This window comes from Ursus americanus, chromosome 6 (genome assembly GCF_024610735.1).
Source record: "Ursus americanus isolate L20-20 chromosome 6, mUrsAme1.1.p, whole genome shotgun sequence".
Classification (NCBI taxonomy): domain Eukaryota; kingdom Metazoa; phylum Chordata; class Mammalia; order Carnivora; family Ursidae; genus Ursus; species Ursus americanus.
The window spans coordinates 32,924,015-33,212,372 of NC_142132.1; the positions used below are offsets into that span (position 1 = coordinate 32,924,015).

Below are 288,358 nucleotides of genomic sequence, written 5' to 3' on the forward strand. Positions count from 1 at the left end.
GGGCCCAGATCTTTCTGAAGGGAGAGGGAATCTTTTGTTTTATCATTGCTTAGTAACATGTGACCTTGGCTAGATTATTTTATTTCTCCATTCCCCAGGTTTTTTTCACCTATAAAATGGGACTAAAATACCTCATTGGGTAATTGTGAGGATCTAAAAAGAGATGAACACTTGGCGCATAGTAATTTCTGCTGAAATGCCATCAGTTATTAGTTACTGTAATTAAAATGTATGTATATTTTGCATTCTGAGCAACCAGCAAGGATGCAAAAATACTTTCATGTAAAAAGACTGGGGTCCCAAAAATCTTGAATAAGCTTGACACCCCAGAAAGACAGGCACTCCAAGATTTTGAGGCAGACACACAGGCTGTGAATGTATTTCAGACCCCCCAATTTGAGAAGCACTGGGCAATCCAGTCCCCTTATAGATAAGGAAACTGAGGCATAGCAAGAAGTGATGTGTCCAAGGTGGCCCCTGGTTAGTAATAAGAGCCAGGTCCCCTGCTCCACATCTTTCTACCACCCCCACAGTGTCTAGTTTTCTGTTACAGTCAATTAGGCAGTTAGAGAATAAAAAACGTGATTGTGGCCCTAGACCCAGTGACTACTTCCCTGGCCGGCCACCTCCCCCACCGCCCCCCTCCCTTTGCCATACTGCCAGGCCTCTCCCAGTGGCCCATTCTGCCTGTGTATTTATTCGGGATTTGGCACACCAGCCTGAGGTGCTGTCTGGGCAGGAGATGCAGTCTGCTTATCACTATGTCATGGGTTGACAGTGTGACCTCTGACCTGAGGAGTAGATTGCATGTCCATGGAAGATGTTCAACTGGAAACTTGAGGAAATTCAAGTTGTAAAACAACCAGTTTGCTTCCTGACACTGTTGAAAAGGGGCAAGAGACTGAAAGAAAGGAACTCATATGGGATTTGCAACTGTCTGGGGTCAGAGTATATCCATTCTTTGTGTGAGGGAAGAGCTGGGTGTGTGGGAGGGAGAGAGAGAGGGTTGGTGGAGATAGGGGAGTGGGTTCCATTAGCATGGCTAGTGTGTCATGGGGACAGGATAGGTTTTCCCAGAGTGGGTGAGCAGGGTGGGGTGGCAGGGGTGGAAATCCTTCTCCATCATTACCCTCCAGGTTCTTCCAATGGCAAAACAGTGAGTGCAAAGTTTCCCCAATTTTCTACTTTTGCATTGCTTTCGTGGCACCCCCAGGCCAAAAGAAATCCCTGACAGTTTCATTTATCAAGCAGGTGGGTCCAAATGACTTACTAAGACTTTATGTCCTAAGAGCTTAGTAGCCATCTGGGAAGAACAATACATATGAACGAAAAAATGTTTTGTTTCATTCTTAAATAGACGTAGTGACCTAATGGGATGGGTGCACCTGTTGAGCTCCACGAAGCTGGGAATCAGACTGGACACTGCTACTCTCATTTCCTGCTCCACAGTGATTTTCATGTATCTGCTTTTTATCACAGTAACCCCTGAAAACTGAACTTTTTTTTTTTAAAGATTTTATTTATTTATTTGACAGAGATAGAGATAGCCAGAGAGAGAGGGAACACAAGCAGGGGGAGTGGGAGAGGAAGAAGCAGGCTCATAGCGGAGGAGCCTGATGTGAGGCTCGATCCCATAACGCCGGGATCACTGAGCCAAAGGCAGACGCTTAACCGCTGTGCCACCCAGGCGCCCCTTGAAAACTGAACTTCTTAAGTGGGCTTCAGGTTGAAACTGTGAATGACCTAGAGCTAGGAGTTCATGTGGAGTCCAGTGGAGTCCTGTGTTTCCCTGGACACCCAAGGACATGTGGGCATGTGGCTAAGAACATAGGCTTGGAAAGTCGCCTGCCAAGATCAGAATCCTGACTGGGGCACCTGGGTGACTCAGTCAATTAAGGGTCTGCCTTCGGCTCAGGTCCTGATCCCAGGGTCCTGGGGTCTGGCTCCCTGCTCAGCGGGAGTTGGCTTCTCCCTCTCCCTCTGCCCTTCCCCTTCCCCCTGCTCATGCTCTCTCACTCTCTCTTAAATTAAAAAAATAATAAATAAATAAATAAATAAATAAATAAATAAATAAATAAATAAAATCTTTTTAAAAAAAAAAGAATACTGACTATATAACTCACTAGCTTCTAGTGTCTCAGTCTTCCCATATATAAAAAAGGGTATAATAATAGTACTGGTTTCCTCGGATCTTGAGGGGATTAAACGAAGTTCCTACACGTAAAGCACTTAGCACACTAGTTGTCCAGGGCTCAACACTGTTTATGGACTTAAGGACTGACCACCCATCACTGTTTGCTGAGACAGTGGTTATAAATTATTAGGGAAACTATCTTTCCCTCTCAAAATGCCCTGGTTTGGAGGTTAAATTCTGTGGCCATCCTACCGTTATGTTTGTCACTGGGTGCTCATCAAGTCGCCACAGGCACTGGGAGTTAAATTTAAGTGGTCTGACTCCAGGGCCCCTGCTCTTAACCACCAACACACACACACACACACACACACACACACACACACACACACACACGCCCTGCGGCTGCAGAGACATCGGGAGACGTTTCTGGTCGTCACGACTTGGGGGTTGCCACTGGCATTCAGTCGGTAGGGCAGAGGCCAGGGCTGCTGCTGGACGTTACACAACGGAGAATCGTCCAGCCCCAAAATGCCAATAGTGTTGAGGTTAAAGATCCCTGCGGCAGAAGCTGCCCAGCAGGCTGGACCTCTTCCTGTTGATACCTGTTGTCAAGTCCCACCTAGTGGCAAAAGCCAGAAACGGTATTATTTTCCTGGTAGGGGTTTCTTCAGAAAACTGTAATCCCTTTAACCAAACCACGGGTGAGACTCCGCTTGGAGCTCTGGCCCCAGGTGTGCACAGCCATAAAGTACCCGTGGTTCACGGGACAGGATGTGAAGTCATCAGGGTGGATTGACCTCACAAGTTCCTCATAATCAAAACAGCCGGCAGCTCCAGGCTGAGCCCTCATTGTCAGAGTGATATTTATTGCTCATGGTTGTTAATTACTATTATTACTGTAATTTTGTAATATAGTTTGAAATCATGATGACTCCAGTTTTGTCCTTTTTTCTCAAGATTGCTTTAGCTATTTGGATCTTTTGTGGTTCCATATAAATTTCAGGATTGTTTGTCCTATTTCTCTGAAATGTGCCATTGGAATTTTGATAGAGATTATATTGAATCTGTAGATTGCTTTGAGTAATATGGACATTTTAACAATATTAATTCTTCCAATCCATGAGCATGGAATACCTTTCCATTTATTTCTGTCTTCTTCAATTTACTTCATGAATGTCTTATAGTTTTCAGTGTATATAGGTTTTTCATCTCCTTGGTTAAATTTATTCCTAGATAATTTATTCTTTTTGATGTAATTGTTAATGGGATTATTTTCTTAATTTCTCTTTCTGATATTTCATTGTTAGTACATAAAAACACAAGAGATTATTTTCTATTGATTTTATATCCCACAAATTCATTGGATTTGTTTATTCGTTTTATCACTCATTTTTGGTGAAGTCTTTAGGGTTTTCTATGTATAAAATAATGTCATCCACAAGTGGTGACAGTTTTACTTCTTTTCAATTTGGATGCCTTTTATTTCTTTTTTTCTGGCTAGGGCTTCCAATACTATGTTGAATAAAAGTGGCAAGAGGGAGCATCCTTGTCTCGTTCCTGATATTACAGGAAAAGCTTTCAGCTCTTCACCATTGAGGATGATGTTAGCTGTGGGCTTGTCATATACAGCTTTTATGATGTTGAGGAACATTCTCTCTAGACCCGCTTTGTTGACAGTTTTTTTCTTTAATCATAAATGGATGCTGAATTTTGTCAAGTGCTTTTTCTGCATCTATTGAGCTGATCATATAATGTTTATCCTTCGCTTTGCTAATATGGTGTATCATATTGGTTGATTTACGGAAGTTGACCCGTCCTTGTAACCCTGGAATAAATCCCACTTGATCATGGTGAATGATCTCTTTAATTTATTGTTGAATTTGGTTTGCTAATATTTTATTGAGGATTTTTGCATCTATGTTCTTCAGAAATAATGCCCTGCAATTTTCTTTTTTTGTGGTGTCCTCCTCTGGTTTTGGTATCAGGATAATGCTGGCCTTGTAAAATGAGTTTGGAAGATTTCCCTCCCTCTTCAATTTTTTGGAAGAGTTTGAGAAAGATAGGTATCAAATCTTTGAATGTTTGGTAGAATTCACCGGTGAAGCTTTCTGTCCCTGCACTTTTGTTTGTTAGGTGGCTTTTGATTACTGATTCAAGCTCCTTACTAGTAATTGGTCTATTCAGATTTTCTACTCCTTCATGATTCAGTCTTAGACAACTGTGTATTTCTAGGAATTTATCCATTTCTTCTAGGTTGTCCAATGGATTGACATATAATTGTTTACAGTAGTCTCCTATGATCCTTTGTATTTTTTTGATATCCGTTGTCACTTCTTTCGTTTCTGGTTTTATTTCTTTGAGCCCTCTCTCTTTTTTTCTTAGGAGTCTAGCTACCATGTAATCTGGCAATTCCACTTCTGAGTATTTATCTGAAGAAAATTAAAATGCTAATTTGAAAAGATACATACACCCCTATGTTCACTGCAGCATCATTTATAATAGCCAAGATATGAAAACAATCTAAGTGTCCATTAATGAATGAATCGATTAAGAAGATGTGACACACACACACACACACACACACGCACACACACACACACACGCACACACACACACACTGGAGTAATTCTCAGCCATAAAGAATGAAATCTTACCATTTGCAACAACATGGATGGACCTTGAGAGCATTATGCTAAGTGAAATTAGTCAGACAGAGAAAGACAAATACCATATGAGTTCACTTATATGTGGACGCTAAAAAACAAAACAACTGAGCAAAACGAAACAAAACTCACAGAGAACAGATTGGTGGTTACCAGAGGGGAGGGGGTTTGGGGAGTGAGTAAAATGAGTGAAGGAAGTCAAGAGTACATGCTTCCAGTTATAAAATAAGTAAGTCATAGGGATATCATGTACAACATGGTGACTAGAATCACCAATATTGTATTGCGTATTTGAAAGTCGCTAAGAGAGCAGATCTTGAAAGTTCCCATCACAAGAAAAAAAGATTGTAACTGTGGTTGATGGATGTTAACTAGACTTACAGTGGTGATCATTTGGCCAAGTATGCAAATATCAAACCATTATGTTGGATACCTGAAACTAATATCATGTTATAAGTCAATGTTACTTTAATTCAAAAAATAAAATAAAATGAGTGTTAGGCTAAAAAAATACTATTATTATCATGCTCCTTTGCTTCTTCCACTCTAGATAAAATGATAGAAAGGGAGACAAGGATCCACCAAGTGTAAATACGAACAGTCTAGTTTTTGAGCTGAAGGGAAGACCGCATTGAGGGATGACTTCTGTGCCTGTTTATTTTATATTTTTAACCAGACAGGAGGAGAGGACTTTTTCAGCATGTGGTTTTTTAAATTTTCCTTTGGAAAAATTTTATAAAGTTTGTCTAAAAATGCTTACTGGCCCATGGCTTCCTCTGCAAACCTCCCTGTGAGTAGTCGATCCACCAACTGTCACCTGCCTATTTACCGTCTATATCCAGGGTGAGACACAAATCCTTGCAGAGCTCAGGGCATCTCCTGCAGAAGTAGGATCTACCCCAGAGCAGAATTCAAAGGGCATTTATCCCTGCGTAAATGTCGTAAGTCTTCCTCCGGCCTCTGTTGTTCACACCCCAGACCCAATTGCCCTGAACATTCACAACTGAGTAATAGCCTCCGTCAGGCGGGCGGGGGTGGGGGGTGGGGGGTTGTGGAGGGGGAGGGAAGCCCCCTCGTGCTCTGAGAAAGGCTCTTCCTGCTCCTTTTTCCAGGAGGCCCAAGAGTTCCCAGGGGGACGAGGCACTGTGCACGGCAGGGCGGGGAATGGTGGGGGGTGGCATCAGAGAGCAAGCCACACCTGGGAAAGGGCGGCTGCTTTTGTGCGCCTCAGGCCTGTCCTCCTCTCCGCTGTCGGTCCTGTCAGACAAAAGAAGGAAGTCCAAGTAGAGACCGGAAAGTGAAAACACTAAACCCAAGAGGGACAAGTCCTCAGCCCCCGGTGGTGAATTCTTCACTTACTGGAGCCCAGGGCAGGGATCCTTCACAAGGTCTGGGGGCCTGACCACAGCTCGTGCAGTGCTGCATGTAAATTAGGAGAAGCGCCTGCTCTGAGCAGTCAGGAAAAGGCGCCCCTGCCTCAGGGCCGATGCAGCCATGGCTCTGGGCTTGGCAAGCAGCACCGGGGGTTTCCGCCCTCGCACACGCCCCTCCGGTGGGCATCCTGTGCAGGGGACGACCCGCATGTTAATCCTCTGTGGCTCTGCGTCATCGTCTGTGGGCTTTGTGGCAGCAAGGGTCCTTCTGGCTGGCCCTTCCTGCCCACTTGTTGGTGGTTTCCATCCAAGCCCTCGAAGGCCACCCTCTCCCCTATGACCAACTGGACACGGCCCCCTGTGTGTGTCTCACCAAGCTGATCATTTGTCTGGAGAACTTCCGCAAGCCCCCTGTTGTGGTGTCTCCCGTGAAGAACTGAGGAGCTGAAAGCGAGGGTTGGCCTTGTAGTAACTGTGCTGACCAGCGAGGCTGGACCACTATTGTTGGAATCCCAGGGCAACTGCTTCCGGAGGCAGATGAAGAGGGTGGGACCAGTTCTAAAGCAGGCCCTGCTTCCCTGAGGGGAACGTGGGAGCCAATAAGGCCAGGAGGATCGCCTCCGCTTCTGAGGTAACTTTGAAGGAGGGCCATGAGGAACAGGCAGACTGGCAGGCTGGGCAGGGGAGAACACTAACAATACCGCTACTACTAGTAGTAGTCGTAGCAACCAAACACCTATGTGGTAATTACCATATTCCAGGCACTATTTTAAACACTTGCTAGAATTAACTCATTTCATCCTCATAACAATCCTATGTGGTACTGTGGTGGTTATAAAATATGGCTACAACTTTTTCATACAGCTCCCTTCAAAAAGTGGGGCCTCTTTTTCCTCCCTTCACACACTGGCTGGACTTACTTTCATCTAATGTGTGACAAGAGCAGAAGTAATGTGACGTGACTTCACAGGTGAGGTCGTACAGAGGACATACCTTCTGTCCAGCTCTCTCTCCAGTACCACTTGCTCTGGGGGGAGGCACCCACCACATTGTGAGAAGCCTCGAGCAGTCCAGTTTGGGAGAAAGTAAAGCCTCCTGCCAACAGCCAGCACCAACTTGGCAGCCGCGTGAGCGAGCCCCCTTGGAAACAGATCTTCCAGCCCCAGGTGAGCCTTCAGATACTACAGCCCCAACCTACATGCGACTGAGCCTCATGAGAATGCGTGACAGCTAAGCTGCTGTCACCCAGCTAAGCTGCTCCTGAATACCTGACCCACAGAAACTGAGGCAATAAATGTTTATTGTTATAAGCCACTAGGTTTGGGGGTAATTTGTTCCACAGATAACGAATGCCAGCTGGTTCTTTTGTTATCTCTAACTTACAGATGTGGAAACGGAAGCAGAGAAAAGTCATGGAATTTGCTTTAGGGCCTGGTAAACGTGATCTGAGACCAGGCAGCCTGGCTCTAGGGCCTGCGCTCTGAACCCCAACAGTGAACCTGTCTGGACTCAGAATCATAAGACTGAGGCCTGTATAGGAGGCAGGGCTCAGGGGCCTCAGCAGTGGTCCCGATGGCTTGGGTCCTGCCCATTTTATCAGTGGGCTCTAGTCTTCCTGTCCAAAGTGGAAGTTACCAGAAGCCTTTCCAATGCATTTCTTGCTTGCTTAAATTAGCCAGAAGTAACTCCTGTCGCTCGTCAGCAAGAAACTTAATCAAGGGGAAGAGGTCCATCCTCCTCCAACAGTGTCTTTCTTTTAATGGCAGCCAGATTGCCTCTCAGACAGGAGCTTACACTCCTAAAAGGAATGTTGGTGGTTACCTTGTTCCAGCCTTCTGAGGAGAGCTGCCATCAAAGGCTTCAAACACAAATGTTTGAATTCAGAAAGGAAAGCACCTTAGGAACGGCCCATCTCCACTTAAGTGGCAGCTTTCCTCCGTGGCCCCTCTTGGCCAGGAGCCACCCTGGCCAGCCTGGTAAGGAAAGAGGTCCGCTCAGCTCACACAGATGGGGCGCTTACCGCAAGCCAGACTCCAGGCCCGAGAGAAGCAAAGACAGGAGGTGAGCAGTGCCAGTGCAAGCCCAGAAGGGCCTAAAGTCCAGGATGTGGCTTCGCTGAAACTCTCCAGGTCCCGAGGAGGCCAGCGTCTCACACAGCATGTGGCATAATTTGTCTTGCCTCACATTTTTCCCCTTTGGCTACTTTATTCGTTCTATTTTCTGATTACAAAACAGTAAGATTTGGAAAACGCAAGAAATCACTCAGGGAAAATAAACCCAGCCATCATTCTTCTATGCAGAGACAACCCCATGGGATTTTGCTGTATAGCCTTCTGGTGGTTTTTTCCCTGTGCATTTGAGGCTGCGGGCAGGCATAGAGGTACTTTACAAATTGGGGGCCCTGCTGCACATGCTATTTTGTACTACACGTTAAAAACATTTCCTGGAACATTATTCTTCCATTCTGTCCTTCAGCTCCCCAACGCACATGACTGACCCATGACGTAGTTAGTGCGCCTCTCGCTGCCCTGGGAAGGCCGAAGGACACCCCTATAAGCCACGCATGCTCCCCGGCAACGGCTCCCAGGGGCCAGTCCTTGCTGCAGTTTCTTCTGATCTAAAGTGAAATGAGAAAAATAGAGACCATGTAGTTTCTTTTGCGAGGCTAAATACATCCATGTTTTATTGGAGGTTATATCCTGCCTACTTTTTGTTAAACTTCTTTTTCTTTTAGAACAGAGTGTTTATGGCAGTCATTTTAAAAAAGGAAACAACCCTATGGGACTTATGGAGATTTATAACAAAAAAATACCCTGACCTGTGCAGCCCCCAAAGCCAGGAACTACTGCTCTAGTCAAAGGGCAGCAGCCCAGCTCGAGGCGATGATAAGGACACCAGGATTGTACAGAAAAGAGCTCCTTTCACATGCATGCTCTTATCTCACCTTGAGGACAGCTCTCTGGGCCACATGGTATAGTTTGCATCGGGTATACAGTAGCCCATTTTACAGATGAAGCAGGAGAAGGGCCCAGTGTGGCAACAGGAGAGGGTCCAAATCACATGGCTTGTTAGGCCCCAGTCAAGCAGACCCAGGTTTTTGACTCCCATCCCAGTGACCTTGGAGGGGCTCCACTCTGAGCCACAGCATTGAGGTGCTTCTGGGTCCCACACAGAGTATTAATATACAATGGCAGAACTGAATTTGATGGAACACTCTGGAATTCCACTCTAGGAGCCAGAAAGCTACAATACACTTAACTGAACAGAGACCCAGGCCCAGGGCGGCGGTGGGGGGGGGTTGTTTCTGCAGCTTGTGCTCATCCCTTGGGGCTATGCGCCTCACCACCCCACAGCTGCCTTCAGAGCTGCGGGCTCTGGGAGAGTCCTGGGCATGAGAAACCACAAGCCCAACAGGAACTTCAACGGAAATGCCTGACCCTTTGGGTGGCAGCCTCCAAGGCTTAACTCCTGGTTCTGCAGCTTACTTGGGCAAGTGACATCATTTCTCTAGAGCTCTGTTTCCTCATCTGCAAAATGGGGATAATAATAATCTCCCTCACAGGCTTGTATAAAGATAGTGAATGTCAGGCCTTCAGCACAGTGCCTGGCACATAAGTGCCCAAGGGCATAATAAATGTGAGATTGAGTTTCTTTTCGGCACCTGACAGAGCGGATGCTTAAAAATATTTTTAATAATTGAGTAATTAAATAGATGAATGAATGAATGAATGAATGAATGAATGAATAGAAAGGAAAATTTGAGGTTTCGTGTGCACTCTGGGTATCTCCCTCTGCCATCTAAGGCACGGACCTCAGGAGCCTGATGTGACAATGTGTGTATGTCCAGGAGGGGAGGGAGGGAGCTTTATCACCAAACTAGCATTCTTCCCAACACCTACCCCCACCCCCACCCCCACCCCCAGAGATAGAGGAAATTAAGCGGTGCAGCTAGAGGACATGGTACACAAAAGAAGTACATTTTGAGAGGAAAAGCATGGTGTAGGACATGTTCTGAGCACGGGGACCTTCCTTTCTTGGGAAATATAAGCCCAGGTGATATAGGTCCAAAAGGCCAAAAGAGACACGTCAAGGAAAGAGGGTGTTTATTAGGGGCCCCGCTGAAGGGCTGGAAGACACCGTAGGCCCTCCCTGAATGGCGCACTCAGTGGTAGGTCTCCTCCATGTGGCACAGGGTCACCAGCAGCGGCCGGCCGATGGGCAGTTCCGGCAAGGGCTGCAGGGTAACTGGAGCTGCTGCGACAGACTTGGCAGCATCGGGGCCATTGGAGCCCAGGGAGCTGGGTGCATGGGCTTACTTTAACAGGAAGATGCTGGACTCACTCAGGAGCCCAGCTCAGGAGATGTGTGTCCCTGGGCACAGCTTTCGCCCTCTCAGGTCTCAACTCCTTCTCTCTCAAATGAAAATGTTGAAAGAAATAAGCTCTAGAAACCTCTCCAGCCAGGGTCTGGTGGAAGTCTGGGGAGACCTTGTGAAGCTGCTCCACACTGCCCCCTCGTGGCATTTGACTCCAGCAGCCATTGTCCCTCAAAGCTCAGGTGTCCCTCGGACCCCCCATCTGTTGGTCCATCCATCCATCCATCATTCCATCCATCCATTCATCATTCCATCCATTTTTCCTTCTTTCCACTCAAAAACACTCTGCCAAATGATATGTTGTCTTTGTCCTAAAAGGAAACTCACAAAACGCGGATAAATCTAAAACCACTGAGTAACTCACAGGGTTCTTAGAATGTTGTGGGAGATAACTGGGGTTAGTAGCTGCCTCTCCTGGGGGCTCAAGCAGAATTCACAGAGGAGCTGGTTGGTCATTCAACAGAGAAAACACTGAGTGACAGACAGAAGTGCCCCAAGGCAGGGCAGGGCACGTGCAAACACAGGCAGCATATGAACATCACCAGAAGCTGAAGAGCAGACCCGGGAATCATTCTCCACCCATAGTTTTGCCTCCCGTTGTCAGGCCTGTGGGGCTCCTGACAGGCATGATCACCTGGATGTGGGAGGCGGGGACCACTCTGGTGCATTGCCCTTAATCTCCTTTCTAGGCTTTTCTAGAGGAGAAACCTATTAGAGCAGTTTCTCAGCTCTGTCTCCCAAAATGGGGTTTCATTTGGGACAAACCAAAACCCAGTGTTTACTAAACATTACTTCTGAAGGCAGAGGGCTAGCAAGATGGCGGAGGAGCAAGAGACCTGAAGTTCGTCTGGCCCCAGGAATTCAGCCAGAGAGCTATCAAGCCACTCCGAACACCTATGAACTCAACTGAAGAAGGAAGAAAAGAATAGCAGCAACTCTATGAACAGAAAAGCAACCACCCTGCAAGGTAAGACGCGGGGAGAAGTGAATGTGAGGCGATATATGGGAAGATAGACCGCGGAGGGGGGAGCCATCAGCCGGCGAGTGCTAGAGCCCCGGAGCATAAAATCGGAACTTTGAGAAGTCCGTGCTGGTGAGGGACATCACGCTGGTGGCTAAGTGGGGGGTGGGACCTTTGCTGGGACAGTGTGGTCTCAGTACTCTCCGTCACAGAAAGACTGGGGGTGCCTGAGTGCAGCCGAGCTCCCAGGTACCGGAGCGGGGAAGCCGGCTGCAGAGTGAGCCGAGGAGGGGGCTCTTTAGCTCGGGGTGGCCATAAACCGCAATACGGGGCACAGTCAGGTCACTGCTCTCTGAGCAGGGACCCAATAAGTGGCAGATCTGGGGAGACTCCCCTTCTTTCCCCAGGAAGAGTGGAGCAGGAATCTGCTGGGTTTGGAGACTCCAAACGGGGTCGTGTGCCAGAGTTAGAAACGCTGGGTCACAGGCCAGGTGAGCATGGAGAGTGGCTGGAGACCAGGGAGACAGGAGTGACTGGCCGCCTTTCTCTGAGGGCGCACTGAGGAGTGGGGACCCGAGCTCTCGGCTCCAGGGCCGCAGATTGGGAGGCCGCCATTTTTATTCTCATGCTCTACAGCTGCGCAGAAAGCCTTCGGGGAACCAAAGCCACAGGGAGAAAACCCGAGCAGCTTACTTAGCCTGGCCATCGGCAAGGGTGGTGCAATTCCTCATGGGGCAAAGACATTTCAGAATCCATGCAACAGGTCCCTTCCCCAGAAGATCAGCAAGGACATCCAGCCAAGACCAAGTTTACTGATCAATGAGAACTGCTGAACTCCAGCGCCAGGGGAATAGCGCATAGAATTCATGGCTTTTTCCCCATGATTCTTCAGTCTTTCGAAGTTAATTTTTTAAATTTTCTTTATTTCGTTCTTTTTCTATTTCTTTTTTAAAAATTTTTCTTCTCCCCCTTTTCAACCAGCTTCTTATCAATTCTTTTTTTAAAATCTTTTTTAATTTTCATTTTTACAGTCATATTCCATCCTTACATTGTATTTACCCTTATTTTTGTGTGTATATATATGTTTTTCTTTCTCTAAAATTTTGGGAGATAGTTTCTTCTAACAGACCAAAATATACCCAAAATCTAGTGTGTGCCTCTGTTCTATTCACCAGCCTGATCATATTCTTCTTTTTTTTTTCCTTTCCCCCCAGGTTCAGGTCTCTTCTGATTTGTTTAGTGTATATTTTTAGTGTATATTTTTCTGGGGTTGTTGTTACCCTTTGAGCATTTTTTTCTCTTATTCATCTATTTGTCTTGGGACAAAATGACAAAACGGAAAAACTCACCTCAAAAAAAAGAACAAAAGTCAGTACTTATTGCCAGGGATCTAATCAACATGGACATTAGTAAGATATTGGAATTAGAGTTCAGAATGACTATTATAAAGATACTAGCTGGGCTTGAAAAAAGCATAGAAGATACTAGAGAATCCCTTTCTGGAGAAATAAAATCTAACCAAGTAGAAATCAAAAAGGCTTTTAATGAGGTGTAATAAAAAAAAGGAGGCTCTAAGTGCTAGGATAAATGAGGCAGAAGAGAGAATTAGGGATATAGAAGACCAAATGTTGGAGAATAAAGAAGCTGAGAAAAAGAGAGATTAACAACTAGGGGGTCATGAGGGGAGAATTCGAGAGATAAGTGATACCATAAAGTGAAACAATATTAGAGTAATTGGGATCCCAGAAGAAGAAGAAAAAGAGAGAGGTACAGAAGGTATATTGGAGCAAATTATAGTGGAGAACTTCCTAATTTGGGGAAGGAAATAGGCATCAAAATCCAGGAGGCACAGAGAACCCCCCTAAAAATCAATAAAAATAGGAAAACACCCTGACATCTAATAGTAAAACTTGCACATCTCAGAGACAAAGAGAGAATCCCAAAAGCAGCTCAGGACAGGAAGTCTGTAACCTGCAACAATAGAAACATTTGATTGGCAGCAGGCCTATCCACAGAGACCTGGCAGGCCAGAAAGGACTGGCATGATCTATTCAAGGCACTAAATGAGAAAAATATGCAGTCAAGAATACTATATCCAGCTAGGCTGTCATTGAAAATAGAAGGAGAGGTAAAAAGCTTCCAGGACAAAAAGAAACTAACAGAATTTGGGATCACCAAACCAGCCCTACAAGAAATATTGAAAGGGGTCCTCTAAGCAAAGAGAGAGCCTAAGAGTAACATAGACCAGAAAGGAACAGAGACAATATACAGTAACAGTCACCTTACAGGCAATACAGTGGCATTAAATTCATATCTTTCAATAGTTACCCTGAATGTAAATGGGTTAAATGCCCCAATCAAAAGACACGGGGTATCAGATTGGACAAAAAAAACAAGACCCATCGATATGCTGTATGCAAGAGACTCATTTTAGACCCAAAGACACCTCCAGTTTTAAAGTGAGGGGGTGGAAAACCATTTACCATGCTAATGGACATCAAAAGAAAGCTCGGGTGGCAATCCTTATATCAGACAAATGAGATTTAAACCAAAGACTATAATAAGAGATGAGGAAGGACACTGTATCATACTTAAAGATTCTATCCAGCAAGAAGATCTAACAATTGTAAATATTTATGCCAATTAATAACAAAATCAAAGAAACACATTGACAATAATACAGTAATAGTAGGGGACTTTAACACCCCCCTCACTGAAATGGACGGATCATCTAAGCAAAAGATCAACAAGGAAACAAGGGCTTTAAATGACACACTGGACTAGATGGACTGCACAGATATATTCAGAACATTCCATCCCAAAGCAACGGAATACACATTCTTCTTGAGTGCACATGGAACATTGTCCAGAATAGATCACATCCTGGGTCATAAATCAGGTCTCAACCAGTACCAAAAGATTGGGATCATTCCCTGCATATTTTCAGACCACAGTGCTTTGAAACTCAATCACAAGAGGAAAGTTGGAAAGAACTCAAATACTTGGAGGCTAAAGAGCATTCTACTAAAGAATGAATGGGTCAACCAGGAAATTAAAGAAGAATTTTAAAAATTCATGGAAACAAGTGAAAATGAAAACACATCTTTTCAAAATCTTTGGGATGCAGCAAAGGCAGTCCTAATAGGAAGATACATAGCAATACAAGACTTTCTCGAGAAACAAGAAAAGTCTCAAATACACAACCTAACACTACACCTAATGGAGCTGGAGAAAGTACAACAAGTACAGCCTAAACCCAGCAGGAGAAGACAAATAGTAGAGATCAGAGCAGAAATCAATGAAATAGAAACCAAAAGAACAGTAGAACAGATCAATAAAACTAGAAGCTTGTTTTTAGAAAGAATTCATAAGATTGATAAACCCTTGGCCAGACTTATCAAAAAGAAAGAGAAAGGACCCAAATAAATAAAAGCATGAATGAAAGAGGAGCGATCACAACCAACACCAAAGAAATACAAACAATATTATGAGCAACTATATACCAACAAATCAGACAATCTGGAAGAAATGGATGCATTCCTAGAGACATATAAATCACCAAAACTGAACCAGGAAGAAATAGGAAACCTGAACAGACCCATAACTGGCAAGAAAATTGCAGCAGTAACCAAAAATCTCCCAACAAACAAAGAGCCCAGGACCAGATAGCTTCCCAGGGGAATTCTACCAAACATTCAAAGAAGAATTAACACCTATTCTTCTGAAACTGTTCCAAAAAATAGAAATGGAGGGAAAACTTCCAAACTCATTTTATGAGGCCAACATTACCTTGATCCTAAAACCAAATAAAGAACCCGTCAAAAAGGAGAATTACAAACCAATATCCCTGATGAACATGGATGCAAAAATTCTCACCAAAAAACTAGCCAATAGGATCCAATGGTACATTAAAAGGGTTATTCACAATGACCAAGTTAGATTTATTCCTGGGCTGCAAGGTGGGTTCAACATCGGCAAATCAATCAATGTGATACCCTACATTAATGAAAGAAAGAACAAGAACCATATGATCCTCTCGATAGATGCAGGAAAGCATCTGACCAAGTACAGCATGCTTTCTTGATTAAAACTCTTCACAGTGTAAGGATAGAGGGAACAGACCTCAATATCATAAGAGCCATCTATGAAAAGCCCACAGCAAATATCATTCTCAGTGGGGAAAACTGAGAGCTTTTCCCCTAAGATCAGTAACAGGGCAGGGATGTCTACTATCACCACTGCTATTCAGCATGTACTAGAAGTCCTAGCCTCAGCAATCAGACAACAAAAAGAAATAAAAGGCATCCAAATCGGCAAAGAAGAAGTCAAACTCTCACTCTTTGCAGATGACATGATACTTTATGTGGAAAACCCAAAAGACTCCACCCGAAAACTGCTAGAGCTCATACAGGAATTCAGTAAAGTGGAAGGAGATAAGATCAATGCACAGAAATGAGTTGCATTTCTATACACTTAACAGTGAGACAGAAGAAAGAGAAATTAAGGAGTCGATCCCGTTTACATTTGCAGCCAAAACCGTAAGATACCTAGAAATAAATCTAACCAAAGAGGTAAAGAATCTGTACTCAGAAAACTATAGAGTACTCATGAAAGAAATTGAGGAAGACACAAATAAATGGAAAAATGTTCCATGCTCATTTATTGGAAGAACAAAGTTGTGAAAATGTCTATGCTACCTAGAGCAATCTACACATTTAATGCAATCCCTATCAAAATACCATCAACTTTTCTCACAGAGCTGGGACAAATAATCCTAAAATTTGTATGGAACAAGAAAAGACCCAGAATGGCCAGAGGAATGTTGAAAAAGAAAAGCAAAGCTGGTGGCATCACAATTCCGGACTTCAAGCTCTATTACAAAGCTGTAATCATCAGGCAGTATGGTATTGGCATAAAAACAGATACATAGATCAATGGAACAAGATAGAGAACCCAGAAAAGGACCCTCAACTCTATGGCTAACTAATGTTTGACAGGGTAGGAAAGAATATCCAATGGAAAAAAGACAGTCTCTTCAACAAATGGTGTTGGGAAAATTGGACAGCCACATGCAGAGGAATGAAACTGGACCATTTCCTTACACCATACACAAAAATAGACTCAAAATGGTTGAAAGACCTTAATGTGAGACAGGAATCCATCAAAATCTTAGAGAACATAGGCAGCAACTTCTTCGACCTCAGTTGCAGCAACTTCTTTCTAGACACATTGCCAAAGGCAAGGGAAGCAAGGGCAAAAATGAACTATTGGGACTTCATCAAGATAAAAAGCTTTTGCACAACAAAGGAACCAGTTGACAAAACCAAAAGACAACTGACTGGGAGAAGATATTTGCAAATGACATATCAGAAGTATCCAAAATCTATAAAGAACTTATTAAACTCAACACTCAAAGAACAAATAATCCAATCAACAAATGGGCAGAAGATATGAACAGACATTTCTGCAAAGAAGACATGATGGCCAACAGACACATGAAAAAGTACTCAGCAGCACTCGGCATCAGGGAAATACAAATCAAAACCACAATGAGATACCACCTCACACCAGTCAGAATAGCTAAAATTAACAGGTCAAGAAATGACAGGTGTTGGCGAGGATGTGGAGAAAAGGGAACCCTCCTACACTGTTTGTGGGAATGTGAGCCGGTCCTAGAAAATAGTATGGAGGTTCCTCAAAGAGTTGAAAATAGAGCTACCCTATGACCCAGTAATTGCCCTACTGGGTATTTACCCCAAAGATACAAGTGTAGTTATCTGAAGGATCACATGCACCCCAATGTTTATAGTAGCAATGTCCACACTAGCCAAACTATGGAAAGAGCCTAGATGTCAATCGACAGATGAGTAGATAAAGAAGAGGTGATCTGTATATACAATGGAATATTATGCAGCCATCAAAAAATGAAATCTTGCCATTTGCAATGACGTGGATGGTACTAGAGGGTATTATGCTAAGTGAAATAAGTCAATCAGAGAAAGACAATTATCATATGATCTCACTGATACGTGGAATTTGAGAAACAAGGCAGAGGATCATAGGGGAAGAGAGGAAAAAATGAAACAAGATGAAACCAGAGAGGGAGACAAACCATAAGAGACTCTTAATCTTAGGAAACAAACTGAAGGTTGCTGGAGAGAAGGGGTTTGGGGATGGTGTAACTGGGTGATGGACATTGGGGAGGGCATGTACTATGGCGAGTGCTGTGAATTGTGTAAGACTGATGAATCACAGACCTGTACCCCTGAAACAAATAATACATTATATGTTAATTAAATAAATAAAAAAATTTAAAAAGCAAAAAACACCACCAAAACATATTACTTCTGTCCTTGCATTTTAGGTTTGGTGGCCGGATTCATTTTTGAGGCTACTTTCAAAAGCCTTTATTTCTGCAGAGGGAAAACCAGAGGTGAGTCCTAAGGGGGGAGGATGTGACAAGTCAGAGCCAACTACTCCGTTGCATCAGGGAAGTGTCTTCCCCAAGGGCCTGGTATGTCTCTGAGAAACGTTTCAGCTCTGTATACCACAGGGTTGCGGTAGAAAGAGGCCTAGGTCCACGTCTGGCTGGCAAAAATGACTTGAAGGAGCAGAGCCACCCTATGACCGGATGGTACTTGGAAGGGGTGACCGGATGGTACTTGGAGCTGCATTTGGACCTCGGAGGTACTGAGTGAACCAGAATGAGCTTTCTGGGCCCCTGTTGCTGGTGGGGGCTTGAATGAGTTTGTAAGGATGAAAGCACGTTGGAAAGGGGAGGTGGAGACAGATCATATGCACACCCACACACCTGTAGAAATGCTGCGGGAGGATGTACACATCCCCAATGGTTGTCCTTTCACACCCCATCCTGTGACTGGGAAATTTCCCACATTATGAGTCCCACCTCCCCAAGGTCAAAGGCTAATGCTGGCTTTCCTAACCCCCTTGCGACAAGGCATAAACCCAACACTTAGCCATGCAGACACCCATGACAGACTTGGCCTCCAGAAGAGGACATGAGGAACTTGAGCCTGCATGGCCTCCATTTTGGGATAAAGGTTTAGGGCACAGTTTTGGGGTTCCTAGGATCCAGTGGCCATTACCAACGGTGTGAGCCATGCATGGTGCCTGTGCCCTGGGGTAGCCCCCACCATGAGGACATTGTTCCAGGCTAGAAGTCTCTGTTCTCTGGCCCTCCCCTCAGAGACCCTGTGAGCTGCATAATACCTTTGCTGATTAATGCAGCAGACTGGGTTCGTGTGGGAATGTTGCTCCTCTCGTGCTAACACTTCGCTCAGCCCCAGAGCCCTCTGGCCTTCATCAGAGTCCCAACTGCCTGGGAAAACAAGCAGCCTTAACTGAGCATTTTCTAAGTGCAGGCATGGTGCCCTTTCTTCCTACAACCAATGCAGGAATGAGGCTAGGAGGCCTGGCTAACTTTCTCCTAGTTTACTTTCTCTCTCTGCAAACTGCATTGCAAAATCAGCCATTTCTATCTTGCCAACTACTTCACCTCCCCTTTCTCCTCCTCTCTGGCAACTCTTGCTATTTTTAGCAATTGCCAAAAGAATAGGGCCCAGCATCACGTAGCATTGATGAGGGGACCTGCAGGAGGGAGGGAGTGTGAGGGAGTGTGTGACAGAGCGTGTGAGGAAAGTGGGGTCGGTGGTTCCCACCCAAGGAGATGGGGACAGGCCCTGCTGCTGGCCCAGCCTCTGCCTGACCAGAAGTGAGGAAAGAGCATCTCCCTGGAGGAAGTAGCTGACACGGCACTTTCTCTTTTCTCAACTTGTTTTCTCTATAGATTTATGCGTGGGGCAGTCTTGCTCTCTTCTTTTCTTTTTGGGATGGGGAATGAAATTTTCTGGATTCAGTTTTTTCTAACTCATCAAAAACAATAGGTAGCATATACTGATGCTCATTGTGTGACAAGTGCTTTACGGGCACCCACTGATGTAAATCTTGTAACAATCCTGTGTAGCCGGTGATCGGTACCATTACTATCTTCATTCACAGGTGAGGAAACTGAGATGGGAGAGCACACTTGTCAGGAGTCTTTTGGTTACAACTAAACTCGAATTAAAGAATTCAACTCAACTTGAACAAAAAGAAGAAGGGTAAGGAGAAGAGGGGAGGGGAGGGGAGAAGAGGGAAGAGGAGGAGGGAAAGAAAGAGAGGAAAAAGAAATGTCCTGGCTCAGGTAAGCAAAAGTCCAGTAGGTAGATCTAGCCTTAGGCACACCAGGATCCAGGTACCCAACAGACATATTTGGGCATCTCTTTGTGCCTCCTGACTCTCTTTTTATGATTGGTTTGGTTTCCGGCAGCCCATCAGTCCCCTAGCAGGAGCGTGGAAGCCCCAGCAGCCATTCCTACTGACTCAGCAAACTCTTTTCTAGTACTTTTGGCAGAATCCCCAAGGATGGCTGTCATGGACTGGGTTGGGGTCGCATGCCCATCCCTGGGATCTGGACTGAGTGAGGGAGGGCAGGTTCCACAGAGAAGAGTCAGAGAGCTGAGACCAAAGACGAGGGAAGGGATGCTGGGCAGGCAAACAACAGGGGTCTGAGCAGGGGACAAAGTGTGAGCGGGCTTCTGCTGCTATGACATCATGAAGTCCATGAACAGCCCGGGAGAGCTCGACTCTCCTTGTGCTTTTGTCACTAACTAGCTGGGTTACCTTAAGACTTCACCATTTAGAGCCTCACTTTTCCCGTTTGCAAACAAAAATAATAATACATCTCCAACCTCCCTCGCTGAGTTGTTGTAGATATCAAGTTAGATCTTGAATTGAAAAGCACTTTGAAGAGTTTAGGAGGGATCGTATCATTCCTGTATATACCTTCCAATTGGTTTGTTGAAAATGAGCTTAGGGGCGCCTGGGTGGCTCAGTCATTAAGCGTCTGCCTTCAGCCTGGCGGTCTGGGATCGAGCCCCGCATCGGGCTCCTCCGCTGGGAGCCTGCTTCTTCCTCTCCCTCTCCCCCTGCTTGTGTTCCCTCTCTTGCTGGCTATCTCTCTCTCTGTCAAATAAATAAAATCTTAAAAAAAAAAAAAAAAAGAAAATGAGCTTAAAACCCTCTGTATTTTCCTAACTCCCTTTTTTATTTTCCTTTTTAAAAACTCATTACAAAAGTAACATACACCATAAGCAGTTTTAAAATATAGAGAAGAAATCAAATAAAATACAGGAAAAATGATTTATAATCCCACCGTCCTTAAATAACTACTATGAACATTTTGGTATTATATCTGTTTTTTTCTGTGGACACATGTTTGTGTTATTAAAATAAAAGTGGCATAATAGTCTTTTAAAATCTGCTTTTTCCTATAAATAATGTTGCACACACTTTATGTGGCATTAAGTATTTTCCTACAACATCAGTTCAGTGGCAGAACAGTCTTCCACTGTTTAATAAAGCCCCTCTTTTGGATTACTTCTAATTGTTCCCTATTAGCAAAAATACTATAGGACACATCCTAATAACTACTTGTCCATATTCATGACTATTTCCCGAGAAAGTTTTCTAGATGGGGAATTTCTGGGTCAAAGATTTTGCAACATTCTAAGGCTTTTGGTATCTATTGCATATCCAGAAATACTGCACCAAATTATTCTCCCATGGATAGGAGATATGCATCCATTCCTGCATCAACTATTATAGTAGGTGCTGTCATGTTTTAAAACTCTTACAACTTTGAGGGGCACCTGGGTGGCTTTAGTCAGTTAAGCGTCTGCCTTCGGCTCAGGTCATGATCCCGGGGTCCTGGGATTCAGCCCCACGTTGGGGCCTCCCTGCTCAGCAGGGAGTCTGCTTCTCCCTCTTCCTTTGTCCCTCCCCCTGCTGTGCGCACGCTCTCTTTCTCAAATAAATAAATAAAATCTTTTAAAAAGATCTTACAACTTAGATAAACCTTTTTCGTTTTGAATTTAGACCCGTGATTACTTCTCCTTGATTACTTTCTGCTAGTGGAGCCTCAGAGGACCAAAGTTCACATCCACATTTAGAAGCTGTGTGACTTCTGGTAAGTTACTGAATTTCACTAAGTGACAGTGTCCATGTCTATGAGATAGAGATCTAGTCCTGCCCCTGGCCTGCTTGCCTCACAGGCTATGAAAGATCAAACAAGAAGTGGGTATGAAAGACTTTCTGAGAATTCAGCTCCCGCATAGCCGCCCAGGATACTTCATATTTGCACATTTGTCCACTGTGGTAGTCGGTCTTCCAGATGGCCCCAGTGAAGGAAGCTTCCTGGCACTCGTTCCCTAGTGGGTAGGCCTTTCCCCTTGAGTCTAGGCTGGTCCTATGTCCCGTTTCTAAGTGGTAGATGCACTAGAAGTGACACTGTGTGATTTCCGAAGCTGGCCACAAGATTACTTGAAATTATAGAAGAGACTCCGAGAGAGAACCACCAGCTGGCCCTGTCAATCCACAAAACAGGAGAGGTAGTAATACATTTTTGTTTTAAGCCTCTAGCTTTGGGGCTTTGTTGTCACACAATAACGGATGAGCAAAACACCTGCCAAATTTTCTTCCAGTACCTTGAATCTGGAGCAAGTCTAAAGTTTAACGGTTGAAAGGTGTTATCTTTGGAACCAGACAGCCTGGTTCTCCATTTTTGCCGCCAGTCTCTCTGCAGCTACATCATCCAGGTAAATTATCAAACTCTCTTAGCCTTACTTTACCATTGAGTAAAATGGGCATGATAGCAGTATCTGCCTCGTGGCACTGTTGAAATGATCAGATCAGATAATGCACATGAAGTCCTTAGTACGCTATCTGGGACAGAGTCCTCATACATTTCAACCATAATGGTGGTGATAATCCCTGCTGATGAAGTGCCTCATTTATCCGGCTTCCTTAATTAAGTTTCTTAAATTGTATATATCAAACTACATTATATTTTTAGCCCCCACCTCGACCACCATCACTGTGACATCATCTCCAGGGATTCAAGGGATTTTCAACACTTCCAACCTTCGAGATGTAGTTAGGGTTAAAGTGCCAAGGCCAGACTGAAGGTATTCTAAGTGGGTTTCCAAAAGTCAGTTTCCTTAAAGAAATGTTTTACATTTGTCGATGTCACTGATCAAATATTTACTTGATTTATGGCCACATTCTTAAAGTCTTCTGGGCAGTCTCTTTCGCACCCATGTTTGTTTAAGGGCTGAATCATACTTCTCCTTCCACAGTGATTGTCCTGGAAATTCTAAAGCTTAGGTATTTAGGTATGAGCCAGGTATTTCTTAAAGACAGTCAAATGGTTGATATCATTGTTCCTAAAAGACCCTCATGCACTTGTTCTAAAAACATCTATTGAGTACATACTATATGTCAGACCCTGGTCTGGGCATGAGCAATGGAAAGGGAAGACGACCAACCTCTGACCTTAAGAAGCTTACAGTTGGTTGGGGGTGGAGTAGATTGAGGGAGAGAGTAACAGGCCAAGTAAAAGGTTATCATAATACTGAGAGAAAAAGGCAATGGAAGAGAGAGGCATAAGAGTCATGAAAGCCCAAAGAACATTCCCTGTTGTGTCTTTAACCAGACCTTCTAGCTTGGGGAGGGAGCAGATAGACATGAGACCCAGTGGCAGATTCCCACCCAGCAGCTGTTCCCAAGCCCCTCCTTCTCTGACATCTGGGGTGGCCTTCAGTGGGACGCAGTGCTGTGTGTTCTTCACACAGTTTCCTTTGTGGGACTGATTGTCCCTCCCAGCCATCTTGTAGGTGGGCCAATGGACTGAGTGCAACCAACAGGGATGTGAACAGAGTCTGTCACAGTTTTATGCAATCAAGAGCCGGTGCCCTCACCTTCTTCCCTCTCTCCCTGCTGCTGTGACTTTAGTGGTCTCATGGCCCCAGTGGTATAGCTACAAGATAAAGGAGGGCCACTAGCTCACAAAAATCATGAGGAGAACAAGAAATAAAACTATATTGTGTTAAGCCACTGAGATTTCTTCAGGGTTTATTTAACAAACACCAAAGCTTAGCCTGACCTGTTCTAATACACTATGTAATCCCGTGCTAGTTAATGCGAGGTAGGAAAGTGTCCTGTGCAGTTTCTGGATGGATATTTTCCTTTCCAATACATCTCCTTTTATTGGAAAAAGGGGATAAAGTATATAGGAGTACTCATTCATTACCCAGGCTAGCTGTCTGCTTCTTGGTTTTTGAAAAAATGACTCATTAGATTGTGGTGTTTGGAACTGCAGCAGCCATTTTGTGAGCATGAGGATGAGATCAAAGGAATTATCGCGATGACAGGCCAGAGCGTTAATATTGTGAAGCTGGGATTGTCTGATTCCATACTTCTTTTTAAACAAACAACAAATGTCCCAATGGTGTCAGCCTTTAGTTATAAATATCCCCCACTTTTTCAAAGTTCATGTTATAGCCACTTTGCTTTCACAAAAGACCAACATGAGTACCTGTTTTCGATGACTGAAAGAAAGCCATTATAGAGGCGATGCACCCCTTGGGCAGTGAGCGTGTCACTGCCAAGCTCCTTTCTCAGAAACTACACCCAGCATCTCAGCATCAGCGTGTCAAAACTTTGTGTCTGGGAATAACTGTGCTTCATCTCAATTTATTTTGTGCTCTGTTAGCAAGCTATGTCCTAAGGTATCAGAAAGGTCTAAGATAGGTTATTTTTTGAGTCTGGGAATGCTCAAAAATTTTTTCCATATAAATTAATGGTAATTGCTTCTTCACTTTACACCATTTTGGCTTAGGAAAGGTTTCATAGGACCACTGTATTCTTGGATAGTGGGGGAAACCTGTATTTGCATCCGAAAGCATCTGCACTGATGTGAGTTGCAAAGGAAGATGAGGAGTTGGTTATAATGGACGAGTAAAAGGAATGGGGGCTCTGGGGATGTGGGTAGGTAGGGAATGTCACTTTCATCCCCTGTCTTCTCTTCATCCCTGGTCCATACTAGAATCATTGCTGAAAAATAGAAATAATCCTGGATGTATTTCTCCATCTGTGATATGCTTTCACGTACATTTTCTGGCTTTTAGATGATAGAGGGTGGCAGCATTATGTAGGGGGTAAGAACCCTACTTATAGGGTTCAAGTACTGGCCCTGCCACTCTCATTGCTGTGTGACCTTGGACAAGTGGCTTAAGCTCCCTAAACCATAGCTTCCCCATCTGTATAATCAGGCGATTATAGACACTCCCACATATATAGTATTACTGTGAGGACAAAATGACAGGACACATACAAAGTTTTTAGCATATTGCTTGGGACACTAAACACGCTTATTACACAGGATTCCCTAAAATAAATTGGACTTTGGTTTCGATGACATCCTAGAAAGAGAGCTGGAGCAGGCGCTGACATTCCTAACGCAGCGTGCGGGAAGCTCAGGCTGAGGAGGGTTAAGGACTTGTTCCAGGTCAGAGCCAGATTTTCATCCCATGTCTGGTGGTTCCCATTTCCAGACTTTTTCCAGAGTGACACGCTTCCATGACCTTGCCAATGAAGTAAAATAAAATTCAAATTTTGAGATGCTTCAATTTTGATCTCCAGTAGACAGAACCATTTCCATAAAATTCACTCAAGAGAAGGGCATTTTTACTATCACCTATGTGCAAATGTGAACAGTTGTTAAGTTTATATTGAAAATAATATACTCTGGAAGCTTTTCTTCATCCTCCAGTATCAGCTGCCCCACTGATTACCTCCACCTTATAAAAATCTAGTGCAAACGCACACCTTCACGGTCTCTGCAGGGCGGCATGGGTGCTGTCTGCAGTATCTGTGAATCAAACAGCAGAGCTGACATTTTTCTAAGCCTTTTTCTTCTCCTTCATTAAAACCTCTATTTAGGGACACCTGGGTGGCTCAGTCGGTTAAGTGGCTGTCTTTTTTTTTTTTTTGTCATTGCAATTATTTTATTAATAGCTGCCGCTGTTAAAGTTGTTTTGTGTAACTGGGCATTTTTTTTAATGATTTTTTTATTATATTATGTTAGTCACCATACAGTACATCCCCGGTTTCCTATGTAAGGCTCGATGATTCATTAGTTGTGTATAACACCCAGTGCACCATGCAATACGTGCCCTCCTTACTACCCATCACCGGTCTATCCCTTTCCCCCACCCCCCTCCCCTCTGAGGCCCTCAGTTTGTTTCTCATAGTCCATAGTCTCCCATGTTTCATTCCCCCTTCTGATTACCCCCCCTTTCTTTATCCCTTTCTTCCCCCTACCGATCATCCTAGTTCTTATGTTCCATAGATGAGAGAAATCATATGATAATTGTCTTTCTCTGCTTGACTTATTTCACTTAGCATTATCTCCTCCAGTGCCGTCCATGTTGTAGCAAATGTTGAGAACTCATTCTTTCTGATAGCTGAGTAATATTCCATTGTATATATGGACCATAACTTCTTAATCCAGTCATCTGTTGAAGGGCATCTCGGCTCCTTCCACGATTTAGCTATTGTGGACATTGCTGCTATGAACATTGGGGTGCATATGGCCCTTCTCTTTACTACGTCTGTATCTTTGGGGTAAACACCCAGTAGTGCAATGGCTGGATCATAGGGTAGCTCAATTTTTAACTTTTTAAGGGACCTCCACACTGTTTTCCAGAGTGGCTGTACCAACTTGCATTCCCACCAACAATGTAGGAGGGATCCCCTTTCTCCACATCCTCTCCAACAATTGTTGTTTCTTGCCTTGTCTATTTTTGCCATTCTAACTGGCGTAAGGTGGTATCTCAGTGTGGTTTTGATTTGAATTTCCCTGATGGCTAATGATTTTGAACATTTTTTCATGTGTCTGTTAGCCATTTGTATGTCTTCATTGGAAAAGTGTCTGTTCATATCTTCTGCCCATTTTTTGATTTGTTTATTTGTTTCTCGTGTATTGAGTTTGAGAGGTTAAGTGGCTGTCTTAATGATCCCAGGGGTCTGGGATCGAATCCCACATCCGACTCCTGCCTCAGTGGGAAGCCTGTTTCTCCTCTGCCTGCTGTTCCCCCTGCTTGTGCACTCTCTGTTTCTCTCTCTCTGATAAATAAATAAAATCTTTAAGAAAGTAAATAAAATAAAACCTGTATTTGTTATATCTCCTTTGGTATTTCAGCATTCAAAACAGTCTGCTTTCTGTATCTTTGTGACTACATGACTCTCGACTGCAAGTTAGGAGGATATGAAGGAACGCCTTTCACTGTGTCAGGACCTGGATCCACGCTACTGCCCTTCCTCTACACCCTCACCCTTTGTCATCAGAAAGTGACCCATACCACCCAGGCCATTTTCCTTAAGTTCTGCTTAATGATTCACTTTCGACATGAGTCCGGAACAAACACTATTAAAACTTGAATCTTATTTGTTTTCCTAAACCTAGCTCTGTCATCACCTCCTTCAGAAAGCCTCTCCTCTCTCAGCAGTGGGGTGACTGACCTCACTGGGCTGTCAATGATCTGCATCGATCGCCTTGGCTCTGCTAGCCATGGGCCCTGCTATACTCTTCTCTCTACCTCTAGTGTCTTGCACGGCACCTCGCCCCTTGCAGATGGGCTAAATGTTTGCTGAATCAAATAAGGAGGTCAGTGCCTGGTACGCCCTTTGAAATGGGGAAGATTTCTTCAGGAGACTTAACCTGTAAATACCTGTTAAAACATTGTAGTGGAAGGTGCGCTGATCCTGGGGTTAAATCAATATACTGAGTCTGGTAGGCAAGGTGAAGGTTATTATCAGCTGCTAACTCATTCTCTGGGGGGGTGGGGCATGCCATTCCTTCTTTCGCTGGTTGCTTGGACTAGGAGACGACCATTAATTAGATTCTCTCTGAGTGCTCATGCCTACTTCTGGACCGCAGGATGCTCTCCAGGGCTGTCTTCTTTGATCCTTTCTTCATCTCTTCCAATTCTATGCAAATCCCTGACCTTTCACCTTTGTTTGGATGCAACCACTGTTGTCCACTTGGGTGTCTTGCTAGTATTTCCCACTTAACTGTCCAAAGCCAGTGTATCATTAGATTCAAAGCAGAGAGCACAGCACAGAGCATAAGGAGAAATAAAGACACCCAGGCCAGTAAACCCCTGGATTTGCCTTAGGAAGACGGAGCATTGAGGATCTTAGAAAGGATAATTTTTCTGGAATCATGGCACACAAGCCAAAGCGGTAGGGGCTTTCATGACCACTGCCTTTGAAAGCCTGGGCCTCCCTCACTTTCCTGCCAACCCACTAAGTCACCCCCCTCTCTGGGACTCTTGTTTCATCAGAAAGTCAAGGTTGGACTAGATGAGCCGTTCTCAACCTTGAGTAAAACACCAGATTGCCCTGGAGAGCTTGTTAATAATGCACATTCCGTGCTCTCCAACCCCAGACATTCCGATTTAGGAGATCTAGGGGAGGCCAAGAAATCAACATTTTCAACACGCTCCGAGGGTGAGGTGATTTCCTGGACCAAAATCTCAAGTAGATGATCTCATAGTTCCCTGCCAGCCCGCAGATTCACTAAGTTGTCAGCTTTGGGAAGCAGAGGGTAGCAAGGAAATGCTGGCAGCCAGCCAGTTCTGTTTGGGAAGTGTAGCCCTAAAAAGGAAGCCAGATGGCAGGTGGAAGGGAACGGTCAGGGAGGGCCACATTCACTGTGTCCCTCAGACAGTACCTGTGTGACTGAACTGGACTGGGGGAGACCTCAGTCACAAGACAGCAGGCAGGACCAAGAGCCTGCTGTAGCTCCCTGCCCGCCTCAGGCTAAGCTAGCCACCGCTGCCCTTGCCCCATTCGGATGCCCTAAACAAAGGTTACAAATGGGAAATGTGGCCCACACAGTGTTTTTAATTTTCCAACATTTAAAAATTGGAGGATTTCACATTTAAATATTCCAGATCTCTCTCGGAAAATCTGAAAGATCAGCCTCACGTGATTCACAGGCACGGGACGCGGGCTGGTGCCGAGCAGCTGCGCCTCCTTTAGGTAAAGGCACCATTTTCCAGCCTCCACAGTTTCCAGCTGGCCGGCTGCCTCACTCACACCACCCGGCTCCTGTCTGAGGCGGCTTCTGAGTTGGCTCCCCTGACTCTAAAATTTGCTCTGGGATAAGCAAGAGCAGCAGAAAGCTACGTATTGAGAGAGTATGACATTGGCCGCCTTTGAGGATGGAATCGCTCCTGGACGTGACATTATTCACCCACATCGAAGAACGCTGGTAAGAAACCCACGGAGTGGAACCGACTGCTGTGCTCACGGTAAGGCTATGCTGAGGCTCTGGGCCTCTACGTTATATGGTTTCTTCTCTATGAAGGCACATGGGAGAAATCTCTCATGGCCTCGGCACCAGGATCGCTGTAGGGGTGTTTCTCTTGAAGGTCAGCTGTATGTGTGGACCATGTGGATGCCGCCGTGCAGGACTGTCCCTGTGCTCAGCACCAGGCTCGCCTCTCAGAAGCACTCACCCGTGGCCTGCCTTGGGGGCTTCCCTTAGGAATGGCTCCATTTTACTTCTTAGTCTTGTTTTACTCTTTTTCCTACTTTTATCTTAGTATAAGGCTTGCATCTTTTGAGAGTAAGACCTTCAATCTTTGTTAGAATAAGGCAGTTTCTGTACCCTCCATATACCTGATTATAGCACCTCCTAAAATGTGTTGTACTTATCTTTTAGATATTCGTTTCCTTTACTAGATGATGAAGATGGGACTGCATTTTATTATCACCGTGTCACTAATACCTAGCCCAGGGACTTGCACATAGTTGGCATTTAACAGGTGTTTGGAGGATGAGATTAGAGCTATTGGAGAACTAGCACAGCAGGGATCCACAGAACACGTGGAGCAGGGGTTCACAAGGCAGAACTCAGACCAGAGGGATGGAAGGGATCAGTTGGTGTGTTCTGTTGTCCTCTCTGACTTAAGGAACATTCCACTACTCTGGTTATAATATCACCTAAGTATATTGAGTTTGGAGAATTCACAAGGGTTTTCTGGCAGGGTAGAGAGAAGATTGGCTTTGGAGCTGACTTAGGAGTTTGAAACCCAAGAATGTGTATGTTTCTTTTCTAAATGATTGTGGGGATTCTGCTTAACCTTTCTGAGCCTCATGTAGTTTTTGGTTCCAGTGGATCTTTAACTACCTTATCATTTTACACTGTAAGTGAACCCTTACATGGGCACACCTCAGGATAGAAATCTGAGAATACCTATCATAAAGCAGATATACATAGACATATTAAAACTTATTAAATAATTTTATTCTTTTCTCCTTTATATTACTAACAGTAGCCCAGTGTTCAGCATTTTAGAAAACCTGAAGAAATAAAAAAATTGGGAGTTTACCCAAGCATGTATAAAAATATATATTCAGATAAGCAAATATCTGCTCATTACACTGCCCAACTTTAAGAGTGCCAAAAATAAATAAATAAAATACCTGCCAGTCAAATGATAGGGCTAGATGGTTTTGCTAAAATTCATTTTAACATCTTTAACTGACCAACATGTACTAATGAAAGGCAAGTTAAAGTTACAGCCGGTTAGTCTGAAAGAGAACATTATGGGGCCACTGTGTATTCCTTAAGCAGAATCTGCTTTGTGCTAAGAACACAGCTTGGTTTCAACAGTAAGCAGCAAAAAAGATCAAGAAAATTTCCAACTTTTCTAATAACCGCCTTATAAAAGAAAGGAAAAATACAGAAAATATTACCACCTTATAACAATGGCCATGAAAATCGGAATTGTAAGTTTACAAACCTTGGATAACAAAAGCCAACACAGTAAGATCCTTGGTTAGTTAACTCTGATTTTTAAAAATCTACAAAACATAAAATATTTGCTTGCTGGTACAACAGATTTAACCCACGAGCAATCACCTGAACTATCTTTTCCTCAAGTACTTTAACAGTGCAAAACATCAGCTGTCTCAGCTCACACATTCGGTCACTGAAGGCTGAAGATGAACCATCTCAGGGAGGTGTCGCTGCCAAGGAAAATGCAGGACAACCCCAAAATACAGTGATTCACTCCTATGCCAGCGTCTCAAAGGGAGAGAGGCAGTTTCTTATAGAAGAGGTGAAATAAGTAATTCAAAATGTCCATAAGCTAACATAAGATACAGTATTGAACCTTTTGACACAAAAACAAAGAATAATTATATTGCTATTTGGAACAGTATTCAACGTGGACGAGGAGATCCCGGTGTTCGGTGGCTGGATACTGTATATTGCACTTGGGACATTCCACCAGGCTTTCGTTTAGTGCAGCAGTGGGACTTTTTGGTGAGGCAGCTTTTACTCTGTTTTCAGACTCTCCTTGGAAAGTGACTAATGGCTCTGTGAAGGCAAGCTCACGAAGCTGCTTCTGAAAAATAAATGTATAGGAGTTAGTTATGAATTACCCAAATTACCCAACAAGTACTAGGGTTGGCTGTTTACACGGATAGGCTTTATTAAAATACTTAGAGCCAAACATAAAGGTAGCACATTACCCGTGTGCAAGGCTGACAAAATTGGCTAGTTTTGTAAAAAAGGGGCAAGTTCAGCAACAAAAAAAAACATAGAATTAAGAGTAGCAAAAAATGTTAGCAGATCAAACAGGTTACACACAGGAATGATGAAAATATTGCATCTTCGTGACTTTCCTTTTTCATATTTTTCCCCCTGAGGAACTTAGAATAGTTGATAAAGCTTAAAAATGAATATTTTACGGCATACTCTAAAGATGATAGACAGCAGGGACACAAAGAAAAGTACAGGAAAATGAGGAATTATTTTGTATACCCTCCAGCTTCCTATACTATGAAAAAGAGTAACAGAAGTAAGTTATAAATTTCAATTTCAAATAATATAAATGGTCAAAATCAATGACGTACCAAAGAACAGAGTCAAAATATATTTTGTCTTTTATTCATAAAGAAGCTACAAATGATTTTTTAAACAATTATTTTTTTCTCTTTCAAAAACTGAGGAATTCTACTTGTAACATTTCACCATCTGCAAATATTCTGCAGTACTAGGATCATGTATAAGAGATGTGCTAATGGGACACACACACACACACACACACACACACACACACACACACACGGGTCCTAACAGGTTTGGTCCAAAAGCTTATTAGATGAAAATAGTAAGTCAAAATCACTTCCTCATAGAAAAAAATCTTATGTTTATGTTTTAAAAGATTATGTGTTCAAGGTAACCCACAAAATGTGCTTAGCTCAATATGCCTAAAACAGTGTATTAACAGGAATAATCCATTATCACTAAAAATGGCATTTCTTTCTTTCTTTTTTAAACAGAAAAACATAGTTTCAGTTCAGGATTTACAACTGCGCTCCCTACCCCCACTGTCCCCCAGGGCAGCCCCGTGTCATGCCTCTAGAATCCCATGTTGGGGTGGGCAGAGATGATCCCAGGTAGCACTACGGCTGGCATGATGCAGAGGCACACAGTGGCCCTCTTTCCAGTGCTCTGACTCGATGCTTCACACGAAGCAGGGGTTCTGCCTACCGATTTGAGAAACAGCTGTTCTTAAGCTATATCCTCCTAGTTTGGGAACTGGTTTGATAAATCAATGGAAAAATGGCAGCAAGAGAAAGAAGAAAATAAGTTTTAGTTTAACGATTCCCAACTCACCAAGGATTCCAACTGTGTTATTTGATTTCTTGCTTTTCGGAGCTCCTTAAGAATTACGTGCAGTTGGTGCCGCATATTTTGACGGTCAAGTTTTTCATTTTCAAAGTCTAATGTACATGCATGCATCTGGAACAAATGCCCAGGGCAAGACAGTTATGGGTTAATAGATACTGTCCAGTTCTCTTGACTAGATGCTTGAATGTTTTTATTAGCACAAGAGGCAAGCATTTGTGCCCTCACAGCAAGAAATCATCCGAATACACTGAGATGTTGATCAATGAAGAAGCTACAGTTGAGGCTTTGGTTTATCCAAGGAACTAGCCAATACTTGAAGTATAGGTGAGTGAGGAGGAGCTTAAGAAGTTGCTGGTTGGAATTTCTTCTCCCCATCCCCCTTTCTGTGGGGAAGGGGAAGAAAGGAAAGAGGTGGCTATTCCCTGGTTTGGAATACACTAAAAATCTCTGGTCTGTATTCTGAGAATGAATGGTATCTCTCTGAGTTCTACTTAAAGTTATAAGATCCTGCTGGGGGATCCTGCTAGGCTAGAGTAGGGACTACAGAAGCCATGTGGGGAAGAATAAAATTTGCCAAGGCCAACATCACCCTGTCGAAACAACTGCCATCCCGGCTCAGAGAATCTGGTTTAGCTTATAGACAGGAATATATGACTAACAGACAGTCACTTAAGTTTTTGTTGTTGTTCAAGTTTATTAAAAATATCTTTCAGGGGGCACCTGGATGGCACAGCGGTTAAGCGTCTGCCTTAGGCTCAGGGCGTGATCCCGGCGTTATGGGATCGAGCCCCACATCAGGCTCCTCCACTGGAAGCCTGCTTCTTCCTCTCCCACTCCCCCTGCTTGTGTCCCCTCTCTCGCTGGCTGTCTCTCTCTCTGTCAAATAAATAAATAAAATCTTTAAAAAAAAATATCTTCCAGGGGCACCTGGCTGGCTCAGTTGGTTAAGCGTCCTACTCTTGACTTTGGCTCCGGTCATTATCTCAGGTTTGTGAGATTGAGCCCTGCATGGAACATGGGCTTGGAGCCTGCTTAAGATTCTCTCTCTCTCTCCCTTTGCTCCTACCTCCAACCCCCAAGCTCAGTTGGTTGCACTCTAAAAAAAAAATTTTTTTTTTTTATGACTTTCAAGTGTTTCTTCACAGAATAGTGTAAACATGAGGAAACATTCCATTTCCTAGCAAGTTCATTCAAATATAGCAGCAACCCCAACAGGTACCTGTTGTTCCAGCAGAGCTACCCTTGTTTGTTCCTCTTGATGCTTTAGCAGAGACGTGTAAAGAAACTGGACCTGTCAGATATAAACAGAGCCAACACTGTCATATCCGATCTTTCACTGCGTGAGCTGGGATGCAGGAGAGGCTCACCAATCTCACATCTCTATCCGGGACCACACCTGCTCGGGCTGAGTCACTGCAGCTGCCTGTCTGATGGCTATCTATACACGCAGCTGAGCAGTCCCACCCTGGCTGAGAGTTCCCTGGGGCACAGACTGCACGTCGATGAACAGCACCCAACTCTGCAGCGCACACCCCCACTTTCCTGTAAGTTCTGACATCCACTAATATTTCTGAGTAGGATAACAAAGTGCCTTGCCTGCCTTGCCCGCAGAGGTGGGAAAAAATTCCCGACCACTTCTGCTTAATCTTTTGTAAATACCACTGCTTGCACCTGTAAGCAGAAGCCAGGGTGGTAAAGACTAACAAGGCAAATGTTACAGACAGTTTTTTAATCCCTCTCTCAACTTTTGGATGATGTTTAAAAATTACTTCCTGTTCTAATAGTAGCAATAACTAACATCTACCCAGCCCTTGACTTTAAAGCACTTTCACATTCTCCCAGTTGACCTTCCCAAAAGCCCCAGGAGGTAAAAAGAGACTGTGGTTACTAATTTGACACATCAGTGACCTGCAAGTCAGAGAAGGTAGCTGATTTTCCTAAGGCCACACATCCTGAACTAGAGACCAGGTGTGAACCCCTAAATAATGTTTTTTCCATTATTCCATGCTGCCAAGCAAGATTTAAATTAACGGTTTCTGCTGAAGTAGCATGCAATCCTAATCATTCTGCCTCAGGAGCTCCACCGTCACTGACAATGAGGAGAGTGAGAGCACGGAAGGCACTGCGTGAAATCGCTGGAGCACGCGATCGTTGTGATTTAGGTGCCAGCCCGGGAACCAGCACTGACTCCCCGCTTAGCTGCACACCTTCTGGCTTCTCACACACATCTGCCTCCTCACGGAGAGCCTTTGTGTACGTGAGCTCCTCCACAGCAGGGAATTCCCAGTCGCTCACCTCACTGGTTCCTTCTTGCCAAAAGGCCTTTGTCCAAGTACCATCTCCAGCCCCCAATTTCTCCATGTCATGTTACCCTGCTTTATTTTCTTGAATTTACTTGGTTATTTAGGTACTTTCTTATGGTCTGTTTCCATTCTAAAGAAGAATCCCATGGTAGGGCAGGAACTTGTTTTGTTCCCTGCTGGTTCCCTAGTGGTTAAAATAGTCCCTGACACTGGTAAGTACCCTGACAATTTTGAATTTGGAATCATGGAATGTTTTACTCGTTAGGCTCACCTGAGATAAGAGCTCTTCAGATCTCTTCTTCTCTTCTTCAAGTTTTTCCCTAGCAATATCATTCTCTTCCTTGAGCCTTTGTATTTTCTCTGTTTTCTGCCTATCATCTTCCAGATGTTGTACATCTGCCTTTCTTTGTGAACACAAGAGTTTATTTAAATCTTGAACTTCTTTTTGGGTTTCTTCATATTTTCTTCGAAATTCACTAAGTTCAAAACTCAACTGAGTTATGGTCTGTCGTTCAACCTCAAGATCTTTTTTTGCATTTGCCAAAAGATGGTTGTAATATTTTTGCTTTTCTTCTTGAAGATAACCTATGACAAACATATCGGGGCACAACACACACTTTATATGATAGATAGTATTCCTGAGAAGTTAAAACTAAACACATTTCTATAAATAAGATCTTACAAAATGAAGAGTCAAGAGATAGGGCTGATATTTGATGGAACAAGAAAAAGTTCAGGTATATTATTTGAAGTTAACCTAATAAATAGAAGAACTGGAAACAGTTCCCATAGCTATTCTATGGGAAGGGAAAGTAATGTCTAAAGAAGATAAATCAACAAATGGAGACATAAGCTCGTTATTTATATATATAATTACCAAAATTAAAAACAAAAATGTTATGAGTACTTGCCCTGATGGGATGGGGAAAGAGCCATTAAGATGGGAAGGAGAGGGAGGGGCAGGCCCTTCTGTACTACTATTAAATTACTTTAACAAGAGCTTATATTACTTTGATAAAAGACATACAGACACAGAACACTGTATCGTGAAAAAAATAAATTACTTAGCCCACCACTAAAATCTTACTTTTATGTGTAATATTCTTATAAAGGCATTACAATAAAGTAATTTTGTCCCCAATTCTTTTTATGTTTTCCTTTTTACCATTAGCTCCATTTTAAATATTCAAATGTGAAGCTCCAAGATTACGAGGTTGCCTTTCTTTAGCCTTCTCTTTATATAATTCAAAATTCAAAGCTTCAGTCCCATTAGTGCTGTCGGTCTTTTAACAAGTGCTTTGTATGGGGGTTTCTCTTCTTAGCTCATCACCTAGAACTGCTGAACCTATTTCCCCATCTGTAAAATGAGAATAATGACCCCTCTTGCCCCACCTCTTAGGGTTCTTGTGAAACTCAATGCCAGGGAAGCTGCAAAGCATTTAGCAAAAAAGATTTCATCCTCCCTAGGAGCCTTATTTTCAGTTCTGTGGGAGATTCAAAAGACTGAAGAATCATCTATAAGATGTATTCTTTCTCCTGGGAGTGATACGAATGTGTGAAAGGAAGCAGAGTAAAAAGATAATCAGTGACAAGGTCAACTCTAGGAGAAATGAAGTTGGAGAAGATCTTTGAAGGTGGGGAAGGACATGCATGAAGGAGAAAATTTAATGTGCCTTCAGAACTGCCAGAGATCCATTACCCTGTGCCTCTGTCCCCTTTTTTCAGAAAGCAATGAGAAAACAGACTTGCTAACATGGTCTTTCTTACTTCAGAGTTATAAGACTTGCTTAATTCACTTTCTAACACATTTATAAAAAATCTAAAGTTGATGAATCTCTCCTTTTGGAAAATGTCAGGCAGGCCTACCCCAAAAGAACATTTTTATACCAGTACCTTCTGATTCAGCCTTTTTTGTCTGCTGTGGGAGTGAATGAGCAGCTGTTTCTGATTTCTGTTCCAACTCAAAGATCTTGGCTAAAAGTCCTTTTACGTAGGCCTCCCGCTGCTGATCATACACAAGCCACTGCTGATTTTTCTCCAGAGCCTCAAAATGAAAATGAAAGCAAATCATTAATAAAATAAAAAACCAAAACCTTAAAATGGATAAGGGAGCTCCAGTGATGTAGCCTTTCCCAGTACAAAGAAATTCTCATGGGTCATATAGAACTCTAGACCACCACTACATGGCTCACAACCCGGAGATCCATTCTGACATCAGGCTCCTTCAGAGCACCTAACACCACTGCAAAGTCAAGTTTCCATGGGGTCAAGTTCATTTGTCTGCCATCTCCTATACACAACTTGCTTTGCGTCTGTCCGTGTCGTTCACCGTAAACTAGAAGACCTCTGTGGCAGATGTGGATGTGTGCTGCTCCAAACAGAGATTTCCGCCCAATCCACAATGCTGCTCAGGAGCTCCCCATGCAGACAGGGACATAGTCAGACTTGCAGCTTGGTCTGCTGGTGCTCCTGCCCAGTCCTGCCACTTTCCTTCTCCTTCACAGATGCTGCTCCCCCATAACCTGAACTCCAAACTCCATCTCATGGCTGCTTCTCAGAGAATCAAACTTAAAGAGCCGCCCCCCTCTTTATCACCAATTCTTATCCTTTACATCTCTTACAACTCAAGTAAAAATCCTACACTGTGATCACTCACTTGGTTTGCATGGGGGCTTATGAACTTGACATATATATCTCTACGTATTTTTAAAAATTATTTTACCAAACATCTTCAGCTTTTTATCTGTGGTTACTATGTTTTTCAAATAGTAAGTTCCTTGAAGTGACAGACTGTGCTCTTCTGGGAGGATTCCTGGCTTTGTATATAATATGTGCTCCAGAAATCACTTGGAAGATAGGATAACATCAATAAAGTAGGCAGTGTCTAGTTAAGTTAGCTGGTAGCAGGGAAACTGATTCACTTTACTGTTACTGCTAACATCAGTTTTTCATTTGGGCTGTATCTTTCCCTCAAGAAACTAGACATGCTCTGATAGCCTTACCTGGCCACCTAGGCTGAGTTTGAAAACCTGATACCACCTGATCTGTGGCAAGACACTGGCAAATCCTCACATAAGAAGCTACGTTAACTTTAGTGGATAAAACAAGCTGGCATATGTGGACAAAGGTATGTAGGTTTATGAGGTGATGTATTATTATCAACCAGGACAAATTCATATTTCCTCTGATTCTCGTCTCACTGTTCTTAACCACTTGATCCTTGGAAATTCAGTGAAAGGCAAGGCCAAAGGAGTCTGCCAGGACAGCCCAGTATCTCCAGCAATCAGCCCAGTATCTCCAGCAATCCCCCCTTGCCCCTTACCCTAGTTTTGTTACTGAAAGTGGGGCACAGATTCAAGTTGAAAGCTAGCAAAAAAGACAGTTGTCTGGTGGTGCTGGGGGAAAAGCCTAGAAATTCTTACATACCAACACCATGGCAATGAGATAATAAGTCTTCTCTCCTTTCTAACCTGGAAGTTCAGTCTAAGGAGATGGGACTGTCCCTTTCTTGTTCTTTGTTCCTGAGAGCCTGGGGAAGTAAGTCTTAATTACCATTTGTGTAGAGAGGCCATGTACATCTAAACCTGATGTCACACATGTAAAATGTTACGGACGAAGCGTCCCACAAGGAGGCCCACATAGTGACGTGAATACCCCTTCACGATAGCCACGCTCATTTGTATGGAGTCCTTGGCCCTGGCACCTGTGCTATGACCGTCTGCCCCCACAGGAATGCCTACTTGAGCAATGTTTCACTGCTGGGTCTTGGTAAATCCTGGTTTTGGATTAAGAGAAAAAAGAAAAAAATGTCTCCATTTTCTTCTCGACAATACAGATCCTCAGTTGGAAGGTGATTTCCCCACTATGAGAGTAAGAGGACACACAGGCTGTCACCAAAAGCTTTAGGTGAATTAATACAATGATCACTCTGTTTTGGGGGGAAAAATAACTACTCTTAATAAGTTCAGTTCAACCTCTCCCTTGGTCCTCCAAAGTGCTAAATAGTTTTAATTATATTAGTAACAGAATTTTTGAAAGCTTCATGACACCACTTGCTAAAACTGAAGCCATGTTCCCTTAGGCTAACATTAAAATGGTCCACAATCTGCCTCTTCCTACCTCTTCAGGTTACAGCCTGGCCATTTCTGGCCTCCACTGCCACCTTGCTGTCCACACAACTATACACACCCTCTGTGCCCAGAATGCCTTAGAACTCCTCCCTGTATCACCTGTCCACTTAAATCCCACCTTTTCATCAAGTTCCAGTGCATCCAAGCTTGTCTTTCAAGCCTCCTCACCATAAGTGCCCTCACCAAGCTCCTCTCCTCTGTAAGCCAACAGTAATTTTAATGTCATTCAATCTATTTTGCATCTTGCACTCATGACCTTGATTGTGTCCTGATGATAGTTCTCATCTGAACTAGATCATGAGCCCCTGGACAGCTGGGCCCAGGCTTGTTTAGATTTTGTATAGTTCCATTCATGTGTTTGACTTTTCCATAGCAAGTAGCTGCTTGATAAACAGGAACAATGGTGATGACAGGGAGTGGAGAAAACAATGGTTGCCAGAATCAGCAAGCACCCATGCAGGTCTTTAGCCCCAAACTGAAGTTTGAGAGTATTCAGGAAGGGAGAAATGGCATGAAAGAATCTAGAAGTTCCTTATACACAGTAGAACAATTAGAATGATTCAGAAAGAATCAAACACTCTCAAAAAGCTATCACTCATAAACTAAGGAATAGATGAAAATGAATTTCAAACCCTTTTGTAACAGAACTAACATACTATTTCTATGATTTTAACAAGTGCATAATATGTACCCTTTATGTCATAATTCATCCTAGACCTGTTGAAATCTATTATCATCAATGGTTGAAGTGGCAGCCAGGATGTATAATTTCATATCCTTCTGGGGTGCCAAAAAAAGATGGTACAAACATAAAGTTCTTGACAAAAAAGTTGCCTGGTCAAAGTGGACTGAAGTAAAACATACATACTGGAATACATTTTCAAAAGTGCTTAATTATTTTTGAATCACCCTGCATTTGTTGAAAATGTACTGAAAAAGGAGGGACTCTCCTCCCCCACAAGCTGGCATCTCACCCCAGAGGGTGAGATGTGAAAAGTGGTAAGGAACATACTGGACATTTTCAGTTGTATACAAGGCATCTTCTTTTAGGGTAAGAATTTCTATCTGTTAAAGATATAAATGGCTGAGCTTCGAGTCTGAAAAGATCTGTCTATATAAAAACTCTTTAAATCTAGAGAGTTCCTCTAACCTTTGGTAGGCTCTTTCCATGAGCATCGTGCAAACTCATGAGCATCTAGGCATGGGGCTTAAAGAATTGTCTGTGTCTGTTTTCTGTAGAACTAAGAAATGGATTAGAGAGACAAAGGCAGCCTCTGGAATCAAAGATTTAGTCCAGGGCCCTCCAGTCACTTGGCCACACACTTTTCTCTCTGTACCCGTCAGGCAGTTATAACATGAGTCCTCCTCACAGAACTTAAGAGTTCATTTGTAAGGTGGAGATAATGTACATCTGCTCTGTATTATATACTCAAATTTAGTCGCCAAAAGAGGTAGTGTTGTAGGACTCAGAAAACATACACATATCCAAATATCTATAAATCATGTGTTAGATGGTAAAGATACCTAATTTTATATCGAATTTTAAATTTGTCCATCTTTAAGAAACATTTCAATATAAATAATTCAAGTCAACAATGGATGGTAATGAAATTTTCTTCTTTTAAATAAACCTGTCCATACATTACTTAAGTATGAAAAACAGAACTCTGGGATGGTTGAAGATTTGAGGGGCAATATTCTGAAAGGCCAGGTGATGGCGATGTTACTTCAGTAAAGTAGTCAACATTTCTTTTCCTCCAGGTCTCTTCTCACTGATTTCTGCATTTGTTTTCTTCTCTAACCAGTATCAATAATAAATGGATTTGATCCATCAATAAATGCTGATATTAGTTTTGCATCTTTAGCGTCATCATTGTATTGTTATCTCTTGAAGCCTTGTGTCCTCTACACATCTGTTAGGCATGCATTTAACATTTCCACTCAAGTTACCGATAAGAATATGGAACAGAAGTGGGCAAAAGTGAAGTTCTGTGGAATGCTACTAAAGCTCTTCCTCCTGGCTTCACTGGGATCTGTTTTATGTTTCTTGGGCAAAAACTGTAACACCGGTTAAAATGTTAGCCTATACCGGAGGAATAAAAAATGCAGGTCAATTGACGAAACTGGAATATGGATGGTAGATTACAAAGAAGTAGAGCGTCCATGTTAAATTTATTAAAGTTGCTATCTGGGGTCACCTGGGTAGCTCAGTCATTTAAGCGTCTGCCTTAGGCTCAGGTCTGATCTCAGGATCAAGCCCTGTGTCAGGCTTCCTCCCCCATGCTTCTCCCTCTGCTCCTATCCCCACTCATGCTCTCCCCCCCCCAATAATTAAATAAAATCTTAAAAAAAAAAGTTGCTATCTCTACCGTAATCATATAAGAGAATATCTCATTCTGGGGAATATATACTGAAGTATATAGGTTTAAAGGGCTGTAATATATGCAACTCACTCTCAAATGGCTCAGAAAAAAATATTATGTGGGACGGAGCAGGGTGGGGGACTGAAAGAGAGGTGTAAAATGGAGCAAAATGTTAGCAATGTTTGAATTTTAGTAGAGTATATGGGTGTTCTACATACCATTTTCATTCTTATAACTTTTCTGTAAATTTGAATTTTTTCCAAATAGAATAATATTTATCTTCCCTAAATTCTGTTTAAAAATTAGATTTTCAAAATTAAGAGCAAGAAATGCCTATTTCAACTGCCTCTTAGCGTATCTGGTTTGCAAGTTAATAACGCTGTACAATGTTTACAGTACCAACTCCGTGTAATTATTTCAAAATGTCAGTCAGACGTAAATGGTAGCTGAGGAATGATACAGCTAGGCCTTAAGAAAGGTAAACATGAGTTTTTAGGGCTTATTTTAGCATAGCAAATACTGATTCTTAAAATAGGTGGGCAAAGTGCTCCAGGAAGCTTTGTGGGAGCTTGGAGGAAGGTGAGGGACTGAAACTGCCGAGCTCTCAAAGCAGGATAATGTGGCAGCGCCTGTGCTCAGAGGAGTGACAGGTTGCTTTCCCTGCTCCCTAGTCTTCTCCTGGGCTCACAGACAACCAGAGCTAAACCATCTCTTGCTCCTCAAATGTGTAAGTTAATGAGGCAGCTGGGAACGTATTGGAAATGCAGAATCTCAGGCCTACCCTGACCAATGAATCAGTATCTGCATTTGATGAAGATCCCCTAGGCTTATATGCACAGGAGAGTCTGGGAGGCCTTGCTCAGCCTAGACCATTTGAAGGTGAGTTGGGTTAAATTTTACTCCACTTATCTAAAAGCCTTTCTAAAGTAAACAGAGCAGGGGCACACAATGTGATCCTTAAGTAAGCCGGGAAGATAAGATAGATAAAAGATTGGGTATACATGGGTAACATTTCAAAGTTACTTTCATACAAAGAATTGTCATTATCTAAAAATAAATTTAACGATATTTGAAGCAGTTGATGCTGAGAAGCCTAAAATTATATATAAGTTTAAGACAATAGCATATATTTTCAGATACTAATAAAATTCAAATGTTCTAGACACTGGGCATATAGCAGTGAAAAAAACACAGACACCCTTCCCTCATTAAACATATACCAATGTAAGACTCATATAATAAAGTAAATGTGTAATATATTTATTTGTAATATATAATAAACAAAGCAGAACATATTGTAAGTTTAACAGTAATAATGTGATGAGGAGAAAAGTTACAAAGCAGGAAAAGGTAATAGGAATTGTCCGGGAGCTATAATTTTAGAAAAGGTGGCTAGGTAACCCTCTGGCCTCAGCCCCACTCCCCACACCCCTCCCACCCAAGAAAGTGACAATTGAGTATTATATGATGAAGTGAAGAAGCGGGTCATGAAGATATCTGCGGGGAACAGGATGCCAGGCAGAGGGAACAGGAAGAAAAGGCAGTGTATTGAAGGAATAGCCAGAAAGCCACCAAGGCTGGAGTAAATAAGGGGCAAAGCAGGAGGTGTGTAGTAAATTACTTATAGATACACGCATCTGGTAGGTACTGATACACACGAAATGATAAAGGTCAGTGTATATACAACACAAAGAACTTACTTTGAAAGATTTTTAAAAATTATGTTTCTTCTTTCTTAGTTACCTATAAGTGAATTACTTTGATAAGACTACTATAGTACCCCATGATACAGACACGCAACAGATTTAAATTCTTTTGAAGATCAAATAGATAGACCTCAAGACACACTTGCTAGATGAAATAAAACAGGAATCTTAAGAGCAACTTAGAGCAGGGTAGACTTGCCAGTAATATTTCTGGAATCAAAACACCTACCTACTGGCCTAATAATTAACTCCAGAATTTTATACTTTGTGTATCTGATATTAAAACTTGAAAATATCCACTGAATAATAGTCCTATGTCCTCAGTTTATTCAGTTCTCAATGAAACACATCAAGCTATTTAAGACATAAGTTTGAAATAATATAGCCTTACCAAATATCTAGAATAACCTCATACCAAATTCTACAGAAAAGAAGTACTGAGTATGAAAGAATGTGTTTCCTTTTCAAACTACGAAAGCAAATCCTGGTTCCAAGGGAAGAATTTCAAATGAATGAGTACATCTTGCATGGATAAACAAAAAGAGAAGAAACTATAAATTAAATTACACCATAATAATACAATAAGATTTAGGTGAAGAAGGAATGTTGCTGAGCTATTTGGGTGATTTCTAGGGCTTTCTCACCTAATGAGACCATGACTAGAGGAACTAGCCCTCTTGAATGCCTAGAAAGAGACTTATAGGTAGTAACCTACGGAGATGATCTCAAACCATTCAGTTCTCCATCTCCTCAACGGACTGTTCTCAAGTCACAGCATCAACTCTGTCAATTTCCATGAAATTTCAGAATGAATGAATGAATCTTCTCTTCCTATAACTTAATAAAAGGAGAGGGGCACAGGGGTGGCTCAGGTCATGATCGCAGAGTCATGAGATCAAGTCCCACATCGAGCTCTGCGCTAAGCGTAGAGTCGGCTTGTCCTGCTCCCTCTGCTCCTCCTCATGCTCTCTCTCTGTCTCTCTCAAATAAATAAATAAAATCTTTAAAAAAATAAAAATAAAAGGAAAATGAACTTACATCTTTCAGCTGTATTTCCATTTCATGAATATCACTCATTGATGAGTTGAAGCAGCTAGTAGCCACTGTCTGAAATAAACCAATATTAGTTAATATCATAAATTTAACAAGAGAAGTTTCCTCATTATATCTGGGTTTATTACAAATTGTATCCGAAAGGAAAAAAATCTGGGTTTAAAGAAATGACAAGTACCTGTGATAAGCGAAGTGTGCTGGCTTTGCTTTCAAGTTCAGCAAGCCTTGCGGTTGTAGCAGACAACTGTTTTTTCAATACATCTGTCTCTTCAGACAAGGCTTTCAACAGCTGTTCCCTCCTTTCGCCTTCCTTCGTTTTCTCCTCCAGCTGTTCAAGCAATGCAGTATTACTGTACTTGGCTTTCAGCTGCTCTCTGAGTCTCTGTATTTCTTTGTCTTTCTCTGTGAGGTGATAAGCATTCTTTTCCCTCTCAGCTTCCAGGACTCGAATTTTCTAGATATAAACTAAGAAAAATCTTAGAGCAAAGCCAAGTCAAACATGAAAATAAACAACATACAACAAGTATTTATGAAGGGTTTATTATATATCAAGTCAGCACTATACTAGACACTAGGGCCAAAAAGAAAATGAAGCCAAGGTCCTACGCTCAGAGAGCTCACTGAGAGGTAAACCAATACATTAATGCAGTATGATAAGTGCTATAGTTAAGGTATATATTAAATGGGACACAGACACAGAAAGGAGAAACCAACTCTGTCAAGAGTGGTAAAAGAAAGCGAAAGAAAACCTGGCTCTCACATGAGTATCTGATAATCATCCTTCCATCATACTAGTTGTAATCATCTTAAAGTCTAAAAGTAGTCATACAAGAGAGACATGCTCATTAATCAACCTGAAGCAACAGAACTTAAAAATTACAGAACGTTACAGCTGGACAAAAATGCATTCACTAACTAGGTTTTTTGTTGTTGTTGTTAATAAATGATTTAGTATCAAATGTAAAAGATGATCTTCAAAGGACTGTTCACATTTTCAAGGATTTAAAAGATAAAGAAGGCATGCTTGTTAAGCTGCTGACATAAGGAAGAAAGCAGCTCTGGAGAGCCAATTAAAAGTTAACAGAATGCCTTTACATGCTAACATGGTAAAAACAACATAAAACTACAAACTCGCTTGGGGGTGGAGGGGAGAAGCAGTTGTTCAAATATAAAATGGGGAAACTGAGTTAGATGACCCTGTGAAAATGATGAGGGGATTTTAGTTGCCTCGAGCCTAAGATAAGGCGGTAGTATGAACCGTTAAAAAAAGAAAGAAAAAAGTCCATATAATTTTAGGCTTTTGGAGAGTACAGCATCCAGATTACTAGAAATAATAGTGTCATTTCAACCTGTGTTTGCCACCGTGCACAATATTGGGTGCATAATTCAGAAGGAATATGAACACGTCACAAAGTGTTCAGGAAAGTAACCAGGATGATAAGAAGCTAGAAACATTGAAGAGTATGGGGCTGGTCTACAGAAAAGTAAGAGAAAGCAAGATTTCCTCGAATATCTGAAAAGTTGTCATATAGATAAAAAATAGACTTCTATGCAGCTGTAATAGGTACAGTTAGAACAAACAGGTAGAAGTTAGAGGAAGTTTAATTTTAATTGATTATAAAGGAACAAAGTTTTGACAACCAGTGCTCGTCAAAAGTGGAAAGAACTGGAAAGAGATCTCTCAGGGAAGCTATTAGATGCCATCACCAGATTGCAAAATAATCTTTATGTCTAAAAATTGGTGATAGATCACTTCTCAATGCTTGAACAAGTATTTACCTCAATATATGCTGTTAATAAATCATTCAGTTTTGTAATGTGCCTATAAAATAAAATTTAAAGAAATCCAATGATACTATTTAATACAGGTCATTTATTTTCTAACTATGAGCAATAAAAGAACTTTTGCAAAATTAAATTAATGATTAAATTGTAAATCTACTAAGTTCCTAAGTGCTGTATTGACTCTGCCATAACAAACTGTAAATTAGAGAATCCGAAATAGAGTTTAACAGAATGCAAAATGTCAATATATGTAATGATTTTACCTCAAAAAATCTGAAAACAAAGATTACTTGGAAATCAACCAATATATATATAATGAAACGGGTTTTTAAGCACTCACGTTAAAATCTGAACTCCATTAAACACTTAGAAATTATTAAATTTGATTTTTTACATTTAGTGAATGAACAGAAAAGCTAAATTATATCATTATTGGGAAAATACTTTCTCATCTCCTACAGTAAAGCTTATTACAATTTTAAAAGGTTTTTAAGGCCACTCACCTCCAAAAGTCTATGTCTGTCTTTATCAGTCAACTTTCCTTTTCCGCTTGTGATTTCATCCACTGATGTTTTCAAGGCTGCAATTTCTCCCCTAAATTTTTCTAATGCAGTTTCTGATTTGGAGTTACTAGGCTTTGATCCCCATTTGCCTTTAATTAAACCTTTGGGACTTCTGGAAGACATTTCTGAAACTGTAAAAAAAAAAAAAAAAAAAAAGTGATGGGTAGTAAGGAGGGCACGTATTGCATGGTGCACTGGGTGTTACACGCAACTAATGAATCATGGAACTTGACATCGAAAACCAGGGATGTACTGTATGGTGACTAACATAATTTAATAAAAAAATATTATTAAAAAAACCCAAAAACAACAATTATACTTTATTAGTCTAAGTTTAAAAGGTCAAATCTCAGGCTTGAAAAGGTCTAGTAACCTATTTACTAAATAGAAGAACATTACTATCTCAATAGCAGTGATATAGCCAAACCAGTGGGATACAGGAGAGGGACTGGGAAAGGCTTCTGGCTTGCTAGTATCAATATTTATTTTTTAATCTGGATGATAGAAACATGGGGAGAATTCACCCTTTAAAAATATTTCAACTTATCTTGACACACACTGAGTAATGTACAGAATTGCTGAATCACTGTATTGTACACCTGTAACTAATATAACATTGTATGTTAACCATACTGGTTTTAAAACAAAAATGTTTTAAAATATGTTAACTTGGATGCTTATGTTTTGTGCAGGGTTCTGTATGTGTATCATACTTCAATGAGAAAGTTTTGTTTAAAAAAAGGGATCAATGATTAAACTATTAAGGCTGAATGACACAGATCACAAAGACATATTTTATGCAGGAATAAAAAGCTAGTGGTAAATGATATAATTCTGAGAACAGAGGCACTGAAATGTCATTACCTGACATGATATGTCCTGTTTTAGAAGATAGATATAGTTTAAATCTATGTAAATAGTCAGCTGAGAGAGTCCAGTACGCAAAAGTGAGAATACAAGATCAGGAAAAAGAGGCACAATACTCAAAAATTAAGAATAAGAGGCCAAATTAAGGAGAAGCTTAAAATCTGCTAACAGTATTAGTTAACAGTTTAGAAGAAGTGTGTATTAACTCCAGGACCAAAATATATAGTGAAACATACTGTGTATATAATAAAAGTAGCTTTAATTAGGGAGATTAAAGCATTTCCACCTTATGGATCCCAAGATAGAATAATGTTGGTGACTGAGGAATTTAGAGGAATATGAGACTATTCATGCATTCAAAAAATATTGGAAGATCTAATTTACCAGGCAGCACAATAGGTGCTGGGTATAAACTGGCAAAGAAAAAAAAAGAGAGAAAGAGAGAAAGAAACAAAAGAAAAAGAGACATGTTCCCTTACATAATGGAACTTTCAATCTAGTAAAGGGGGCAAGAAATAACAAAGACACAAATTCTCAAGTTGTAAAGATTCTCAAGGTGTAAAGTTAAAACTATGTAGAAAATGAAAAGTAGTGATAAGTGATTCCAGTAAAAATTGAGAAGACCTACTTTGATAAGGTGGTGGGGGAAGGCCTCTGCAGAAGTGACTTTTAGGGTCATCCTGTATGAAATCAGAGAGCCTGAAAACACTAGAGTTATGTAAACTGAGTTGAACAGACCATCTAGCAAAAGGTTCGTCCTGGATTTTTGCCCATTCAAGGTGACAGACTAAGATAACTAGTAAATCAATTAAGGCTAATGCAAGGTTATGGTATCTTGAGAACCTGCTGCCACAGGAAGTTCTTCCCTATATGGTTCTGTTAATAACACATTTTTGACTTGGTATAATGGGTTGATAAGACAGAAGACTACTTTTCAGCCAAGTCACTGAAACACAGAATGGTGGAACTATATAGGTCAGTAGAACTGGAAGGAACCTATGGACACTTGCTTCCTCACCTCTGGACAGAACTCTTCCAATGAATGACTCTCTTGTTTCTAGCTTCTGGACTACACCCTGCTGGGATCTCCCAGCTCCCCACCACTTAGTCCTACCAACCTCCTTTCCCTGTTTTTTCTATTCCCGTCAGGCTGATAGTCACAAGGTTCACACTGCTCAAACTTTGACCCACTCCATCTTCTTCAGGAAGCCTTCCCTCTGTATAAGCTAATATGCCATAGGACACAACTGTTTACTCCCACCCTACATCCGCTTTTTTAATTTGTTCAACAGTTGTTTCAGGGGCCGAAACTTGAGTTATTTTTGTCACTCACAGCACCTAACAGCAGCTGCTCAATATACATTTATTGGTTGGCCAAAGTGATCTTAGACATGTTGGACGGGAGGTGACCAAACTGGGATCCAACAACCTACACAAGGTATGGATTGCAGGCCACATCGTTGCCAAGTTGAGGCAAATCTTAAAAAAACGAAGCGCCTGGGTGGCACAGTCGGTGGTTACAGCTCAGGTGGTGATCTCAGAGTCCTGAGATGGAGCCCCAAATCAGCTGCATGCCGGCAGGGCTGCTGAAGATTCTCTCTCCTTCTCCCTCTGCCCCTCCCTCTTGTGCATGGGCTCTCCCTCTCTCTCAAAATAAATAAATCTTAAAAAAAAAAAAAAAAAAGGTCTTACAAAAACCCTCACATAGGAGCTACCTGGGCAAACAGGGAGGCAAAGAAAATCTGCAAAATGAGGCACTTTTTTTCACCTCTAAAATGAAGATGTTTGTAGAATAGACATGAACGTGCTTGCTAATCGGCAAAATGATGTTCTCACGAAAGACCTTGGCCAAGTCACTTGGCCTCTCCGCGCCAAAAAAAAACGGAAAGAGGATAATAATACCCACCGCAAAGCTGAAAGGAAGGATCGACACGCCGATGGTCGTGAGGCTCCCAAGTTTGTGCCAGACACGAAGTAAGGGCCAGGAAAAAGGGACATATATCAGAGCGGGCAGAGATTGAGTCCAAGCCGCTGATCCCGCCTCCCTCGCCGTCCGATCTGGCCTCGGGGCTGCGGGTCCTGGCCGCCCTTGTCACCCTCGGCTGTCGCCTCCCCACCGCCAGCCGGCACCTGAGGCGAAGCCCGGCGTTCGCGTCAGCTTAGTCACACCCTGCGGCACGGGCGCCGCTTCCGGGAGTTTGAATCCCGCGGCTGCGGGGCGGGGCACGTCACTGCCGGCGGGGGCGCGGCCGTCAGGAAGGGGGCGCGGTACGTGCGGCGGGCTCGCGGCTCCCCGATTGGCTGCGACCCCCAAGGGGGCGGGGTCTAGAACTTGGACGCAAGGGGGGACGGAGGTGGGTCTGAGGGAGCTGTGGCAGAGGCGGGACCGAGGACGAAACTCTTTTCCCTGGGTCGGCAGTCCTATTCTGGGGCTTTCCCTGGGCTTTTCTGAAGATTCAGACCTCAGGCTCGGTGTTTCTTTGTAAGGAGCTGATTTGTGTTTGTCTGCTTTGGGGATGAAGCACATTACTGTGTTCAGTGAGCTAAACCCACTAACTGAACTCGGACTAACTCGTTATCCCTGGGCATACTTTGCCCTTCTAGGTACCAGTTTTGCCCGTTATAGAATGGGAGACTGCATTCCCTAAGGGAGGACAGCCCGTCTTCCCATTGGGCTGAACCTTTCTCCTGCCAAAAGTCAGGGGTGGAGTGCTGGGGAGTGTAGCAGGTGGGTGAACTGATAGGCACGCCCAGACTGAACTCAGATTATGAGTCCTAGAGGAGACTAGGCAGACGCTTGCTTCAGATTGCTGCCCTCTGGCTTGATGTCTACAGGTCAAGTCTGGGTCATGCTTAGCCACTTTAGGGGCTTTATTGCTAAAACGAAGAGGCAAGAGTGTTTGAAAGAGCCTAACCTTTCTCTCTTAGACGAAGTGTAAACTTACCCTCTGGTAAATTTACTTACTAAAAGGATACAGTAGCAAAACGTCCTAGGAAAGCAGTGTTAACTGCTATGGTTAACTCTAGATTAGGACTGCTTTTAGCTCCTGACTGTCTCTTACTGGATGTGTGATCTTAAATAAGTTATTTAACCTCCCTGAGCCTGGGCTTCCTAATCTGTAAAACAATGCGAATAATATCTACCCTATAGAATAGATGTAAGAATTACATGGGAGAATCTGTGTAAAATGCTTGCCATTTAGTAAATGCTCAACTGACATTAGCCATTATTACACAAGAAGCAACAAACCCCTAACATAAAAATATTTATGTAACTAAATAAAATGGATGAGAAGCTGTGTAGAGAATTTTAAAGAATTTTTTTTTTTTAAACACAGGAAGATAACGTTTGGATCCTGCTTCGAAGGAACTCACAGTTCTGATGGAAAAGTGAATAGAATTGGGCTCTTTCACATCTGTTGTGTTGAAGTATAAGATGGGATTGGGGTGGGAGGATGTCATGGCAAAAGACAACAGTGAATGTTATGCATTGCCCACAGTTGAGGCAAGGGCAAAATTAGTTTCCATAGAAATTTGCAAAAATTCTTAGAGTGACAGAGAAAGAAATCACCTCACTCAGTTTTGAGCCAAATGGGGAGTAAAGAAGGGAGGGAGCTGGGGGGACTGTGTGAAGAGGGCTGGCACCCGGCACACCGGTAGCTTGGTGCCTGGTGCCTGGGCCTGCTGGGCCAGACACCGCAATTACACATCTGCTCCCAGGCCCCTCTCTTCTGGTGGGAACTCCCCCTGTGACTGGGGACCCCTGAGGAAGAAGAGCAGGCAGAAGGCTCATTGGCCCCATGGCTTGTTTAATTTTGTAATTGTCATTATTAGACCTGAAAAGTCAATGTTTGCTCTTAGCAGATAGGTGCTGCCAGGCATGAAGTGTGAGGAGCTGTAGTTTGTGTAAGGCCTCACAAAATTGCTAGTACTTTGATGTTGACAGCTTAGTCTGAGGGATCATAGGGCAAGGACTCAAACAGAAATGTAACAGCCAAGCAGACTGGATCTTTATTTCAGCAGGTTAGCTCGTTTTCATCCCAGTAGGAAAATCTTGAGAAACCAAAACAGTACCAAAAGCTTGCTGAATGTGTTCAGCCATCATAAAAGGAAATAGTAGAGCTGTTCTGCATGAATATAATCAACACCTTTGAAAGATTAGGTCTTCCAAAAGGATGCTGATGAATGGCCGGAGCCTCACCAGCAGATACATCTGTGTTTTCCAATACAGCTTTCTGCAGTGATGGAAAACTTCCTTCTGCTCTGTCCAATATGTAGCACCAGCCGCGTATGGCTGTTGAATGCTTGAAATGTGGCAACTGTGATTGAGGAACTGAATTTTTAATATTATTTAATTGTAATTTAAAAACTGGTAGTTGATTCAGTTATTGGAAAACTTTTAAGTATGTTTGGAACAACTTGGCTATGCAAACCTTTTTTTTCAACTGTAAATTTTATGAAATCTACATACAGATGTATTTCTAATGAAAATTTTGTTTCTGAATTGAGCTGTGTGAAATACACAGCAGATTTCAAAGACTAAGAATTTTAAAAAAGAACGTAAAGTACTTCACTAGTACTTTTTTAAAATTATTACATGCTGAGATGGTAATATTACAGATATATTGGGCAAAATAAAATATATTAAAATTAATCTCACTATGACTGTTTTTTACTTTCTTTACTTTAGAAAATTCAAAATGATAAATGTGGCCTCTGTTACATTCCTATTCGACTGACACATACTGACACTTCAGTATGCACACAATAAATGTTCTTTAAATGCAGGAAGAGAAGGACCAAGTAAATTCTTGCCTCCTTCCAATCCAATTTCCCTTCAGTAGGGATTTTTTTGGAATAATGCAGATCTAATCATGTGACACATTCCCCAACACAAACAGTAAAAACATTTTATTGGCCCACCTTTGTTCTTGGCATAAAACAACAAACAAATCCCCAATTTGTTTTCTCAGGCTTAGCAGGGCTAGACTGACCTCCCCAGCCTGGTCTCAAACCAGCCACACTAGACACCTTTGATTCCTTGACCAGGCAGCATTTTTCCTGCCTCAGGGCCTTTTCACAAGACTTTTCCCATCTTTATGCTCCCACTATTATCTCTTTTCCCTTTCAGATCTCTGCTTGATCCTCACTGCCTCAGGGAAGGCGTCAGGCCTGCCAGAGAAGGGGATTTCCTCTCTTTACAGCCTACTTCTTCAAAGCATTCACTGTAGTTATAATTCCACATTTCTTAGTCATTCTTTGTTTTAAGGAATTTTTATATATTTTTAAGATTTTATTTATTTATTTGACAGAGAGAGCACAAGCAGGCAGAGAGAGAGTGAGAAGCAGGCTCCCTGCTGAGCAGAGCCCTGGGCTCCATCCCAAGACTCTGGGATCATGACCTGAGCTGAAGACAGCTGCTTAACCGACTGAGCCACCCAGGCGCCTCTGTAAGTGATTCTTTGATTGGTGTCCTTTTCCTTCACTAGACTGCAAACTCCTTGAGGAATTTGTCTGATTTCACTCACCACTATATCCTCAGCACCCACCATCACAGTGCTTGAACAAATTAGAAAGTTAATAAATATTTGCCCTATGAATGAATGAATGAATGAATGAATGAATGAACGAACTGATCTGGCCATCCTCTGCCCTAGACTACTGTAGAGAAATAGATAAATTCTTTACTCTCCTCCTTTTTGTAATCAATATTCATTAACAGGTACAAAAAGCCTCATTTTTGAGCCCAGCACCTTCTCAGCGTCCACCCACTGCTCTTTCCTGGATTAGAAGAGTTCATGCATGGTCAGCCAGGAAGCGCTGCATTCTAAATCGGTAAATAAGGAGACACCCTTAGCATTTAGCTGAGATCAAAGCAGCCCTAACAGTAAGTAACATGTTTGAAAGCCATTTCCTGGCCAGGTTGGGCAGATTGTTCCTGCTGACGAATCTCATTTAGGAGAGTTGGTTCTCAGTTCGTGGTACATTCTGTTTGAAGAGAGCAGCTCCTTGGGCACTGACTGCTCTGCCTGTTTTAGCTCCTTTTAAATTAATTTTCAATCTGTGGGGTTATTAAAATGTTTCATTTGTATCAAGAGTATTGGTATGTAATACAATCATTTTGCTTCCGGGCTGAAGAATGCATCTCTAGTAAGTCCCCACTGCCACTAAGGCATGGTGTTAAGGAGGTGGGGGTGTGGGTCTAGAGGCAGACTGCCTGTGTTCACACCCTGGTTCCACTCACTGTGAGAACTTGGGCACTGCTTAACCAAATTAGGCCTCAGTTTCCTCATCTGTAAAACGGGGGTGATAAAATAGTACTTATCCCATAGGATAGGGCAGTGGAAGGATTAAATGAGACAAAATAAAATGCTTAGGGTAGCATCTGGCACATAGTGAGCAATCATTAGATGTTAGCTGTTATTAACAGAACAAAGAAGCCTCTCTGAGCAGGTGCCCACCTAGGCTCACTGCTCCACTGTTTCACCTCACACGTGATGTTCCGCCAACATCGAATGGCTTGAAATTTCTAATGCTCACCACGTGTATTTGTTTAATTCTATTTCAGATCATACATATGTCGATTTAACCGTTAACACACACATCCCTGACTTAACAATTTTTCAGCTTTACGGTGGTGCAAAAGCGATATGCATTCAGTAAAAACCATGCTTTGAATTGTGATCTTTTCCCAGGCTGGCACTATCCGGTACCATCCTCTTTCATGAAGCTGGGCAGCCGCAGTGAGTTGCAGCTCCCAGTCATCCACACCATCCCAAGGGCCAGCAACCCATACAACTTACAGCCATTCTGCTCCCACATAACTGTTCTGCTTTTCACTATCAGTACTGTATCCAAGAAATTTCATGAGATAGCCAACACTTTGTGTTAAGTGATTTTGCTCAACTATATGCTCATGTAAGTGTTCTGAGCATGTTTGAGGTGGGCTAGGCTAAGCTATGATGTCTGGTAGGCTAGGTATATTAAATGCATTTATGGTATTTCATGTATAAAATATAAATATCAACTTAGGATATTTTCAGCTTAGGATGGGTTTATTGAGATGTAACTACACTGTAAGTTAAGGAAGATCTGTACTCAGTCCAGCTGCCACCTCCTCCAGGAGCCTACCGTGCTTGCCCTCACCTGAGCTTTTAGACAACTGTCTTCTTTGTCTCCCTCTATCATTGCACTCACCCAAATGGGCTATAATTATCTGTGAATTTCTTGCAGAGAGGACATGTGTCTTATTCATCTTTGTAGTTGGCATTGTGCTTGGCACCAAATAGACTTCTACTAGCTGTTAGCTGAATACAGACACATGTCCATGCATAAATGAAGACTCTTACAGAAGGATGATTAGGAGGCATTTGTTGATGAGGAATTGTTTTTTTACATAAAAGTGAGCACAAGGCTTAAAATGATTCCACTTTTCCCTGGTCTTTTTTTTTTTTTCCCCTAGGTTTATTTTAGAATACGTTCATAGTGAGTTGGAGAAGTTCGGATTCATTCCTATTTTGTGTTTAGCTCCTCAATTGCCTTGAATAATGACAATATAATGGTGCCAAGTGTTATAAAATACCTTGTCCCCTCCTGCCCCCCATGTAGACTTAGTCACTGCCAGGTGCTTTTTTAAAGAAACAAAATTTAAATATACTATATATTAAGTTATTTAGAAGTCACATTTACTGCTATGCAAAACTCTATAATTAAACTACCAAAAATAGTATTTTTGTTCTAAAAATCATTTTAGTTATCAACTGAAATAATTCTTTAAGAAGTATTTCAGGAGAGAGTCTTAACAATGGACCTCTGTGCATGCCAGTTTGCCGTTAGGTAACACCTAAGATTCTGAACTCTGTTATTGGAATAAGATATTATGACTTTATCTTCATTTCTCTTTCACTAACCTCTCTTTCCAATCCTATTACTTGGCTCCTCGCATCAAGATTTTCCGCTAAGACTCCCCTCTCTTCTATTTCTTTTTCTCTGCCCAAAGCAGTAAATGATAGACACGTGAGACCTGGCATGTGGTCCCCACTAGCTGTAGAGTTCTGCCAGGTCAGAACTTGGGCTTATTCTCCACTGAAGTGCCAGCACAGACCCCCCAACCCCCCAGAAACATAGAAACAGACCCACACACATCTACCCATCTCATATATGACCTATATTTGGAGATAGGACAAACTTTTCATGAATGGTATTGGAGCAATTGGATATTCATATTTGAAAAAAATGAAATGTGACCTCTGACCTTGAACATGACACATAATCAATTACAAGTGTACTATAAATCTAAATGTGCACGATGAGGGGCGCCTGGGTGGTGCTGTCAGTTAAGTGTCCGACTCTTGGTTTTGGGTCAGGTTGTGATCTCAGGGTCATGAGACTCTGCGCTCGTGGCAGAGTCTGCTTAAGGAGTCTCTCTCTCTCTTCCTCTGCCCCTCCCCTCCACCCCCAAATAAATAAATAAATAAATAAATAATCTTAAAAAAATAAATGTGCAAGATGAAACAAAATGCTTCTAGCAGATAATATTGAAGAATATCTTCATGATCCCAGGGTAGGAAAGGATTTCTTAATATGAAAAATATATTAATCATAAAAGAAATACTGATAAATTCAATTGTATTAAAATTACAACCCACAAGGGACATAACAGCTCCTGTAAATTAGTAAGAAAAACACAGAGAACTCAATAGGAAAGTTGGCAAAAGATTTGAACAAGCACTTCACAAATTAGGACAGGTAAATATGAAAAGGTATTCAACCTCATTAGTAACCTGAAAAATGCAAATTAAAGCTCCAGTGAAATATTATTTATAAGCTCACCAGATGGGCAAACATGGAAAAATCTAATACTGCCACCTACATGAGCAGGAGTTCTCACACACTGCTCATGAAACTTTAAATAGTACAACAGCCAGGGAAAACAATTTTTGAATTACCCACTAATTCTGTAGAAATGCATATGCCCTTTGATACAACAATTCCATTCATAGGTTAGATCCTAAATGTGTTCATGCACATTTGTAGCAGGAAACATGCACAAGCATGTTCACAGTAGCCCTGTTTGTAATAGACCCAAACTCTGGATAATCCAATGTCCATCAAAAGTAGAGTGGATTAATAAAATGAATGAAATGAAATGCTAAATAGCAAAGAGTAAACAAAGTAGTTACATGGATGGCTCTCAAAATGTAATGTTGAAGAAAATAAGCCAAATACAAAACAATTCATACTATATGATTCCATTTCTACGAAGGTCATAATATATCAAAGAATTCTTTCTGTATGAATATAGGTATGTGTGTATTACATACATAGATTTGTATATGTTTGTATACAAAGTTTGTAATATATAAGATAATTCATATTCTCATATAAAGGTCATAATCAAAGGGGTAAACACTATAAAGAAAAGAACAGAAATTATTACCATAAAAATCAAGATAGTGGTTACCTCTGGGCAGAAGGAGGTGGATATGACATATAGGATAAATAAGGGGTTTCTGGACTGCGGGCAATGTTCTCTATCCTGACCTAGATGTTCGTTTGTTAAATGGTCACATTTATGTTCTATGAATTTTTCTGTAATATATTTCACAATGAAAAGGAGAAATAAAAACCAGCCAAACAAAATAACCATAATTTTGCCTATATTCCACCAAAATATAAACTATTTAGTCTGTGTGTCTAAATATATTTAGTCTAATATAGTCTCTTTGTCAATAATGTATATAGCATTGTTCATTGGTTGTTTATATAAGCAGTTGAGAAGCTCACTGAGACAGAATTCCTGTAGATAAACCAAGCTTTTTCAATGCACTTGAAGTGTTTGCTTACAAATGGTCTTTTCGGGTGTGTGTTCAAAAGTAGAAGGAACCCTGTGCTCTTTTGCCCTAAGTTTTTGGCCTTTTCTTCTGAAACAGTGAGATCCTGATTTAAAGCCAACTTGCATTAGAGGAAATGCTATGAAATCACATCCCAGCATGAAAGTCTGGCTGTGTACGTGTGTGCCTTAGTGCGTGCTCTGTGCCAAGGCCCCACACTAAGACCTTTATCTTATGACAACTCTACCTTCACCCTTACCTCATAGATGAGATAACTGCAGAAGGATGGGGGGAGTGGTTAGAAACTTGCAAGGTGACATAGCTCAGAAATGGTGAAGCAGGGATCCGTACTCAGGTCTGGCAGGCTACTAACCCCAGGCATCCTCTAGGGATCTTACTCGTGGTCAGACTACACTGACTAACAAACCCTCAGGGGCACTAGATTGTTTGTTTGACCAGACTGTAGTCAGCTCCTCTGAACCTTCCCCTGGGCCCATCTGTGCACTTCCTTGTAAAAGTCTGTTTAACCAGAACCCCCCACCCTCCGTATCTGATCACTCTTGATTCCTGATGGGGTTTCTCATCCTCCCCAGTCACCCAACTAATGTCTGGTCATCCTGATCTACCTTCAGCAAGAATCCTGTTAGGTCTGTTTAACCAAAACCACCATTCCCCCTGATGTTTCTTCCTAATAATTTCGCATCCACTGGCCCCCACACTGCCTATAAATTCCCAATCTCTCTCCTCCACTACAAAATTCATTGCAGTGGTCCCTATAGCTATCGCGATGGTCTCCTTCCTTTGAATAAAGTCTTACCATGCTTTAACAAGTGTCCCTGGATTTTTTTTTCTTTAGCAAAGGAAGGGAAGACACTGCTGGGGGTTAGCTCTGAAAAAGTGGAGAGCCACTTCTCCATTTCCATTGAAGACTGTTAGCACGTTTTGATGGACCAGGAAAACCTAAGTGCCCAGCTGTCAGCGCTTAAGGATTTTTGAAGAAATCCCATGCTGAATTCTTTTGTAAACCAAAAGATCAGCCCCCAATCCACCAATTTTGCAAATCCATGTATTACGGCCTCGGGATTGGATTTACTTGCAATAAACTCAGTTATTCCTCTGCCATCCAACAGGGGGCACCCTTTAACTGATTTTTTTTTTTTAAAACACTTCTAAATCGTTGCTGAGTGGGTGTGTTCGACAGCATGAGAGAAGAAACAGCAAAAATAAAAAAAAATTAAAAAATTAAAAACTTAAGTGAAGCTTTAAAACTCCATGAAGCTCAGAAAAGAATGAAAAGGGATAGTGGAAACCCAATCAATTCGGTTTCACGATTTTTTGCTAAAAGGCAGCAGCGTCGTGGTGGTCTTCTGACCTGGCCGCATTTATTAGCGCCAACCCACTTCGGTTTCATTTGTTGCACATAATTATTTTTAGTTGAGGTTTGGTCCTTTTCGCTTCCACATTTCCCAATTCATAAACGGGTGCCTGCGGCACTGCGGGGGCCCCGGGAGTTGGGGTGTCAGTTTACACGTAGCCTTCGGTACACAATCCGTCAGAGATCCACCCATTTGCCTTTCCCCCTGCGCTCCGAACTGAGGAGATCTGCCTTCCCCCTTCCCCCTCCTCCCTCCCCTCCCCTCCCCCTGCGGTGTGGTGTGGCGCTCCCAGAGCCCCAGCGCAGACTCTGCTCAACTCCGTTTGCTGGAACTTGCTTTCCGCCCAGGAAGAGCCATGCTTCGGGTGATAGTGGAATCTGCCAGCAATATCCCTAAAACGAAATTTGGGAAACCGGATCCTATTGTTTCTGTGGTTTTTAAGGGTAAGGAAAGTTTTCTTCTTTTTCTCAGGTCCTGTTGTGGAATGTGAAGTCTCGTGGGTCACACTCTGACAGTCTGCCTTTAGTCGACAGATACAGCGAAGCCTCTCTGGCTTTTGCTAGTGTGTTACCTGTGCAGGTGAGGGGAGAGGACCCATTTCCGTGGAAGGCATTACATTTTCCCCAGGGTTTTAGACTCATGGAATGAGTGGATGTTTTAACTCTAATAATGTGATTTCTGTAAACCCATGTAGGGAAAAATTTGTTGATCCCTAAGTTTTAAGTTTCAGAAAGGCCTGTGTTGGTTCAAAGTAAGTTTCAGCAGTCTTGTATGCATTTTTATTGTCTCTGCTTTCGAGAAATGGATGACAGAGGAAAAAGTGTAGTTAAGTTGTTCCAGGTACCATTATTCCATAAAACAGCCCACTCACTGCCGCTTCTTCGCCGACTTCTGGGAGCTGGGGTGAAATTACTTCGGATTAGCTTGCTTTCATGTTGTTTTGTCCTGTTTTGTAATCGTTCTTCATCTCTCCAAACTTGGAGAGTGTGTGTTCCATACTTTTGTGTGTGTCCCATAGCTTTTAAATTGCTCATAGAGGAAAGATCTCTGAATAAAGCAAGTCTGTAGTTTGGGCATCTGCTTAGGTCTTGCTGAATAACCTTGGGCAAGTAACCTCATTTCTCAGGATGTCTGTTCTCTTTTCTGTAAAATCAGTGAGGAGGGTTTAGATTAGATCATCTTTACAAGGCCTACCATAATTCCAAAAGTTTATTCTTTTATGACACTGGATTACAGTGGAGGGGGACAGGAGTGGCTTACTCCCAGGCATTGTAAGTGACTCCAGTTTTGCTTGGGGTGATGTGTCTAAGTCTGAGTTTAGGAGCTTTATCATTTTCTGGTTGTCCAAGGTCACTGATAAGATTGCCAGCTCACTTCTTGGCAGGAGGGAGGAGAGCCAGAGGGGAAGACAGAGAAAGTAGGAGCCTTGATGGGCACAGGGTTCCTGACCACGCCTTTGACCACACCTCGAGCATTTCTCTCTTCCTCCAGGAACCAACTACTTCTGCCTTCCAGTTTCTGGTTTATCTATGCCTTTCTCCTTTCTTTAGTCTGTTTTATCTCTCTATTTCTCTTATCAAACCTTTCTCTATAAGGATGAGCAAGAAAATGAAACAAATGAAACCCAAAGCTGTCAAATGGTTTAGTTTAAAAAAAAAAAGAGAGAGAGAGAGATTAGAAGGCAAAAGTTCAATTCTTAAAAGGCAGTGTGATTTGAGAATCTGGTTGGTGAATATCATGTAGTCATGTTACGACAGTGTTCACTTGCACGTATTAGTTGCTTTTAAGTCTTTTGTTTTTCCTTGAAGTAATTGCGTAATAGGGACATAACATGAAAAGTTTGTACCTTCACCATTGACATGTAAAGACATGTAAAAATATATTGGGTTCAGCCTGGTGATGTCATTATTTAAGGCAAGTCATACAGATTATAGAGGAATAGAATTTAACACTGGATTGAAATCTGACTTATATTTTGTCTTCCTTGTATATGCAGCATTGGTCAAACTTTTAAATGACTAAAAATATGCTTGAGGCTATCAACATAAGCACTCAGTGGAAAGTGGAAAACTTCAGATAAATTGGACAAATGTAGTCTGTCCAAACAATTATATTTACTAGATCCTTTTAACTTGAGTCTCTTTTCCAGTCTCCTTTGGTTCTGCAAACTAGGTGGTAGAGTCAGTCAGTCATTCATCTGACAAGCAACCTGACAGCAGAAACAACTCTGAGCTCAGAGTAGGAAGGCCCAGACTCTGGCTGATATTTCCTAAATGACCCAGATTTACCACCCAGGCCTCCAGTTTCTGAGCTGTGGAATGATGGGCACTGATCTCCTTGAGGTTCCTTCTGGCTGTCAGGTTCCATGTGTTGCTCTCATCAAGATGTGGAAGGCAGAGCCTCAGGTACTGGAGCAGATGCAATAACAGAAATGGCCTATTTCTTCCTCTCAGTCTCTTTCATAAACTCTGGTGAAGGCAGACCCTTTCAGGTATGCCTCCCAGTTTTGACACTGTGTATAATTAAGTAACATTAAGTGCTGACAGAACTCAGGATGCTTATTACAGTGATATGTCCACCTGAGGGAGCAGGGAGTAGAGCTAGATGGGCTTCACAGTGTGGTGTTCAGGGGTGAAGTGTGGAGAAGAAGAGGGAAAAGCCCTAAGAGAAGATCAAAGAAAGCCCCCATGTTTACCGAAATGTGTAAAATTCTGACCCGTGAGTACATAAAATGGCAAGGTCAGGGCAAAAACCAATTCTCCTCCAACTCCAAGATGGTAGGAAGGATGTCCAGGTGATGGGTGTTAGGGGTGATGACTGACTGTATAGACCCCAAGGCCCCGTGAGACTGTAGTTACGCTGTAGTAGAGAATGTGCTGCACTGCCAACCAACTGGTTTAGAGTTGACCTCAGTCTTTTGTGTTACAGCCTCTCCTGAGGTTGACTACCGAACTTCTTAGGACCTGGTAGGAGCCAGGAGGATTTGGGAGTTACCGGAGTCCTTGTTGAGAGAATGTCATGGATGTTTCGCAGTGCAGGAGTAGGTTATGAAAACAATGAAGCTTATTTGATTTTTCACATCGTTAGGGTGCACCAGCTTCTGGAAGTTATCCCTGAATCTTCAGGCCAGAGCATCTGCAGGCCAGAGGTGGCCATTCTCTCGAGTTCCATGCAGAGAGCCAGGCTATGAAGCTGAATCTGGCTAAGATTAGATGGGATGGATGCCTAAGGCTTCTCTCAACTCCAAGACTTCATGATTCCCCCAATATAACAAGCTTAAACATTTTTTTAAAAATAATATTTAAGACTTTTTTAATTAAAAAAAGAATGTAATGTAAAAACAAAACAAAAATGCAGAAGGGATTATACAACTCAAAAGTAAAAATCCTCACCACATTCCTCCTATTCTTTCTTTCTGGCCTTTCTTACTACCTAGGAATAACTAGTCAGAACAGTTTGATTTGAATTCTTCTTGACTTTTTGCTATAGACATGGAAGTTGTTGCAACACCTCCCTGTTAGCCGTGTTCCTGCTGCAGTGGATACTCTTACAGTGCATATCTTTGTGAGTGTGTGGATTTCTGAAGGACAGATTCTCTTTTTTGTTGTCGTTGTCTTTTTGTGTTGTGGCGTTGTTTTTGGTTTTCTGGTTTTTTTCTTTTTTCTCTTAAAGATGGTTTTGCTGGTTATTGCCATGTATTCTATTTTCCCTTTGGCTCATCTCTTGCTTTGGTGTCAAATGTTGTAGCATTAGACTGATGGGGAGGAAATTTTCTTGCAGTCCTTAATATTGCTATGCTTTTACAATGTGACAACATTGCGTTCATATGAAACATCCAGCTCCTAGGGTGCGTAATTGTTGCAATGATCGCATTTTTCTCATTCCATCCTTATGATATTGTCCATTTCATTAGCCAGAATTTTCTGTTCTGGTCTTGTGTAGATCATTGCCTTGTGAAATGGCTATTATCCAAATGGTCACCAAATAATCGTCACATTATTACCTATCTTTCCAGATGCCTGTTATGTCATTTGGACATGTTTTTGGAGTGAATTTCTAGATATTTCTAGGACGTCCTTTCAAAGAGCTTAATCAATTTTGTAGTCTTAAGGAAATCGCTTGACCACTCTGAGAACCCTTCCTCTTTCTTCTTCTGAAAAATGGAGTTTTAATGGCTTATCTGAAGGGGAGTAGATCTGTAGAGATACCCCAAGGCTGGGATTTATGCAATAGAGAATTTTCTGACTATTTTAAGCAAAAAAAGCAGTTTGCTATTTGAAAATTTGCAGTTAAATTTTTTAAAATAACCTTTTAAATAAGCAGAAAAGCTATGAAATTCCATGTAAGAAGAATGAAGTATGATGGGGGAAAGATCCAGTGGGTCTCATTCGCTGTCATCTGTGAAGGCAGCTGGGAAGCAGTCCACATGGTAACTTGGTTTACCCAGATACGGCATAGGACTACTCAAGAAGATTCCCACAGGTTCAGCTGACAATCATGCCATGCTGGTACTCCCATAGAACCACTGTCCTGCGTTTACTAAACACTCAAGAAAGCAGAACTGTTAAATCTACTGAGTCATTTCCCTCATTTCCGGGAGTGCAGAGCTTGGAGAATCACCACCTAAGGAAAGTGGCCCCACTCTGTTGAATGAAGCATGGGATCTCTCAGAGGTATACTTAACCAAAGGCACATTTTACAGGCTCTCAGTCATTTACAAAACGACAAATGCCTTTTAAAAATGAATTAATGTGGTTTTTTCTTCCCCTCTCCTATAACATCTCTTACTTACATGCATGCCCTCAAGGCATGCCCGAAGTTGCTGGTTTGTCTGGTTTAGGTTTACTGGTGAGTTTCTCCAACCCCATGGGATTCAGCCCTGACAAAAAGGAATGATATTTTTATATCCTCTGCAGCCCCTACCATATCATCGATGTTGAATACACACTTTATATGTTGACCATGGAAGCAAGAGCTGGCAGGAGATTTGAGACAACTTAGTGCAATAAAGTCATTGATTCTTGGTCCTGAAAGGGACCATCAGAAGTCTGCCAATCTCCCTTCTTTCAGGAAGAATTAAACTTAATATTCCCTAAGGTGCTTTGTGGATGAAGCTTGGCAAAGGGTCACTTCACACATTCCTTTTTTTTTTTTTTAAGTTTATTTGTTTAGGTAATCTCTACACCCAACGTGGGGCTCGAACTCATGACCCTGAGATCAAGAGTCACATGCTCTTCCAATTGAGCCAGCCAGGCAGCTCTGCACATTCCTGAACACTGAGCATAATCAATTCCTAGCACGTGTTACCCAGGGGCAGATCAGTGGTGTAGTAATTTTTGCATTCCTGATGCAGCAAGGAAAATGTGAAGCTGTTAAGCTTTTAAGGTGAAAATTCATACATGAACTATTCAGTGGCCTATAATGCATAATGCATGTGCCATGACATGGTAATGATCGCCTGTCCTTGGTGTAGTTTCTATTGAACAATTGTCCTGTTGAGTAGGGGTGTGCTGTGAGTGGCTCTGAACACTCAGAAACAGCTGCTTGGACAACTGGCACCTTAAGATTTATCAGCCAACTTAGCATTAGGTGTTTGGTTGCAAAGCCTATTGTGCATTAGTGTGCAAAGGCCCTGGGCTTTGGAGCCAGGGAGGCCTGAATAAAAATCCCCCATTTCCCATCCTTTTTTTCCTATGTGTTCATGGGCAAATGAATTAAAATTTTCAGCTTCGGTGTTCTTAACAATATCTCCTACTTTATAGGGCTGCCTGAGGATTAAATGAATATACATGTGAAATTGCACATGGGAACCCTAAATTTCTTTCCCCATTTGATAACACTTGTTTTTATGGAGATCTGTAAGTACCAGAAAGTGTGTGAGAAATAAGCCTAGAAAAATATACATAGCATGGTTTGGTCTTCTAGGCCTAGGAAATCAATGAGTTAGAACACAAGCATGAGATACAAACCAGAAGCTGTATGGAATTGCAATGTGAGAGCAGACAGAAGAGGAATAAGCTCCGTGGGGAAATATCACTTGACTCGGTCTTAAAGGATGAGGAGATTGGATGGAAAAAATGAGAAGACATGCTTCAAAACAGCACAGAAAGGCTAGGGAGCCATGGGCTTGTGTGGTGAGGTGGACAGAGGGTAACCAGTGTGGTTAGGGATTGCACTTTACTCGTAAACCAGTGGGGAGACACTAGGCAGCATTGTGGAAGACAGATTAGTACTAGTGAGGGTGACTAATGAGAGGTTTACTGGTTGAGGCAGATGCTTTGCAGGGCAGAGGGAGTTCATCCCAGGGCTAGAATGAGAAGGAAGGAACTCACATAAAAGATATTGAGAAAGCAGTCTGACTGAATTAAATAAGAAAACCACACTGGGCAGGCTCATTGGGCCATCCTTCCTCATACTCTTCTGTGAAATGGGCCTCAGGCTGCCCTCCTCCCAGCTGGAGTGTTCACTCTGCAGGTGAGTACAGGGCTGGGTGGGGTGGCACTGCAGGAGGCCAGTATGAGAACCTGAGCTACCTGAGACAGGAGGGAGGGTGCCCATGAAGAGAGAGAAGAAAGGCATAGAAGTAGAAAGTGAAAGGGAAGACAAATTTTGCTGTTTTCCCAAAGGCCACCAGGGAGTGTTTCTAACCAAGCTGAGCTGTGGTCTCATTCACATAAGGTCCTTCTCTCCCTACCTGGTTGGCCTGCCGGAAAGATGAGGTGTCATGGCCAGGAACTGCTTAATTGTAAGGAATACATCCCCACAAGCTTGCTCAAGTAAAGTGTGGTTGTGTGTTTTTGTTTTTGCCCCAAAGCTAGAGAGAAATCTCCCAGAATCTAAATTATGGTCTTCACAGGAGACAGAATTGTGTCAAGCAGGGTGGCGTTCGCTCTCTCTCCCCCAGGGACTATGGGACCTCATACCTCCCTTCCTCCCTGCACATGATGTCCATTTTCTCTTTGCGCACTGGCTGCCTTCACAGAATCTCTTACTCCTACTTCTCTGTAATTGACAGCATGCATGGGGCTTTGGGTTACTATGGAGATGACTTGGTCCAGATTCTGTATCTCCTACAGCCTCGGTGTCTCTTCTTTGAGGAAAAGATACCGGTTGGCTCAGTTTTGGTCAGGTGTTCACCTGGTCCAATCAGCTGTGCCAAGGGATACAGACACACAAGACAGGTATCCCAGATGCCTCTACTACACAAGCTGAGCTTTGAGGGCCTAGACGTTGAACTACCTGGCCCACCTCCCTCCAGCTGGGGCATTTGATGCTTTGCCATCTTTAAGTTGCTATCTGACCAACCCCACTCCATCCTCTTCTTTCTGTAATCAACACAATACATGGAAAGTGATGAGTTTTGGACTGGGAAGACTAAGTTTCACTCTTGGATTTGTCATTGGGAACTAAATATTTTTTATCATATTTATTATCTAAATATTTCTGAGCCTTTATTTCTTCATCTATAAAACAAGGAGAATGATACATACCTCACAGGGACATTGTAAGGATCAACAATGATAAAATATCTAAAACACTATCATAGTGTCTGACACATAATACAGATCTTCCTCGACTTATGATGGGGTTACATCCCAATAAACCCATCATAAGTTGAAAATGCATTCAGTACACCTCAGCTACGAAACATCATAGCTTAGCTGAGCCTACCTTGAACATACTTAGATCACTTATATTAGCCTACACCATCTGGACAAAATCATCTACCACAAAGCCTGTTTTATAATAAAGTATTGAATATCTCATGTAATTTATTGAATACTGTGCTGAAAGCAAAAAACAGAATGGCTGTCCGGGTGCAGAATGGTTGTAAGTGTATCAGTTGTTTGCCCTTGTGATTTTGTGTGTGCCTGGCAGCTGTGGCTCCCTGCCCCTGCCCAGCACCATGAGAGCACCATACCGCAGAGCGCTAGCCCGGGAAAACATCCAAATTCAGATTTCAAAGTGCATTTCTACTGAATGCGTATTGCTTTTGCACCATCATAAAGTTGAAAAAATTAAGTCGTGCCATCCCAAGTCAGGGACCATCTGTATTTGTACAGCAAACACTCACTTCCTCCCCTTTTTATGTCCCCACTCCCTCTCCCACTGCTGGGGTGGGGCATACAAAACCCTGGGGGCCATCGGAGGGGTGGCCCAGGCTTAGATGAGAAATGGGACGCTTGGTAGCTGTGGGCGTACAAGCAGGTGGAAGGCAGAGCCAATGTCTGATTCGTCTGTGGGGGCGCGCTGTAACCCCTCGACCGGGCTCATGATAGGTTCTTTGTTGTTGCTGTTGTTTTAATTATGGCTGAATGTAGACAGCATACACACGACCACTGTAATCATGTTTAAATGTACAGTTCCGTAGCATTAAGTACATTCATGTCCTTGTACTATCAGCACCGTCTTCAGCCCCCAGAACTTTTCATCTTCCCAAACTGAAACTCCGTACTCATTACATAATAATTCCTCATCCCCCATCGCCCCCACCCACGGCCCCTGGCAACTATCATTCTATTTTCTGTCTCTGTGAATTTGACTCTCTGGGTACCTCATTTGAGTGAAATCATTCGATATTTGTCTGTTTGTGGCTGGCTTATTTTACTTGGCCCTAATGTCCTCAGGGTTCATCTTTGTTGTAGCAGGTGTCAGAATTTTTTCTCTTCTTTTTTTTTTTTTAAGATTTTATTTATTTGAGAGAGAGCTAGCAAGAGAGAGCACAGGCCAGTGGGAGGGGCAGAGGGAGAGGGAGAAGGCAGCTCCCTGCTGAGCAGAGAGCCCAACGTGGGACTCAATCCCAGGACCCCAGAATCATAACCTGACCCAGAGGCAGACGCCTAACCAACTGAGCCACCCAGGCGCCCCAGAAGTTTTTCTCTTCATAAGGCTGTATGTGTATGCCACATTTAGCTTATCCATTCATTCATCAATGGGCACTTGGGTTACTTCACCTTTTGGCTATTGTGAGTAATACTGTTTTTGAGTTTCTGCTCTCAACTCTTTGGGGCATAAAAGCCCAAAGTAGAATTTTTGGGTCATGTGGCAATTCTATGTTTAATGTTTTGAGCCACCACTACACTGTTTTCCATACTGACTGCATGATTTTACTAACATTCCCACCGGCAGTGTACAGGGTTCCAATGTCTCCACATCCTCACTGAACACTTATTTTCTGGTTTTGTTTTGTTTTGTTTCCACAATGGTCATCCTAATGGATGTGAACATTGTAGATTCTTAGCAAATCTCTGTTGACTTGGATTTTCAACTCACACTTACCTCAGGAACTCAGAGTGAGGCTCTCTGCAGTGTAGTCTGCAGCCTCAGTGGCCAGCAGCAAGGCAGCCCTTCCATGATGAGAAGCCTGCCTGGCGGGGGCCCAGCAGCAGCCTGAGAGAGGCTGATGGCCTGTTAGCCAGTGGAGCCCTGGCTCTGTGATGTCTGTGTGGCCGAGGTCATGCCAAGAGCTATAGCAGAGCAGAAGGCAGATGGGAAATAGCCTTGGTCTCCTGAAGTGCCAGGCCTTCTGGTTGGTCTGGGCTCCCCAGGGCAGGGCTGGAAACAGAGGTCCTAACAGGTCCCTCCACATAAGTCTCTCCTAACATCCTATACTCCTTGGTGGCTCCTGTCGGAACACACAATTATGTATTGCTGGCTTACTTGACTTCTGTCTGCCACCTCCATCAGACAGTAAGCTTCATGAGGTCAGGGACGATCTCTTTCCCCAGCACCTAGCTTAGTGCTTGGCAGGTAGTAGATGAGCGATAATAAGTAGTTATTGAATGAATGGCTCTAGCTTCTCACCTCATTCACTCTGGTCGTGTTACCAGACCAAAGTGGGTCCCCTCCTTAGTGCATTATAGACAAAGACTACACCGTGTGGAGTTGCTTCTCAGTGTCATCTGCATTTGTACAAATAAGGAGATCATGGGAGTAATTGCAAAGGCATGGGAGGCTCCTTTTATTAGGGCTTGGGATGAATATCCAGAGGGGGATTTTAACGTTATAGTGAAGCTAAGCACTTTCTGGTTCATCTGCATACAGATCCTCAAATGTTTCTTTTCCTGTTTCAGCAATTCGTTCGTTAGCTTCTAAAAGATGAAATTGACAGGCAGAAACTTCTGGGAGTTTCCTGAGCTCAGGAAGTCAGTCCTGAGTTCAGGGGGTCTATGGTGAATTCAAGGGCCAAGGGGTCTCCATGTGATAGTCAGGGTCTCACAGTCCAAAGGGACCAGATGGGACCAAACGGGACTGGATCCCTCTGCCCACAAACTACAAAACTGATCTTGAATACATAAGACTTCAGAGTTTCCACAGGCTGTTTGGGATCCATTAAGTTGCACCACAAAGGAAGCTGGAAGGCAGAGGAGCCCCAGTCCACCTCTGACGGTGACAGGAGGACTTTGGTGTTATTAATGGCAAGAAACTTGTCTGAATCTCAGTCTTCCCAGCTGAAAAGTGGGAATAAGACCTACCTCTGAAGGTTTTAAAAGTCAAATAAGATGATGTATTTAAGGTACTTAGACTAAAAATAGATGTTTACTCGGGGCACCCGGCTGGCTTAGTTGGAAGAATGTGCGACTCTTGATCTCGGGGTTGTGAGTTTGAGCCCCACACTGGGCATAGAGGTTACGAAAAATAAATAAACTTAAAAAAATAGATGTTTACTCTGCTTATCTCTTGATGTTTGGCTCTCTTTGCATGTGGCAAGGTGAAAAATTAGTGGTCTAGGTTAGGGACTAAGGAAGTAAGAAGTTTGCAAATCAAGCGAGGACAGCTGATGCCAGACTTCTGTGCTCTCCTTTCCCAAGTGAACCTGCAGATACAGAAAACAGGTCTAGGTTGAGTGCACATTTTGTCAAAACAACTAGTCTGTGTGGTGATACTAAACAGTTTTACTAATTTTTATTTACTCCATCACTTATTTGTGTGCTCAACTCAAATTTAGATCAGAGCTGTCTCCAGAAGCATTCCAGGATGGTGGAGATGCTTGAGATCTGCCCTGTTCGCGATGGTAGCCATGAGCCACATGTGGCTGCTGATGTCTGAAATGTGGCCAGTGTGACTTGAGGAACTGAATTTTTAATATTTTCTAGTTTTCATTACTTTAGATGTGCACAGCCACGTGCGGTTATTATAGAGCACAGATAGCGGGAGGACAGCCGCCACGGTGAGGAGTCCAGGACCCTGTCACTCACTGCTGCCCAGCGTCACTGTACCGCAGTTGTCCATCTACGGAACGGGCAGGGTAACAGTCCCCACCTCAGAGGGTAGCTGTGATGATCAGCATGAGTAAAAGGGAAGCACATACGTAGAAAATGCTGTAAGCATTCATTGCTACATAGGTCTTCTGGAGATTCTAGCTTGGGGGCGAGGGGGACCGCCTGAGTACCAACCACTTGCTATACCACCACCACTTATTAAACCCTGACACTATGCCCACACCTGTGCCTGTTGTCTTATTTAATCCTCATGGGCATTTTTAGAGAGTAGGTCTTACTATCATCTTCATTTTACACATGGAGAAACTGAGGCAGGGAACAGTCAGGATTCAGCTCAGGACTGTCTGATTCCAGAGTGTCCATGTGCATTCCCTGAGGTCAGCATGGGTAAAGAGGTAACACAGAGCCTCTGCCTAAAAGAGGTTAAGTCAAGGGGTGCCTGGGTAGCGCAGTCCTTAAGCGTCTGCCTTGGGCTCAGGGCGTGATCCCGGCGTTATGGGATCGAGCCCCACATCAGGCTCCTCCACTGGAAGCCTGCTTCTTCCTCTCCCACTCCCCCTGCTTGTGTTCCCTATCTGGCTGGCTGTCTCTCTGTCAAATAAATATATAAAATCTTTAAAAAAAAAAAAAGAGGTTAAGTCAAATAACGAACTCTCTCTTTCCGCTCTGAGTGGATTGAGTTGTTCAGTGTGTAGCGATCGTTTGGACCCAGCCTGAGAGAGAAAGAGCATGTACCAAGAACACAAGAACAAAAAAAAAGAAGAGAAACAAAACCCGGCCTTCCAGGGGTGAGTTTCCACAGGGTTAATGAAAGCCTTTATGACTTGCCGTGACTCAGAAGTTCAGAGCTGACATAGCTTGGCAGTGAATCATTCCTCTGATAATCGAGTCGGAGCCATTTTATTAGTGGGGACTAAAACTCTAACGTGTTACATGAAAAGTATTAAAAATCTAATAATTGAGTGGCAGGGGAGGCTCCATTACCTCACCTCCGCTCCCCCTCTGGTTTATTACCTTCATCATCTTTTACATCCCAATAGCACAACTTACACTTTTTTTTTTGTAATCCTTTTCCCTTATCTCCCTTTCATGTTTAAAAAATAAAAAAATTTTTTTGCTTACATCTCTTCATGGTCGGAAATCATTGGCTGGACAGTCCCGGTCTCCTTCCCTTCTTTTGTTTGCTGTTGTGTCTCCCTACTGCTTCTTACAAACATAAATTCATTCAACAAATATCGATCAAGAGTGGGCTCTATCAGGCTGTGCGCTCAGCGCTGCAGATCAGGTCAGGAACTAGCCAGACTTGCCCCTGCCCACATGCAGCACACAGTCCAGCTGTAAATCCAGCGAGAGGTCAGTGAATTCGGAGTTCAGTGAGTTTAAACTCCTGGAAAGTTTGAACTTTTTTTTTTATTTTCATCATTTGCAGACTGTATTGATGATGAGAGCTAGTAAGTGCACCAGGTGCTTCATATATATATTTATTCACTTAATTCTCATCAAAAAATGAAGTCCCTCTTTCTGCAGTTGAAGTCCCTCTCTTTATGGGTTTGGGAAGGGCAGGTTGCCTTGGTCAGGTCCTGAGGCAGGTTCCAGGCAGAGCTGGGACACACCCGCCCACCATGTCAGGGGCTGGGCCTGGGCCACGTGTACTGTCGGCCCACCTGGGGTAATGCACATACACAGGCTCAGGGCTCAGACCCCCGTGGCTGGCATCCAGGCTCTATCTCCTTCCCGGTTGTGTTTCCTTGGGCAATTTCAGCCCTGGGGACATCTAGCCAGAGCAGTGCCAGGGCCTGGGGCATTGGTGCTTGTGGGCCTGACACCTTTGGCCTCAGAAGCCTCCTCTGGGGCTCCAAATGCCCTCTGGGTTGGGGTGGCTTCCGCTGTGTGACAGGGCTTGAGGAAGGGGCCTCCCTCCAGGGCACTAACAGTGTGAAAAGCCCTTTCCTGGGCTTGATCAAATCCGTCCTTCACAACAAATCTGGCGGGGGTCCAAGGCATGGACTGTTTATACTCATTTATCAGATGAGATAGAGCTTCAGAGAAGTCAGGAGTGGTCAAAGCTGGTCAGGCAGGACGAGGTGAGGAGAGACTAGAACCCCAGGGCTGAGTCGAAGATCCGTGCACTTTCCCACTGCTATGTGCGTGTCTGGCTTTCTCTGTGCTTGGCATCTCTCTCGGTTAAGTCTATACCCATCCCCATCCCGGACACTCCCAGTTCCCAGCTCTGCCTGGTACCTGTGGCAACTGAGCAGCCGAGCTCGCTGAAGAGCCCAGAGGTCAAAGCCATCCCCAGTATAGGCAGGAGAATGCTGGTGATGGCGAAAATCCCATTTAAAGAGATTATTTACTCTGGAACACTGGGATCTGAGGCTCAGCTAGAAGTTTGTTGCCTAGAAGGGATGGAATTGAATTATCAAGATCTTTACTCAGTGTTTTGTGCTGATTTTCAAAATGCTTTTCTGTGACTATTTCGTTTTCTGTTGATACTATCTCTTGGAATCAGGGAGGGCAGAGGAACTGCATCCTCTTCACGTTGTCTGATGGAGGTAGTTTATGATCCTGATTCTGATCCAACACAAGGGGGTGTTGCCTGTGTCCTAGACACTCTCACGTTTTCTCGTCTGATCCTCAATGCACCTGGGCAGGGTGGGCTTCTTCATCCTCTTTTATCGGGTACTCAGGCCTTGAGAGGCCCTTCTGGAACTCTAGGAGCTTTCCATCTCCTCAGGCTGGGTTGGGTTGGAAGTGAGTTTGCCAAGTACCAGCCTTTATTCATTCTCTAGGGAATTGTCCCAGAAGCATACCAGGTGAGGAAGGAGAGGTTAAAAGGCTGGGAGCCAGAACACCGGCATGCAAATTCTGGCTTTGTTTCCTACTAGCAGGTGACCTTGAACAAGCTACTTAGTTTTATTGCACCTCAGAATAAGGATAATAATAGGAAGGGTAACATACACCAAGCCCTTAGAAGAGTGCTTGGCAGACTGGGAGCCCTATGAATGGTAGCTCTTATTCCTGGGTATTAGGTACCAGTATTTTTTAATGAAGAAATGTGGATACAGAGTTGGGTAACTGGCTCAAAGTCGCACAGCTGGTAAGTGGTGAAAACATAGCAGGTCACCTGGCATTCTCAGCCCTCCGTAGAGGTTAAGAGCACAGGTTTGGAAATGAGGCAGACATGGCGCTGCAGCTCTGCTCTGCCACTTACTGGCTGTGCAATCTTGGGCAAGTCATCAACATCACTGGAACTCAGTTTTCTCATCTGTAAAATGGCAATACTAATACCTCCATTGTAAGGATTAGACATGAATGTGTTTGAAGTGCCTGGGGCCTGGGTGGCTCAGTTGGTTAAGCACCGAGTCTTGGTTTCGCTCAGGTCATGATCTCATGGGTCATGGGATGGAGCTGCATTGGGCTGTGCACGCAGCAGGAAGTCTGCTTGAGATTCTCTCTCTCTGCGCCCCCAATAGATGCATAAATCTTAAAAAAAAAAAAAAAAGATGGAAAAAAATAAGGTGCCTGGCACAGAGTAGATGCTCACATGCAAAATAAATGGAGGACTGCAAGAGTCACGTGATTCGGTTCTCCACCGAGGCAGCCAGTCCAGGTGCCTGTCCTACCTGGTGTCCCTCCACCGGCAGCCCTGACAGTTGGCGGAGCTGGAACACAACCATCCCCAGGGTCAGCTGTTAGGAGTGGATTCTGTAGGGGTTGTTCAGAGTGACTGGGCTTCACCGCAGTTCCTTTGGAGGATTTGGTTTTGATTCAAGAACTTGTTTGCCTGTACGGGCATCTCCAGAGGCCAGTGGGGCCTGGGGTCTGGAAAGCAGAGAAGTAACCCTGTGTGCCTTTTTCTTTGGGCGTTTCTGTTTATCAGAGCTATCAGTGACTATTTCAGAAATGTACAGAACAGCCTTGCTTTGTATCATAGTTGCCATTTGGCCAAAATGCCTTTCCCAGAACCCGTTTGACAACATAAAATGGAGTGGTAGGGCAGCCAGGGTTGGAAAGCAAGAAGTCAGAGACGGACCTTTAGCCAGGTAGAACTGGATGGGCCACCTGTCCCTGTGCTCCCCCCAGGTCCCTCTAAGTCCTGAGGGTGGAGGAGTCTCCTGGTGGCCCTGCCCTGGCCTTTGCTGCCCTCTGGTTACTGTGGAAATTCTCCAAGATGCTGGTGGCTGCCAGGCTGAATGCCAGGGAGGAGCAGTCACTGCCCAGATGCCAGCTTGCCCCAGACCTCGGAGGTCTGGCACAGAGCCAGGGGAGAGAACTGCTCCAGCAGGGCTGAGCCTAGTGTAACTGGGTTCTTGCTACGGTGACTGGGCCCTGCCCTCCAGGGAGGCTCCACAGCCTGGGAAAGCCCCTGGGGCACACAAGGGGTCCTGGGGTCCTGCCCAGGTGCCGCAGTAAAAAAAATAATAGCTCCTGTTAGTTCAGTGCTTCCTGTGTGCTGGGCCTTGTGCTGAGCACCTTGTATTCATTTTCTCACTTACTCATTAAAGCAACCCTAGTAATAATACTTCCATGAGCTTATGAAGTTAAATTCACTCCAATCATGGAGAAATTACTCTGAGGGGAATAACGATAATAATAAAATACAGTTCCAGCCTTCAAGGAGTCACTGTCTGGTCTTAATCCTCCAACTCAGGCACCTGTTCTGTATTCTCTGTCTGCCAGAGTCTGAATCCCAGCTCCACCACTTACTAGCTGTGTGACCTCTGATAAATTGCTTAACTTCTCTGTGTTTTGGTTTCTCCTTGTGTAATTGGGAGTGATCATAATAGAATTTACCTTTTAAGGTAGGTGTAAAGATTAATGAGACACTCCACGGAAAGCATTGGGAACAATGACTAGTTCAGAGCATTTAATAACTGTTAGCCATGCATGGATGGCTTCAGGGGGTCTGTGATATTCCAGTCCAAATAGTGGGTGACTTTGTATATGTCTGTGACTATTTCTTAAGACAAAGGGGCCATAACCCGGAACCCAGAGAAGATGAGGAAGTATTTCTAAATGGGAGGTCAAGTTTAGATGCATGGCTGGACCTAGAGATCTTGTTGATCTCCTTTGCCTACCAAAGACCTAAGTTACTTAGGGGAGCTTTGTAAATGGGACCCCCACTTCTTCTGGGGCCATGTCAGTAAGACACAGCAATCTAGCCAGTGAGGACTTGGGGGTCCTTCATAAGGCACATATTCCACTAGACCTGGGAAGACTTAGAGATCATCTAGTCTAAATTCTCCAGGGTACACAAGAGGGACTCTGAGCTCAGTGGTTGAGCCTGTGTCTCTGAGATAACAGCTCAAAGAATCGGAGAGTTCACTGATTTGAAAGTCCAGTCAGAAGAGCTGGGCCAATCTGTGTGCTATTCCCTGCAGGCGTGCAAGGATCAGTGAGATGGGGTGTCTTTGGAAGTATTGAAAAAGTGTTACCATTGTAGACGATATTACTTCCATGAGCACCTGGCATTGCTTTTTATATTAAGGTTCTCCAGAGAAGTGGAATGCATAGGGTGTGTGTGTGTGCGCGCGTGTGTTGAGACCGAGAAATTGAGAGACTTATTTTAAGGAATTGGCTCATGTGATTATAAGGGCTGGCAAGTCTGACATTTGTGGGGCAGGCCAGCAGGCCGGAACCTCGGGCAGGATTTCTATGGCACAGTCTTGAGGCAGAATTCCATCTTCCCTAGGAAACCTCAGTTTTGATGGTGTGGATGAGACACACGCACATCACAGAGCACAGTCTCTTTTATTTAAAGGTGATTGATTGCAAATGTTAATCACATCTATCAAATACCTTCACAGCAACATCTAGACTCGAGTTTGACCAAACAGGTGGCACATAGCCTTGCCAAGTGACACGTAAAATGAGCCACCACACGGGCCCTCTCAGCATGGAGGTAGCCAGTCCAGTCCTAGGAGGTCTGGGGATCTCTGGAGCCTTATCCCTAAGGGTCCAGCACGCTGTGTGGCAGGCGCACGGCAAAGGAAATGGCTCTGTGCAAGAGGGCGTGGTGGCTTGGCAAGGAATGTTTGTTCACTTCTCTGGAAACTTCATTCAGAGGTTGGCATGCAGGTTAATTACTGCAGTGGTGACCTTCAGTGAACAGAGAGAGAAGCAGGCAGGCTTGACTTATCAAAAAACAGGAAATGTCCCAGAGAATGCCTTGAGTCATGGTCTGGAGTGTTCTGTGCATTTGAGTCAGTTGTTCTGTTCTGGGCTGAAAGCATTTAATTCCTGTCCATAGGAGGAAACAGTCATCTTCATAAAATTAGAGATGAGAGCAGGGGGAGGTAGGTGATGTGGAGAAAGGGAAAAGAGCTTCCCGTGATTTCATCTGATGTTTAGCACCCGCAATTTAGACTTTTTTTTTTAAAAGTGGTGGAATTGAATAATTGAATAATATAAATGTGTGACTATGGCTGCTGATAAAAGCATTTATTTACTTTTGTTTTTTGGCTGACATATTTATATGAGCGTAGACTTTCAATAGCATGTAATGTACACACATTTTGATAAAAATGAGAGCCTCCTTTTTAGGAGTTGAGCTGGGTTTCTCCAGAAGGGGGGGAGCTAATGGTAGCGATGTCATCATTACTTATTAACTAGGGAGCTAGGAGGAACAGCTGTTGAATGCGCGGGCTATAGAATCAGACTTGTTCTGAGTTGGAGCATTTCTGCCTGGCTCTGTGATCTTGGGCAAATTACCTAAGCATTCTGGGCTCAGTTTGCTCATCTGAAGATTAGGGATAATTTACCTCTTGGGCTTGCTGGCAAGGTTAAATGAAATGACGTATGTGCAGGGTTTAGCACGGGCCTGGCTGAGAGAGAGTGACCCCCTCAAGGGTAGGACCATCGGTACCAGCGCAAGTGCCGGGAGCAGCCACAGGTTCCACTGGAGCAGTCCCACCTGGTCTGTGGTCACCTGGCATCTGCAGGTAGTCGGCCGCTTCCCTTTGTTCTCAATACACAATGGAATCCTGCGTTCAGGAACATGTATGAGAAGAGTTATTGCACAACTTGGTTTTCCTTGTGGGATTATGAACCTCTTGAAGTTATGAAGCCCAATGTCTAACACCCTCTTTGCTAAGTGGCTTGTATCAGCCAAATGAAGCTTGGCTTAGCTTGGCTTTCACGGCCTCACAGGGCGACCATCACCTTCCCACACATCCTGGTTGCTTCTCCTCCCTTCCATGTCCTCTTCATTCCAGACACTTGGGCTGTGCAGTGTCCCCAGACATAAGTGTTCTCTCCCCTGTCGCAGATCCACCCACCCTATTGCCCCCACCTGGAATGACCTTTTCATCCCAAATCCACCTTTTCAATTCATCCTTGTTTTCCAATCCCCAGCTGCCTCTGCTTCCTCTGTGAGGGCTTATCTGGTGCCCCCAGGTTGAAGTCACCTCCCGTTTTCATGTGTACCACCTCTGGTGGCAACTGCAGCCTTCTCCTGTATCAGTCACCTGTGGCCGCCTCTTCCTCCGTGCTGGAGTGCCTGAGCGCAGGCGCTTCGTATCTCCCACAGTGTCCAGCTCGGTGCCTGGCCAGTGAGATTTCAAAAATGTGTGTTGGATAGAAGAATGAGAAAACTCACTAATGTTAGTGGAAGAACTCTCTGAGTGGAGCATTTGCATGGGCTGAGCTACAAGGTCCCTTTGCCTGACCAGGGCAGGCATTATTCCCATTATTCACCCTCTGACAGGAGGAAGCTCCGACATGAGAATGAAGCAGGCGAGAACATGGTGGGCTTTTTGCTGTTTGCTGAAAACATATGTCAGGATTCGTTTGGCTCTTGCATTCAATAGCCCATGAACTTCATATGTGAAATGTTTGGAGACCGAGAACTATCGTGTTTGTACTCTTCTGTTTCTCCAGTTCCCAACACATAGTAGGTGCTTAATAAATGCTTGAAGATGAATGAGTGAACAAGTGACCCTCCCTTTTTCACACCCCTCACCTCTGACTCTGGAACAGTCCTGCCCCTGTTGGGGAAGGGGAGGAGCATCTGTAGTAGCGGCTCGGCACCAAGACCCCTGTGCAGCATTTCTTCTCATATGCTGATTCCCAGGTCAGTAACCAGGCTGGGGATTCAACTCAAGTGAGCAAGTACTGGCTTTTTCCACAGGCTCTCTGGAGCCCTTGTCCCTGCCTTCGCTCCTTGCCTGGAATCTTGGGGACTTCGGAGACTGAAGTTTTGCTTCGGTACTGTCCTTCAGTGACCCAAGTCCTGCCTCAAGCCCCCGGGTCCAATTTCCGTAAATTATTTGCTGCTTTCTCCTTGCTTTACTTACTTGCTGTGACCTCTTGCAATTTCCCGTCTTTTCTCTCGAAGGTCTGCTGTGATCCCAGGGTCCAGATTCACTCTTTCCTGACTGAGATCTCCAACCACCCAGCCCTGGTTGTGGCAGCAAGGGTGGTGGTGAGCTAGAGGGATAGGAATGGTACCATTTCATGTTGTACAAGGCAGGAATTCCTAACTTTTGTGAAGGCCACAAACTCATTTGAGAATCTGATGAGATCAATAAACCATCTCCCCAGAAAAACTCACAGATGTCACATTTTGTGTGTTGGAGCAAATAGCCTTAGAGAGTCTTCAGGATACTCTCACACCTGACCTTGGACTTTCCTGTGGCCATTGCTCTGGATGTCAAGCCCATCACCCATCTATGTTTATGCGTTGTCTTCATCCAGTGCTTCCGACAGCTCCCAGTGAGGCACTGTGCTGCGCTGGTGAACACGCACCGAGTTTGGGAGCCAAGGAGACATAGGTTCACATTCTTTTTTATTAGCTGTGTGACCTGAGGCAAGTTAAGCAGCTTCTCTCAATTCTTTGGCTGTAAAATGGGGATGAGAATGTTAACGTTGCAAGGTTGCTGTAAGGATTTAGAGATGCTGCAGTAGAATGCACATCCGGGCCCCTGTAGATGATTATTTAGAGGGAGCTGCTACCATTGTGGAAAGAAGACATCTGTCCAGTTCTGTCAGTTTAAACTTCCCTTGGCTCCTCTTTCTCTCAAGAGGACTTGCTTAGGGGCGCCTAGGTGGCACAGTCGTTAAGCTTCTGCCTTCGGCTCAGGGCATGATCCCGGCGTTCCGGGATTGAGTCCCACATTGGGCTCTTCCGCTGGGAGCCTGCTTCTTCCTCTCCCACTCCCCTGCTGTGTTCCCTCTCTCGCTGGCTGTCTCTCTGTCACATAAATAAATAAAATCTTCAAAAAAAAAAAAAAGAGGACTTGCTTATACTGTAACCAGAGAGGAAAACTGAGAGGTTTCCATCAGAGGGCAGGAGGGCTGAGTAGGAGCAAATGGCAATGTGGAGGGGACAGTTTAGCCTCTCGGTGGTGTCGGAAGCAGATCCGTGGAGGGGCTCTGTAGACCACCTGGAAAGACCACAGTTAGAACTAATCAGTACGGGTCCAGGCGTGAGCCGATGAGCAGAGTCATGGTGAAGTCTGGAAGGGGAAGCCGGCTGGGCTCTGGGAGCCACTCAAGTGGAAAAGTTAATGCTTAGCAGAGTGAGGTGGTGATTCATGGCTTTACTATGCTGAGGTCTTGGAAGAATGAGGTGGTTAGTCCCACAAAGGGCCTGTGTTGGGAGCCTTAGGAATATGACATTCAGCTGAACAAAAGCCACTACCTTCTACATTGCACTGCAGTAGAGGGGAAACTGGGGAAGGTTCCAAGTGTGGCCACCAATGAGAGGCTGCCTGGTGGGTTTAAAAGCTATCCCTGCCGCTTGCTAACTGGGTCACTCTGAGTATGTCACTTCTCAGTTTCCTGAGCTTCTAAAAGGGGATGAAAATTATACATATCTCCTAGGGTTTTTAAAGAGATTAGATGATGTGAGATCATAGAAAATATATACATTGGTCTCGGCCCCCTTCCCCCACCCCCTTCCTGGCACTGAGCTAAAACCCTTATAAATTCCTACGTGATAGGAGCAGGGGCATCTTTTGTTCTAATGAGGTGACTCTGGGTGGTCTCCTGGATGGCTCCTGGGTGGAGACCCGTCACCAGGAAGACGAAGCCATGATGAGAAGCGTGGGATTACGGTCCCGCCCACCATTCCTCTAGACTGGAGAAAGGGGCTGGAAATAGAGTTAATAATTAATCTTGCCCTCGTGGGGAAGCCTTCATAAAAATCCCAAAAGTATGGGGCTCTGAGAGCTTCCAGATGGGTGAACGCATGCGTGTACTAGGAGGCTGAGGCACTCCCACTGCTGGGGCCAGAAGCTCCCAGACCTTACCCTATGTATCTCTTCATCTGGCTGCTCATCTGTACCCTCTATCACCTCCTTTAAGAAACTGGTCAACATAAATAACCTTGTCCCTGAGTTCTGTAAGCCGCTCTAGCAAATTAATTGAACCCGATGAGGGAGTTATGGGAACCTCAGATTCATAGCCTGCTAGGTCAGAAGCACAGGGGACACCCTGGACTTGCTCTTGTCATATTAACCCTTAACCTGCGGGATCTGACGATGTCTCCAGGTAGGTAGTGTCAGCATTGAGTGAAACTGTAAAACACCCAACTGGTGTCACAGAAAATTGCTTGTGTCACAAGTGTTGTGAATGTTCTTTGTGAAGGTAAAGGAGAAACAGAAGGAAAACTGTTTTGGTTTGGTTTGTTTTTTTTTCCTGAAAACAGATGAACTCGTGCTTACAAAGCATTTTGTACTCAAACACTAGCTTTTATTTTGATAAGTATTTGGGAACTTAGAGACCCAACAGATGCCTCTGCTCTTTGGACTTCTCTAAGGAAACTTTAAGCACCAGCTGGATTAACATTTATTCATCCAGGAAGGTGACATAACATTTATTCATCATAAATAAAATAAATAACATAAATAACATTTATTCATCCAGTCTCAGATACAGAGAAAGAAACCTGTAATCTTCAGGAAAGGCGAGCCTGGAGTAAGGGAGACCCTACATTTTCCGCAGGTCCTAGAAAGTGTCCATCTACTAATTACCTTGTGCCAAGGCCTCTGGGAGGGAGTCCAGCCCAGTCTTGGAGCTGTGGGGTGTTACCACATGCAGAGGTGGCATGGGCCTCAGCGTGGAAATTGCAGGTTATATTGGATCCAGTGCCAAGTATTAGCTCGGAAGAATTAGCTAAGAATTTCTCAGCTCCTTTGAATTTCAGTAGCCGCATCTCTAAAATGGCGACAACTGCTTGTCAATGGTTAGCTTTGTTGTCTTCTTTCTGCAACAAGCGGGAGACACACAGGCCCTGGGTAACCTTGGTCTGTGGGAGCTGGTGAGGGAGAGACAGGGGATCACAGCATTTCCATGATTTTGAGTCCCTCATCCCTAACATCTTGTAGATCTGGGCATGGGAGAAACATTTCAGGCCAAAAAAAAAGCCATTCAGTTTGGAAAACTTTGACTCAGGTAGCCCCGACTCTAGGCAAATGAGTGGGAAAATGTGGGCACACAGTTGGCCCTCAGGGGAACACTCTTTGAATGAACGAATGAATGGTACATGTTCTAGGAATATTTTTAATTAATTGATATCTCTTATTTTTATTTGCAGATGAGAAAAAGAAAACAAAGAAAGTTGACAATGAACTCAACCCATTCTGGAATGAGGTAACTTCATATTTTTTTTTAACGTTGTTTCAATGGTTAAGCTACATCTGATTGTCCTATCTTCGGTCAAAGGTTAACTTTTCCCTTTGGAAGAAGAATCTTGGCATTGTACCCCCACCCCTCCATCTCCCTTTGCGGCCATGGAGACAGCAGAACCGTTCAAGGAGACGTACCACAAGGATGTCTCCTGTATGGTTGTGTGGAGAGCGAAGGCTGGACAGGGAGTGGGAGGGCTGGGTTCGAACCTGGAGCAGCCTTGAGCTTGCTGAGTGACGTTGGTCCAGTTATGTTGCATGTTGGAGGCGCATATGTAGGGCAGGGGGTGGGAATTAGATCATTTCCGGAGTTCCAGAGGGAAAGCTCCATATTTAAAAACCTGTCTGCATGTAACTAATCAAGAGCCATTACTCTGGCTGAGCAATGACATTTATTGTTTTTTCTGTTTTGATAAAGTAATATATCCTTAATGTAGACATTTTGAAAGCTTCCGATCAATGTAAAAAAATTTACCTTTGTACCCACCCACTATCCAGAAGCAACTACTCTTAACATCTGGGATATATCAATATATGTTTATTGAATAAATATATTTAATAAAATATGTGTTGAAATTAGCAAAGTAGCATCATATAGCACATATGGCTTCTTATCCTGTTTTTTCTTACTTTATATTCTGGGCATACCATATCATTCCATTCAGAAGTATTTTTAATACTATACAATATTCTATAGAAGGGATATAATAAATTTATTTCCCCCACTGTTGATTTTATATCTGTTTTATAAACAGTTCAGTGTTGAATATATTTACAGATATGTGAAATTTTTAATTCTTTCCACTGAGTAGATTTTCCTATGCTGACTAATTTTTTAAAAGATGATCATTAGCCCATTACTTTTTCCAAAAGCCAGTGAAACCTTCCTGGATAAGCACAGTGATAAATGTCTTTGTTATTGTCACTGAGTCACCAGGCTGTGAAGACTTCCCCTCACCAACTGCATATTTCTCCCCATGACTAGTTGCAATGTTTCTGTAAGTAAAGACTTTACCTTTTCATTTAATGAGGTGAAGATGGAATACCTTTTTAATGCCTTTCTGAGAAGCAGAAAGTTGAGAGGCAATTCTCCTTCTTTGCAATTTCACTGGAACCCAGAACACAGCCGGCTGGACTGCCCGCTCTGTGAAACCAAGAGGCCAGTCTGGTTGGTCCCTGTGAACACTGTGGATCCTAGCATCTTGTACAGAGCTCCAAGAATAAAACAAATGGAAAAAATGTATACATACACATTTAATGCTTCAGGTTTTGAGTAATCCTAACATGCTTCATTATATTTGGTCAATCCATGTGGCCGATGGCAGAGAGGCATATGGTCATGTGAGCAGACATGTCCTCTGCAGGGCATCACCCATCTCGCCCCATTTTGTTTCCAACATGTATTTTTTTTAATTGCAAATGTATTTATCAAGTAAACTTCCCAGTTGTAGTTTTATAACTGAAATCTAACCCAAATGAAATGCCAACCCCAGACCCATTGGGGTTAGCATTCTAAAATGAGGTCTGACACATTCTCCATCTACTCCAAACCCATTACAAGGAGAATCAAATCATCAGTAGACACTGCTTTATTTAATTCATATATTACATAATCGATCAAAGGCATCAATGGTGTTATATTGATTTTTTTTTATGTTTGCCATTAGATAGCAGTTTATTGCATTAAGACTAAGGTCTCATCTGACTACAAATTGATCATGGTGGGACTTAAAATAAAGTGCTGATGCATTTTAGAAAATGTTTTTTTAGGTTATTCATCTCTTTGATAATAATATGATTAGGAAGAGCAAGTAATTTAAAAACAACCAGTGAAAAAAAGCATTCATTTTATTTTATTCTTCTAACCCATTGTGGTGGGCACTAAGTAAATTCTCTAACTATGAGATGGATTTGGTCACTTGTCCATAGTCACAGAGCCTAGAAAATGGGAAGCCAGAAGTCACCCCCAGGTCCTCTGAGGCTTAGTCTGGCTTGCCTTCCCACAGCCCTCAGCAGCCTTCAGGTTTGGAATTTGGTCACTTCTAACTATAGAATTGAATAATTCAAAAGATTGTCAGAGGTGAAGATAATAACCCGACATTTAGAATCAGGTATGTCTTGTTATACTCCCCAATCTTTTTAACAGCTTTTTTTTTTTTATAAACTTTCTGTGGACAGATTTTGGAGTTTGACTTGAGGGGTATACCACTGGACTTTTCATCTTCCCTTACAATTATTGTGAAAGATTTTGAGACAATTGGACAAAATAAGTAAGTTGATTTCACCTATTTTTCTCATTTTACATATTATCTTACTGTTGTTTATTTTGTTGAAGGACGTATCATTAATAACATTTTTGTGATATTTCCAATATAATTGTGCTTCAATTCCATGTCCCACCCCCACCCCCCACAACCTTCTAAGCCAATATCAGATGTGATTAACTGATCACAGTGCCTTTTCTCAAACTTCTGTACAGTGGTCCCCTCTTACCTGCAGTTTCAGTTACCCATGGTCAACTGAGGTCCAGAAGCAGATGATCCTCCTTCTGAAATATTGTCAGAAAGTCAGCAGTAGCCTAACACTACGTCACAATGCTTACATTGTTGACCTCACTTCATCTCATCATGTAGGCATTTTGTATTCTCACATCATCATGAGAAGGATGAATTATAAGTAGATATTTTGAGAGGGAGAGAAACCATATTCACATAACTTTTACAGTATATTGTTGTAATTGTTCTGTTTTATTGTTAGTTATGGTTGTTAATCTCTATGTCTAATTTATAAATTAAACTCTATCATAGTTATGTATATATGTATGGAAAAAAGCATAGTATATAGTATCCACAGTTTTAGGCATCCCCTAGGGGTCTTGGCACATATCCCTATGGATAAAGGGGGGGACTACTGTTTTCCTAAGAGGCTGCAGACACTAATCCACCGTTAATATATCCAATTTGGCACCTCCTGTGAAACCTTTCTTACATTCCTGAAACATCGTTAACTGCATATAATCACTTCCTACCTCTGGTGGTTTATCTGAACTGTAGCTATATTAGACATAAGGAAAATCATTTCTTCTTCTGATTATGTGTGACCATACATATCTCATTCAAGTTCTACTTGCAGCCCCACTTCCATTTTAATGTCTTATTGGCCTTTTAAACTCAACTTAGATCCCTGTCACTTCTACCAGTTTCAAATAGGGAAGGGTCATGATGGTGCCCGTGGTAGCACCGAGGGTTGTCCCCTGATTAAAGCTGGGGGACATCTGAAACAGGTCTCTATGGGACAGAAAGACCTCAGTAAATTCACCCCAGTCCTTGATCTGGATTTTGGCCTTATAGCCTCAGAAGCCAGCCTTAGGTTACCAGTTCAAACTAACCAAGCTTACACGAAGCTGATGCTTAAAGCCAGGTTACTTACTTGTTATTTTCAAGGGGAAATAAATGCCTGGTGGGAGGGCATCTTGATCAGTGAATTCTCCTTTGTGTCTTCCTGCATGGAAAGCCAAATTACTCTATATCCTTGATTATAAGATGTCATTAACCATAAGATATATTATTAAATTAGTAAGAAGTTTGGGGGTGAGGAAGAAACCTGGTATTAAATGTCCATATCAGTGTAAGTAGCATCCAAGTTTTTAGTAATGTCAATACATTTAAAAATGTATGTCTTAGCCTTAGACACATTTGGTATAATCAGAAGGCTGCAATGAGAGGAATAAACTAGAAAGAATTAGTTGAGGTACAGGGACCATATGCTGTGATTTGCTTGGGACAGTCTTGGTTTATTGTCCCAACACAATGACTAATAATAACTCTTTTGCTGTCAACAGTGGCTTGGTTTGGACAGTAAATTAGATGGTCACCCTAGTGGCTGGGGTCTTCTACTTAATGGCGTCATGCTAAGAGAGCCTGGACAGATGTTTACCCCCTGGACAGTGCTTTGATAGGTACTATGCATGTTCACCTTTGATGAGATCTTTTCCCCATGTTCCATTGCTGACCAGTGCCCCTTGTGACTGATGCATTTTTTCCTTAAGCTATATAAGTATACTTTGGTAGGTTCTGATCCCACTCTACTGGACTGAAAACCATTGTAGCTTTAAAAGTTATGTTGTGTATCTCAGCTTTGAACCAATGATATGATTATCTGTCCTCACTCAACTCCCAGAGGGCAGCTTCATCTCCCATATCACAAAATTTTGGGGAAGTGGGTGGTCAAACCTCACTGTAGCCTCTAATGTGTTACTAATAATAACCCTTTTTGAGGATAGTCCAAGATGGCAGAGGAGTAGGAAACCTTAGTTTCATTTGGTCCCAGGAATTCAGCTATACAGCTATCAAATCATTCTGAACACCCGTGAACTCGACTGGAGATGTAAGAAAAGAATAGCTACATCTCTACAAATAGAAAAGTGACCACTTTCTGCAAGAATGACAAGACAGAAAAACTCACCTCAAAAAAGAGAATAAGAGGCAGTACTGACTGCCAGGGACCTAATCAGTATGGATATAAGTAAGATGTCAGAACTAGAGTTCAGAAATGATTATATAAATACTAGCTGGGCTTGAAAAAAGCATAGAGGACACCAGAGAATATCCTTTTCTGGAGAAATAAGAGAACTTTAATCAAGTCGAAATAAAAAAGGCTATTAATGAGATGCAATAAAAAAGGAGGCTCTAACTGCTAGGATAAATGAGGCAGAAGATGAATTAGTGATGTAGAAGATCAAATGATGGAGAGTAAGGAAGCTGAGAAAAAAAGAGATAAACAACTACTAGATAATGAGGGGAGAATTTGAGAGATAAGTGATAACATAAAGCAAAACAATAGCAGAATAATTGGGATCCCAGAAGAAGAGTAAAGAGGGGGGAGAAGGCATATTTGAGCAAGTTATCATACTTAAAGGGTCTATCCAACAAGAAGATCTAACAATTGTAAATATTTATGCCTCTAACATGGGAGCAGTGAATTATATAAACCAATTAATAACCAAGTTAAAAAAACACATCGATAATAATACAGTAATAGCAGGGGACTGTAACATCCCACTCACTTCAATGGACAGATCATCTAAGCAAAAGATCAACAAGGAAAGAAAGGCTTTGAATGACACCCTGAACCAGATGGACTTCACAGATATATTCAGAACACTTCATCCTAAAGCAGCAGAATACACATTCTTCTCTAGTGCACATGGAACGTTGTCCAGAATAGATCACATCCTGGGTCAGAAATCAGGTGTCAACTGGTACCAAAAGACTGGGATCATTCCCTGCATATTATCAGAACGCAATGTTTTGAAATGGAACTCAATCACAAGAGGAGGGTTGGAAAGAACTCAAATACATGGAGGCTAAGGAACATCCTACTAAAGAATGAATAGGTCAACTAGGAAATTAAAGAAGAATTTGAAAAGTTCATGGAAACAAATGAGAACGAAAGCACAACTGTTCAAAACCTATGGGATGCAGCAAAGGCGGTCCTAAGAGGGAAGTACATAGCAATACAAGCCTTTCTCAAGAAACAAGAAAAGTCTCAAATACACAATCTAACCTTACACCTAAAGGATCTGGAGAAAGAATAGCAAATAAAAGCATAAACACAGCAGGAGAATAAAATTAGTAAAGATTAGAGCAAAAGTCAATGAAATAGAAACCAAAAGAACAGTAGAGCAGATCAATAAAACTAGGAGCTGGTTCTTTGAAAGAATTCATAAGATTGATAAACCCTTGGCCAGACTTATCAAAAAGAAAAGAGAAAGGACCCAAATAAATAAAATCACAAATGAAAGAGCAGAGATCACAACCAACATTGAAGAAATACAAACAATTATAAGAACATATTATAAGCAACTATATGCCTACAAATTAGGCAATCTGGAAGAAATGGATAAATTCCTAGAGACGTAAAAACTACCAAAACTGAACCAGGAAGAAATAGAAAACCTGAACAGACCCATAACCGGCAAGGAAATTACGGCAGTGATCAAAAATATCCCAATAAACAAGAGTTCAGGGCCAGATGGCTTCCCAGGGGAATTCTACCAAACATTTAAAGAAGAATTAATACCTATTCTTCTGAAACTGTTCCGAAAAATAGAAATGGAAGGAAAACTTCCAAGCTCTTTGTATGAGGCCAGCATTAGCTTGATCCCAAAACCAGGCAAAGACCCCACCAAAAAGGAGAATTACAGACAATATCCCTGATGAACATGGATGCAAAAATTCTCAACAAGATACCAGCTAATTGGATCCAACAGTACATTAAAAGGATTATTCACCACAACCAAGTGGAATTTATTCCTGGGCTACAAGGGTGGTCCAACATCTGCAAGTCAGTGTGATACACTACATTAATAAAAGAAAGGACAAGAACCATATGATCCTCTCAATAGATGCAGGAAAAGCATCTGACAAAGTACAGCATGCTTTCTTGATTAAAACTCTTCACAGTGTAGGGATAGAGGGTACATACCTCAGTATCATAAGAGCCATCTATGAAAAGCCTACAGCGAATATCATTCTCAATGGGGAAAACTGAGAGCTTTTCCCCTAAGATCAGGACCATGGCAGGGATGTCCACTATCACCACTGTTGTTCAACATAGTACTAGACATCCTAGCCTCAGCAATCAGACAACAAAAAGAAATAGAAGGCATCCAAATCGGCAAAAAAGTCAAACTCTCACTCTTTGCAGATGACATGATACTTTATGTGGAAAACCCAAAAGGCTCCACCCCAAAATTGCTAGAACTCATATAGGAATTCAGTAAAGTGGCAATCAATGCCAGAAAAAAAGTCAATGCACAGAAATCAGTTGCATTTCTATACACTAAGAATGAGACAGAAGAAAGAGAAATTAAGGAGTCAATCCCATTTACAATTGCACCAAAAACTGTAAGATACCTTGGAATAAATCTAACCAAAGAGGCAGAGGATCTGTACTCAGAGAACTATAGAATACTCATGAAAGAAATAGAGGAAGACACAAAGAAATGGAAAAACCCATGCTCATGGATTGGAAGAACAAATGTTGTGAAAATGTCTATGCTACCTAGAGCAATCTACACATTCAGTGCAATCCCTACCAAAATACCACCACCTTTTTTCACAGAACTGGAACAAATAATCCTAAAATTTGTATGCAACCAGAAAAGACCCTGAATAGCCAAAGGTATGTTGAAAAAGAAAAACGAAGCTGGTGGCATCACAATTCCAGACTTCAAGCTTTTATTACAGAGCTGTGATCATCAAGACAGTATGGTACTGGCACAAAAACAGACACACAGATCAATGGAACAGAATAGAGAACCCAGAAATGGACCCTCAACTCTATGGTCAACTAATCTTCGACAAAGCAGAAAAGAATATCCAATGGAAAAAAGACGGTCTCTTCAACAAAATGGCGTTGGGAAAATTGGACAGCCACAGGCAGAAGCATGAAACTGGACCATTTCCTTACACCATACACAAAAATAGACTCGAAATGGATGAAAGACCTCAATGTGGGATAAGAATCCATCAAAATCCTAGAGGAGAACAGGCAGCAACCTCTTCAACCGCAGCTACAGCAGCTTCTTGCTAGACACATCGCCAAAGGCAAAAATGAACTGTTGGGACTTCATCAAGATAAAAAGCTTGCGCACGGCAAAGGAAACAGTCAACAAAACCAAAAGACAACCAACAGAATGGGAAAAGATATTTGCAAATGTCTTATCAGATAAAGGGCTAGTATCCAAAATCTATAAAGAACTTATCAAACTCAACATCTAAAGAATGAATAATCCAATCAAGACATGGGCAGAAGACATGAAGAGATACTTTTGCAAAGAGGACAACAGACACATGAAAAAATGCTTAACATCACTTGGCATCAGGGAAATATACAAATCAAAACCACAATGAGATACCACCTCACACCAGTCAGAATGACTAAAATTAATAAGTCAGTAAACGACAGATGTTGGTGAGGATGTGGAGAAAGGGGAACCCTCTTACACTGTTGGTGGGAATGCAAGCTGGTGTAGCCACTATGGAAAATAGTAAGGATATTCCTCAAAAAATTGAAAATAGAGCTACTGTGTGACCCAGCAATTGCACTACTGGGTATTTACCCCAAAGATACAAATGTAGTGATCTGAAGGGGAACCTATACCCCGGTGTTTATAGCAGCAATGTTTACAATAACCAAAATATGGAAGGAGCCCAGATGTCCATCAACAGCTGAATGGATAAAGAAGATGTGGAATATATATACAATGGAATACTACTCAGCCATCAAAAAAATGAAATCTTACCATTTGCAATGACATGGATGGAACTAGAGGGTATTATGCTAAGCAAAATAAGTCAATCAGAGAAAGACAATTATAATATGATCTCACTCATATGTGGAATTTAAGAAACAAAAGACGATCATAGGTAAAGAGAGGAAAAAAATAAAAGACAAAATCAGAGAGGGAAATAAACCATAAGAGACTCTTAATCATAGGAAACAAACTGAGCGTTACTGGAGGGATGGGGCAACTGGGTGATGGACATTACAGTGGATGCATGATGTAATGAGCACTGGGTGTTATATAAGACTGACGAATCACTGACCTCTACCTCTGAAACTGATAATACATTGTATGTTAAAATTGAATTTAAATTAAAAAATAAATAGCCCATTTTCTTCTTTGCTCCCTTCTTTCTACAAATGGTATCACTATTTATATTCTGGATCACTCACTCCAATAAAAATATAGTGCAGAATGCATATGTAATTTAAAATTTTCTAGTAGCCACATTAAAAAACAAAAAGATGAAATTAGTTTTAATAATATAATCTATTTAACTCAATATATACAACTTTTTATCATTTCAATATGTAATCAGTATTTTAAAAATCATTGAGACATTTTACATGCATTTTTTTTTTCTTACAAAGTCTTTGGAATTCAATGTGTCTTTCCCACTTATAGCACATATCAGTCCAGACTAGCCACATTTCCAGTGCTCCCTTGCCACATGTGGCTGGCGGCCACATATTGGATAGCACAGTTCCAGACCACTGGGCTCAGAACCTCAGGTCTCTCTGGATCTTCTTCCTTTTACAACCTATCCAATCTGTTGCCAAATCTTACTTTTTTTTCCTTTCCATTGCTTGTGCCACGTGTTTCTTACTCTTGGCCACAGCCACCAGCCTGGTTCAAGCCTTTATCATTTTTTTTTTTTTAGATTTTATTTATTTATTCGACCAAGATAGAGACAGCCAGCGAGAGAGGGAACACAAGCAGGGGGAGTGGGAGAGGAAGAAGCAGGCTCATAGCGGAAGAGCCTGATGTGGGGCTCGATCCCAGATCTCCGGGATCACGCTCTGAGCCGAAGGCAGACGCTTAACCGCTGTGCCACCCAGGCGCCCCAAGCCTTTATCATTTTATGCCTCTTCTATTTCAATGTGGTGGCAAAGCCTGGCTTTGGCTCTTGTCTATGTTTCACACAAAATTCTTGCTTTCCTGAAGGAAATATGCTTGAGGGAGAGTCAGAAAAGAAACAAATACGTGAAGAACTATATAATAGGTCAGGAGCTATGGAGTGATATAGGATAAGGAGAAAACTGTTATATGGTATGGCCCATGAAGAGAAATAAAGCAGAGTAAAAGGATAGAGAGTGATTGATGATGGGGGGATGATCCAGTGTTATGTGAGGTGATGATGAGGTAACAATTGAGCAGAGACCTAAATAAAGTGAAGGAATGGGCTATGCAGCTGGTGGGGGATGGGAGGAGGAATATCACAGGCAGAGAGAAGGCAGGAGTGTATTTGGGGTGTTGGAGAAACACCAAGGAGGCCAGTGAGGCTGGAGCACGAACAGGAGGAGCTGGGTGGGGTAGGAGATGAGATCAGGAAAGCCGAAGCACGTATGGCTTTGTGAGCCACGGCACAGGCTTTGGAGTTCATTCCTAGTAGAATGGGAATCCATTAAAGGGGGTTCAGGGTGATCTAGCCTATATTTTAAAAGGATCATTCAGGCTTTGTGTGCAGAGACTGAATATAGCAACCAGTTAGGATGTAGGGAAACAATACTGGGAGACTATTATATATTCATTTTACACCTGGTGAAAACACAGGGGGGCCCTTGGATGACAGCAGTCATGGGAAGAGGGCAAGTCCCCACCCGACGGTTCAGCTTGGCCCTTATTTTGGATGTTCGCTGTGCCTTTCTGGAGACAGAGTTGAATGGCAGTCTGTCTGATCCTGACTTTTTCTTCCTACATTTGAACAAAGAAAATATGGTGGGTCCTGATAGAAGAGGGTCCTTCTAATGTTTGGGGCTCCATGCATCTTGCTGAGACATATTGTACTTGGTGTTACGCTATCTGCTGAGCAAAATGGCCAAAGGAACCGGTCATTACTGTGGCATTATTATGATGGGAACTTTTAGGCCAGAAAAAGGTAAATTCTAGGCAAAATATGAAGCTGGTGTTCATTACTCTTTCAGCCTTTCCTTCCCCTTCTTCTGGGAGGTCCCCCTCCTCCTGACCTCTCCCAGGCACCCAGTGTCTGTATTTATGTCCTAAGGCTCCCACCAGTGTACCCACCCCAGCCTCCCTTCTGAGCCGTATCTGCACCCTCTGCTAAGCCTTTTCCCAATAGCACGTACGTCCCGTGTCTTAGTCCTTCAGGGGCTCACTGGTTGAAAGGAGCTTTCTGAGAAGCTGCTCCAGGTTACAGTGGGATGGACACTAATTGTTTATACTGTGTTAACTTCCCAAGAACAGTGATCTGGGGACTGAGGCCACTGGTGACTCATCTGAAGAAGTGAACAAAATGGGAATTTTTGGCCCTAATGGCAGGGTCCCCAGGGGAGGTCTTTTTAATTGGGAGATGAGCTCTGTGTCCTACAAATGTCACCGGGTTGTTGGTCACCATCTTCCAGTGAAAGCCAACCCTGAGTCGGCTTTGGAATGAGCAGTGCGGTTGATAATGCCTCTGTGTTGTCTGTGCGCTTACTGTGCTAAGCCGCATGCTTGCGGCAGGAATTGTGGACTTTGACCTTGTTGCCACCAAGTAAACAATGCGTCCACCTTGGTCAAATTTGCCCATAAGTACGTTGCAGGAAAAAAAAAATTTAAACCCATCTGGGAATACGCTGTATGTTTGTCCAAACTACTTGTGTATTTTGGCCCCAGATTTTTTTTCTTAGCTTCTTTACTAAAAATTTCGCCTTCAGGAATCTGCTCACTGCTCAGTGTGGGAACTTTCTTTCACCAGGAAGTACAGGGTGGGGGCAGAGGGTTTCTCTACCAGCTTAAGGAATGTCTTGCCTGTTGATGTTCCTGTTGCCATGGAAACTAGTGCAAACATGGCTCTCGCTCTGCATCTGCTGCTCTGGGCAGCAAACAGGTTTGCCTGTACACCCCTGCCCACACCCACCACGGACTGCCAGGGCCAGCCCGTGCAAGCAAGGCACTGGGGCGTCAGTGACATCCCTCCTCGGGCGCTGGGAGCTGGCTCGGCCATTCAGCGCAGGCTCTGTTCTTCCCCACTTCATTGTCCTCCAACCAGCCGTCCGGGCTGAATGAGGGTGAAAGAAGAGCCAGAAGTGCCTCTTGGTCATGTGATGAAAATGAAATATTTTTAGCTGAAATGTCAGAGTAGAAGGATTTTCCCAGCCGCTGAAGAACAGGATTTCTCTCTGTGGACAGGCGGTGCAGCCATCACCTAGTGAGGACTTCGGGAATGCTGAGGGCTGGGCCAAGCCCCATCAGTGCATTATCCTACTGAATCCTCACAGACACACTCTGAAGCAGGTCCTGTTTTTCCCCAGAGAGGCTTAGTATTCTGCTCAAGGTCACACAGTGGGTGTGTGTCAGAGTCAGCATTTATGTCCAGGCCTGTGTCCTTGATTTTTACATTATACTGAAAACCTCAAACCACCTGTAGGAACCAACTATAGATGGAATTACTGCTTAACTGTCAGCTAGAATGGAAGTAATTTTTCTTTCTAATTTTGCAAAAAAAATAACAGCCAACAGAGTATTAGTAATTCCTCCCTACTTAACAGTTTTAAGCAGGCATTTTTATACTCTTGAAGAGTCAGTCACTTATGCTCATGTTCTACGATGGACAAGATACATTTGGAAAGTATATCTCATCTCATGTGATCTTCATGGTGACCTTGAGAAGTGGAGATGAGATTTGAGGCTGAGACCCTGACCCCCTGGCATCCTGGCCCTGCTGTCACTCCACCTGAGTTCCTAAAGAAGAATCAGCTTTAGGAGCCTGGAAATGCAGGAATGAAAGGTGTTTCCAAGTTTTCAGGTTAGCGTGCATGTGCATGCTTGTGTGTGCTCACGTGCCAGGGAGGAAAATGAGTTACCAGTTAGGGCTCCCCCCCCCCCCGTTAGGGCTTTTGTACTCACTGTTCCCTCTGCATGGAATACTCTTTCCTTCTAACTGCAGTAGATGTGAAGTGTTGTCATTTGGCCTCCGCATCTGGGACCGCCCACCCTAGAGCAGCGCCTGCCGTTGCTCTCCAGCTCATGGCCCTGCCTTATTTCCTCAGAGCCCCTCTTGTTAGTGAGCTCACACGGGTGTAGGAATGATGGAGAGAGTCCAGCTGGGCATGTGGACATTTGTGTGGATTTTAGATAAGGACTCAGAGATATGGCTGGTCCACATTCCCGCTTCATCTAGCTCAGTTCACCACCATCTGACATGGTCTTATCTATTTGGTTATTCACTTGGCCTTCCCCTACTAGACAGTGGGCTCCACATCTGTCTTGTTTGAGTCTGTAACACCAGCGCTTAGCACAGTGCCTAACACATAATAAGCTCTCAGTAAGTGTTTGTTGAATGAATTAACAAGTAAGTTCATGATACATGAATGGAATCTAAAGTATCTTGCATCGGACAGTTAGCCCACCTAGTAATGGGTCATTGATGTGGAATCTGTCCAGCCCAGCTGTCTGGACAGCCCTCTGGTTCCAACTTGGGTTTAAGCTGCAAAGGAGTCAACACGAAGGGGTCAGATCACAAGGGAAGCAAACACCTGTCCCAAAGTTCCTACCTTTCTGTAGAGAGATGTGGAGCTTACCCCTGAGCTCAGAGGAAGGAAGGCAGCAGATCTAGTGCTTGAAAGCTGAGATTCGGGAGGCAGACAGAGACTGCCTATTGATGACTAGTGGTGACCTCGGGCAAGTGACGTAACCCCTCCAGGCCTTGACGTGACCATAGTTTGGACATTCTGCTTGCACTAAGATAACATAACAGGGACCAGATCTACTCTCACCTGATACACAAAAGAGCTAGAGAAAACATATGTAACCATGGTTTCAGATATTGAACACCAGCAGCACGAGACAGTGACTGCCGAGAAAAGGGAGGTATATGAAATGAGCCCTTTCAGCAACCAACTTAATGCCTAGAGTGCGTTCCCAGGCTGCAGTTCAGGGAGAGGGAAGTCAGGTAGGTCCCAGTTGTCTCCCAAAGTTGGGGACATGCAGGTGGGAGGCTGGAGCTACACACACACACACACACACACACACACACCCAGACTGGTACCAGGGGCTACAGAATTAGGAAAAAAAAAAAAAAAAGACAAGCTTGGGTTGTGAAATATACTGACTCCCTGAGCAAAGGTTTGTGGCTTTTTTGGGTTTTTTGTTTTTGTTTTTTATTAGAGAAAACAGAGACTGTGGTTGGAATGAAATTAATTTGGTGGAGAGGTATGGTATGGCTTATGAGAAAATTTCATTTCCTAGTATACAGAAGACCTTGTCTTCAGTCTTTTAATACTTCGGTTTCTCCTAGTGGTGAGACACTCACTTCTGACATTGCCACGTGTAAACAAGGTAGTGGGATTTGTGCAGGTGGGGCCACCACCTTTCCTTCTTCCGCTGTGGTTGGTGGGGAGGGATGGACAGCCCCCTGGAGCAGCTTCTCAGACTGTGTGGACATCGAAACCAGAAGCCAGTGTTACCGTGGCATGGGGTTCTCAGTTCGGTTCTCCCTAGTTCCATATTTTCAGTAGAGCGGCAGAACTGTGAAAAGATCAAAACTGGCTTGGGCTGGCTGAGTCCGGGTGCTGGAAAGGCTGAACCCCTGTGTGTGGGGAGGCCAGTAAAGTAGCTGCCACAGTCCTGCTGGCATCCGTTCACATCTCATGAGGAAGTGAAGGTGGCCCACTGCCCTGGAGAAAGACACCCGGAGAGACTTGAAAGAGAAAGGCATTTCACAATGACAAGAGCTGTGTCTTCTAATTGCACTTGGAGGACCATCTCTTAGGAGAGGAAGCTTTACAACTTGGAAGTCATTTGCAAGGTTATTGGACTATCTTCAGTGATGTATCAATTAATGTCTTCATTCGACAAATAAGTACTAATGCCTCTGTGTGCCAGACACTGCCCTAGGCACTGGGAGTACACTCCATGCCTTTCACGGGGCTTACATCTGAGTGGAGGGAACATACAGTGTATCAGATGGTGGTCAGTAATGATGAAGAAAAATAAAGTGGGGGGTGAAGAGGAGAAAATAACGAGATGTGTGCATGTGTGTATGTGTATGTGTGTGTTGATTTAGATGCGGTTTTTGTATGAGGAGTTGTTTTGGGTTCTGTTTTATAGTGAAATACCTTACGAACCTTATGGCTTTAAAAACTTTATTCAGATTCCACTAATAGGGTTTTATGAGAATTCAGTTAACAGCTGAAATTTACTTCTGGCCTAACCCTGAAAATACAAATTGTTTTCCAAAAAGACTCTTGGTATACACAGCACCGGAGTTGGGGAGGGAACAGTTTCATGTTCAGAAGAGAAAGGACTGGTCTTAAGAACTTTGCATAACAGAAATGGATGTGGGTAGTTACAAGGGATCTGTTCACTCCTGCCTGCCTACCCGTATCCCTGCATAGACAGCCCACCTTCCCGTGATTTGGGCTGTGCATGAGCTCATACCAGCTTTCCCTGTAAGTACTGGCCTGCTGTCACGTGCTTGTTTTGGATCCCTTTTTCTAGAATAGCATCTGAAATAATAAAAAGTAACTGTTAAGCACTTACCACATCATCCTTACAATACTGTTAGGTAACAGCTGCCATAATCCTTACTTTACAGGCAAGGAAACTGAGGCTCAGAGAAGTAAAACAACCCGTATACGGCCTCTGGTACAAAGAAGAGTCTGAATCAGAAAGCTCTGCGTAGCTGCAAGTTCTCAGTCTTTCTTATTCAGTCTCCCTTTCCTTGTTTGGCCCAAGTTCTTGATGAAGGAATGAAGGAAGGAAGGAAGGAAGGAAGGAATGAAGAGAAAGAAAGAGAGGGAGAGAGAGAGAAAGAAAAAGAGAGAGAGAGAAAAAGAAAGGAAGGAAGAAAGAAAACTACCACCTTGATTCTAATGGCTGGGGGGATTAGACAGAGACGGAGCCTTGGTGTTCCCTTATACTGCACAACAGGCAAGCACCGATTCTGATCCTTGAGGACTGAAAAAAACAGGAGAATCGGTCAGGTGAAAATAGCTAAAGAGCAGGTTACACTCATTTAGAAGTAATTACCAAGCCTCACCTGCATGCCAGGCATTATTAGGCTAGCTAACCTGCTCCTTGCAGCCTCAAAGTGCCTCACTCCGGCCTAGATGCCTCCCCGATCGGGAGAGCTTTTGGTGCAGAGGCCTTGGCTTCCCCTCAGCTCCTTCGCTGGTTTAAGTGACGCCATTTGCCGCAGGCAGCAGGGTTGGGAGGGACTGGAAAAAAGGAAGTTGTTGCCGGCCCTGAATCCTGCAAAACCTGCCACAGCCTCCAGACTAGGTCAGTGCTTCCAAAACCCAGGAACGGAGTTTGTGAAGAGTACAGAGCACAGTCCTACCCCAGAGGGGCTGGTACACAGCCAAGCTTGGGAGTCACGATTTGATGAACAGGACAAAGGCCCCAAGGCTCTCTGACAAGCCTGGTGTGGAGTGAGGAGGCGAAGCCACAGGAAAGGTACAGATAACTAGGCTTGCCGAGTAGGTTTTATTCGAGTTTTGTTTACTAAGCCCACTTCTCAAATGTGAACCCGTGTTATGTTGAATGTACTTTTAAAAATTACATGTCTCCCTCTCTCTGGATCTAGCTTTGCCAGCTGCCTTTCCTACCCCACCCCCCCTCCTCCACCCATCCCTACTTTCCCGCTGCCCCTGAGAATCACTGTTTTAGACCATTGTTTCTCAAACTTCCTGGGTATAAGAATGAACTAAAGACAAAGTCTGACTCAGGGTCCTGGGAATCTCTGCCCTAGTGATTCTGCTACAGGGAGGGCTGGGGAACCACCACCTCAGAAATGGTGGACAAGCTAATCCAAAGGGCCAGGGTGGGCAGCTTGGGAGACTCAGGAGGGTTCCCCCTGGTAAAGTGAATGGGAGACCCAGAAGATGCCCTTTGAGGAGTTTTGGCTTACAAACGGCTTCCTGTGATAGGATTTGCTATCATGGTTGCCCCAGCTTCTCCCACCCATCTGGTCATAAGCAAGGTATAAGCCCGGCTCCCCCACCTTTGGGTGCAGCTGTGGGTGGGGGTGGGGCAGGTGAGGACCTTGACTGGCCCTGGGGAAGAAGTGTGGGGACGGGACGGGTGATGGGGCCAAGCGAGGGAACCCCAAGGCCACCCCAGCCTGGTCTGGTCGAAATGACAAAGCCTAACTGGCTGAGAGCCCAGGGCTTCAAAGGGTGGGCATGACTGGCCCTTTCAGGGTTTCTACAGGGGACCTGGGAGCAGCTTGGAGAAGTAGTTGTCCTTCACACAGGTGGAGACTGTTATTCCCTCACAGGGGAAGGAAAGTTGAGACACACTGCAGTCTGTAGGGGCGAAAACAGTACAACACGTGATTTCATTTCCAGAGTCCAGCGTGTTTTTCCTTCCCTTCACGAAGGAATTTCCAGTAAACCCTCCTCCAGTAATCCATGTGGGCTGTGTCCCTCCTGCACAGAACAGCTTGATAGATGTGAGCTCTCATGATTAAGAACTCAGCCAGCAAAGCCCTTACTCACCACAGTGGCATGTGGCTGTTAGCGTCTGTGCCTATGCTAACGGGGAGAACGTTCCCCTTTTCTGTCTTTTAAACAAACTAGACTCTGTTTGAACAAGTTAAGTTCTTAACCAACCCTTGCATGACTAAGTTGACTAGTTCGCAGTCCCACTGCTCAGAATTAGTTCCATGTTGCACGGAGACCCTACTCAACACTCTCTAGACGTTCCAGAGATGTGAGGGGTAAGAGCAGGACTGGCTTAGCCTCACTTCAGGATACATCTGCAGCGTATTAGTTCTGCAAATAAAGCTGGAGAGCAAAAGGGCCTTGAGATTCTTTCACTGTAAAGTTTCCTTTTGAGACGTGGTCCATCTGTTTTAGTGTTGAGTGGAGTCCACGGGGAGACTCTTATTTTTCCATGCAAATTCAGGGCGAAGGGTGAACAGTACTGTCCCACGGTAACATGTCAGCATATTTATAGCATTAGTAACGTGAAAGAAGAAGGGTTTCTTGGTTTAGTGTCACCTCCTTTAAAGGAAACTGGCTTGTGGTCCTGCTGCATTGTTCTTGTCCCCTGTGTAGGAGGCCGGGTCATCATTTCCCAGCCTCTCACAGTAATCTGTAGCCAGGCAACGTTGCAGAAAACAGCCCACACCAGGCTGGCGGGACCCTCGGAGTCCTGCAGAGCTCAGACTTGCCCATAGGGGGCGTTTTCTCCAATTTACAGTCAAAAGCTCTTAGACATAGCTGCTTGCATTTTTCTTCAACTCAACCTAGCTGTTAAAAATATTTTGGGGGGTTAAAATCTTTCCAGGCTTTCTTCTACACACAATGTCTTTACTTGAGAAAAAAGAAAGTAAAATTTTCTTTTAAATCACCCCCCCCCATAGAAAACCAAAGCATCAGCATTTTATGATGGAAAAAACAAATCTTAAGAAATGGGACTAAGGGTTTCTGAAAGAAGGAATTGAGGTTTGAGTTAAAATAGGCTGCTTTTCTTTTACTCCATTCCTGGACTGCTCTCTGTTACCACCCTCTACAGCCTTTCAGAGAGAAGGGAAAGTCGTGGACAGTGGCTGAGTCAGAATGAAGGCTGTAAAACCATTCAGGGCCAGGAAGGGCCAGTGGATGGGCTTCATGTCCCAGATGAGTCTGTTCTCTCCAGTTTGCACGAGGCCGCACTCCCTACTATCTTACACTGTAGGCCACATTTCTGTGATTGGCCTAACCTTTCCCCTGACACTGTATGAATTTAAGCTTGACCCACGAGCTTATAGGCCAATACACTTGAAGGCAGAAACCCTGCCTATCATTCTGGATTGTCCAACATGGACATATTTTAAGATATATTTTTCCTAAGTCAATGAACAAGGACTTTAAGAGAAAGATATTGAACATGAGACGGTTTCCTAAATAGATCTATGTAGAAAACATCACATGTACGAGCCTAGCTGCAGGCTTTAATAGCTGAGAAGGGTCTGAGAAATTATTTACTTCAAGCCACTCATTTGCAGCTAGCGAAGTGGGCTCAGAGAGTTGGGTGACGTAGCCAAGGCTGGAAGGAAGTTGGGACACCGAGTTAGCGCAAGAACAGAAATTGTCTAACCCAGGGCTTCTCAACCTGGGGCGATTTTGCCCAGCAGGGGACCATTAGCGAAGTGTAGAGATGCCAGTGCGTTGAGGCCAAGGGTGCTGCTGAACATCGGACAAAGCCCAGGCAGCCCACCAAAACAAAGAATTGTCCAATTCAAAAGGTCAGTAGTTCCAGGGTTGATAAATGCTGGTACAACCCCAGGCCAGCCCTCTTTCAGCATTGTCCCCGCGTGCTATACTTTGTTTTCTCCTAAGAAGTATTTATTGCTGATAAGAGTTTCAGGTCATCTTGGCTTCAGCAAGAGCAAATCTGTACGTGTCCAAGTGTGCAATGTTATTATTTTAATCGTGTAGTTAGGTTATGAATCATGGAACTGTGAGGAATAAGATCCAGTACGTGTTTCCACGTCTTTCAAGGTGCGTACCTCATTTAGACCTTTAATACCAGTCAGATGAGTTTTGAAACTGGTTTTCCCGTTTTGTCCTAAAAACTCAATTAGCCAACCTCATGGCTTACTATGCTATTTTTAAAACTTGGGGAAGAAATGCTCATCAGGCTCATATCATGTGAGGCTGAGGGAGAGGTGGAAGAGATTTTGCCAGGGACTCTCGCTTTGTGTGGGAGGTGTACTTGTTTCATCTGGTGGCAATGGAGTCTTGTGTAGACTCTTGTCCTCAATATGTCAGGGGAATTACAATCCAAGTGAGGAGAAAACACATTCAGTTTTTAAAAATCTGCAAACAGTGAGTGAACATACTCATCTGAGAAATTACTCTAAAAAGGTTCCATCCATTCTCAGCGTTGACTGGGAGACCTAATTCCTGTATTGACCTGAAAGGGCTGAAATGTTCACTCTTCACCCCCCGGAGGCAGAATTTGTCCTTTCCATTGCCAATAACCGACTTTACTTGCGATACGAGAAGGGATGAGAATCCATCACAGTTGTTGAGCGTCTTATGTGGTGTTCTGTCGAAGAACGTGTGTTGTTCCAAGAAACCATGTGTAGTGCTTCATGCCATCGGGTAGATTGGGTGAAAGAGGGTGCCGTAGCAATTTTCTGGTCTTGTGCAGGATAATATGCCTGTTCACAGAGAGTGAAGTCACTTACTCATACTGTTGAGTCTGTGGATGTATGCGGTTGAGTGACTGACCCCAGAGCTACAATCTAGTTCCATTTCTGAGGTCTGAAGGGGGCAGGAGAATACAGATTACATCAGTTCAGAATAGACGCTCACACATTAACATCAGTTTTCACTCGTGATGTTTAAAGAAACGACTACATGTGAAAATAAAAGGAATATTTCCCCACAAGATGAACTCTCCTGATTATTACTTTTGCCCAAAAGCCCAGAGTTATGTTTTATGCTCAACTATGGTTTCTTCACCCTGGCTTTTTGATATAAGGAATCTCTTCTATCACTTTGAGGATTCGACGCTTAGTTTTCTATTTTTATGCTAATGATATTCATGCTATCGTATCTGCCATTTATTAGTATCAGTTACTGCAAATGTAAGCTAGGTATAAGTAAATAATATTTTAAAATTCTTCCTGTTTCTCTTTTCCTTTTTCGGTGTCCATACTGAGAGCACACCTGTGGGCTTTCTTTGCTTTTTGATTGCATTTCACAAAGGGAACTTCTTCAATTCACCCAATCTCATACCGTGTTATCCATTATAACACCCAAAGTACAAACTATATTCTGCAGGTCACATTTTTATATTCACTAACTCTCAGGGGTTGTGTGTTCCATAAATTTTTTTGATCATGTGCCCTAATGACATGTTTTGGGTGTTCATTCTTTGTGTAGATTTATTTATTCTTTCCTTCAATTCGGTAAATATCTATGAATAAATGAACTCTGTTCCAAACACTGGGGTGAGAATAGTGAATAGAAAAAGCAACAATCCGTGCTTTAGGGGCCTGACTGTGGTGAGCAGGGACACATGTGTGCCTCTGTACCATTAGGTTAGGTGCCCTGAGGGGTAGCTGGGTAAGCGGTGAGGCTGAACATCATCCCTCTGGTTCCAGGAACAGGGAGAAGGATACACATCCAACCAGAATTAGTGTACAGGTTAGTAAGTTGGCCTCCTCACTGAACTAACAACCTATTTACACTTGCAGAAGGTCTCCCTGGGGGGGACATTTTCACAGTGGGCAGTTTTGATGGGTCTTTTTACATTTATATTACAGAGGAATGCTTGGACTTTGTCCTACTTTTCTCTCTTCTTGGATTCTGAGGGGTGCTATTCAATCTTTGTCACCCATTCATGTGTCGTCTCGTTCATGACTTGAAATTTCACGGGCACCATAGTTAGACTCTTGAAATAACTCCTTGTTCTGGAAAAGTGAGGTTTATTGCCAAAATTCCAAAAATTCATTTCACAGTAAGTGATTTTAATGATAATAGATGAATGAGAAGGGCATCAGGAGATCTGCTGAGTCATTGGAAGCATGCCTGTCACCTGGGTTACTGTGTGCTCTCTCGTTTCACCTGCAGGTTAATTGGCACTGCCACCGTAGCCCTGAAGGACCTGATTGGCGACCAGAGCAGATCGCTGCCGTACAAACTCATCCCCCTGCTAAACGAAAAGGGGCAAGATACTGGGGTGAGCACTTTCTCTTTTGTTGAATGGTTTTGAAGTGAGATAAGTAAGCAAAAAGTTCATTAAGAAAAGTGTGAAATTATAATCGGCTCATCACACACACACACACCAACACTCACACACCCCTAATGGTTTTGATAACAGGTCCACTTGCAAATGATACAGCTTTATCCTATACTTGTAGTCACAGAGCCAGTAGACTAGATAAACTTGATTTTCTGTGACAGAAGAAAATGCTATAGAGTGAGTGGGACCCTTTCTTGGTATAGCTCTGTGCATATCCCCTTGGGTGTTTACATTCCTGTGGTGAGCATAGCTCTGTCTCAGACGCTCTCTGAAGCATTCTGTAAGGTATTTCATTAATATGACCTCGTAACATCAAGATGTGAATATCATGATGTTTCTCATTGATTGGCAGCTGTCTGTTTTCTGACCACAGCCTCCAAACAAGTACATACTGATATTGTCTGATGCAAACCCAGAATTTTCTTTCTCGAGTGCACTTAAAAGAAATAAATGGACTCAAAGCTCATAGCTCTCAGATTTCATTTGATTGCTAACCGCGCTCATAAAGCCACCATGCCTGCCCCACTAACCTCTAATACCTTTATTTTCCAATTCATTTATTTTGCTTGGGAGCATGGGCAAAGAGAGAAAATTTTATACTAAAACAGGCCATCCCTGTAGGCAAGAATGCAGATTAGGCTTCTCAAAGCCTGTTCACAATGTTGATTTTGTTGGTCTAGGTTCCAAAACGTAAAGGTTTGCTGGAAATCAGCATTCTAATCCTAAAATGTAAACTCAGAATATCGTCTGTCATCTATTGTTCCAAAACCTGGCTGAGAGAAATGATACTTAGGAAAGATGCTACAAGTCAGTGAGGTCTCTGGCTGGTTTTGTCTTTTTTTAAGCACAGAAGCAAGCACACGTAGAACTGGAGCACTTCTGGGAACCCGGCGTTACCAGGAAATCACCGATCCAGAAGTTGAGCCATCCATGTCCTCTTCTAAGTTTTGAAAGTCTGATTCTTCACTTAAGTTTAGCAGTTGAGCCCCTCAGTGCTGCTTACATTCGACCTTCAGGTTATGGCCTGGGTCTTTGGCATAGGTAGCCATGGATGCTGCTTTTATGATTATTGGCCACAAAACTGTGGTTGGGAGCCTCATTTATTGTTCTGCTCAGTGTCTCCCAGATCTCTAGTTCCTAAGTTTTAGCCACAGAATGTGCTGATCCACGAGGGAGTATTCACTGATGAACAGACAGATAAGAAAAAGGCAATATGGCATGTGTGTGTGCACCCACACGTGCGTACACATACTAGTGTTTATCACGTGAAGCACAAGTGGCAGGTGGAAGTATGGGATGCCCATTTAAATTTGAATTTCAGATAGTGAATAATTTTTCAGTAAGACTATGTCCTAAATATTATGTCTGTATTTTAACTGGTAACTTGGGTGTGTACATGCAGGCGTGTGGGTGTGCGTGCCTGCGCCATCCTTATCTGCAAAGGATTCCGTCCATCCAGAGGTTTGTCCTTCCTCATTTTTGCTGTTAAAATTCTTTTCTTTTGTGAAATTATCATAACAGTAGATAGTAGTTGTGGGCTTGGGTTAGCTCTCTATGTTGACGCCCCCTAGGAAACTTTTTTGAAATTTTGTAGGTTCATGAAATACAGAAGTATAGGAAACTCTGCCCTAAAGTAACGCCCCATGTGGATGCGCGCGTGGTTCAACATTCGCAAATCGATCAGGTGATACATCATATCAACAAGAAAAGACTCAGGAACCATATGATCCTCTCAATTGATGCAGAAAAAGCATTTGACAAAATACAGCATCCTTTCCTGATTAAAACCCTTCAGAGTGTAGGAATAGAGGGTACATTTCTCAATCTCATAAAAGACATCTATGAAAAGCCTGCAGCAAATATTATTCTCAACGGGGAAAAGCTGGAAGCCTTTCCCTTAAGATCAGGAACACGACAAGGATGCCCACTCTCGCCGCTATTATTCAACATAGTACTAGAAGTCCTTGCAACAGCAATCAGACAACAAAAAGGGATCAAAGGTATCCAAATCGGCAGAGAAGAAGTCAAAATGTCTCTCTTCGCAGATGACATGATACTCTATATGGAAAACCCAAAAGAAGCCACTCCCAAACTATTAGAAGTTATAGAGCAATTCAGTAATGTGGCGGGATACAAAATCAATGCTCAGAAATCAGTTACATTTCTATACACGAATAACGAGACTGAAGAAAGAGAAATTAGGGAATCCATCCCATTTACAATAGCACCAAAAACCATACGTTACCTTGGAATTAACTTAACCAGAGACGTAAAGGACCTATATTCTAGAAACTATAAATCACTCTTGAAAGACATTGAGGAAGACATAAAAAGATGGAAAAATATTCCATGCTCGTGGATCGGAAGAATTAACATAGTTAAAATGTCCATACTACCCAGAGCAATCTACACTTTCAATGCTATCCCGATCAAAATACCGAGGACATTTTTCAAAGAACTAGAACAAACAGTCCTTAAATTTGTATGGAACCAGAAAAGGCCCCGAATCTCCAAGGAACTGTTGAAAAGGAAAAACAAAGCTGGGGGCATCACAATGCCAGATTTCAAGCTGTAGTACAAAGCTGTGATCACAAAGACAGCATGGTACTGGCACAGAAACAGACACATAGACCAATGGAACAGAATAGAGAACCCAGAAATGGACCCTCGGCTCTTTGGGCAACTAATATTTGATAAAACAGGAAAAAATATCCGGTGGGAAAAAGACAGTCTCTTCAATAAATGGTGCTGGGAAAATTGGACAGCTACATGCAAAAGAATGAAACTTGACCACTCTCTTACACCATACACAAAAATAAACTCCAAATGGATGAAAGACCTCGATGTGAGACAGGAATCCATCAAAATTCTAGAGGAGAACATAGGCAGCAACCTCTACGACATCGGCCAAAGCAACCTTTTTCACGACACATCCCCAAAGGCAAGAGAAACAGAAGATAAAATGAACTTACGGGACTTCATCAAGATAAAAAGCTTCTGCACAGCCAAGGAAACAGTCAAAAAAACTAAGAGGCAGCCCACGGAATGGGAGAATATATTTGCAAATGACACTACAGATAAAGGACTGGTATCCAAGATCTACAAAGAACTTCTCAAACTCAATACACTAGAAACAAATAAATCAAAAAATGGGCAGAAGATATGAACAGACACTTTTCCAATGAAGACATACAAATGGCTAACAGACACATGAAAAAATGTTCAAAATCATTAGCCATCAGGGAAATTCAAATCAAAACCACACTAAGATACCACCTTACACCAGTTAGAATGGCAAAAATTGACAAGGCAAGAAACAACAATTGTTGGAGAGGATGTGGAGAAAGGGGATCCCTCCCACATTGTTGGTGGGAATGCAAGTTGGTACAGCCACTCTGGAAAACAGTGTGGAGGTCCCTTAAAAAGTTAAAAATTGAGCTACCCTATGATCCAGCCATTGCATTACTGGGTGTTTACCCCAAAGATACAGACATAGTGAAGAGAAGGGCCCTATGCACCCCAATGTTCATAGCAGCAATGTCCACAATAGCTAAATCGTGGAAGGAGCCGAGATGCCCTTCAACAGATGACTGGATTAAGAAGTTGTGGTCCATATATACAATGGAATAATACTCAGCTATAAGAAAGAACGAATTCTCAACATTTGCTGCAACATGGACGGCACTGGAGGAGATAATGCTAAGTGAAATAAGTCAAGCAGAGAAAGACAACTATCATATGATTTCTCTCATCTGTGGAACATAAGAACTAGGATGATCGGTAGGGGAAGAAAGGGATAAAGAAAGGGGGGGGTAATCAGAAGGGGGAATGAAACATGAGAGACTATGGACTATGAGAAACAAACTGAGGGCTTCAGAGGGGAGGGGGGTGGGGGAATGGGATAGACTGGTGATGGGTAGTAAGGAGGGCACGTATTGCATGGTGCACTGGGTGTTATACGCAACTAATGAATCATCGAGCCTTACATCGGAAACCGGGGATGTACTGTGTGGTGACTAACATAATATAATAAAAAATCATTAAAAATAAAAAATAAAAAAAATAAAGTAACGCCCCATGTGAAAAATTTATCTCCAGTTTTTAAAATGGGAATAACTTTATTTCCCGTAAGTAACTAGTATATTTCTTCCTTTCTGAAAATGAAAGTTACGTAACATTTTCTGTTCTCCTTCTTGCCTTGGTTCCTAGCCATCTTGTAGTTGCATTTTACGGAAGATGCAATTACCTTGAACTTCATGATTTGCATATTTGTTTTCTCTTTAACCAGACTTGATTCCCTTTTTTATCCTGTTTTATGAATCACATTGTTATATAATTTTTGTTAGTGGCTCAAGTTATTTTTAGAGAAGAGAAAAATGAAAATAAATTTCAGCAATGAATAAAGAAGTCAGTGTGCAAACAAGTAACTCAACCATGTAAAATGACTGGAGGCCATCTCAAGTCTAGGATGGAGGCTAATTACAAGTTCATGCTTGCTCGTCACAACTTTGCTCCAGTTTGTGAGGTTGCCCTTAGCAATGGTACACTTGGCAACCTATAACAGGTTACTCCTTTCCCGGGCTTTCCCACCCGCCTGGTTCACAAGAGGGTGGATAGACACAATGGAGTGTGTGTGATCCTTCTCCCCACCTCTTCTCACTTTCCCATCCTCCTACTCACCCTTTCCAGAACTCTTTACTCCTGCTGATTTGGTCTGCATTGAGTCTATTACCCTGCACTGATTCCGTCTGCAATGAATTATTTCTACCTAGGCCACCATCGACTTGGTGATTGGCTATGATCCACCTTCCGCTCCACATCCGAATGACCCCAGTGGGACCAGTGTGTCAGTCACAGAAGGTAAGCTGACCCTTTGGAAGGCCCGGCCTGCGCTGGGGGTAATCTATTCAAGACACGCAAGGAGTCTCCAAGAAAGCCTCCTTTGTCATTATACTGTCTGTAGCGCCCTGCCCACCTGGACAGGGCCCCGCGAGGCAGGTGGAGCTGCCCCACACTGGGACATTATAGTTGTTTGTGAGATGCCCTTCAGGGGAGAGGAGGCAGGTGAGACAGCCCCTTACTGACCAGCTCCCAGTGGGCCTGTCCAACAGACAGGCTCCGGTGGAGGATCCCAAGCAAGCTTTGCTTCGGGTTTGTAGCTTCTACCCATGGTTGGAATGTTCCTCGTTGTTAAGCTACAGGAGTGGCCTCTCCTCTCTTCATGTGTCTCTTCACTTCCTAAATGTGTGACCGCAGGCTGTCCTCTCAGTTGCCAGTCTCATGGCTGGTGCCCTTCAATTGGATCCCCTTTCTTTCCTTCAGCCTTGACTCCGTCCCCGCCCCTGAACAGCCCCTTTGTCCTTTAATGAGTTGCTTCCCTTAGCATGACTCACCTCCTGCTCCCTGTTCTCTGACAGGGATTATCGGTCATTCAGGGCATCCGGTGCTGCTCTGGATGGGATTGGGGCTGCTGGCTCTGGGGAGGGCTCTCGGCCTCAGGTGGAGGGAAGTCTAGGAGACAATTAGGCCTTTCTCACAGCCAAGTTTGACCTCCTCTGAGCAGTTTTCCAAGGTGATGTGATGCTAAAAGTGTCTGTCCTTTCTCTTCTCTGAGATGCCTCACCAAATACCCATATTTCCCTAGCCCTGGCATGTGTCCCAGGAACGAAGGGCTCCCGTGTCCTGCCACACGTACCTGCTGTCTTGTTCCTGCCAGCCTTGGCTCCTCAGGGCCTGTCTTTACATTTCTCTTGGTTCTGAACTCAGCTCTCTGGCAGCCCAAGTGGTTTACTTGGCACCTGCTGCGCCACCTCCCTTCCTGCCTAATCCCAACCAACCACTGTCCCCGCTCACCCACAGCCCGCGGGTGGCCCATTATTGAGGTTCTGGCTCACTTCTTGACCAAGTACTTGTAAGGGTTTAACGTGGGTCATCTGGTCCCCTCTCCCTTGGGGACAGTCGGAACTGACTTAGGCCCAGCACACCAGCAGCACCTCTGCACGCACCCCTGCCCAGCAGCGCCGTGGGCATGCTGCGTGGTGCTCAGACACTCTCAACCCTACAGGAGCCCTGCAATGGCCCAAGGATAGCCATGGTCCTTTTGCTGCCATGGCAGTAATGACAAATAAAACCCAGAGGAACAGTCCAGTCCAGAATAGCACACCATCAGGGGCTGAACTGACTGGTCCTACCCATTTCTTTCTCACCCCTTCCTCAAAGCATACTGTCACCAGGATTTATATCAGCCTGGGAAGGACAGTAGGTACTTTCTGGCCTGCAAAAGTCAGCCCCCACTGACCAGATACCTGGAATTGCCTCTGAATTGGGAGGATCTGGGTACCTTTTCTCACATTGACATTTTTTCTAGCCAGATTCTATTTATTCGGTTTCTAGAGCTACTGTAATTAAGCCCCATCAACCGGCCAGCTTCAACAATAGAAATTGATTCCCTCACAGTTCTGAAGGCTAGAAATCAAGATGTTGACTGGGTTGGTTTCTTCTGGGGACCCTGAGGGAAAGTTTGTTCTAGGCCTCTGTCCTCGCTTCTGCTGGTTGCCGGCAGTCCTTGGTGTTCCTAGGCTTGTAGATTCACCACTCCAGTCTCTGCCTCTGTCTTCACAGGATGTGGTCCCTGGGTGTGTCCAAATTTCTTATCTCTTGTAAGGACCCTAGTCGTTGGATTAGCCCCCCTTAATCCAGTGTGAGCTCATCTCAGCTTGCTTACATCCTCAAAGACCCTATTGCCAAATAAGGTCACATTCTGAGGTTATAGCGGGGCGTGGCTTCTGGCAGGACGCTATTATCCTGGTGTCCTGGTAGAGAAAAGGCAGATTCGTTGTGTTCGTTCCATTTCAAGAGCCATAACGTTAAATGAGCCCTTTTGTGTTACTGCTTCAGCCAGGCCTTTAGGGAAAAAATAATACTGTGGATCATTCAAGTGAAAGAAGTAAACTTAGAGTTAACGGTAGGCTAGTGCCACACCATTTCTTAGTATTTATGAGCTAAAGGTAGTGGTTGCTGGGTTTCTCATCCTATCACTAGATGCTGCAGTGCTAGGTGATAAATGCTTTAGGGTACAGCTCCTGCCCTCCAGGCACGTTCAGTCCAGGTTTAGAGAAAACACTTTTTTTTTATCCTGAAAGTGTAGCATCATAAGAACAAGGGCTTTGGGGCCAGACTGGCCTAGGTTGGATTCTGTGTCTGTTGTTAATTTGCTATGTAAACTTGGGTAAGTCACTTAGCTTCTCTGAATCTCTACTTTCTTTACCATAAGGTGGGGATAATAGCAGCACTTAGATCAGAAAGTTGTTGCAAGGATTAAATGAGATAAGGCATAGAAAGCTCAGTGCCTACTGCACAGTAAGTGCTACCTTAATGGCAGCTATTGTTGTTATTACTATTATTATTACTGTTTTTATAAAAACAATTCCAGGTGACGTGTAATCATGAGCTCAGTGGGTGGCGCACTCTGTTTGAACATTCAGATTGTTTCCTCTAAATATCAGAGCTATTGGAAAAGAATGATCTGGCTTGGCCCAAGGTCACGTTGGGATGACTTAATGCTTATTTTTAAATATCTTTAAAAAAAGGAAAAAGAAAAAGGTTGTGTCCTAGTGGACCAAGAGACTAGCTTATCAAGCTATTGAGAGTGTAGGGGAAGGTCCCATCTCCTGAGATGGACCAGGGTCAGGCCAGGCTCAGAAACCATGCGATTTCCCTGGAGCAAAGGGAAAAATGGGGAAAAGGGGAAAAAATGTCCTTAGAAATGAGAAGAGCACCAACTCTGAACTTGTAAACCCAGTGGGGAGAAAACCCTTGCCATCCAGGCTCACTTTGCTTGAGGCTCCTGCTCCTAGCCTCCTGGATTGTCTGGGCAGCACTAATGCTCCAGCAGTGTTTGTGGACTGGAAGTTCACCCGTTCTCTTAGGAAGCTCACTCCCAGCAGGCTCTACGATGGCAGTTGGCCAAGGTCTTTCCCAGAAGTTCTCTAGACTCCCTGATACTGCTGGATGGAGATAGGAAATAAACCAGGACCTGGGCTCCTTTTATTTGTATTTGAAACAAAGAGTTTTAACAGGTGCCGGCCAGGAAATGGGCTGTGTCTGCAGGGCAATTTCATTTTTAAGTGTGAGATGACAAAATGAAATTTCATGATTTAAAAAATGAACAGGGTTCTTTGATCTGGAAGTGCTATCTTTGCTCTATGACTATTCACCAAAGCTGGGTCAGGGGTGACATTCTGAATATAGGCTTTGTAATCCAGCTTCTTCAGCATTTAAAACAAATCTTTCAGTATCCTGGGTTATTTGGATGTTTCCAGGGCAAACCTTCTTTGTCTTAATAAGACAGTTCAGTTCAACTAAGCAAAGCTATCTTTGGGGACTCACTACAATTCCATGCTAGGGAAGACGGTAGAGAAAAACAAAAAACAAAACAAAACAAAACCCAACAACTTACAGTCTTGGGGGGAAGATAAGACCAAACAAATATGAGGCAGAGAAATAACAGCAAGACAGCCACACCTCCTGCTATCACGTACTTTAATGACATAAACAGCACATCTGGCCCAGAATTTCTTTTTTTCCCTTCCTTTCAATCAACTCTTTAAAAAAACTTTACCATTCTATGGCAAAGTAGTGAGTCTGCTTCCTCTAATTTATACAGATCTTTACAAATTTAAAAAAAAATTGAACTTGTTGATCTTTTTGAGTACAAAAGCAACACCTGCTTGTAAAAATGTAAACATTACAGAAATATAAGACACAGAAAGTGCAAACCTTCCGCAGTCCCATCCTCCGGAGAGAACCACTGTTCATGATTACTAATACTGATTTTTAAAGATTACCATCCACACAGGGAGTCCTGCACAGCAGGAATTTGAAATACTAATGAGAGAACACAAAAGTGAAGATTTTCAGGGAAATTCACCCCTGGGAATTGAAGAAACTAATTTGACTATAGATCCCAGGAATTGGATACCTGAGGGGCTTGTGTGTGTCTGTGTATTTGAGGACTTTTTCTTTTAGAGCAGTTTTAGGTTTAGCACAATATCGAGAGGAAGATAACAGGGATTTCAGATACACACCCTGCCCCCGCACATACATAGTCTTCCCCATCATCAGTGTCACTCTTCAGAATGGTACAGTTTTTACAAAGAATGAACCTGTGTTGACCCATCATAGTCACCCAAAGTCCTAGTTTCCCTTAGAATTCATTCTTGGTGGTGTATATTTTAGGGTTTGGACAAGTGTATAATGACATATATCCACGATTTTAATATCATAGAGAGTATTTTCACTGCCCTGAAATCCTCTATGCTTTCCATATTCATCCCCCCACCAATCCTTTGGTGACTCCTGATCTCTTTATTGTCTCCATAGTTTTGTCTTTTCCAGAGTGCCCTGGAGTTGGAATCCTACAGTATGCAGTCTTTTCAGATTGGCTTTGAGTTAGTAATATGCATTTAAGATTTTCCCACGTCTTGGGGCGCCTGGGTGGCGCAGTCGTTAAGCATCTGCCTTCCCCTCAGGGCGTGATCCCGGCATTATGGGATCGAGCCCCACATCAGGCTCCTCTGCTATGAGCCTGCTTCTTCCTCTCCCACTCCCCCTGCCTGTGTTCCCTCTCTCGCTGGCTGTCTCTGTCAACTAAATAAATAAAATCTTAAAAAAAAAAAAAAAAGATTTTCCCATGTCTTTTCATGGTTTGATAGCTCACTTTTTAAGCACTGAATAATATTCCATGTCTGGATGGACCACAGTTTATTTATCCATTCACCTCCTGAAGGACATCTTGGTTGCTTTCAAATTTGGCAGTTATGACTAAAGCTCCTATAAATATCCATGCGTAGATTTTGTGTGGAGACACGGTTTCAACCTCTTTGGGTAAATACTAAGGAGCATGATGGCTGGATTGCATGGGAAGAGTATGTTTAGTTTTGTAAGAAGCTGCCAAACAGTCTTACAGAGTGGCTGTACCCTTTTGCATTCCTGCCAGCAATGTATGAGACTTCCTGTTGCTCCACATCCTCGCCAGCATTTGGTGTTGTCAGTCTTCAGATTTTGGTCATCCTAATAGGTGTATAGTGGTGTCTCATTGTTTTAATTTGTATTTCCCTGATGACGTAGGATTTTGGAGCATCTTTTCATATTCTTATCTGCCATCTGTGTATCTGTATCTTTGGGGAGCTGTCTGTTAAGGTCTTTGGCCTACTTTTTAATCAAGTGTTTTTTTTTTTCTTGTTGAGTTTTAAGAGTTCTTTGTATATTTTGTATATATGAAGGATAACAGTCCTTTATCGGTTGTGTCTTTTACAAATATTTTCTCCTAGTCTTTGGCTTGTCTTCTCATTACCTTGACATTGTCTTTTGCAGAGCAGAAGCTCTTAATTTTAGTCCAGCTTATCAATTATTTCTTTCGAGGATTGTGTCTTTGGTGTTGTAGCTGAGGGGTTTGTTTTTAAGGAATGCTTTCCTAGAGCTCTTATGTCAAGATGACAAAGATTACAGACCCTGGGCATTGGTGGTTTGACTGCACATGTGTGGTGTCAAAAGTACCTCTTTCATTGACCCATCTCCAAGACTGTTCCCATGACAGAAGGGTGAGATGACCCAGATGACAAGTTTGACTTTCTGAAAACCTGTTACCTTGCCAACTTGATTCACCAGATGTCAGTTAGCTTGAATGGAGTCTACATTACTGCAGCCGGAATGAACTATTTTTAAAACCTCACATCTATTTTTGAAGAACCATCTGTTAAATCTGTGCATTGTTCAACAACAGAAATGCAAAAACTCATTCACAGTTAGACATTGCCACTTCAAATTTATTTCATTCTACGAACACTAAAGTCACTGTGTTTAAAATTAAATTCAATCCAGTTTATAATGATGTACTATAAGTTGGCTAATTGAATTTAAATAAAAAATTCAATCCAGTTGAGAAAACATTTATTGACACCTGGGGCATCAGAGGTGAGAAAGGCGTTTTTTGCCACCAAGGGGCTTGTATTTCAGTAGAAAGGTAAGATATAAACATGAATAAGTATAGGTCAGAGCTGAATATAATAAATTCCTCAACAGAGGACTAAGCAAATTATTACATGGGACACAATTTTTTTTAGGGAAAGCACTTTTTCAGGTATTTTCAATTGTGTATCGTTAGTGCCTAGCTCTAAGTCATTATTGCTGCATAAATGCTTGGTTGGTTGGTTGAATTAAGTGAATGATGCATGAGGAATGGATATGGTTTAAATATTTCTTTTCAAGAAGGGCATTTTGGGGAACACTAGTGAATAGATGAAAGTGACTGATTCATTCAGAGGTGTAGTAAAAGGGAAGCGTGTTCCCAAGGGCTGGGAATGCCAGACTGAGACATTTGTTCTTGGACAGACCATGGGGATCCATGGAACATGTTGAAGAAGGAACTGACTTGGTCAGAATTGAACTGGAAAATTCTTAGTGTGCTAGACAATGGTTGGAGGCACTCTTTCCGGGACTGGGCCTCTATTTGACATTGTCCAGCAAATTGATTCTATTAGGCCTATATTTTTCCAAGTTTGGTTTTTTTCAGTAAACCAAAGTGATAATAATAAACAAGTGGTTGTTAAATTTTAGACGCGGTAAAAATCATCAAGGGAGATCTTTAAATGTGCAGATTTCCATCACCTACCTCCAGAGGGTACGACTTAGCTAGACTGAAGGGGGCCCCCCACGATCTCCATGGTTAATAGGAACTTCCAGGAGATTCTGATGAGAGCAGAATTTGGAGTTCACTTTAAGAAGCCCTGGAGTTGTGCATTTTACCTGGTTAACATTATCTTGCCCAGACTCAACTGGAGCTCTTTGGGCAACGTTTCCTAGATTGGATTGCAGTTCAATTGATCCAAGGCAGATGCTGCCAAGATTTCCCTGCAAGCTTGTGTTTGTATTAGTGTTTGGTTAGAGTTCTTCCATGATACCTTTGCTCTGATCTATGTGTAGAACCATTCCAGAACATTTTTAGTGCACATATAGTGGTACTTACCCAAGAATCAAGGTGGAGGGTAATGAATTACTTATGGTTGAATGCAGACATGAATTTATGTAACTTCTCACATGTTGGAACCCAGAAAAGTTATTATTCAATGTTACAGCTCAATCAGCATGTTCTCTCTAAAATGTTTTCATGCTTAGAAACTTCCTCTCTCCCATTCTGCTTTGCACTTTTTAACTTACACTGATGACATGACACCAGCCCTTTGTTCTGATTGAGCAGTGACTCTTGGCCCAAGGTAATTAAATTCTGCCTTAACCACTTAACAGAACTTTGTCATAAGAAGCAAAATTAATATCACAGGCAGAAATTGGCTTTGTAAGGACTCTAGAAAAACAGAGTTGCTGTGACCAGGAAAAAAAAAAAGGCATAAAATATTCCAGAAGGAACTCTCCATGAAGGAATGGTGGAAGATTAGATGGTATGCTGGCCCAGTTAGAGCCTAGGTGGAGAGATGAGAGGCCTGGAACGGTGTTGGGCTGCTGGCTGGGGGTGGGGGTCTGTATTACAGGCCAGGAGGAAGCCCAGTGGTGACTGGGCAAGTGTCTGTCTTCTTCAGCCATTCCTAGGAGTTGCCTTCATGGGGAAGCTCTCACAGGATGAGAGTGAGAGTGGGGAGGGCTGGCTTGCAGATCTGGTGACATGTGAGTGACTGAGAGCTTATTCTCTAGTGCTAGAGTAGGATAGCATGGGAGCCTGAGGAGGGAGGTTCATCCCACTGGGGAAGGGCACAGTTGGTCCAGAGGCAGACTTGACTGTATCCTCAGATCTCCTAGGAGCTGCCAGCTCTTCAGTACTGGGTGGGCAAACCGCCAGCCATTGCTGTCACCAGCGATGACACACAGGGGCAGTTTGCAGGAATAGACGCCAACAGTGCATCTTGGGAAACAGGAAGACTTATTTTGTTCAGTTGCTGGAGAGCCATTCCTAAGTGTTAATTGAAGCATCACTTACAACCAAGTGTGGGTCACACAGAGGGTTACTGACCTTCAGAAAGGTCAGTGCTGGCTGCAGTCAGAAGCTTGGTAGGGTTTGACTGAGTGACGTGGTAATTGTTGGAGAGGCAGGATAGCATTCATATAAAGGAATTGTGAAGAGCTTGTCATGGCCCAAGTGGCAGTTAAGAGGAGCAGAAAAATAGAGCAGTAACTATAGGCGGGTGCTCTGGAGTCAAGTTGTATTTGTTTTGGTTTGTTTCATTTTGTTGGTTTTTTGCTTTTAGTGGGCTCTATTTCAGCACATCTGGGGATGATCCAGCTGAGAAGGGAAAACTGATGAGCAGATACAGAGGCAGAAATTGCAGAAGCAAAATCCGTGAGTAGGGAGAGGAGATGAGATCTGTGCACATATGGAAGGATGGACCTCAGGTCAGGAGCACAGACAGGTCAGTGATTGTAGCAGGGGGGAAGGCAGACAACAGGTGCAGGTAGGAATCTTGAACTTGGAGGATGAAGATATTCTCTTCTGATTGCCTGTTTTCTCAATGAAATAAGTTCATTAGCTGGCAATGAGAAGGGTAGAGAAGGTATTGGAAGCACTCGACGTGCAAAATAGGTGGAATCTCAGAAAGGTGAAGTGATTCGACTCTGTTGGTAAAAAGTGGCCAAGAGCCAGGAACACTTTAAATAGATGCCTTGGAAATATGGTAGGATGGCCAGGGAGTCCTGCGAGTCCACCTAAGCTGTGTGATCATGATATTCAAGTGAGACTAGTCAGGAAGGTGCGTGTTCGGCCAAGTTCAGCTCCTGGATGAAGGGGTGGAGGGAGTGGAGGTTGAATGAGCCGGGTGAGTACCGTAAGCCAGAGAAAGGAAGGAGCTGAGGCGCGAAGAAGACATTGGCGGTGTTAGAGCACAGGCTGTAGCACAGGTCAGGAGAAAACAATGTGAAGGCAGTGGTGGGGAGAGGGGACGGGAAGGTGGTGTGGTCGATAGACTGGGGGGCCTGTGTGGCTGCAGACCGTGGACTGGAGTAATAGATGGAACACTCTGGAAAGATATAAAAGATGACCTCTGTAGGGAGTTGAATAGTGTCCCCTCCAGATTCCTACACAGAACCTCAGAAGGTGACTTTATTTGGAAATGGATCTTTGCAGATGTAATTAGCTAAGATGAAGTCATACTGGATTAGGGCAGGCTCTAAATCCAGTGGCTCGTATCCCTATAAAAAGAGATGAGGATACACAGGGGAGTAGGCCATGTGATAACAGAGGCAGAGATGGGAAGGATGCATCCACAAGTTAAGAAATGCCAGGAGCTCATAAGAGGCAAGGAAAGATTTTTTCTCTCAAATTAATGTCACAAAATATCACAGGCAGGAAATAACACTCTAGGAGTCTAGAAAACAGGGTTGCTGTGACACCTCCCCCCCAAAACATAAAATATTCCAGAAAGGGGGTATCTGAGTGACTCAGCCAGTGAAGCATCTGACTCTTGATTTCAGCTCAGATCTTTATCTCACGGTCATGAGTTCAAGCCCCACATTGGGCTCCACGCTGGGTGTGGAGCCTACTTAAAAAAAAAAAAATCTAGAAAGGACTCTCCATCAAGGAATGGAAGAGGATTAGATGAGGTGGTGGCCCTAAGGGGGCATGGCCCTGCCAACATCCTCCTTGAGGGTTTGTACCTGTCAGAATATAAATTTCTATTGTTGTGAGCCACCCAGTTCGTGGTTCTTTGTTACAGCCAGCAAATACAAGGAAGCAAATACAACCAGCAACTTGCGATGTAGTCAGTGGGTTCCACCATAACGTTGCCCTCTGTGGTCATGGAGTCATCCTTGTAGATCCGTCCGGCTGTGGTTCAGATCCGCGCCTGGGTCTCAGCAACCAGCCCGCCCGTACAACCACCCACATCGGGTAATGAAACAGCTTGCAGAGAAGGGGTGCTTGGCAGGGCCGAAAGGGCCCCCTCATCCTTTGTGGAACACTTAGGGTGGCGTGGTTGAATGCTGTACAGCTTCCTGCCACATAAAGGGGCGATTTCCTGCTCAAATATCCTGCTGCTGCTGCTGCAGTAGCCATGACTCAGGCCGGTTTCCTCTGACCCATCCCTCATTCTCAAGTCTGAATAGCAGAAGGTATTTCCTAGAAGAAACTGGCTCTTGGTTGCCTGCCGTCTTTCTGAAGCATCGTTCAGAGTTTCATGAGGACTTACGGAGTCCGGCACCATAAAGGGGTACAGTCTACCCCTCCTTCTCCTGCTTGCTGCCCTCCATAACCACCAACCCCAACTGGAACAGTCCGCAGCTGGGAGGAAAGCCCTGCTTTGGCCCCCAGTGAGCAAAGGGAGTTTGTCTTCATTGTCGGACGTGCCCTACAGGCATCCAGCCCAGCCACTGCCCAGTGCAGAACAGGTTTGCAGCAGGGGACCCTGACCTTCTGTGTTGCTCTGGGGCTGGAGGTCGGAACAGCGCCCTCCAGCGTCCAGGTGCTCTTTCCCAAGAGCTGTGCCGCAGCTTTGCACACGGCTGAAGAACTCAAGAACGCGGGGCCTTGTCCACTAGTTCATTCTGCATTCACCAAAACCCTGGGTAGGATCCTGTGTGGTGCTGTCCAGAGCCAGTGTGTTTCATCTGGGGCTTGAGGGAGTTGAGGAGCTCACCTGATGAAGAACGGGAGAAGGGACATTCTAAGACCCAGGCGCCCTGGGATGGGTGGCAGGCAAGCCTTGTTTCTGAAGCCTCTTCAAGGATGGGATAGACGAGACCCAGATTATCTTGCAGAGGGCAAAGGTAGCCCTTCCTACCTTTGGCCTCTCTGGGGTTTCCTGGTGTCCTGACAAAGGTGCTGAGGAACCAGGCGGACAGCAGCTTCTTCCCCACAGCCTGGTTTTAGACCCAGTCTGGAGCCAGTGAGCTAGGATGAAGACCTGGGCCTCACTTCAGCTCAGCTCCCAATAACTAACAGGTCACCTCAGCTTTCTGGCCCTCAGTAGTCTTGTCTGGACGCTGTGGTGAGGGGCACATCAGACCAGGGGATCTCAGTGCCCCTTCTAGCCTAACACTCTGTGGGTCTGTGTCTCCAAAGTGTAGATGTAGAGGGCATCAGGTCAGAGGAGTAGAAGCTGAGGAACAGTGTGGGAAGACACACTTGGGGACATGGAAGGAGCCCATGAAGAACCTGAGAAGGTTTAGTCAGAGTGCTAGGAAGAGAGCTGCAGGCCTCAAAGAAGTGCGTGTGGGTCCTGGTGCCCAGGGCCATGTTCAGTGGAGTGGGAAGACTCAGAAAAGGGCCCTGAGCTTAGCGAGAGGTCATGGTTGACCCTTACAGACAGAAGTGGCTGGATAGGCTGAGCGTGAGTGAGAGGTGGTGAAGGGAGGGTTCACCCTGGACGGAACTCCAAAGCAGTATATGGTGGGGGGTGGGGGGCTTTTACTTCCTTGTGGTTGCCCCTTCCTCACTCTGTGTCCCCCTCCCTCATGCTGCCCAGACTGCTGCAGCCCCCACCCCTACCTCATGCCTGCTCTCTGGTAAGTGTTCTAGTGTTCTGTGCTCCCACCAAAACTGATTCTTAACAGAAGTTAAAAAAAAAAAAAGAAAGAAAGAAAGAAAGAAAGAAAGAAAGAAAGAAAGAAAGAAAGAAAGAAAGAAAGAAAGAAAAAAGATTAATTTATTGGGTATTACTTTGTGCTAGGCACCATGTTAATTTTATCTTTACAATACCCCTGTGGTAAATACTATTATTTCTCCCTTTTTACAAATGAGAAAACTGAAATAGAAATTAAGAAACTTACTCAGGCTCATGGCAGTCAAAAGTGGGATTTGAATCTAGGCCACATGACTCCAGAGCCCAAGCTTTAAGAGCTGTGCTACACGGTAATCTGACTGAATTAACTCATACTACAGTGTGAGTGACTGACTAATGTGTCCGCATGGAAATTCAATTTCTTACATGATTTTGCATCGTAAAGGAGGAGTTTCAGAATCTAAAGATAGGGAGTGCAAATGCTGTTATTTTTTAGACAAGGTAGTTGGTCTTCTAGGAGCTCTTAAATTATACTGCACAGATTACCAGACACTTCTTGTCTATTAAGAAAAGCTGAAGTTTGTCAGTGAGTTTGATAGAGTTTGTGAATAAAAGAAAGGGGAGACATAGTAGACAGAATTGGAGTTGTTTGTTTGTTTGTTTTAAGGAGAGAAAGATCTGTGCCTACATGAAGGCAGAGGGAAGGCCCCGTGGGGAAGGATCCACTGGAGGTACTCAAGAGGGCAGGGGGACATTTGAGGTGTTTCCAAAGAATCAAAAGGAAGTAGGCTCTCAGGTATTGGGAGAGGCTTCACTCTATCGATCAGGAAACACCTCCCCCCAAACCATTCCCCCCAAATATGAAGGGCAGCTAGGGGGACTAACAACTAGGAGACAGATGTGTGTGGAAGTGACAGACGAGGTGGGCAAAGGGAGAGCATCAGACCACCTTAGTCTACTTGGCAAGGAAACTGGGGATGCGATTCTCATCTGCCACGAGGGTGGAGAGGACATCTGGGAACCAGGAGGCTCAAACAGAAAGGAGGCAGTACAGAAACCTCACGAGTAAATCTCTAGAGAAAAGACCAGCACTGGGGATGGTGGAGTCGAAGTCTCCTCTGCCAAGGTCCAGTTTCCCCCGGGATTTTCTCTCGTCTCCGTCCTGACCACAGAAAGGGCTCTTGACCTCAGGCTGGGTCCCCAGATCAGAATCGGGTGATTTCTGGTGGGGTCCGACTGAGCCCTCTCCTCTTGCTTTCCCCTTCGTCTCTGGTATTCTCGTGATCACTTTGAATACAGCCTGAATGAGCCCCCTGACGCACCACGAACACACGTTCCTAAAGAGTCACAGCACATCCCAAGTAAGGGTCACCAAGGAGCAGCTCCTTCACGGGCCACCTCAGGAACACTGAGAACTCTGCGTCCAGGAAACCTGAGTTCAGACATTCACAGGATGAGGGCCATCTCTGACAGGCTTCCTTGTTGGTGTTTTAGGAGACGAGGAGGAGGATGGAGGTGATGAAGACAGGTTGGATGGTACAGTCAGAGGCCCCGGGCCCAAGGGGTCAGGTGGGTTGGTGTCGGAGGCCCACCTTGCCCGGAGGCTGACGAAGGGAAAGAAGAGCCGGCGGATGCTGTCCAACAAGCCTCAGGACTTCCAGGTGGGAACAGCCTGCGGGCCCCACATTTTGGTTTTACCACCCTGTTGCCCGTCTTCTGGCAATTGCAGTGGAAGTCCAGTAGGAAGGACCTATTGCTATGAGCAGCAGCCCAACTAGCAAAACGGGACATCAGGGCGTAAACCCAAGAAGAAGAGCTGTCCCTGTCTCTTCTGCATGCAGGGGTAGATGGAGTCGAGCCGGATGAGGCTCTTCAGAGAAAGAAAACTATACCCCTCCCTCCCTTTGGTAGTAGGAGAGAATAGAAGCACAGTAGTGCCTCATCATAGTTCTGGGCTTTTCCTTGGCAGACAGCAGCAGAGTGAGTTAATACATCCCAGGCTCAGGCAGCAGGTGGGAGGCTGGGGTCAGAGCCGTGCCTCCTCTCCCCCTGCCCCCACGGCCCTTTCCCTGACCAGCTCTGGACTGTTTCAGCCCCACTGCTGCTCTCGGCTTCTCCAACTCAACCCCAGCTCCCACCTCGGGAATGAGCAGGGGGGCCACCCCCAGCCTGTGCGCACCTGCCCTGGCCTGGTTTCAGCGATCCGTACAGGCAGACGGGCTGACACGGCTCCTGAGGGTTCTCTCACCCAGCGCTGGGAAAGGATCAGTAACGACAGCCCTTCTGTGCTTGCAGATCCGTGTCCGAGTGATTGAGGGCCGCCAGTTAAGTGGCAACAACATCAGGCCCGTGGTCAAGGTCCATGTCTGCGGCCAGACACACCGAACAAGGATCAAGAGAGGGAACAACCCATTTTATGATGAGGTAAATGGGCGTAATACAGGTTTCTGCTCAGTGAGTCTTTCCTATTTATATGCACCTTCCTGCCTTCCACCCTCTTCTCCCCTGTCCCACGTGGGAGGGGAACTCACGTGCCAACATCTGGTAAAGACAAGGCAGAGTTCCAGCATTCGACATTCTAAGAACCGCTGGGTCTTGAAATCACATGGCCTGGTTCTCAGAGCTGCTGGCATCTTCCTGATGCTTTTACAACAACCCCCCACTGCGCCTGTCCTGATGGATCCTTGCACCCCTAAAGATGGAGCACGTGAAGTCATCTGCATCTGCCTTTGCTCTTTCTAATCAGCAGGATGTCTCTGAGGGATGACTCAGTAATTTCTATGACCGCTTTGCTACCTTAAAAAAAACACACACACACACACACAGCTGGCACATCTTCACAATTAAGACCAGTTGATGCTGGACCCTCATGAAAGAAAAAAAAATTATCAAGTTTCAGTCACAGCTCTAAGGCAGATGTTACAGTTTTCACAGGGACAACTAATGGCTGACTTTTTAGAGGTGTCAAAACCTACCTACCTGGCTATAAAAATAATATACATAAAAGGAAAGCAATTAGGCACCAAAAGTGTCTTCTTTTCCCCCCGCTCTCATGCTGAGAATACAGTCCTTCTGCTGACCTCTTCTCTAACACTCCTCAAAAACGCTGAACACCTTCGTAGTCATCTCAGGTATCACAAAGCTCCACTATCAGGACTGTGAGGAGAAAAGAGGTTTGAGGAGGTTTCCAAGCCCAGCCTTGCTCTGCTGAGGATATGCATTTCTGGGATTCCTCAGGCATGAGTCCCATGCCCCGTTCTCTGAGCCCAGGCCTTCCCTGCCATGTTTCCTGTCACCATTCCTCTGAGTTCCCAGCCCCGGCTCCGCTTTTGTTCTTTTTCCTACTACTGTGCATAAAAGGAACTGGTTTCTTCTGTCTGGTGTTCCAGTTTCTCCCCCTGTGTTCAAGCTGTCCCTCCCTTCACAGAAGGCCCATCTTCTTCTCACTTGTCACTTCTTGTTGGATAAGCTGCAGACAACAGCACGCCGCTAAGTTGTGTCAAAGCAGACATGAGACGTGGGTGTGCGCTGGGGCGGGGGGGGGGCACTTGAAGTGGACTTCGGGAAAGCCTGAGAGGGGTTCACTGTGGAGGAGAAGACTGGACTGCAGGGAGGACAAGCTGCTGGGCGATTTGACACCTAAGGTGTGATGCATTTATCATGCAGGATGAATATTTACTCAGCTACATTCTGACAAGCTCGGCAAGGATCTCCACCTTAGAATTTTCCCATCATAATGAATTTTTTTTGAGATTAGATCTCTAGACAAAAGGGACGAGTCAAATACCTGAGACTCTAAGCAGATCAATTCAGGAATCAATAAAGGAATTTACTAAAAAAATGAGTAGTTTACCTACATCTTCTTAACCAAGTGATTAAAGTTGTTACCATCAATAACGAGACAAACTGATGTGTGTGTCCTGATGTGATATACCAGAAGGACCAATATCACCCTTGTCATTTCATATCAAATAGCCAATTCGAATCTAATGGTGAGGAAATATTCACACAAATCCAGATTGTAAGATATTCTACAAGACAACTGATCCTGATAGGAAAAAAATAATAACAAAAATGGGCAGCAGCACAATTCTATATAAAAGGAAACTAAAGCTGGGGCCCTGGGTGGTGCAGTCTGCTAAGCGTCTGACTCTTGGTTTCAACTCAGGTCATGATCTCAGGGTCCATGAGATCAAACCTCATGGGTGAGGTCGGGCTCCACGCTCAGCACAGAGTCTGCTTGGGATTCTTTCCCTCTTCTTCTTCCCCCATCCTCCCCTCCCGCCCTGCTCGCACTCTCTTTCTCCCTTTAAAATTAAAAAAACGGGGGCGCCTGGGTGGCACAGCGGTTAAGCATCTGACTTCAGCTCAGGGCGTGATCCCGGCGTTATGGGATCGAGCCCCACATCAGGCTCCTCCGCTATGAGCCTGCTTCTTCCTCTCCCACTCCCCCTGCTTGTGTTCCCTCTCTCGCTGGCTGTCACTATCTCTGTCAAATAAATAAATAAAATCTTTTTAAAAAAATTAAATTAAAAAAAAGGAGGACACTAAAGAGACACAATAACCAAAAGTAGTATGATCTTTGAGTGGATCCTGGATGTTTTTTAAAAAGCTAAAAGAACTTTTTTCAGGCCAATTGTAGGTAATTCAACTCAACTTTCCAGGTCATGCAAGCCCCAAGCCCCCATTTTAGTGAAACTTGCAGCATGAAATAACCTTAGATCTTTATGTCAGTTAGCTAGCATATTTCTGGCCCCAAGAGCAATTCTATCTCATTACATAAACGCTATAGTTGTTACATAACCCTTCTTCCTTTTTCCAGCACGCAAAGGCGAGTTTGCCAAGAAGCTCACGCAGCTTAAGCTTCGGGGCCTTTTTGAGGGCCCTGCAAAGTGTTCTCATGCTCAAACCTACTTTTGGGTTATGTTTTATCATTTTTTAGGAGAGTTCCCAAATTGTAGCATTAGATCCCGCTAAACCTGAGTCCACCCCTGTTAACATTCGAACATCTCTCTCTTCTGTTTTGACAGTTATTTTTCTACAATGTTCACATTACCCCTTCTGAACTGATGGACGAGATCATCAGCATCCGGGTAAGGGGCTACGGGATAGAGAGGTCGTGCTCTCTAATTGCCAGATACAGCCAGTAAGCTTCTCATGGCTCTTCTTTCTTTCAGGTTTATAACTCCCATTCTTTGCGGGCAGATTGTCTCATGGGGGAATTTAAGGTAGGTGCCAACCGTCTGTTTCATTCACCTTAGATGGGCACTTTCATAATGAGGAGTCAGGTTCCTGGCCAGGTATCAGGCTGTCCACTTTGAGGACATCTTGAAGTTACGTGTAAGGGATTCACACCATGGTCTTTGCTGAGGGCTGGAATGCCAGAAGGACGTGAATGCCCCAGGGCCAGAAACCAGTCGAGTGTTCTCTGGCCTGGGTGTAGTTAACTTCTAAAGTACAAGACTTACTGTGCCTTAAGGCAAATGCCTGGAAGCTGCCACATCAGGGCCCTCGAAGAGTTCTGGCTGTGGCTGGAAACCAAAGCAGTGCTGCAGAGGGGAGGAGTGCTTGACAGTGGCAAGAAGCCCATCCCCTAGCTTCACTTACCAGTGGCCCCAGAGTCCCATCTGCAAAGCCAATTACTGTAAATCTGGACTAGGAAAAGCAAGCCAAACCAGGAAAGAGAATCAGGGTGCTTTTCCCAGTAACTCGCATTGGAATCAAAGACAAATACTTGGTGGGTGCTTCCCTGCAATTCTGCGTGGATTGGGCTGCCTCTCAAAGGAAGGGGCTCCCAGTCATTAGAAGTCCTAGAGAAAGATCTGGATCAGGCATATGTGTGTTCATACCCTGTCTGCCACCACTAGACACATACCAACTGATCCTTAGTTTCCTCTATAAAATGGAATCCTTATGAAGTCTAAGTGGGATAGAATATATAAAACATCTGGTACAATGCTTGGCACATGGAAGTGCCCAGTCTATGGTTATATTAATATTAACACTAGCATTAGCTTGAGGAGAAGGAAGAGGAATACTAGATAGGAAATTGGGCCAGGTGAATTCCCACGGGGTGACCAAAGTCCAAGCTTGCCTGGGACCAAGGGATTTGAGACTTTCTTTGCTTGGGGAAAAGTTCCAAGCAAACTGGGACACACTGGTCATCCTACTTTCTTGGTCCCTTCCAGCTCTAAGACTAGTTAGTTCATTCATTCGAAATGATTGATTGAGGGTCTTCTGTGTGTCATACGTCAGGCAGGGCATTGGGGATACAGAGATGATAAAATGGAAATGTTGTTCTCAAAGAAATTGAAGTCTTGTCAAGAGCCTTATATTTAAATATAATAATGATGATTTCTTTGAAGTGACAAAACTGACTTTAAAATCTGTTTGAGCTATCTTAAATTATCTTTTCCCAGATTGATGTTGGATTCATTTATTACGAACCTGGTAAGTAATGTTCTTTCTCCCCATGAACTTGAAGATTCTGGGAATCAAGAAAATCTGAGGGAATCAATAAAGGAATAAAAATATTTTTTTCTTGATTGAGGAGGGGAAAGGATACTTAGCAGGAACGAATAATAGTAGCTTAATGGGGATATCCTTTTTTAATCTAATGGTGATTATCCTAACATTCACGAGTAGGTAACTTCTCTGTTTTGTGATGATATTTTGATCTTATCAAAATCAAATTATAAAACTAATAGAGCTTAGAGAGCCTTGTTTGAGTGACATCAGGACAGGATTGGGGCTGGGGGCTGGTCAGTGCAAAGCATGGAACATTAATATAGAGATTCATCTGGCAAACTTGGTGTCATTAGGATACTTCAGAGGAAATGATTGTTTATCTTACAGCAGATGAAATCACAGAAGTGTCAGCTTAATCTTTAGAGTGTCCCTGTCCTTTTAATCCTTCTTTATTATAGGTCATGCTATCATGAGAAAATGGCTTCTTCTCAATGACCCCGAAGATGCCGGCTCGGGGGCTAAAGGTTACATGAAAGTCAGCATGTTCATCCTGGGGACCGGAGATGAGGCTCCGGTGAGCCCCTGTGTTCTCTGCCTTTTACATTTTTTCACTAACTAGGGGACCAAGAGTTAAGCAAGTGGGCATCAGTGGTTGTGAAAAGCAGCACAGCTTCCAATCAATGACCCCAACCTTCCAACTCCTCCTATTTTTTGGAAGCTGTTCTTTTCTTCATGATGGAGCTATTCTTCTCGCTCACTTGGTCTCCTTCCTGGTGTCCACGAGTGTGTTTTTCATTCAGTAAAGAGATGTGTGTTTTCAAGACTCCTTTGCATCGTTTTACCTACGGAGTATGGCTCACTTGCCGAATCAAGCATCCCTACCAAAAGGGACAGTTGTCCTTCTAGGAGGCTGGGCAGCAAACTGGGAGACAGGAAGTGCCCACGAGAAATCGGAAAAACTTTAGAAACTGTCTCTCTCTTTCTTTCCTATTTAGTGCTCATAAAATTACAAAAGGCCACGTTATTTTCTTGTGGCGTATTGATTGACAAAACTTCAGAGCTTTGATTTTGCAGACCAATTTCAAGGTTGAATTGGTGGCTGAACTCTTAAGCCCGAAGCACAGGAAATCCTAATGGAAACAATTCCAGTTGGTTTCATTTCATAAACGACAGTTTGGCTTCTTATAAGTGTTGCTTTTCTCTGTGTCTCATTTGTAATCCCGTCTCCCCAATAGACTGAGAAGCGAGATCGTGATAATGACAGCGATGATGTGGAGAGTAATTTGTTACTCCCTGCCGGCATCGCCCTCCGGTGGGTGACCTTCTTGCTTAAAATCTACCGAGCAGAGGACATCCCTCAGAGTACGTATGGACTTCACCTGCCCCCGGATGGCCCGTTATCTGTGTGATCAACATGTGTTAGCATCTTACCCTGAACAACGATTGGTGCTACCTGTCCTGTTTTTCTTTTTGAAGGCCTTCAGGGGCTTCTTTTCATTCATTCTGGCCCCAGGGAAGCCACCTGGGCAGGTTAATGGGGCAGCCAGCTGGTCACGGATCCATGTTCCTTATTAAACCTTTGGTCCATCCTGCTCCGTCTCTTCCGTCCTCAGTGTTCTACATCTTCTCCTTATTCTAGAGGACACTGAAGAGGGGCCAGCAGGCAGCACTTCCAACTCCTTTCAACCCAAGGGAACATAGGAAATTTTGGAAACAAATAAGTGTGTTTGTTATTAAATTATTAAAAATGGCTGAGCAGAGGGTCGTTAAGTGCCAGTAACTAGTAATCTGTCGATACTGTGTTATGAGGTACATATAACAAGAAATTGGATGCATTTAAGACAATCAGTTACTGTGATTTTACTCGTAGAGACTAGTCCAGACATTCCTATGTCATTGCAGGGGACCCAGTGTTCTTCTGCCCTGCCCAGTGTGTGCTTCCTGCTGGGCCCTGGGACATGGGACCCCTCTCCCAGACCCCAGGAGACAGCACTCTGTCTACAGGCCATGGATCTCTTCAGGATTTGCTACTTTCCCTGGGAACCCGCTCCCTCTCTTGTTTAGCACCCTATAACACTTCCCTCGTCTCTCCTCAGAAATATCTTAAATGAAGTAAATACATTAAACCTCACATTATACTGCCTATGCAGACCAGTTTAATTGACCCCATTCACTTCTGAGTTTGTTAAAACAGAGAGAGATGCTGTTTATAGTTGCTTAAATGTTATTTATGATTATGTTGTTTGTGATTATGCCACGGTTCCTTGAATTTCTCTGGAAACAAATCAGACTAAGCTTATATCATTTTGACCTAAAGCACCTTTTCCAAGTTGAAACCAGGCTGAGTTTTTGAATTACCTCTTACCCTATTTGGATGGACTTTCTTTCTACTCTACTTTTTGCCTCAAGAAATGACTGATTTTCAGTATAATAATTTATTGGTTTATTTTTCAACATGATCTTGTTTGTTTGTTTTTTGACTTTGTGGGGAGAACACCTTCCTCAGCTAAGACAGGATTTCTGCAGTACAATGCTATTAGTGCTTGCCACTTTTTAGAACAATTCTTGTTGCAACTGTTTTCATGTATAGGAGAAAAACTTTAATTTTGCTGAGTGATTTCTATCCTTTTTAAGAAAATCAAGTGTAATTTCTGCTGTGTGACATGTTACTTTCCAGTGGATGATGCCTTCTCACAGACGGTAAAGGAAATATTTGGAGGCAATGCAGATAAAAAAAACCTCGTGGATCCTTTTGTAGAAGTTTCCTTTGCTGGAAAAAAGGTTTGTATGTGATCTAAATGCAGACGCCTCTAGATATAAATATTTAAACCGTTGTGCTTTCCTTGGAGTGAATTCCTGTTTACTCTTTTTTAAAGTAGCCCCCTGATGATCTGGGAGGTCTGCACGAACGTAGATTATCTGAGTTGGAACATGTAGACTTCTCCACGGCTTTATTTTGGAGTGGAAAGTATGCAGGATTCAAATGAGAAAAGTTGATCTTTTGAAAGAGTAGAACAGGAAAACTATGACTAAATTATTTGGATTACCTCTCAGGTCCAAGCATTGTCTTGATCTAAGGCAAGCTCCCCCACTGGCAAAATGATCCCTGGTAAATAAATGTAGACTACGGCCCCCCAACGCCCAGCAGCCCACTCCCTTCATGTTTCTCACTTCCGAGTCCCCAGCGAGCTGCCGAAACTGGAGAGCAGGCAGGGGAGCCCCATCTCAGTCTGCTGGGAAGAGCCAGGGGACTCTTGGTGCAGGCACATCTGTAAACACCACTTTTACCCACAAAGATGTTAAAGATGGGAGAGCAGGATTCTGCAGTAGAATAGCAATGCCCATGGACAGTTGTAGGGATGAAGATCTAGCATCTTCCGTATAGTTGAACCATGTACTTTGAAAGCAAGATTTGCCAAACCCCACACCTATGGCCCAGGTGTCATTTCCTAAGAGAATTGGTGGTGGGGGAGGGGTGGAGAAGCCCTCCATTCTGGAGTGAGATTTAAATTCAGACTTTAGCCCACTCCAGAGGCAGTTAAGGCAAATTCCTTAACCTCCCGGTGTCAATTTCCTGAACTATAAATCAGGATGATACTACTCTCATAGGATTATTAATAAGGGTTAATTAATTAGAGAAGTAATTATTGTGAGCCTACTAAATACCGATAGTGCCCCATATGCTGGGGATAGGGGAAGTCAGCAAGGTAGTCATTGTTTTCCTGGGGCTCCCTTTGTAGTAGAAGGGACAGCAGTTAGCAAGCAGATAAGTAATTTAATGATTTCAGATAGTGCCCAGTCCTATGCAGAAAACAGAGCCGGGGACAAGAAGTGATTGGTACAAAGGGTTGGGGGGGTGGGTTTTCCCTAGGTTATCAGATGGGACTTCTTTGAGGAAGGGACACTGGAGCAGACCCGGATGATGTGAGGTCTGGGAGGGAGAGGGCCAGGGGCTTCCAGGCAGAGAGACGAGCAGACATAAAGGCCCCAAGGGGAGGACACATTTGCAGTGAAAGAATCTCCATGTGGCTGTAGGACAACGAGCCAGGGGAAGCGATGAGATGAAGTCAGATTTGGGGTGGGGGGAGATGGGCAGGCAGGGTTTTACCAGCCAGAGTAGGGTCTGGACTTTATTCTGACGTGCTTGGAGAGCTCACTGAGACTGCTACACAGGGTGCCGTGAAAGTAAGGAGGCAGGAGAGGACGTATGCATCAGACAGGAGCCCACGACAGGTGGCGGGGGGGTGGGGGTCAGCATCTGCGCAAAGCTGGGGTGTCAGGATTTACTAGCGGATTGCGTTGAGGCATGTGAGGGGGAGAGAGATGTGGCTGACCGGTTTTGACAGGAGCTGGTTTGGGAAGCAGGGAGCAGGGCTGGTGGGCAGGATCCAAAGATCTGTGTGCACACATTAACGAAGAGCTGCTGCTTAGACATCTGTGATAAGTGCTCAATAAACATTAACTCTTACACCATTTCGCTAATCCAAAATTAGAAATCTGGCGATTGAAAACTAACTTTTAGTGCATAGAAGGAGCAAAGATTAATACTAAACCCACATTATATTTTCCAAATAGTTAGAAGAGAAATAAACTTTAACCAGGCTACTAAGTATATAACTGGTAAGTACGCTGCTGGAGTCATAACCTAGGATGCCTATGTTGTGAACTTATGGAAATTAGAATCTTGACTGCTTAGTTTTGTTTTGATGATTTTACAGGTTTGCACAAATATAATTGAGAAAAATGCAAACCCTGAGTGGAATCAAGTCGTTAATCTTCAGATCAAGGTTTGACTGTTTTTTTTCTTTCAGAAAAAGTAAGACTACCTACTTTAATACTTACTGAATAAGTTGAGAAATAACTACCTTGTTCTGTTTCTTTTTAACAGTTTCCTTCAATGTGTGAAAAAATAAAACTAACAGTATATGACTGGTGAGTTAAAAAATAAACTTGTGTCTAATTCACAATTAAAGAATTAAATGTTTGGATGTTGAGGAATGGTACTCTAGTTGGGCTCTTACTTTTCAGTCTGTTTCTTTTTCTTCCAAAGGGAGGTGATAAATTGCTCCTGGAATCAGGTGTTTTCTTAAAAAAAAAAAATTAATAGTGGTATTGTTGCAGAAACGCTTTGTGTATCTTGGTTCAATTGCTCATAAACAAAAGAAGGGAAAATGATCTGAAATTGCCCCGAGATAAGAAATCAAGGATTTAAATAGCATTTAGGCTGTCCAAAATAGACTTCAGAAATGGAGTAAACCACTTCTTGGGAAGAATCACCAAAATGTTCCGACAGCTATTCTGTTACGTTTAGAAAGGAAGACAGACAAAGCTACCTATCTGATTGAACGCAAAGAAAATTCATTGAAAGTTTCTGATGGAATTTTAACGAGACCATCCTCCCTCCTAGTGAGGACGGCTATTAGAAGGCCTTTCTTGTGTAATGTTCTAGTTGGATGAGGCTTTCAGTTGGCAGTCCTTAACTCCTTGAGAGTGCACACGGCAACTACCGTCCTCCTCCTCCTCCTCAGCGTTTATTCTGGTGTTAGCTACCTTTTTTTGAGCACTAGTAAGTGCTCTGCCACGTGCCTTAACCGCAGTGTCCCACTTGGTCTTTAGAGTGACGCTATGGGTTAGAGACTATTCATTCATTTTACAGATGAAGATACTAGGGCTCAGAGAGGTCAGGTAACTTGCTCACAGTCACTCAGACAGTTAGAGACAGTTGGGCCCCCATCCAGTCTGCCTGTCTCCAGGGTCTTACCTTTGGCAGAACGTATCTGGCTCTTGTGTTAGCACCCTCTTGGTACTATGGCAACGGGGCACTTTGGAAGGAGGATAGTAAGTCTCATTTTGTTCCATGACCGCATCACTGTTTATTGAGGGTCATGGAGGGGTCGTGAGGACAAAAAACCCCTTCCAGTGGTGTCAGCTTGATTTAAGCACTTGAGACCCTCGGGCAACATTCTGAAGGAGCTCCATGGTCTCAGGAACCCTCGGGAATGTGGATGTGGGCCTATGTAGTTGAGGGGACTACTCTGGCTTAGCTTTGCAGTGAGTTGATTGTGGATTGAGCCATCCCAGACTTGCCTGTGGTCACTACAAATGTGGTTACTTTCTGACCTAGTCTGCCCTCTCCAAAGCAATAGTGTAGCCCCAGATACATAGAGAGGCCCTATTTAAGGAATGCTTGGATCCAAATCTTAGGTTACATACCCTGACGGGAAGCTAAGAGGCCCTGTTTAAGGAATCCTTGGATCCAAATCTTAGGTTACATACAACTGACGGGAAGCTAAGAATTCTTTAATGTAGTCTAGGTCCTTTTGGATGAACAGAGAAGACTCAAGACCCATGCATGTGACTTAATATACTTAAACAATTTTTTCTCATGCACTCTGTTTCATTAGTCACTTTCTTTAATCTAATATTATTATACTCTACAATGCATAATATACGTAACATGGGATATTACTATAATACAGCATAATAATATTACACTGTAGTATCATCTTTCCCCCAAATACTGAACCTTTCCTCTCCCCCATGGAGTCTTAGATTTCCGACTGGGTATACCACTGTACAGAATAAAGAAGAGGATGAATTAAGCAGAGAGATGTTATTAATAGAAACCTTATTTTTTATACCTACTATTTGCCCAGCCAGAGACCACTTCATGGGTTAGACTTGCAAACTCTGTGATATCCGTGGGAAGATTAATACAGTTGTATATTCTCGTAACGGGAATACTTGTCCCTACCGTACAGGTACGATTTAGGTTCTAGGTGAGCAACTGTCCTCGGCTGCCCTGCATGTGTGTTACACAGTAGGTGCTTGAATTGGAACAGGATTTTTCTCCTCTAAGGACCCTTAGATACAGCCCAGTGTAGTCATTAAACCGTCAGAGTAATTAGTATGAACATGATAAAATAAGATACATGCACTTATCCTGTGTAATGTGATTATATTACACTTATTATACAATGCATCTGTAGTGGATTCATTCATTTTATGGCAGTGGTATTGACTGACTATTGGCAAATCCCTTGACCTCTGTGTACAAACCTTAGTTTCCACAGCTGAAGTGAATTATCCGATTGATGTTTCTCAGTGGGTGATTGGAGGGCCGTCTGTATCAGAAGAAGTTGGGGTATATACTTGTGTAAACGCAGATTCTTGTTCTCCACTCCTGCCTTTATTAAATTAAAAGCTTGGCGAGGAGAGGAGAGCTGGGGTTTCCAGCTGATTCGTAAAGTACAGTAAAGCTTGAGGCCCACTGGGCAGGATGATTTCTGAGGTCTAGGGACTTTTCCAGCTCCACCTTATTATTGTCGAAGTGAAGAAATATATTCATAGGTAGAGGCCTTAACCTGTTCTTTCATGCAGGGACCGTCTTACTAAAAATGATGTCGTGGGAACAACCTATCTACACCTCTCTAAAATTGCTGCGTCTGGTGGGGAAGTGGAAGGTAAGCCACTCAGCAGAGCTGCAACAAGACAGGGGGCAGGATTTCTGAAGCAGGACGCGCTGAGTAGCCGCCTGGCTATGGACTTGGTTTCTTAAAAGCCAAATGTGGTGAACCTAGTGAACTGTTCCGGTGATGTTTTGGTGATTACCAGAGCAGTTCATTCATAATTGATAATTGAGGCAACTAGCAGTTTGAAGACTTTGTTTTCTTGCTCCCATGCAAAGACTCTTCCCAGTAGCTATTTTATAAATTTTTGAGTGTCGATACAGACTGCTAGCACACCCTATTTTCTAGAGTGGCATTGACACCAGTCCACCCAAATATAAAATAATACTTCCTTCTCCACTGACTTCCCTAGCAGGAACAAGGATGTCAGGTAGCAATGAGCCGTATAATCTCCACTTCGCTAATAAGCATTGATAACAAATACACTTTCCTTTTCATTGTTCTCCATACTGAGAACTACTTGCCTATACCTGGCATTAGGATTCTGTGCATACACCAGAAATTGTAATAGGAAATGAAGGAGAAAAATGAAGATGGTAAGAGAAAAATATATAATGTTAACATATCAATAATATCAGCAGCTGATTTTTGTTACCAAAACAAGAATAAAAATTCTTATAATTGCCAAGATATTAAACACATTGAATAAATTATGTAAGAGAATTCAAGACAAAATATTGTCTTGAGAAACTCAAGTTTCCTCTCATCCTCATTTTGTTTAAATGGGAGCTTTACAGGTTTTTTTAGAAAATATATTTTTCCAAGCAATATATAGCATGAATAAGAACCTGGAAGATATTAGAGATATCATGAAGAAAATAGAGATCTCCTTTCTGAAGAAGAAAAAAAACTGCAATTAGAAATTCCAATAAAAACAAAATGCTGAAGAAAAAAAGATATAGTTCAGATATAAAGTCGTTTACAGCCATTATTTTAAGCAAATGTTAGAAACAAAGATCCCTTCAACACGTCCTCTGCTGAGTGGCAAAGGGGACCACACGATTGGAGCTGTAACAAAAGAAATGTAATCACAACTCTTTCCTCTGCAAAGACAGTATGTATAATGGCTGCTACAGTGTTAGCACTACTAATGGTTTTTTTTTTTCTTATACCCTATAGCCAAAGCTCTGAACAGAATATAAATGTTATTGCCCATTGCAATGTAAAAGTACAAAAGATAGAGACTAGAAGTGGAGGAAGGAAGGGGAGAGGAGGAAGGGTAGGCATGCTGGTAGCCTCTTCTTATAAAGTAAGGAACCCAGACAGAAAGACTAGTTCAAATCATAATGGTAACCAATAGAGTACTTAACTCATACCAAAACTGTGTGGGCAAGGGAGCGTCAAAATGAGTTAAATCCATTTATCATTAGCAAGAAGTCATTCAATAATTACCTGGAGGTAATTATTCGAGACCTATCAGTATAAGCATTTTTCTTAGTGATTCGGCAGTAACATCCAGAAGCACTAAAACTGGAAACTGTTACATGCAAGTTTCTGCCTTGTCTCTGAGGCCTTCTCTCTCCTTGCAGACCCTGCAGACAGTCTGACAAGGGTCTCACAATGACAAAAGGCAGCAGGCATCCCCCCCCCATACACACAAAATAAAGAAACAGATAATGTACCATAAACTACAAGCCCTTACCGGCAAAGCCTCAGACTAAATTAACTGGGATTTTCTGGCCTTGGTCCCAATTAAGTCAGACACAAGACAAGTGCATCTTTTATGAGAAACATGAAATGTTGGTAACTTCACCAGGCCTCTTTTGGTGGCGAGAAGCTCGCTGTTCTCAGATGCCTTAGGGCGGAAGAGATTTGAGTTATTTAATATGTGGTGGTCCTGCCAGTTGCCCCAAAGGTGTGAGCCATTTTGCATTTAACCTTGAGTTTTGTATAAATAACAAAATTTGTAATGTCACTTGGGTCTGAAAATGGGGTTTTTCTGGTGTCACTAAACCACTTACCTGCACTGGGTTTGATTAACTTTTTCAATGTTATAATGCCCATGTTTCTCTTGTTGTTTAACCAGTCATATTTTTACTATATAGATTTCTCATCTTCGGGATCTGGGGCTGCATCATATACAGGTTTATGCTTTGTAATTTTGCTATCTTCTAGATTTTGCTGTTTACTATTATCTTATTAAGATGTATCAATTGTCTTTAGAATTTTTTTTTTGACATTTTGCCGTCTCAGAATAGTTTTGCTGGAGTATTAATTTTTGTACTTATGCTGCGTGGTTGTCCTGCATGGCTGAGCTTAACACAAACGTGCTCCTCAGGCTTTGCTGCCGTCTCACGTTTTCACCTAGATGCATACCGGCCTATTTGGTGTCACTGTAAGCAGCTGTTGGTGAGGGACACCTTGTCTGCCGTTGTTGTTTATGTCCAGTAGGTAGAGATATGGGGCACTCAATCACTTGTTCAAAACGTATGCAGTAACTGCTCCTCACTTTGAACACGGATCTCTAGGTTGGAAGACACTAAATGATTGTACCTTGAAGGTCTTCATCTTCCAAATAGGGGGGATCATGATATGTCTTTTGGTTTGTACAGCACTGGCCATTCTTTGCAAGTTTGCTCAGTGGTCTCACATTTGACCCTCACAACTCTCCTATTATTATGGTTCCTCAAATACGTGAGGACCCTGAGGTTTACAGAAGTTTGTCATCTTTCAAGTTAGCATGGTGATCCCGGCCACGCTAATTACCCAGGGTTGTGGTGAGAGGGAAAAGAGATATTGGAAGTGAGAAAGCTTTCCAAATACAAAGCGCTATTGTCTGCCTTTGTGTTACTGGCGTGATGCCCCATTCATATTCATTTTTAAAAATCGATCTTTTTATCTTAGCATCAAACTTTATGTGAATATTCAGTAGTCCTTAAGTTTATAAGGAACTTGGCAGATGTGGTAATACTTCATGACTTCATGCATTTGTTCTGCCAATCAAAGAATATTTATGTGGTAACTCCCCATGGTAGAACCAGTCCTTAGTGTTTAGAGAACCACAATAAAATATGGTTGAATCCTTCCCCATCCACCAGCGGAATTTATAATGTCATCCAAAATAAGCAGCTATTTGAAGTTCAAAAATTAAAATGTAAAGTGATACCGTATAGAAATCCAACATGCAAAGGAGCCTCGGAGAGGCAAACGAAGTATGGAAAATATTGTTTGAAAAGCGGATCAGAGGAAAAGGTTGATGGCCAGGCTAAGGAATTTTTGTTCGTTGGAAGTTTGATGTCACAATTGTGCATAAAGTGGGTTAGGAAAATTTGGGGGCAGGAAGAGACTTAGCTTGTGAGACTCGGCTTTCCTGAGAGACAGTGCTGAGGGGTAAACACATAGAAGGAAGGCTCTCCATGCTACTGCATAACCAACAAGCCAAAGGGTTTAAAAACCCTAAAAAGATTTGCTTGGACAAAACGAATTAAGCTCTTGATATCATGATAACACGCAGGAAATCATTATTGACTATATGTGTCTTCATCCCTGGAAATTCTTAATGAAAAGCAAATACTCATGACAAACAACATCAGTCACCCATGGGAACTGGCTGGGGGTGCATGGGGCTTGACCAGATGGGTGGTGTACTGGAAGGTACCCTTGTCTGAATTATGAAACTCAAGATCTGGGCCTAAATCTGTCATCTTCATGGACCTTTGACAAGTCATGTCACTTCTGTGGGCTTCAATTTGCCCATCCATAATGTGCCGTGACTATGGTGTAAGAGTTTTACTGTCCATTCTTTCTTGAACATTCTGTGATTCAACTTCTGGAAGTGACTTCCTTTTCTCACTATGGATCTATGCTTTAGTTTCTCACAACAGATATTCTAGTACAAGGAAAGAAATCTAAACCCTATTAATTATTAATAATTAATCAGTCAACTTTGTCATGTTCCATATGGCGGAGTAGATAAAACCAAACCAATTCATATGTCCAGATATAATAGTCATTTATTTCATTCTGCTCATTTGGTAACATGGTAGCACGATCCAGAGAAATCTCTGTTGGAAAAATTCTTGGTCCCTCTTTGGGTTTCACAAGAAATTTCCAGACAGGCATGAAATATGGCCCTCCAGGGTGTTACCAAATCTCACTCTTAGGCTGTCAGTTATCACTTTCCTACATCTTAATTTAACTTTTTCTTTTCTCTTGCTTTCTTCACTGAGATTGCTGTTCAACTAATTTCTGCTGGGGTGCATGGTTCCTACCTCATCTCAAAAGTGCCCAAGCTCATTTACACATGTATAAGAGCCTCAAATAAAAAGAAATTGCAAAAAAAAGAAACATACTTATATACAGTTTGGTCAGCTGTTCACTAATGGGCATTCTGCTCACCTGTCACATTTATCTTTCTCCCTTACATTTAAGCATAGTGTTGGAAAGGGCCATAGAGATGATGTAGTTAATTTCTCATCCATAGGGGAATTGTCTTGATGATAATCCTGAAAGTCTTGGCCTCAACATTTCCTCTGTCCCCAGTGCAGTCTGTCCCATTGTTTGACACCTCTAATTGATAGAAAGATCTTCCTTATATTGAGTGAAACAAAGAATGCCTCCTTGTAGCACCCCTCAGTGGTCCTTAGCTTTGCTTTTGGAAACAAGTTCATCCTTTTTCCATGTGGGAGCATTCAGGTGGTTGGAGGCAGACGTTATATTTTCCCATCTTCACCCACAATCTCCCTTTGACTCCACTATTTCTTTACATTGCCCTCATTTCCCCTCATTGCACTGGGGAGCACTTTTGCTAAGACAAGGTAGCAGAAATATGGAGCATATTGGATATTCACCAGAGGGAGAACGTTATGGATGGGAACTTTATGTTGCTTATAAATATTATATGGTCATAACCATAGGCAGACAGTTCATCGTTATGTATGAAAATTTTAAATGTCTTGTATTTTTTTTTTAAGATTTTATTTATTTATTTGGCAGATAGAGACAGCCAGCGAGAGAGGGAACACAAGCAGGGGGAGTAGGAGAGGAAGAAGCAGGCTCCCAGCAGAAGAGCCTGATGTGGGGCTCGATCCCATAACACTGGGATCACGCCCTGAGCCGAAGGCAGACGCTTAACGACTGAGCCACCCAGGCGCCCCAAATGTCTTGTATTTTTAATAGCATGTGCCATGTTTATACTAACTACTTTAGACTAAGTGGCATTTTTTGGGAAAAATACAGTTAATCTGATATACATCATTTAAGTGACTTCCCCAAACTGTATAATCTTTTACCCCAATTACCAATGACACATTTAATTCAATGCCACTTATAAACTTGCAAAAAATGTGAAGATCAACTTGTAAGTCTTATTATTCTTTCATTTGAATAACATTCTCTTTCTGTAATAAGTTTACCTGAACTACCCCAAAAATGTTTTTTATTTAATATTTTATAGCAATAAGAAAAGGGGGAATACGGCAAGTCTCACAGTGCTTATCATTTGTGCTAATACAACTAACTCACAAATTAGAGGAAAATACTCTCACTCAGCGAACTAATAACTAATATTTATTTTAATAGATTGAGTGTTAAAAACCTAAAATGTAATAATGATGTTATCTCTCAGCAAATACAGGAGAAACAGAGGTGGGCTTTGTTCCAACATTTGGACCTTGTTACCTGAACCTTTACGGAAGCCCCAGAGAGTACACGGGATTCCCAGACCCCTATGATGAGCTAAATACTGGAAAGGTTAGTTTCTCATTTAAGGTTTGTTATTAATGAACACCAATTAATGTGATTCTTTCTTATAATGGTTATAATTAAGTCTCATATCTAGGGGACACACACACACACACACACACACACACAAATACACACATAGATCCGACATGTGACTGATCAAGGTTGAAAGACAGAAGTCCCATGCTCCTCAAGTCTTTGAACATAAGGTTAGGAGAGGATCCTGGAGGCCAGCTGATTTGGCAATTACGAATGCATGGCATGGCCATTGCCCTGGTCCTGCAGTTAGGGCACATGTCCATGATCAGTGCTGGCTCTTTCCTAATAAGCAAATGTGTGTTGCCTCAGAATTCTGTTCCACACTGTGTTCTAGGAATATGCCAAATGATTGGAGGTGACATGCCTGAAGAAACTGTTCACTATCCCCAATCCAATCCAACATCTTCCTTTTATAGATAAGGATATGGAGGCCCAGAGATGGGAAATGCTCTGTCCAGCACGTTAGAAGTAATGTCTTTGAGTCAGTTCTCAAGGCCCAAGAAAGGGACTGGGGTAGAGAGAAAGTCCTGAGGAGAGCTGGGCTAAAGGACTGGCTGTGGAGGTGGAAGCCTTCCCTTACTCTCCAGAAAATTCTATTGCCAGCACTGCTAGGTATAGAGGGAGGAGTATCCGCTCTTCATCCTCATGCTCAGCCGCACCCAGAACATCTTCCTCTTTTATTTCCTGGCTACTCTGAGACTTGCCCTGGTTGCCAGCATGACAGCCTTCCCTTCCTGAAAAGAGGAGAGAAGGAGCCAAGTTATGCAGATAAATGCAGAACTGCTGTACTAAGGTAGGGTGAGGGAGACTTTGAGTACCTTCTACTCCCACCCCCAGCCTCCAGAAACCCCTTCAGGATTTAGAGCATGGCTTGAAAGCCTCTGACCTCAGTCATGGCTAAGATCCCTTTCAACCCTGGCTCCCCTGGGTCGCTTTGGGATCCTTCCTGAAGTCACTGGCTTTTCTTTCAGAAACCAGAGACCCAAATCCAACTGAGAGAGTTACTGGCTGACCGATTTTGGAGGTTAGGGCCATGGGAAGGAAACACGAAGTTGTAGCTGGATGAGCCTGACTAGAGAAAGAGTTCTTTTTGCTATTGTTCATACCTAGAGGAATAATCCTGTGTTGTTGCCTTTCAGGGGGAAGGAGTTGCCTACAGAGGCAGAATCTTGGTTGAATTAAGCACTTTTCTTGAAAAGACACCACCAGACAAAAAGCTTGAGCCCATTTCAAATGATGATCTGCTTGTTGTGGAGGTAAGTGTTGGAGTGTGGATGATGCTTGGTATGGAAGAGGGTATGTTAGAGGACTGGTGGCGGGATGGCTCTTACTGGCCTGCCTCAGCAAGTGGGGACATCCAGGAACTGAAGGGTCAGCTATGACGGAGTTGGAGAGAGACCGAGTCAGAACAAGGACCTCTTGATCTAATTAGCACCCTCTTGATCTATCTAAACTGAGACTTGCTTCATTTTTTGTGCTGTTTGCTTCCTACTGAAAACTGGCAAGAGTAATGATATCCCCAAACTGAATGGCCTGTTTGCCGATTGGGATTGTTTGGTTGTGGGGAGGTGGCCGCAAGAGCCATCCCGAATGGTGTCGGTGCCACCACTAATCATTTCCACTTTCAGAAGGAGGCATATCTCAGACTTCCCAGCATGTGAGGGGATATTTATATTAATGCCCACATTACAACAGCTCTGAGCGCCATTCCTCCTGGAAGGCAGGCAGTCTTCCAACTTCACCTCCCCAACCATTTCTTCTTCTCTTTTTTTTAATCAGCTCTTTCCCCTCTATGGAGACAACTTAGGCATAACACCCATGATCCATATGGTAGAGAGCTACAGATGTAGTTTTTTCCTAGTAAATTCAAATGTCAGTGTTATTAACTCAAGGCAATAAATACCAAAAGAAGAATATTATTATCACGAAACTATTCAATGCCCCATTTTTTTTTTGTCTATGAGTTGACATCTACAGTACAGATTTGTTAACATATGTGATGGATAGCCCAGTATTAAATTAGCCCTGTCTCTTTTGCTCACTAAATCATTTCCAACACACCCTATACCATTATTATGGGTTTTTAAAAATAAATTATGCTAGTTTATTTGTATGTTCACTGTATAAGCTTAAGGTGCCCAGTTGTGTTGATGTGGTATATTTATATAAGACAGTATGATTTTTTTTCTTTATAAATGATTTTTTATTATATTGTGTTAGTCACCATACAGTACATCCCCGGATTCCGATGTAAAGTTCGATGCTTCATTAGCTGCATATAAGACAGTATGATTACCACTGTCGTGTTAGCTAACACTTCCGTCACGTCACATAATTATAATTTCTTTTTCATGGTCTTGGGAGATAAATCTCAAGAATTACCAAGTCTCTCTCCATCAGTCTACTCCTTATCCCCCTACCTATCCCCACTGATGTACAGACACATAAATAATACCATTTGTGACTTAAAATACCAGTGGTGCCATAATGCCATTCTTAGAGTTAACGTCAATGGTTTTGACTACTCTGGAGTTATCCCAGAGTTTCTGATGTGTGGTCCGGAGTGATTTTGCTGAGCTGAGATGCTGGTGGGTGCACCTAGCCAACCACCCAGTGTGTGTGTCCGGGAGAGAGAGGTTCTGTGCTTCTGTGTTCCTGACACAGTGCACAGCTCTTACTTAGGTCTGAAGGAGTTCCCCCCGCCCCCGCTCCATGTTTTCAGTTACTTAGTTACATTCCATGGAGGTGATGATAGAATACTGTGAATAATCTTGAATTTTAGGGCTTGCTACAATCTCAGAAACATCATCCTTGCAAATGATAAATCCGCCATAGCATAGTAATAAAAGGGGACCGTTGAAGACCTTGAGTGCTGGACTTATCCTGATTTTTCAAACCTTACTCATGCAGAATAGGTTGCAAATCAGGAAGTGTCTCTAGAAGAAGTGTATGCTACAGGCTCAAGCAATATAAGCTCATTTTGTTTTGGTTTTTTACTTGTTAGACACAGAGCCAGAAGCAGCAGGTTCCCCCAGTCAGTAAGGTCCTGGTCAGAGTCTTTCTCTCCACCCCACAGCACCGTCAGCTCTGAAGTCCAGGAATTGTAACAGATTTTAACAAATTTAGGAAAGTGGGGGAGAGGGTGCGTGGAAAAATGGAGCTGCTTACATGCCATTTGCTGTGAGGGTCATGCAAGAAAATGGCTAGAAACCACCCAAAGGCCTCCATGGACACAGCTGGTATGGCATGCGTGTTCTGGACTTGAGTTGTTACAGATCAGCTCTTGAGGATGCCAGCTGGAACTTGGGCTTAGGCAGAAATGCTGTCATGGGTTCTCACAGTTACAGTGCCTCTTTTGCTGTGTTCTATCACCAGAACACAATTTAAGTCCGTGATCCTTCCTTTTATTAGAAGCACTCATAATGGAGGAGGGAGGGAGAGGGATAGGAAGATGCTCGACAAAGTATGGCCACTAGAAGGCAAAACGGAATTAGGTTTTTTACTCCAAATAATTACATACAAACAAAGAAGCATAGGTCATAAATTTAATAAAAATAAAAGCAAAAAAAACCCAAAAAACAAAAAAAGAGGGGCGCCTGGGTGGCGCAGTCGTTAAGCGTCTGCCTTCGGCTCAGGGCGTGATCCCGGCATTATGGGATCGAGCCCCACATCAGGCTCCTCCGCTGGGAGCCTGCTTCTTCCTCTTCCACTCCCCCTGCTTGTGTTCCCTCTCTCGCTGGCTGTCTCTCTCTCTCTGTCAAATAAATGAATAAAATCTTTAAAAAAAAAAAAAAAAGAAAGAGTCAACAATATATAGTGTCCACAGTATATGTCAATCATATAAAAGAATGGCTTTTTAAAAACTGAAATAGAAAACAGTGTTAGTTTTCTTTGATCCAATAATTAAACCCAGACAGAAAAATGGCTTATGTCATAAATTTAATAAAAGCAAAAATGAAATCTCTACACCAAAATCCCAGTAACATTAAAAAGCAGGAGAGAAGCTGAGATTCTGAAGACGTAGTCACAGTTCAGGCAACCAGGAGCCTGGCAAGAGGGTGAGCTGAGCAGATTTGCATTAAGCACCAGGAGGGTTAATGAGAGCAGTCAGCCTAGGAGGTTGATCCTGACCCTTTTCCCATTTCCAAAGATCCCATGTTCCAAGTCCATGCAAGGAATGAAACTTCCAGTAGCGCTGAAGAGGGAAACTTCCTTGCTATAAGATAATAGTACTAGTATTCGCTCTTTGACCCTGGTTCCTGACACTGAGCTCCTAAATCTCTGGGATTTCCTGGGTAGTAGGAGAGTCTTTTGTTCTAATGAGATGACTCATGGGCTCTTAGATTGAGGCTGTTCTTGAGAAAGACCAAGCCATGATTAGAAGCTTGGAACTTTCTGCCCCACCTCCCGTTCTCAAGAGAGGGGCTAGAAATTGAGTTAATGATTGATCAGACTTATGTGATGAAGCCTCCATAGAAATCCCAAAAATACAGGATTCAGAGAGCTTCTGAGTTGGTGAGCACATAAAGGTGTTGTGAGAGTGTTGTGCCTGAGACGGCTCGTCCTTTCCACATACACAGCTCTTCTACCTGGGTGTCCACCTGTAACCTTTATCATATCCTCTTATAATAAACCGGTAAACAGTAAGTAAACTGTTGTCCTGAGTTTTATGAGCTGCCCTAGCAAGTTAATCAAACCTGAGAGGAGGTCATGGGAACCTCCAATTTATAGACGACAGATCAGAACCTGGACTTTCAATTGGCATCTAAAGTGGGGGAAGGGCAGTCTTATGGGACTGAGCCCTTAATGTGTCTCCAGGTAGATAGTGTCAGAACTGACTTAAATTGTAGGACACCCAACTGGTGTCGCAGAATTGCTTGGTGTGGGAAAATCCCCCCACACGTCTGTGTCAAAAGTGTCGACAGTGTGGTAATCCTCTGAGAGTAAAGGAGGAACACAGGAGCGAGAGTAAATTTTTCCTATTCAGTTGCCAAAGAGCCCCGAGCTGTCCCACCTCCTTAGAACCAAACCTGGACTGTTGCTCCAGTCAAGAGACCCTCTGAGAGATGCAGGCTGGTAGAAGAAGATCAAGTGTTGCAATCCCAGCCCTATCCAGACACCTGCAGACTTCTGGAACCTCATCCTGGCCACTGAAGCACCCCATTGTTTTGTCTCCATCATCTGAGATCTGTTCCTAGACAACCTCCTTCCTACTCCTTCCCAGTCTTTTTGCGTGGGACCTGACTTACTTCGGGAGTATTTTATGAACATGCATTCTGTCTTCTATTCAATTAGAACCTCCTTGAGTTCTCCCATTAGTCTGGCCTCCATAAGTGCTCAATATATATTGCTTGAAATGGCACATTCAGATTCTCCCACCAGCTCCACCAGTGGTCAGCCATCTTTAGTAAACAGACCAAAGGTGGCAAGTAGGGCAGTTTTCTTTGGCACAGTCTCCTTGTCACTGACCCTTAATGTCCCATGCCTAGTGGTCGCACAGCCACTTTTAAGAGCTGTTAACTTGTTACCTCTTCTCAGTATTCTGCTTAACAAAAATTTCCCCCTTCCCCAAATTTACTCCTGAAACTCTACCCTATCCCACCTCCCTCTACAACATGCACTGGTCTTTGATGATTAGAAAGAGAGCCCCAAGGCCCTACAGAGTCAAAGAAACATCCATCGTTGTTCAATAGATTATAATTTACATTCTTTAACTTCCCTGTTTTTAGCAGTTTTGCCCCAAGATTACTCAGGGAACGAAAAATGGGGCTCCAGACTTCTCTAAACCCTGTTGATTGTTCCTACTTCTCTCCACCTCTTGGAGCCCAGAAGGCACAGGGGAAGTGGGAAAGGGCTGGGGGAAGGCCAAATTCTCAGCTGCACTAGTCCAGAGCCTGGCTTTGGGGTGGGTGAACAGATAGTAGATCACCTGCCCTTGTGGAGTTTGGACCTGCGAAGTGGTCCAAGGCGCTGCCCCGTCTGGGGCGGCTTGCTCACAGTGTGTGCCGGGCTGTTGGCAGGTGTGGTGATGGCCAGAACCCAGATTACTGTCTTAGAGCTCAAACTCTCCAGGGTGAGTTGAGGGTCCTATCAGGGCTTCTGCGGGTGACTGCAAGCTCTGCTCAGGAAAATCCGGGGAGATCTAATGGAATCGTGGCCACATAGAGGTGTGCAAGGCAGTGTCAGCCCAGCCGGAAGTGGCATCCCCACCCCTTCCAGAGCCTCCCCAGGCACCTTCTCTCTTCTCTGCAGCCCCTGCATTAGCAAATGGCTCCAGCTTCAAAACTCATTGTTGTTTCTGGGCCCTGACTTAGCCCCAAATTACATTTCGTATTTTTGCTCTTTCCCTTCTCTTCTATCTTCACAGATGGTTTACAAAGAAGAAGCTATGCTGTATCTATAAGTTCTGACTAATACAAATTACTTTCTAGTGTCTAATTGTCACACAGTGTAAACCAAACCCAGACTTCCCATAGTATTCCTGAACCATGGATAGTTCAGGAGGATTAGGCGTACTACTTAGTGGGTAGTTAAGGGGACTCCTGACAAATGAGAAAAGTCTCCGACACCATGTCTCCCAGAGTGACAGTGGACTAATGAAAGGAAGTTTTTAAGTTCACAGTGCTAGGCAGAGTCTCTGGGATGGGGGGCCCAGCTCTAAGTATATTTTAAAGCCCCTCCGGTGATTCAATATGCAGCTAAGATTTCAAACCAATGTTCTGGAAAGACTTTCAAAAAAAATTGAGACACTGAGGGATTTCTGATGAAATGCTATTGGAGGTTTCCATTATACCATGTCAAAAATTCCTTTAACCAAAATGGAGATTTCACAATAGTGGAATGTCCTGGGGTTCTTCAAGACAACAAACTACAGTCACTGTCAGATGTTCTTAAAACAGTCCTCAAGAAGTTGAAAATAGAATTACCATGTGATCCAGAAATCTACTGCTGTGTATATACCCAAAAGAATTGAAAGCAGGGACTCAAATGGGTATTTGTATACCCGTGTTCATAGCAGCATTATTCATGATAACCAAAAGGTAGAAGGAATCCATTGATAGCAATCCATCGATAGATGACTGTAATCTGTACACACTGCTAAATTTATTACACAAAGATGCCATTAGAAGTGGCTCTAATGCCTTGGCAGCCTATATAAGCAAACCAGAACGTAAGCCTATGAATGCCTCAAGGTTAAGAAATCAAAACCAGGGGCGTCTGGGTGGCTCAGTCAGTCAAGCGTCTACCTTCAGCTCAGGTCTTGATTACCGAGTCCCGGGGTGGAGTCCTGCATCGGGCTGTCTGCTCAGTGGGGAGTCTGCTTCTCCCTCTCCCTCTGACCCTACCCCCTGCTCGTGCGCTCTCTCCCTCAAATAAATAAAATCTCAAAAAAGAAAGAAAACAAAAAGGCAACAAATAGCAAATAACCAATTAGGCTTTCCCAAATAATGCGCCCACTTAAGCTATAGCCAGTCAAATAATTCCCTTGTCTTCCTTCCCCATTTGCTCTATCAAAGTCTTTCCCCTGGGTCTTGCAGATGGAGCACTCTTAACCACTTCTGCTCTGTCACTGCCCCATCAAATATGTTTGCTCAAATAAAATCTTAAAAACTTTAATATACCTCAGTTTATCTTTTGGCAATATAGTGCAGAATTACTCAGTCTTAAAGAGGAAGGAAACTCTGACACATATGCAACAGCCTTGAGGACGTTACACTAAGTAAAATAAGCCAGTCACGAAAGGACAAATATTGTTTGATTCCACTTACATGAGATACCCAGAGTAGTCAACCTCATAGAAACAGAAACTAAGTGGGAATGGGGAGTTGGCGTTTAATGGGTACAGCGTTTCAATTTTGTAAGATAGAAGGACATCTGTGGATGGATGGTGGTGATGGTTGTTCAACAGTAGAATGACCCTGATGCCTCCAAACTGGACACTTAAACATGATTTAGTTGGTGAATTTTATGTTATGGGTGTTTTACCACAATTTAAGAAAAGAAGAACGTTTTGAAATTATTGTCTAAGTACTTCTGTAAGTGAAAGAACACATTCTTATGCAAGGCAGAAGACCTACCCGTGATCGTGATTCATGTAATAGAATAAAGGCCATGTTATGAATGAATAACAAAAGAAAGGAAAATCAGTTAATAAATATCCTGCAGGGATCAAGTGATTTTTGTTAGCTTCCTGGAGGTGAAAAGTGTCATTCCTTTGCTACTTAGATTATGGTACACAAATTGGTAGCAAGGTAGGGATGCAGAAAAGCAAATCAACAACAGTCATCATATGCCGGTTTGATAGCAGCGTGGCCTCCAAATCTCAAATTGAAGGACTGCAGATCTGGGAGTTCCTTCTCTAAGGGTGTTCAAACTAAACTTGGTATGGTGAGAATTTGTCAAACAATTCGAGTATTATCCTTCATGGGTCTCCACGAGTTCTCTAGTGAAGCACGTAGCCAATGTGGCTACGCTATAGTAACCACTAGAGTCTCACCCCAAGCTAGGGCAAGTGTCTGCAGAGACCAGGTGCCAGTAGGGACCCGGAAAGGTTCTCGATGTGAACAATATTCCGTGGCAGAGTGCCTAGGACATAATGAAATACAGCAGTTTATAAACCATTATATGGCTCTGTTTGACTAAGGAAGGCAAGGTACCCAAAGACCAGTGGGGATATGATCCACAAAGAAGGAGAGATGCCATCTGAGCAAGGATTTGGGACAGGAGGTGGATTCAAGAGACTTGAAGACCCACATGAAGGAAGGCCTGAAGGGCTCACGGTCGTGTCTGCTAGGCTGAAAGATCCTCATTGTGGTCATTGTCGGCCCTGTATTCAGCTCCCTCACACACATACACTCAGGAAGCCAGTAATTTTTTAAAAAAGGAAGGAAAAAACAACGTTTGATTTCTATTTCAGAAAACAGAAAAAAAAGTTCACCTAAATTCACTTATTTTTAAAACCTTACGGTAAAAATCTTTATTGTTTATAAAACTCTATTGTTTTTTATTAGAAAATTAGTACTTAAATAATTCAAACAATTAAAAAGGTAGAAGGTAAGGCTAGCCATAATCTCTTTACCTTCCCCAACATAACTGTTAACAATTTTATTTCTCTTCTTCCAGATTTCCTTCATGCATATGCCAATATTAAAATATTCAGTGGGTTCACCTAAAAATATCTTTTTTCCATGTTTGCACATACGGATGTACCTGTCTTTTTATTAACTTTATTCCATTATACGGCTGTAACATAGTTTGCTTAACCAGTGACTTATTGATAGACATATGTATTGTTTTCATTTTTACTCTATTTCAGTCAACACTGCAGTGAACATCTTGGTACTTCTATCTTTGCCCACTTGAATGAGCACAAGAGAAACTGCTAGGTTTAAGAACATTTTCTACTGGCATATAATTCAATACCAATTATTAGGTTTAAAACTACACCTGCTAGAAACCCACATATGAATAAGAGCAAAACAAGTTTCACTGAGCCTCATGTCTGCTCATACTTTATAGAAATACCAGCGAAGGCGGAAGTATAGCCTGTCTGCCGTGTTCCATTCAGCCACCATGTTGCAAGATGTTGGCGAGGCCATTCAGTTTGAAGTCAGCATTGGGAACTATGGCAACAAATTTGACACGACTTGTAAGCCTTTGGCATCAACCACTCAGTACAGCTGTGCCGTATTCGATGGTAAGACTCCCTCTAACCATCTCTCCTTACATGTTTACAGTGGGTGCACCACAGGACTAGAAGCACCCGGCATATTCTCCCTTTGGCAGCCATTACATTCAGCATATGGTCTGTGGGAAGAAAAGGTTGAATGGGAAAGAGAGGTGTCTGGAGTTCAAGTACCTTCAAGACTGGTCAAACCCAAGAAGTCACAGGCTCTTTGCCAGGGTCTGAACCTTAGCTCCCCCTCCCATGTCCAACTTTCACACTGGCTCTGCCTTGTAAAATCATAAGATGGCAACTTGCTGAACTCTGAGCTTCCCCAGATCAGCTCCTGCTCTGCCCAACGCCACCCAAACAAGCCCCAAACTACTTTTAGATTGAGTAGTTGATGTGGGCAGGACTCTGGCTCAAGCCCTGGAAAATCTATCTTCTGGTCTTTATTCTATGACTCACCAGCACTATGTAGCCACATCACTTAATTGTAACCTTCAGTTTCAGCCTCTTCTCCAAAGTTGCTGTGAGGATTGAATAGCTGTATTTGAACAAAGGTGGATGGGAAACTAGTGTATAAAATAAGTCATAATAGAAAGCTGAGTATGAGAATGCTCTAGTGAAGGTATCAACAAATGGTTTGAGAGTATACAGAAAGAAGAGAGAAATTCCAACTGAATGTTCCAACAGTATTGCCATAGTTTTTACCTAAATTCTGTACACGCAGTGTTAAAATATAAAATGTGCTAGAAAATGTTGGCTGATGATTCTTAACTATCGTAAGGCTCTAAGTAATACCAAACCCCATGTATCCAGCTAAGGCTTTAGAAAACAGAAAATTCTTTTTTTTTTTTTTTGCCCCAATTCCAACAAAAATATTTATTTAGAATAGCAGGTGCAGACACATACAATCTAACCTCTTATGCTGTGTATTTTCTGCGGCCATGTTACGTAATCATCAGTGATGTTCAGACACATGATCCTGAATATTACAAGATCCTGAAATTGTTGTATTCAAGTTATTAGGGTATTTTAGAGAGATTTTCTAAACAACTATCCCTCAGTTCCTTCAGATAAAACTTAAAAACCAGATTATCCCAAACCATTCCTTGTACAGATCAGTCAGTATTCCAGTTTGCACATCTCTTAATAATCGTGCTGTTTAAAGGTCCAGTGTTCACTGACTCTCAATGTTCTACACCAGGGAACTACTATTATTACTTGCCTTGGGCCCACACAAAGCCAGTTGTTACCCTGACTTCATACTGGGAGGACATTAGTCATCGTCTGGATGCGGTGAACATTCTCCTAGCCATGGCAGAACGGCTGGTAAGTTTATCTTTTCTACATTTCCTTTCCACCAAACAGTAAATTATGTGTTAGTTTTAGGCTAAACCCCTCTAACACAAGACCTCAGATATAGTGATAAGCAAGATAAAAGCTCTTTAGTAACACAGTTGAGGTAGGTGTTCCAAGGCTGGTATGGAGGGTCTTTGGTACTGGGGACCCAGACTCCTTCCCCCTTGTTGCTCTGCCACCACTAAGGAGTTGTCATTGTGCGCATGGTTGAGGCGGCTCACTGCTATACCTGCCCTCCAGCCTGAGGGAAGGGGAGTGGGGAAGTAGATGACACAGGCCTTTCCCTTGAAGGGAAAGACCTAGAAGTCACACACTTGACTTCTACTCATTCGCCATTGGCCGGAACAGTCACACAGCCACGTCTTACTATAAGGGAATTGGGAAATGCAGTCTTATGCTTGGGTTGGCAGATGGCCGGATGAAAGCCCTCTTACTGAGGAAGGGGGTGGTGGATATCGAAGTAGGAGGACAACCCACAGTTTCTGCCACAATGAGGTGTGGCGTGGAGAATGGCTCACTCCAATAGAAACATGCAGTCCTTAAAACCTTACTGCTAAAGGAGTAAAAATCTCCACTGTGGGAAGAGGTGGGCTCAGAGGAACCAGAGCCTGACATTTGATACTCTTTTTGTAAACTAGAGGACCTTGTTTGGAGGTTTGGGGGTACCCTCTGGTAGAAACTGCATAGATGTGGTATCTGTAATTTTCCATCTAGTTGACGTTGAGGAGGAGAAGGGACGTATGGTTGGGAGATTTCTAAGTAAGTCGAAGATATTAAATTACGTCTATCAGGTGCTGATAAAAGCCATCTGTTATTAGAGTTTTGATTTCCAAATTAAATGAGTATTAAGTTTTTCTAAGATCTAACCTCTGTCAGGGCAGGACCAATATATGTGGGGGTCCTGAAATATACCTGATCGAAGAGTCCATAGCAAAATCTAAAAATACTGTTTTATTTATAAAGACAATATTGAAGAAGAATTGTAGGTTTAAGTTAACATAAGCGTAATTGTTCACGTAATAAAGCTGCAACTGATATGCAGTCTAGTTGTGGTATTAACTTCCAGTCCTCCGTCTTGAGGGGATTAGTAAGAAATTGGTCACCTCTCTATTCTGGGTGTTCTTCAGCCTCATTCATCAACATTGACCAGGCTGTCCCTATTCCATGCTAAGCTGGATGGGATGGCGGCTTCCCGTGATCAGGACTTTTGGTAATCACGGAGGACCCTCTCTCCATCCGTCTGTCAGCAGATGCTCGAAGTGACACAACAGTATGTTCCGGGCTCATCTTGCACTCACCTGCCCCAGCCCACATCGCCATTTTCCCGAGAATTCTATTTCCTTTTAGAATAGCGTGTATAAACCGACATCTGGGCATCAGAATGCTGACTGCTGTGTAGATGTCATTGCCTCGAGGCCTTCTCAGTGGACAGGCTTAAACACAAGCGCGCACCCACACACCATTCACAAGTCAGTGTATTTCTAGATCTCTCAATATGTGAAAAGCAATGAATTTATAAGGATAATTCCAATTCCGTTCTAATATCAGAGGTTTATTCTAGCTTTCCCAGTTTCTACAGTTATAACTCCTTTCTCCAACAGTGAGAAACCTCATTTGGTCATTTGTTAAACCCTAAAATCCATAGAGAAACCACTGTGAAAAACAAACAAATTTAGAGTTTGATACGTTCATGGTTCTTTTCTTTAAACTGAGAGAGTATCATTCAAATATTATGTTCAAAAGTTATTTGGGTTAGTTTGGTGTACTTATGTTATTCATCTGTAATATAGGTCATTTGTTTCTGTTTTGTATTCCATGTTGGGGTTCCCTCACCCATCTTTGTTGGTTTTATTTTATTTCCTTTCTGAATACATAAAATACCTACGTGGTTTCGAAGGTCGAAGGTAGAGGAAACATTGTCCTATAACTTGTACATGTCAGCATTGATTGCATTTTGAAGGCAAGTAAATAGTGTTAAGCTATGGTGAGCATTTTTTAAATGTAAAAAAATTAAATGCTCTGGTTTTTCGGTTAAGCCTTTTGTGCATTTTTTTCTTAAAGATAAACATTAAACCTTTACTGAGTTTAAGGGCATGATGCACAATGACCAATTATTTTCTCTTTCCAAACTCTCCAGCAATTGAACCTAGAGGCTCTGAAATCAGGGATGCAAGGTAAAGTTCCTGCAAGCCAGCTGGCCGAAATATGGTTGAAGTTGATCGATGAAGTCATAGAAGATACAAGGTACGGTGATCTTGTTCCTATCTCAGAATTCCCGGTCTTGCTCTTCTCCCTAAAACTGTAAGACTAAAAGAGTCACCAGAATTGTTTCCAGTGTTTGCCTGAAAAATGAATTTGAGTTAGTCAAGATTCTCAAAAGGCCCTAGTCACTGGGAGGAGTCTCTGAATCACCACCAGGAAAAGCACCACTTTCGGATTCCATGCCAATTCTAAAGCAGCCTCGAGAGGCTGAGGCCCCTGCAGGAAACATATCCCAGCAGGCCCAGGCCTGATCCCTCCCGCCAATCCTTGGGTGCCCACTGCCAGGAGAAAGAGGACTCCTGTCTCCCACAGAATATGGGGCTTAGGGTGGAGCATTGACTTTGCCATTCAGAATAACATTCCTAATTCACAAACACAATTTTAGAAACAGGCTTTTTACTTGTCTTTTTTACTGAATGCCTATTGAACTCTGGCTAAGTTTCCCTTCACAAAGCCAGTAGATTTGACTTGAGCCAAAGAACCTTTTATAACTGACTTGGGGAAACAGCTCAGATCTGGGCATTTGGAAATCAAAGGGGGAAGTGATTCATTCCAAACTCATTTTAAATATTGACTAATAGTGCAGTGGACAGGGAAGTTACAAAAGAAAAGCATATTGAAAACTTCTCATAAGCAGCGAAAACCAGGGATGGTCCCTACCCCGCCTGCCCCCCCCCCCCCCCGCCCCTCCGCCCAGGGCTAATGTCCTCGGTCTCCCTGTCGTCTTGTGCCTTCTAGTGGTTTCGCTGGGTCATTGAAACGCAGCTGAGATCAGATCAAGGCTAGGCTCTAGTTTCAATTCAGAGGTTTTAAATCTGGGGCTTAAGAGGTCATCTCTCCCAGTCTCCTTATTTTACGGGTGAGGAAACAGAGGCCCAAGGAGGTGAAATGACACATCTGATGCCCAGAGTTGGGTTTATCCACACAACTTTCCCTGCTATATGCCTCACATAGACAAGTCTTTACTGAAGGTCTCATGTGTGACTTTGGAGCCAGCAGCTTCCGTATGCATTTTTGCCTCAAGGACTCATTCCAGGGACTTAACTTTCCAGTGCACTGCCTTAATTACTAATGCAACCAAATAGAAACACTTGGTAATACTTTCGTGTAGAAAATTCTGTGAATTTTAGGGTTTGCTGAGCAAAACACAGAACTATTTATATACACAGTTTTTGAACCAAGTAGATGTGAACTGTTTTTGAAGAATCAAATGGAATCTTTTTAACTTGATTTAACAGGAAATTTGTGTTTATAAGAAGTCACGCTAGGATTTCCTTCATTTAAGAAGCTAGGGGACATTCGAATCAATGGAATTTCTAGGTAGAAACAATGTGAGTAGAACTTCCTGGAATTGGTGACACGCTCACCCGGTGGCCCCACCAGCTGCCGTGGTGAGAGGAAGACTCTGCAGAAGAAGGTGAATTCTGGCCCCAGCTCAGCTCTTCTAGACTTCTCATTTTAATGGGAGCTTTGCCTCCACAAGTGGTTCTTAGCCTTTTGGGAACTAATGGGCCCCTTTGAATGTCTAATGAGACTATGAGAGTGAGGAAGACGAAGCTTGAAGATGATAGCCACTCTGCAGTCAGCATTGTTCTAAGTGCTCTCCGTGTGTGAATTTATTTATTTCTCCAGCAACCCTAAAAGACACATGCTGTTTTCCCACATTTGAAGATAGGAAGACAAGAGATTAACTTCTCAAGATCACAGAACTAGTAAATGGTGGAGCCAGGATCTGTACCCAGATGGTCGGCTCCAAAGCATGCGGCCTTTATCATACGCCACACTGCCTGCCAACACAGGCACAGACTTTTTAAATAAGTTCCAGGGGTTTGCAGACCTCCTGAGCCCCCGCCCGCCCCCTCCACGGACTGCCTAGGGGTGCATGGTCCTTAAGAACCCTGCTGCTGAATGCTCTGTCGTCTGCCTTCCCCTCCTTCGTCTTGCGGGTCTGTACGCTGGTTGTAAGACGCAAAAGAAAGGAAGGCCTGTTCCTCCCAAACGCTGCAGCTGTTTCCATCTTCTCTCCCGTGACTCCACGGGCCTGGAGTCAAACCCAAGAAATTGCTTTAGAATTTTCATCCCCCCACCCGACCACATTCCTCGTGAGAGTCAAGGAGAGTCTGCCAGGCAGGTGCCTTCTGCCGGTGCCGCATACACTCAACTTCAGCTGAAACATGCTCATGCTGATGGAGGTGGGGAACTGGTGCGGCTTGCAAGATGGAAGTCAGGCATCGGTGAATCGGACAGCTCTGAAGCCCAAAAAGCTATTCTGCAGGCTATCTGTTGCTTCTCTTTCTTTAGGTACACGTTGCCTCTCATGGAAGGAAAAGCTAACGTCACAGTTCTTGACACTCAGATCCAAAAGTTGCGGTCCCGATCTCTCTCCCAGATCCACGAGGCAGCTGTGAGGATGAGGTCTGAGGCCACAGAGGTGAAGTCTACACTGGCGGAGATTGAGGACTGGCTTGAGAAATTCCTGCAACTGACTGAAGAGGTAGGACTTTCAAAGTACTCAAAGGTCACTTGACATGGAAGAGGGGTTCTGTGGAATGGCTCCACGGCTAGAGAAGGTGGTTGGAGAATCCAGCACGTTATCTTGGATATGGAGCAGAGATGACAGGTGGTGAAACCAAGGAGTGACTGGGCTGGATGCTAATGTGTAATGGCCTGAGCATTACTGAAGTGAGGACAGGAGAAGAATTTTGAGTTGATGGACCTGGAAAGGTCTTCGAAGTAGAGAAATCATTATCATTGTCATGATACAGTCAGAGAATGCCTCAGGTAGAGGGATAAAGTGGCAAATCTGTGTGGCTTAGAGGGTGAAGTGCCACCTTTGCCTGGGATTGGGAGGACCTGCTTGTGAATCCTGGGCCTGCCATGGGTAAACTTGGGCAGCCTCTCTAAGCTCCAGTTTCCCCAGATGCGAAATGGAGATCATTGTAGTACTCACTTCACAGCCCTGCATGTGAAGATTCAAGAAGAAGATGAATATAGAGGGCTTAGCACAGTGCGGGGCACGCTGTGGTGCTGGATGCATGTTGGCGGCTATTAACCTCTGGGAACCGGAAAACCGAGAGAGTGGGGGACCCCTCCCGTTCAGGTAGAAGGGGATCGCAGTTTATCTGTGGATAGAAGTACATTTGCAAAAACATGGGATTAGAAGTAATTTTTGTTTTCTGCTTTCTGTGCTTTGGGACTTCCAAAGTTTCCTGTGGTGAACTTATATCACCGTTACAGTCAGAAAAAGGTTTTTAAAAAACTAGATGAACATCTCAGGTGTGGCGAACCCTGGATTGTGAGCTGCAGATGCTTTGTCCGTGTCCTGTGCCATGTGTGAAACCCGTAACCCCAGACCGCTGTTGAGGGCTTTCTTCAAATGATGGGTGAGAGGAGAGGGGTATTTCCTATAATACCTCTCAGAGCTGTGTAGGTCAGTCTTTGGGCAGGTGGAGCACCCCCTCTGCTGCACCCTCTTCCTTCTGGCCTGCCGCAGTGGGCCTCCCAGCCTGCAGGCTCAGTGTGGTCCCCCAGAAGATGGGTGACTCAGAATTCAGGTGGATCCCTAACCACAGAGTTTCTTTGCTAAGGGGAGCCCCGAGGAGCCAGCCTGCAGCGTGTCCGGTCCCTCTGTATGCAGACTCACTCCAGCTTTGCTTCCTTTTGCAGCCACAGAACAGTATGCCCGACATTATCATCTGGATGATCCGGGGAGAGAAGAGACTGGCCTATGCTCGCATTCCTGCACATCAGGTTTTATACTCCACCAGCGGGGAGAGTGCGTCTGGGAAGTACTGCGGGAAAACCCAGACCATCCTGCTGAAGGTACAGCTTCATCCCTGTGTAACGCGAGCTACTTAATGCAAAGCCCGCAGTCCCGAGAAGGGGCTGCTTTCTTTGCTGATCGTTGTATGACTAGGGAGATCGTGATAGTTCCGACCCATTTCCTGGCACCTTCCCCTAGGGCGGTAATTCCTAGAGAGTGGTCTGGCGTCTGTTGGCATTCAGTCCAGGACACTTCTGTAGAGATCTCTGTAACACTAACATTAACGTGACATTGTGAATGCTGTGCTTTCTGGCATGAATTTTCCTGTTATTTCTAATGTCTCATGCTAAGCAGTGCTTCCTCCCCTTCCCTTCTAGTGAGTGTGCAGGAAGTAGGAACAAAAAGCGAAAGTAATATAGCTAGTCCATGCAATCTATGCCCTGACCAAATGGATCCTCGGAGTGAAAACTTCTGAGAATTTGCTGCTTTAGGGTAGTGGTTCTGAACATTTTTAGAGTCACAGGCTCCTCTAAGAACCTGATGAAAGCTACCGGCCCTCTCTTCTAGAAGAGCGCACATCTCACGTGCATCCAACATTTAACACGTGGTTCAGGAGCTACCTAGACCCCCTTAAGCCCATCCCAGGACCCCGCATTAGAAACTGCTCTGTGTGTGCTTATGGAGAACCAGGGGAGGGCCTGGGGCTGAAAACCAAGAAATCAAAATAGTCCCAGAGCTGCCTGGTTTGACATTCCTGTCCCTGGCCAACCCCAGCCCAGTTCTTCGGATTTGGGGGAAGAAATAAAAATCAAGAAGAGAAAAAGCAGTCAGGGTAGAGTGTTCTTTTAAAACAAGGAGATATCTACTAACTTTTAATAAATGTACTCATTGTTCTTTAATCGGGAGAGTTAAAATAGAACCAGAGTGATTAACTTCCTTCAAGTATCTCTTGGAGGAACAAATTTTACTTAGGATAGAACCACAATTATAATTGTGTCTGTCAGCAGTCGGTGGAAGCAAACTGACTAATAAATAAAATTTTGCAGTAGGTGGGACAGGAGGCAGCATGGTGTTTTCAGTATTAGGTTTTAGAACCCAGTGGATAAACGGCAAAATGCTTTCAAGACAATGTTGTATGTAGTTATTGATTTTGTTAACACTCATCCAGTTTAGGGAGACATTTAATTCACTGGGGTTTTTTGCTGGTCTTGGGACCCCTTTACACTCAAAAAAAATTATTGAAGACCCCAGAGAGCTTTTGTTTATGTGGGTCATAACTATCAATATTTACTGTAATAGAAATTAAAATGAGAAATTTTAAAAATATTTATGTTTTAAAATAACAATAATTAAACCCATTACATGTTAACATAAATTACGTATTTTTAATAAAATATAACTGTATTCTCTTTACAAAATTAGAAGAGTGTTTTCCATTTTTGCAAACCTCTTTAATGCCTGGCTTCACAGAAATATAACTGGATTCTCATATCTGCTTCTACATTTAATCTGATAAAATAAGTTGGTTGAAGTCTATGAAGAGAGGGGCGCCTGGGTGGCTCAGTTGGTTAAGCATCTGCTTTCAGCTCGGGTCATGATCCCGGGGTCCTGGGATGGAGCCCCCCACCCCAGCATTGCTCAGCGGGGAGTCTGCTTCTCCCTGTGCCTCCCTCTACCTCTGCCTGCTGCTCTCCCTGCCTCTGCTCTCTTTGTCTCTCTGTATAAAATCTTTTTTAAAATTTCTAAAAAGAAAAAAAAAGTATATGAAGGGAATCAGGCCTCACATAGATATGTAATTGGAAAAGGGAAAAGTATTTTAATATCCTTTTCAGATAATTGTGGATACACGTTTTTGGTATAACACCAGACTCAAGTAGTAGCTTCTAAAAGGTGATTTGCAGCATGGAATTTGGAACTGTATGCGTGAACTTTTCATTCTCGGCTGCATTGAAATCCACTGGTTTATTTTGTACTTTGAATGGTTCTATTATCCATGCATGATTTTGCAACATTTAGCATTGATCATTTAGAAAACATCAGTTCATTGAGTTATGCAGATCTTCCTAACGTTGACACACTTCATCTTACAACATTGAAAGAAAATCACATTAATTAATATCACTCATCAGAAAAGTCTTTATGTATCAGGATGCTATCAAACTTACCATGACAGATACAAGTTTTCCAGAATTCTTATTTTTACTTGAAAGCCTGAATTTTATCATTGGCAACAGAATACAGTCCATTATTGTCCTTGAAGTGACAGGCTTACTTTATGTTCAAGGAAACATCTGCCCCATACTCAAGCCTGAGTAACCATATTTGTCTGTCAGTTGCTGTTTCAAGTAAAAAAGATTTCCATTTTTAAAAAAAGGCTAATTCAGTTCACATTTCAAGCAATTGCACAAGAGCTTTTTCTTTCCATTTCGTTAACAAAATATTAAAAAATGTCACAGGGGCGCCCGGCCAGCTCAGTCTAGAGCACGTGACTCCTGATCGCGGAGTCATGAGTGGAGACTACTTTAAAAAAAAAAAAAAGGGGGGGGGCGCCTGGGTGGCACAGCGGTTAAGCGTCTGCCTTCGGCTCGGGGCGTGGTCCCGGCGTTGTGGGATCGAGCCCCACATCAGGCTCCTCCGCTATGAGCCTGCTTCTTCCTTTCCCACTCCTCCTGCTTGTGTTCCCTCTCTCGCTGGCTGTCTCTATCTCTGTCAAATAAATAAATAAAATCTTTAAAAAAAAAAAAAAGTTTAAAAAAATGTACTCAAGGATCATGATTTGATAAGATTAGTAATTTTTACTGTTTTATTGAGGGAATTGATAAGCAAGACTAGTATTTGTTTCCTTCTCATGAGCACGGGCTCGGGCTGGCCTTCCTGGCCTGATCCCCGCTGCAGCGCCCCGAGTCTCAGCCACGTGCTTTTGCACCGTCCACACCGTGAAAAAGACCAGGAACGTCTTGGTTTTATTAGGAAAATAGTTTAACTCCATGAACCTCCTGGTAACGTCTCAAGGGCACAAGGGCTCTGTGGCTCACATTTTGAGAACCACCGCTTTCGTTGTTGTTATAATCTCTGCTGTAGGGTCGTTTGGAAATAGTTTAGCTACGCAAACGTGAAATTAGACTGGGGAGAGCCGCGATCAGACGTTCAGTCCGCTCTGCGCTTGAACGTAACGTGCCAGCCTGTGCTGCCCCCGCATCACGTTGTTATTGTGCCTCTCACAGTATCCGCAGGAGAAAGCCCACGGACCGAAGGTGCCCGCGGAGCTGCGAGTGAACATCTGGCTGGGCTTGAGTGCTGTCGAGAAGAAGTTCAATAGCTTCGCGGAAGGAACGTTCACCGTCTTCGCCGAAATGGTACATTCAGTGACATCACTATCTAGTCCTCTTGGTGGGGGGGTTCCTCTTACTTGTCATCCTTGGAGAAAACATTCATCCCTCAGCACCCAGCCATCAGCCACAGCCGTCAGCACTGCCTAAAACCCCATCCGAGGAACCTTCACCTGGGGGGCTGGGGAAAGATTGGCAGGAGGTTTTGTTGTCCATGCTGGGACCCTCGGGTGTGATTCACACATAGACAACCCAGTAATGAGGGCGCTGGGGAGGTGCAGACCTGGAGAGCTGTGCTTGGAAGCGGGGGTCTTTGGACAGCAGAAGACGCATTCCTCACCTAGGGAAAGCCTCCCTAAGTGATTATAAAACTGCGTATCCTGTTGAAGATGCCGACCGCCAGGGCCACCCCGGTGATTCTGATTGTGTCACTGAGTGAGGGATTAGCACCAGCAATGATTCCTGTGTGGGTGGACGTGGGGCCTCAGTGGACCACTTTGAGAAACAATGAAATACGTGGGAGACACAAGAAGCGCTTACGGCGCAGGCTTGGAAGTGCCATTGGTGTGCTGGAGGCCACAGGGAGGGCCCTGGATGACAGGTATTGATGTGCGGTCAGCTGGCAATGTGGAGTGGGGGCCTCGGGGCACAGGTAGGAGACACTCGCTCCAGCATTCGTGGAGGGTTTCTGGGCATCAGCCTGCCCTCCAGCTCTGAGGCTAGAGCTAAGCTGGAAGAAGCTAGTACTGAACAAGGATCAGCCAGTCCAGGGCTCCCTTTCATCCTTTCCCATTTCTAGATCCTTCCCTGCATAGCTCAGACTCTAGTTCCAATTCATGTTAAAGAGACGATCCATGCATTTTAGTTGCATGACTCTAGTTTCTTTAGATTAGCACAACCTGTGGGCACCAGTAGGGGCACATTAATAACAATAATGGACATTTCACTGGTTCTTGCCTTCCTGTGCTAACAGTAGACCTCAGTTCTCTGCAGAATCCACCAGCACTCCCAGCCCCTACTACATTTCTGGAGGTCGCTGAGGTACTTCACCTGTGCTAACGGTCTTGCCAAACTTCTTGACTAGATTTTACTATAGCCATCCTGGCTTCCAGACAGAAGTGGTGGGAACACCCTGCTCCTCCACTCTGTGTCCTTGTCACTTAGAAACCAAAGGAGCCATGCACATGCTCCCAAGTCTCACAGCCCCTTGTGACAATAGCTCTTCTTTAGCTGCTTCCTTGAGCTTATCTTCTTTCAAGGCTCAGAACCCATATCTGAGACAGGTACTGGTGTGTCTGCTTAAACCCAATTTCCCCATCAAACCTCTACTCAGACTTCTTCCTTCTTCAATCTCAAACTCCCCTGTCACTTGCAAATCATCTTTTCAATGGGCTTATCAGCAGAAAAATGGAAGTTTCAGCTCGCACCCAAACAGGGACACTCACCACTGGCAAATCTCAACCGTTTTGATGGTTGACAGAGTGAAGAGCAGACCATTGCAGATTTACAGCTTTGAACTTAGACAGACATGCCCTGTAAACAAGACTCTGTCTTTGCCACTAAACCTGCTTCTAGAAAGGTCTTGGTCTTCATCCCCACTACATTCCAGAGGGGATGAAGGCACAGAGCTTTTAGACCCCATAAAGTTTGGGGCCTTAAAGGACCTTCATATGTTAGACAGGTTCTTTGTAGACTGCCTGGGAAATGTACCATCAATTATAATGTTGATTCTGTGGGGAAACATGCCCCAAGTTCTAGGCAATAGACTGTTTATAAATAAACTCTTAGAAGCCCGCACATTCATAAATTGAGGACTTTATGGGTATTTAAAAATTAGGTCCAGAAAACCATTTGGAGACATTCAATATAATAATGGAGACATTCAATATAATAATGGAACCACTATTTATAAAGCACTTTCAACTGCACATTTGAACAATTCTATGAGAACTGGTGCTATTATCCCCAATGAACAAATAGGAACACTGAGTCTAGAAAGATGAGTGATTTACCCCCAGTTGCATAATGAGTAGCAGCCCAAGGTAGGTATGTACCTTCTAGGTATAAAGTTTTTTCACTTTCTACCATGGTTTAGCTTAAATGGGCTTAAAAATTTATGGGTGGGCTTTTTTCCCTTCTCTCTGATGGTGTTTCTCTAATTTGTTTTTAACAGTATGAAAATCAAGCTCTTATGTTTGGAAAATGGGGCACTTCCGGATTAGTGGGTCGTCATAAATTTTCTGATGTCACAGGAAAAATAAAACTCAAGAGGGAATTCTTTTTGCCTCCAAAAGGCTGGGAATGGGAAGGAGACTGGATAGTTGATCCTGAAAGAAGGTAAGTTTTTCCATTTTCTGAGAAAAAAGGATGACAATGAAGCCTTTTCCTAGAAATTGCTAAATGAATCTTCTCCATCATCATTCTTGGTAATATTTATGTAACACCCACTGAGCATAAGTCCATAGAAACTTAAAATATGTCATTGGTGCCCCATAATAAAATAAGGAAATATAAAAACAGCTGGTACTAACATTTGTTAAGAACTTATTATGTGTGAATGTAGTACCAGTGTGCTAATCACTTTACTGAGTCTGGCCTATAGCCCTACAAGGTAGGTAGTGTCAAAAATCACGAAGGGTCTGAGATTTTTAGCTTACTTGCAAGTTAACAAGGTCACCTGCCATACTTCATGGATGCTGGCAGGAGACACAGGACTCCTGGATCAGAGACAAAGGACTTCCTTGCCAACAGCAATAGCAGTACCAATAGTAACATCTGCTGTAGTTCTCAGAGCCCCGATTCCCACAGGGCAACAAGAAGATGGTCAGATGACACTTAAACATGAAGTGGTTGTGTAACAGGAGAGGAACCTGAGCTTAGGGAACCTGAATCTTTTATAATAGGTAGGAAGCATGCTGGCCCTTTGCTTGCGAGAGAAAGAGAGACACTATCTCTGTCTTCCAAGGTTATTCCTCCTATAAATAGCCTTGACGCCGCAGAAACACAAGAACTCATAGAGAATTACCTCCCAACAAATAATAGCATGATCTCCACTTTACAGGTGAGGAAATGGAGACCTACGGAGATTAAGTAACTTGTCCAAAGATACATAGGTTGTAGGTGGTACCAGTCTAGCCTGGGCACCAAAACCAGCACTCAAGTATGATGCTGGAATGTCTGTAAGAAACAGTAGAAGGTATGCTTTAAATGGGTGACTTGTATGATATGTGAATTGTGTCTCCAAAGCTTGTTATTAAAAAGAAAGGAACAGTAGAGGGGAGGCAAGCATGTGTCCCCTGCGGTTTGGGTTTCTGAATGTTGCCAACAGCTCTCGGAATCAGAGCTCTGTCTTCTCTACCTCATGACAGCATACTTGAGTTTGGAGGAAACAAGCTTGTGAAGTTGGATTTCAAGGCCTCAAACTAGAGTTTTCCTCTCTGTCCACATTTGTTTCCTGTGATCACAGGCAGTAGGGAAGGAGGGAAATGAGTGTGCTGGGTCTGGTCTGGTCTGTTAAGACCCCATGATTGCACATGATTGCTTTTAACCCATGACAGCTTGCTTTGGATAGAGTTGGGATTGCTGGTGAGGAGAAGGGAAATGGCATTTGAATTGGACAGAAGGAAGGAAAGTTAGTGAGGACAGGGAAAGGTGGAGGCATTGTGTTTGGAAAAGCGGAAGGTCAAAGCATGTCAGGGCTCGATGGGGCTCCGGAGGCGGCAGCCAGGTCTTCTGCTCTCCTTCTCTGGGGCCCAGAAAGTGATGGATGAGCTTAATTTGTACAAATAGTTGGGGCCACTTCTATTCTGATTTCTTTCCGGTGCTTGATTCTAGGGGAAGATTCGGCAGGGAAAAGATGTCAGGACAGTAAAAGAAAAAGAAACCTCTCTTGAGTGGGTACCTGGCAGAAGACTTAAGTCAAAGTTGGAGCCTCTTTACTTTCCTTTACGGGTTGTCAAAATAGTTCCAAATCCAAGAGGAAAATTGGCATGGCCGAGAGTCAGTATGGGTTTCTTAAGTATCTAAATGGAGTCTGGAGTCTTAAATGACCTGGTTTGGCCAGTGACCTAGGAATTATCCAGAAAATTTAAACTCCTCCTTTCAGTTTGTGTTACGTAGACCATGCAAGCTGTGAGTAAAAATTTCCACACTTGGCCTCAGGAGACTGTCTCCACTCCATTTTTTAAAATACGGGGAATGAGGGTGGACAACATCCTATTCTTTTGAACTGTTAGCCAGGCGTTTCGCTGCAAAAAAGCTGAACGGCCCCGAAAAACAAGAATACGGAGCACGAGGCCCATGAAGGAGCCGCCCACAGGGCTGTTTTCCCAGTCCCCACCCTGATGACCGAGAAGGGGCAGCCCTGCTAACGTGAGGAGTCCCTCCGTGAGTGAGGTCTCAGTGTTCTTGCAGGCCCCTTCTTTAAAAGAGCGCCAGAAGTCGTTAGCAGGAAGGGTTCCGTGGAGAACCCGAGCCCTAGCGTCAGGAGGGAACCGGTGTGGGTGTGTCCCGAGCACGGGGCGGAGCGGGCTTGTTGGCCGCCGTCGCTCCTTCGGTAACGCGAGCCTCGCCCGCAGCTTGCTGACTGAGGCGGACGCGGGTCACACGGAGTTCACGGACGAGGTGTACCAGAACGAGGGCCGCTACCCGGGGGGCGACTGGAAGCCGGCCGAGGACACCTACACCGACGCGGTGAGCGGGCTGCTCCCCACGGACAGCCTCAAACCCTCTTTGGGACGGGATCTGCGCATCCACCGGCCACAAGGCGCGGCCTCCCCTCCTCTTCTGCTCCATCTCGTGCTGACCTTAGGCAGAAGCTACGCAAGGACCTCTGATTATTTTCTCCGGAAGAGACATGGGTCTGTTTAACCAGATGTTGGTACATGGTGAAGTTTGAGTCGTGCAGCTTTCTTTATTGTAAATATTTAATTATTTAGCTAGTTTTTAAAATCACAACAAATGGGATGCGTATGTCTTTAAAATACTCAAACAGCATAGAAGGAAATGAAAAGTAATTCTTCTCCCAGATTTACATTCCACCCCCCAGTGATAACCATTGAAAACCCGTTTCTGTACATATTCACCTATATAACTTCCTTTCCCCCCCGCACCTAAATAGAATCAACGACTTGTATTTTTCATGTAACGATATATCCTGGGCACTCTTCGGTATCAATACATGTAGATCTATGAGCTTTCTTTGAAAATGCCTGCACAGTGTCTTATTATGTGCACCATCTATAATTTATTTAAATACCCTCTCCTCGTGGACATTTTGATTTTTTTTCCAGTCTTTGGTTTTCTCAAGCAGTGCAGCAGTAAACATCCTTTTATACATTTTTATTCACTTCTGCAAGTTTATGTCCAGGAGAGATCCCTGGATGGGTTTGGTGAGATTTCAGTGCATACGCAATTTTGATAAATATTGCCAGACTGTTTTCAAATAGGTTGTATAAGTTTGTATTTCCAGCAACAGCGTATTAGGGGGCTGTTTTCCTGAACACTCACTACCCCCACCACACCAGCTTTGTCAGCACCCTGATAGCCTTTCCATTTTCCCTCTTAATTTAAAGTGAGGCTGTGGGGCCCCTGGGTGGCTCAGTCAGTTGTGTCCAACTCTTGATTTTAGCTCAGGTCATGATCTCAGGGTCATGAGACTGAGCCCGGCTTAGGTCATGATCTCAGGGCCATGAGATCGAGCCCCGTGTTGGGCTCAGTTCCGGGCATGGCGCCTGCTTAAGATTCTGACTCTCCCTTTCCCTCTGCCCCTCCCCCCCCCACCTGAAAATTAAATAAATAAATAAATAATTTTTAAAAATAAATTTAAAAAAATAAAGCCTGAGCATTTTTCCATGTTTATAGACGACCTTTATTCTGTTCTTATGAAACTTTTTTCATAATGTAGTCAGTACTTAAGTTCTTATGAAACTTTTTTCATAATGTAGTCAGTACTTAAGTCAATATTTAAACTAAATCTTGCTCAGTCTTAAATGATTAGCATCTAGAACCTCCAGTGACATTACCTTGTACTTGAAAACGTGTTTTTCGTGCTTTATTCCTTCTTTCCAATATAACTCCTCATAAAGAGTCACGCCATTTCATAATATTAAGTTGAACCATAAGAAATTGCTGATATTTGACCATTTTTGATCTACAACAACAATTTCCCATGGTTCGACCCAACATACCCCCCAATAGTGGAAACAGAAGTTTTTCTAAAAAACTAATCTTGTGTAGCAGCTGTGATAGAGATTCGCGATTCCTGAGTCAGCTGTGAGTACCATGGTTAAGTGTGAGGCATCCTCTCACCTTTGCATCTTATCTGACACTATGGCTTACTTTTCTTCATTTTTGTTTTGTTTTTACTTTCTGAAGAATGGTGATAAAGCAGCATCACCCAGCGAGCTGACATGCCCTCCAGGTTGGGAGTGGGAAGATGACGCATGGGTATATGATATAAACCGGGCAGTGGATGAGAAAGGTAACATTTTAGATCTATTACCTGGTGGGGTCTCTGCAGCAAGGCCCGCGCTAACCAGAGTGAAGTTTCCTTGAGGGGAGGAGTCCTACTTCTGTTGGGCTGTGACAATCAGGTCTTGGATATTACCTGTGACGATTCAGATGCAAAATCTGAAGGACAAGGAAGTGCTTGGACAGGTGGAGGGGGCGGCAAGAGTGAAAAATACAGGATCACAGTGGGCCAGGTGTCTGCAAGTCGAGATGCTAGGGATCCAGGATGAGAATTTGGGAGGGAACTGGAATGTGGATGTTCTCTATTCTAATCACACCCCATAGGCTCCCTGGGAACAGCACGCTCAGGACCCTGGGGCTCAGGAAGAAGGACTGTAAAATGCCTTAAAAGGCATCCTCTTCATCAATAGGGGTTTTTTCTGAAGTGTAATTAACACACAATAATGTAGATTATTGACATAGTTCCGTTAATGGTGTTTATCCTTTTCTATGAACAGTAATCTGGAGTTAAATGAACTATAACATTTGGACATATCAAAGGAGAAAATCTGATTTTGTTTTCCTTAGAAAGAACAAGCATGGATAAAAAAAGGGTTCAAATAGATCACAAATTCCTTGCGGATCTTGCACATACCAAGCCTCATAATAATAGTTAGCACTGATTGCGCACAAACTATGTGCTAATAAGCACAGTCCCAGTGATTTGCAGGCATTATCTTGATGAATTCTTTTTTTAAAACTATACCTTTATGCTGGGGAAATTGGGCCATAGAAAGGTTTACCTGCAAGAACTTTTTTAGTAAATAGCCAGCATGTGGTGATACTGGGATTCAAGCCCTGCTGTGTAACCACACAGGCCACACCCTTCAGCCCCGTCCCAGCTGCCTCTCGCACTTTGCTTTATTCTTAGATGCACTTAACTACCATGAGTGACTTGAGGGATGAAAGGAGAGAATGCCCTGGCCGCAGAGGAAGTTGTTTGGAGAGGCATCCAGGGGAACAGAGCTGTATTCAGTTTGGCTGAATTGCAGCAAAGTGGAAAGAGCAGTGGCATTCACTGGTACAGGAGAAAATGTTGGGGGAGCAGAGAGAGTGGATGTTTCCAGGAAGTTTACCTGACAATCTGGCAAATGCATCTCTTTGGGATAACCATTTGCAAACTCTGTTCCAGGCTGGGAGTATGGAATTACCATTCCTCCTGATAATAAACCCAAGTCCTGGGTTGCAGCAGAGAAAATGTATCACACTCATAGACGGCGAAGGCTGGTCCGAAAACGGAAGAAGGATTTAACACAAAGCACTTCAAGCACTGCAAGGGTAGGAGCTGACGTGGGAGGGAGCTAGGCCGGGGCCCCAAAGAATTCCATCCCTTGGCTATTTCTACAGAAATCATTCACCAGTAAGGGGCCGAAGACCCTCCCTGCTCTCAAAAATGCACTCCCCACCCCAACCAGCAACAACACATTTCCTGGGAATGTGTTAGAAATGCCTCACACCAAACCTACTGATTTAAGAATGCCAGGGGTGGGGCTCAGCAATCTGTTTCACCAGGTCTCCCAGGTGATCTGAAGTAGGCTAAATGATGAGAACCTCTACCGAGTAGTAATAGAAATCATTCTGGTAGCATAACGAAGGAGTGGCAATAGTTCAGTGAATGAGATACACAAGGACTCAAATCTTAGCCTCATTTCCTTTCTCATCTGCAAAACGGGCGCAATACCATGCTTTTAATTAGGGCATTAAATGAATGAATGAGCCGATGAATGAATATTTCTTATTCAACTACCCGTATCCTGATGGAGTGAGAAGCTCCTAGAGGCACTTGACTCTCTCCTTCCCTATGAGAGCACCAAGGGGATACTGAGCCACTAGTCAGAAGGCTGGAAACTTGGCCCAGTTCTAACCAAAAAGTATCACTGAGACTTTGGTCATGTTCCCTAACCTCCTCACTCCTGGCTACCGGAAATATTTCAAAGCCACTGTTAACACTACTAGAGGCTCAATTACAAGATTGTGCTTGACCTAGAATTATGTTTATTCAAAGTTGGAAAAAAAAATCCTACAATGATGATAACCCACATAGAGCTCTTATTTCTGAGATCATAAATATTATTTGGTATTATTTTGCATTTATTAAATCTAGTCATACTTTTAAGATATTTACATACACTCTCCACCAGTCAGTGTCAGCTACACGAAGGCCAGGACCCAGTGTTGTCTTGGTCTTCGCTGCTTCCTCAGCTCTTAATATAATCCCGTCACATAGGAGACACTCATATTTGTTGAATTGCATAAAACATTGAAAACTGAGGGCATTTATATATAAACCATTTTTAGGTTAAAAAGTCCTATCCTCATAAGTTATTAGTTACTACAGAAGTAATAAACTCTGATCTATTACTTATTAGTTATACCAGCTACTATCTTAGATGAGATGTTTAAATCCTGGGGAGGGTGGTGTCATTTTTTCCCATATAAGGTAGAAATAAAAATGTTTTCCAAACTGTATCACAATAACAATGTCTTATGAGCTAACGAAGTAAGGAAAGCAATTTGAGAAAGAATCCATTTTCCTAAAAAAAAAACAAAAAACAAAAAACAAAAAAACCATGTTCCTTAACCCTCCCCAAGTCTGAATAAGGGGCCTCTCGTGACGGTATAGGCACCACCTTGGCACCATCTCATTCCGTGTCAGTTGCCTGGTTCTCTCTCCATAGTCCCACAGTCCCTCAGCTCTGCAAGGGCAGGCAGCCCGTCGACTTTGTTCTTTGTTGTATCGTGGGCTCGTAACACAGTGCTTGGAACAGAGTAGAGTTTCAATACCTATTTGTTGATGGACCAAATAATCTGCTTTATCAATTAAGGGATATTACTGTTGTTGTTACGATGATGATTATCATTAGCATTTAAAATTGTACTTCTTTTCTAGGCCATGGAAGAATATGAAGACCGGGATGGCTGGGAATATGCTTCTTTAATTGGCTGGAAATTTCACTGGAAACAGCGTAGTTCGGATACCTTTCGACGTAGGCGCTGGAGAAGAAAAATGGCTCCTTCGGAAACACATGGTGCAGCTGCCATCTTTAAACTTGAAGGTGCCCTCGTAAGTAACAAGTACTCAAAGCTCAATTAATATTGGTGTAGGGAGCATAGAGGAGTGTTGGAAACACCACTGACTCCACAGGGACCCCTCTAGTGCTGCAGGACTGCAGATAACTTGGGAGAAAGCTACACATCCTAGGTGCTCAATAACTCTTGTTGCATGAATACACCGTGAATATAGGAAAGGTTCTATGAAGTTGTACCGCAGACACACCTGCTTAATGGTGTTTCACCCAGCATTTTCCAAATACATCTGTTCTAAAACCCTTGCTGCTGTTAACATCCCAGGCGCAGGTTCTCTGGATTATACCTTGGAAACTACAACTGTTCAACAAACCAAGAAAGTTAAACATGCAGATGTGAGAGGGAGAAAAACAGAAGGATGGCTCACAGAATTAGAGAACAATTCATATGGAAGCACAATAAAGAAGGCAGGGAGGGGAAAAGCGCAAAGATGGAAGGAATGAATAAGAAAATGGCAGTGGTCCGTCCAAAACAACATGGTGGTTGGGAACCATTTCCAAACGCAGCCTATTTTTATATTTCTGCACACTGACCCTGCTATGTTCTTCTGTTGCTTATTGTCATCCTCCCCCCACCCTTTTAATCCCCTTATTTATCCTTTATGCTTTTCCTTGATTTTCAGTATCAGGATTTGGTAAGCCTGGACTTGAGGCAAAAGACTAGCTTCAACCTCTTGCTCTGTTGCTTTCCAGCTAAGTGACCTTGGGCAAGACACTTGCTGAGTTGGACTTTATTCATCTTTAAACATGGAGTGATTGGATGAGAAGAGTCTCTTTCAAAGCCACCATTCCATTTCTTTGTAATTCTTGCCTCTTTGTTTAGGCATAGGTAACGGACCTTTCTGCCTCTTTAGGGTGCAGACACGACTGAGGACGGAGACGAGAAGAGCACGGACAAGAAGTACAGCGCCACCGCCGTGTTTGGGGCAAACACTCCCATCGTTTCCTGTAACTTTGGCAGTAAGTTTTAAAGGATTTGTGCATTCCACCGCTATGACTTATCTCAAGAAAACTCTCTGAGTCACTGACTATGATTAAAATGTCTTTATGCAAATGCGACTTTTATTTCCATCACTTGATGAAGAGGATTTTTTCCAGATACAGTTTTTAAAATCATATTTGGGGTGGAGGGTTGTCAAATCATTGACTTTGACATAGTTTGTCCAATATGTACTCATTCTATCTATTAAGCTCCCCAAAAGATTGTTTTAATCAGAAAAAGAGGTTCAAAAAGTGAAGTAAGGGGGCGCCTGGGTGGCTCAGTCGTTAAGCGTCTGCCTTCGGCTCAGGGCGTGATCCTGGCATTCTGGGATCGAGCCCCACATCAGGCTCCTCTGCTGGGAGCCTGCTTCTTCCTCTCCCACTCCCCCTGCTTGTGTTCCCTCTCTCGCTGGCTGTCTCTGTCAAATGAATAAATAAAATCTTTAAAAAAAAAAAAAGTGAAGTAAGGTTGGTTCCCATGATAATCTTTAGGAATTTTGGAATGAGGCAGACTTTCTCTGTAATAATAATAGCTAATGCTTAGCTAGGGCTTAGCATGCCAGGCACTGTGCATATATTAACTCATTTAATCTTCAGAACTACCCTCGGAGGTGGTATTATTGTTGTCCTCATCTTAGAGCACTAGAGACAAGATTGCAAGTAGTCCGATTCTCAGAATAATGTGGGGGCAGGGCTGGGAGTGCATATACATTAATATAGGGATGAGGAGTGTAAAGATTTTGAACTATCAAAAGAACTTTTAACAGATAACGGCTTCCTCGATTTGGGGCTGAAATAGCATAGGAAGCCCTATCTCTGTATGTCTTGCGAACGAAGTCTCATCATCAGGGTCTGTGATGACAAGAGTGGCCTAAACGCAGGCTTTACAACAGGAGTGATGTTCTCCTGAGTGATACACTTGCAGCGAGCTTACTGTAGTATTTTTAAAGTTTTATTTTATAGGAAACAGAACTCCTTTGGGAGCACATGTCATCACCATTATGTGTGTGCTTTACTGTGGGGAAGTAGATTTGAATGACCCATTTATCTGAAACATGGATTATCTCCAAATATTCCAGAAAATTTGCAGTTTATGATGCTACGTTTCTTGTGAGTAACCCCCTCCTGTTCTTTTTAGGGGTCTACATTTACCATCTGCGCTGCTATATCTATCAAGCCAGAAACCTCATGGCTCTAGACAAGGATAGTTTTTCAGGTAAAGGGACGCAAGTCTCCATCTTATGTGTTATTACATAGCAGGCTAGCTTGGTTCTACTTTCATCAAGTGGATGCTTTTAGTAATTTCTCATAACAAAAAGGCTCTCCGTGTTGAGATGAGTTTGATTTGTGTGAAGTAAACTGCTCAGTCATTAAATAATCACTGAGGATGTTGAGTACTATTGCTGGGTGCTGGAGATACACAGAAGATACATGGCCTTTTAATACTAATAATCAGTAATTGATTAAGTAATAAAAAGCACCAAAAAGAAAAGCAGTTTCTGCTCTCTGCTTATACATACAGCTCTGTATATGTGTATGTGTATATGTGTATATATATGTGTGTATATGTGTACGTGTATGTGTGTGCATATATGTGTGCATATATGTGTGTATATGTGTATGTGTATATATGTGTATGTGTGTATGTGTGTATATGTGTGTATATGTGTATGTGTATATGTGTGTATATGTGTGTATATATGTGTGTATATGTGTATATGTGTATATATGTGTGTATGTATACATGTGTGTATATGTGTATGTGTGTATATGTGTATATATGTGTATGTGTATATGTGTGTGTGTGTATGTGTGTGTGTATGTGTGTATGTGTATGTATATGTGTATATATACATGTACATACACACACCCTGGGCTCTTGGGCTGATGGGTAAATTAAGATCCTTTATTGTAGCTCTCTCAAGTTGACAAAAAGATTACAGTTAGCCCATTTGCCTACAACACCAGGCTTGAGGCAATGTGGAGTCCATTTGGACCTCTCTGTGGCCTGTTCCCCAAATTCCCTGCACCATAAAGCCAGGAGACCCAGCTCGTTTCATGGCCTTTGGACTGGTTCTAAGGGGAAGGCTGTGGGCAGGGCTGGGGAAAGGCCGGGGGCTGCTGCTGAGGGTCGGTGCTAATGCTGGGGGATCATGAATAGTTGAGGTGCCATCTGGGTGACTTGGGGAGATTTCCACTACAGGATGCAAAGGCCAGCAGCGCTTTGACGGGAACGACTCTTAAAGCAGGTGCCTGACACTGTGGCATGCTCACATCACTCGTGAGGTGTGCTCCGAGCACTCAGATAACCAACTTGTGAATGGTTTCCTTTTCTTACAGATCAGAGCAGATTCCAAGTTAGCCCTGTAATACGCATCTCCAAATGGGGTTCGAAGTCCTTTCTGAATATTCACCACCAGGGGGCACTCGGTCATTGAAAGTCATAGTTACAGTCTTCATCCCAATTCTGGACCAAAGTTGCATAAAACTCAAGCACGTTCCTTGCGTTTTGCGATTTAAGACAGATGATCGGAGCAAAAGCGAAGCGCCCCATTCGTGCTATGCTGCAGTGCTGAGCACGAAGCAGCCTCTCGGATGATGCACCGCTTTCAGCTTAGACACCAGGCTGCAGCTCGGATGGGTCGGCTCCCGGGCAATTGCAGTTTTGGTGAAGTTATTTAGCATGGAAGAGAAGCAGATTGCTTCTTTTTTACTTATCTTTTTTCAGCTTTATTGAGGTTTACCTGACAAAGTTGTATATTTAAAGTATACGACGTAACAATCTGGTGTACCTTACGAAAGCTTCCCACAACTACGCACCGGTCACCTCACCTAGTTACTTCTGTGTATGTGAGACAGACGCTCAAGGTCTCCTCGCTTAGCAAATTTCAGTTACACGATACACTGTTATCAACTGTAGTCCTCATGCGATGCATCAGTTCATCTCAGAACTGAAATTCGTACCCCTCTACTCACCTCTCCCCATTTCCCCCAGCCCCTGGCAAGCACCATTCCACTCTTTGTTTCCAATAGTTTGATTTTTGAGGAGGTGGGGGGGACCACCACATAGAAGTCATACCATGTAGTGTTTGTCTTTCTCATTCTGGCTTATTTCACTTAGCATAGTGCTGTCCATGTTCATCCATGGTGTCACAAGTGACAGGATTTCCTTCTTTTTAAAGGCTGAATTATATACATACAGACACGTACATACCACATTTTCTTTCTTCAGTCATCTGCCACGGATGCTTAGGTTGCTTCCATGCCGTGGCTGTTGTGAATAATGCTGAGTGAACATGGGAGCACAGGTAGCTCTCTGAGAGAATTATTTCATTTGCTTTGAATAAGCACCCAGAAGTGGGATTGCTGCATCATATGATGGTGCTGTTTCATTTCTTGGGGGAAACTTCCATACTGTTTTCCACAGTGGCTCCACCTGTCTACATTCCCACCAACAGCGCACAAGCCTTTCCTTTTCTCCGCATCCTCGCCAACACTGGTTATCGCCTGTCTTTTTGATACTAGACATCCTTACAGGTGTGAGGTGGTATCTCATTCTGGTTTTGGTTTGTGTTTCCCAGATGATTAGTGATGTTGAACAGCTTTTCACGCACCTTTTGGGCATTTGTACGTCTCCTTCAGAGAATCATCTCTGAGTCCTTTGCCCATTTTTTAATTGGTTATTTGGGCTTTTTGGTTTTTTGTAGGAGTTCCTTGCATATTTTGGATAGTAACTGCTTATCAGATGTGTGGTTTGCAAATATGTTCTCCCATTCCATGGCCTTCTGTTTTGTTGATTGTTTCCTTTGCTGTGTAGAAGCTTTTTAGTTTGATGTACTTCCACATGTTTATTTTTGCTTCTGTTGCCTGTGTTTTCGGTGTCAAATCCAAAAAAATCGTTGCCAAGACTAATGTCAAGAAGCTTACCCCTTATCTATTCTTCTAGGAGTCTTAACGGTCTTGGGTCTCATGTTCAAGTATGTAGTCTATTTTGAGTTGATTTCTGTGTGTGGTGTAAAACAGGGCTCCAGTTTCATTCTTCTGCATGTGGCACCATTTATCAAAGAGACTATCCTTTCTTTATTGTGCATTCTTGGTGCCTTTATCAAACATTCATTCTGTCCTTTCTCCACTGTGTATTCTTGGCACCTATGTTGAAAATTAACTGATCACCTATGCATGCATTTATTTCTGGCTTCTCTGTTCTGTTCTAGTGGTCCACATGTCTGTTTTTATGCTAATACCATACCGTTTTCATTACTATAGTTTTGTAATATAGTTTGAAACCAGCAAGTGTGATGCCTCCAGCTTTGTTCTTTCTCAAGATTGCTTTGGCAGTCTATCTCCCAGGTGGTGGTGAGGGTCTGTGATCAGTGCAAGTGGAAGATGAGCATATGATTGAAATGAGGGGTCTTGGGGACCTACAATTTAGCCATGGCCTCACAGTTACTCTCTTTTTCTGTGTTAGATCCATATGCTCATGTCTCCTTCCTCCATCGAAGCAAAACCACTGAAATCATCCACTCAACTCTGAATCCCACATGGGACCAGACCATTATATTTGATGAAATTGAAATCTATGGGGAGCCCCAGACAGTTCTACAGAATCCGCCCAAAGTCATCATTGAACTTTTTGACAATGACCAAGTGGTAGGTAATTTAGAATTTCTAAGATGGTTTGGGGAATGATGGAGGTGTATTGGGATATTTGTTGGGGAATTTAAAGATTGCTTGTTCTCTAGGGCAAAGATGAATTTTTAGGACGAAGCATGTGCTCTCCTCTGGTAAAATTAAACTCAGAAAGAGATGTCACACCCAAACTTCTCTGGCACCCCGTAATGAATGGAGACAAAGCCTGTGGGGATGTCCTTGTAACCGCAGAGCTGATTCTGAGGCACAAGGTACTTACTGAGTTCTCACGCATATATTCTTTCCTAATAGCTGCTTAAAATACTTGCTAATAATCCTCGACACCATTTGCTTGAACTAAGGAGAGGCATTGATAGTTTCCATGTCTGTTTTACAGGATGGCTCCAACCTTCCCATCCTTCCCTCCCAGAGGGCGCCAAATCTATACATGGTCCCCCAGGGGATCAGGCCTGTGGTTCAGCTCACTGCTATTGAGGTACGCAGCTCCCTAAGTTTTATTGATCAAGTCAAATGGCATAGCTACAGAACTGGACTCTCGTAGGAAATGGAATCTTGCTACATATTCTCTTGTTGTCTCCAACTTCCTATACAATTTGTCCAAAATTTTGAAATATTCATGGAAACAGAAATAAGAAGAACAGGTCAATTCCAGTATTCGTGAGGGAATCTAGAGTTCTCATTTACGAGGAGCCAGGAGATTTCTGAGTTTCCTGTGTCAGCTGGAGAGCTGGGAGAGTGAGGGCAGACTGAGAGCAGTGTGTGTGTGTGTGTGTGTGTGTATGTGTGTGTGTGTGTGTGTGTATGTGTGTGTGTGAGTGTACGAGCCGAGAGCAGAGGACCAAAGAGGGGAGCCAAGGTGGAGAGACGGATGGGAGCAACGGGAAATGGTGACATGTCAGACCATCAGAGCAGACACAGGCTGCTGGAACTAATGGGTAGCTTCAGGAACAGGGTCTGGTCCACTCTCAAGGTCTCCCTCTTGTCCAGGCAAGCAGCTGTTACCTTGAGATTTCCCTTCTCGGGCCATCTTGCTCAGAGCTCCCAAAGACCAAAGCAGATGGCTTTAAACAACAGCTTTTGTTTTCAAATGTTACATGTCAGACACTGTGTTAAGGAGTTTACACTTGATCCTCAGAATGACCCTGCGATAGGTAAGACTGTCAGTCTTGTTTGCTGATGAGACACAGAGAAGTTCCAAACTTGCCAGGGTTCACGGCCAGGATCTGATTCCTGCACCCTTCACTGCTCTGCTTTTTAGCCGCTCAGGCAGAAGAAAAGGGGCAAAACTGTTTTCTCAGCATGACCTAGGGGCTTTCTAGGATAATAGTCTCAGAGATTTTAAACAAATCTGCACAAGTCAATCTTAAAGAATTTGGCAGTTATTAAGAATTTTTTGAGTATTATTTGTAATATACTGAGTTTTCCTCCTCTCTCTTTATACCGTTTTCTCAGATTCTAGCTTGGGGCTTAAGAAACATGAAAAACTATCAGATGGCCTCTATCACCTCCCCCAGCCTTGTTGTGGAGTGTGGAGGGGAAAGGGTAGAATCAGTGGTGATCAAAAACCTTAAGAAGACGCCCAACTTCCCGAGTTGTGTTCTCTTCATGAAAGTGGTACAGTATCAAGACTACAAAGGCACATGCGTGTTGCGTAGCTGAGCTGTATTCGAAATGTGAACATACAGAGCTCGCACCCCCTGCGCCCCACACACATGTAGTTTGTATGTTCCAGACTCACAGCAACTGGAAGAACCCTGCCTTGGATTCAGCTTGTCAGTGACTTTTCTCCCTTAGATTCTCACACTGTAGTAATGGTTTCTTGAAACTTCACACATCCCCAGTGTTACAGAAATATTTATGAAAAATACTTACGTGTTTCTCGAATAACCTTGCCATCTATTCAGCTCTCAGGTACAGGTTTTGGTCCCTGCCCTGGAGGGTGGAACCCTGACCCTCAGTCCTGCCCCTGCAGGTGTACGTGGACCGGAAGCCTCCAGATAGGGACTAGCTGGCTGGGGAAGGGGCAGCTGCAGGGCCCCTTTGGGGTGGTGGGGACCGTGACATGCTCCACCTCCCGTGCCCACTGCCCAGCCCCTCCCCCAGCCCCGAGTTCTGGTCTGAACCTAGTCTCAGTCAGCGGGAGTGAGGAGAGCCACTCCGTCAACCCCAGCTTCTCCTCGTGTGCAAGGCCAGAGATGAAACTCTCTGAACCCCATACCGGGCGCACCCTGGGACCAGCCCATGATTCCCTAATCAGACAGTGTCACCGAGGCCACTGAATCCCACATGGATGAACAGGAGGAATCAGGGGGAAAGGAGCATCGTGTTTGTATGCTGAACTTCCAAGGCTAAAAGATTCCCAAGCCACACGGTTCCCTTGGAGATTCAGTTTTATCTCAGTTACTTGGCAATTCTAACTCATTCTAAGTGCACGCCGACTCTGCGTCCTGTCAGAGACCACAGCCGGGTACTGAGGCACTAGGCTAAGCAGTTCGCACACAGCAGTTCCACAACCCTCCTATTACTGAGGACGTCACCGGGGCCTTGAAGAGCTGAGGTCATGGAGCTCGGTGGCAGAGCCAGGACCTGACCCCAGGCAGGCTGGCTCGAGGCTCACGCCCTTAAGTACGGCACTGCTCGCCTCACGCACACATTCCTGAACTCCTTACTGTGAGTCCCCGGGGCTACACCAAACGGGCAAACAGAGTCTGGGCCGGTGCCTTTGGTCTGGTACGGAGGAGTGACGCCTGCTTCTGTGACCCCAGTTCTTGCCCAAGGAGGAACTGTACATGCCCCCGCTGGTGATCAAGGTCATCGACCACAGGCAGTTCGGGCGGAAGCCCGTCGTCGGGCAGTGCACCATCGATCGTCTGGACCGCTTTCGCTGTGACCCTTATGCAGGAAAGGAGGATCTTGTGCCACAGCTGAAAGGTGAGATGAGTGTCTATAAACATCATGTGATCTGATTTAATCTTTACCAGCCTCCTCAAGATAAAAATAAGCAAGCAGATGAGGAAACAGTGTGGCCTGCAGTGGGCTCTGTAACTTTACCCAGGTAATAGAGCTGGTAAGTGGCAGAGCTAGGTTTGAACTCCCACCCTGTTCCGGGGGGATCCGGGGCTCAAACTCCTACCTTCTGAAGTAACCTGTCCCTGGCTGAACATTCGATGTCTCTGCAGGAAGTGTGAAGGGCTTCCTCAAGTTGTCCTGTAGTCAAGCAGAGAAGACAAACAAGGAAATAGGAGGGGTTGCTTTCCAGTGTGATAAATGTTTTGATGCGGAAACCCAGGGGTCCCCTCGTGAGCACTGAAGCAGGGGGAGGATTTTTATTCCGTGTTGTTTTCCATCTGTTGTCCTCATGAACACGTCCCGTTATTGTGATATAGTTGGAAAAATGTTATTCGTTCTTATCTGTGGAGGAAAAACCGACACCTGCTGAGTTTAAGTGACTTGCCTGAGGTCACATGATTAATAAGTAGATGACAGAGCAGGGCGTAATGCTTACCTTAGGGCCCCAAAGAAATAATAGGTAACGAATAGCATTTTGTTATTGCCATTCAATAATGACTCGTTTTTAGCTTACTATGTGCAGGGTCCATGTTAGGGGCTGGGGACACAACAGGGAACAAGGTCCCAGAGGCCCTGGCTTCATGAGATTAGGCCCCATGGAGAACTGGCACACACTCATTCAGCTGATCATTGGTGCCTCAAGACTGAAACAGATGTTTTCTGTTTAAGCAGCTACACCGCTAACCAGTTCTATTTAATCTAGAATTCTAGAAGGTTTGGTATATTGATTTTACAGAGCATCTGAAACTCATCTGTTATGTGGGTCTAAGTATCCTGTATCCCTGATTCAGAGAAGAGGGAAAAAAAATAAAATCCACAAGCACACTTGGGCAAAAAAAAACCTACATGAGTTTACCCAGAAATTTCCCATACAGAGCGTTTTGTATTGAATTGATAATACTGAAAATAGCAACATTTATTATAACAACAGGGGTTCTTGTAACTGCAGCATTGTTGTATTTGGGGCTACTAAAGGGAGAGAAACCGTTGTCCTAACATTTTTTCCTAGTGCTTTCATGAAACAAAGTTCTTTGATCCAAATGTGTGAAATCACAAAATCTGCAGCCTTTCTCTAGCCTCCAAGTGTGGACCTGTTGGTGTCTGTTGGTCAGAGGGCTGGATAGGTTGGGCCTCAGGCAGAGGTCTCCTGGTTAGTGACTGTATGTGATTAATGTGAAGTGTGGTCAAGGTTTCAAAGAAGTCTTCGAAGAGGGAAATCCTTAAGGAGTGGGGGGTGGGGGGACCATAATGTTCCCAACACCCGAATCTGTTATTTTAGATCAGTCTAGTCCTTTCTTAAAACCAATAATAGGGTAAGAGTTGAGGAGTGTATTTGGCTGGCTGAATGTTGGAAGCGTACAGAATGACTTCCCTCCTGTTCTTGAGGCTTTGTTGCCGTGAGGTTGGTAAAGCAGAGAGCTGGTAAGACGGAAGTTGTACACAGTTGTGTTCCTGCTTGCCTGCCTGCCTGGCTGTCACGTTCTGTGTTGTGTGTGTGTCAGGAGTTTTGGGGGAGCCCTGTCTTGGAGATGCAGAGACTGTTGATAGATATGGGGGTCCTACATGGGTATAAAATGACCTAGCATAGCAATTGGAGTATCGTAGATGTTCAGTAAATGTCAGTCTCCCCAGTGTCCCCCTGATCGTTTCCAACATTCACTGAGCATTTACTCTGCTCTGGGCTCCAGTATGTTAAAACACAAGCTTTGAGGTCACACAGCCCTAGGTCACCTACTTCCACTTCCTAAGTGTTTAACCTGAAGCAAGTAACTTGCCTTCTCTTAGCCTCAGCTTGTTTTCAGTCTTGATAACGGGGATAATGGTGCATACTCTGCAGGATTATTGAGGGATTAAATGAGATAAAGTACGTGAAAGGCTTAGCCCACTGCCTGGCACATGGTACCTACCTAAAAAAAAAAGTGTCTTCCCTCCCATTTTATGTCCTACATGGGTGGGTTAAACAGAAAGTTCTTCTGGCTTGGCAGTTCATTCTGTGCTGGCCTCCTGTTGAAAGTCTGACTGCCCAGTGCCGTCTTCCATAAAGGGTAGACGTACCCCTCACCCACACCCCTACCCTGGGTTGAGGCTTCGGTGGAAACAAACCTGGTGAGCCCAGGGGTTACCCTTGAGCCCTTGTTCTAATCCCAGGACGTGGAGCCCCAAATACGGCTGATCCTTGAACAATGCAGGTGTTAGGGGCGCTGACCCTCACGCAGTCAGAAATCCGTGTACAGCTTTGATTCCCCTAAAGCTTAATTACCAATAGCTTCCTGTTGACCAGAAGCCTTAAATACCAATAATATAAACAATCCATCAACACATATTTTGTATGTCGTATTATTATATACTATATTCTTACATAAAGTAAGCTGGAGAGAAGAAAACATTAAGAGGGGGGTGCCTGGGTGACTCAGTCGTTAAGTGTCTGCCTTTGGCTCAGGGCGTGATCCCAGAGTCCTGGGATCGAGCCCCACATCAGGCTCCTCCGCTGGGAGCCTGCTTCTTCCTCTCCCACTCCCCCCACCTGTGTTCCCTCTTGCTGTCTCTCTCTGTGTCAAATAAATAAATAAAATCTTTAAAAAAATAAAAGAAAACATTAAGAAAGTCAAAAGGAAGAGAAAATACATTTATAGTACTGTACTGTGTCAAAAAAATCCACATATAAGTGGACCCACACAGTGTTCAAACCCGTGTTGTTCAAGGGTCAGCTGTCTCCTGGGAATTGCGTAAAGCCGGGGTGAGGCCTCTTCCCTGTGCACACCATGGGAACCAGGGCCAAATGAGCCATTGCAGCTTCAGACCTGAAATGTGCAACTGTTCATCCTGCTTTGCTTTTCCATGTCTTGGGAACAGATTGCAAGAAACTGAGGCTCCTATAGGTGTAGGTTCCCCTCTCCCCCCACTTCCTCAAGACTTTTATTGACACAATTGACACCATTCTTTTTTTGAGCACCTCCTATGTATAGACACTGGGCTAATTGTCCAAGACAGGAGAAAAATGGGCCATATCGTTCCTTAAAGATGTCTAAACATACATCACGCTTTGGGAAAAGTGATGAGTTACTGGGTCACCTTCTCCATTCGGGTGTGGTCCTCTACTCAGGAAGTCCCACCCATGAGGAAACTCTGCCTTCCACTGTGACTGCTGAACTTGGACTAGAATGTTCATTCCTGTATTTCTCTAAGCATCTTAGGTGAGAAATTGTCTGTCTTGCAGCCTCCCTTCTGTCGACCCCGCCCTGCCGGGACATCATTATCGAAATAGAAGACACCAAACCATTACTGGCTTCGAAGGTAGGTTTCAGAACTGATCACTGGATGATGTCAGTTTTATTTTTCAGGTGGCCTAGGCATTGGGAGAATTCAGTCAGACAACCATTCAATGCAATTAAAATAACAATAACAAAACCAGTTTATCGAGGTTGAATAAAGAATCCAAATCTTATACTTAAGATGACGTTGGGTAGACTAGTGTCCTCTGCCCTGGGTCACCCAGGATACTTAAAATAGGACCAGGCCCTACTCTCCAAGAGGAAGAGGGCCTAGTAGACATCAGTATATTTAAAAATCTCTCCATGTGATTCTCATGTGCAGGCAGGTCTCAGAACCATTGGTGTGGACAGCCTGAATGATACCATTTGCTAGAAAGAGACATTTCAGGAGACAGTTTATAGCACAGAACATTCAGAAGAGGGATGCATGTAGCACAGAGGTTTTCCCCCTACACGACAGAGAAGTGTCACAGATTTTTAATGACCCAGTTTGTCTGGGTATGGGATATCTTAGATTTTATACCCACTGTGGTTTTGAAGTGAAGAAATTGGTGGAAATGCACACTCAGGACCCTATTTTAGAACCATTTCAGCCAGTTCTACAAGAAGGAAAGGGGAAAAAATTTTTTAAAGGTCTCAGTCCAGAAAAAAGAAAACATCAAATATCTCCCTGTTTGTGTTGGCATTTAGGATGGACTTTCACAGCATGTTTTAATGTGCAAACTGGCCAAAAAATGCACATGATTGCACTTTAATATGTTATGTCCATAAACAGTGCCTTTTAAAAAATTCGCTTCCTTCCCACTTCATTAAGCTCACTAATAACGGGACCATATTAAATTTGGTCTCCACTGGTCTCCACAACCAGCGCTGCGAGCGATGTATCCGATTCTGTTCCCTGGGGATCCGCCCCAGTCACAAACGACAATACCAAATTCGCAAAACGACGCGTTCACTCTGTAAACGACCTCACATATTCCCAACAAAACAGTAGTAGCCTAGGGAGAAATTAGTGATTGCACATATAAGACCTTTATAGACATTTTCACAGCCGCTCTGGGAAAAGGCAGATTTAGGTCCTGTTCTATAATCTGTCTCCAGGTTTCCTACTTCCCATTGTCAAAGGATTCTTATTCACGCCTGCTGTGTACTCAGTCGCCCTGTGTGGGGGGCGGGGCAGGGGGGCCAAGAAGAACAAGGCCCATCTATGCCGATATTCTCACTCATTTCTTAGTAATAGTTAACAGATGACTGGGTTACCGTAGCAACACATTGTGAAAGTTTCATTTACATCATGGAATCTGAGTTGCAGTGTAACAGGATCGGGGGTGAGAGTATTAGGTAGTATTAGGTAGGTAGTATTAGGAACCACCATTGTTCAGGCAGGAGTCCGCCTTTATCCACGGTTTCGCTTTCCGTGGCTTCAGTGACCCACGGTCAGTGGCAGGTCCGGAAGCCGATGATCCTCAGAAGGTCCGTAGTAGCCCAGCGCTACGTCACAATGCCTACGTCATCCACCTCACGTCATCTCCCCACGTGGGCATTTTATCATCTCCCAGCATCACGAGAAGGGGGAGTTCAGCACAAGAAGATATTTTGAGAGAGACCCCCACATCCACATAGCTCACTACAGTATATTGTTGGAACTGTTCTACTTTATTCTTAGTTATTCTTGATCTCTTACTGTGCCTACTTTATAAATTAAACTCTACTGTAGGTATGTGTGTACAGGACAAAACACAGTGTATCTAGGGTTCGGTACTACCCGTGGTTTCAGGCATCTGCCAGAGGTCTTGGAACGTATGCCCTGCAGATAAGGGGATCGACTATACCGTAAATGACTTTAATCAGCTTGCTCTGCCAACACCTCGCTGAGGTGCTTCGTGTTGATAAGAAAGGCTGGTTGGAGTCGCCCCTAAAAAACTGATTCCGCCCGTTCATCAGGGAAGACAGTACACATCGAGGCAAAGTGAAATGAACCAAGGCAAGGTTTGGAAGAGCCAATAACAATCTTGCTGCTGGGCATGCATTACATGTACACGTGATGTATGTTCACGCTCCTTCTGCTACCACTGACCCAGTCTGGGTAAATGGAGAGGGTGGGTCAGACTCACTGTGCTGTTGATGCGAGCTGGAGGCTAGGGATTTGGGTGACAGTCTCGTGCTCACCGTTACCCTGGGAGAACTGTGGGAGTTCTTAAATTGGGCTCAGCACTACCACCAGAGAGGTGAGAAAAAAGTACATGGGGCAAGCTGAGAAGTGCTTGCTGGGTAGCACGGACATTCCTCTATGGCCATTTCAACACTTACCTTCCAATTCCAGTGCTTAAGCAGTATGTCAACAGCACTCAGCAAAATGGCTTCTCCAAGGACAGTGCATGTATGTATGTATGAGAAGGAAATGCATGAAGCTGCTTGGGACTGCGGGAACCTTGGGCTAAAGACTGGACTTCTCCTTCCAGATTCCTTCTAATACCAGATTTTGGAGTGAGAGGCAATCTTTAAACAATGTGATTGTTCTAAGCCTAAGGGAGACTCTTACCATGGAGACAGCATTAAGCAAGTTACTCCAGTTAACTTTTCTGCACGGACTAATGAGGTGTGAATAGATTCTCCCATGTTAATCCTAACGTTTAAAATCAGGCATTTGTTTTCAGTTGCACTTTCTAACTCAGGCTCTTCTTTTCTTTGAAATTATTTCAAATAGCTGAAAACAGATGTGAATAAACGGACTTTAAAAATCTTTTTTAAAAATTCAGGAACCATTCAGAATGTGAATGCACTTTTGGCATAAAAGGACTCTCTCCAAAATCTCAATTTGGCTGTGTTTTAACTTTTAATCCTACTTCGGGATGAATCTAATATAAGGAATTGTTACATGGGTCTGTCTCTCTGCCTCTCTCGGCAATGCTGTGTGCTGAGTAAACGTCAATCAGAAAACAGTGTGCTTACAGAGGAAGCCCGTGGCCACCTCATACAACAGCTGTAGGGAGTGCCTGTAATGAGCTGTTCTCTCCTCACACGAGACAGGAACTGGAAGTTAGGATTTCAGAAAGGGGGTCTAGATGGCAGTCCATCAGCCTGCCCCTGAAGGTGAACTTGGGTGATGTACCAGTGGGCACCAAGCGAAAGCTCAAGCCCCACGTCCGAGCTCACCATTCTCTCCTCTCTGGGATGTGCCCTGAGATCAGGGGTGGATTCTCCAGGCAGAAGCTCAGATGGAAGCATTTGACCATGAGAAACTTGACTTCGTAGAACAGTTTGGATGTACAGATCTGTATTTGAGGCTATAACACAGGCATGGGGAGAAAGCAACGAAAGGTACCCACAGCCATGCTAGACATGAATATCCCATGACAGCGGTTTTTGAAGGGGTAAGAATCAGGCCAAGTTGAGGAATACTTTAGGAGCTAAATGAAATGAAAAGTTTGGGGGAGGCCGACGAGCAGCTGCACGACCAGGCACCCCCACACACCTCCCGTCTTGTGGCCACTGTGCTGGCAGACAGTGAGATTCTCTGACTCTAGAAAACATGCAATGTGGGGGGCTACCTCCAGCCTTTTCATTTTAATGCTCTTTGTAACTATTTGCGCATTTTCAGAGAAGATACCAATAAGGTGTGTTTAATTATGAGATCATCTTGAATATTTTAAATAATCTATCAAAAATGTTGATCATATAAAGCATGCATGAAAACTAATTTGTCCTTCTCTCTTTCTCTTCAAATCTAATACTCATGGGGTCTCCACATCCGTGTGACCTTCTGTGGTTTGCCCTCTTCCTGTGCATAATGTAATCAACAGCTAACAGAAAAGGTAACTATTATACACGCTTTGCTAGATTTAAGATTCATTTTAGATTTTCTGCCTATAACTGATATATAAAGAAACTTGTTTTAAACCCAGGGCTGGGTTACTGATATAAAGGGGAAATCAATGTGTGTGTGTATGTGTACACATATACAGTGCACAGATAAGAAATAGCTTTTCTTGAATGTTCCTTCCTCCCCCTTCACCCCCACCCAGACTGAGTGTGCAGTGAGTGGGTCTGCTGAGGCTCTATTCTTGTCAAAAACTTGAGGGGAATTTATAGCAACCTTTGATGAACTATGGGCTTCTGCAGCTCAAAAATGTTTTACAAGGAACTCTGATGTGCTGTCCCCTCTGCGCAACCAAGAACCACCCATGTAAACCAGAGGTTCTGGACACTGGCTGCACGTTGGAAATGCCTGGGGAAGTTTTGAAAGCATATTGGATGCCCACGACTCACCCAGGCTGATTGGATTACAATCTCCAAACATGGGTTGGGAGCCACTGGTCTAAAGTAGGACCCAAAATGCCTCCCTACTTTTGTTTCACATTTTATCATTTTTAATATATTTTTTAAAGTTATTTATTTGAGAGAGCATGAGTGGGGCGGGGGGACAGAGAAAGAGGGAGACAAGCAGACTCTCCACTGAGTGCAGAGAGGAACACGGGGCTCGATCCCAAGACCCCAAGACCATGACCTGAGCTGAAACCAAGAGTCAGATGCTTAACCAGCTGAGCCACCCAGTCACCCCACATTTTATCATTTTTAAAGCACTTTCTCCTAATGACCTTATTTAATTTCCATAACAACTCTCCGGAGTAGATGGAGACAGGTAGTGTTATTATCCCGCTCAGTGGATGAAGAAATTGAGGCTCAGAGAAATTGGACAACTTGTTCAAACCGATACAGCTTGGAACATGAGGGTATGGCTTATAGTAAAAGATGGGACTTGAATTAGAACCAGTTTTTCCACCGCTCAGCTTAGCTTTGTTTTATAATGCAGTGCTGGCTAAAAAGGGTAACAAAATGAAATAATAGAGAACATATATGGGAGTTTTATTTATTTGTATATATAAATATCAAGTCAACAGAATAAAAATGTAAAATCACATTAATGAAGGATATAACCAATCATCTAGGATAGCTGTGCACATTAGAGCCAAACACATTTCACTGGCCACCAACAATGGTCATTTCACCTGCAGCTTCCCGGTAGAAGAACGGTGAATGCTGAATCCATTGTGCATGTCAACAAAAATGCTATACTATCCCCTGTTTCAGGGTCGGAAGTACCTATTTCTCTTATTACAAGTAGGTTTTCTGCATTGATTGCTAATCCATGTCAACACTCAAGATTTTTCCATTTTGGTGTGTCTTTCATTAGGAGGAAGAAATTGTTGACTGGTGGAGTAAATTTTATGCTTCCACAGGGGAACATGAAAAATGCGGACAGTATGTTCAGAAAGGCTATTCCAAACTCAAGGTACCTGGGCCTGTGCTGCTGTGGTTGAGGGATTGGCATCCATTAAAACTGACCAAAAGGTCCAATGGAGGAACTGATGGGGAAGGGCCAGGAGCTCCTCAGGCTTCCTGGAGAGTCCTCTTGCAATGGGCTTTGGCTTTGCCAAGATTCCAGGAGCTTGAGGACAGCTGTTGATTTATGGTGATGTGACTGCCACTTGGGGGCATGGGGGCATCTCATAGAGGGTTGGAAACTGGCACCACACTGATGAGGCCAACAATTATGCCGTCTGACCCAGGGAACCCTAAAAGTCATGCTCTTGCAGAACAGCACGGAATATGCCAACATGCCTTATTCTGTCCCACAAACGGGCATCCGTCTCACTAGCTGAAAACTTGATTCTGTGACATGGGTATAACATTCCATCACTACCGTGGGCGCGTGTGGCCACGAGGAAGGCGAACTATTAAGCTAGTTAGATCTGGCTACCTGTGATCTCTTGAGCTAATGTTCTGAGTTTCCAATTCTTCATGCTGGTGTTTAGTCTGTAATTCGCTTACGCAGAAGCAAATGCTAAAGTTTTCAGAACGTTGCATGGCAGAAGAACTCTTTAAAATGGGAAATATCTAGCCATTAAAATTATTTTCCCCATCAAAGTAGAAAAACCCCACATATTTTCATGTTATAACATCTCAGTGCAGCTTAAGAAACACCAGCATGTAAAGAACCACTGATTTAGAAAAATGATCCCACTGGTCGAGCAGATCGGTCCCAAATCCTCCTTCCCTCCCTTCCTCCCGTCTTCCTCCCCTCTTTCTCATTCTTGTTCCTCCTCTTCTTCTGGTGGTTTATGGATATATAATTTACATACAGTAAACTCCATTCCGTGGGTTGTGATAATGGTAGACATCTATGTGAACCACCCCCCGAAACAAGACAGAGAACACTGCCATCACCACAGAGGACTCGTGTGCACCCCTTTCCAGCCAGGCACCCACCACCTCCCATCCCGCCCAGAGGCAGCTGACCTGCTTTAGCACTTTGCCTGTGGGTCGCTTTTGCGTGTTTGTACTTCACAGAAATGGGCTCATCCCGTATGGATTTTTTGTGTATTTGGCTTTTCTAGCCCAACACGGTCATTTTGAGATCCATCCTGCTGTCCTGGGTATCAGTCGCTTGTCCCTTCTTACTGCTGAGCAGTGGTTCACCGCGTGGATACACTGCTGTGTGGGTATCCACTGTCCTGATGAGGAAGCTGCTTCAGACCTCCTCGAACCATGTGGACATGCTTCCATTTTTCTTGGATAAATACTTAGGAATACAGTCGCTGCATCATAGAATAGCTGGATAGTTCACTCGAGACGAAACTGCCAGCTGTTTTCCCCTGTGGTTGTAGCATTCTACACTCATGCCAGTGATGGAGGGTTCCAGCAGCCCCGTGCACATGCCCAGGCCCACTGGTATCGTCAGGCTTTTTGATTTTAGACTCCACCTGTATTCTAATGAGAAATTAAGAATCTTCGGTTGGTTTTCAGGTATACGACCGTGAGCTAGAGGGTGTAACAGAATTTGAGGGCCTGACAGACTTCTCGGATACTTTCAAGCTCTATCGAGGCAAATCAGATGAAAATGAAGACCCTTCTGTGGTAGGAGAGTTTAAGGTGAGCAAAATGTGGGGTTTTGTGCTATTTCAAATCCACCTTTCATGCCCTTATAGACCTAGGATAAAGGACAACCAGCCACTGGGGCAGGGACATGTCCTCTGACATCTGAAGGATGCTAGAAGCTGATGATAAGGAAAAGGGCCACTGGGGCTGGGGGTAGGACCCTGCAAGCCGTTCTCTGTACCTTTCTTTTGCCCTGCCCATGCCGCCCAAGCTTGGGTCCTGCAGATTGAGCATCTCCAAGCCCTCGTCTCCCCCTCCCGACCGCCTCCTCCCAGGCTTTCTGCAGGTGCCCTGCTGCAGCTTCCCGACTGATGGTCCTCGCCACCTTTCTGTCCCACTCCAGTCCATTCCCCCACGCCGCCCAGTCTGATCGTGCTTCTTGTCTACCAAAAGATGCTGGGTTACCACGGCTCAAGTCTCCTCCACTCCTTCCTAAGGCGGCGCTGGCCTTTCCCAAGCAGCTGGGCTCCCTGGCCGTCCCGCCCTGCCGCTCAGGACCTCTCCCGAGCCCCAGACACACCTTGTCCTCTCACAACTCAGAGCCTTGGGACAGGCTCTTCTGCCTTCCCTCTTTGTGGTCTGACAGGCTCCTACGTATCCTTTTCAAGGCGGCTCAAGTGTCACATTGTTTGTGAAGTGCTCCCCTGGTCGCTTCTGGTGGCCAAGTGACTCACTCCCGCTCTGGGCTCCCACAGGTCTGGTTCCAGCAACCCTTAAAGCACCTTCCACAGGGCAAGTGCGGCCTTGGTGCCTGCCCCGCCCCCGACCAGGGGGGGGCAGATCCCAGGCAGCTGTGCTGCTACTGCTGCCCCTTCCCAACAGCAGACCTTGCTAATCGCTGGGAGCTTCCTACCCTTGCCGTACTCTCCACATCCTTGTCCCCTCGGCGTCCCACACGCAATCCAAGAAGGCTGAGAGTCAAACCTATTTCACGTCCCCGTGCCAGACTGGGTTTCTTGAGTTCCTGTTTGGGTCCCCAGTACCTGGCACACAGTGTAGTAATTGTTGCTTCGCACTGCTTTGCTGAATGAGCGTAGCTGGAATTGAGACCCACAGGATCTGAATCCAACTGGACTGCTTTCTCTTGTGCTTAATAAAGCTGGTTTCAAGATAAGGTTTATGGCCTTTCAAGCTGGCCTGCTGGCTCACTCATTCAAAAAGCATTTCTTGCACCCTGGCGACATGCCCAGCTCGGTGTTAGGTCCTGGGGATAGAGTGATGAACAAGACATAATTCCCACCCTCAGGAAGCTCCCAGTCTCAAGAACGTAGACAATAAATAGACAAGTATAAGGCAGAGGTCAGTGCTGTAACAGAGGTGAGGGCAGGCTGGAAGAGCGAGTGTAGGAGACACAGCCAACCCAGAGGCAATCAGGGAGATTTCCTGGAAGAGGTGATCCTTTTTAGTTGAGACCTGAGGGATGAACAAGAGCTTGCCTGGGGGTTGGGGTGCTTACAGAGGGGACGCCATAAAAGGGAAATCATCCTTTGTCCTTTATTGGGTTTGAAAAATAATCACTTTTATTCTGATCTTCAATACACGTGCAGAGTTTCACTCCTCCCCACCTCCTTTGCCACCATACTGATCCAACTCTTGCCTGGATGTGTGCCTGGCCTCCCTGCTTCGCCCTGCCCTTTCTTCTCCCCTATGATCGGTGGTTCAGTACTTACTTTCATCATTTCACATTCCCCACTGGAATGATGCAAAGTGTAATCGACCTTGTTTCTTCCACAAAAGGCAGCCCTCGCCACCCAACCCCGCGGCCCCAGAGGCTGCCCGGAGCGTACACTGTTGGGAGGGCAGGAACCCTCTGCCCAGGCCACCGCGGCCCTTGTAAGGACGTCTGTGTGTCTCTCTCTTAGGGCTCCTTCAGAATCTACCCCCTGTCGGATGACCCCAGTGTGCCAGCCCCTCCCAGGCAGTTTCGGGAATTACCTGACAGCGTCCCGCAGGAATGCACGGTTAGGATTTACATTGTTCGAGGCTTAGAGCTCCAGCCCCAGGACAACAATGGCCTGGTAAGAGTTTGGGTGTGGGGCCTTCTCCTGTAGCAAGATAATTACAGTCATCAGCCACAATAATTGTCATGTTCTTTCTTTTGGGGCGTCTGTTATCTCACTAGGGGAAAGATACTCTATCCAAACAGTGTATTCAGGAGGACTGTCCCAACGGGGATTTATCTGAGAGCTTGACGGGGCTTTGGATCCTCTGGTTCGTGCTTCTCATTTTACAGATGTGACCTCGGGGAGATTTGCAGGGTCCCTCCTTCCTGCCACCGCCTCTTCACCCCACACTGCTTCTCGGCAGGCAGCTGGCTGTGAGCCGCCCAGAGGGGCACGTCGCTCACACCCCGGCCGAGGCGCGGGTGCCCCAGCCGCCAGCTTTCCGTCAGGGTGGGAGTGGGTGTGGAGGCTCCCCTGACTCTGTCCCAGAAACTGCCTTGAACGTGCGCCCCATGGTGACACAGCTTGCCATCTGTTTTGTCCCCACAGTGTGACCCTTACATAAAAATAACACTGGGCAAAAAAGTAATCGAAGATCGAGACCACTACATCCCCAACACCCTCAACCCGGTTTTTGGCAGGTAACGAGCATTTCTAAACGTTTTTCTGTCATTCGGTTTTCATGGCTTCTGTGGTGAGGATGTGACGTGTGCCAGCCTCTGTTCTAGGGCCATGATTACAAACTAGACAAACATCCTAGGCAGCAGAGCAGGTAGTAAATACGTGAGCGCACACGCACAAGTGGAAAGTGCCATGAAGAAAATAAAGCCAAGTCATGAGACGGGCTTCTCTGGGAGAGATGTGCTCTGAGCCCAGGAGGACGAGGGGGCAAGGGCCTGGGGTGGGGGTGGCACAAGGCCCGGAAGTCCGGTAAGTCTGTGAGTTCTAGACAAGGAGGACAGGCAGCGTGACTTACCTGTAGCAACATGTTGGTTCTCCCTCCCAGAATCCAGTTGGGTCTCTGTCCTCTGGGACATTCTGATTCCACCATTTTAATCCAGTGAATGTATTAATGACCCTGTTAGCAAAACTGAGGAGGGGGCAGAAAGTGATGGGGTCAGAATGTCTCCTGTTCCTGAAGACTCTTGAAAAAGCTGTGGTTTCTTCATCGTTGCCACTTTAGACGTGTTTCTGGGCTGTGACACTGATCTCACCCAGGGGAGGAGACCCTTCTCCGGGCGAATGCAAATCCACGGCACCCCTAAAGGGAACCCATATTTTTCAGCTATCAGCTTCATCCACATTTAATAATAGCTCATATTTGCCGAGCTTTCACTGGGCACGTGCCCTCTGCTGAGCCATTTATATGTGACATCTCAGAAATGTCACTGCTCTGAGGTGCTCTTGTTCATCCCCGTGTGACAACAGAAGAAACTGAGGCACAGAGTGAACCGGTGCCACATGTGCTTGGCTGGTAAAAGGCGGAGTCGGTATTTGAACCCAGGCCACCTGGCTGCCGCAGCTGTGCAGTATCCACACCAGGCTCTCTGGCTGCCACCATCACAGGTTCATGTCCATATGCAGCCTCCCAGCGGGGCAGGGCCGAGGTCAGCAGCCCCGCCTCCCGGGTGAGGGAAGCGCGGTGCCAGAGCTCTGTCGACAGAGCTAGTACATGCTAGAGCCAAGATTTAGGTAGAAATTCCTGACCAAGCCCCAGGCTTTTCCAAACACCCTCGGAAATGCTTCACATTCATGGGAAAGCCATCCCGTGTAGCATAAATGTTCTTTGTACAAAACACTGGTGAAAATGGTGTTATTTTCCCAGAATCTTGCCAAACGGGAGGATACTTTGCTCTTATTTGATGTGTGGCCTATATTTTAATTTCTGGCTTGATTACCTCGCCCATCCTCTTCTTTTCAACTCGTTTGTTGGTTTGTGTCCTTTTGCATTCTGTCCTGTGTGCATGCGTGTGTGTATGCACGCGCGCGCGCACACACACACACACACCCCTGAAGTCTTTGTCACTCAGAGTCAGGTTCACACACACTGTTCTCCCTCACACATACTCATACCCTGTGACATACGCACAGGACCTCACGCTCGCTCAGCTCCTGGGTATGCTCATGCACGCATGCGCAGACACGCACACACCCACACACCTCTGCTGCACACCCCAAAGCTGCATGCCGGGGCCAGGGAATGGAAGTAATCCTCTGGCACGGCAATATGATCATTTTCCTTTTCTTCCGCTGATCCAGCCCCGAGGTCTAGACAGGAAAAGGCATGCAGGGCAGGAAGGAGGGCTCCATGTGAAGGAGACAGGGAAGCAGGGGAAAGCCAGCTTTTACGGGAGAAAGGCGGCCCTGTCTGAATCGCTCGTCTCAGAGGAGCCAAGCACAGGCTTAATTAAGTGGCAGGAAAAGTCTTGCTCAGAGCCACCCTGGGAGGAAGTGATGCTGTCAGGCTCTGCTCAGCCAATCCGTGCCTGGGGTATGGGCAGATTCCCCTGCAAGGAGATGCTGGCTCTGCAGCCCCTTGGACAGCACTTTGTCGCTGGCCTCAGCCTTACGGGGGTGACTTTCTTCTCAGCAGAGACCCTCAGGGATTCTGGGGAATTCAGAAAGGAGCAACCTTTCTTATGTGCTCAGCCATCGTTCAGCATATTCCTAGCCCATCATAGCAACATCCAGATCAGAGTTCAACAGAATGTTGAACCAATGTTAATTGGTGTTCCAAGAAAAAAAGTATTCTTTCATCAAACCAAGATACCTGGGTTAAAAAAGATAATAACTGCAGGACTTCTCAGAGCCTTTAGTTTGACCAGAGGCCTCCAAAAGATGTGGTTTTCAACCATATTTGACCAAAGAATTCTTTTTCTCGAGGGACACATATTTCGTGTCCCTTGGAATCCAGTTCTAAAAATGTGATATTATGGGGCACGTGTGGATTCAGGGCTTCATGTGTGGTCATGATTCCTGCGCCTTTTCTCATGTGGCTACCTACCTCCTGCAGGCCCCTGCCTGGCTATGGCCATCTAGAGAAGCCACTGAGATTTAGCCAGGAGACATCCTGGAAGCTTTCCTCCAGGGCCCCAATGGCACACACCTTCTGCTCAAACGGATTAACAATCCTGGCTTTCGGGGCAGGAACCAGTCCATACGCCAGAGTGCAAGGAGAAGAGGGAAGGGAGGGGGGAGGCCTCTGACCATTTTCCTACAACCAAATTTATTGAGCACCTACTATGGGACCCATACCTGTGTGGATGGTACAAACATAGGACCAAACCTCTCCCATCCGGAGCTTCCGCCATTTCTGTTTATCACCCTTTCAGAACCTACACCTGCCACGGGAAGTACTCTTTGTCTCAGTGTGTTTGCATTTGAGTATGGATTCCAAAGAAAGGCGTACGGCAGACCAGAGGGCCTGGGTGGGGGGACTGAGCCGCCTTGGTACCTTGCACATCATACCTTGTTGGTGCATCCCACTCCCACCCCCGACCTGGAGCGCTTGTCGGGGAGTCAAGGATGTTCCGTGGGGCAGTGGTCTCTGTGGAGGCAGAGGGAACATAGCAGGGGCACAGATAGGGGCTGTAAATCAGGGTGCTGTGTCCTACTAATCTCCCAGCTGGGTGCCCCAGTTACTAGGCATGTGATAATAATGTTAATAATAGTATAATGAATAACTAACATTATCATAGCTACTGGGTTTTCAGCGATGCAGTCATGTCAGATGCTTTCTAAACGCTGCTCCACCTGACCCTTACATCAACATGGGACGGTAGGTGTTCCTGTGACTATCTGACAAATGAGAAAGCTGAACACAGGTGAACTAACTGGCCTAGGGCCCCACAGCTAGTAAGCAGCAGGCTGGGGTTCAAATGTAGGTATTTAAAGCCGTGCTCTTCCCCTGAGCAAACATATAACCTTGTATGGTTCTTATTACTAACGTGGACTGCTTGTTAAGTGCCCCTACCCACTGCCCCCCACCTGGCTGTCCCATTCGCCATGTTCTCCTCCAGCAGCCGTAACCACCACCTGGGGATTCCCTGCACAAAGCCCTGGGGCTTTTTTTTGAGAGGACTACGTAGAATCATGGAGATGCTAACCTTGCATTTGTTTATTTAGAATGTACGAACTGAGCTGCTACTTACCTCAAGAAAAAGATCTGAAAATTTCTGTCTATGATTACGACACGTTTACCCGTGATGAAAAGGTGGGAGAAACGATTATTGATCTGGAAAACCGATTCCTTTCCCGGTTTGGGTCCCACTGCGGCATACCTGAGCAGTACTGTGTGTAAGTTGCTTGGGCCACACCTGTAGACAGTTTGCTCCATCCGACATCAGTACATGGGGAAGCCTCGGTTCTCTACTTCAGTGCCTGTCTTCACTGAGCCACTGCGCCTTTGAGTCAGATACATATTGTTTTTAATAACAGGATTATCTTTGGGAGAATAGGGCCATAGCATTGCCCACCTCCAGGGCAGTGCCCCCACCCCCGACCCCTGATCAATTTTATGATGTCCCTCTTTCCCTAAGTGCTGTCTGGCATCTTCCTACAGTGTCTAATGAGATACAGCTTGCAATTTCTAGTTTATGAGCTTGCCTATTGTGATACAGTTTGTAGGCAAACCCCTCATTTTTATGGAGGAGGAAAACTGGGGGGAGCAGGGAAAGGATCAATTGGCTGAGGCCAAAGTAATTGTGGATTTTAGGTCTGAAATAGATTTCTAGACAAGAGCCAGAGGGTAGAGCACATTCCCTGCTCCCTCGTCATGTGGGCACGCCTGTAAGTATAGGCCTATATACATATGAATCTAAGAGGGACCTCTGTGCACGTGGTAACTCTGGGTGTGGAATGTTCTTCACAGTTCCGGAGTAAACACCTGGCGAGACCAGCTGAGACCAACACAGTTGCTTCAAAATGTAGCCAGATACAAAGGCTTCCCACCACCCATCCTTTCTGAAGATGGAAACAGAATCAGATACGGAGGGCGAGACTACAGTCTGGATGAATTCGGTGAGTGTGCATAACCGTAGACCTTAAGCTGGTTACAACCCATCTCTATTGCTGGATCTGCTTGGGGGGGGGGGCAGAGCAGTGCCCTAATTATACCACAGGAGACTACACATATGACTAACAAAAGCCCCATTATAGCAGAGTTCTGCTGTCTTGTCAAGTGTCAAAATGTACACATTTTCTTGTCTGTCTTATGTTTCACTTGACCTTTTTAGGTCATAGCCATTTGAGCTTTGAACACAAAGTTCTAGTAATGAACTGCTTTCTGTGTAATGCATAATTAGTTCATAATTTAGCTTGAAAGTACTCAGGTGGTCGTGTAAGAATTTCTCCTCCAGGCTTAGTCCATCGTTCTTCCAGCCCTTCCCTGAGAAGAGCCAGGGACGCGGGGGGTTGAAGAATCCTCTGAGTTCACATCTGGCCCATGTCTGAGCTTGGGGTCTTGTTCTTTCTCCAGCAGTTATTTACAATACAGTCTGTCCTGACACACAGCCAGCTAGCTGCACTATAACAAAGCCTGAGATAAGCGTCCTAGAGCATAAGAGCTACAGTGTTATTCAGCGTTTTGTAGGGAGGGAGGGCTTCCCAGAGCGGGTGGCAGTGGGGCTTGCCTTGACCGGCACACAGGCTCTCCAGAGAGGGCTGAATACAGACCCATGGGAGTGAAGGTGCTTTCCCAGTCCTCAACTGTTTATTCTTGACGTTGCAAGAAACTGTTTTGTCCTTCCATTTGAAGACGACTTAGTCAATACCAGGGATGATGAGATGCTTAGGAAATGTTGAGGTGAACTTGCAAGAGGGACTGGGAGTTAACTGTCAAGCAACATGGCCTCATAGTCAAGAGTACCCCCAAATAACTCTCCCAAAACTGTCTCAATCACCAGGCTCATTCCAGTTACTATTGTTACCCAACAAATCACCCCAAAACGTAGTGGCTGAAAAATACCCGTTTTGTTTTGCTCATAGTTTTGCAGGTCAGGAATTCAGGAAGGGCTCATGGGGCGGGGTTCTCACCTGAGCTGCTCCTGTGGTTGGTTGCTGTCAGATGTTGGGGGCAGGGCAGGGCTATAGTCATCCAAAGGCTTGACGGAGCCAGGTGTCCAGGATGGAGGCAGGGGGAGTGTCCAGGATGGCCCGCGCACATGGCCGCCGGCTGATGCAGGCTCTTGGCTGGGGCTAATGGTCAGAACACTTCCTCAGGCCCTTCCAAAAGGCCCGTATCCAGATACTCATGCTCCCTACATGGCAGCTGGCTTCCCTCAGAGCAAGCATCCCAACAGGGCCAAGCAGAAGCTACGTGGTCTTGCCTGCCTCGCCTGAGAAGTCACCCAGCATTCTCTCTCCACACTTTAGTGCTCAGATATGTCTCTAGATTCAAAGGAAGAGGACAGAGCCTCCACCTCTCCAGGGGAGAGCTTCAGAGAATTTAAGGGCCGATTTTAAAATGCCACAGTAATGCTAGCTGCTGGAACAATTAGGCTTCCACGTGTCAGTGGCTTAAAACAACAGTTGATTTCTCTGAAATTCACAGTCGGTATTCCAACAGGCAGCAACGCGTCACGGAGCCAGGCCCTTCTATCTTGCAGCTTTTCTTCAACTCAGGCAGCTCAAGTTGCTGTTTCTTCTGCATCCAAAAGGGAACAGCACCTAGAATATCTTTCACAAGAGGGTTTTATGTGCCAGGTCTAGAAGTGACACACGCCACTTCTACTTGTGTTACATTCGAGCCAGACTAGGTCGTGTGGCCACACCTAACAGCAAGGGAGGCTGGGATACAGAATCTGGCTGTGAGCCTCTGCCAGAAAAGTAAATATAGGCTGCTCTCACATACACATTCTGGTGTGTTCTGGCCCCTTTGCTATTGGCAGCCCCCAAGTCAGGTGTAAGCCTGGTTGTGGCAGGGCCCATGGTCAAGAGCTATTTCTGTCCATGACTCCTTCACAGATCCAAGTTCGCACACTGGCAGTGCCTGCCCAGTTCGTCCTTCTGGGATAAAGGGCTACGTGCCCATCAGGGCAATCTGGCTGAACGGTTTGCAGATGCCAATCTCTGTTTCAATGCCATTTTCCATTCCAGAAGCCAACAAAATCCTGCACCAGCACCTCGGGGCCCCTGACGAGCGTCTTGCCCTTCACATCCTCAGGACTCAGGGACTGGTCCCCGAGCACGTGGAAACCAGGACTTTGCACAGCACCTTCCAGCCCAACATTTCCCAGGTAAAAGAGCTCTCCTGTGAAGACCCATCATCCACATCCCAAACAGTGGCAGGAGCTGACCCAGATTTGCCTCTGTTCTCTCTTCTGGACACTTTTAGATACACAAGAACTAGAAAGGCAACTCAGATTAGCTTTATCCCAAAGGGGAATTTAGTGTAAGAATTTCCAGGTAACTCACTAAATCCAGGCAGGAGGGTGACTACGGCTCAGAACAACCTTGGACCAGGATCTTTCCCCATCTCTTGATTGTTTCTCTCTCTGAATCTCTGTTAGTCTGCGCTCTTCCTGTGATCACCTTTCTATGCGTCAGAATATTGTAGAGCATTTCTAAGGTTTTTATGTTATAATGTAGCCCCGTCTACTTCCAAACAAGGAAAGGATGGGTTGCCCCAGCTTGGCCCAACTGTCCACTGCTGGTGGGCGGGACCAGGTGGGCAGGGTCTGGGGAAGCACTGCGCTGGGCCCCACTTGGGTGAGGTGGTTCTGAGACCAAAGAGCCAGGGAGGAAGCTGGGCCACAGTGCGCCAGGTGGCTCATCACAGGGACCACGTGGATAGTGATGCGGGAGGAGCAGTCTCCAGAGAAGCAAGGAGAGATGTGGCAAATGACAGAACAATCTGCGTGGAAGCTTGTTACAAGGAAGATTCCCAGGCCAGGCCTGCAGAGGTTCGGATTCAGTAGGTCCGAGGTGGGGGGAGGGGGGCAGAATCGGAGTTTTAACAAGTACCTGGGGGGTTCTAATGCAGGGGGCTAGGAAATCACATTTAAATAGTAATCCAGTGGATGCAAATATTGTTGACAATGACCACACAACTGTGGACAAGCTTATCTCCAAAAAGTGGCCACAAGTGGCCTGGGCTTACTAGTTTATTTTGTCACTCATTTCTTGCTATTATTCTGTTCCACGTTTTCATTTCGTCCTTTTCTTTTTTATTCTTTCCCCCCAAAGAGCCCATTCCTCCTCCTCTCTCCCCTCCCACCCCTCAACTGAATAAAGTCTCAAGAAATTACAAAGGGAGGAAGATTTCTATGAATCCACACCTCCCTTCCACTTGAACTGGACAGACTGTGGCTGGGCCGTAGGAGACACCCAGATGCCTCATGTTTTGCTTCGTGCTTGATGTATTACCTTGAGCCCTAGAGGTTAGAGAGAGTCAGGACCAGAGGAAAACCTATCCCTTCTCAAGAGTTCCAGTTAACTCATTTTGATCACCGTGCATTCAGAAGCCAATCTAGTTTCCTTGGTAACCTTCTTAAAGACCAGTCTGAAGGTATAGTCTACAAAACATCCAAAAACAGTTTGGGGAATTTAAGTTGGTTCATATGGTTGGTATGGTTTGTTAATGGCATTCCTAGCCTGTCTGGAAGAGCATTCTAGTCAGATAGATGGCCGTGGTCTATGGCAGTGGGAGACCTGAGCAGAACCTCACCAAGATGGCACCACAAGTGTCATTTGGGCTTTCACCTTTCCCCTTCCTGTAAGATGCCTCCCCGGTAGTGGACACTAGCCAGCCGATGGCAGGGAGTCCTCAACTTTGGGGAATAGTAATGTTCTTGCCGTTGTTTGGGTCTCTCCTTTGAAAATGCCATGTTGTAAGATTTTATAAATTAAATACCATTTTACATTATTTTGGTTTTCTATCTGGAGGTAAGTGGAGAAACCTTTGGGTGTCACAAAATCAGGACTGATAACAAGTAGGCAATGTGATGAATAGAGTTCTGAGCGAAGGACCCAACTTTCAAGTCATTGTAAGAGGGTACGTGTGTGTGGGCGGGGGGGGGGGGGGTTGTGTTAGCGATGGGAAGCCCTCTTTTTTAGCCAAGGGACATTCAGACTATGATAGAGGTGGGCACATGCAGCCATCGGAGACTCCTGGTGAGAGTGGGAAGTGGTGGCCTAAAGGACAGTGAAGACCGATGATGTATCCCGGTTTGCTCCTCTGCTCTACTTTTTTACTTTCCATATGGACTAGTAAGTGGGCAGGCAAGAAACAATTTCACCTAGAAAATCTGAAAGTTACAGTCTCTGCCACTCATAATACAACTTAATTTCTTTTTTCATTTTTGAATGATTCAGGGGAAACTTCAGATGTGGGTAGATGTTTTCCCTAAGAGTTTGGGGCCACCAGGCCCTCCTTTCAACATCACCCCCAGGAAAGCCAAAAAGTAAGTAGTCTTGAGACTGTGCTACATTGGACTGAGGTCTTGGTGCAGGACCAGAGAAAAAAGCACCTTCAAAATGTGCTCCTTTCAGATACTACCTGCGTGTGATTATCTGGAATACCAAGGACGTTCTCTTGGATGAGAAGAGCATCACAGGAGAGGAAATGAGTGACATCTATGTCAAAGGGTAAGGTTAGCATGCTCGTTTGCCTTTGACAGACAAGGAGTGAGTGTCACCATTATTCAGGGTGTCCTCTAGGATCCTTGGTCAGGTGAAGCTGTTTCATTCCTTGCGTGCCGTCTGCTCAGGGAGTGAGAACAGAGAGAGAAGAGAAATCGGTACGGATCTTGTTTATAAGCAGAGGTATCGAGGTTTCATGCTCCACCCCGATCAAAGAGGTTGAGTACAAACGGCGTAGTGATTAAAACGCCAGACTCTGGAGCCAAACGACCTGGTACTTCCCCTACCAGCTGGGCAAGTTAGTGAGCTTGAGGTTTCCCATCTGCAAAATGCAGATGAAGATAGTACCCGCTGCTCTGGGATATTCAGAATAGAGTTACTCAAAGCATTTAGGACAGTGCCTGGCAGATAGTAAACATTGTGTGTGTTAGGGTTGTCCAGAGAGACAAGTAGTGTGTGTGTGTGCATGCACGCACACACACATGTGCACAGGGGGGGGGGCGCAGGGGAGAAAGAGGAGTTTGTTATAAGGAGTTGGAGCACATGATTCTGGAGGCGGAGAAGTCCCACGGTTCTGCGCAGCCGGTGATGTAGTTGAGGCTGACTCCTCCTTCCTCTGCCTTTTGTTCTATTCAGGCCTTCAACAGACTGGATAAGGCCCACCCACACTGGGGAGGGCAGCCTACTCACTGAGTCCACCAATTCAGGTTCTGATCTCATCCAGAAACACCCTCACAGACACACCCAGAATACTGTGTCATCTGGGCACCCTGTGGCCCGTCACGCTGACACAGAAAATGAACTATCCACTGTGTGTTAGCGATTAGAATTACCATTCCACATAGACCAAGTTTGGTTCTTTGATATGTAAAAAATAAGATTTGTTGAAATTTAATATATTCAAAAAGTGATAACAAAGTTTCACTTATGATCCCAAGTGGCCTTCAATCAAAACTTTGTCGAAGACATAATTACTATCATTTGAGTTCACTGTAAACAGGGAATGTTTCATCAAGTTCTTCATTATTCTTTCTCATTTCAGGATCTTATTACCATTCCCCAAGGAAAACTAATCCTAGCTAATTATATATATGCAAATTTATCTGACTGTCGTAAGCATTTTTTTTTCAAATCAGAGAAACTCAAGGAATACTGGACTGAGAGAAAAAACTAATCAAAGAATAAAAGCACAACCTAAAGTACCATGTCCTATTTGGAATTAAAATCTAAATATGCGAAAAGATGAATTATGCATAAATAGTATGCCTAGGGTAAACTACTGCATGCTGATATGAAATACATAGTATATTACTAACCCCAATACACACTGTTTACTCTCTGTCACAGGATAATGGACAGCTAGGACACTTCCCGTGTCAGACACATACAAAGTTACACATATGTGTACACAAAGAGAGTCGTTGTTTAACTTGTTTTAAAATAAAAATGTGAAATTCATATTTAGAATTCAATATGAAAAGATTCAGGAAAATAAGAGAGGGGAGAGCTTATTTAAGGGGTAAGCGGTCTAGGGAAGGAGGATGGTGGCACTTTGGGGACCTTGTCAGGACGTGAAGTCACCGAGGTCCTAGCCAAAGAGTGTGAACTCTCTTCTGCAAGTTAAAAGCTTAAAAGTGGGGGCGCCTGGGTGGCACAGCGGTTAAGCGTCTGCCTTCAGCTCAGGGCGTGGTCCCGGCATTATGGGATCGAGCCCCACACCAGACTCCTCCGCTATGAGCCTCCTTCTTCCTCTCCCACTCCCCCTGCTTGTGTTCCCTCTCTCACTGGCTATCTCTATCTCTGCCAAATAAATAAATAAAATCTTTAAAAAAAAAAAAAAAGCTTAAAAGTGAATAAAGATGAATCTTTCAACTAATCTCGCTAGTTAATTAGCAAAAAGGACAACTATTGTAGTTGATTGATGTTAATACCATTACTAATAATTAGATCTAATATTAGCATGTGACTTTCTAGTAGTCTCCGTGGTCCCTTGAGGCAGAAGAATAGGCCTGGATTTTGGAGTCAGATCAACCAGGGCTTCATAATTCTTAATGAATACTTAATTCTGTCCATTACTGGCTGTGTGATCTTGTGGAAGTTAATTATTCTGTCTGGACCTCGGTTTCCTCATCTGTAAAACGGAGCTAGTTACGTAGCTGTTGGGAAGAATAAGACAAGGCATGCTTAGTACAGCAGATGATTAGTAACACAGTTAAGGATTTCACCCTTTCCATTCTGGCCCTTCTAAGCCACCATCTTCCATTCTGTCCTCATGATGACCATGGGAAGGGAGCGCATATTGTTAACCTCATTTACAGATGGGCGAGGAAGCCCAGAATGGTAAGTGGCAGAGTGAGTTCATAGCCCGGCCTGCCTCCTACTGAGAATCTCTGTCTGGGGTGGGGGGGGATCCAGGTATCAGTCTTTTTTTGTTGTTTTTTAAACTCCACGGTTGATTGCAATGGGATTCTCATGGGCCGTCAGTGTGGAGAACCGTGCCCTCCTCCACTTCAGCAGTCTAAAATCCAGCGTTCTCCTAGTTCCTAAACTGGCCCCTTCCCAGTAGCAGGCAGATATGACATCAGTTTCTGCCCCCACACGTTCATTCATTCCTTCCTTCAACAGGCCTACTACCTGCCAGGCACAAGCCACAGGAAACTTTTCAAATTGTCAAAAGTTAAGATGTTAAATTGTTTATGGAAATGAATTTTCGTTGATATACACATGGAAATAACAGCTTACATCTCCCTTGCTGGTCTCGTTAATGCGATCATAGTGAATCTAAGAATAAAAAAAACCGTAAGATGAGTCATGCCTGTTTTGTTTGCTTAAGTAAAATATGGAAGAGGAAATGCTAAAATTTTGAACTAACTCATATTCATTAAGCCTATCAGCAGTGATGACAGACACTGATGAGTTATAGTTAGGAAGACTAGCATCATAGCCAGCAAGTTTCAGCGTTCCCAAAATAGAAGCTAAGTTGTTGATATTTTCCAGAAAATGTCACCTTATCCTTGCTAACTGAAGTCTAAAGGGTTTCCTGCTTTGGTTTTAGAGGAATTATATTTTATTTGGCTACAACCTGTGTTGGATGCAACAGAGCACCTCCCCTTCATAAATCACCTCCAGCTCCGTAGATAACTGGAACCTGCCCAAGAAAAGTGCATTAATTCTCCTGCCCTTCGCTCCCCTAATCACTGCACAGTTTTGCGGCTAGATTACCTGTCAATCACGTGAAGCTAAAGTCTGTTTGCTTCTGCTTTTCAGCTGGATTCCTGGCAATGAAGAAAACAAACAGAAAACAGATGTCCATTACAGGTCTTTGGATGGTGAAGGGAATTTTAACTGGAGATTTGTTTTCCCATTTGACTACCTCCCAGCTGAACAACTCTGTATCGTTGCTAAAAAAGTGAGCTCTGATCTATGCCCATGGGAAGTGGGTGTCATGGGTCTGCCTTAACAGATACAGGGAACGTAGGAGCTACTCAGCACCTCTGAGGTCATGTCCGGCTCCCTCTTGATGCAGATGGGGAAGCTGAGACCCACAGAGGTGCAGATACGTGCCCAGGGTAACGGAGCTAAGACAGCTCTCTGTGCAGTTCGGAAGGATCAGGAACACAGCTGTCCTTTCCCAACGTGGGTAACGGGGTAAAGGATCTAGTAAAGGGTGGACCTCAGGATCTTGTATATTCAACCACCCAAGTGTGTTTTTATGTCACAGGGAGACTGATTTCTTCCCAGATAAGCAGAACTGTTTGACTCATTAACCCAACAGAGGCAAGATATTAAAGTAGGTGAAATTTCCCTTTTACCTTCTTCATTAGACCTCGGCATGTGCTTTACCTCCTTCAGAAGCACTTCCATGAGGGTTCAAGGCCCTCATGGTCTTAATTAGTAAGACTCTAGTTACAGAACTCAATTCAAATTGGCTTATACCCAAAAAGTGATTTATTGGTTCACATTACTAAAAAGTCTAGGGTTGGCTGGCTTAGGAACGTTGGATCTCAGGTTGAACTGATGTCTTTAGGAATTGCTCTCACTTTCTCCACCCTTCTCTCTGTCCTCTCCCGTGGACCTCATTCCCTAGTGAGGTAAGATGGCTGCCTGCAGCCCCAGCCCTCCTGCCCACCTCCTGCCCTCCCAGCAACCTCAGCAGAAAGAGAAAAATCCCAGAGGGTGCCAACCAGAGTTCTGGAATTGGGCCTCCATGTCTCTGTTTGGGTCACGTTCCCATCCCTGAACCAACCAACGTGGCCTGGGGATGCAGTGCTCAGACTGGCCCAGCTCTGGAGTTAGGGACAGAGTCGTCAGTTCTTCCCAAACTGCATGGACTTGGAGAGTCCCCGAGGAAAATCTGGATGCTTTTTCCCCACAAAGGAGGCCTGAAATCTGGGCAGGCAATAATGAGAGATGTCTTTTATAGATTCCCTGTCTCATTCCTGCTCCCCACATTCTGTAAACTTTTCCTAGCTCCGGCTGCTCACCTCCTCTCCCCACACCTGATCAAAATGCACCTGCCTCATGTCCCACCTAGCCAGACCCTACCCTCCGCTGGCCCTACTCAGTGCTGCTGCTGCAGGGAGCACTTTTCCATGCCAAGTGAGAGCAATGCCTTCAAAGGGCACTTTCTAGAGATACAGAGGCTCGACCTGATGTCAAATCATGCACACTTCTAGATGGTGAGGGATTTAGGGTCAGGTAGGCCTTTCCTACCTACCCACATCTAGCGATGGACCTTTCAGTGCCCTGCGTGCCACCTGGAACATGACCCCACACAAGACAGGCCAGCCAACAGCAGAATGGGCTTCCTAGCCCCTCAGAGCCAGGGCCCCTGAGCCCTGCAAAGGGCAACATTTCTGGAATGTCATCTGAAAAACAAGAAACAGGGGCACCTGGGTAGCTCAGTCAGTTAAGCATCCGACTCTTGATTTTGGCTCAGGTCATGATCTCAGGGTTTTGAGATCGAGCCCCAGGTCAGGCTTGCTCTGGGCGTGGAGTCTGCTTAAGATTCTCTCACTCCCTCTCCCTCTCCCCCACTCCAAAAGAAAAGAAAAGAAAGAAAAACAAGGAAAAACCCAACCATCTTTCTTAAATTCATGAAACACTGGGGGAATCCCATTCTGCTGGGGCCTGCGGCATGCAGGTATAGTAGGCTGTGGAGGTGTTACTATGGCCAAGATTGTTCAGGCAGAGGCAGAGACCAGAGGTGAGAACTTGGAGGACCCTTACCCAGTCCCCCTCCACCTAACTTTAGAATGAGGAATCTGGGGGTCTTCGTTGACCACAGCATGTAAAACAAAGCAATATTTTCAAAAGCCAAAAATGTCAGGACATTTGAAATCTACACTGATAAAAGAGTGAAAGCTGAACCCCCGTCTCCTCACCCCCATGTGAAATAAGTGTGCTCAGACATCCGTGGGGGGGGGGGGAAGGTCACAGAGCAAATGTGACACCCCAACAGGTGAGTGTGTGGGCTGGCCTAGAACAGCCTGGCTTTGGGAGGTGAGTCGGAGCTGGCCATAGTGGTCTGGGGCAGGGGAAGGGGGCAGATATACTCACTCCCCAAACCCCAGAAGTGGCGGCAGGGAGTCACACCAATGGGAACATGGGAGGCCGGCAACCTTCTGTTTAGAATTGCCTGGGACAACCTTTTTGTCACACAGCTGGTGGCCTTGAGATTTCCTGGGGAGCCTGGCTGCCCTCCATACCATGGGGTGGAGGGTTGAGGGCAAGGGGGGAGGGGGTGTTTTGCTGAGGAAAACAAAGGCCCCATGCCCTGATGCTGGGGCTTCAAGGAGCCAGAGGGGAAGGTTTCAGAGTCCAGTAGTCTGTGTCATTTGGTTTTTCTTTCTCTTGTCATTTTAGGAGCATTTCTGGAGTATTGACCAAACTGAATTTCGGGTCCCACCCAGACTCATCATTCAGATATGGGATAATGACAAGTTTTCTCTGGATGACTATTTGGGTAGGGCTTACCTTTGGATACTTTTCTCTAAGAAATTTTACTTGGAATTGGCAAAATCATTAAAATCTGGAATCAGTGATTTGAATCTCCAGTACCACGAGTAATTAAGGGTTGGGGCACACTCACTGCCTGGATGTCCTCTGGGCAGTGTGGCCTGCCTGCTTGCTGTCTCAAACCCTCTGAAAATTTTGTGCAGTGAATGTTGCCCTTTTCTTCAGGCCCCACCCACCTTCAAGGGCCCCCAAGGAGGCTCTTGGACCAGCTCTGGTCTTGCCATGAACACTCAAAGTCTGTTTTCACAAGCGAATGCTACAGCCCTGCCTCCACGTCCAGACCACTCACTCTGCCTCCTCAGCACATCAGAATGGGCACCCCCCTCCTGCAAGCTGCTCTCAGCCCCCTCATGTCACCAGCCCTTGTTGTTTCCCTCAGCTCCATCCTGCTCTGCGGTTAAAGGCCCTCGTTAAACACCCCCCACCCCACCACCACAATAACATAATGCTCTTCTGAATTCCCTCTCCCAGGCCCTGGGTCTGCGTCATTGGCCTGCTGTTTATCCCTCCCACTCTTTATATACAGGCCTTTGCCTTCCCTGGAGTTCTCTGGCTCCCCAAACCCCCTCCTCAATTTACCCGCCCCCCCCAGTTGAAGGTAAAAAGCTTCAACATTCACCTTTCAGCAAGGTATGACTCCGAAGCCAGCACGAGCAGCCTGTGCGCTCACGGTGCCTCTGTTCAGGGTAGCTTGAGACTGCTGTGGGCACTTTGCACATCGAGTCTATAGCGGTTTAATTCTTTTGAGCTTGTAGAAGAGCTCTGTTTATGTTTGTATCTTTGAGAAATAAACCATGTCACCCTCCTCTGTGAGATGCAGAGCAGTGGACATTTCTTCTACCACTTTCCATCCTGTCTGGAAGGACTTCTTTTAAATGTCTACCGGGATCCTTTTCTCTAACTCACCCATCACCTGCTCAAAATCACTGTCTGCCTCTCCTCTGACAAGAACATTCTGTTCACTTGTGAACAATGGCTGATCTACTGAAGCTTATTTGGGTCTAATTGTTTCCTTGGCTAGGTTTCCTGGAACTTGACTTGCATCGCACCATCATTCCAGCAAAATCATCAGAGAAATGCAATTTGGACATGATTCCAGACCTCAAAGCCATGAACCCCCTTAAAGCAAAAACCGCCTCACTGTTTGAGCAGAAGTCCATGAAAGGCTGGTGGCCCTGCTATGCAGATAAAGATGGCTCTCGCGTGATGGCTGTATGACTATTTCCCAGTTCTGGGTCATTCATTCCTTTTGTCATTTAGGCTCTGCCCTCTCTCAATCGATGCCAGATAAGATAAGGAAGTGTTAAATTGATGAGACCTTACGTTATAGGAATGGTTTGTACTAGGATCACAAGAGAAAGTGGCCGATGACAAGAGCGTATGTTTGGGGTTGTGTGGAAGGTGGTGGAGGACTGGAATGGAAAAGCTGGGAGCCCGAGTGGCTACACTGTATTTCTTGAGGACCCTCCTTCACCGGGAAGGCTGTTATCCTGAGCTTTTGGTACAATTCAATACAGAAAAAGGAACTTCAAATTCAAACTCTTCTTGTTTAAAAAAATAAATTTAAAAAGGTGGAGGAAACAGGGAGCCCTGACATCCACTGGACACAAAGGCCGAAACTTACAAGCAAATTTGGAGAGCTCCCAGATAGAGTGTGATAGAGAAGCACGAGTCCGGGTTACCATGCCATGTCACAGAAGACTACCTCATTCATCATGTACTATTGCTATTAATAACACCTAACATCCTAGATCATTGATTATGAGCCAGCCAACATGCTAAGTGCCTCACGTTCATAATCCTGTTTTTGAAAACAACTTGAAGGTCTAACTTACATAAAATGCACCTATTTATAGTGCACAATTCCATGAGTTTTGACTAATAGAGACACTCCTGAGACCACCACCAGAATCAAGATCCAGAACATTCCCACTGCTCTAGAAGTTTCCTTGTGCCCTCTGCAGTCTACTATTCCCTCCACCCCTGGTCCAGGAAACCACTTAACTGTTTTCTGCCACTACAGAGTAGTTTACACATAATCTCGTTTAGTTCTGACCAATTCCAGAAAGTAGACATTATCTCCATTTTGTAGATTCAAGAAACAGGCTGGGATATAACATTATATGTTAACTATGCTTAAAAATTTTTTTAATTTTCTTAAAGAATAAAAAAAAATACTGAGCTAGGTAAAATAAAAACCAGCCCTCAAAACAGGCTGGGGGAGATGTAGCAACTTGCCACAGACCCCTCACTTCGTCTGACTTGTCAGCGTGGGAGTCACTTGGCTCCACCACCGAACCGTTGGTCAGGGTTGGGGTCCTCAGACTACTGGTGACCTAGTGGGCATTCCGGGGTCCTAGAAAGCCCGTGACAAGCCTGGCCATAAAGGTGGGCAACTTTCTAGACCTCTTTCAGCTTCAGCATCCTCAAGTGCACGTGAGGGTCGTCACAGTACCTGCTTTATAGGGCTGCTGTGAGCCTCACACAGGATTATCCACATAGAAGCCTTAAATGGTGTCCAGAGCATCGCTTAGGAACCCGTGTGAACACAGAGGCGGCATTCATTCGCTCGCTTGTTCATGCGTATACAGTGTACACAGGTACCCACGGAGTGCCCTCCCTGCTCCATACAGTGGGGCGAGCGTGGCTAAGCGGGAAGCGTGGAGGCTCAGTTAGTGCTACGTGGTGTTGTCAGCAGTATTTAGGTTAATCTGGTCCAAATAAAGTTACAAAGGACTGTGTGTGAGCAGGCAAGGAGATGGATATGAGAAAGTTAGAAGATGGGCTTCAGAGAATGAGAAGCAGCAGGGGGAGGGAAAGCAATTTGTCCTCTCAGATTCCCATAAGGGGTCAGTTCAGAAACACATGGAAGAGGAAATGTGATGAAATCTCTTGAGGAAAATTTAAGGCAATCTAAGGATTATTTTACAAGAATAAAAAACATTGCTCAGGGAATACTCCTTGGGTTGAAATGAAAATATTTGTGAAACGTGATGTCATGTGTTTAACCTGTTCTGCTTTACTGAAGGGGAAAGTGGAGATGACGTTGGAAATCCTCAATGAGAAGGAGGCGGACGAGAGGCCAGCCGGGAAGGGACGAGATGAACCCAACATGAACCCCAAGCTGGACCCACCAAAGTGAGAGGCCCTCTTTGTTCTCCATGATGTCTGATCCCCAAACACCTGCAGTCTGAAAGCCCCCTTCCAATACATTTAATGGAATGGATTCAGCGTTGTCTTAATTTTGCACTTAATGGGGGAGGTGGGGGATGGAGAGCTTGCTGATCCAGCTTCATTTTAACCTTTCTCCTTTCCCACAAAACCAAAGTCCAGAGTATCTTCAGCATCCTGGGAGGCCATAAAACGTTAAAAAATCTTTCTCAGCCAACTAAGGGGAATAATGTCTTTTCTTGACTTTATCAGTATTATTAATTGTCCTTAAAAGTGTGATAGGTTCCGAGGTAAAAGGGCTGTCCCACCCGAGCTGGGTAGGTAAAACCATTTCTTTGCAATGCAGCCGACCGGAAACCTCCTTCCTCTGGTTCACCAACCCGTGTAAGACCATGAAGTTCATCGTGTGGCGCCGGTTTAAGTGGGTCATCATCGGCCTGCTCATCTTGCTGGTCCTGCTGCTCTTCGTGGCCGTGCTCCTATACTCCTTACCGGTACGAGTCCTCGGCCTCACGTCGTGGCTTTTTGTGTGTGAATGGTGGCCCGTCACTCACCTTGGTTCTTGCCTCAGTTGCTGTTCGGGAGACTGACCTACTTAGCGGCTGTGGCGCTGCAACCCTTCAACCCACGGGAAATTTAAAGTGATGTGTGTTGTGATGAGAATGACAGTCTTAGGGTATCATGAATTACAGGCAGAATTCCTGGTTCAAAAAAAATTTTGGTTTCAGGAATTCTAGGAGAACTCCTTCAGACCCTTAGCAATGTGGGTCAGGATAAAGCCAGCATTTCTGACTGATCTTCCTTGTCCCAAACCATCCTGCAAGCTAACTCTTTATCCTAGCACCCACAGATCCCCAAATGTGGGCTCAGTATAGGTCTACATTAACCCTGAACTTAACTTTAACTAGATTGGGTAATCTAGCTAGTTCCCCCCAGCTCCCCCGCAGGTATTGCCCTCACCTGCCAGGACACCTTTGCCAGTGCTAGTCCCTTGCCCGTGCTGTGTCTATCAAAACTTTACTTGTTCTTCAAGGCTTGCCTCCCATAACCTCTCCCTTCAGTTTTCCTCCATCACCTCAGTCATAAGCGCGAGTCTAGATGGAAGGTTTGCTGGTGTGCCTAGAAGTCGTACCTTTGTTCTCTCATTCAAGGGATTTATTGAGCATCTACTACAGGCTAGGAATTGGGATGTTGAGATGACCAAGGCATGATTTCTTGGCCACGAGCAGTTCATGGTCTGGGGACAAGCAGACATATGAATAAGTAAATTGCTACGAAAGGCAAGCTTTTATAGAGACAGGAAGGGTGAGCACAGGATCCTATGGCTGAGGGTGGTTTCACCAAGGAGGCGAAGCCCATTTTGCCAAGTGGAGAAGGGACAGTCCAGGCATTTAACAACTCTTCCTTCGATTAGTATTGGTAATAATACAGCTGTTTTGTGTAGGGTAACATTGTCACAACCACAACAGCAGAGATGTGAGGTCTCTATTTGTCCCCAGTATCATACTTTGTTTGTTAATGCACACGTACACTGGTTTCTACTTGCCAGCAGTCCAATCTGTCTTGACCATTTAAAAAACAGTAATTTCTTCTTACTGATTTAGAGTCTGTTGATTTAAACCAGTGGTTCTCAGTGGGGGGCAGTTTTGCTCTCGGGAGGGTGGCTGGCAGTGTCTGGAGACATTCTGGTTGGCACACGTGGGAGGTGCCACTGACACGGGGCAGATAGAGGCCAGGAACGCTGCACACACCGCAGTGCACAGGCCAGTCCCTGACGGTGAAGAGTCAGGTGGTTCTAAATGTCAGTAGTGCCAAGGCTGAGAAACCCTAACATAACTATTTAATTTTTTAACATTCTTTCTGTTTTCTTTTTAGAATTATTTGTCAATGAAGATTGTGAAGCCAAATGCATAGTGAAAGCAAAATGCTTCTTTTCAAGTCATCCAGCAATGAGGGAATCCTGTCTCCCTTTATGGACCGAAACCAAGACCGATTTTGTTTGTGTCTGACACTGATCCCGGCAAGAGGCTTGTTAGGGTTACTTCACTGAGGCCGGGAGTTCCCAGAGGGTCTAGGTCCTGAAAAGTCTGGCCAACAAGCAACATTTTTATTATCTTTTGAAGTATTAAGTTTTAACCACATTTTTCAGGATATTTTTCAAGGTGGCTGGTTCCATTTAAAAAGCATCTTTTTTATGGGTCCTTAATTTTATAATTTTTAGAAATTGCTGAAATCAAATTAGACAATTTCTGCATCTTAACTTCATATACTACTTATTTGCAATCAACAAAAAGGACTGTGCGTTATAAAATAGAATAGTCAGAGTCATTCTTATTTATGCCTGCAACAATTTTTACAATATTTTATACAGATGAATGTCATGAGACACTATTCCATCTCTGTGGTGAACCCAAATAAAAACATTTCATCTTCGATACATAGCTGTCATTGTAGCTGTGCGCTGAGCTGGGAAGAGGCGGTTCCTAGTCCTCTGGGTCTCCGTGGATGGAGTACTACAGCATACCACTCGGCCATAAACTTTTCATACATGTGCTGCCAAATCTTAGCCAGTGGGCCAAACTGAGGCTAATAAATTATAAGCTAATGCTTATTAAAAATACTTATTCTGTGCATGGCATTGTTTCAAAAGTTTTATGTGTATTAACTCCTTTAATCCTCAAGATAATCCTATAAAGGTAGGTAACATCAACCCCATTTTACAGTTGAAGCAATGGAGGCACAAAGGTAGAAGTAACTTGCATAAGGCCATACAACCAATAAATGGTAGAGCTGGAATTTGAACCCAGGCAGTCTGGGTTCTTTCCTTCTTAACTTCTCTTAACCACCACACTATTCCACCAGTGGGAAGTCTATCAAGAGGGGCATGGAGCTGAATGGTCAAGTAAGGAATGACAGTAGCAACCAGTGTGGCTCCCTGCCAACACCAAGCACAGTCAGCGTGCCTTCTAGAACATCGTCCTGATACTACCTGAGACCATGGTGAGATCAACAAACAGTTCTACACACAGAACCAGGAGGAGCAAGAAATGGTACAATAATGCTGATGCTTCTGGACATTTAGATAACACTATACCACCATGCTGTCTTTGCATTATTGCCGAATTGTTTCCTATTTTGAATATTTTATGTTCTCCCCCAAATTTTAACATTCTAAGTGTGCTTGATACGTAAAATGGTGGAGAGCCACAGCACTATCTAAATCAGAATGCTCGCCATTTCCCCCAGGCACCTTGTACGCTCCTCCCCGCGTCTGGCCATGTGATCACCCACCCGAAGTGCCTCCATCCACCTGCACTGGTGGCAGCTCTGCCCGCCCTTGAAGTTCTGGTTCAGATGCCACTTTCTCCGGACACCTCTTAGGCCCCAAAGCGGTCCTTCAATATCAGATGCAAACATATTATCACAACCTTCCTGAAGAGAGATGTTAAAAGCCTTAAAAAAATGTTTGTGCCCTTTGACCCAGTAATTTCACTCCTATTAACTCCAAGGAAATGATCAGAAAGGCAGCCAGAGGTTCATGTACAAAAATGCATGTGACACTGTGCTTTATAATGGTACAAATCAGAAGCAACCTAAGTGCCCAAGTGGAGGGGAATGGCTGAATATATGGTAAAATCCCTATATTGGTGCAAGGATTAAAATATATCAATTTTTAACATTTTGTTACTGACATCGGAAAGTGCTAATATGTGAGACGCAACCCCAAGAAATCATAATACAAATCTATACAAAATAAGCCCCAAAATACATGGGTGTCTATAAAGAAATGCACCAAAATATTAGCAGTGTAAGGAGCTTATGCAAGATTTATACTTGTGCACACTGAAATAATTTATAAAAGCAAATCAACATTGGAAGTTCCTAACAATTTTTCCCCTAAAACTAAGAGATCGAGTTTGAGAAATATTGCTATACTCTGTTTCACCTTGTAGCGATATAGGTGTGGCTTGTTTTCGCAACTGATTGTAAGCTCCTTTAGGACAGAGGTAATACCTGTGAGATCACCTCTGGGTGCCCCAGAGCAGCAGGCCTGGATTTGTATCCCTGGCCCTGCCTCAGACTCGTCTGCATCCTGGGAACAATAATGCCTCTCTCGCGGGATTAAGGTGAGAGCTGAATGGGCTCCTGTATGGAAAGCACCTTTACAACATCTGAGGCCTGGCTGGTACTCAACACCAGTGTTGTTCCAGTATTGCATCAGACTGGTAAAAATCTGATGTCCTAGTTCCAAAAGCAGATAAAAGCAGACTCTTTTCCCTCTAAGACTCACTAAATAGGATAAAAGTGAGCAAGAAGACTGCCTTCCACCTCCTTAAGACCAAAAAAGAAGAAAGTGGGGGTCTCGAAGTCAGGAGGAAGGAAAACAGGTCTATTCCCACCATTTCAGGCTGCAGTGTCAAAGCCAGTATGTGTGGCTGGTGGCAGGGACACCTGCATTGTTCCAGTGCTTTCAGACTGCTCCAGTTTGGAGAACCCCTGGGCCCTCCCTGTTATAGGGTTGACAGGTGTCATCATGGCGCTCATTATGAGCAACCAGCTATTGACGAGCTAGACTCCTAACCCTCTGGAGTCACACTGTACCTACACCCAAACTGCTACTTTCTTAGAACATCACATCATCTTGCTTATAATTAACAGGTTGACAGCTTTCAGCTAATTTAGGGGACACTCTAAAATGATGTAAGAGAGACAATGTCACTTAAAATGGAATTTTCCTGGAGGAAAAAAAATGGGCTCCACAAAAGAGCACTGCCCCAGCCAAGGTCATTATTTTGAATATTTAACAATCAGTATGGCCCTGACACCAGCCAATCGGAACAGAGGCTTTACCCCATCACAGTGGAGAATGGCTATTACAAACCTGGAACTGCCTCTCCGGCACGGATACTAGCCTTCCTTCCAGGGAAGCCCACCCATACACTCTCCCACAGTGCCGCCCTCAAGGAACACAGGCATACCTCGGAGATAGTGCGGGCTCGGTGAATACACAGCATAATTAAGAGCTCTAGGATTTTTGGCAGAGTAAATGGGCACTGGTTTCAACTTTAAGTCACCAGCTGCATTAGGGGAACCTGTCCTTGGAAGCTTGGAGCCAGGCACTGACTTCACTCTAGCTGTGAAAGTCCCAGATGGCATCCTCTTCCCATATAAGACTGTCTCCTCTATGTGGAAAAATGTGTTGCTGAGTGCAGCCACCTTTACCTTAGCCAGAGCTGCTGGATAACTTGCTGCAGCTTCTTCATCAACACTTGCTGCTTCACCGCTATGTTATAGAAACAGCTTCTTTCCTTGAACCTCACGACCCAACCTCTGCAGCTTCCTCACCTCTCCCAGCCTTCAGAGAATTGAAGAAAGGCCCTTGCTCTGGATTAGGCTTTAGCTTAAGGAAATGTGGCTGGCTGGATCTTCTATCCAGACCCCTAGAACTTTCTCCATATCAGCAATAAGTCTGTTCTGCTTTCTTATCATGTGTTCACTGGAGTAACATTTTGAATTTCCTTCAAAACCTTTTCCTTTGCATTTGCAACATGGCTAACTGGCTCAAGAGGCCTAGCCTTCGACCTCTTTCGGTTTTCAACATCCTCTTCCGCACTATGCTTAGTCATTTCTAGCTGTTGATTTAAAAAATAAATAATAAATAAAATAATAAATAAATAACATGAGAGATGTGCAACTCTTCTTGGAAGCCGCTATAGGGTTATTAACTGGCCTGACTTCAAGATGGTTGTCTCTCAGGCAATAGGGAGGCCTGAGGAGAGGGAGAGAGATGGGGGAACAGCCAGGCGGTGGAGCAGTCAGAACACACACACTTATTAAGTTTACTGTCTTACATGGGTGCAATTCATGGCACACCAAAACTGTTATAATAGTAACATCAAAGAGCGCTGATCACAGATTACCATAAGAAATAGAATAAAAATGAAAAAGTTTTAAATAACCAAAATGTGATTACACAGAGTGAGCAAATGCAGTTGGAAAAATGGTGCCAATAGACTTGCTCAACGCAGGGTTACCACAAACCTTTAATTTGTAAAAAACACAATACCCATGAAGTGCAATAAAGCAGAGCATGGTAAGATGAGGCTTGCCTCTAGTTGCTGAGTAGCTCAACGAATGGCTATAAGGAAAGTCCTTTCCTCCTTCGCCTTCAGCAGACCTAACTGGAAAGCATGCACATGGTTCTTTTGAGTAAGTGGCTGTGGAGCTCTATTAGGAATGAAATAATTCCCAGAGAGAGTATTAAGCTGGCTTTCTGTGTAGCACCCCTCCCCCTTCCTCCCATCCCCCCAGAAAAATGCTTCATCTTGTCAAAAGATAATGGTCCCTCATTTGAGGTTGTTAGCCGCCTGGTGACCTATAAATGATAGCTAAAAGCTGGAACTAATCACAGTCCAGTCAGATTGTCGCTTCGCCGTGAATTAAATAGCACTTAGTCCTAACCGATTCTAGCAAGTGCCACCATTACCGTTGGAGCCTTCATTAGGAAAATAAATCTCCATCAGTGTCTTGGGGGTGACAGGGAACTGAAAATCCTGACAGGCTAACACTTGATTTTGTTTTGTTCTTCCTTTCTCATTTTAGGGCTAGGGAAAAAATAAAAAATATATATATATTATATATTATATGTATATATATATATATATATTATATGTATATATATATATATATTATATGTATATATATATCACAATTAGACCTGTGCGTTGCTTTAAGGAGCTATTTAAAAGGTGAGCCGAGTTCTGAAGCCCATTTTGGAAAGGGAGCGGAGGGGAGCTGAGCAGTCTGGCTTTCCAGCTGCTGGCCAAGTGGCAGCTCTTTGCCCCTCTGAGTTCACCCCGGCTCAGAGGATTGTTTGTCCAAAGACTGGAGCTGACTTGTTTCACCACTGTTGAGCAGATGTTATTACAAATACAAGTAGAAGGCAAGGGTGCTTTCCAGAAACTGCTGTTCAGTTCAGAGAAAGTACAACTTGACAGCCATGTGGGGAACCAACACTGACAATGATCTCAAAGTTTAAAAACCCTCTACAGTTTAAATATTTCATGCTAAATAGATTTCTTTGTGAGGCCAATACATTCAGTACTCTGGACCATATGCACATAGCCTCCCAAAGCAGATGGGAATTCCATTCCAAAGAATGCTTTTCAGAGTCTGCTTGATGTGGAATTAGTTCATAATGGAGTCGATGTTGTAAATAGATTAAGCACCCGCCATCTTTGCAGCCGAGTTTTGTGTTTGTTCAGCGTTGAATGGCAACTCCCTAATCTTTCTCAGGTTAAACATAATGGTGTCCCAAGGAAGATCAAAGGAAGGCAGCTTTTCCCTTGGATATACATCCCCGAAATGAAATGCCAGAGTTCATGAAGTTCAAGAAAAACACAAGAGAAATGTGTAACACGGACTAACTGCAAGACCTAATGAGTAAGGGAATGTAATGAAAAACACAGGCCCGCCATATGTATAGTCAAACTCATAACTCCAGGGGTGCAACTTCGTGGGGGATACAGACTCCAGATTTTTACTATCTAAATAAACTTAACAAGAAAGAAAAATTATAATTTTTTGAGCTACTCCACAATAAATTGAATGCTTCTCAGGGCAACCTGATTTTGCCAAAGTTTATCTCAACTTCTTAAAAAGGCCCATTCAGCCCTTGACTAATATTAATGTGCTACTTCCATGTGTTTTCACAAAATCCTAGAGCCAAACCCGTAATCCTCTCCCCGTCATATTTCAGCTAAGTCCTGCCTCGGTAATTATCAGGAAGAGGACCAGGAATATCCAGCTGGATCCCGATGCGGCACGGCAGCCTCTCAGAAGGGGTTTCGCTTGGGTCAACAGGATAAACAGAATGAATGGATGGAATCCTGTCTTCGAGGCGGCAAGAGCGTGGGGCCAGGGGGTTCCAGACGTCTGGAAGCCTGTGAGCTCAGCTGGGTCAGTCACGGCATAATGCTGTGACTTTGGGTATCCCGTCTTCAACCTCTTTCCCCTCCTTGGTGAAAGTAAATGCTGAATTAAATGAGCCTGTCTGTCCCAGCTTTGTTTATGGTTCCACTTCTCTGGGGTTTGGTTTCCTCACCTGTAAAACCAGGACGATAATCCTCGTGGAATGATTATGAATATGACATTATTTAAAATACGTGGAAGTGTTTAGAACAGTGCTGGGGACAAAGCGAGCACACAATGTATTTGAGTCAGTTATCTTAATCATCGTCCTCATCGCCACAGGACAAGAACAGCCAAGCAGATATGGGCCCAAGGATTTCATCTATGTTCTCCTTTTGCAAAATGTAGCCTGAGGAAGGATACGAATCACTGCTATCCCAAATGATGCTGATTACCCCCAAGTTCTAACTGCATGTTCTTAAGTAGTGAAAGCAGGCAAAAGTACTAAGAGAATAAGCCAGTCCACCTGCCCCTGACCAAATTCAACAGAATTACCATATGATCCAGTGGAATTCCACTGCGGGGTGTACACCCCCAAAGAACTGGAAGCAGAGACTCAAACCTGTTTGTACAGCCAGGCTTGTGGCAGCAACAAGCACACAGCTGAAAGGTAAAAGCAGCCAAATGTCCATCGAAAGACAAGTGGATAAAGCAGATGGGGCACGGGGATACAATGAAATATTCTGCAGCCTTCAAAAGGAAAGAAACTGTGACCCCTGCGGCAGCTTGGACAATGAACGCATAACGCTTGAGACACAGCAGGAGGGCATTGTGCCAGGTGAAATAAGCCAGGCACAGAACAGATACTGCAAGATCCCACCTACGTGGGGTACCCAGAGTATCAAACTCCTAGAGACAGGAGGAGACTGGTGGCTGCGGGGGGCTGAGGAGAGGGGGGAAATGGAGGGGTTTAATGCGGACAATTTCAGCTTTGCCAGATGAAAAGCCTCTGTGAGAATAGTGATCGTGCCACAACGGGAATGTACCTGGTACCACTGAACCGCACACCTAGGAATGCCAAGTGTATGTTATGTATGTTTCACCACCATAAAAACAACAGGCAGAGAATGAAAGGTCCGTTCAGACAGACCCTTCCATGAACTCAGGGGACCTACTCTTCTGCTCCCTGTGGATCCAAAGGGCTGGTAATACTTGCTGACTGACCATGGGGTGAATCCTGTCTCATAACCAAAGCACAGGTCACAGAAGGGTCTTTGGATAGCTAAATCCAGGGCTCACAGATTGGATTTATTTGGCCCAAACTGCCTTTTTTTGAATTAGGTGTCCATACTTTAAAAATAAGAAAAATCTATGTTAAAAATGTTTTGAGCTTTTCTTAACAAATTATAAGGTCTGCTAATATTTCACAGTGAAAAAAAAAAAAATCATCTGGAAGCCTCCAGGCTGGGTATGTTCTCTGTCACTCCCATCACAGCCATGCCCCTGCCCTGCTCCATGCCCTGCCCTTTAGGGCAGCACCTCCCTCCCTCCCTCCCTCGTGGACCCTACTCACCCTCCCCAGCTGCCCCAAGTCAGCCACAACCCCAGATTCCAGGGAAGTACAATCAGCAGCTTTCAAACAGACTCCTGTCAGAAAAGAACATGTGAACAGCCAATATGGAAAGAAGCTCACTCTCATTACTAAGGAGGAAAATACAAAGGTAAAGCCACAAAGAAGTATCCTTTCCCACCTCTCAGATGGGCAAAAAATTTAGAAGTCTGACTTCAAAGACTCACGAGGGACTGAACAACATATATATTTTTTACATAGCTGGTCAGAGTATAAATAGGTTAAAACCACTGTGGAAAACAATGTGGCGCGATCTGCTAACAGTGACATTCCCTGCTCTGTGACCCAGCGACTCCAAGCCTCAGCTTATACCCTAGAGAAACAGCGACACCCGGGCACCCGCAGACAAATACAAGGAGGTTTGAAATAGCAGAACCCTGGAGAGACCCCCATGTCCATTAACAGCAATTGCGTAACACGGTGAGGTGTAGTTCTATAACAACATATTCTAAAGCCCTGCATGAATGAACTGGGAATGAATCACAGCCACACATGACGTGCTTAGTAACAATGCTGGGCAGAAGAACAAGTCTGAGAAGAATCCCTACAGCATTCTTTCTTTTATATACAATTTAAAAACATGTAACACCAAACATACTGTTTAGCGGGGCAAAGACATGGTAAATCTACAAAGACAAGCAAATGGTTGTCAGCCTTGGGAGATGGAGCTCTTTGGGGAGGGGACGAGATGGAACCAGGGATGGGTTCCCTGAGGGGTCCAAAGATAATGGTAAATGTTTCTTTTTACCCGGTGGTGGATGAAGGGATGCCCGTTCATGGAATCATTATTATTTATATTTCATATGTCCTACACAGATACTTTTTTGGAGCCAATATGTAATTTCTCAAAAAATTTAAAAGTTGTTTCTTCTCCCAAAATGATTGGGTCATCGCACAGTCCACTGAGGTTAAACATGACAAACGGCTTTTTGAGGCACTCAAACTCATGGCAAAGTTGATCTGGGAACAAACACATGGTAAGTCTTGTAAAAGCTGTTTATCACAGTCATTCAAAACCTCAGGTAGAGAGAGGTCAGAAGAGTGTCAGTCTGGGGTGCCTGGCTGGCTCAGGAAGTAGAGCATGTGACTCTCGATCTCAGGGTTGTGGGTTCGAGCCCCACATTGGATGTACAGATTACTTAAAATTGTTTTTTAAATCTTTTAAAAAAAAAAAAGGAAAGAAAAATGTCAGAGTCTAGTCAGGAAACGGAGCCCACATCAGAGATTTCATTCAGTGGAGGCACCTCCCCTAGGAAGAGGGGGACAGAAGAGGTGGGGCGCTGTCCTGGGGGAACAGGGACCTCAGGGGGGACGCAGGCACTACCAGCCACACTGCCCAAAGCAGAGTGAGAGAGGGTGAAGTGTCCTGTCTCTTTATTCCTCCTGCCTTCAGTCTCCGAGAAAGGCCTCCCATGAATCAGCCATAACCTAAGAAAGGAGAGTTTGCACAGTTTGGCCCCCCCACATGTGGAGGACACAGGGCAAGGAGGACAGCGAATGGAGTGGAGCTGAGTGGAGCCCGGCAGGACAGGGAGAGGCACAGAGAAGCTGCAGCAGCCGGCTCCTGGGTGTGCATTCTCTTATTTAATCTTCGCCATGATTCAACTGGGTAGGTTCTCTATTGTTTCTCCTCTACATAAGAGTACGGTTCGGAGAGGTGAAGTGATTGGCTCAAGGTCATCAAGCAATTTGGTGGTGGAGTCAGGACTGAGACCTGGACGATCTGAGTCCAGAGCCATTCCACCGGCTGATGCCACTTCTTTGTCTCCGCCTAAATGGCTTAGGTCAGATGAAATAGTAACAAAATCAACCTGGGGGATCAAAAACTTAAGGATTAAATTCAACTATTTAATGACTGCTTTCTCCCCACAGGGCCACATTTGTACTTTCATTTCCATTCCAGGACGTTTATCAATCCTACGCCATATTTGTCTCAGGGAATGAGAGGAGGGCTTCCACAGTGAAACCAGTTGACCTTCCTAGTCACACTAATTCCACGTGTGCCTCAGTGAGCCTCCGCTCCTGGCTCCCACTGGCTCACGGTGAGCACGGTGAAGACCTTGGATCGGAGCTCACATCAGCTCTGCAGACCGGAAATCCAAGGGACACTTCTCCCCTTATATCTATAGCCCAGAAGGCCTGAACGTGCCCCCTAGGAATTTCTCTTTTTTCTCATTATTGCTTTTAAGATTTTAAAATTAATTCACATTCATTATAGCAGCATTGGAAAATCCAAAAAAATATGAGAATGAAAATTTAATATATTTATCATGTCACAATTATGAGAGAACTACTGATAATATTTTGTAATACTTCCTTCTGGTCTTTTTTTTTAAGATATAAAATTAGGATCCTGCCCCCAGAACTTCCCTGCTCTTGCCTTCGCAAGTCTCTAATTTTGTAGTTTGCTTATCTTCCCCCTCTTAAAATTGTATTTCTTAAACATTTTTCCACATCATGGAAAAAAAACTAATTTATAACAGCCATTTAAAGTTCCATCATATGCATCTACTATAATTGAACTAATCCCCTATCGTTGGACATGTGTTGTTTCCAATTCTTTGCTATTTTAAGTAATGCTGCTTTAAACATCCATGCACCAAGTTCTTTGCCTACATTCTGGGGCCTCTAGGTCTATTAAGCTATTAACATTATAAAGGCAAGCGAGTGTTTGTCCTGTTCACCCAACCTAGCACATGACACAGAGCAGCCATCACTGAATGAATAAATGAATGGGTGAATGAATGAATGAGCTTCTCATTAGTTCTTTAAGTAAATCCCTAGAAGAAGATAAAGTTTTCACGATGTTAAAACAAGAGTAGGAGAAAGACAAATACGTCAATTCTAAGAATCAGTGTGGTTGCTCTTATTTAGGTGTAAAAAGTGACTTGGAATGTTCAGGAAACTAAGGTGAAGGGAACACTATCATACGGCTGTTTTTAGCTGGTTGGTAAAAACATACCAGATCCTCAGAAAAAGCGAAGTGATTTCTTAAACCAAAATATGATAAAAATGTCTCTGTAGGATCTTCATCCAGCTCCTCACATTTGCTAAGTCCACAATAAATGTTAGTTGGTGTTGTTATTATTTATAAAGTACAGAAATAACTTTTGTAACAGCTTTTAATAAAAGCCAGAGCACGACAGGAAAGCACATTCCTTTGAAGGATTGTGTGGTTATGGCTGTCACGTGTAACTATCGAGAAAAGAGTACAGCTTTTAAATTCTTTCCCAAGTATTCTTCCTGCCCACCAGATGTTTGATCGCCAGCTGGATGGTGATGCTCTCTGGGGAAGTCCGGCCTCACAAACTGGAGATACACTGTCCCTGTGAGCCCCACCTGCAGATGGAGGCATCCAGGGGTCCCTTACACTAGTGGGAAGCCATGTCTTCTCAGCACAGGAATGGGTCCAGGCCAATGCCATGGTCCTGTGCTCTGTCAGTCCCTCCCCCAGCCTTACCTGTTTCAGACATTTTCATCAGCACCCACTTTATCACTCTAGACTTGACTACATGCCCAACCCCTGTGGCCTGGGAAGGCTGGCATATTCAGAGCCCATGATGGCATAAAAATACTAATAATGGTGATAATACTTCTTTCCCAACAGTCTTGACCTCAGAACAAAGATATCAGTGCTGGGGACACAACGAAGCTGGCAGGATATCTTTGCGGTACTTGAGGGGAGATGGCTGCCACCAGGCATTTAAGAAAGACCCCAAGGAACTGTTGAAAAGGAAAAACAAAGCTGGTGGCATCACAATGCCGGATTTCGAGCTGTACTACAAAGCTGTGATCACAAAGACAGCATGGTACTGGCACAAAAACAGACACATAGACCAATGGAACAGAATAAAGAACCCAGAAATGGACCCTCGGCTCTTTGGGCAACTAATCTTTGATAAAGCAGGAAAAAACATCCAGTGGAAAAAAGACAGTCTCTTCAATAAATGGTGCTGGGAAAATTGGACAGCTACATGCAAAAGAATGAAACTTGACCACTCTCTCACACCATACACAAAGATAAACTCTATAAATGGATGAAAGACCTCGATGTGAGACAGGAATCCATCAAAATCCTAGAGGAGAACATAGGCAGCAACCTCTACGACATCGGCCACAGCAACCTTTTTCATGACACATCTCCAAAGGCAAGAGAAACAAAAGATAAAATGAACTTGTGGGACTTCATCAAGATAAAAAGCTTCTGCACAGCCAAGGAAACAGTCAAAAAAACTAAGAGGCAGCCCACGGAATGGGAGAATATATTTGCAAATGATACTACAGATAAAAGACTGGTATCCAAGATCTACAAAGAACTTCTCAAACTCAATACTTGAGAAACAAATAAACAAATCATAAAATGGGCAGAAGATATGAACAGACACTTTTCCAATGAAGACATACAAATGGCTAACAGACACATGAAAAAATGTTCAAAATCATTAGCCATCAGGGAAATTCAAATCAAAACCACACTAAGATACCACCTTACACCAGTTAGAATGGCAAAAATTGACAAGGCAAGAAACAACAATTGCTGAAGAGGATGTGGAGAAAGGGGATCCCTCCTACATTGTTGGTGGGAATGCAAGTTGGTACAGCCACTCTGGAAAACAGTGTGGAGGTCCCTTAAAAAGTTAAAAATTGAGCTACCCTATGATCCAGCCATTGCACTACTGGGTGTTTACCCCAAAGATACAGACATAGTGAAGAGAAGGGCCATATGCACCCCAATGTTCATAGCAGCACTGTCCACAATAGCTAAATCGTGGAAGGAACCGAGATGCCCTTCAACAGATGACTGGATTAAGAAGTTGTGGTCCATATATACAATGGAATAATACTCAGCTATCAGAAAGAACGAATTCTCAACATTTGCTGCAACATGGACGGCACTGGAGGAGATAATGCTAAGTGAAATAAGTCAGGCAGAGAAAGACAATTATCATATGATTTCTCTCATCTATGGAACATAAGAACTAGGAAGATCGGTAGGAGAAGAAAGGGATAAAAAAGGGGGGGGTAATCAGAAGGGGGAATGAAGCATGAGAGACTATGGACTCTGAGAAACAAACTGAGGACTTCAGAGGGGCGGGGGTGGGGGAATGGGATAGACTGGTGATGGGTATTAAGGAGGGCACATATTGCATGGTGCACTGGGTGTTATATGCAACTAATGAATCATCAAACTTTACATCAAAAACCAGGGATGTACTGTATGGTGAATAACATAATAAAAATATTATTATGAAAAAAAAGAAAAAGAAAATATAAACAGAAAGAAAATTGAAATTTCTTGAAAAGTCACCACCAAGAAATGACCACTGTTAACATTTTGGTGTATCCTTCCATATCTATATACAACTTCATTTTAACGGCTTCATGTTGTTCCATTGTTTAGATATACCAAACTTACAGCATATCCAGTTCTAAGACACTTGGTCCTTTCTTGTCTTTTACTACTATAAAAAGAGGTGAAATAAATATTTTAATCAAGAAAAAAAAAAAATAAAGACCCCAAGAAGGCACTTGCTTGTTTAAGCTTAGCCCAAGCCCCTAGGATGGACATTTCTGGGGGGCCTCCAAGGCCTCTGGGGGCCATCTCTATCACCTTGTCTAGAGTCTCTCTCTTCTCTTTGCTCCTCCTCTTCTCCCCTCTCCCTTTCTAGTTCTTTCCTACCTACTCCTTTCCTCTCTGTATCTCCCGTCTCTCCATGTAGGTCCTTAGCCTCTGCACGTGTTATTTCAGAGGCTGGTACGTTGAGCTGAGAAACCTGCCAGCCAACAGACACAGAGCCCCTGTCTTCCTATGTCTGTGTTCCCGAAGCACCCTGCCTTGTGCCTGGCCCATGATGAATGCTCCTCACTGAGTCCTTGAATAAAGTAGGAAGGACAGTGGTGCTGAGTTCAGTCACCCCGAGTGACACTGCCTCTGTAGGAAGGAATGATACATGGGTGTGCGGTGAACTTTTACCTCAAGTACCTTAATACACAGGAAAATGGAGTTAAAGCCTGGGCTCTACCTACAAGTGTGAAGCTCTGTGAAAATCTTGCCTTAATTTACACATTGATTCTAATCTGTAAGTTCCATTTCACAATCTTTTTATTTTAATCAGATTTTGGTGCTTTGTCTAGTATAACTTCAAATGCAAACTGCCTATACATTTTCATCAAACATGGAGGACTTATTTGGGGTAGTCCAACTCAAAATATAGGCTCTGTGGAGTATGGGATACTCTCTGCGGGTCCCTTCCATCCTGGAGAACCTCCAAGAGGGAGGCTACCATTCTCCCCTCTCTAACCCCCAGCTGCCAGTGAACTGCTTCTCACACAGGCTCTGCGTCAAGTGCTCCAGGGTAAGGAGCAAAGAAACGTACGCATGGATGGACGGATGGATTTAATAATGATTATGGTTTACCTGAGCAGTGCTAAGGAGGCCAGTTCAGATAAAAATACAGTTGTAAATAGCAAGTTTAATTGCTAATTCACCTCCCCCCACACACACATACTCAACACCTCTGTCAATCTTTATTACAAATTATACTCCAGGAACATTGTCCATGTTTTCCTGCACCCCGTGGCACAGATACATGAGGATGCCTTCCCCCAGTTGAACGGATCTGTATATCTCCTCATCTAGCACAGTCCTGGTCCACAGTTGGTGCACGGAGATACATAAAATCCCCATACTCAACAGCTCTAACCAACTCTCATGGTGCTCAGTGTCAGCGGCGCAAACACATAAACAAACCATTAAAACATGATATGTCTGAATGTCCAGAGCCAGACAGGCTGGGGTCAAGTCCTGGTTCCCTCATCCCCCTTCCTAGCCAAGTACAAGTCGTGCAGCCACTCTGAGTCTCAATTTCCTTTCTCTGCCGTACAGATGGTAATAATAGCCCAGGCATTAAGAAGGGTTTTGATAATAAAGCACTTAGCACAGTGCCTAAAATTCAGTAAATGTGAGTTATTATGATGATGATGATGATGATTTCAACAGAGGAACATAAATACATTAAGCATGCATCTGGAAATGTGGCCTAATGCACTGCAAAGGAGAATATTCTGTCAGAGGATCAGCCAAGATTTCCTTGTGAGAAATGAAAGGGTGCAAAGGCCACGGGCCACATCTGTATTTCAAATACTGTCCACAAGATGGTAGCAGCGGCCTCACGTTCTCACTTGGCCCAGAAGGCATTCCATTCAGGCTGCATTCCACCGAACCCCGCCCCAGACAGGCATCTCTGGAACATATTTTAAGTGGAAGGTGACCAGCACCACAAGTAAAGGATGCCCTTCCTTCTGGAATGCTATAGAAGTCTGACTAGACAGACAGCGACGCTCTGGCCTTGGGAAAAACTACCCGTCCATTCATTTTCCCGTTCATTTCCTTCAACAAATATGTGGAGACCCTACAACATCCCAGGCATCGTGCAAAGGAATATTAGCCGAGAAGGCCGCACTCTCATGACCTCCTGGCCAGTCACACACAAATCAGAACGCTGTAGATCATAAGAAGATGTCTCCCATCGAACCGAAAACGACAAGCCGGTGAAGTGTGGAAACACACCACTGGAGGTCAAGCAAAGAAAAACACACATGCTAGGAGTCCACGTGGACTCTGCTTTGTGGGCTGACAAGGGTGAGAGGGAATTCAAAGTAATATTAGTTGGTAGGATGAAATCATGATTGCGGGGTTTTGCCCCCTGTGAAATTACTTATGCTCTCCCCACCCCACCCCATCCCCTTCAACCAGAAATCTGGGCCAGGCTAATGGAAGCTGTCACCTGGAATGTCTGGGGCAGTTGTACAAGGTTACATTCCAGGCTCCACGCAAAAAAAAAAAAAAAAAAAAAAAAAAAAAAGCCAGCAATTTGCCTTTTGTCAACTGCAAATTAAAGTAATTTCCATTCAGAGGGTTTCTCCTGCTGGCGGTGAGCACCCCAAAACACCAGGGCTGTCTGCAGGCTGAAGGAGCCCCCGGGGGCGTAATCAGGGGGTGGTGTGCTGGGCTCTTCTTTCACTGCAGCACCAAACCAAGTGGGCCTTAAGCGGGGCCTGGAGGTAGGTAACAGGGACAGATGTGTCTTCAGTTCTTTGTTGTACTTTCTAGAATGTGTGACAACAGTGACCCTCACCTTTAAAAAAAAAAAAAATGAAGAAAAGGTATATTTGTGTGTGCTGCCATACCCAGTGCTACAACGACAATAAAACACAGCCAGTATTATTGAGAGCGCCACACAGCCATGATGCTAAGAACATTCCAGCCACACATCCCTCTGTCGTCAGAGAAGGTGAAATAAATATTATCATCCTCATTTACAGATGAGGAATTTGAGGCTCTGAGCAGTTTGGAGAAAGTCACCAGTATTAAGTGATAAAGGCGGGATTTAAATCCTCTTTTGTCAAACTCCTGAACCTGGATATTTTGCCTACACGGAATCAACCAAGTGTACAGGTGAATAGAGAAATGTGTTGCCACCAAAAACAAAGTAGAGGTTATTCATTCATTATTTACAGAGCACTCACTTGCATCAGACACGAGGCGTACAAAAGTAAGTACTGTCAACTGCAAATTAACCTTCATGCAGAGAAAGTGCTGCCACAATGGTCCAAGGTTGGGGACCAGAGGCAAACAGACCGAAGAGAGAAGCCAATGCCTGGGGTTTAGATCAAGAGCAAACAGACAAAACATCTTCAGTGACTCCTAGAAGGCAAGCTTTATGTCCCTGTGAGCACTTGTCACCCTGGAAAGAGCTATGACCTGCCCCTACCCCCTAACACACACGCCCACACCCCCGTCTGTACCCAGAGCCAGTGCCTGGCCGGGGACACTGACGATTCCAGAATCTTTCCCATCCTGCACCCACTCCCTCATGCAGCTTCCACCAGAGTTCTGTACTGTGTGACCTCACAGGAACTCCATCATCTTCCCCAACCTTTCTGGGCCTCCTTTTTCCTCATTTGTTGGACGGACGACCTGAGGTCTCTTCCAGTTCAAACATTTCTGAGGCTGCCATTTACTGAACACCGTCTACGCCCCAGGTGCTGCTCCAGATGCTTACAATCACTTCCTTATTTAATCCTCACACACACCCCATGAGTGAGTGTGGCACCCCCATTTTGTAGATGAGCTTTAAAACTCAGAGAGTTATCAGGTGACTTTTCCAAGGTCATACAACTAGTAAGTTGGGTACCAGGATTAGAAGCCAGGTTGGCCCACCCGCAAAAGCCACACTATTTCTCACCACCTCTAAGAAGAAAAGGCGAAGGTTTACTTTGTCCTCTGGGTCATTAAGCCTCCACCACTGCCCTGACTGTTCCTCTTTACACAGCTCTCTTCTTGTCCTTGCCTTCATTCTCTTTCAGCCTCCTTGCCTTGTTTCTGGGAGACATCCATAGCTGATGACGTGCTCTTGCCCCTCCATCATGCATTCAGTATTCATGAAGAGGGCACCTGACCTTTGGCCGCCTCAGATCCTGTGCCCCCAACTCTAGGCACCTCCAGCCCCAGCCCGGATGCCATGTATACCTGTGGAAATACTCTGCCTCCAAAATCTTGAGCTCTAAGCTCCTGTCTCCAGCCACAACCACCGCCCCATCACCACCCTCACCAAGCCCCATGGGTTGCTGGCCTAACTTGACTTCAGAGAACCCTCAGCCACTTCCCCTGCACCTAAATCCTCTCAGCCCTCCTCCCCGCCACCCCTCAAAACACCTCTGAATGGATTCCTTCCTTTCTAACTTAAATACCACAACAGCTTAACATGGTCTCTCCTTTAGTTTTTCCTCCCCCTGTCCCCCACCACAGCAAGGCCACCTCCTCTCTAAGCTGCATGTCCCCCTCTGAGCCACCTCCTCCAGGAAGGACCTGTCTTTCTCAACTATTTTCTTCCCTCTGCCATCTTCAAGCTCTCCCTCTCTTTGAGCATCTCTCCCCACCCCCGGCTTGGGAAATGCCCCCAACTGGACCAAAGGTGAGGTTTCTCCCTTTGGCTATTTTTGGAAGACTCACTCTCCATACCCTGTGCTTGTGATGACGTCTGAGTACCCATTTCACTCCCCTGAAGTGCCACCCTCCAGATACCGCCAACTGCAGCCTCTAAATCTAATGACCTTTTTCTCAGGGCTTATTCCTGGAGAAGTAGAATCTGCTGTCAACCTGGATCCTCATGACTCCATTGCTTTCACCTTCTCCTTCACATCACCTTTCAGCTCTGTTTCCTGACTTCCCTGAGCCTCAGTTTCCCATCCACTAAAAGAGGAAAATGAACACCAACATCATAGGGTTGTTGCAGGCATTGAATGAGATACCACGTGCCTAACATGCTGAAAGGGCCTAACTGGTTATCACCGCCAGTGTGGCTTTTCTCCTATGTTGGGAGCATCTCTCTTGATTTCTCAACCTCTATTCCACCCCACAACAGCAAACACTGTAAGGCTCTTCAGGGTAGAGATCCTCCCTGCCCTGAGAAAACCCAGGAATGTGCCTTGCACGCAGTAGGTGCAGAGTAAGCCCCCCGTCGATGGTGATGACTGCCTTATAACCTCGAGCTACTTCCCCAGGCTTTCAATTTCAGTAAACCACAAACACTGTTTCTACCACGGACTTGGCTGTTTAACGGTTTCAATCCTTTGAAAAGGAAAATGACTCCCTTATTTTTCACTTACTTTCTGGTGTTAGAGCCCTTTGATGTTCCAAAGGCCTTTCAAGAAAGCCTCTTTTAGTAACAGGACCTTGGTTTTTGCCACAGGGAAGTGAACTTGAACCCCAAAGGTTGAGCTGGGACCCTGGAGTCCCAGGCAGGAGTTTTTTCTTGCAGGCTCCAGGCCTGACCTCGGCCCAGAGCTCCGAGAAAATGCTATTTGCAAGCTCTTCATCCTTCTCAAAGCTGTCATTTTCGTCAGCCTCACTGGGCATTTTGACAAATGCCTTTGCTAATTACTTAATTATTTTGGCCTGCACAAGTGTGGGGGCTATTTCCTTAAAGAAAAGAGGGCTTAGCTAGTCCATTCTTATCCATGCAAAGCTTGAAAGTAGCCTCCTTCAATCCTATTAAAGTGTTTGGCTAACGAAGCACCCCTACCAGTCAAATTAACTCAAATACATTATGATGCAAGAGCTCAGAGGCACAAAGCCCCCCCTCCCCAAAGCCAGGCTAAAGCTAGCATCTGTTTTCTTCTGCCTCTGGCTTGTTTCTTCTAGTTCAGGCCTCTTTTGCATGGGAAAGAAACCTGTGCCTATCTTGCTGACTTTCAATTAAAGAAACAATTAGGCTAAATGGCGTCAATGTGTCCCTGCAGGAATTAGCCAGGAGTGTGAGCCTGTCACCCAGGCCTCAGCACAGCAGGGTGTGCTCTGGCGGGAAAGTGGGGAAGACATTCTGCCCGGGTGGGAGGCTCCCCCCAGTCTGGCCAGCCCTGACCTTCTTAGTCTCTGGAAGAATCTTGTGTCCCTAAGAAGTGCCCTCTCTGAGCATCCTCTCTCTCCAAATAACACTCAGCATCTCTGCCCCACACAACCTGGCTGCGGAAAAGGCCCTTGACCAGCTCATTGGCTCAGGGAACACGGGAGGCCTAAACAAACTCAGAATCAAGCCCAAAACGCAAATTGTGCTTGGAGGTGTGAATTATCCACAGTGGTCCACCCTGATCAGATAAACAGCCAGCGGCCCCAGCCAGAGGCCAGCATCGTGCCCGGCACCTCACAGTTGCCCAGTAAAGGGCGGCTGGGTGTGGGAGACAGCTACTGCCCTTCCACCAGCACACCTAGCCTGCAGGGAGAGTGCAGTCGGTGCACAGTTGAGTCTTGGTGGATCCCTGGAGGGGGCAGGGGACTCACAGGGGCTCCAATTAGGGTTGACCCAGGTATTTGTTTGCACAGCTGGGACCAGAGAAACTGAGCTGACCCTGGGTCTTTCTCATGAAAATGCAATGAGGGCAGAGCTGCCCCTGAAAATACCAGCATGTTGCATAGAGCGGAGGACTTTTCACAAACTCAACTAGCCTCAGACTAAGGGATCTGAGAGACACATTCCCATCTCTGTGCCCAAGGAAAGAGGCCCAGCGAGGGTGAGAGGTTTGCCTAAAGCCACACAGCCAGTTAGAAAATCTGAAAAGCATGTATTTCATTTGCTATGGTGGCTGAAAAGACAAAATTCAAAGGGATGAATTTAACCACGAGTCTATAGGATCTACAGGAAGAAAACTCTAAGGTTCTAGTGAGATTCATAAAAGGAAACTAGAGGAAATGAAAAGACACGCCCTTCTTTTGGATGTCATTCTCCCTAAATTAATGTATATGCTCAATGCATTTCCAGTCAGAATACCAAGAGGACTGGGGCATGATAAAATGGTATTAAAATGTATCTGGAAAAATAAACATCGGAAAATATCTGGGGAAAGAATAATGAGGTGGCACTACTCCTACTAGTTATTAAAATACATCATGAAACAAGAATAACTAAAACCGTTTACAGTGGAGAAAAAAACAGTATAACAGAATAGGAAGGGACCATAAATAGACTGAAGTACACGTGGAAATTTAGTTTATGATAAAAGCGGCACTTCCATTTAGTGACCAAAGAGAGACCATTCAGTCAATGATTTAGGGTCACTGCTCATCAGCTGGGCAGAATCATGAAGTTAGACCCCTACCTCGACCTTTACACCCAAATAAATTTTAGTTGGATGCAAGATTTAAACTGTAAAAACGAAACCATATAATGTCTCAAAGAAAACATGTAAAATGTATAATCTAAGAGTGGAGAAGAACTTCCTAAACAAACTATGAAACCCAGAAACCAAAAGGGAACAACCGATACATTTGACTACAAAAAAATGTACAAACTCTGTAGGGTCAATATAAATGCCATAAACAAGGTAAGACAGACAACACTGGGGAAAAGTGTCTGCAGTCTGTGAGTCACATAAAAGGCTAGTTTCCTGTTTTACACAGAGTGCACCCGAATCAGCAAGATCTGCAAGGACAGCTCAACAGAAGAACAGGCAAAGGAGGTGAACACGCAGTTCACCGAACAAAAGATTCAGGGTAACCTGGTGAAACTTACAATGGCACCACTCCCACTCCTTAAACAATCTCTCCTGTGGCTTATTTTCATCAGAAAATCCATCGGTGGAATTTTTAGTTGTGTATTTGCTTAAGATTGTCACTGTCAGTTTGTTCTCCCTGAGCCCCCTCCTCAGTGGGAAGTGTCTCAGGCACAGCCTGCAAAGCCAGGACAACCCCAGCAGCCACCTCCCCTGCCTGCCAGTCCCCAAAACCACCGCCAACCTTCCTGCTGGGAGGCCAGGTTCCAGGGCAGCTGCCATGTTGCCCTCCTGCCCTCCAGGAAAGGAACAAAACCCACACCACTAGAATGTCACCGACCATTCTCGCCACCTCCTGTCAATGCCTGCCTCACTGCTCCCAGCTCCCACACTAGCTAGAAATGTGGAATGGATAGTTAACACTCACCACGGGTTTAGGTTTCCTGCAAGTCCAGCAGCCTAGAATGCAAAGAACCCAGAACCGAAGTAAAAAAAAAAAAAAAAAAAAAAAAAATGCCTCTTAACAGGGGTCATTCCTTCCCTCAGAGGATTGACTGTCCCTTGTCACTTCTGGCTTTACACACAGTCCCATCAAGACTGGCCGTCCACTGATTTCTCAGAGTACGGCGTATTAAAGACATTTACTGGAGTCTGCCCCAGTAAACCAACGGAGGGCAGAAAGGCTGGTCAAAGGCACAGAAAGAGGAGGGCAGCACAGAAGTGATGCCTCAGGGACAGATTAAAAGATCAAATGAGGTTAGCCATGCCGTGTTTAAGAAGGCAAGGCATATGGAAGTTCGGTAGGAGAAGAAAGGGATAAAAAAAGGGGGGGTAATCAGACGGGGGAATGAAGCATGAGAGACTATGGACTCTGAGAAACAAACTGAGGGCTTCAGAGGGGAGGGGGGTGGGGGAATGGGATAGGCTGGTGATAGGTAGTAAGGAGGGCATGTATTGCATGGTACACTGGGTGTTATATGCAACTAATGAATCATTGAACTTTACATCAAAAAAATAAATAAAAATTAAAAAAAAAAAGGCAAGGCAGTGTGTCATCCATTTGAGAAATAAAACAATGTTTTACCCCAGAAAGAATCAGCCTTAAAGTCACTGTGGATCATCAATAAATGAGGTATTGATGAGGCTCGAAGTCAGTAACTCCCCTACTTATTTGTTTTCAGCACAGACCATGTGGCAGAAGCAACGTGAGAACCAAGGAGCCGCACACAGAGAACAGTGTGGAATCAAATGAAACGTACAGCCGTGGTCTGCACAGGAACAAACAATACGTGCTTGGCATAAACAGGAAACTCAAAGGATCAAGTTTCTGTCCGTTTATGTCACTTAGAGTGTTTTCCTGTTACCAGTTAACCAACTGTACACTGGGGAATCACAACACCCGCCCCCAAAGCTTTGTGGCCAGCCTTAATTCAGGTATGTCACAGGCCTTGCTGGCACCTGGCAAGAGGCAGACAGGGAATAATAGGAGCTTCATTGTTATTGTTCTTGTGTGTTTTCTTTGTGTCAACTTCTCAGTTTCCAGGAATCGGAGTCTCAAAATCAATCAGCATTTTTCCTTATAACATTAAGTCCTCAATCTCCCTCTCTCTTTCTCCCTCTCTCTGTCACCTACCCCACCCACACCCCCAACCCCACCTACACACCTTAACACAATTTCAAACACAAAGATTCTGTATTCTGGGGTGTTCCTTGGGTGATCACAGGCTAAAATCCTTCGTTTCCAATGCCCCCAATAATCGTAATAGCTGACCTGTGTGCTGGGCACTGGTCTCATGACTCCATAGGAACTAACTCATTTAATCCCCACAACTAGCCCCCATTTTACAGATGAGGAGATGGAGCACAAGGAAATTAATGGCATTAACAGGTCTCAAGGCAAGGAAGTAGGCCAGAAAAGGACCGCTTTGTGAAAAAAAGCATGAACAAGTGTGTCCTGCAGACTACCATTAAATATAAGCATGCACACGCACGCACGCACACACACAGATATATGGGGTGGGGGGACTTGGGAACAAGGAGTAGGAAAGACACTTGCTTTTCACTTCTGAAATTGTAAGGTTCTCCCAACACAAGCTGCTCACTGCTCTCTGGAGTCCTCTGCCCCATTAACAGGTTCAGACCTATCTCCAGGCCCCCAGGCCCCACCGCACACAAGCCAGCCGTCTTGAGGGCAGAAGTGCCAGGCTGCGCCTGCTTTAGGGAGGAGACAGCTGGACCCCACGTCACGGGCTACAGAGCTTACTTCCAGAAACCAACAGTTAAGGGTGACACTACCCCCCAACTCAGGGGTTTTTCTTATCTGCACCAGGCCTGAAGGCAGACACTGCCCCCCCCTTCACCTGATTTCCACTGTCAGCCCTTCCTGTCAGAGAAGACAAAGGCTTGCATTCCACAATTAGCAACAGAAGGTTTAAAATGCAAATTCATGGAGGAGCTCACAAACCCTTGTGAAAGAGTTTCCACTTAGGTGTTAATTATTTCCTCCTCCTTCCTGGGCTGGGCAGAAGGAGAGGAGGGAGAGACGGGAGTGGGAGAGGGGAAGAGGGAAGAAAGCCTGTGTGGGCCCCCCTCACCCATGGGCTCTGGGGGGTGGGGGGGGAGCTATGAGTGCCAAGGGTGAAGGTTAGGGGGGCCTCCCTAGTCACCCCTCCCCACACGGAGCTGAACTAGCCAGAGGGACCCCCCCCATCCCCTCCCCTGTCACCATCTCCCTCAGGAGCACTTCTCTAGACTGGGAAAGCTGGGCAGAACCACAGAGGAACCCAAGAAATAGCGGCCTGACCACTCCTGGAGGAGCTGCAGACCTGCGTGCCCAGGAGCCCAACACAGGTGCCATCTGAAGAGTTCTCTGTCTGGGTGGGCTGCACACAGACCTAAGTGACCTGAAGGGTCTCATTCCCTGCTGCACAGACAGTAGGACAACTGAGGGGAAGCCACCTGGAGAGCAGAGGAAAGTGCTAGCATGGTACCCAGAGCTGATCAACCCAATAAATGATAACTAATACCTATGTATCTTTTGGCTTAAAAATGGCAGGACTAACACATACTTATTCAAACATTACAGGAGAGTATAAAAGTAAAACTCCCCCCTCCCGACTACAGTTTAGTGTAGGTTTTTCCAGAACTTTCTATGTATATATAATCAAATACATACGGAGAAAGTTTTACAATAATAAGGTCACGTTCTATTTTTTGTCCTGTGGCTTGTTCTTTTTCTCCACTCAGTAATATATTGTGGATATCTTTCCATATCAGTGCATTTGATACCTATGGTTAATATCATTTAAATAAATACCTTGTAAGCAGTTGTTTTCATTATTTTTCTGATTCTAAAAGTAGTGCATATTTAAGGGAGAAAACTTGGAAAGCATGCAAAAGTATAAAGAAGGAAACAGAAGCACCCACAATGCCAGCACCCTGAAATACCCACTGTTCCCACTTTGCCTGCTTGGTAAGGGCTAGAGTCCCAAGGACCTGGAGGGTCCTGTGGTGCCAGTACTGATGGCAACTAGTAAATGAGCTCTAAACGGAACCGGGTGCTGCAGCAAGTGTTATCCACAGTCCTTAGCACTAACTTGCTTCAGGCACATGCTGGGATACAAGTGCAGGGCCTCCCGATAACTACAGTGCTGGCATTGCCCACTTCCTACAGGAGAGGTAGCTGCCCTTATTATTCTATCAACCCTTTTGCTGGTTTCTTCTTTCTCCCCAGGAAACGTATCACAAATTCTTCAACAATCTCCTCCTTCTCCTTCCCACCCAGCTCCATGAACCAGAGACCATCTCTCATTTATCGGTGCTGTGTCCAACATATGACCAGCTCCCTGTAAATGTCTGTTAAATAAATGAATAAACTAAGCTGATATGCATGCACCCCACCTCCTGGCCTTTGCTTATAAAACTTTCCCTGCCTGTGGCACGCTTTCCCTCCATACACTGTGGCCATGCTTAGGGCTTGCTTCAAAGCTCATCTCTTCCAAGCCTTTCCTGGCAGGCTCATTTCTCTTTACTCAGACCAGCCCTCATTTCTCTATATTTTGATTTTTGCCAATCATTCACCATATGGGCCAGCGTTACAACCTCATTCACAACATATATATTTTTTCTTTTAGAAAGCTGAGCCAAGGGAAACTGCTTTGGTGGGTTGTATTGTTTCAGTCTCAGAGTGGAGGTTAGAAGACTGCCTGTGTGATCTGCCATACTTTCTCTTTCTCGGCCTGGTTTCCTCTTTTGTAAATGAAGGAATTGCCCTACAAACATTCTGTGGTTTCTCCAGAGTGCCAAGTTGTATGATTCCAGACTTGGATATATGTTTCCATTCATTTCCTAAGAACTTTCATTTTGATAAGAAGTCTCACTTCCTGAAAAGACTTCATGAATCTGGGTTCCTGGCTTCAATTTTAAGACTCTGCAGTTGGAAAACACAAAATTGCCTTCATTTAATTAGAGCTGATTTTCAAAAGTGATTCTTGAGTTTTCTAATTATTCTTTCTTGTTCCACATCATAGTTGTAATTTATGACATACGGACAGCGCCTTACTTCTCAATGACTTAGTGAGAGCTGGTGATGCCTCCTTGTGCTATCACTTTTCCACTTCACCCAGAGAAGTTCTGGCTTCTGCTGCCTGAGAATCTGGCTCTGATGCTGATGCTACCACAGTTATCAAAGAAGTCAACACCTTTGAGATCCCTGAAGCTCTGAGAAGCCCAGTTTCCTGAGCTCATTTGTATTTCCCTTCCCCCACCACCTACAGCTCCAATTACACCAAACCTAGTGTCTCTTTCCATGACAAGCATTGCCTCTCACCTTCTCCCAGCTAGATTAGTCCCCAAACTTGTCTATGAACCTATGTGTGCTTAACTTCAGTTCCTATATGTTCTATTTCTAGAAGTTCTATTTGGTTCTTTTTCATATCTACTAGATTTTAGAGTTTATTATTCCCTACAAATATGTTCAAGTTTATAACTTATATAATAAACTTGTTTTATAATTTGTCTCCGATAATTTCAATATTGAAAGTAAGTGCAGGTTTGTTTCTACTATCTGTTGTTTCTCTTGATTTTTACTCTTGTTGCATCTCTTGTGCAAGCTACAGTCTTCAGGGAGAAAACGCTTTAAATGATAGACAGCAACAAAATCCCCCAATAATTCTTAAACCCAGTAATTCACAATCATCTTGATGCAGAAAAAAGGGATATGTGTTGGAAATACATGTGTAAACCCAGGATCACCTGTCTGCTGGAATCAGTCTACTGAACTTTTTATCTCATCTCTTTGTACAGCTGACCTCCTACGACCTTTCTTCCTCATCCTTGGCTATAACTCACCCACTGCCCTCAAGTTTACCTTACAATTGTTATGTGATGTTCCCAAAGGTTATCACATCCATTACTACTGTGATTCTCCCTGTAGTCCTTTGAGATAGGCAGAACTAGGTGTTTTTATCCCCATTTTCCAGACAATAAAACAGTTTCCATTAGCTCAAATGTCTTGCCCAAAGTCAGAAAGGTAAAGAATGGGGAGAGAGATATCAGATCCTGGTGCTGTTTTTCCCCACGTAGCATCTGTTCATTGGTGGATTACACGCAGCTGACCTCCCAAACCAAACCACTGCATTTCTGGCCAAGAGACATTTCCTTCCAGCAGTGAGGTTGAAAAACATGACATTATGGGAATGAGCCACACTTCTCCTGGTCACTTGAACTGGCTGGAGGGTGACAGCTCCTCCAGCATGGCCCTCAACGCTCTTTCAGTGAGACCTGGGTTCCCACACCTAGCCAACCCCGAAGCTCTTGTGATTTCTCTTGTGTCCTGAGTGAGAGGAAGAGCAATCACGTAGAAGGGATGGAAGGAAGGAGGAGGGACAGACCTCATTAACATGAGCTGAGGAACTGGGTCTGTTGGGTCAGATCTGTTGAAGCTGAAAGCCCCTAGAGAAATGTTGCACCTACTTGCAGAAACCTTTACAGCAGGAAGAAGGAGAGACAGACCGAGGAGTCCTGGAAAATGAGGTTTTAGAAAATGCCTGCAATAGTTTGAAAGTGGACATCTCTGAATGGCTGGAACGCTCCCCTGGGGTGTGAGAGGTAGAGAACAGTAAACACCATTTTGAAAGATATCCCAGCCTCTCTGTCTAGCTGATGACTGTTGGAATATGAGGACCCAGAGGTATAATGGGCCAGACACTTTTTTCAGTAAGCAATCTGATAGGGATACAAAAGAGAGGGACTTCTTTTAGAGCTGTGAGGACCCTTAAACCCCATGAAAGGGTGTGTGACACCAAAGTCAGACAGACCTGGTTCACATGCAAGTTCTTCAGTGACTGGCTGGTGACCCTGGCAAATTGTTTAAGTTCTCTGAACTTCAATGTCTTCATCAACAAAATAGAAAGGAGCAACAACAGTATCGCCTATGTTATAGAATGATTTAGAGAGAATGAAATGACCTGAAGCATATTAAGTGCATGGCAATAGCTAGCTAGTAGCGCTGCCCTTCCTTTTATGAATGAATCACTGAGGTTCTTAGAGGTGACATGCCCCAGGTCATCTAGGACAGACTGCCTGATGGGTGGTCATTACAGTAAAGCACTTATTTGGGTTTTTAAAAAAATTTTCTCAAGGATTCAGTTTCCTCTTCCATAAAATGGTTATAAAATATATTCTCAATACTTCATCCAAAACCTTGGAGCCAGGTGTGTTCAAAGCTTAGAAAGTTCAATGTGAGAGGTTCCTGGGTGGCTCAGTCGATTAATCCTTGGACTCTTGATTTCAGCTCAGGTCATGAGCTCAGGGTCATGGGATCAAGCCCCTGGTTGGGCTCTGTGCTCAGCACAGCACAGCGTCTGCTTGTCCCTCTTCCTCTGCTCCTCTCCCTGCTCTCTCACTCTCTCTCTCTCCCCACATCCCCTCTCGAATAAATAAAACCTTAAAAAAAGAAAAAGAAAAAGAAAAAGAAAAAGAAAAAGAAAAAGAAAAAGAAAGAAAGAAAGAAAGAAAGAAAGAAAGAAAGAAAGAAAGAAAGAAAGAAAGAAGTGAAGTTCACTGTGAATGCCAATCTCCAGAGGGGTACAGGGCAGAACCCAGTAATCAAACACATTAGTATTTCTGCAGCAAAATGTGAAAGAGTTTACATTAAGTGGGAGAAATAAAGATTGCATATAGTTTAATGTTGGTTCACCAGGTTTGCTAACCTGCTAACCTGAAAGTTTAATAAGAATAATTTTGGTTTATAGAGCTCTGAAATTTCAGATTGTGGACCTGTGATGCCTACTTCAGATGGTCTGAAGGATTCCACAAGATGGTCCACCTCAAGTGGCTGGCATAGGTGGGAGCTCTGTATTAAAGTTAACATCATCATCTGCTGGTCCAGTGCTCAAGCACAGAGCTACAGACTGTTAAGTCATGGAGAACGTCCAGGCAGGAAATGGTAATCTCAGAGACCCTCAGGAAGATGTCCTACCCTAGCACTCAGTCCAAGTATGCCCTTCCTGCAGGGCTGAGGAAGATATGAATGAGAAGGGGGCAATGTCCCATGAAAAGCTCCCATAACATCAGTCTGAACCATGAAGCCCTTATGAGCTTCCTTAAAGCACCATTAGAGTTCTACTGGGTAGGAGCCCAGATTCTGAAGCCTCTGGAAACTGTGAAGGTTATTTTAATTAGAGAATAAGGGGGCTGATACTCTAATCCAGAAACTGAAACCTTAAGGGCCACGCAGGTAACGTAAAGGAACAAAAGAGTTGGGTGTGGCCTATGGCAAGTGGAACAATCCCTGCCCATCCCAAAGGGAAGATGCCACCCACTTAGAGCCATTGGTTTCCATGTGGTATTTAAGCCTTGTGCTGCCTGACCCTTTATAAGGGACTCAAAATCTCAAATATGGCTTTTTACCTGGTGGCCACTAATTTTGTTTTAATTTATTTATTTGGGGGGCAGAGAGAGGGCTAGGGGAAGGACAGAGGGAGAGGTAGAGAATCTCAAGAAGATTCCCTACTGAACACGGAGCCCAACGTGGGGTTTGATCTCACAACCCAGAGATCGTGACCTGAGTCAAAACCACAAGTCAGATGCTAATATTTTTAAACAGTGGACAAGCCCAACAAAATGGCTGTGGACCTCTGATCTAAACAATCATAGCGAGAATAATTTAACTGAGAGCTGTGTGTTAGGCAGTGCCCTACAAATACAATGTGCTTATATTTAATCCTACAGCAACACTATGAAAGAGAAGCTATTAGTGATATTTTACAAAACAGGAAAATTGAGACTCAGATTACAAAATTACATAAAAATGGTTAATGTCCTACAAGTCAATAAAACTGTAACCTTGGGGGCTCTCCTTTCTATAAACAGAAATCATTTACATCCCTACTAAAAAAACAACTTATCAGTCCTCTACAAGTTAATATTCAAAGTTACAGAGTCTGGACTTTAAGCAATAGTTGTCTTAGTCAGCTCAGGCTGACATAACAAAATACCACAGACTGGGCGGCTTAAACAACAGAAACTTATTTTCTCACAGCTCTGGAGGCTTAAAGTTCAAGATCAAGGCCCTGGCCAATTCAGTTTCCGGTGAGGGCGCTCTTTCCGGCTTGTAGATGCCCATTTTCTTGCTATGTATGTCCTCATATGACCTTCTTTGATGCATGCACGTGGCGTGATGGGGAGAGAGAGCTCTTTGGTGTCTCTTCTTATAAGGACACTAATACTCTTGAATCAGGACCTCACTCTCATTTACCCTAAGCACTTCCTTAGAGAACCCATCTCAAAAGATAGCTACAATGGGGTTAGGACTTCAACATATGAATTTTGGAAAGACACAAACATTTAGACTGCAAAAGATAATAAATGGTAAGTCAAACAAAATGATAATTCCTTAGAGCATAAGATAGTTGTGAAGTTAGTTTGTTAGACAGTTCTCTGACACTGAAACAAGAGCATGCGATAAACCTGTCTTATTTCTAAGTTTTAGAAAATTTTTCTTAACAAGAACTTCGAAAGAAAATCTTAATGAGCCATCACTTGATAACTCAGAAAAGCTGTTTTGTTCATATGAAAATAAAAGTTAACACTGAAAATTGACAAATGAATACTAACAAAACTTCATCCACTGATTCTCTTATTAAAATAGTCTTTGTATCCTTACCAAACGTGCCTGCCATTATGCTTCCTTAGGAAAGGCTGGAATTTTAGCTTCTCTTTCATTGGTTACATTTTATTTTATTTTTTAAAGAATTTTTTTATTTATTATTTTAGAGAGAGCATGTGTGAGCACAAGCAGAGAGAGGGGCACAGGGAGAGAATCTCAAGCAGACTCACTGCTGAGCGTGGAGCTCAAGAAGGGCCTGATCTCACGACCCTAAGATTATGAGCTGAGCAGAAATAAAAAGTTGTATGCTTAACTGACTGAGCCACCCAGGCGCCTCTCATTGGTTACATTTTAAATTGGTGATTCCTTTTCAGAATCACTACAGCTTCTTGCTAAGCTTTATGCAGTCCTCTAATTTTATTTAACAGAACCCACATTTATGAAGCACACATCACCGTGCCTGGCATTGTGCTCAGGCTTTTGAATATGCTATACAATTTAACCCTCCCGTTTGCTCTGTGAGCTACATGCTACTGACCCCATTTTAAAGATGTGAAAACTGATGCTCACAGCTTGTAAGTAGAAATGCCAGAAATCAGACTTCGACTTTCTTACTCCAAGTCTGCTGTGCTTACCATTGCTTTGCAGTTTAGGTGCTAGGGTTATTTCCTGAGAAGACTGCAACAGTGATTATTTATTAATTAAACAAATAGGTGTTCAGCACTAAACATCATATTGGTAGTCACTAGAGCTAAAGCAATGAATACAATCCCTGTCCTCACAGACCTCACAGCCAAGGAGGTAGCTTACCTTATCCATTTTGTGTCATTTCTCTTTCAGTTTCAGATAGTCACATGCTATAAACTTATTCCAGAATTTCACGTTTACACTCTGTTTGGGTTCCTTAGTCTCTGAAACCTGAAACACAGGCAATTTTGCCAAGGAAGCACAAGGGCATGGCTAGAGCCCCCTAGATGCCTGAGGATGTTGTTTCTCAATGGCACTGGTGTCAAATGCCTTCGGTATTGAATTAAGCCAGGATCATCAATACATGAGAAATGGACCTCCAAGATTATTTTTTTCCTAAATAAGGACTGTCTTCCTGGGTAGTCCATTGGAATTCTTTCTGCTTCCCTGAAGGGCTCACTGGCAAATACTCTTCCTTGGATTTCAAAGAAAAAAAAAATGCTCTTTAAAGATGCAGTACAAGAATGGGATTCCTGTCTATATTCAATTATTTTTCTTCATTCCTCTAGCTCTACTACTTATGATAGCAAGAGAAGAAAAATCACATCCATTTAATTCCACAGATGGACAAAAACCTCAGAGGATTGGCTTTCCTCTATAAACAAGGAACAAATACACAGTGATATTATAAAGACAGAAGTCAAGACTGGGCCATTATTTCCAATTAAAAAACTATTTCCAAACTCAGCAACTGAACTCCTACGTGGTGGAAACTCAACAGATGGATGAAGGGATGGGTGGGTAATTAACTGAACTAACGCTTATAGTGGCTCTTGACTCAGTTTTTCTCTGCTACAGAGGAAAAGTGGGAAGACTTTCTGGCCTGGCCAGGCATAATTTGGGCAGTTTTGTAAATGCGGGTTCAATCTCAAGGAAGTACCTAGGCACTTGCTATCTGGACCTCCAAAGACAGAAATCAAGTTTGTTGGAGCTGATCATGCCAATGGGCTAAAAACACATGAGTGTGACCTGACTCATACCCATGAGTTCAGTGTCCTCTGAGCTACTTTTATTCTTTATTTTGTATCCATAGCATTATTTCTCCAACCCTGAATAACTGGGCTTACTTGATTACATTCAGCATATGTCTTCTCTGGAGGTTTTATTGCCATATTATTGTTCTCACTAGCCTGTTTATGCCATAGAATGAAAACACTCGATTCTGAAAAGGACGGTGTGTTTTTTTGCATGAAGGAAAGAAAGAGTCATAATTGGTTCTGATTGTTAAACATGAAGAATAGGCCCTGTCATCTCTATTTAAACTCAGTGAAATGAGAAAACGAAGTTCCACCTCTGAATGAATAATCCATATTGCCTAAGTAGAGTAATTATAAAGGGATAAGTAGAGAGCAATGGAAGGAAGGCTAGAGGCCGTGATGCAGCATGATGGCAAAACAAATGCTCACAATGCCGCTGAGCCTCCCAACGCTGCTCCTGCTCGGCTGCTCGCTGGCCGTAGGGCCTCCAGCAGGGCCGTGAACCGCTCCATCCTCGCCTCTTCACCTACAACAGAAGGGGATGGATCCCGAGGACCTCTTCCTACTTTAGAATCTTGCTTTTCCCACTAAAATCTTGCTGTTTACTAGCATTGTGGCTTTTTCAGAGGAAAACTCTTATAAGATCCTTATTTCGGGTAGAAACTAGCTGAATTTTCCCTCTTCCTCTGGCTCGGCCATACCTTCCTTTCAGCCCCAAGCCACCTTTCCTCTTTCAGCTTCTTCCGTGTTATTGTTCTTGCTGCCATTGACTTTGTCTCTCCTTTCTCTTGACACGTTCTCCTGGGCATTCCTGCAGCTTGCTGCAATGTCAATCTCAGAGAAAACTGGGGGAAAGAGTTGTGAACCCCTATGTTGAGTCGGAACAGATAAATAGCACGTCCAGGGGAAAGGTACTTGAGGTATTTGCCTCTGAGGTAACTGTCATTAGCCAAGGTTTCACATAAGCACTTTCTAATATTTGAGTTTTTAAAATAGAACCTTCATGAGAATGCTTTTGACCCCGAAATTCCCCTCTAGGAATGCACTTCACCAGAGTGCAAGACTATAGGTTCAGAAATGACCCCCGGGGCACTGCTTGGAAGGGTCAAAATGGAAACAATGTAAGTGCTCTGCGAAGGTTAGAAAAATCATGGTACATCAGGCAACAGGCGGTCCATTTGGGCTCCATGATGTTTCCAGGACACTGAGCAACTTGGACACCTTGTTCAAAGGTCCCATTAAAGGACCTAAACTCTATAACAACTTTCTTTGTATGGTGCAGAAACATGAGCTTCCTACTAATGTCATTTAGATATTAGTAGGGAAAGGCCACAATGCACTACTCCCTTTTGTAAGTAAGTGTGTATGCCTATAAACCTCTCTTAGAGGTGAAAGATCAGACTTTCACCCTCTTCCTGAATGCATCTTCTGTCCAGACTAACTGACATCTACTGCGCCCTTACTAGGAGTGCTGGGTGCTGGGGCTAGAGAAATGACTGGATTCCTGGCCTCCAAAGGCCATAGAGACCAAAACAGAAAATGATAGTGCAGTGTGTGTGCCTACTATGAAAGAGATAGCCTTATGAAGCAGTGTTAATGTGGGATTTGAGGTGGGGGGACAACCTAATCCAGGCTGGCAGGGGACAGTGGGGATGAGAGGTGGAGGTGGGGAGAGTAGGAGCAGTGAAGAAAGGTTTCCCAAAGGATGGCCCAGAGCTCAGGCCACTTAGAGAGACTGGTCTTTCCGAGATCACGCATACTTGGCAGCTGGTGCCCAAACTGCCTCACCTTACATTCTGTAAGTCTGCAGAAGACTTCTCTCTCTGTGACTTCCTCCTTCCCCTCTTTTCTCTTTCAGCTCAGCAAGAGGCACCTAGCCTGTTCCAGCTGGTCCCTCTGGACTTCTCATTCTGATACTCCCAGGACAGTGTGGCTAGGTGTTCAGTGTTAATTGTGAGGCCTGAACTCAGTTTCCACATCTGTGAAATGGCATTGACCATAGCTTCTAAGCAACAAAAGCAAAAATAAACAAGTGGGACTACGTCAAACTAAAAAGCTTCTGCACAGCAAAGGAAATCATCAACAACATGAAAAGGCAACCTACTGAATGGGAGAAAATATTTGCAAATCATGTCTAATAAGGGACTAATATCCAAAACGTATAAAGAACATAAAAAAATCTGATTAGGAAATGGGCTGAAGGTTTGAATAGACATTTTTCTTAAGAAAACATATAGATGGCCAACAGGTACATGAAAAGATGCTCAACGTCACATCACCAGGGAAATGCAAGTCAAAACCACAATGAGGTATCACCTCACACCTATTAGAATGGATATTATATATATGTGTGTGTGTGTGTGTGTGTGTATATATGTATATATATATATAAATTTTTTTTCCTAATTGTGGTAAAATAAACATAACATAGCACTTTAACCATTTTAAAGCATGCGATTCCATGGCATTTAGTACACTCACAATGCTGTGCAGCTATCACTGCTGTCTAATCTGGACTATTTTCATCACACCCAAAAGAAACCCATACCCATTAGCAGTCACTTCCCATCTGCCACCTCCCAGCCACCGGCAACAACTAATCCGTTTTTTTGTGGATTTTTTTTTTTTTACTATAGTTAATGCATAATGTTACATTAGTTTTGGGTATACAACATAGTGGTTCTACAAGTCTATGTATTATGCTATGCTCACAAGCGTAGCCACTATCTGTCACCAAATGCTACCACAATACTGTCGACTATATTCCTTACGCCATTACTTTTCTTCCCATGACTTACTCATCCCATAACCGGAAGCCTGTGTCTCCCACTTCTCTTTACTCATTTTGCCCATCCTCCCTCCTCCCCTCTGAAAACCATCAGCTCGTTCTATGCATTTATAGGTCTGATTCTGCTTTTTGTTTGCATATGAGCCCACAATTCCACTACAGGGTATTTACCCAAAGAAAATGAAAACAGTAATTCAAAAAGATACATGCACTTCTATGTTTCTTACAGCATTACTTCCAATAGCCAAGATATGGAAGCAACCTAAGAGTTCATCAATAGACAAATGGAAAGGAAAATGTGGTATATGTATGCAATGGAATATTACACAGCCAAAAAAAAGAATGAGATTGTGCCATTTGTGATCATATGGATGGACATAGAGGGTTATCATGCCACTAACCTGCTTTTTGTCTCTATGGATTTCCCTATTCTGGACATAGCACATATTTGGAATTATATAACATGTGGTCTTTTGTGATAGACTTCTTTAATTGAGCATCATGTTTTCAAGGTTCATCCACGTTCCACCATGTATCAGTACTTCATCCCTTTTAATGACTGACTAATATTCCATTGTGTGGAGAGACCACATTTTGCTTATCCATTCATCGGTCTGTGGATATCTGGGTTATTTCCACATTCTGGCTATTGTGAACACTGCTGCTATGAACATTTGTGTACATATTTTTGTTTGATCATTGGTCTTTGATTCTTTTTGGTATATACCCAGGAGTAGAATCTCTGTGGCATACAGTAGTTCTGTTTAATTTATTAAAGATGTTTTCTTCTTATCAAAGACAAATCTAGGGAAAAGCTATCTTAGAATAAAGAATATGAGCTTTGGGACCAGAGAAACCTGACTGAATCTCAGCTCTTTGGCAAGCAGCCAGTTGCCCTGTTAACCTTTCTCCTACACAGTTGGTGGAAGAGCAATACCTCAACAATCACAGCATTACTAGTAAGCAGTTATGTGTGTAACACTTCACTATGTCCCAGACTCAGAAAGGAAGAGGAATTTCTCTCTCTTTTTTTTACCTGAGGCCAAGGCTTTACTTAATATGCCTCAGGCTCTAAGCAGAAGTGGTGCAAATGAGGTAATGTTGAGTAAATAGTTGACTCTTACTAGCTCCCAGCCCCACCTGCTCATCAAATTAGGCCTTGTTTAACATGTCCCCTCTCCTCCAACACTTCTTTTCCAGAATTCCCAATGGACTCTGCTCATGGTCTTCTGCCTCTGCAAAGCACCATGCCCTGTCCCCACCACACCACCGCCCTCTGCATGGACTCTGCCGGTGGTCCCCCCGGACCTGCAGAGCTACCCTTCAGTCTCAGCAGAATGGAAGGGAGAGAGGGCAACTAGCCCTCTCCCTGCTCAGTGTGATGTTTTGTCCCTTGGGCTCTGAACCAACAGCTCTTGGGCACAATCTCAAAAAATCTCTCTGGCAGAGGGCCATCTCTATGACAGGCACACAAAAACAGTGACCACTTCCTCCGTTCTTCCTCCTTCCCCCAGGCACTACTGAGAGAAATAACAATGACAAGGAAACGCTGCACCCTCTTCCCTCAACCAAGAACCAAACTGCTATGCACATCAAGTAGGCCTTGGGGTGCAGGGCCAGCCCGTCCCCTCCCGGCGACACCTCGGCTCCAGCTCAGCATGGACAGCAGCTTTCACCAACAGTCTCAATCAATCCACAATCTTTTGAACTAGCTAAGTTTATTCCATTTCATAGATTGTGGAAAAGTATCATAGTAAAAGATGTTCACTATCAAACAGGCCAGGCCAATGCAGCAAGCCACAAATTCAGCGAAACCCCATCCATCATCCTTGGCCAGGGATTTGGTTATCTTAAGGCACATTGCTGGAATGCCTGGACACCTGCATATAAACTTCCCTTTGAGGCTTCCTTTTTCTGGTTAATTGTTCAAGGATAACCCTGCTGATCCCCTATCTTTGTCAGCTATGGTCTTTTATGACCCCTGATAGGATCCCAGACCACCCCTTGGTATGTAAAAGTTTTAGACAACTTAGGGTCTGTGAAAACAGATGCCAATCTTGGCTCCCAAAAGGCTAGGATGGTAGGAAAAGTCAGGGTCTGGCCTAGTTGTGTTGTTTACCTTGGCCAGCAGGAAGAAAATGAGGTTCTGGAAAACATGGATGTAAAGAGCCTGCCATCCTGCCATCCATTATGCATGGATGAGGGGATTTTGAGATTTAGATAAACTTGGGCCAAGATGCTCTCCCGGTTCTATCCACCTTTTTAAAGGAGCCCCAGGACACAAAGCAAGCCTCCATTTCTGAGCAGTACATGTTGGTACCTAATCACAAGTGGGGAAACTGAAGCTCAGAGAGGCTAAACAACCTACCCAAGTTCACACAGCTCGGCCAAGCCAGGAAAAGACTGCCCCAGACCAAGAAGTTAGAGTTGGAACCCTCATTTCAGACCAGGATGGCAAAAGAACTTTAACTCCAACTCCCAAAGTGGTGCCCTTTTCTCGGCCCCAGGCTACTGCCACTTCCCAGGACTTGTGAGGAGAACTCCAGGGGTCCCAGACCTGTACAGGAAATGATCACTTCTTCCTTTTCATAAACCTCTAACTGCAATTTAGCATTTCCTTCGATCCATCAATGTTAGCAGAACCTGGGACTTTGTAACTGAAATCACAGATATTGTCATATCATATTCTAGTTACTATACATATATCAAAATATTGTTTACACTCATAACTGTTTCAAAATTAAGGCAGTTATCAGGCCTGCTCCTACATCTTATTTACTGTATTAGTAAGGGAGCTCATGTATTTCTATATCACTATTTGTTTTTAAAATATATATTGATAATTATATATCAATACAGTTGGTTTCCTTTGTGATTATATCTAATACACACACATATGTATATAATTTTATGCATTTTAAAACATTATTTTTTTTTAAAGATTTTTTATTTATTTATTCGACAGAGATAGAGACACCCAGCGAGAGAGGGAACACAAGCAAGGGGGAGTGGGAGAGGAAGAAGCAGGCTCATAGCGGAGGAGCCTGATATGGGGCTCGATCCCACAACGCCGGGATCACGCCCTGAGCCGAAGGCAGACGCTTAACCGCTGTGCCACCCCGGCGCCCCTTTAAAACATTATTTGGCACATTATTTGCAATAGCCAAAAGGTAGAGGCAGCCCAAGTGTCCACTGACAGATGAATAAACACGACATGGTATATACATACAACAGGATATTATTCAGCCTTGAAAAGGAAAGAATGTCTGACACATGCTACATCATGGATGAACCCAGAGACATTATGCCAAGTGAAAAAAACAGTCACAAAAGGACAAATACTGTATGTTGCCACTTATATGAGGTACCTAGAGTAGACAAATTCATGGAGACAGAAAGTAGAGTGGTGGTTACCAGGGGCTGGGAAAGGAGGGGATGGGGAGTTAGTGTTTAATGGATACAGGGTTTCAGTTTTGCAAGATAAAGAGAGTTCTGTGGAGAGCTGCACAACTATGTGAACATACATAATGCCACTGTACTATGCCCTTATAAATGGTTAAGGTGGTAACCTTTATCTTATGTGTATTTATCACAATTAATATTTTTAAAAATGGCTGGCAAAGCAATCCACAGATGTCAGGGACTGCCAAAGGAGTGTGTGGCACATGAAAAGATTAAGAATGTTGCTCTTAAACAATAATGAAAATGACGCATTCTGTGATACAAGAGGGTCTGTGTCCCATCTGCCATGCTCTACCCATAAAACTTCCACACTCCCCTGCTGCTTATAAAATGGAAGGAGTCCAGGAGCCTGAGGACCTATTTCTATCACTTAGTAAGTGGGCAACTGTGAGCAAGTCACATAACCTCTCTCAGCTTCCTTTGTTTCAAAATGGAAAAGATCATCCCTGTCTCTCCTTCTTCATGGAGCCGTGGGGAAGATAGGGGAGGTGGCGGCATCTGTGACTGTCTTCACTGTCTACCTTGTCCTTGACCTTCCTCACTGATCCCCCTCATCCACCATGAACTGCTTTCCCCTCCCCTCAGCCTGCAGAACCTTCCTGCATCCTGCCCCACAGAGTCATTGTTTGTAAAAAAAGATTTTATTTATTTGAGAGAGAGACAGAGTGCGTGCGAGCGAGCACGAGTGGGGGGTAGGGGGCAGAGGGAGAGAGAGGAGCAGGCTCCCCGCTCAGCAGGGAGCCCTACAACATGGGGCTCGATTCTAGGACCCTGGGATCATGACCTGGGCTGAAGGCAGACACTTCACCGACTGAGCCACCCAGGCATCCCCACGAAGTCATCTTTGACAATTCTGGCGGAAGTAATGTGAATGTGGAGGTAATTAAAGGTGAATGTGGAGTGTTCACCTTTAATTAGTGGGTGATCATTCACAGATAAATATATTCCTCTCCTTGACCAGCAATCAAGACCAATGGCTTTGGCGTTAGAGTCTGGGTGTGACCCCTGGCTTTGGCACTGACCCACAGCTGTCCGTCCTGGATGGAAAGCAAGCTACTTTAGAGCAAGCTATTTAAAGAATATGAAATAGGTTGATAATAGTCACTTCAATACAACTATTGTACCAATCCAGTGAGATAATAAACATAAAATGCCTGGTACAGAGTAGATATTAAGTAATACTATTCTTATTATTCTTGGACAATAAATACCTTCAGGGCATAGATTTTAAAAGTGTGTACCCTTGCAGAACCTTAGACATGGTAATAATGATTGATCAGCCTCACAGACTCATAATAAATATTGGATACATAGATGAGGATAGAGAAACATCGTTTATAAATTATTTGTCCAAAGATATTACTCCTGGACTTCACCCTATGAGGTGAGCTAAGCAGTATTAGGATTCCCCTACTGGAGGGTCAGAAACTCTAAGAGGTAAGTAGTATATTATCATTATTCTCATTATCCCAAGTACACAGAGAAACAGAACACAGCTAATGAATGGCAGATCCCTCGGCATCCTGTCTCCAGAGCCCTATTCTTAGCCTCTCCACTACACTGCTTCCTAAATGGACATAAAATGCAGCTACAGTAAATACTACAGAGTTAGACAAGTCATTCAAGCAACAAGAAACAGCATAAAGCCCTCTCTCTACCTCACACATTCTAGCCCTTTGTGTATAATCTTGGGCAAGCCACAGAATCCTCAGCCTCTAGGTCCCCACTTGTAACTCAAGATAATGCTGCTTACCCTGTAGGGTTAGTGTTAGGAGTCAATGCGGTACAGATGCAACACACCTGGCGCACAGTAGGTACAGAATAAACAATATCCCCTCTCTCAACCCTTGATTGGAGACCCCTGGCTTTGGCAATCTCAGGAGAGAACTCCGTTTCAGAGAGAACAGCACATGTTCCTATCTGATGGAACACCCCTATCAGCAGCAGGAAGCTGGAGGCAGAAAGAGGGAGAAGAGCAAGTCTCTGCTGGCCTGGGTCCAGTGGCTCTTTTGAGATGCTATGGAAGTGAACAGAAGAGAGGCTGGACCCAATGGATGGCTAATTCCCGGGCTCTTGACACCCTGTTTGGGATTTCCAGTTATCTGTGTTCACGTGCATAGAGCAGAGGATGAGAAGGTGAAGTACGGATAGCCGTGTGCTCTCCTGGCCTGGTGATGGGAGTAGAGGAGGAGGAGGGTTAGAGGAGAGAGTGGGCACTGGGAAATCAGAGCCAAGTCAAGTCTCGTTCTGTAGGCTCAGTGGAATTTGGGCAGCCTCCTGACGTCTTCAAACAACCTGGCTCTTTATATAGGCTCCCCTCTCTACGCCGTGCCCATTGAACTGCCAGCCCAGCCAGGCAAGTCCAGTCCTTCCACTACCCCACTGTGCTCAGTTCAGCCGTCCACGTGCCAAGGGTATCTACTCCCTGTCAGTGAATAGTTAAGCCTGAAATCTCCCTTTCTCTTTCCTCTTTTTTTTTTTTTAATGATGATAAAGAATTACAATTGGCTTCAAGAGGTCAAAGCATTCTTTATGGATGTCCTCAGCCAAGAACCCCCTTGCACATAGCCTGCCGCAGACCATTTTTGGAGCCGACTTTTTAGCTTATGATGCAGTATGCCATGGAGGGAGGAAAGGGGAGGAAAACAGTAGGGCTGGATTCCAGAGAGAGAGCATATAATATAGGTTGAGTAGACCCAAGACTGAAGGTCTTCTGAGGGACATGCGGGGAACAATTAACCTTCAAGCCAGTTTCCTCTCCAAGTGTGGTCACAAGCCACTTGCATCCAAATCAGCGGGAGTGTTGGTTAACACTCTACTCAGCGTTACACTGAATCAAATTCTCTGGGGGTGGGACCCCTTAAGGTTCATTGTCAAAGCAGCCCTACCCCAGCTCTGATGAGCTCTTAACGTTTGAGAACCACTGCTTTAGATCTTAGCCACTTCAGCCTAGAACTGGCATTCCACCTTTCAAAACTGGCTAATTCCCACGTGCCAGGGGCCCCCACCTCGAACCCCACAGCATGTCCCCTCCATCATCACACCCACCTACCCACTGCTTTTCCTTCCTATCTCCTCATGTCTAACTTGATGAGCACATAAGCCTCAAACCAAACTTGGTATTTTAAGAATAAGACCTAGAAACAAGAATTCCAAAGAAAGAAAAAAAAAAAAAAAAACCAACACTCTGTAATCATACTTTCTCACAAGGGGGAATATAAAAATGGATATAAAAGGGCCCTTTCATCTCGACTTTCTATAAATGTTTAAAATAGGGTTGGTGATAATTAATGTTTCTATAAGTATATGCTTAAGAAGTCGTTACAATCAGCCTTTGTCTGCTCGGAGCTGGCAGCCTGGACCCACTGCATTTCAGAAGGGAATGCTTGAGGGTCATTTCACATTGCCTCACTCCTGGCAATCCAAGAGCTGCTATAATTCTGCCAAAGAACATAGAGGGTTTCCCAGTCAAGTTCCATCCTGATTTTGATTACTGTTTATCTCCAGTCCCTGTCTGAATAGTCGTAGTAAAATAGAGGAAGTTTTACTCCTGAATCCGAGGTCAGCTGGTAATGAACCATGGTTTCAATTGCATGAACAGCTGCTTCTTTTATAAGCAAGGAGGGTTCACTTACAGTTCAGGGTAACACAGAAATAATTTAAAGAACAAGGATGCTTCTATTCATTTCTTAATTTTTTTTTATGTTTTTGAAACATTTTGACATTTGAGCAGCTGTAGAATGTGGATTATTGACTAGACTCAACAAGGGGAAAAAAGCCAATAAAGTTTAAAAAAATAAGTTATACAATATTTCGTGACCCACCCCCACACCCTAATCATTATATAAAAATTTCATTTGTATAGATTAAGTTTAAATAATTGACCACACATTTTTATGAAGGTACAACTGAACATTTAAAAAATTTTTTATACCACATACCTCCAAAAAGTTCCAAAAAATAAAGCAAACCCTCCCTCCTGTCTCCCCCAAACACTATAATGTGAATTTTTAAAATGGCTCTTCATTGAAAAGTAAGACCTAAAATGGAACATTTTAAGGTTTACATTTTCATGTTGCAAACATGTCTGGCATTTAGCCAAGAACAGTAGGGCACATACTGTTATGTTCTGAATCTGCGAGGACCTGGAGGGTCACACAGCCCAGACTGCCACCTGCAGAAGGAACAGCTGCCACGTCCCTGACAGCCAGACACAAGCCTAGTGACTGAATAGGCATGACTAGTGTCAGGGAACAGCCTCTTCCACTGTCCTCAGTTCTGCTCATCTGCCTTCAAGTTGGCATTATCTCTCCAAGTCAAAAATGTATGGACCCTTAGAGCTGGAAATTCCACTTGTAGAAATTCATCCAACACTAGACTTGCCCAGATGCAAAATGGTGTTACATATGAAGTTCTGCAATGCAGCTCTATTTGGAAACATCCTAAATAGACCAGTTACATAAAGTATGGCAGATCAACCCCAAATGTTACTCTGTGCCAGGCCTTGTTCTAAGTGCTTTGAATGTATAAATTAATTTCGTCGTTTTAAGTACAATTTTATCATACGATTGTTGCTAATGAGAAACCTAAAGCAAAGTGAGATGTAGTAACTTGCCTAAGATTTTATAGCTAGTACATGGTGAGGCTAGACTTTCAAACCAGACATTCATTCATTCATTCATTCATTCATTCATTCATTCATTCAACCATACAGTAAATATTTATTGCATGCCTCATGCAACACACCCCACATGGCATTGGAACAAAGTCCCTGTTGTCATAGAGCTTGGTTTCTAATGGGGGAGATGAACGACAACAAAACAAATGCATACGTATTGTGCCACGCTGTGCTAGGAAGAAAAATAATGGAGGGTAGGGGATACAGGATGATGGAGGGGTGCCACTCTGATGACGTGGCCTTTTTGTTTCACAGACCTGAATGCAACAAAGGAGCTGCAACACTAACCAGGGCCAGTTTGACTTCAGAACGTGCGAGTTTCCCCAGTAGGACTGAACATCTCTCAGCCAGTCACACAACAAAGGCCACTCTGTGTGTAGGTTTCAAAAGTTCTGCAAGTTTTTCTCTGAAACCATATGTGAGCAGTGGGAAGAGCCTGCGATCACTTCTGGAGACATACACATGTGTCACGTTTATATACACACCTATTTTCTGGAAGGACACAGAAGAAACAGACAACAGTGGCTGCCTCCAAAATAGCAAGGGAAGTAAGACCTACTTTAACTATATGCCTTTTTGTATATTTTGGATTAAAATTTTATTATGGGTCATTTGACATCTACAAAAGAATATGTGCAACATATATGCAGGTTATGTAGTACAGTTTTTTAAAATAAAAAATGCAGACAAATCCCCCCAGAGAGTGTACCTCGCCACTAGAACATTTTCAGCACCATAAAGGCTGCCCGTGGGCTCTTCCTCTACCCCATTCTTGTGTACCCCTCCTTTTCCCTCATAAGTAACATCTTCCTGAATTTCATGTCTATTATTCTCTTGCTACTTCTTATAACTTTACTGAGATATAATTCATACACCATATTATTCACCCATTTAAAGTGTACAAGTTGACAGTTTTTGTTATATTTCTAGACTTGTTCAACCATCGCCACGATTTTGAAACATTTTCATTACTCCCCAGAAAAGCTCTACACCCATTGACAGTCACTCCCTATTCCCTCCAAGAACCCCCCACCCCAGCCCTCAGGCAACCGGCAGTCTACTTTCTGCCTCCCTGGACTTATTTATTCATTTCATAAAAATGGCATCACTGCAACTGGCTTCCTTTACTTAGCATAATTTTTTCAAAATTCATCCATGTTACTGCATGTATCAGTACTTTGCTTCCTTTCATTACCAAATAATATTCCATTGTATTGATATACCACATTTTATTTATCCACTTATCAGCTGAAAGACAGTTGGGTTGTTTCCATCTTTTGGCCATTATGAATAATGCTGGCTCTTACTATCTTTTAAAAATAATTTTATCATACAGATATAGCTTTAAGCAATATATTGTTTCATTTGGCTTGAATTTGGGTTTATAAAAACTGCACCATGCTATATATGTAGTCTTCTACAACTTACTCTTTTCATGTCAACATTAAGTCTCTAAGATTTTTCCATATTGTTGCATTTATCTGTAGGTTTTCCACTTCCATCGCTATATGCTATTCCATTGTATGAAAATGCTATAATTTATTTATCCATTCTCCTGTTGGTGGACATTTGGCCATTTCCAGTTCAATGCTCTCACAGTCTTTCCCAGAACGTTCTTATATGCATCTCCTGGTGCATGTGTGCAAGAATTTCTCTGGGGTAAATCCTACAAGGTGGATGGCTAGGTCATGGAGTATGGAAATGGTCACTTTTTCCAAGAGGTTATATCACCAGCAATGTGTAACCATTTCTACTGACCCACATCCTTACTTGGCATTAACACTTCTAAATTTTGTACCATGTGCTTACAATGCCTTTTCGAAAAAATAAAGCAATTTTTTTCAGGGCGCCTGGCTGGCTTGGTCAATACAGCATGCAACTCTTGATCTTGGGGTTTTAATTCGGGCCCCACATTGGGTGTGGAGATTACTTAAAAATAAAATCTCTTAAAAAAAATAAGGCAATTTTTAAAAAATCCCCTCTCTCATTCAGAAGTCAAGTCTGCTGTCCTAGAATCTAGCCACTGACCCCTGCTCCATTCTTCGGAGCTATACACAGCAAATATAAATCCCACTGGCTGAAGTGCCAACCTTCTACACGCTTGAAGATAACTACCTTATTTGTCTAATCCAGTCTTCTCTAAGGTATCTAGGTAAGTCAAGGAGAGAAAACAGAAGTTAGGATTGGATATACCCTTCCTTGACTAGATGTGGAGCAGAATTCCCTAGTCCCTTAGAAGGCTGATAGGATCTTTGTCTAAAAAGGAGCTCTGTGAGGGGCTCCTGGGTGGCTCAGTCAGTTAAGCATCTGCCTTCGGCTCAGGTCATGATCCCAGGGTCCTGGGATTGAGTCCCAGGTTCAGGCTCCCTGCTCAGTGGAGAGTCTGCTTCTCCCTCTCCCTCTGCCCCTATCCCCATTCGTGCTCTCCCTCTCTCAAATAAATAAATAAAATCTTTAAAAAAATAAAAAGGAGCTCGGTGGTCAGTGAACCCAGAAATGCTGGGCTAACACCAGTGAGGGCATTTTCTTGGCTGCAGGACTTCTCAGAACAAGTTCACATTATAAATTTCTGAGAAAGGTCCTAGAATTTAACTGAGCACCTTCTGAGAAACGCTTAGGCCAAGCTGGTCTTCAGACAAAGTGGGAACTTGGGTCTGTGGTTCTCTTGACTTCTTTTTATTTACTTTGTTTTCTTTAGACTTACGTCTTCCTCCCCCCCAATCCCCGACCTTTCCACCAAAAACATTTCTCACAAGAAAAAATTTCATATCAGAGATTCAGAACTGTAATGTGAACTTTTATTCAAGTCTTGTCTTCCCCGGGGGTTTTAGCCCTCAACTCCAGCAAAGCAGCTTTGAGCCTGGATTAAAGTGAATCCCAAAAAGAAGAGGTAACCTCAAAGGAAGTACAGAAAGCGTTTTCCTTTTCTCCTCCTAACTCTGCTCATTGCTGTGGTCAGAAAATGCAGTTCCAAATGGCAAAAGCCAAGTGAAATAGTGCATAGCGCACAGTGTTTTATCAATGGTCATGGACAAATATTCTGATAAGGACTGTGATGATAATAATGAACATTTCTACCTTACAGGTAACATGATATTAGCCCCCTAACACCCCTGAGAACTAGATATTATCTTCATGTTACAGATGAGGAAAGTGAATGTCTGTTCCAGAAGTTTCTGTCTGACCCCAAAGTCTGCACACTTAACTCCTTGTTCACCCACCCTCACAGCCAGCACAGGCCTTGTCAGTTACTGGCCTTATGAAACCTGCCATCTGTGACTTCGCCTGATCAAAAGCACGACAGCTTTCAATGGCCTTCCTGGTTTTCCTGGAATACTAAATGTTCCATCTCCTTATAAACCCACTTGGGCTTCTAAGACGTAATTCTCAGCTAACCTCTCTCTGACAAGAAGAACACTCTGGGCTTAATTTTGGGCCTCTTAAATTTTTCTATGACCCCAGCCATCTTCTTAGAAGGATTAAACCAAATCTGTCTGCTCTTCGTGGATCCAGATCATGATTCCATTCTCAACAGAAATCTGCCAACAAGTCTTCCCGGAGACTGATGTTCCACCATGATGTTCAGCCTGAAAATTACCCATATAGAGCACTTTTCCTTTTAATCACCACCGACGGTTCACTCTGGCCCGAGCTTACTCTGAACCCAGTTATCTGGGGTTAGACATAGATTTCAGAGCAGTCAAGAATGCCAGGGAATCCAAAGGAGGAGCTCTCCCCTCTTGGTTTTGCTTTCATTTGTGTTCACAGACACCTAGCATTAAAAAAAAAGACTGGGTTCCTGGATCCAGTCCTGGCTTCTTGAACCTCCATCCCTGACTTTGCCCATGTCACAACACCCATGGGGTTCAGGAACAACCATGTGTGTCCCCAAAATTCCGATGTGAGAAGAAACACTACTATAGTACTAAAACAGTTTCAGAGCGCCTGTTCCCAAACACTGCCTTCTGGATAAATCTGCCTCATTTACAAGTGCTGCTGTCCTCAATGGTCATTTCTCTTTCTTTTAACAAAAAGACAAGAGAACAAATCTACACTTTTATTTATTTACTTTTCACTAAGTTTAAATCCTTGAAGGTATGGCATCACATGGATTCTGTGGCCAATGGCTTTAGCAGGAAGGTTACTTTGGAATTTGGCATGAGCCATGCCAGTTTCCATAACCACGAATTACTTTTCCCCGGATTACTCTGGTTTTGTTCGGCTTGCCACCAGGAGTCACTGTGTTGTTCTTTGCTTTGTACACATAAGCATATCTCTTGCCTCGACAGAACTGTTTCATCTCAAGCATAAACACCTCCAACTTTAAGAAGAGCCGTGTGCTCCCTCTGGTTCCAGAGAGTGCCCCCCCCCCCACCAATTATAGACAGCAAAAATGGCCCTAGACCACAGCCTTCAAAATATTTTTGTCATTTTAGGAGTCCTGTTCCCAGCAGGCCTCCATAGACTCCAAAATGGCCCTCAACAGTCATTTCTATGCCATCTGACTTTGGCCATGACTAATAGGACCAGGAATGACATCTGACTCAATAAGGGGACCGTCCATAAACCAGCCAGCAACCGTCCATAAATCAGTCACACCTTGTAGGGCCTGGCTCAAGAGAATGAGGTTCCTCTCTTGAGAATTTAAATGAAGAGCCTCCAAAGGAAATGGTCAGGTGTCTGCAATGGTGGCACTACCATTGAAAAGCCAGGAGAATGGACACAGGGCTAGCCATTTATGGTTATGTGCAAGGAGAGATTTGGGAGAAAGGAGAAACTGAAACCACACAGGAAAGCCAAGGAGAGAAGAAAGGGAGAGTAGACGTGCTAAGAAAAACCAGGAAGCCATTAGAGAGGGAGAAAAGAGACAGACCCTTGCAGAGACAAGCCCTTCTTCCTAATGGCTCCGGAGTTTCCCATCCTAGTCCTAGTGAAATGTGGTTGCATTGGGCTCTTTACCACAGATTTTATTGTGTTTTCTTTTGGGTTCTCATAACGAAGGCCCTTTTTCTGGAACATATTCACGTGGGTCTATGTTCTTGGAAACCAAAAGGATTCTGAGTAGAATCCCCCAAACTCTAAGGACAAGGGTCTACTGCCCCACCAGTTTGGCCCAAAGCAAACACACCTAATCCATTTAAATCCTGGAAGCCCCAATGAAGAGAAAGGAAATCGCTAGGACACTTAAGACTTAAATTTTTAAGACTTCATTTTTTTCTGTTTTTAGCTTTTAAAAGGCAACACAGACATGCAAATATACACAATGATTTTATCTGGTATCTTATAATTCCACAGTCTTGTTAAAGACGAAGAAAACATATTAAACATAACATTATTTTCACATAACATGACTGTGTTTGATGTTTAAACACTGAAAATTATATTTATTTAGATAATAACTACGAATTGCCTTTAATATTTTATCCACTAAATTATAATTTCCAAGAGGGAAATTTAGATTTCCCGTATGATTTTTAGATTTTAGATTTTAGATTTTCAGTATGTTTATTCACTGCTATATCCCTATTCCCAGTACCTAGCACATAAATAATTGATGAATGAATTTTAAATAGCCATTATTTAAAAGATTTTATTTATTTGTCAGAGAGAGAGCCCAAGCACAGTGAGTAGCAGGCAGAGGGTGAAGCAAGCTCCTCATTGAGCAGGGATCCCGATGTGGGACTCGATCCCAGGGCCCTGGGATCATGACCTGAGTCAAAGGCAGATGCATAGCCAACTGAGCCACCCAGGTGTCCCTAAATATCCATTTTTAAATTGAGTTACAAGGTAATAATTTTTAAGGATTTTTCTAGATGAGTTTTTTTTTTTTTTTTTTAATTTTTAGTTCGCTCAAGTCAGGCAAAACCTGATAGCAAAAGAAATCATCCCCGTTATCACAAGGTCCTAAATACTGCTGTCTTTTAAAGACAAGCAGACACTGAAAGTGTTAATTTGTGGGGAAAGCTCCAAGGAAGAAATAAAGGGAGAAAATTCCATGACTTATTAGGCATATTTTTCCCATAGAGAAACTGGCCTAAATGGCCCTCTCAGATTTTCCACTTCACCCAATGCTTGACTTTTATTGTCTGCATATAAGCCTAAAAATGGGGGGGGGGGGCAAACCGAGATAAGCTGGAGAGACTGTGGGGTACACTGCAGCCCCCTGCACTCTGAGTCATGGTTAGAGACCCATCTCTGACACAGCCATGTGACAAGAGCTTGGACCTCAGCTCTCTCACCTCCAAAGCGGACAGAAAAGGGAACAGGACAATCTCTCATTTCTTTGAGCTCTAATCGTCCCTGATTCCAGACTGCTCGCTTTCACAGATATATTCAGTACTTTGCTGTATTTCTAGACCGAGACAGTTTCCTTCCCACATGGCAGAGAAAAAGCTCTCAGAAGCTAGGGGAGATGGGGGCTGGGTCCTGCTGAGAACTTGCCAGCCTGGCAGAGGCAGGCTCTGCCTGGAAGTCACCCAGACCACATTCCTGATCCAAACACTCGGTGTCTGTGACATTTGAAAGTACCTTTCCAACTTTGAGACCCAGGCTGTGGGTCGACTATTTAATCCACTCCAATGCACGGAGTATTACTTAACACTGCAGACTTTTAAATCAGACAGAAGAGATTTTTACCATCAGATGACAAGATCGATCAAGGATAAATTTCTGAAGTGTGTTTTTACTTTTATTCTCCATTTTTAGGTGGAGATACACCTAGAGTGGGAAAGTTCCTCAGAGGTCACCTGTCCTGATTTCAAGCCCCATTTCCAGATTCGAGGTACCTGGGCATATTCCTAAAAATAGATTCTGGGGCGTCCTTCAGATTGACTGAGTCAGGAACATGGAGGGTAGAGCCCAGAAATCGGCGATTTAACAAACCCGCAGGTGATTATGAGGAGCAGCGGGGTTTAGGACACAATGCCATGAATCTCAGCTTAGAATTCTGGAATATTCCTGTGGAAATGCAACGCTCTGGAGAGCTGATCTATGGGAACTTGTTTTAGAGGTTTCAGACATTTCAGATTTCCTAAGAAATAGCCATTCCAGAGCGCCTGGGTGGCTCAGTGGGTTAAGCACCTGCCTTCAGCTCAGGTCGTGATCAGGGTCCTGGAATCTAGTCCCACATTGGGCTCCCTGCTTAGCGGGGAGCCTGCTTCTCCCTCTCCTCCCTGCTCCTGCTCTCTCTCACTATCTCTGTCTCTCTCTCTCTCTCTCCAATAAATAAATAAAAATCTTAAAAAAAAATAGCATTCCAAGGCTGAGACTGGGGCTCAGTCACCCAAGGTGAGACACCTCACCCCACCAGATCCCAGACAGGTGAGATGAGTCCATCAGAGGCAGTCGGGAACAGATCTCCTGGAAGGTTTGAATCCTTTTCCTTTTTCTGTTCCCAGAAAGTGTGCCTGTCCGAGGCAACAATGCTAACCAAGCCTCGACTATGAGCTCGGCTGGATCAAGTGGACGGCGTCAAACAGGTTTCCATGCACTTGTTTGTAGCTCTAAGCTTGCTTCCCCCTCTGAACTTCTTTTCCTGAAAATCCTGAAGTCTATAGAAAAGGTGAAGAAAATAATTCAACGCACATCTATATATTCTTTATCTTCTCAGTTAACATTTTATCATATTTGTGCCCGACTGTTTCTTTCTTCCTCCATTCTCTTCATATACATACTTTTCTCCCCTTCCAAATCATTTGGCAGTATGCTGCACGCATCACAATACTTAATAGCTGAGTACTTTTGCATTTGTTTCCAAAAAACATGAACGTTGTGCTACATAAACATAATATCACACTCAGGAAATTTCATATCTATATAGTACTGTTATCTAATCTAGGGTCCATATTCAGAGGTCCCAAATTATCCCCCAAGTGCCTTTTATAACTTTTTAAAAATATTAATGATCCCACCTATGATCACACATTGCATTTAGTTGTAGTAACAGCTTTTTCTGTCTTCCATGATAGTGATATTTTTTAAACATGCAGGAAAGTTATTTTGCAGAATGTGCCTCAAATTTGGGTTTCTTTCCAAATGTGATTGTCTCTTAATGATTAGGTTCAAGTTAAATGTTTGGCAAAAATACTACAGAGGTGACCTTGTGTCCTTATATCAGAATACACACATGGTCAGTTTGTCTCCTTTTAGATGATAAGTTTGACCATTTGACACAAAAGTACTTTTTTTCCTCTAATGAGTAGACATTTACAGAGTGATATTTTGAGACTGTGTGAAAATCCTGTGCCCTAATGGTTTTATCCAGTGGTTGAGTACCCAATGATGAAACTCTATTGCTTCAGTTATTGAATGGCGATTGGAAAATGACCACTTCCTAATTTTGTTATTCCTTTTACATTTTTTTGGTGGCGTTATTCTATGAAGAGCTTTCCCATCTCACTCCACACTTTTTTATTATTGTTATTATTATTATTATTTGAATAGCTCAATGGACTCATCTTTTATTTGATGTCATCATTTATGTCTTTCACTATTCTTTTTGATGCTCCAATTGACCCAAACTTGACCAATATGAGCTCCTTCGAGATGGCTCCTATGTTTTTTTGACATCTCCTCAAGGTTTTGAACACTTCCATACTGGCATGACAAGACATTCCAGACGCACCTTATATTCTCCCTTCTCTAGCCCCGGAATTAGCCGTCTCTCTAAGGAGTTCTGGTAGCCTTCGAACTCATTACAACTGGAGCATCATTGCTTTGATGCCTTTGGAGTGAAAAGAACTAGGAAATACATTTTTAATGTACTATTTTTAATGTATTTTTGTACTATTTTTAGAACTATTTTTAATGTACTATTACTTCCAATTCTAATCTAACACCAAAAGTACTTCCCCTCCTTCCCCCATTCCATAGTCCTATCTCCCTTCCCCAACAATAAAATCCTAACTCACCCAAATACCAATCCCTTCACTCATTTACTACAATATACTCAAAATAGCTTAGGAATTACTTCACCACAATCTCTACTGACCACAAACTGCCTAAGTTAAGGGGAAGATTTTTGCAGTTCAGTAATCCTTGGCTTACATCCCACCAAGGGTGTGCAGTGAGAGTACTGTATTCTCAAGTTCCTTGGACGGGTTCTTTGTTTTCCTCTGCATGGTTACATTGTCACTTTGATTTACAGTTAGGCACAACCAAGCTTTTAATAAATATTAAGAAAAGCTCAAGGTTATACTCACAGACAGAACCTACAGAGCAAAGACCCATGGTGCTAATTCAGAGAAAATTCATGCATTCAGTCATGGAGGGGAGGGGGGGCAGAGGGGTACCAGGCTCCACATCCTTATAGGATAATGGACCAGGACTCTTGAACCTCCTTCACATGACATGAAAGGATCAGCAAATGAACATGCACACATCCACAGAGCTAATGCCAAGTTCCCCAGCACAGACCTTTCAGCACTGAGGTCTCACAGTTCTGATGCTTCCTTGATTTAGGGAATGGAAAGCTGTGTATGGAGAACACGTGAGACAGACAAACAAGGGAGACAGGGAAGGGACTGAAAGAGAGGGGGAGAGACAGCCAAGGAGAGAGAGGGGCAAACAGAGACAGGGAGGGTGGCACCAACGTGGAACCAAGGCTGTGTAGCGTCCCGCAAAGCCCAAACTGCACTGGACCTGAATGAACCTTCCCTGAAGTCTCCTCTTTACAGAGGGGGTGAGTTTGAGTTGGAGGACTGGCCCTCCTGTCAGGGCTAATCTGAAGTTGGGAGAACTGCAGCCAGCTCTGGTGCTCCACAGTTGCAGACGTGGGCTAAGCCTCTGGTCCAGCCAGAGAGAACCAGAGAGACTCAAGCCACCGCTGCGGGCGGCAGGGCAGATGCCTGTTATCAGGGTGCCACAGGGGGGTGCTGGCGTCCTTGTAAGACTGTCTTCCTAGTTTTCTGGGTGTGAGTCAGCTCAAACTAGGGACCTTCACTTCCGGGGCCATGCCATGGTCAGGGAAGAAGGAGAAGAGCTGAGTCCATCCTTTCTTTTTTTTTTTCTTTTTTAAGTGTGGAGCATAATGCTGGGTTTGAACTCATGACCCTGAGATCAAGACCTGAGCTTAACTGACTGAGCCACCCAGGTGCCCCTAGGTCCACCCTTCTGATGTCTACTTTATGCTGTCATGTCACAAAAGGAAGCCAGAAAATTCCACACCTGATTTGGGAATGAGAAATCTGGGTGAGGGACGAAGATGAAGAATTGCGGAAGGTCTGCCATTCCTGCATATGGGCTTCCCCACCCTCCTTGGCCCTGCTCTCCGCTGGCCAGCCTGCGCATGGAGGGCCCATTGTGCAGGGCCGGAGGGCTATAGCCCTGTGGAAGAGTTCTCCCCTCTGCTCCTCCGCTCTACCTGCTCTCTGGAAAGCAGTTAATACATATTCCCTTGGTAAGTAAAAACCCAGATGTGGTTTAAAATGTGATTCCTCCAAGAGAAATGTGAATTTCAACAACAGATCGTTAGGTAGTAGAGGCTAGAGCGATAATGGTGGGAAGTCAGACAGGCTTTTCCAAGTAAAGTTGACATTCAGGACAGGAGCTTCTCGGTCTCCCTTCAAATCATGACATTGACCACTTACGAAGCTGCCTCTCAATGGAAAAACAAGATTTGGGGGATACTTGGAGAATTCTATTTCTTCCTAATTAATCTTTTGAGTTACCATAAAGCTTGAGGGTATGAGTAAATTCAAGGGGCCCCATAAAATTTACTTCAGCAACAACCAGCGAAAATCTCACACAAGTCTGCCTAAGATATTCCATCCAATCACAGCATGAAATCATAGCATTGATAGGACCCAGGCAAAGTAGAGTCTTACACCCCCTCCATCCGACCTATGCTTGATCTTTGATACAGAGTGAAACGTTGGCATTGTTCTTTATTGGAGACAAGTAAGAGAAGATGGCCAGACATGGTATGGACCCAGACCTAAGGTAGAGAGGAGATGCTGCTGTCACTATCCTCTGAGCTTTCCTGGTTTCCTTAACCCTGGCCAGGAGGTCTAGAGAGCCAGAGGTCCTCAAGAAGAATGAGGGGAAGGAAGCCTCCAGAAGCACCATCTCTGGAAAAATATGAAACTGGGAGACGAGCTGACAGGTTTACTAATGGGAAAAACTGTTCTGAGAAACACTGTTGATGCACTGGAGGATATGTGGAGACTGAGCCAAAGGTTCAAAGAAATCTAAACAATGAAAAGAAATGAGCAGTAATTAGCCCCAGGAAACTAAAAATTTATACAAGAAAATAAATGTCATAATAGTACACCACTTGGCTCAGCATTAAACAAGACTAACGGTGTTGGTTTTTTTTTTTTTAAGTTATAAGCTTGTTAGCATAATTTGACTTTTTAAACTGTGTTCAAGTATTATTTTGATAAAAGCTAATTTGAAAAGCTTTTAGTGACTTTAAAATCATCTTAAATTTGTTAGAGTAAGTATATCGGACCTGATTTCCGTGTGGCATTTGGCAGGAAGTTAGATGTTGACATCCAGTGGTTTTGTTCTCTTACCTCTTTTTTCCAAAAGGTTCAAGTTCAGAGGGAAGTCAAGGCCTTGGAATGTGACATCAGATCATGTCTCCTTGAGGCGAGGGAACATCCAAAAGTCACCCACAGCTCAGGGCACCCTGAGAGCATGAGGCATTCTTGTGAGCCTGAAATTTCCCTGGCAGGACAGCCCAGAGGCTGAGAGGCAGTAGAGGGGTTCTAGTGCAGATTGACAGTGTGGGGTGAACTCTAACAGCTCATTCCACTCCCCACCCTTCACCCTTGGCTCCAGTTTACTCATGCTAAAACTGCTAGGGCAGGGAAAGGCACAAGACACTTAACTACCATGTCATTCAATCACAGAAGTTTATCGATTACCTCTTATCCCTACTGGTCACAGGAGTTAAGCTATGAACCAGACTCACAAATGCTCTGCCCTCATGTGGTTTACAGTCTAGTGGGGAAGGCAAGAAACCAGGGAGCAGGCAAATACATAATTCAAATTGTTGGGATAAAAAATGGTGGCAGGTACGGTGTGGGGTACCTATTACATGGGATGTGGTCAGGGAAGGCCTCTTTGAGGAGGTGATTTCTGAGCGGAGGTTTGAGTGATGAGAAAAAGCAATTTGGGTTTTATCCAAAATGCTGCGAGGAGAGGGGATGTAAAGGACCATGAGAGGGTTTTAAGAGGGAGCAGTGTGATCTGGGCTGCTTCGTGGATTTAAAAGCATTTCCCGGCTGCTGTGGGAGGACAGCACGGGTGAAGTGGGGAGACCCCATGAAGGCTGGTACTGCCATCCAGGCAAGTATGAGGGTGGCTGGAGAGGATAGATTTGTCAGGAATTCAGGGGCCTGAAATACTTCTGCAGTTTCTTCCAGCTGGAGTGAGTCCATCACCACCTTCAACTGGGCTCAAGAAGAGTTTCCTCATCTCGCCTTAGAAGCACTGGGGCCACCAAGCCATAAGCAGCGACTAAACGGTGGTGACTCCTAAGGAAACCGCAGACCCAGATAGAGCCTTTGTTCACTTTTTAAAAAGGCAACCTTTTCACCAGGCAAATGCAGAGCTACACCAGGCTAGCAGTCTGGCCCGTGAGGATGATGTGAATTTAAGGCGGCAGTGCACTGACTGCTCGAATGGTCTATGGCAGCTCTCTCCTCCAAGCAAGAAAGGTCCGATCTTAAAAGCTAAAACAGAGACTTTTCAGTCTGAGAGGATGACAGTGTTAGGAAAAGGGAAAGGGGAGGGTGTGGTTAGAGACCTCTCTGAAAATCCCAATGAAGCTACGGATGCTCTGGAACCAAAAAGTACTCTAATACACACACACACACACACACACACACACACACACACACACCATTTAGCATTCTGTCAAAGGGTGACAGCCCCCCCATCAGCAGCATGGCCAGCTTCAGTCCCTCATCCAATCCAACTGTTTCCTTTCAGGAATGGGGAAACTGAGGCCCAGGTAGGGATCTACTGCTGGCCCAAGGCCATAGCTGTGAAATGAAGAGGCAACGCAAAGATCTAAGTTGCTTTACCTCCCCAGGCTCCAGGGACCCAAGCACACCTGGTCAGCCTCAGTCTACTGCCATCCTCGGCCTCCAGGGACAGCCCGGCCTCCCAGCCCATCTGGGTGTCCTTGATCCACTGCTTGGTCAGAAGCACCATGGGACAGAGGATTTCGGTCTGTGCCTGGAGGGAATGCTCAAGTACCTCAGGGAGGAGAATTTCTGACTTTTGCAGGAGAGGAATTAGTAGCCTTTTGAAGAGGAGATTTCCTTCCCAGAAAATGAAAGTTAGGACTGGCTGTGAGATATCCCTTGGCTGTGCCCCTGCCCCGAGTCTCCTGGCCCAGCTGCCCGCCCCCACACCCCACCCTAGGATCCTGCAATTCTCAGGGAGCCCACCACACAGTGACAGCCCAGCCAGGCTGGGGAGGGAGGCACGGCACCCAGGAATCCATAGCAACAAAAGAAGGGAAAGAAAGTGGGAGTGGGAGGGAAGGGAGAGAGAGAAAGAAGGAAGGAGGGGAGAACCAGAGGAGACATAAAGGGGAAAAAGAGGGAAAGCAGATAGGAGAACAAGGTTGGCTTCAGGCTCATTAACCTTAGGACACTGTCTGGGATCCAGACTCCTCCTCACCTCCCCATTCACATTTCTGGTCTATGTCTGTTCGACCCCATCTATTTTCATCCATTCATTCATTCATTCATCAGTATTATTGAATGCCAGGCTTTGTGAGGAGTGTTGGTACACAGACATGAGCCAAGCAGGCCAACGCCTGCCTTTGTGGAGCCCAGACAGACAGACAACAGTCAAATAAATAAACAAAATACAAATACAAAATAAAAAGTCCTAACAAGCCCTAAGAGGGAAAAGAATAGCCACTCTCTGAACACATAATGGGGGAAACAGACATCATATTTTGGAGTCCCAGGGCCTGGAGGATGGCCTTCCTCCCAAGTTTTTATTTTGAAAATTCAAACCTATAGAAGACTTACAAGAATATTACAAGGAATACCTTTTATCCTTTATTTAGATTCACCAACTGTTAACATTTTGTCCAAACATTTGCTCTCTCTACATACATCTTTTTTTGCTGCACCATTTGAGAGAAAGTTGTAGATATCCTGACTCTTTACCCTTAAACATTACAGCATATATATTCTAAGAACAAAGATATTCTAAATAACCACAATGTCTTGTCTCACTCAGTAATTTTAAGATTAGTAGCATCAATATTCAGGCTGTTATGAGCTGAACTGTGTCTCCCTAAAATTCACACGTAAAAGTCCTAACCCCCTGGGACCTCAAATGTGACTATTATGCAGAGACAGGGCCAAACTTAAAGAGAGGTACTTAAGGTAAAATGAGGTCACATGCATGAGCCCTAGTCCAATATGACCATGTTCTTATAAGAAGAGATTAGGACACAGATGTGTGCATTCAGAGGAAAGGCCATGTGAGGACACAGTGAAAAGGAAGCCATCTGCATGTCAAGGAGAAGAAAAAAATCAAATCTGCAGACACTTCGATCCTGGACTTCCAGCTTCCAGAACTAAGGAAAATAAATGTCCATCGTTAAGCCACCCAGGCCGCGGTATTTTATTATGGCAGCCCTAGCGGACTACTGCACAGACCGTAATCAAATTTTTCTAATTGTCTCCATAATATTCTTTATATCTATTGTTTTTTAATCCAGGAACCACTCAAGGATCACATGTTGCATTTGGTGGTCAGTCTAGTCTAGCACAGCTTAGAGTGTCTCCATACATCTAGAACCACGTTTTCTGCCTTTTTCTTTCTTGTCTGTCCTGTCATTGACATCTTGGAAGAATCCAAGACAATTAAATCTTGTACAGTGTCCTCCTGTACCAATTTGTTTGATTGTTAGAGTATGCTTTACAATTTGGGGCTTGGGCACTGCATGGGCTATGCCGTGGGGATGAAGTGCTACTGAAAACGAGCAGTGGGCATTCCAGACCGAAGTGATAAAAGCCACCGCTCGGAGCACCTGCTCTGTAGCCGGCAGTGCTTGGAGTGTTTCGGGCGTCCTCCATGCACAGAGGGTGATGGGGGAGTGTGCAGGGGAAAATGCAGGGCTTTGGGAATACAAAGGGAATCTGTGGCAGGGAGGAGGACGAATTCAAGGATGGAAAAGATAAACTGAAGCCACTTTAGGAACCCTCAGAGGTTCCTAGGAAGGCTCACTTTAAGAACACTGAGAGGTGTCTCAGGGGCCATGCAGAGTCAAGGACATGCTTGTGATCGGAAAGCCCAGAGGGGTTGGGTGGCCTACCCAAATCACACAGGGAGCAGCAGGGCTAGAACTGAAGCCCAGGACTCCTGACCCCTAAGAGGGGTCTACACACTGTTAGTACTTTAGCACAAGTGCTTACTGGATGGTTAGAGCACCCCCTTGGGAATCACTGAGCTCAAGCCCAGGGAGGAGGAAAGATGAGACATAGAGGACATTCATGGAAATCACGGAGCTCGTCAGTCTCCAGAGCCTAGCTCCAGAATGAGATGCACTTGTGAAGTTCCTGGTATACAATAAGCTCCAAATAACCATTTGTCACCTTCCTCCCTTTTGTTCTTTTGCACACCTTTCACATTGCCTAGCTCATCTCCCCCAAAGAACAGCCCTACACAGCGATTAAGAGGATGTTCTCATTTGAGAAATTTGGAAACCTGAGGCCCAGAGAGGTTCAGAAACAGTTCACAAAGGAGTTCACGATGGGGTTAGGGTGGCATCGCAGATTTCCCAGGGTCCTCCAATGTGCCCTGTGTCTCTTAGACCTTTCAAATTCCATGACATTCCCTTACCTCTCCCCAATTTGCTGTGTGAGAATGGAGTTAAGCAAAAAGGTGAAGCGAATGGGGGCTGGGCTCTAGATCTGCAAAAGGATTTTTTTTTGAAGACAACAATTCCTCTTGCTTTTCAAACCCATTCATGAGCCCTGCGGCAGCTGTGCCAATCACCTCCTGGGTAGAGACACCGAGCCCAGCTGGGCCCAGCCTGGAGGGCAGGGATAGCCAGGGTTCAGTGTGTCATATGGCAGGCACCACTAAGTTCTAAGACCCATGTGCGCCCAGAAGCCCCTTCCAGGGAGCCAGTGCCAGGTGAAAATGGGCTAAACCACAGCCCAGCCTGTGGGAGAAGAAATGGTCCCATGGCTGCTGGCCCTGAGGGAGGATGGGGCCTCTGCCAGGTCCTGTGATTTTCTCTGGAGCCAGGCCCTGCAGGTAGATCCTGAGACCCGTGTGAGAGCCTGCAGGCAGTCAGGCCATCCACGCCTGTGCCAGAGGGAAAGGCTGGTGATGGAGACAACCAAGTTACGCCCCAAAGCCTTGGGGCTCACCTGGACTACACATGGCACGGATCGTTAGGAGACACTGCAGACCGGGCTTGGCATCTCCAGGGCCCGTGATGGGCCAGCAGGAGAACAAACAGGAGAGACACAGTCATCAGGTTCAAATCCCCTGCATGTGCTGCCCCACCAAAAACAAGCCACTCAGTCACAGCACTCCCCCAACCCTTTCCCACATTCCCCTTGTTCTTGCAGGGAAGACACTATGGCATATCGTCATCAACAATGACTTACTGAGGGGGACAAAGGGCCAAGGGAGACCTGATCCTTGCCACAAAGAAGCTTTCATAATGAAGTTGCTGAAGAGGAGGTCAGTCACCATAGCACTTTGAGGGGTTAGTTTATGGGGAGAAAAAAAAAGTGACAAATAATCCCGACAGTACTTGCCACAAAGCAAGAGCTCTGTATAGAAATGAAATACAGACAAGAAAAGAAGAAGGGAGGGAGAGAAAGGGAAGGAAGAAAGGGAAAGGGGGGGAGGGAAAAGGAGAGCGAGGAGGAGGAAGATACTAGAAAACAGTGACCTTACTACAATTGCTTATAATGCTTCGATGCCAACAGGATATGCTCTGAGTTCTGGTATCAAAAGGCCACAGAACACTGCACCCTAGGGAACCACCCAACCCTCAGGCACACAGCCACACCCACACTATCCAAAGCCATATCCACCTAGGCAGACTCCTGACCTCAGTCTATAGTCTCAACCCCCCAAATTCCCCATGGGTCTACAAGGACTCGTTCAACATCACCTCTCCATTCGTCACTCACCCAGGCACTGGGATGGACCATCCCCACTTGCCACCACCATACCACACTCAAATCACACCTTCAAACACACAACCACATCCCCAGGGATACAGCTGTGCACACAACCCAATGTACAATCAAAGTCAAACATGGGATGACCCTCAGACCAGACAACCAATGTCCCCATCCCTCTCTGTAACCACATTCACAGCCACCCTCTCTTTCCACCCAGAATCCACACTGATGGTCTCTGCTTTGGCCCAATTCACAGCCAAATCCAGTAGCTGGGACTAGACTGGCTGGTAGGGACCATATCCCTGTCTCTAGTTCCAGAGTGTCAGGTGGAGACCAGGGCTAGACTTTGTGACAGGCATTCCTGCCCTCCATTAAAGTTGTCTTTGCCCCTCAAAAGAGTGTGTGTGTGTGTGTGTGGGGGGGGGTAACTGGAAAGGAAGAAAGGGAGAGACAAAGAAACAGAAGAGATATTCAACCGAAGCAACAGGATGGCCTCTCTGCCCTGAGCCTGAGTCTTACATCACCCCTGCAAAGAGGAGAACATTCTTAAAAAGCAGGCGTCTGGCTCTTGGACAGAGTCTTAGGTATACAGGTTCTAGAATGAGGTAGATGTCTGGAGCAAAAAAAAAAAAAAAAAATCTGCCTCTCAGTAATCTCAAGGGACATTTCCTGGTTCCATTAAGCTCCTCAGAGCACGGTAAAAATAATAAGAAACACCATTTCACATGTGAAACACCTTATTGATATTGTTGTCATGTTATTATAACCATGGACTTCCCAATCCATTACTTCATTTTATACAACCTATTTTATTCGCAATGTCCCAGCTTCTGTGCACTCTTGGCCAGGAAAAAAGAAGTCTGGGTTCCAGTTCTTGGGAAGCCCATTTAAACTCCCAGACTGTCAGATTCCTCACCTCGAAAATGAGGGGATGATCCAGACCATGCCGAGGCCCCTCCCAGATTGAGTGTTTTATGCTTCTACACCTCTAGAGCATCAGTGCCCAACAAAAATATCAAGCTACACACACAATTTAAAATGTCCTAGTCACCACATTTTAAAAGTCCAAAAAGTAGGTAAAAATATTTTCATAATGTATTTTATATTTAACCCAAAATATCCAGATGATTAGCATCTATCCAGTAATCCACAATTATATTAATTTTTTTTACATTCTTTTTTCATACTAAATCTCCAAAATCTGGTATGTATTTTACATTCACAGCACATCTCCATTCAGATGCTAAATTTTCACTGGAAACACTTAATCTGTTTTTAGATTTCAAAAAAATGTACAGTTGTAAAAGTAAAAGGTATGATCCACATACCTAAGCTGTTCCAAACATATTTTTTTAAATGTTTCCAATACCTGAGTCAAGCATCTGTTTTTTAATTAAAAGTAAATGAAATGTAAGGTTTCAGTCTTCAGTGGCACTAGCCACCTTTCAAGGGTAACCTAGCAGCATGCGGCTGGCTGGTGGCTACCACACCACACAGCTGGGCAATGGGGACTAGTGCATGGGGGTGTGCAAGGGGGCCCAGTGAGGGGGGTGGGGGGTATACTCATCTCTGCTCACCCTCCCCCTGGAGCACTGGACACACTACTAGTTGAGAGTAACAGGGAGTGGAAAGGAGCCCAAGCCAAAGTCATTCCATCAACACCTGCCCCACCACTTCGCTGGCACACGCCAAGAAGCCAGAACAGGGGCTGACCCACCTCGCCCACGGAAACAGTCTCCAGCTCCTTTCCAGGGAACTGTTGCCAACGTTTCCAGCTCAGACGCAAAGGCACGGGCAGGCGTCTGAGCTTCCTTTCCTCACTCAAAGGAATGCCCGCCAGGCAGCCGCCCAGGGCGGCAGCCCAGACTCTACGTGTCACATCGGGGATTTGGGCTTTATTAGCACAAGTCAGATGCAGGATGGTGGGGGCCTGGGGTGGAAGGCAGGTAAGGCATTAGCATCAGAAAGCAAGGTCAAGAGGACACATCCACTTCAGGCTCTGCATTCTACCCTGCATTCAGGGAAAGTCTCTGGATTTCAGAGACACCGCCTGGAAAATCACAGCCCTGAGGGAGAAGAAGCCTCCAAAGACACTTGCAGAATGATCCTTTTATGCATCCTAGAGCTTTGGGAAAAGCTTACCTTAGCAGGGCCTTCACACATAGTGTTGTTACCTTCATGGAAAAACTGAAACTCAAATAAGTTAAATAACTTGCCCAAGGTCATGCAACTACAAAGCTAAAACTCAAATTCAAGTCTGTTTGACTCCAAAGCCGGCACTCTTTCTACTAATAATACCTAATAATAGTAGGTGACGTTTAGTGAATGGTGTCATGTGCCTGGCGCCATGACAGATGCTTTAGAAAAGTGAACTCATACAACATCTCTCTGAAGGAGGATCTCATGCCCATTTTACAAATAAAAGGGGAGGGTCTTTCCTTGCCTCTTGCTAGCTTCTGGTGGGTGCCTGCAGTCCTGGAGGTTCCTTGGTTTGTGGTAGCGTAACTCCAATCTCTGTTTCTGTCCTCACACGGCCATCTTCCCTGTTTGTCTTTGTGGCTCTTCTCCCCTTCTTCTAAGAACACCAGTCATATTACAGGCTCACACTACTGCATACGACCTCATCTTAACTAATGACATCTGCAACAACCTTATTTCCAAATAAAGTCACATTCTGAGGATCTGGGAAGAACATGAATTTTGGGGGGGAACACTCTTCAACCCATTTCAGGGGCCAAACTTCAACCAATGGGGGAGGTGAGTAGGTGAGTGAATACTCCAGCCACCCCATACTTTGGTGGCACAATTCTGAGATGTGCTGCATATGGTTTCCCAGAGAGACTGAGTCTCCGTTTCTCACAAGAACCCTCTCATTAATGTCCCCATTATTGACTTTTCTCATTTCTGTCTCACTTTCCCCCCTTCTTCATTTGGGTTTTTTGGGGTCACCTCTCAGAGGAACTACCTGTCTCCAGGTTTGTTTTACGGAGAATCCAAGTGATTGACTTACTTTAGGTTAAGTGTAAAAAGAAAATAAACCTCGGGCCCTAAGTCTTTTCAGTAGGCTCTGCCTCACTCAGGCAGCCAGTAGACTTTTCAAGGATCATAAGATGACTTGCTTTCTGTTCCACACTGATTTAAGTAGACGTCTGGGGCCCGTAAACACTTTGTAAAGGACCCCCTGTGGGAAGGACTGGAGTTGGGAGACATGAGATACACGTCCAAAGATGGTGGCTCAGTCAGGCAGCTAACCCTTAGTTTCATCTCTGGTCATAATCTTGGAGTCCTGGGATTCAGTCCCATGTCTGGCTCTGCGCTCAGTGGGGAGTCTGCTCAAGGAGTCTCTCTCCCTCTCCCCCTGCATGCACTCTCTCTCCCTAAAATAAATAACTAAACCTTAAAAAAAAAAAAAAAAAAAAAAAGATGGTGGCATCATGTAAAATGATTTTGCTACCAGTTTTATAATCAATGTTGAGAATTTTATCAGTCATGCCCAAGAAATGGTACCAGCATCAAGAAATGTTTTATAAACCAAGGAAATCCAATATACTAGCAACAGAGGGAAAACATAGGAAAGGAAGAATATAGAATGATAATAATGTAAATTAGGAATTTTCCAAGCAACATTCCATGCAATATCTATTGCATCCATCAAGTCTACGGTTTTGTTCACAATGGGCTCATCCATCACCTGGTCCAACATTTTCAAAATGCATTCTACAAGATTTTCCTGAGGAAAAAAGTTTCCCTGGCCCAATCAAATCGATGTATGCTGATTGCTATTTACTCTTCCTAACAATGCACAGTCCATATGAGTATGTTAAATTTTCTAAAATCTTGCTTTTGGAAATAAAATTCAGGTTAATATTGCTCCCCAAACTTATTTTGCTATGAAAACTTCCCATCATGCGCTATCTATTTTATATCCTATAGAGCCAATATTCCAGAGGATCCACTTTGGGAAATCCCAATCTATTTGACCAGTATGTGTGCCAAAATGTCTACTCCAGCCCATAGGACTCCTACTGCAGAGTGCTCCAGGGTAAAACTGTCCTTTTTTGTCTACATCTTAACCCATCCCAATCTCCAACCTCCTTTCTTCCTTTTTGTTCCTTTCTCCATTTTGGCTTTGGTCACATGGATTCCTGACCACGGGCTAAAGCCCCCACCATCATGTGCCTGACATATCCTCTTGCCTAAGTCTCCCATGGTTAAACTGAGCTGAGCTTCTGAGTGGCCGCTTCATTCCTAGCTCTTCCAGGAGAACAGGGCAGGGGAGCCTCCAGGTGATAGACATCTACACAGGAAGGACTCCACTGCCAATGAGCATCTGTGAGCATCCACAAGCAGTCAGCATGATTCACATCCTCCTGCTTCATTAGGGACACAGAAACCACTTTCCAAACACAGGGTCTGTCATGGGTTGAATTATGTCCCCCACCCCAATTCACAGGTTGAAGTCCTAACCCCAGTATCTCAGAATGTGACCTTACTGGGAAATAGGGTCATTGCAAATATAAACAGCTGAGGTCATACTGAGTACAGAGAGTCCTTAATCCAATAAGATTGGTGACCTTATAAAAAGGGGAAATTCGGAGACAGGACTGCACACAGGGAGATCACCATGTGAAGATTAGAGCTCTGCTGCCACAAGCCAAGGAACGACCAGAAGCCAGGAGAGAGGCCTGGACCAGCTCTTCCTTAGCACCTTCAGAGGGAGCATAGCCTACAGACACCTTGATCGTAGACTTCCAGCCTCCGGAATGTGAGACAGTAAACTGTGCTGTTTAAGCTACTCCATCTGTGGTACTTTGTTATGGCAGCCCCAGAAAACTAACACATGGGGAAGAAATCTCCTCCTAACCTCCCATTCCCTATTCACCTGTTCCTGACCAAACCCCTGTGGGGAGGGGTGGGGGTGGGGGTAAATGACAGCCTTGGCAGCTATGCGGATAGACTCAGGACCCTCCTCTGGCTGGCTGTTTATGTCCTCCTGATTTCCACTGTGTCTCTGCCCTCTGCCCTGTCATATCCCAGGCTCTCATAATGAGCAGGAATGGTCCCCCCAGCTTCCCTCCCAGTCCTCTGGGCTCAGCACAGACCCTGACAAAGGAGCCATGAAGGTGGTGGCAGCGCTGCCTGGCTAGAAAAGCATCACTGAGAGGTATGCGCTGAAGGCCAACCCCAGGGACAAGGATCCTGACCCCCTCCAAGAGGCAGCCAAAGCTACTGGCCTTCCCTTCGCACTTCATCAGGCTGGATCTCTGCCTTTGGGGTATTGCCATGGAGATGAGCAGAATAAGCTGCCTGTTTCTAAGAGACAGAGCCACTGTACTGGCGGCATCAGATAGACCGGGTTTCTCAATCTCGGCACGACGGACATCTGGGCAGGATACTTCTTTGTTGCAGGGCTGTCCTATGCATGGCAGGACGTTCAGCAGCGAGTGGCCTCCACACTAAATGCCGTTAGCCCCACTCCCCAAGTTGTGACAACCAAAACTGTCTCCAGATGTCTTAGTCTGTTCAGGCTGTTATGACAAAATACCACAGACTAGGTAGGTACCTTATAAAATACAGAAATTTCTCACAGTTGTGGAGGCTGAGAAGTCACAGATCAAGGCACCAACGAGGTCACGTTCCGAAGAGGGCCCTCTTCCTATTCATAGCTGGCACCTTCTTGCTGTGTCCTCACGTGGCAGAAGGCACTAGCAAGCTCTCTGGGGCCTCTCTTAAGGGCACTAATCCCATTCATGAGAGCTCCACCCTCATGACCTAAGCATGTCCCTAAGCCCCCTCCTTTAACACCATCACATTGGGCACTGGGATTTCGAGATACAAATTGCAGGAAGGGGTGGAGGAAGGGAAGAAGCATTCAGACCATAGCACCAGATGTTGCCAAATGTCCCCTGGGGTGCAAAATCACCCAAAATTGAGACTCCCTGAAATGGACCAATCTTGATACTCTCTAATCTAAGGTCCTCATAATCTAGGTCCTTGCAATCTGAGGCAATTTTATTATTTCAATGATCTTAGGTTTTAAAAACCTATTTACCTAATCTCAGTTATATAAGAAAAACACACAAAGAAAAAAAATGACTAGAAGAAAATGTTAATCATTGTTGTCTCTAAATGCCAAATAGTAGATTTGCCAGTGGATTGTCTTTTCTTTCTACTTTTCTGGATTTTTCTTGTATGTGGTATATTGAGCATGTATTCATTCACTCTATACTTGGAAAAAAAAAAAAAACCTATTTGGTGACTTGGGCATTTTCACGTTAAATACAATAGTAAAACCCTATGCACACATGATTTAAAAAAAAAAAAAAAAAAAAAAAAACCTCATTAAGATAACCAAAGCAAGATGATAAAGGAGAAAGAGCATGGTTTTCGGTAACTCCCACTCACTCACTAGCCATGGGGCTACTGTTAATATCTACCCTGCTAGGCTGAGCCAAGCCTGAATGTGGGAATATTTGTAAAGCATCTAGAGAATGGTAGGGATTTAATAAATGGCACTTGCACAATTTCTAGACTCCCTTTCAACTCGAGGACCTTAACACCTCTTTATTCTCTGCCTGTGCTAGTGTGGAATCTTCCCAATAGAGAGAGTCACCAGCATGTCCTTGCAAGGCCCAGCAGAATCTCCCTGGGCAAGGGAGCCCTTCTTTCCAACACTTCCAGACCCAGGACTCTTAGGAAGGGTAGAATGGCAGTCATTGCTATCATTAGTATTGTGCCAGGCACTGTGCCCCCTACTTCTCACACATCGCCTCTCATCTTTCTCTTGACCACCATATAAGGCAGGAATAATGATCACCTTTTCAGCAATGAGGCACCCAGCTCAGGTTATATAACTTCTCCAAGCCTACACAGCTGGTAAGCAGCAGGAGTCAGCATCACATAGTCCAACCCCCTCATTTTACAGGTTTAGATAAAATGGAAGCTCAGAGAATGAAATGACTTGGTGCCCAAGGTCACCCACGATGCTGCGAACAAGAGACAGATTCTTAGTGGCAGTGTAATAGTTCACAGAATACACACGGGCAGTTCCTACAGGAGTAGGAGGAAGGTGGAGATGCCAACATTTCACTAAGCAATTAATGAAGTCACAAGGCAAGGATAAAATCATGGTTTTCAAAGTAAGACCTGGAGTCAGACAGCCTGAGTTCAAATCCTAGATCTATCTCTTATCAGTTATATTATCTTTTTTAAAAGTTTGTTTATTTATTTTTAGTAATCTCTACACCCAGCATGGGCCTCAAACCCACCACCCAGAAATCACGAGTCACATGCTCTTCCAACTGAGCCAGCCAGGCACCCCGGAGCTGTATTGAAGAAACACTGGGTAAGTTACTTAAAGTCTCTGGGTTCCCATTTCCTCATCTCTTAAGAGGAAAATAAGAATGTATTTAAGAATAAATAATTTAACCCATATACACACTTGGACTATACATGCTACATAATGAACTCTCAACAAACACTGGGTGTTACCAAACTATGCACAACGAACTACTAATAAATCACTCAGTGACTAAATTTTTAGTTTTATTCCTTGCCAAAAAATATTCTTCCCACTATTTAAAGTAAATCACTATCATTGTGAAAATTTCGGAAAAAAAAGAGAAACATGTAATGGTAATATAGCAATCATCCAGAATGGTGACTAATTAAAAACAACAACAAAAACCTTTTTTACTTTGGGAAATGTCAAACATACACAAAAGTATAAAGAATAGTATAGTGAACCTCTGTGTCCATTCATCCAGTTTTCTTATATACCAGCTCCTGGCCAATCTTATTTTATTTAAAGCCTCATCTAATTCTCTCCCCTTTCACTTTCAATCTCTTACAGCAACTAGCACATGATATAACTTCATCTTTAAACATTTCAGAATGTATCTCTGAAATAGATGAATTTTTTAAAGTTGTATTACCAATATCACACCTTAAAAAACTAACAATAAATATTTAATATCATCATATTACCAGTCAGTGGCCAAATTTCCCCCAGTTGTCACATAAATTTTACATAGTTTATTTGAATCAGGATCCAAATTACATGCACATGTTGGATTGGTTAATGTTTCTTCAATTTCTTTTAATCTATAGATTCCCTCGCCATCTCTTCTTCCCCTTGCAATTTGTTTGTTTGGGAAATTGAGTCATTTGTCCTGTAGAGTCTCCACAGTTTGCGTTTTGCTGATTGTATCCCTGCGGTATTACTTCACATGTTCCTCTGGACCGTGTGTTCCTTGTAAATTAGTAGTTCTAGAGGCTTGGTCAAATTCGGGTTTAATTTTGTGCCAAGAATGTATTATGGATGGTGCAGTGGACTTCCACTGGAAAACACGTAATGTCTCTTGATCTGATCTTTTGAGAAGTGAGCAGCCTTTAATGAGCACAGCCCAGATCCACAAATTTTGTTAGAGTGATATTCTAAACCATCGTTACTTTGTATTTTTCAGCTGGAATGTTTTTGTAAAAAGAAACTTATCTTCATCACAATGCACAGTCTACATAGGAAGGGAAAGAGAAATGCTTGACTCTTTCCCTGTAATGGCTAGCTTTCGAAATAAAGATCTCTAATATCCTCCAAAGGTGACAAGCAAGTTCTGTTGCTGTGGTTTTGTTTCAGTGTCATTACTGGTTGGTATCTTTATCATCAACTCATGGAAATGAGCACATTTTACATTGTTTCAGTCATTACAGTTATTATTCTCACAAATGCTTACATTATCTGAAGTTTTTCTTCTTTTTCTTTGCTCTTAAGTAGTATTGATATTACCTAATCTGTAAAGGTTTGGTAGAGTTTCCCTGTGAAACCATTTGCGCCTGGTGCTTTTTTACTGGCAAACTCTTTAACTATTTTTTCTATTTCTTCTATGGTATCTGGTCTGTTAAGACTGTCTCTACTGGGATCACTTTACATAAGTTATTGTTTTTCTAGAAAATTACCCATTTCACCTAGATTTTCAAATATTTTTGTATAGAATTGAAAGAAAAAAAAGTCTCTTATGTTTTTATTTTAGATTTCCTCTGCTTTGATGGTTTTCCCCAACCACCCACTGCTACCATTTCTAATTTAGTATGTCTATGCTTTCTACCACTTTTTTTTTAATTATTAGCTGGTGGTATGTATTTTGTATTGATTTTTTCAGCCCTGAGCTTATTTATTAGTTCTACTCTTTTTCTATTTTCTAACTCATTAATTTCTGTTTTATCTTTTTTGATTCCTTTCTTCTACATCCGTTTGGCTTACTTCATTGTTCTTTTCTAACTTTTTGAGTGGGGTGCTGGATTCATTTGTTTTCATTTGTGTTGACAGAGGTATTTAATGCTAAACTTTTCCTCTATTGACTGCTTCAGCTGAATACCATAGAGCCGATTATTTGTATTTTCATTATCACTTTCAAGAAATTCTATAATTGCCTGTGATCCTTCTACCTCTGACCAACAGCTGTTTATTAACATGATTGGTTTTTCTTTAATTTTCAGCTGAAGTGGTCTTTGTTTTTCTATTTGCTAATAATTATTAGTTTCAGTTGTATTTAATCAAAGACTATTCTTTCTGTTCTTTGGAATTTTCTGAGGTTTTCTTTGTGGCCCAAGGTATGGTCACTTGAGAAGAGGCTGTTTTCTCTACTACTGAGGTTTAGATTTCCACACAGACCTCTAAGAGCTACCTTACTGGTTATGAGTGTCAATCTCTGATATCTTTACTGTTTACTTGATCTTTCTGGGATGAGATATATGTATTTAAATCACCTATTAGTGGGTTTCTATGTCCCCTGCATCCCTGCATCTCCAATTGTTAGTTGCATAAATATTAACAATTGATAGACCTTCCTTGTGAACTGTTGCCTCTAACCTTTCTTTGTCTCCATAATGCTTTGTGGTTTAAATTTCATCTTGTCAGATATCAAGACTGCAACTCTACTTTGAGGTTTTAATTTGCATTTAATATTTCTGTCCATCCTTTTATTTTTAACCTCAGGACCTCTTGTTTTAGGGGCATCTCTTGCATACAGCAGAATGTTGGATTTTGCTTTGTAAGCAAAACTGAAAATCCTTCTTTTATGTAAGTAAGTCATTTACCTTGATTGATATGATTGATATGTTTGACCTCAACTCTGTCACCTTACTTTATCTTGTGACTAACTTTTAATACAATTTTTTATCCCTGTAACTTTCCTTCTAAGTTTGTCATGCCTTTCCTGGGCGAAGTTTCACATGATTCCCTCTTGTTTCCACCACCCTTCATGCTGTTTTTGATGCTGTTTTGTAGTTCACACTGATCATATATCCACCTTGTGATCCTAAAGCTTAGAAACCTTCTCAGCCTGTTAAAACACTTAGAGTCAAAGCATTAGTCGGCTGCAGTGTGTTCCATCACGAATGAAGGAGTTGTTTGGAGAGACTCACCCAGCTTGCTTGACATAGGAATGAACCCAGAGTTTGGAAATTAAAAGACAAAGGGTGTTAGGAGAGGACAGCAATGTTTCTGGGAGCACTTCCCCCAACTTAATGAATTACTAGATTTGTGGCTGCCCAGCCCGTTTGGGTAAGTCTTTCAGCATGTGGACTCAGAAGTGTCATGGGCTTGCGCCACTATATCCTCGCTGCCCTTTCCGTGAACTGTGACACTTCCTGTCACCAGTTTATTTTCACTTCTCTCCTGGCAGCTGTCCACTGCAGTCGGCATGCATTTGAAATCATTTGCTACTTACTTGAGAATTCACGCTAGGGAGAAAGGGAAGAAAATAACCATTCCTGGGGACACCACATCGTCATGAATTTGAAAGAAAAATCAACACTGCAGAAAGCTCATTTCCACCTTTTTTTTTCCCACCCAAATGACTGTGGATTAAGGACCCAGAGAATGCCAAATAAACTGTAGGAAAAGGGAAAGAAAAGTTCAAGTCAGTTACAGGGAGGGTGTGGGGTTGCCATAAAGAGGCTGCAATGTCTTTGGAAGCCCCGCCCCCGCCATGCCCCCCTCTCACGGCTGCTCTGGGTTCAGTGCCCACTGACCCAGCACAGGCGGAAGGTGCTTGTGCTCAGGATTTTCTTAGTATTTTCTGGAGAGCTTTGGTTTGGTCTTCAATGTGTAAGTTTTGTTGTTTGTAAACTAGAAACAGGAAGCTGAGGTTGGGTGGGAACCTCAGAAGAAAGCAGTATGTTAGTGGTCATTCCAAGAACTTGGGTTTGAACAGTCTTGGGTTCAAATCATAGCTCTGACACTACCTGTGTGACTTCTTGAGCATCCGTTTCCCCATTTAAACAACTAGGAATATATTATCATAGAGGGTTTCAGTACGTCTTAAATGAATTCATGTAAGTCAGTGGTCTTCAAAGTGGAGGCCCCAGAGCAGCAGCAGCAGCATTACCTGCCTATCTGTTAGAAATGCAAATTTTCAGGCCGCAGCCCAGGCCCACCGAACCAGAAACTCCAGGGCTTAGCCCAGCAATCAGTGTCCTGAAAGGCCCTCCAGGTGATTCTCCTGCCCACTGAAGTTTGAGAACCACTGGTATAAATAAAGCATCTACCACAGAGTCAGCAACATAGTAAGTCCTAGATAATGGTAGCTCTGAGCCTTGCTCTTATTTTGAGTTCAGTCTAAATAAATTTGATTGTGCCAGAGTTAACTCCATCCTGACTTTCTGTGATGTGCTTATGGGAGACAATGAGGAATCATTTTTTCCAAAGTGAGCTGGAGTTGGATTTCTGTCACTTTCAACCAAACAAGTCCTGACGAATATATACCAGAAACAGAGGTTCCAGAGCAAGGATCCAACCTGTGTCCCCCACCCATGTTATACAGACGTGGTCCTATCTAAGACTGGTGAAGCAGGTACGTGGGGAGCCTATGGCCATGAGAGACGGAAGTGATCCCTTTAATTGCCTCCCATCTACCCATTAGGACGGGGCCCTGGAAGCCACCAAAGTCCTTACCCTAAGAATTTGGAATTGGGATGGAAGGAGAGTTACAGTCTCTGACTGTCTAGAACTGCTGTATATGAACTTTGATACAGTGGGTAACTTTGCATCTGCCCCACAGGCCAAATATAGAAGGAGCCAGCGTGCACTGTAACTGTCACAGAAGCCCAGACAAAGGCAGAGCAAGAATTCCCTAGGTTTATGCACATTTCCCACTTCCCAAATCCACCCTGCCTTGAACCTTGGTACATTTCTGCTCTTTTAATTTAGTAAAATATTCTTGAATCTCAATAATAAATTATCTGTCTTTGCTTTTAAAGTTCAAGTGTATTTCTCTTACTTGCCTCCAAAAGAGCACAAACGAATACACAATCAAATGTAACACAGTCTCATGTGCAGAACTCCTGCACGAGTACAAGGGAGGGCACAGTGTAGGCATTACACCAGGTTTACCCCCATTTACCCAGTTGGAATATAAGACATGATTAGACTGGAAAACAAAACCATGCAGAATGGAGAGGAGGGAAACATTTTGAATCAGCATTATGTGGATGGATAGGCTCTTAGAACAGCACTGGGGAGACCAGATACCTGGGGGGGGGGCACCTAAGGGTGACTGTGACAAGGCCAGGTGGGAACGTGGGTAGGATTATGACTTAGGAGGTGTCTGTAACTCTCCTTATGGATGGAAATGAGAAATTTTGAGCTACTGCAGCTCCCATTATCTAACTGGCTGGGAAAACCACAAAATAACTATTAGCTTCTATTTCTTGTGAACCTTTTGATTCTTCCTCAAACATCAAGTCAGCTTTGTGTGACCTAATAGAGATGAGCTCCATCCTGATCTAGCCCAAGCCAGGACTTGCTGTCACTGAAACAACAGTCCAACAACCAAAACGTAATTACAAAATCTTTATCCTTCTGCTCCCCCTTTCAACACCATCAGATATTATGGATACTGTTTAAATAGCTCTTTATATTTGGTCACCCATCCATGCAGGCCTCCTTGAAGATGAACTCTAACCCTTGGTCAGACGACCCGAATACCCCCTGCCTTCCAACTTAGAAGTCGATGGTGGTGCTCTATCTTCCTGCCTTGGCTTCTGTCAAGCACCAGCAACTGGGTCTTCTGCCAACTCCCTCCTTCATCCCTGTCATGATCTAATTTTCAGGCCCCACCCTTCTTGGTCTTAGTGTTCCTGAAATTCCACAAGTTCCCATTCTGAGAAGGTAATTCTTTTATTTCTTCATTCACTTATTCGTTCATTTATCTTTAGTCTAAATTACTTGTTGCGTAATAAATCATCCCCAAAATTTGTGGCTTGAAACAGCAATAGCCACTGATCATCTCTTATGGTTTATATTGGTTGGCAATTTGGGAGTGGCTCAGTTGGGCAGTTCTGGCTTAGAGTCCTTCACGAGGTTGCGGTCAGATATTGGCTGGGGCTGCACTGTCTGAAGGCTCAGCTAGGGCTAGAGGATCTAATTCCCAGGTAGCTTGCTCTCATGATTGGGAAGCTGATGCTGGTTATTGGTTAGAGACTTTGTTCCTCTCTACATGGGCCTCTCTAAAGCACTGCTTGAGTGTCCTTGTGACATGGAAGCTGGCTTTCTCCCCCAGTGAGCATTTCAAAGGTGAGAGAGTACCAGGGAGAAGCTGTATCTTTTTTTGACAGTCTCAGAAGCCACACAGCATTACTTCTGCCACATTCAATTTGCTAGAATTGAGTTACCAACAGCCCACATTCAAGGGGAGGGGAATTAAACTCTACCTTTTGAAGAAAGGCACATCAAAGAATTTGCAGACATATCTTAAAATTACCAGAACAACCAAATATTTCCATGGAAATAAGGGGGGAAAGACTATAGTTCCTTCTTCTCTTTATTCGATATTGAATACCTATCATCAGGGAAGGCAACAGGATTCAAATCCTGTACCAATTCTCCATATTGCTAGTAGATTCCAGGGGCATTATGTTGCAAAGGGTTCTGAGGTCTTATTCAGGTCCAGTAGGAAAGATTGCCATGGTTGATTAGCGATGTCTGCCATAAACATCAGAGCAGAGAGTGCTGGTGTGTGAGTCAAGTGTTTGTTACTTCTGTGGCAAGTGTTCAACCTTGTGATAGGGACAAATGTGAATATGGCATAAGCCCGGCTCGCCAACTGTTTACAGTCTATTTATTGAGGACTCTAATGGGTATAGTGAACTACTCACTGAATTCCATTCATCCCTTCTTTCAAAGTGATGCAACTGTAGCTAGACACACGGCTGCCAGCAGATACATTTCCTACTCTCCTTTGAACTTAGGTATGACCATGTGACTATGTTTTCTCCAAAGTAGAAATAATATATGCCACTTCTAGCCTAAATGCCTTAACACTAGGCTATACCTAGGAGATGATGGAGAAAAATATGGAAGGAACCAAGGTCCCTGAACGACCATGTGGTGTACAGCCACCAGCCAACCTGAAACCTGCCCTGGACTTTCACATGAGAGAGAGTTAAATGTTTTTGATCCTTTAAGCAACTGGTCCTACGGACCTTTTTCTTACAGCAACTAATATAACAAACACAGATGAGATAGATAATAAACACTAGAAAGTCTTCACATAGTACAAAATAAATACACAAAAGACATCATAAACCTATGCAAGGACTAAATGAGTCCTACAGAATATTGGTGGTATTTTCAACAGCAGTAACACCTACCTGTAAATGGTAATGACTCCTAGAATTGTTGTGGGGCTTAAATGAAATCATACCTATGAAGTGCTTTAACCCAGTGCATGAAAATAATGTAAATGCTTGAGAAAAATGGGCCATTTTTTCTTATAAATTAACTTATAAACACTGGCGTCACGTTCAGGCAAAAAAATGTATACACCAAACTGTTTTTTGTAGCTAAATGCAATTCTGGTTCATTATTCCATTTGTTTTCAGGCGCAGGTCTATTTCCTGACCATTAATCCGTTACCTGATAGGCAAGCAGGAGGACATCTAAGGCAAGAAAGCTAATGCACAGCACGGATGTGGCCTCAGTTTCTGAGGAGTTCAGTATAGTTGCAAAATTAAAAAACCAAAACCATGAAAGAAATTTAAAGCATTAGAAGTAAAATCAATTATTCTAGGTCTGGGCCAAGGGAGTCTAAGTATCGGACATGTATCAATATTTTTGAACAGAACTGCTGTATAAGCAGTAGTTTCTCCATGACGAGATGCACTTCGAAGAGAAACACACACTACACAAATACACGATGGCAGAGAATGCCCCCTCTGCTTCTCAGAGATCCCTCAAGAAAAACAGCGCAATGCAATTATCAGGAATTATATGCTTGGTTCTTTCTCAGCATCAGGAAGAAATATATTATTTGTATATGCAATATACATGTACATAATATGTAATACTATCATCCACAATTAAATTGTTAATATCTCCAAAGGAGCCCTACCTTTTTTCCTTCTGCACACTCTTTTGAGACCTGGGACTTCCTCCAACAGTCACTGGGCTAATGTGTGAAAGCTTCGGAAGCGGCTGCAGGTCTCAGCTGTGGGAAATGAGACAAAATATATGATTAGTTCCTGCCCTCACTGAGCTTACAATCTTACTGGATGCTCACACGGGGAAAAAACGAAAGCAGCACACACAGCTAATGAACGGTTAAAATACACAGCCCAGGCTCCGTGCAGCTGGAGGCAGAGAAAGGATTTCTCCTTGGGAACTGGGTTAGAACCATCAATTGTTAGTGCTAGAAGGGATGATGGACTTGGTATTGGTTTTCTTCCCATGGTTAGTAACTGCGAATTAGTCCAATTCCTACTCATACTGCATAAAAACATACATTCCAAAGCCAGGTAGAAAGACATGAAAATTCACTGCAGATTGTTTTCTGACTGGACAATGAGAGGGATTTTTTTGTTTGGGGGTATTTTTGTTTTGTTTTGTTTTTGGAATGGGGGTTGGTAAGAAGAGGGAGATGGGTAGTAAAAGAAAGGACAGAGAGGACTTTTGTGTCCCTCTTTCTGGCACAAACTCAGAATGCCCCCACCTCACCTCCCTTTTGACTTTGGGTTGATTCTACTCGAGTCTCTATTCAAAGAGAATCAAATGAACATATTTAAAGTGTCACATAGCCTTCCAATCTATTTGTTTTTACTTGTATATAAACTATCAAGGATTTCTCACTGGGATCTGAAGCTTTCAGAGCTCCCTTCCATTCCAAAGATGGCTTTGTCTTTTGAAAGTCTGAGAAATATCCTTTCAGCTGTATTTGAGATGTGAGAGAGTCAAGTTAGGGTAAAAAAAAATTTTTTTTTAGCTTAAAAAAATTCTCAGACATTTTTTACTAAGCCATAAATCAACAGTGGTTGAATTAAAACAGATCAAGCTTGGCTTGGAGCTAGACCTCCATGAGGTCTCTGGCTAAGCTTGAAGGGAAAAAAAAATAAGTTAATACTTTTTTAAAAACCAACTCCTGTGCATGTCCAGTTGGAAGAGAGCAAATTCCATTTAATGAGACCCGGCTCTTCTAATCGCCCCTACATTTGTATCTACATAGCATTTCTGTGTGTTGGCCCAAACCTAGTTTTCTGTCCCTTTCCTTACACATACACCAAGACAAGGAAGAAAATGGAGCTGATCAGGAGAATCCAGAGCCCACATTTAAGACAGTGTGGCTTGCCCAGGAATTGGTACCTAATCCTTAATATTAAATTCGGTGAGAACATAAATATTGGGTCTTTGGTCCCTGGCTTCCAAGCAGTAGCTTTCAGAAAGAGCCATCCATGATGGTCCAGTCCCCAAGACAAAATGTCTGAACCCTGGAAGGATGTTATATAGGAAGCTTAGCATCTCTCTTTCTCCTGAGTGGGTCAAATCTAATGGAAACATCTTTGTTTTCAAAGCTAAAAAACAAGCAGAAAGTCATTATGAATGATTTTCAGAGGCAGCATCTGTACAGAATCATGGCATCAACTGTTTTGATCACAAATCCTTTGAACACCTCTCTGAGTAGCAACATAAAAGAAGTTTCCAGAGCCACTGAGTTTTTGAGGATGCATATTATTTCCTAGGCACTATAAGCAGTTGCTTCTGTGGGTCCACAACCTTGAACTTGTATTACTTAAGTAATATAAGCATTCTATAATTGTATATGATTTTTTCTTGTCTTCTTTCTTTTGTAACATTATCATCCATAATTAATTTGTTAATATCTCCAAAGGAGCCCTACCCCCACCCCCATCTCAAGTTATAACCATTAACTGATTTGCCTTGCTTTCTTTTTGACTGATGTAATGAGCAAAACAGTTATTTCATGGGCAATTGAAGTCCTGGAAAGCTAAAACCCAGAGAGATACTTCACTAATGTTTATATAGGACAGACAAATATCTATTAGACCTAAAAATCTCTAGTGGATTAAGTTACAAACATAACTATAACAACATCACAAAGAAAAGGAAAAAGTCTAAGTACCAAAAAGGTGTATTTAGTCTCTGATCTTGACTATCAACCTGTTGCGCTTTGGCTCTTTTAAGCAAAGTTTCAAAGGAAAAGGTCTTCACAGACCATGTTAATACACTATTTAGCCTATAAGATATTAACCTTACTTACCCTATAAGATGACTAAAAGTTACAATGACTTTAAGGCATGTGCTGATTCTTTCTTGGTTCTCAGAACATCAAGTCTCTGCTAACTTCTTTCTAAAACTCAACACCAATCTTTCATGGAAAGTTTTGTATCTTTTTTTTGCAGCTGCTCTAACTTTTTTTTTTAATAGATGATCTTTTTTTTTAAGATCTTATTTATTTGAGAGAGAGCGAGAGAGCGTGGGGGCAGGGCAAAGGGAGAGAGAGAATCTCAAACAGACTCTGTGCTGAGCACAGAGTCCAATCTCACAATCTTGAGAGTTGAAATCAAGAGTCAGATGCTTAACCAACTGAGCCAGCCAGGCACCCCTCTGCTCTAACTTTTGTAGTAGAAGCCTACAATATTATTTTATTTCCACAGTTTCTGATTCTCTTCCTCTAGCTACAGAGATGTGTACTGCAACCAGATATGGAATCATAATTTGCATGTGTTAAACGCATCCATTCACCAGTTCACAAATTAAATGTATTTCAAAAATGTGTTGTTTGGGGGCACCTGGGTGGCTCAGTCATTAAGCGTTTGCCTTCGGCTCAGGGCATGATCCCAGGGTTCTGGGATCGAGTCCCACATCGGGCTCCCTGCTCTGCTGGGAGCCTGCTTCTTCCTCTCCCATTCCCCCTGCTTGTGTTCCCTCTCTCACTGGCAGTCTCTCTCTGTCAAATAAATAAATAAAATCTTTAAAAAAAAATGTGTTGTAACTTCATATGCTTTTCCTCCCTCAAAGACCATGTTATGAATGACAAATACAGTCTAAATGGCTCTTAGAAATGCACTGCTATTATTATCAAGCTTAATGATAATATAAGTTGCCGTCTAATTTCCAATTATTTAAGTTTGTTATTTATTTAAGTAATCTCTACACCCCGCGTGGGGCTTGAACTCACAACCTGCGATCTGCTCTTCCAACTAAGCCAGCCAGGTGCCCCTAATTTCCAATTATTTCTTTGTGTTACACCTGGAATTCCAAATTTTAACTGAGAAATTCAGACACAGGATGACATCTTTCCCAAGGCAACCCCAGAAACTAGAAGAGGGCCTCCACCCCCAAACCCCACCCCCAATGCCCCAGTAGCGAAAAGAAGTTTTTCTTTCTTTCTTTCTTTCTTTCTTTCTTTCTTTCTTTCTTTCTTTCTTTCTTTTCTTTCTTTTCTTTCTTTTCTTTCTTTCTTTTTCTTTCTTTTTCTTTCTTTCTTTCTTTCTTTTCTTTCTTTCTTTCTTTCTTTTTTTAAGATTTTATTTATTCATTTGACAGAGATAGAGACAACCAGCGAGAGAGGGAACACAGGCAGGGGGAGTGGGAGAGGAAGAAGCAGGCTCCCAGCGGAGGAGCCTGATGTG

At 43.9% G+C, this 288,358-nt stretch overlaps 2 protein-coding genes across 5 annotated transcripts; one reads left to right on the forward strand and one right to left on the reverse strand.

The window, feature by feature from the left end:
- Window positions 1–29,734: 29,734 nt before the first annotated feature.
- On the reverse strand, window positions 29,735–49,065 carry CEP55 (centrosomal protein 55). The gene is made up of 9 exons (XM_045810016.2): window positions 48,794–49,065; window positions 45,961–46,151; window positions 43,851–44,126; window positions 43,658–43,726; window positions 36,314–36,464; window positions 34,692–35,005; window positions 33,337–33,408; window positions 32,103–32,228; window positions 29,735–30,825 (listed from the first exon to the last, which is right to left on the reverse strand). The coding sequence occupies exons 2-9, from the start codon at window positions 46,141–46,143 to the stop codon at window positions 30,625–30,627; spliced, it is 1,392 nt and encodes a 463-aa protein (XP_045665972.1). The 5' UTR covers window positions 46,144–46,151; window positions 48,794–49,065; the 3' UTR covers window positions 29,735–30,624.
- Window positions 49,066–58,368: 9,303 nt separating this feature from the next.
- MYOF (myoferlin) lies at window positions 58,369–210,393 on the forward strand. 4 transcript variants are annotated; one of them, XM_087862901.1, is made up of 55 exons: window positions 58,369–58,539; window positions 80,855–80,910; window positions 83,124–83,215; window positions 102,027–102,135; window positions 106,971–107,058; window positions 120,192–120,358; window positions 120,993–121,121; window positions 123,728–123,790; window positions 123,875–123,925; window positions 125,117–125,147; window positions 125,624–125,739; window positions 126,401–126,527; window positions 127,843–127,946; window positions 129,884–129,952; window positions 130,054–130,097; window positions 132,546–132,628; window positions 134,680–134,718; window positions 138,201–138,325; window positions 139,495–139,611; window positions 147,875–148,052; window positions 149,230–149,354; window positions 151,522–151,628; window positions 153,948–154,140; window positions 155,313–155,468; window positions 158,634–158,765; window positions 160,912–161,075; window positions 163,316–163,430; window positions 165,114–165,219; window positions 166,381–166,526; window positions 168,139–168,312; window positions 169,189–169,294; window positions 170,454–170,531; window positions 173,784–173,965; window positions 174,058–174,216; window positions 174,342–174,440; window positions 175,418–175,579; window positions 176,731–176,896; window positions 180,252–180,328; window positions 182,630–182,686; window positions 184,110–184,121; window positions 185,501–185,599; window positions 187,114–187,239; window positions 189,108–189,263; window positions 189,738–189,829; window positions 193,314–193,484; window positions 194,059–194,207; window positions 196,284–196,423; window positions 198,501–198,589; window positions 198,678–198,773; window positions 202,035–202,176; window positions 204,633–204,732; window positions 205,807–205,997; window positions 207,814–207,923; window positions 208,303–208,450; window positions 209,832–210,393. In XM_087862901.1, the coding sequence occupies exons 1-55, from the start codon at window positions 58,452–58,454 to the stop codon at window positions 209,868–209,870; spliced, it is 6,240 nt and encodes a 2,079-aa protein (XP_087719027.1). In that variant the 5' UTR covers window positions 58,369–58,451; the 3' UTR covers window positions 209,871–210,393. The 4 variants fall into 4 exon arrangements, with proteins under 4 accessions (XP_087719027.1, XP_045666011.2, XP_087719025.1 ...); XM_045810055.2 differs by lacking the exon at window positions 182,630–182,686; XM_087862899.1 differs by lacking the exons at window positions 182,630–182,686; window positions 184,110–184,121.
- The last annotated feature ends 77,965 nt before the right edge of the window (window positions 210,394–288,358 follow it).

Excerpts from the sequence above, each read along its gene's own strand:
- CEP55 (XM_045810016.2), bottom strand. The coding sequence starts at position 46,143 with ATGTCTTCCAGAAGTCCCAAAGGTTTAATTAAAGGCAAATGGGGATCA. Across the intron at positions 43,727-43,850 it reads GCACACTTCGCTTATCACAG|ACAGTGGCTACTAGCTGCTT; the intron begins GTACTTGTCATT and ends GGTTTATTTCAG. Across the intron at positions 33,409-34,691 it reads CTGAAGAGCTCTTATCTCAG|GTCCAGTTTCTTTACACGTC; the intron begins GTGAGCCTAACG and ends TATATCTGACAG.
- MYOF (XM_087862901.1), top strand. The coding sequence starts at position 58,452 with ATGCTTCGGGTGATAGTGGAATCTGCCAGCAATATCCCTAAAACGAAA. Across the intron at positions 176,897-180,251 it reads TCTTGTGCCACAGCTGAAAG|CCTCCCTTCTGTCGACCCCG; the intron begins GTGAGATGAGTG and ends TCTGTCTTGCAG. Across the intron at positions 180,329-182,629 it reads AACCATTACTGGCTTCGAAG|TGCTTAAGCAGTATGTCAAC; the intron begins GTAGGTTTCAGA and ends TTCCAATTCCAG.